This window comes from Myxocyprinus asiaticus, chromosome 17, assembly GCF_019703515.2.
Source record: "Myxocyprinus asiaticus isolate MX2 ecotype Aquarium Trade chromosome 17, UBuf_Myxa_2, whole genome shotgun sequence".
Lineage (NCBI taxonomy): Eukaryota > Metazoa > Chordata > Actinopteri > Cypriniformes > Catostomidae > Myxocyprinus > Myxocyprinus asiaticus.
The window spans coordinates 30839064-31089165 of record NC_059360.1 but is presented as its reverse complement, the minus strand read 5'-3'; the positions used below and the strand labels follow the sequence as shown (position 1 = coordinate 31089165).

At 38.4% G+C, this 250102-nt stretch overlaps 14 protein-coding genes, 2 long non-coding RNA genes and 6 other non-coding genes across 28 annotated transcripts; 18 read left to right on the top strand and 4 right to left on the bottom strand.

The window, feature by feature from the left end:
• Window positions 1-1109: 1109 nt before the first annotated feature.
• On the bottom strand, window positions 1110-2255 carry LOC127455077 (dynein light chain Tctex-type 1-like). Its single transcript, XM_051722650.1, has 5 exons — window positions 2229-2255; window positions 1997-2038; window positions 1693-1816; window positions 1401-1478; window positions 1110-1266 (listed from the first exon to the last, which is right to left on the bottom strand). Exons 1-5 carry the CDS (start codon window positions 2253-2255, stop codon window positions 1196-1198), a joined length of 342 nt encoding a protein of 113 aa, XP_051578610.1. The 3' UTR covers window positions 1110-1195.
• Window positions 2256-3837: 1582 nt separating this feature from the next.
• On the top strand, window positions 3838-20212 carry zmpste24 (zinc metallopeptidase, STE24 homolog). Of its 2 annotated transcripts, XR_007899615.1 has the most exons (11): window positions 3838-4224; window positions 4377-4523; window positions 8196-8282; window positions 14223-14339; window positions 14458-14610; window positions 14808-14949; window positions 16499-16671; window positions 16854-16958; window positions 17331-17474; window positions 18383-18668; window positions 20037-20212. XR_007899615.1 is itself a non-coding variant. In XM_051722480.1 (10 exons), exons 1-10 carry the CDS (start codon window positions 4117-4119, stop codon window positions 18605-18607), a joined length of 1401 nt encoding a protein of 466 aa, XP_051578440.1. In that variant the 5' UTR covers window positions 3838-4116; the 3' UTR covers window positions 18608-19721. The 2 variants fall into 2 exon arrangements, 1 of the variants encoding a protein (XP_051578440.1); XM_051722480.1 differs by lacking the exon at window positions 20037-20212 and having other exon boundaries at window positions 18383-19721.
• A 6553-nt stretch (window positions 20213-26765) lies between these two features.
• atp5if1b (ATP synthase inhibitory factor subunit 1b) lies at window positions 26766-34301 on the top strand. Its single transcript, XM_051722482.1, has 3 exons — window positions 26766-26929; window positions 33791-33903; window positions 34048-34301. Exons 1-3 carry the CDS (start codon window positions 26861-26863, stop codon window positions 34187-34189), a joined length of 324 nt encoding a protein of 107 aa, XP_051578442.1. The 5' UTR covers window positions 26766-26860; the 3' UTR covers window positions 34190-34301.
• Window positions 34302-35895: 1594 nt separating this feature from the next.
• LOC127455086 (uncharacterized) lies at window positions 35896-42191 on the top strand. Of its 2 annotated transcripts, none has more exons than XR_007899634.1 (6): window positions 35896-35985; window positions 37956-38221; window positions 38498-38570; window positions 41663-41727; window positions 41829-41904; window positions 42108-42191. It is a non-coding gene; the product is annotated as an uncharacterized LOC127455086 (long non-coding RNA). The 2 variants fall into 2 exon arrangements; XR_007899635.1 differs by having other exon boundaries at window positions 35911-35985; window positions 38043-38221.
• LOC127455634 (small nucleolar RNA Z195/SNORD33/SNORD32 family) lies at window positions 38336-38420 on the top strand. The gene has a single exon (XR_007899710.1). It is a non-coding gene; the product is annotated as a small nucleolar RNA Z195/SNORD33/SNORD32 family (small nucleolar RNA).
• On the top strand, window positions 41955-42029 carry LOC127455638 (small nucleolar RNA SNORD50). Its single transcript, XR_007899713.1, has one exon. It is a non-coding gene; the product is annotated as a small nucleolar RNA SNORD50 (small nucleolar RNA).
• A 178-nt stretch (window positions 42192-42369) lies between the features above and the next one.
• Window positions 42370-44204, top strand: LOC127455087 (uncharacterized). The gene is made up of 5 exons (XR_007899636.1): window positions 42370-42429; window positions 42764-42847; window positions 43045-43132; window positions 43323-43380; window positions 43507-44204. It is a non-coding gene; the product is annotated as an uncharacterized LOC127455087 (long non-coding RNA).
• On the top strand, window positions 42891-42964 carry LOC127455635 (small nucleolar RNA SNORD50). Its single transcript, XR_007899711.1, has one exon. It is a non-coding gene; the product is annotated as a small nucleolar RNA SNORD50 (small nucleolar RNA).
• An 11708-nt stretch (window positions 44205-55912) lies between the features above and the next one.
• rpl13a (ribosomal protein L13a) lies at window positions 55913-59210 on the top strand. The gene is made up of 7 exons (XM_051723143.1): window positions 55913-56001; window positions 56708-56780; window positions 56916-56981; window positions 57967-58068; window positions 58279-58364; window positions 58544-58603; window positions 58960-59210. The coding sequence occupies exons 1-7, from the start codon at window positions 55981-55983 to the stop codon at window positions 59167-59169; spliced, it is 618 nt and encodes a 205-aa protein (XP_051579103.1). The 5' UTR covers window positions 55913-55980; the 3' UTR covers window positions 59170-59210.
• Window positions 56543-56630, top strand: LOC127455632 (small nucleolar RNA Z195/SNORD33/SNORD32 family). Its single transcript, XR_007899708.1, has one exon. It is a non-coding gene; the product is annotated as a small nucleolar RNA Z195/SNORD33/SNORD32 family (small nucleolar RNA).
• LOC127455636 (small nucleolar RNA SNORD50) lies at window positions 58119-58193 on the top strand. The gene has a single exon (XR_007899712.1). It is a non-coding gene; the product is annotated as a small nucleolar RNA SNORD50 (small nucleolar RNA).
• On the top strand, window positions 58717-58796 carry LOC127455633 (small nucleolar RNA Z195/SNORD33/SNORD32 family). Its single transcript, XR_007899709.1, has one exon. It is a non-coding gene; the product is annotated as a small nucleolar RNA Z195/SNORD33/SNORD32 family (small nucleolar RNA).
• Window positions 59211-61141: 1931 nt separating the features above from the next.
• Window positions 61142-63991, top strand: commd9 (COMM domain containing 9). The gene is made up of 6 exons (XM_051722743.1): window positions 61142-61240; window positions 61329-61454; window positions 61543-61682; window positions 61768-61802; window positions 61894-61997; window positions 62853-63991. Exons 1-6 carry the CDS (start codon window positions 61190-61192, stop codon window positions 62988-62990), a joined length of 594 nt encoding a protein of 197 aa, XP_051578703.1. The 5' UTR covers window positions 61142-61189; the 3' UTR covers window positions 62991-63991.
• Window positions 63992-64137: 146 nt separating this feature from the next.
• Window positions 64138-69763, top strand: thumpd2 (THUMP domain containing 2). Of its 2 annotated transcripts, none has more exons than XM_051722741.1 (10): window positions 64138-64283; window positions 64515-64647; window positions 65256-65539; window positions 66205-66282; window positions 66471-66523; window positions 66632-66719; window positions 68650-68724; window positions 68900-69014; window positions 69130-69250; window positions 69353-69763. In XM_051722741.1, exons 1-10 carry the CDS (start codon window positions 64200-64202, stop codon window positions 69699-69701), a joined length of 1380 nt encoding a protein of 459 aa, XP_051578701.1. In that variant the 5' UTR covers window positions 64138-64199; the 3' UTR covers window positions 69702-69763. The 2 variants fall into 2 exon arrangements, with proteins under 2 accessions (XP_051578701.1, XP_051578700.1); XM_051722740.1 differs by having other exon boundaries at window positions 65253-65539.
• Window positions 69764-72497: 2734 nt separating this feature from the next.
• On the top strand, window positions 72498-109340 carry map4k3b (mitogen-activated protein kinase kinase kinase kinase 3b). Of its 3 annotated transcripts, none has more exons than XM_051722737.1 (33): window positions 72498-72720; window positions 79573-79630; window positions 81388-81478; window positions 81855-81919; window positions 82029-82084; window positions 82166-82213; window positions 84006-84048; window positions 84144-84216; window positions 84327-84458; window positions 85524-85586; window positions 85716-85797; window positions 85897-86013; window positions 86412-86490; window positions 86584-86642; window positions 86730-86770; window positions 93615-93653; window positions 93856-93906; window positions 97511-97565; window positions 98000-98174; window positions 99451-99524; window positions 99993-100034; window positions 102296-102380; window positions 102488-102567; window positions 102802-102862; window positions 102975-103092; window positions 103391-103449; window positions 103590-103693; window positions 103770-103941; window positions 104023-104091; window positions 105013-105105; window positions 105211-105281; window positions 105391-105446; window positions 105542-109340. In XM_051722737.1, the coding sequence occupies exons 1-33, from the start codon at window positions 72625-72627 to the stop codon at window positions 105627-105629; spliced, it is 2595 nt and encodes an 864-aa protein (XP_051578697.1). In that variant the 5' UTR covers window positions 72498-72624; the 3' UTR covers window positions 105630-109340. The 3 variants fall into 3 exon arrangements, with proteins under 3 accessions (XP_051578697.1, XP_051578695.1, XP_051578696.1); XM_051722735.1 differs by having other exon boundaries at window positions 98000-98273; XM_051722736.1 differs by lacking the exon at window positions 93856-93906 and having other exon boundaries at window positions 98000-98273.
• A 1902-nt stretch (window positions 109341-111242) lies between these two features.
• On the bottom strand, window positions 111243-125928 carry arhgef33 (Rho guanine nucleotide exchange factor (GEF) 33). Its single transcript, XM_051722625.1, has 15 exons — window positions 125655-125928; window positions 125363-125400; window positions 124174-124338; window positions 123172-123269; window positions 122881-122987; window positions 122606-122698; window positions 118158-118284; window positions 117685-117817; window positions 115541-115642; window positions 114390-114482; window positions 113980-114188; window positions 113834-113899; window positions 112959-113571; window positions 112603-112739; window positions 111243-111516 (listed from the first exon to the last, which is right to left on the bottom strand). Exons 1-15 carry the CDS (start codon window positions 125674-125676, stop codon window positions 111399-111401), a joined length of 2121 nt encoding a protein of 706 aa, XP_051578585.1. The 5' UTR covers window positions 125677-125928; the 3' UTR covers window positions 111243-111398.
• Window positions 125929-127052: 1124 nt separating this feature from the next.
• morn2 (MORN repeat containing 2) lies at window positions 127053-131016 on the bottom strand. The gene is made up of 5 exons (XM_051722765.1): window positions 130987-131016; window positions 130710-130760; window positions 130525-130631; window positions 129785-129921; window positions 127053-127323 (listed from the first exon to the last, which is right to left on the bottom strand). Exons 1-5 carry the CDS (start codon window positions 130991-130993, stop codon window positions 127221-127223), a joined length of 405 nt encoding a protein of 134 aa, XP_051578725.1. The 5' UTR covers window positions 130994-131016; the 3' UTR covers window positions 127053-127220.
• A 144-nt stretch (window positions 131017-131160) lies between these two features.
• Window positions 131161-132870, top strand: znf593 (zinc finger protein 593). Its single transcript, XM_051722521.1, has 4 exons — window positions 131161-131226; window positions 131654-131856; window positions 131955-132017; window positions 132309-132870. Exons 2-4 carry the CDS (start codon window positions 131657-131659, stop codon window positions 132433-132435), a joined length of 390 nt encoding a protein of 129 aa, XP_051578481.1. The 5' UTR covers window positions 131161-131226; window positions 131654-131656; the 3' UTR covers window positions 132436-132870.
• Window positions 132871-133917: 1047 nt separating this feature from the next.
• selenon (selenoprotein N) lies at window positions 133918-142894 on the top strand. Its single transcript, XM_051722292.1, has 12 exons — window positions 133918-134300; window positions 135079-135196; window positions 136828-136958; window positions 137165-137377; window positions 137678-137802; window positions 138164-138301; window positions 138479-138560; window positions 138732-138920; window positions 139049-139154; window positions 140481-140593; window positions 140803-140904; window positions 140997-142894. The coding sequence occupies exons 1-12, from the start codon at window positions 134109-134111 to the stop codon at window positions 141165-141167; spliced, it is 1680 nt and encodes a 559-aa protein (XP_051578252.1). The 5' UTR covers window positions 133918-134108; the 3' UTR covers window positions 141168-142894.
• On the bottom strand, window positions 142895-164701 carry si:ch211-15d5.11 (nuclear receptor coactivator 7). Its single transcript, XM_051722291.1, has 15 exons — window positions 164418-164701; window positions 163565-163770; window positions 163324-163469; window positions 162010-162062; window positions 158694-158831; window positions 158199-158330; window positions 157847-158031; window positions 156234-156568; window positions 154960-155107; window positions 154627-154798; window positions 146103-146213; window positions 145868-146020; window positions 145629-145724; window positions 144818-144891; window positions 142895-144034 (listed from the first exon to the last, which is right to left on the bottom strand). Exons 2-15 carry the CDS (start codon window positions 163624-163626, stop codon window positions 143899-143901), a joined length of 1941 nt encoding a protein of 646 aa, XP_051578251.1. The 5' UTR covers window positions 163627-163770; window positions 164418-164701; the 3' UTR covers window positions 142895-143898.
• A 130-nt stretch (window positions 164702-164831) lies between these two features.
• mtfr1l (mitochondrial fission regulator 1-like) lies at window positions 164832-172734 on the top strand. Its single transcript, XM_051722773.1, has 8 exons — window positions 164832-164987; window positions 165590-165707; window positions 165819-165926; window positions 168774-168883; window positions 169276-169487; window positions 169983-170349; window positions 170489-170617; window positions 170772-172734. Exons 2-7 carry the CDS (start codon window positions 165693-165695, stop codon window positions 170598-170600), a joined length of 924 nt encoding a protein of 307 aa, XP_051578733.1. The 5' UTR covers window positions 164832-164987; window positions 165590-165692; the 3' UTR covers window positions 170601-170617; window positions 170772-172734.
• A 22242-nt stretch (window positions 172735-194976) lies between these two features.
• Window positions 194977-249763, top strand: stac (SH3 and cysteine rich domain). Of its 2 annotated transcripts, XM_051723528.1 has the most exons (12): window positions 194977-195292; window positions 208923-209277; window positions 219931-219960; window positions 222576-222676; window positions 228797-228878; window positions 228970-229076; window positions 234363-234444; window positions 235382-235449; window positions 238738-238832; window positions 246181-246232; window positions 247728-247865; window positions 248003-249763. In XM_051723528.1, the coding sequence occupies exons 1-12, from the start codon at window positions 195185-195187 to the stop codon at window positions 248099-248101; spliced, it is 1317 nt and encodes a 438-aa protein (XP_051579488.1). In that variant the 5' UTR covers window positions 194977-195184; the 3' UTR covers window positions 248102-249763. The 2 variants fall into 2 exon arrangements, with proteins under 2 accessions (XP_051579488.1, XP_051579489.1); XM_051723529.1 differs by lacking the exon at window positions 219931-219960.
• Window positions 249764-250102: the final 339 nt, after the last annotated feature.

Below are 250102 nucleotides of genomic sequence, written 5' to 3'. Positions count from 1 at the left end.
TCCAACTACTACTTTAAGTATTTCAGTCAGTATTCAACATGAACACACCGGCATGCAGTTATTAGTGAGCTTGTGCAAATGTACCTACATGATGTAAGATTGTTTGCGTAGAAAAATTTTCCAAGAACATGTCATGTAATTTTTTTTGTTTCATTTAATTAGTTTACAAAAGGATTCAAACTCAGATACTCTCAAGTGCCTATTCACTCATGTGCCATATCTGCAGCAAAAGCCATTCACACATCTGCCCAAAGTAAGATATGCATCTATCAACATTCTTTTGTCTTTATTCTGAATATTAACACTCCTTTTAAAACCTATCTGTGCAGTAGTATTAGTTTCATCATAAATTACAATAACAGAGTGTAATCGACACATAGTATGGCCATGTGGTGTGTTAGTGCATTAACGGCATGAATTCAGAATGTAAACAAGAAAAATGTAACATGTTCTACTGCATATATTAGTTTAAATCATCGAGTGGCTAAAACAGCTTCTTTTACAAACCTCATGTGAATTCTACTCATGAGGCCTGAAGTTATTGATAACATATTTTTATGTCACATTAGTTTAGGTTTTATTGAGCATCCTCATTTAGATTTACTTCTAAACGCCTCCCACAGTGGTGTGGCAGATGTCTGAATGTTCGCAAAAAGTGTACCGCTGCTCAGCTGTTTAGAACTTCTTTTTACCCCTGAACGAAGAACGAAGATGTACTACTCTGGAAGTATATCAGGGCCTTTATGGTTTCTTTTTCCATTGTGGTGCTGTGAAATCGGGATTAGAATGAAAATGACTGACAAGTGACCAGTCGTGTGTTGCCATGTCCCTAATACCACTCCACCAGCATAGATCCCCTGTCCTGAGTGCTGTTGGATAATTGTGCTGAGAAATCTGCAGGGAAAAGTTTGTAATCATACTGTACAGAACTTGTTCTAATGGAAATGCCACTGTTACTCGTGTGCTCAGAATCGTTAGGCCTGATGATGGAAATGCACTAAATTTCATTGTTTTGTTAATCACACATAGGATAAATACAGGTGATCTGCTATTGCTGAGATACTAGGCTAAAAAAGACACCCAGATGCGACTTGAATTGTAAATACATTTATTATACTTACAAATCAAACAGGGACAGCATTTCTTGTTAAGGAGTCTAAACTGAAAGGTCTGGATACATCAGCCTTATTCATCCTCAAATGGCAAGCCCAAAAACACTAACTATGCAGTACATGGTTTTATTTGACCACCGCAATGTGCAGCTCCCTGGGGGGAAAGTGTCAGTGTCATAAAAACACACTTGAGCTGTTTCCATTTTTAGATAATGCTTAGATTATTCTTGTTTTGGGGTGTTTTGTTTATTTTTAAAAATGCTAGTCAGGTCATACAGTACATCTTACCATCTGTAGTGTTGTCCCAGAAACATGAGCTGGCAGTGTGCAAACCTGCACCACTTTTTTGCATAATGATACATGTCACTGGTTGGAAAAAAAAGAAAAGCATGTGGGTATGAATAAGAACAATGAATCAGAAGCAATGCATTTTCAAGTACTACAACTCCATTCTGGATCTAAACTATTGTTGTGGTTAGATTTGGGACTACGGTTTGGCTACCAAATATACTAATAAAATAGTTATTATAGCTTTTCATACAATAAGTGTTTTTTTAGTTTAAATTGTTGTTTACCATACCTATGTACTTAAAGGGCTTTCCTAATTTAGTTAGCTGGCTCAGACTTGACTCCACAATGCTTGATGTCCACTGGTTGATTCGATTGTGTTGGTAAGAGCTGTTGCCAATGGTGCTTTCAACAGTCTGTTATCAAAATACCCCATAATACTTATAATTGCAAATTTGCCATTTCAGATTTAAATATTTACTTTGAGAATTTTTACAAAAAAGTTTTGTAAAGTAATTAATTGAGGATGTATGGATCTGGTATCTGCAGGTTGAATTCTTCAGTTCTTAAGAAACAGACAATGATAAAATTCTTACTTCTTTGATAATTGTGGTTATCTCATCCACAACAAATGTAGTCTGTGAATGAAAGTAATGCATAGTTAGGTTAGCATTGGTGTATGCAGTTACTTTCATGTATGAAGTACTTCTAAAAAAAAAAAAACTTTAGGAAATAAAACAGATTAATTTAGAAGTATGAATCAAAACTATAGTGCATAGAACTTCTGTTATTGTTAGTTAAAAAAAAAAAAAAAACCATGTTACTTACCTCCTCAGCAGTCTGATACTCGTCCATTGCGCGACTTTTTAGGAGGGTTTATTTTGTAGTTTCTAAGGAAACGGACTGGATCACTCCCCGGAGACCAATCCGGGCCACAGACTGACAGCTCCTAGAAACTGTTCTTCCATTTTTTTTTTTTTTTTTTTTTTTTTTAACCTTCTGCAAAGTAAAGAGAATAATGCATAACATGTTTTCCGGAAATAAACAGGAGCATCCGATTCCAAAATAGAAAAACATAATTGCAGTTTTTTCGTCATTTCATTCTATTTCCTGCAGTCAGGCTCCAGTTTTTTATGCATTCCGTCTGAATTTAGCGAGTGTGCTCGATCGAAATGTGAAAACTCTTTAAAATTAATTACACAAGCATGGGGGGTTCTCTGCAAGAATTAATTAGTTTTTTTTTCTATGAAGTAATTTGATTGGATTTTTCTTAAATATTCTAAAATACAATATTTTATATCAAGAATGACAGGTACAATGAGAGATCCTTGGTAAAATGTTAATGCAGTAAACTGTAATAAAGCATGCCCTGTTCATAAAAGACAGATCACCCATTACCATGCTAACCAAATAACTTCCGACAAAATACCATAAGTACAGTTATAACAATAAAAATTTGATTGCTTGCTTTGACGCCGATGACGAAAAAATAAGTTATTTATTATGCTTTCACAGTAGTAACAATGGTATATTTTGGCGGGAATTATTGTGTTCATCAGGGTTTTCGTGAAATTGTTTTCTGTAAAGTACCACGATAGTATCTTAAATTTTGTGGTACAGTTCATGGCACACAAAAAGGTTGCGGTTGTTCTTTATTTCTTTCTTCGTTGTAAGGGACAGTAGTGATATTTGTGTCTGGAATACTTTGTCAAGAGTTTTTTTCTGGCCTTTATCATTTCAACAGCTTAGACAATACCAATTTCACTGCAATTGAAACTGGTTTTCTAAATATCAAGTCAATTCATCTGGTCCAAAAAGCATATAAAGCTAGCATAAAAGTACGAAACAAGACTCAGTGGTTAAATCCATATCTTTAGAAGCGATATGATAGTTGGGTATAAATTCTCCTCCCTGCCCAGTAGGTGGCGATATGCATGAAGAATTTGAATAATCAAAAACAAAAGAAGAAGAATGTGGAAGTGAAATTGAAAGTGTAGATTTATAGTAAGAAATGAGTTAAATATTGGTTTGTTTCTCACCCACACTTATATCGCCACTGAATATATGGATTTAACCACTGGAGTCTTATGGATTACTTTTATGCTGCCTTTATTTGATTTATGGACCTTCAAAGTTCTGGCCACCATTCACTTGCATTGAATGGACCTACAGAGCTGAGATATTCTTCTAAAAATCTTTGTGTTCAGCAAAAGAAAGAAAGGCATACACGTGGGATGGCATGAGGGTGAGTAAATAATGAGATTATTTCTTCATTTTTGGGTGAACTATCCCTTTAATAACTTTTACTCATGTAACTCATCCGTAGCTGAACTATTTCGGCAAAAACAAATCCTGTACCACTGTACACAATTCACTCAGAATCGGTGTAAGTATACTATGCGTCTAGGAACCTTTGTCGTTGTGCTATTGTGTCAGGTGGAACATAGTTTCTGGTTGCACGCTATTTCACATGAATGGGAATGAGAAGCAATAGAGCATGAGTTATCATTATAAGTGTATCTCTACTTAGAGGTTTTTCAGTCTATGGGCATTTTTGATAACACATACACATCCTCGTAAGGTTCAAGTCTCGTATTGGTTCAGAATAATTACGAAGATTGATTTCTTTGTATGATCAGGTAGTTTGCGGGGTGACTGCTGCTGGATAACTCCAGGCTAATTAACGGTACCAACAAATAACTGCCAGGCCGTAATAATGCTGCAGGAAGTTCTTGCTTTACCAATTGAATACAAAATATTTTACGCTGTCCTGGTCTTCTCATGGACGGTGTATGTTTGGGAGGCCTACCTCGCCTATAGACAGGTGATATCAAACGTTTATTGCTTCTTTGTCGTGCATGCCATTTTTATGCTTTGTGCACATGCATAACATCACATTTAGGGATGTACAGAACTGAGGGTTTCCAGTGAGTGAATTTGTGTAAACTCTTTATAATCCCTTTTTACCCATCACAGAGGAAGATCTACAGAACTACAATGCATGTGCCCACTGAACTGGGCAAGATAATGGATTCCGAGACCTTTGAAAAGTCTCGCCTCTATCAGCTGGACAAAAGCAACTTTGGCTTCTGGTCTGGACTCTACTCTGAGACAGAGGGCACGGTGAGCTTGATACAGCTTGCAAAGATATTTGTCATTTTCAAAGATCTTGAAATTACCACCTAAGTAGTGGTGGGGTGAATGTGTAAACACTTCATTTTTTTAATTTATTTTTTTATTTTTATATAATGGTGATAATTATTGATTTTATTAACAGGGATGCAAACTACTCACCTTTCTGCTAAAGTCACCTTTTCTGAAGATAATTTGCCCAAATTATTTGTTTCCTTATTAAATGACTTTTTTTTTTCCTTAAATGACTTGAAAGTGTTTAAGCCTGAAAAAAAAAAAAATAAATAAAAAAAATATATATATATATATATATATATATATATATATATATATATATATATATATATACAGGTGCATCTCAATAAATTAGAATGTCGTGGAAAAGTTCATTTATTTCAGTAATTCAACTCAAATTGTGAAACTCGTGTATTAAATAAATTCAGTGCACACAGACTGAAGTAGTTTAAGGCTTTGGTTCTTTTAATTGTGATGATTTTGGCTCACATTTAACAAAAACCCACCAATTCACTATCTCAAAAAATTAGAATATGGTGACATGCCAATCAGCTGATCAACTCAAAACACCTGCAAAGGTTTCCTGAGCCTTCAAAATGGTCTCTCAGTTTGGTTCACTAGGCTACACAGTCATGGGGAAGACTGCTGATCTGACAGTTGTCCAGAAGACAATCATTGACACCCTTCACAAGGAGGGTAAGCCACAAACATTCATTGCCAAAGAAGCTGGCTGTTCACAGAGTGCTGTATCCAAGCATGTTAACAGAAAGTTGAGTGGAAGGAAAAAGTGTGGAAGAAAAAGATGCACAACCAACCGAGAGAACTGCAGCCTTATGAGGATTGTCAAGCAAAATCGATTCAAGAATTTGGGTGAACTTCACAAGGAGTGGACTGAGGCTGGGGTTAAGGCATCAAGAGCCACCACACACAGACGTGTCAAGGAATTTGGCTACAGTTGTCGTATTCCTCTTGTTAAGCCACTCCTGAACCACAGACAACATCAGAGGCGTCTTACCTGGGCTAAGGAGATGAAGAACTGGACTGTTGCCCAGTGGTCCAAAGTCCTCTTTTCAGATGAGAGCAAGTTTTGTATTTAATTTGGAAACCAAGGTCCTAGAGTCTGGAGGAAGGGTGGAGAAGCTCATAGCCCAAGTTGCTTGAAGTCCAGTGTTAAGTTTCCACAGTCTGTGACGATTTGGGGTGCAATGTCATCTGCTGGTGTTGGTCCATTGTGTTTTTTGAAAATCAAAGTCACTGCACCCGTTTACCAAGAAATTTTGGAGCACTTCATGCTTCCTTCTGCTGACCAGCTTTTTAAAGATGCTGATTTCATTTTCCAGCAGGATTTGGCACCTGCCCACACTGCCAAAAGCACCAAAAGTTGGTTAAATGACCATGGTGTTGGTGTGCTTGACTGGCCAGCAAACTCACCAGACCTGAACCCCATAGAGAATCTATGGGGTATTGTCAAGAGGAAAATGAGAAACAAGAGACCAAAAAATGCAGATGAGCTGAAGGCCACTATCAGAGAAACCTGGGCTTCCATACCACCTCGGCAGTGCCACAAACTGATCACCTCCATGCCACGCCAAATTGAGGCAGTAATTAAAGCAAAAGGAGCCCCTACCAAGTATTGAGTACATATACAGTAAATGAACATACTTTCCAGAAGGCCAACAATTTTTTTTAATTGGTCTTATGATGTATTCTAATTTTTTGAGATAGTGAATTGGTGAGTTTTTGTTAAATGTGAGCCAAAATCATCACAATTAAAAGAACCAAAGACTTAAACTACTGCAGTCTGTGTGCATTGAATTTATTTAATACACGAGTTTCACAATTTGAGTTGAATTACTGAAATAAATGGACTTTTCCACGACATTCTAATTTATTGAGATGCACCTGTATACACACACACAAATAAAAGCTTTAAAGACAACAAAACGAATCATCACCTGAAAATATACAGTGCATCTGGAAAGTATTCACAGCGCTTCACTTTTTCCACATTTTGTTATGTTACAGCCTTATTACAAAATTGGTTAAATTCATTTTCCTCAAAATTCTACAAACAATACCCCATAATGACAACGTGAAAGAAGTTTGTTTGAAATCTTTGAAAATTTATTAAAAATAAAAAACTAAAAAAATCAAATGTACATACATATTCACAGCCTTTGCCATGACACTCAAAATTGAGCTCAGGTGCATCCTGTTTCCACTGATCATCCTTGAGATGTTTCTACAACTTGATTGGAGTCCACCTGTGGTAAATTCAGTTGATTGGACATGATTTGGAAAGGCACACACCTGTCTATATAAGGTCCCACAGTTAACAGTGCATGTCAGAGCACAAACCAAGCCATGAAGTCCAAGGAATTGTCTGTAGACCTCAGAGACAGGATTGTATCAAGGCACAGATCTGGGGAAGGGTACAGACAAATTTCTGCAGCATTGAAGGTCCCAATGAGCACAGCAGCCTCCATCATCTGTAAATGGAAGAAGTTTGGAACCACCAGGACTCTTCCTAGAGCTGGCCGCCTGGCCAAACTGAGCGATCAGGGGAGAAGGGCCTTAGTCAGGGAGGTGACCAAGAACCCAATGGTCACTCTGACAGAGCTCCTGCATTTCTCTGTGGAGAGAGGAGAACCTTCCAGAAGAACAACCATCTCTGCAGCACTCCACCAATCAGGCCTGTATGGTAGAGTGGCCAGACGGAAGCCACTCCTCAGTAAAAGGCACATGACAGCCTGCCTGGAGTTTGCCAAAAGGCACCTGAAGGACTCTCAGACCATGAGAAACAAAGATTGAACTCTTTGGCCTGAATGGCAAGCGTCATGTCTGGAGGAAACCAGGCACCGCTCATCACCTGGCCAATACCATCCCTACAGTGTAGCATGGTGGTGGCAGCCTCATGCTGTGGGGATGTTTTTCAGCAGCAGGAACTGGGAGACTAGTCAGGATCGAGGGAAAGATGAATGCAGCAATGTACAGAGACATCCTTGATGAAAACCTGCTCCAGAGCGTTCTGGACATCAGACTGGGGCGAAGGTTCATCTTCCAACAGAACAACGACCCTAAGCGCACAGCCAAGATAACAAAGGAGTGGCTCCGGGACAACTGTGAATGTCCTTGAGTGGCCCAGCCAGAGCCCAGACTTGAACCCGATTGAACATCTCTGGAGAGATCTGAAAATGGCTGTGCACCGACGCTCCCCATTCAACCTGATGGTGCTTGAGAGGTCCTGCAAAGAAGAATGGGAGAAACTGCCTCTTGTCATTATGGGGTATTGTTTGTAGAATTGAGGAAAATAATGAATTTAATCCATTTTGGAATAAGGCTGTAACATGACAAAATGTGGAAAAAGTGAAGCGCTGTGAATACTTTCCAGATGCACTGTATATCTGGAAGACCTGCTATGACTTTCTCACCTTTTTCTCCTTTCAGGAGTTTGCATCCCTGTATTAAGTGTGATTTAAAATCTTTCCTATTTATAGTAGTTATGCTGTCTGCAGTGTTTTATGTTCAGACATTCACATCTGCAGCTTTCAAAATTAAAATATTAGGAAAAACATTTTGAACTTGTCTTTGTATTCAAATGAGGCTTTGACTGTAAATATTATCTTTTCTGTTTGCTTTATTTTGTAGCTGATACTGCTCCTGGGAGGAATCCCCTTCCTCTGGAAAGTGTCAGGGAATCTCACAGCTCATTTTGGTCTTGGTCCAGAGTATGAGGTGGGTGTAATTTCTGCAGCTCTCTCCAGAACCTTAAGATGGGAAATTTCTTTTTTGGATAATAGATTTAACCCAAGGCAGCCCAGTGAATCATCATTAAAATATCCTGGAGCACCCATGTGATTATTATTGGTCTCAAATATGTTTATACTCTATAGAGCGCAACAGTCTGGTTCCGGAAGTAAAAATTCCACTTTTTTTTTTATTTATTTATTTTTTTTCCAACAATAACTAATAAATCATTAAAGACAAACCTACCTGGAGCGTTGAAGCCATCAGTCTACGTTATTTCTGCTTCATTGTTTAAAAATAGTGTTTGATAGCAGAATTTATGTTAAACAAGTACATTACCACGGTCCAGCAGAGAAAGCTTCACCAATCAGAGATATGCACCTAACTAAGCCCACGAAATGTGCCTTGGAGCGATGGTCCACTCCCATGATGCACTGTGAATGACTTAAGAGTCAGTGTTTCTTCACCCTTAAACTACTTATCTATTGTTACAAGAGATGTCAGTCGATTAACATTTTTAATTTCAATTAATCGCATACGTTTTTTTTTTTTTGTCGTTAATCGCGATTGATCGCAGAATTTGAAAATGCTGAAAATTGACACCGTGTAACAATATAATGCTTTAACATTTTCCAAACAAAGCCTTCCTCAGAATCAGAATGAGCTTCATTGCCAAGTGTACACACAAGGAATTTTTTTGGTGATAAGAAAGTGCACACAGCACATAACAGTGAGACACAGAATATAAAACGAGGTAAGGGTATAAATAGACACAAATAATAGGAGGCAAAACAGAATGGCATATGTACATGTGCAAGTGGAAATGTATGTGCAAGGTAGGGGTATGTACAATTATTGAATTAAATATGTGAATTTACATATGTACATGAGATATGTATTTACATTATTGCACTAAGGGGGAGTCCTGAGGGTTGATTGTTCATGAGGAAATTGGCCTGAGGGTAAAAACTGTTCTTGTGCCTGGATGTCCTGGCGCTCGGTGCTTTGTAACGCCGGCCAGAGGGCAACAGTTCAAAGAGAGAGTGGGCAGTGTGTGTGGGGTCCAGAGTGATTCTACCTGCACGTTTCCTCACTCTGGTGATGTACAGGTCTAGGAGGGTGGGCAGGGGGCACCAATAATCCTCTCAGCAGTCCTGACTGTCCGTTGTAGTTTCCTTCTGTCTGATTTGGTGGCTGAACCAAACCAGACAGTTATAGATGTACACAGGACAGACTCAATGATGGCCGAGTAGAACTGTGTCAGCAGCTTCTGTGGCAGGTTGAACTTCCTTAGCTGGCGAAAGAAGTACAACCTCTGCTGAGCCTTCTTCACAATGTAGTCTATGTGGGTGTCCCACTTCAGGTCCTGGTAGATGGTAGAGCCTGGGAACCTGAATGACTCCACTGCTGCCACAGTGCTGTTCAGGATTGGGGGGGGGGGAGTGCAGGAGGATTTCTCCTGAAGTCCACTATCATCTCCACTGTTTTGAGCGTGTTCAGCTCAAGGTTGTTATGACCGCAATAGACAGCCAGCTGATCAACTTCCCGTCTGTATGCAGATTTGTCACCGTTGTGGACAAGGCAGATGACCGTGGTGTCGTCTGCAAACTTCAGGAGCTTGACAGTGGAGTCTTTTGCAGTGCAGTCATTCGTGTACAGGGAGAAGAGCACTGGAGAGAGAATGCATCCTTGAGGAGCACCAGTCCTAATAGTGAGGTTTCCGGATGTGAGTTTTCCCAGTCTCACTAGCTGCTGCCTATCTGTCAGAAAGCTGGTGATCCATCGACAGATTGGGGTGGGCATGGAGAGCTGGGTCAGTTTGGTAGAGAGAAGATCAGGCATGATTGTATTGAAGGCTGAACTGAAGTCCACAAATAGGATCCTTGCATAAGTCCTAGGTCTGTCGAGGTGTTGCGGGATATAATGCAGTCCCATATTTACAGCAGCAACCACAGACATATTTGCTCAGCAAGCATACTGAAGGAGGTCCAGCTGGGGTCCAGTGATGTCCTTCAGGTAGGCCAAAACCAGTCCCTCAACGACTTCATGACCACAGACGTGAGAGAGATGGGTCTGTAGTCACTAAGTCCTGTGATTTTGGTTTTTTTGGGGACGGGAATGATGGTAGAGTGTTTGAAGCAGCAGGGAACTTCATACAGCTCCAGTGATCTATTGAAGATCTGTGTGAAGTTGGGGGGCCAGTTGGTCACCGCAGACTTTCAGACAGGCAGGTGAAACACCGTCTGGGCCTGAAGCTTTCCTAGTCTTTTGTTTCTGAAAGCCCCAGCACACATCCTCCTCACAGATCATAAGTGCAGATTGAGTAGCAGGAAGGTGGAGGAGGGGGGGGGGTTCCAGGAGGTGTGTGAAGTGAAGATCAGAGTGTGGGAGGGGTGTGAGACTGGGCTTTTCAAACCTGCAGTAAAATGTTAATCAACCATTAGTTGACTCTCTACATTTATAAAGATAGAAATACATTAAAATAGCACCAATTCAAGTAACATTAATCGTTTCCCAAAGTCTGAGTGGGAGTTTGGCTAATTGAAAGAACTAGTCCCGCATATTCATTGCAATGGGCATTAAATCTCTTAAACTGTCATCCTTAAAATGTGTCTATCCACTTTGTTACAACAATCGTGAAGCTGCATTCATGATTCACGTCAGAGCGTCAACGCCATCTTCAAGCGCTTTGAACTCCACATGAAAACGCTTGCAGACAAAAACGTCTCATTCTGCATTTTGGTGACTTTATGATTTTACGTGCTTCTGTGGTAATTAAATGAGTCTTACGTGGGCTGAAAAATATTTCTATTACAAGTTCCATCTGGGCTTGTTTTGTACATCAAATAGCATTAAGAATTCCTTTCTCCATTTTATCACTGACAGGGAAGCGCTGTTGTGTGTGTTGAAGTGTATATCAGTGAAATGACTCCAGGTAGACACATTACAAAGGTTCCGCATGCCCAACAAGTGTTTATGCTGGCTTATGCTTTATTAATGGTAAATGTGTTAATCGCAATTAAGAAATATGATTTTTTTTTTTTTATTTATCGCATGCGTTAACACGTTAATTCTGACAGCTCCAATTAGTTCATGCTGGAATATTTTGCAATAAAATATATAGTTCCTATACTTATAATCAAAGATTTAAAATCAATGGTTTTATACAGTATATTCCCATATATATATATATATATATATATATATATATATATATATATATATATATATATATATATATATATATATATATATATATATATTTTTTTTTTTTTTCATTGACATCATTCGCAGTGCTTCATGGGATTGCTGTCTGTGCCCTCATGAAAGACTAAGTATACAGCATTGTACCCTTGTCTTTTTGTTCAATTTTCAAATAATTTTTTTGCCTCAAAGTTTAAGTTGTGATTTTACCTCGGAGCTGGTTGGTTTGGTTCATGGCTTACAACTCTTATGAAGGATTTTATGAAAAGTCTATGTGAAAAATGAATGGGGAAAAATATTTTAACCCAGACGACTGTATAAGTGGGCGAGCCGAGCACTGTTGCGCTCTATTAGTCATGTTAGTATGGTGAACTACAGCCGAGTTGGACAAAGGCTATGTTTGGAATGGAATACTAAGCTTTCTACTTACTGAACACTGTGCAGTATACACTGTATACTGACTGCTAACATTGTTTCCACATGACCTTATCACTTTGCATTGGCATCCAGTCATCTTGAAGAAAGTTTCATTTACATTTACGCATTTGTCAGACTCTTATCCAAAGCGACTTCTTCAAACTGAACCCGTGATCTTGCCAATAACCTAGTTTGCATCCACTTTTCGTTTTGTTATTGCCAAAGTGAAAATGCGAAAAAAAAAATAAAATAAAAAAAAATATTGCAAAAATTCATTCAAATGGCCTTTTATGTATTAAAAATGGTATGCGTGATGATGTCGGGCTTAAACACTTTGTCGCATAAGTTTTGGTTTATCACAGAAGAAATCTTCCCTTAAGCTGTTTCAATACAGAAATGTGTGTATATTGCTAATTGTGTACCTTTCGCCTCCCAGATGTCCCTAATACCCCCCCCCCCCGAAGTCTTTGTAAAATGGGGAGGGTATTGAGAATTAATTGAAAATAGCCAACTTACTGTCATTTTAATTTTACAAATAAATGCAATCAGAAGACGAGGGATTGCAATCAAAGGGGAACAGTTGTTACAGACTGTAATATTGGTCCTGATGTTGCGCCTAACGCAGGTTGTCACTGGTTCCGACCTGAAAGCGAATCGTCATGGCCCTGTTCAAGCTGGCAACCTGCACTAAATAGTGGGGGAAACTTTCGGTCTTAGTATAAGGACCATCCATCGGTGTATATGATGTGTGCACAGCTATTAAAGAGAAATTGATGCGGTGTTATATCAGGGTTTATATGATACATTTCCTGATATTCGGTAGGCTATTTTGAACAATTATCTTATCTAAAGCATTGCCATCACAAATGCATTATGTACTTTTAATGACCTGAAACACCAACTGAACTTGATTGACATCTAAATAAAATTAATTTTAGCATCATAATGCAATTAAAATTTTTCTGAAGAAGCTCAACAGATGCGATCCGAGGTAAAGAGGGTTAGATTTAAAATATTTAAGTTTAAAAATGTTCAAAAGCTAGTTTTCTGAAAGTGAACTCGGCATTGGACAAATAGATTATCTAGTCTTGAAAAAAGTGTAGAACATTCTGAGAATGTCATTCAGCCAACCTTTTTCATCTACAGAACAGGGAAAGGCTAATTTAAGTTTGTGTAAAGAAAAGGCAATTATATAGGCCTAACAATATAATTTTTTCATTTGGTCATTTTATTTTTATTTTAATTCTTTATTCGTTTGGTAATTTAATACAGGGGATTTTGCCGGCATTTTTTTCAAAAGTAAGCTAAACAATAATTTGATAGAATTGGGCTGTATGTTAGTGTTCCAAAAAAGCACTGAAGCTTTTCTCCTAGTATTGTGTATTTTATTTTAAATTTAAAACATCTTCGTGCATAGAAATTGTTGTTTGTATTGTAGGCTAATTCCATGACTGCCGTCTATTATTTTGAATGGTGTGGAAAAGCAACTTCTAATAAATAAATGAATGGCTACCGCGATTAAATTAATCACAAAGAGTGGCCATTCATTTGTTCACCGTGCACTTGTTGATATTGACGGGTGCATGATACGAGACATTTGTGTTGGCACTCTGGAAGTGTCATGATGCAGAAGTATTTGCAGCATCGGATCTGTGCAGGTATGCCGTTAATACCAATCCATAACAGTGTGAGTAATGCTTCACATACAATAAATTGGCTTTCAAGGATGTATACCTTGTCATCATGATTAACACAGGCTAACGATTGGGGTAAATTCTGTCATGTGACACTATTTTTGCGTTAATGCCAATTCTCTTGACGGAGTGTTTCCAAATCAGTTTTTCGTGACATTTGAAGTATTGACAGTTTATGCGCTAGAGTTAAACGGAAAAATATTATGTCGACACTTGTGAAATTTTAATTTGCATTTCCATCTGCTATATCGGTTAACTTTTTGATGCGCTACACCTTTTGTTGCAAAAAAACCCTTGAATGGAAACATAGTTATTGTTAGTGCCATGCTCTACCAGTTGAGCTACAGGAACAAAGGAAGTTTCCATTTTTATTTCAATTTTGTGTAAAAAAAAATGTTTTGCCTTTTGTCAGTCCAATCAAAATGGATTGTCTTAATTACTTTCAAGTTCATTCGTTGAGTGGAAATGTGTCACCTTTTATCCATAAATAAATTTGCAAACAGTATACATATACTGCAGAAAAAAACATTAGTATGTTAGTAAGCTATTCTTAACATGGCCAAAAAAAAGCTGCTTCATCCATTGATATTTAAAATGTTCTCATTTCCTTCAGATCTCCCAGTCTTTGGGGTTTCTGATGTTGGCGACTCTCTTTAGTGCCTTCACTGGCCTTCCCTGGAGCCTCTACAACACATTTGTTATTGAGGAAAAGCATGGATTCAACCAGCAGGTAGGGATAATGCTCTTTCTCTGCACAGTGTGTAGCAGGAATGAAACTAATGATGAAATGTACTGAAGTGACTCTCTCCTGCTCTGTCTTACACTCTTATTCTGTCTTTTCCCTGTAGACACTGGGTTTCTTCCTGAAAGATGCTGTAAAGAAGTTTGCTGTGACGCAGTGTATTTTACTGCCAGTGACATCATTGCTCCTCTACATCATCAAGATCGGAGGGGATTATTTCTTCATCTATGCCTGGCTCTTCACTCTCACTGTGTCTCTGGTCAGTTACATTGATTTTTCCATGGTCTGTGAAGAAAACAAAGGGTTTCTGTTTTTTCACTCCTCATAAGTCATTGAGTGAAGTTTCCTAACTGCTGATGCCCATGGCCATTTCACATCACCTCTCTTGGTTATATTATGTTTAACCTAAAATCTTGTGACATAAGCTTGATTTCCCCCCTCCATTTTTGTCCCCAGATTCTGGTGACTATCTATGCAGACTATATCGCCCCCCTGTTTGATAAGTTCACTCCACTGCCAGAGGGAGAGCTGAAGAGTGAGATTGAGAGCATGGCAATGTCCATCCAATTCCCCCTCACCAAAGTCTATGTAGTGGAAGGTACTGCAGATTAATACTCTGATTCACCATAATAATGTAAACCATTTTAGTGGTTTATTAGCCATATAGGGCTAAAACGATTAGTCGACGTTATCGACAACGTCAACAAAAAAAAAAATTGTTGAATGGTCGTTTGAGCTCATTTAATGTAACATGAGGTCACTATACTCTAATGATGATGCACTAGAGCAGCACTGCTGCACGTGGATGACTGAGGAGAGGAAGAGGACAGCTCACAATCCAGATGCACTCTAAACTTTCGCAGCTTCAGGTGATGTAGATCGCAAAGTATGAGGGAATTATAATGCAAAAATGCCAAATAAGTAAATACAGAAGCACTCTTGTTGTGGAATAAGTGAAGCTGGAGCTCTTTAAAGGAAACACCCCAGCGTTACATCTTAAATACAGTTATATTTAATGCGTTATAGCTTTATTAAAGTTCATGAAGTAGATAATGTAAATAACTACAAACTCCGAAACTGGCATTTCTCTGTGCAGTCAGCGCCTCTTCTATGAGTTGCGCGAATGTCCCGATCTAAGGAGGAGAGATTGAAACTGCACCCAGCTGATGCACACTCTGTCGCGGGGACACTCATCCCTCGAGCGCGCATGCTTGCTGGAGCTAGATTATAACATGATGGCTTGCGACTTATTGAATCATAATATATGTCACTGTGCATTTCTTATCGTGAAGAAAATTGGCAATACGCAGCTTTATTAATGAGTTTTTTTTTTGTGAGTTAAAGATGGATTGAAGTGAACAGAAAGGTGAGAGAGGGTAGTCTTCGCCCCATTATACACTGCAACAAAATACGTTTTTTATTTGTTTTGGCTTGTTTTCCAATATAAATATCTAAAACTCCTTTAAGACATCGCACATTTTCTTTAGCAGCTATACTGCAGAAGAGAACATTTTTATCTGAGAATGTTGAATATAATATATCTAAGAATTATTAAAAAAAAAATTCACCTGAGAAGCAGCATATAAGATATTTAGACTTGCTTTTAGAGAGCAGATCTTGAATATAAGTATATTTTGTCTTTACTGCATTTGCAGAAGTATAACCATGTGAAAATACACTTCTATACAAAATACACTTATATTTAAGATACATTCTCTTAAAGCAAGTCTAAATATCTTATGTTGCTTCTCAAGTAAATGTATCTTGTTTTAAGGATTTTTAGGAAGGACTATTTTAAATGGAAAACAAGACAAAAACACTTGATAACAATAGGATTTTTTGCAGTAAATTTCTTTACTGAATTAAACTTATGTATTTTTTTCCCTTTAATTCAGTGAATGTATTTTTAAAAGATGATTTTGTCCTCTATTGTTCGTAAGCACATTTAATACAACCACAAGCTGAATAATCAACTAAGAGCTAATGATTAATCATTGCAATAATCGCTGAATAATCGTTAGATTAATCGATTATCAAAATAATCGTTAGTTGCAGCCATATGCAACATTCACAAGTCATTTTATATCACTTGAGCCATAATGTTTAAGTCTTGGATTGCTTTCTGCCCTCTATTTTCTTGTTTCCAGGCTCAAAGAGATCTTCCCACAGCAATGCCTACTTCTATGGTTTCTTCAAAAACAAGCGTATTGTGCTATTCGACACACTTTTGGAGGATTACTCTCCTCTGAACAAAACAGAGAGGGCAGGGACAGGAGAGGAGACCGAGGCGACAGAGAATGAAAGCAAGTCCAAACCAAAGGTCAGAGAAATCAGTATACTTAAAAAAAATAAATAAATGAAAACAGATCAAATGTTTTGTTGCACTCACATGAGTGAGAACAAAATGAGTACTATTATAGTATTACAAAAGTTAGTGGGTCATTTCAGTGTGCCTCTATATACATGCTATTTGTTTCATATGGTTTCTGTTTCAATATCTAGAACAAGAAGCAGGGCTGCAATAACCCTGAGGTTCTGGCAGTTCTTGGACATGAATTGGGGCATTGGAAACTGGGCCATACAGTCAAGAACATTGTTATCAGCCAGGTGAGATGCTGTCTGCTGCACTCTAACATTCTGGCATGTGCAACCCATCTCAAAGTGTGGGGTTATAGATTTCTAAAATTATATTTGTACTGTTTTCCTAATTTTAACTGCCAATTGACTTTAGATTAGCCAGTCCTCATAATGGCACATGATTCTTGATAAGTGATATTTCTCCAGGCTAGTTTTTGCCAATGCACATTCTTTACTCTGCAATGGCATTTTCTCCCATTGTGCATTCAATGCAGAAGTTGTCCTTTTTTTTTTTTCCTTCTTTATGTCCATTTCTTTAGAATGATTCTTGATGTTTTATGAGCATTTGAATAGATACTTGTGTGGATGTTAAAATATTCACCAGCTGTTTCTTCTCTGCAGATGAACTCCTTCCTGTGCTTCTTCCTTTTTGCTGTTCTGATTGGTCGGAAGGAACTCTTCATGGCATTTGGTTTCCATGACAGCCAACCCACCCTCATCGGACTGATGATCATCTTTCAGTTTATCTTCTCGCCTTACAATGAGGTAATACCTCTTGCTTTTCTCCTCTCTTTCCTCTCTAAAAACATAAATTGTCTCCCATTTTAAAATTTTGATCAGGCTTAAACCTGAAACTCTGTAATAATTATAACCAGGGTCAGAAATTAAAGGAATAGTTCACCTAAAAATAAAAATTCTCATCATAATTCATACAATACAAGTGAATGGTGGCCAAAACTTTGAAGCTTTAAAAGCACATAAAGGCAGAATGATTACAAAAGTAATCCATAGGACTCCAGTGGTTTAATCCATGTCTTCTGAAGCGATGAGTGTGGGTAAGAAAAAGATCAGCATTTAAGTCCTTCTTTCAATCTCCACTTTCACTCTTTTAGTTTTTGCAATTCAGATTCTTTGTGCATATCGCCACCTGCTTAAAGGACTTAAGTATTTTATCTGTTTCTCACCCACACCTATCATATCGCTTATGAAGATATAGATTTAACCACTGGAGTTTTATGGATTACTTTCATGCTGCCTTTTTTTGTTTTTCAGAGCTTCAATTAAATTTTAGTACCAATGCACTTGCATTGTAAAGACCTACAGAGCTGAGATATTCTTCTAAAAATCTTTGTGTTCAGCTGAATAAAAGAAAGTCATACACATCTGGGATGGCATGAGAATGAATAAATGCAAGAATTTTCATTTTTGGGTAAACTATTGCTTTAAGGGGGGCTCAGGGGGAAAATCAACATTATGCAAAAAATGGCTTCCTCTTTTTAATTGAGTTATGATTCTGTATATGTTTATTTGGCCCTTTAAAATAATAGAATCTCCCTGAAAATAAATTAAGCAGCAAATATTGGCCCTTAATTGAAAAGTTAATTTCTGACACTTATTTTTTCCGGGTAATAAGATGTATCTGATCTATTTTCATCCTTTCTTGTCCACTGCAGTTGCTCTCGTTCTGTCTGACGGTTTTGAGCCGGAGGTTTGAGTTTCAGGCAGATGCATTTGCACGTGGTATGGGCAGATCATCTGAGCTCTACTCTGCTCTCATCAAGCTCAATAAGGATAACCTGGGGTTCCCTGTGGCAGACTGGCTCTTCTCTATGTGGCATTACTCGCATCCTCCCCTGCTAGAGCGACTCCGAGCCCTCACAGGACCGAAGCAGGACTGAAGGCTTTGCAGGGGGGGGCCATGTTCCCCACTCGGTTCACCACTCAGTCCCCCAAGAAAAGGTCTCCGCCAGCCTCTATTGGCCCTCTGAAATTAATGCCTGTTCCTCTCTCTTTCCTTTTCTCTTCCTAAGTGTTTAATTTTGTCAGTTGTTTGTCATTGGCCAGAGTGGAAATCCAAATTGTTTGCAGATGGCTTCAGAAAACTGAATGTACAAGATGTTACGTATTCATCTGTGTGGGTCTGTGTTCAGTTAGCCTTTTGCAGTTGTTCTTGATATGATTTTTATTTTAATTCCTTTTTATATTTTAACTGTGAATTGTCCCCTCTGGTTCTTCATAGATCCATGCGTTTCCACTTTTATTGTCAAAGTTTTGATTTTCAAAGTGTTATCCACTGTTTGATCCATGTGAACCGTGAGAGAGAAATGAAGTTAAAACATCTTAGAGGGGCTTTCAGCATTACATGACACTCAAAAGATTCTTACAGTTAATAGCGGGTGCTTCAGATTGCTGATTGGTGTACTTGAAATAACATCTGTCTGTTGAAACAGGAATGAGGATTATCTGCAGTATAGTCGAGCACATGGTTCAGATGACAGATGGTGTGTACAAACCAATGAGACCACTAACACTTCTGACACTTAAACCACAGAGGAAGAAAATTTGTCATTTTGATGACTTATGGCTCAGTAAGGCCAGCTAAAATGTTAATTCCAATATTGGTTCTTTGAAAATACATTGGGGAAAAAATTGTTCTTTGTTTTACTTTTGTAACCGGAAAGGGGTTGTTTGTTTAAATGTTAATTTTTTGTGGCGTATGAACAACATTCAAGGGCAGAAGTGACTTTAGAAGTATTTAATGAATAGTTAGAAATAATTATTTTTTGTTTTTTCTCGCTGTGCCTGTGTGTGCAAGGTGTATTGCAGTGAAAGTAAGGTGTAGGGACATAATACTGTCATTTTTTATTTCCTCTCAAAATCTGAACCCTGAATTGTAAAGATAAGAGTTTTGCTGGTGGAAAACTGGATTTAGGCGGGGTTTCCTATGTTTTCACATGTGAAGGCATACACTTTTCTGTGATATTTGGCATGCAATAAAAACACTGGACTCAGGCTTTTACTATATTTGATATTTTAATGGCTTGAGTTCATTTAATGTCCACCTGAAAATTAGGCTAAATGCTTCATTAAGACCAAAAGAGTCAAATCAAATGTCTGGCTGTTGGTTTATTCACACTCAGACCAAAAGGAATATGTCCAGTGACATCTGGGATGATTGGCCTGGAAGGATGTACTTTTGCATCACCATGAATAAAACTGTGGTATAAGTTTGTGTGGTGATGGGGGCGTGGTCTTGTGTCTGTCTGCGGGAGAGAGAAAGAGCGGTAAGGCTTGTCACCTATCTCTAACACTTGTTTCTTGTTGTAGTGATAGCGGAGGGAGACGTAAAAAGCCGCACAAGGCGTCAGAGTGAGAGTGGAACAAGAGAGACTGTTCCTGCAGCAATACGACACGTTTGTGTGTTTTATGTACTTACTGAGTGCCCTTTTTGTTTAAGTTTTTGAGTGATGCTGAAGAGTAATAAAATACAAACGTTGACAGTTCGCTGCCTCTTGACTCCTCCATTGCTGAAATTACAAACTTGCTACAGTGGTGCCAAAACCCAGGAGCGATCAGAGTAAACGTCATGGAATCTTCACCGCTGGGCGTAGTCATCAAGTCCCTCACCGGCATCCAGTGAAGTCAACATCAGGCCCTCATGGAGTTATGCCTGGAGCAGGAACAGCGTTTCCAACTCCTGCTCCAGGGTCAAGCGGAGGACCAGCAGGTATTCCGGAGCCTGATCGACAGAGATGGGGCTGCTGCTGCAACCCCGGACACCTCAACACCGGTGACCCTCATCAAAATGGGGCCGAGTGATGATCCAGAGGACTACCTCGATCTGTTTGAGAAGACTGCTGAGGTGTGGAAGTGGCCACCCAATCAGTGGGTGGCCCGTCTGTTACCGCTCCTCTCCAGGGAAGCACAACTAGCAGCCCAACAACTTCCCGCCGACAGCCTCCTCGATTATCAACATCTGAAAAAGGCCATCGTGCAACAGGTTGGTCGTAGTCCTGAACAGAACCACCAGCGATTCAGGTCCCTGAGGTTTGGGAAACATGGCCGCCCATTCGCTTTTGCACAACAGCTCCAGGATGCCTGCCGGAAATGGTTGCTGGCTGAGGGAACCCGTGGTGCCGTGGAGATCGTCGACCTGGTGACTGGAGCAGTTCATATCCCAGCTTCCTCTGGAGATGGCAGGGTGGGGAAATATGTGTGGATGGGTCCTGTAAAATGTTGTCTCTGTGTGTGACGTGCAATGCTATGGCTGGAGAGGTGGTGCCAGGGCCGTCTACGTCTACTCCACATCAGGATGACGCAAGAGAGGGAGTCCTCAGGTGGTTCCCTGAGGGGGTTTTCCTCTGGAGCAGTCACGTGACTAGTCCCTCAAACACGCATTTGACCAAGTGAGTCATCAGCCGGGCGTCGCACTCACGTACCCATATTTTTCAATTATTAAGATCGGTTGTATCGCATGACACAGGACACTCAAACAAAAGTACATGCAACCCAGTTATTAGTACCGAAGAGTTGAGAAACCCTCTTTCAGGCGGCTCAATGTAATCCAATGGCTGGCCATTTAGGTCACGAGAAAACGTTGAACTGAATAATGGCTGGTTTTTTTGTTAGGTTTTTTTTTGGCCAGGCATTCACTGAGACGTTTGCAAGTGGTGAGCGGCGTGCCATGAATGTCAGTTGGTGAATCCACCGGCCACCCCAAAAGCACCATTGCGCCCCTACTGCTGATCAAGGTCCCCTTCAAGAGAACTGGCATGGACCTTTTCGGGCCATTAGAACGACCACACGGGGGCATCGCTTTGTTAGTTCTGGTGGACTGTGCAACACGATATCCGGAAGCAGTGCCCCTGCGCAACACCTCAGCACGTAGTGTTTCGGAGGCATTTCCAAAAGAAATCCTCACTGATCAAGGCACTACCTTTTACGTCACGAACACTACGCGAACAATATTAAATGTTAGGTATTAAATCGATTCGCACCAGTGTTTATCACCACAAACAGATGGGTTGGTGGAACGATTTAATAAAACCTTAAAAAATATGATTTGTAAGTTCTAACACGAGGACGCTATGAATTGGGATAAGTGGCTCGAGCCCCTGTTATTTGCAGTGCGAGAGGTCCTGCAAGCCTCCACATGGTTTTCCCCATTTGAGCTACTGTATGGGTGTCAGCTGCACGGCGTGTTCAACATCATACAGGAAGCTTGGGAGGAGGGACCTTCAAACAGTAAAAATGCAATTCAGTATGTTCTTGATCTTGGAGCAAAACTCCACACTTTGGGTTAATTAACACAGGAGAATTTGCTCCAAGCTCAGGAACGTTGAAGCTGGCTGTACGACGGGCACTCGACTACGGGAATTTGCACCGGTAGATAAAGTGATGAAGTATTACTGCCCATCTCAAGCTATAAATTACTCGCCAAGTGGCAAGGGCCCTTTGAGGTCACACGGCGAGTTGGAGATCTCGATTATGAGGTTAAGTGAACAGATATGGGTGGAGCATGTCAAGTTTACCACCTCAACCTCCTAAAATCATGGAGGGAGGCGGTCCCTGTGGCCTTGGCAACGGTAGTCCCTGAGAGGGTAGAGCTTGGGCCGGAGGTGACTCTCAAACCACATTCATTCACCCTGGTCCTGTGTGGCGATCACCTCTCACCATCGCAGCTCACAGACGTGGCCAAGTTGCAATTGGAATTTGCGGACGTGTTCTCGCCTCTCCCCGGTCGCACAAACCTCATGGAGCACCACATCGAGACCACCCCGGGGGTGGTGGTTCATAGCTGCCCTTATCGCCTTCCTGAACCCTGAAAAAGGTTGTTAAGGAAGAATTAGAGGTGATGCTTGATATGGGTGTAATAGAAAAGTCGTACAGCGATTGGGCTAGCCCAGTGGTTCTGGTACCTAAGAGCGACGGAATGGTCCGGTTCTGTGTAGATTATCGCAAGGTGAACACTGTGTCTAAATTTGATGTGTACCCAATGCCTCGGCTTGACTAATTGCTTGATCGGTTGGGCGTGGCTCAATTTTATTCGACGCTGGACTTAACAAAGGGTTATTGGCAGATCTCTTTAACTCCAATCTCCCGAGGGGAAAAAATGGCTTTTTCCACACTGTTCAGCTTATACCAATTTGTGACCCTTCCGTTCAGTTTGTTCGGGGCCCCGGCCACATTTCAGCATCTCATGGACTAAATTCTCAGACCACATACAGCATAAGCTGCCTGGCCTGAGTTGGGCGTTGGGGATATGTGTCTGTCTGCGGGAGAGAGAGAGAGCGGTTAGGCTCATCACCTGGGCTGTCATCTCTAACACCTGTTTCTTGTTGTTGTGATAGCGGAGGGAGGCATAAAAAGTTGCATGAGGCGTCAGAGTGAGTGAGTGATCGAAAGAGTGGAGCCAGAGAGACTGTTCCTGCATCTGCAGCAATACAACGTGTTTGTGTGTTTTATATGCTTACTGAGAGCCCTTTTTGTTGAAGTTTTTGAGTGATGCTAAAATACTCGCGTTGACAGTTCGCTGACTCCTCCATTGCTCAGATTACAAACTTGCTACAGTTTGTTTTTATTATGAATGAATGGCATCAAGCCAGAGATTTAGAATATTTTGTGTGCTTACATGCCAGGGCTTATCCCTGGGGTGCAGTGATCACCAATAACAGTATACCTGCTTAAACGTTTTCATCTGCAGGTACCTGGCTCTGTGCCCTCCACTTTCTACCAATTACATTTTTCTTTCTGCAATGACCATGTTGGTAAATATTGGAGAAAAAAAAGTGTGACAGATGTACATTATTGCTGCCAGAGAGAATTGTAAGGGTCCAAGAAAAGAAATACAGGTGCATCTCAATAAATTAGAATGTCGTGGAAAAGTTCATTTATTTCAGTAATTCAACTCAAATTGTGAAACTCGTGTATTAAATAAATTCAGTGCACACAGACTGAAGTAGTTTAAGTCTTTGGTTCTTTTAATTGTGATGATTTTGGCTCACATTTAACAAAAACCCACCAATTCACTATCTCAAAAAAATATATATAATCATAAGAATACATCATAAGACCAATAAAAAAAACATTTTTAGTGAATTGTTGGCCTTCTGGAAAGTATGTTCATTTACTGTATATGTACTCAATACTTGGTAGGGGCTCCTTTTGCTTTAATTACTGCCTCAATTCGGCATGGCATGGAGGTGATCAGTTTGTGGCACTGCTGAGGTGGTATGGAAGCCCAGGTTTCTTTGACAGTGGCCTTCAGCTCATCTGTATTTTTTGGTCTCTTGTTTCTCATTTTCCTCTTGACAATACCCCATAGATTCTCTATGGGGTTCAGGTCTGGTGAGTTTGCTGGCCAGTCAAGCACACCAACACCATGGTCATTTAACCAACTTTTGGTGCTTTTGGCAGTGTGGGCAGGTGCCAAATCCTGCTGGAAAATGAAATCAGCATCTTTAAAAAGCTGGTCAGCAGAAGGAAGCATGAAGTGCTCCAAAATTTCTTGGTAAACGGGTGCAGTGACTTTGGTTTTCAAAAAACACAATGGACCAACACCAGCAGATGACATTGCACCCCAAATCATCACAGACTGTGGAAACTTAACACTGGACTTCAAGCAACTTGGGCTATGAGCTTCTCCACCCTTCCTCCAGACTCTAGGACCTTGGTTTCCAAATGAAATACAAAACTTGCTCTCATCTGAAAAGAGGACTTTGGAACACTGGGCAACAGTCCAGTTTTTCTTCTCCTTAGCCCAGGTAAGTTGCCTCTGATGTTGTCTGTGGTTCAGGAGTGGCTTAACAAGAGGAATACGACAACTGTAGCCAAATTCCTTGACATGTCTGTGTGTGGTTGATGCCTTAACCCCAGCCTCAGTCCATTCTTTGTGAAGTTCACCCAAATTCTTGAATCGATTTTGCTTGACAATCCTCATAAGGCTGCGGTTCTCTCGGTTGGTTGTGCATCTTTTTCTTCCACACTTTTTCCTTCCACTCAACTTTCTGTTAACATGCTTGGATACAGCACTCTGTGAACAGCCAGCTTCTTTGGCAATGAATGTTTGTGGCTTACCCTCCTTGTGAAGGGTGTCAATGATTGTCTTCTGGACAACTGTCAGATCAGCAGTCTTCCCCATGATTGTGTAGCCTAGTGAACCAAACTGAGAGACCATTTTGAAGGCTCAGGAAACCTTTGCAGGTGTTTTGAGTTGATTAGCTGATTGGCATGTCACCATATTCTAATTTTTTGAGATAGTGAATTGGTGGGTTTTTGTTAAATGTGAGCCAAAATCATCACAATTAAAAGAACCAAAGACTTAAGTAGTTTCAGTCTGTGTGCACTGAATTTATTTAATACACGAGTTTCACAATTTGAGTTGAATTACTGAAATAAATGAACTTTTCCACGACATTCTAATTTATTGAGATGCACCTGTATGTACATCTATATTAATATAATAAAAATATATTGATTGCACTTTATTCACTTCCCACTTAAGTGAATAAATATATATTTGCTCTTTGTATACCTTTCTAAAAAAAAAAAAAAAATAATTAACACCAATAGTAGCCATGTAAATCATTGATAGCTATACAAAGACACGTCATGGGATTGTTAAATGTGCATTCATTATTTTCTGTTTATGCTGTGCTGGTTAATGTCAATTCATCATAATTAAAACATGGTTTCTAGTTACAAATGCCATTGTTAAAAAAAACAAAAAAAAAAACAAACAAAAAAAAAAAAACCAATCAGTCAGCTATGAGTAATTTAATCCATGAATGAATGTGTCCAATCACAGGGTGGTTACTAACATTGAGTATTGTTGTCCTAGTCATGTGATCCTAACATGGCAACCCCCAAGAGGAGACCCTCTCCACAGCTTTTATAAGTCTACTGATATCACTCCAGTCTTTCTCATGTGATTGGCCATGATTTTATACATGTTTCAGAATTACTATTCATTTCTTTAGTAGTTAAACTTTTAATGAGGAAAAAATTACTGAGTGCATCTTTTTTAGAAAAGCTTTACATAACACTTATCTATAGTGAAAAGGTAACTAAATCAGTTTGGTTTTAAAATTATATGTTGCATGGTACAAATAAATAACAGGAAGAAAAAAAAGGGAAGAACCCATTATGAGGAAGTAGGATAACAAATCTGTGTCCAAAAATTAAGCCAACTGCCTCACTGACTTGTCAGTTATCATGTCTTAACAGAGAGAATTTTTTATGAAGGTACCGTCTAAGGAAACTGGTTTCTGATAGGCTCTTAAGGCACCATAACTTCATGTCTAATGATATAAATTCAACTAGCTTTAGAAATAAGCAAGCAAATATGTAATGACTACAATGCTTGTCTAAAAATAGAATCATAAGTTGAAAAAATAAAAATCGAACATTATTCACTTGATTTAATTAATTTACTAATTTCAACTGCTTCATCAGACACCATTTTTATTCTTTCCATCGACTGCTGAACCACACACACAGGATTGTTGAATATTATAGGTAGCACAGGATTTACAGCATTTTGCCTTCAAAAAGCGTCAAAATTAAGTCATCTTAGAAGACAGAATGTCACGCAAACATTGGTTTTGGACGTGTTTGGGACTGGGCAGTGGTTGTTCATGTCATCCAATGGCAGCCCCCATGAGGGGACCATCTCTGTGTAGAATAAAACAGCTTTTCTAAAGTTAATGATAGGACTGGAATCTTCACCTCATGTGAGTGGTTATCATTTTAAACATAAGGTTCAAAATAGCTCCTCATTTCTTATGGATTTTTTAATTTTTTTTTTTTAATTTTTTTTTTTTATGATGAAAAATTACTGAGTGCACCTTTAACAGTCAGCTGTGCGCATGACAGTGCTCACATGTACAGAGCTATAACCACGGCTGTACCATTTAGAGTGGATTCCTTAAAAATAATAATCACAAAGTTCACGGTTTGTTTGTAGTGGCATATAGAAGTAATAGAATAATCCAAACTTCTAAATTGCCCTTAAATGTCAAATATATCAAATGAAGTGGTGTTAAACAGGGTCTCATCTATTTCTGTACAATGGTACTTTCCGTCCGAGTCTTCATTAGACAAGAGCGCACGGCATGCTAAAGTCGCTACACGCATAAGAATCAGAAGACAGCATGGCGAGGTTTCTCAAACTTAATATAAGGAGCTTTTTGGCCACACAGATCAGGATGTCGTCCGACCAGGTAGAGAATGCATTACAAAAAATATTCTGGCCCCGTGACTTTCTTTCTCATAGCCTATTAAAGTAAATGAAAAAAATATATATTGCTGTATTTCACAGCGATTTTGGAGTTCATTCATGAGCATGCGTTGGCAGTTCGTTGACAGTGTTTCGACACCCGTGTTTGCTAAATAAATACATTAAACGATATTTTAACGTATAGCGTTGTTTAAACATAGTCAAGGAAGGACTTTTAGTTTCGCAATGTCACACTTTCAGGGTGCCCTTGTGTTATGACCCTTTTGTTTACAAGAGCAAGCAATGTGTGTTCATATATGTTTTAATGATATAAAATGTCACTTTTATATCAAAATACCACGGTCATTTTACATTACTAGAACATACACGAGTATTTAAAGGTGCACTCAGTAACTTTTGTCTTTGTGTCATCTTGGACTTACACTGACACCTAGCGGCTTGGATGCAGCATAATTTAAAATCAATAGTTCCTTTATGATTCAGTTCACTTACGATTCAGTTCACTTGACATTGCATCACTAAGCTGACACTATGGGAGTGTCCTTCTACGGGATCTCGTTGAAACCCTTCTACAATAACACCAATTCTAAAAACTGGCTATGGGGTTTAAGCCCTGCCCTTTTAGGCGCGAAGTTGTCCGGTATAAAAGCGGGCGCGCAAACACCATTCCTCAGAATTTTCTTCAAGACAGTGATTCATCTCTCGTCTTAGAAGCCCTCTACATCTGTTGCTGTCGAAATACGTGAGCCAGCGGAAGGAATCTTTCCAAGTTTAGAAGACTGTCCGCTCCCCTGCAGTGTTCTGGCGGACATTCAACACCTCGCCGACTGACGCTTCATTGGTGAACGGGTCCTCGCTTCAGCGACACACCTGCTCCATGGAGCGCTTCGGCCTGAGTATCCTTTATTGATATTGCTATGTTGTATGTATGTATATATATATATATATATATATATAAACTCTGGAAAAAGAGACTACTGCAAAATTAGAAATTTCTCTTTAAATTTACTATTTATAGGTATGTATTTGAGTAAAATGAACATTTTTGTTTTATTCTATAAAGTAATGACATCTGGCGAGTGGTCAACGGAGGACGTTGCCACCCCTTCCCCCAGCGAGGGTGAGGAGCATGCACACGCCACTGACAAGGAGATACTTTGCGTCCTTTCAAGGGCGGTCGAAGATCTCGGTCTCGAGTGTCTCCTCCAGAGGAACCGGAAAAATCTCGCCTTGATGAGTGATTCCTGCAGTCCGGACATTGTCAAGCAACCGCATTCCACAGATCTGCCCTGTTCTTCCCGAAGGTTCATAACGAACTGACAAAATCCTGGCGCGCGCCCTATTCAGCTCGCTCACACAGCGATTCCACTCTCCTCATTAAAGTGGACCACGGGGAAGACAAAGGTTATGCCCAACTACGCATTATATTATACAATGAACAAACCAAATCGCCCTCTGTCCCGTTACGCAGATGCGTGGCGAGCCCTTACAGGCGTTTCTGACTGGGTGCTAAAAGTAATCGAACATGGTTATACGATCCAAATTTGCACGTCGGCCGCTCCGTTTCGACGGTGTTCTGTCATCCACAGTTCCGTAAGAAGACACGCCGGTGTTACGGACAGAAAACACACATTATGCACAACCGCTTCCTAATGGTGAGTGGCGCGTTATATCAGAACCAAATCGCCCTTTGTCCTGTTATGCGGACGTGTAGCAAGTAAGGCTGCAACTAACGATTATTTTTATAATCGACTAATCTAACGATTATTAGAACAATTATTCAACTCTTCAGCGATTATTGCAGCGATTAATCATTAGCTCTTAACTGACTATTCAGCTTGTGCCTGACTTAAAAGGTTGTATTAAACGTGCTTACTAACAATAAAGAGGACAAAATAATCTTTTAAAAATGCCTCTAAATGACATTCACTGAATTAAAGGGAGAAAAAAAAAACTTAAGTTTAATTCAGTAAAGAAATTCACTGCAAAAAATCCTATTGTTATCAAGTGTTTTTGTCTTGTTTTCCATTTAAAATGGTCTAAAAATCCTTAAAACAAGACCCATTTACTTGAGAAGCAACATATGCGATATTTAGACTTGCTTTAAGAGAATGTATCTTAAATAAGTGTATTTTGTATATGTGTATTTTTTCACTTGATTATACTTCTGCCTGTGCGGTAAAGAAAAAATATACTCGTATTCAAGATATTTGCTCTTAAAGCAAGTCTAAATGTCTTACATGTTGCTTCTCAGTTAAATGTATCTTGTTTTAAGGATTTTTCGATATTTTAAAATATTTAAATATTAAAATTAATTAAATATTATATTAAAAAAGAATTTTTTTCTTCTGCAATATAGCTGCTAAAGTAAATGCATATAAGGAGTTTTAGATATTTATATTGAAAAACAAACCAAAAAAGACAAATAAAAAAAATTTTTTTTTACTACAAACCTTTTTGCTCACTTGATTTCGATCCATCTTTAACTCACAAAAAACAAATTCTTTGTTCTTAATAGAGCTGCGTATCGCCGATTTCCTTCACCGTAAGAGACACATCGTGACAATCATATTATGATTCACTATGTCGCGAGCAATCACTATAAAAAAAATATAGCTGCAGCAAGCATGCGCCAATGATGAGTGTCTCCGCGCGAGACAGTGTATCAGCCGGGAGAAGTTTGAAACTCTCTCGCGCTCATATAAGCAGCTCTGACCGCACAGACAAATACCAGTTTCGGAGTTTGTGCTTATTTATACAGTCCCCTTCCTTATTATTTGAACTTTAATAAAGGATGCATTAAATACAGTATATAACAGCGCAGTGTTTTCTTTTTAGACACTCTGACAGGCAAGTTTTGCTCAAGCGGAACACCAGGTACGGCTCCGCTTTATTTCACGACGACACAGCTTCTGTATTTACTTATTTTGCATTTTTGTATTATACTCTGCGATCTACATCACCTTAATCTGTTTGAAAAGTTTGGAGTGCATCTGGACTGTGAGCTGTTATTTCTTCCTCTCCTCAATCAAGCATGAGCTGAAGTGCTGCTCTCACGCGTCATCATTAGCGTTTCAAAAGATCTCATGTTGTGTTAAATGAAATCAGACGACTATTCGACAACGGAAATTTTTGTAGACAATTTTTTATTGTCGACGTTGTTGATGTCGACTAATCGTTTCAGCCCTAGTAGCAAGCTCTTACAGCAAAGACGGCGGGCTTCAGCCAATTTTAGATCATTTGAGTCACGCACTTGCGAAGCGCCCATTTAAAATGTTTACTCAAAAACAGATCTTATCGCATGCCCACCCAAGCAGTTGGTTTGTGTCATAGATCTGAACGACGTGTACTTTCATCACGTGTTTGAGATTCACGTTCGAGTTATCCCTGGCTCTTCGCACGTTCACAAAGTGCATCGATGCGTTACTCGCCCCTCTGAAACTGAGCGGCATATGCATTTTGAACTGCCTCAACGATTGGCTATTACTGGCCTAATCAGAGGTACTGTTATGCCAACACAGGGACTTATTGCTGAGCGAGCGTGCGCATCTCACGAGCGAGTGCGTTCAGGCCGTTCTCCAGTGTCTGTCTCTACAAACTGGGGAAAGCACTTCCACTTTAAAAAGCATTGGAGATTATGGCGGCGGCATCCACCATCATTACATTAGGTCTTTTACACATGAGACCTCTTCAGTGCTGGCTCAAGCACCATGTGTCACGACATGCCTGGTGCCAAGGGCGCATGTGCATCACTATATCTCGCCGCTGTCTAGCTGCTCTAGCACCTTGGACAGCTCCTGCCTTCTACCAGCAAGGTGTCATGCTGGGGCAGATTTTCAGGAGGAAAGTGGTGACCATGGACGCTTCCAACGCAGGTTGGGGGGCAGTGTGTGATGGAAGCCCGGCTTTGGCACCTGGACAGGTGTGAGAAGGGCGTGGCACATCAACTGCCTGGAGCTGTTGGCTGTTTTCCTAGCCTTGAAAGCTTTTCAATCCAAAATAGAGAATTATCATGTTCTGATTCGCTCAGACAACACGACAGTTGTGGCATACATAAACCGCCGTGGCAGAATTAATTCCCTGCCATTGATGAGACTGACGCATCGCCACCTCTTGTGGAGCGAGTGTCATCTCCTCTCCCTGTGGGCAACATGTGTCCCAGGCCGTCTGAATTACGGTGTAGACCGATTGTCACACCAAGGGGCGATGCCGGGCGAATGGAGACTTAATCCTCGGACCGTCCTGAGGATTTGGGAAATATTTGGCAAAGCGGAGATCGATGTATTTGCCTCCGCAGAGAACGCCCACTGTCCCTCCTGGTACTCCCAAGTCCCAAGCTCCGCTAGGAGTGGACGCAATGGCCCACAAATGGCCTGCAAAATGCAAATACGCTTTTCCCCGGTGTGCCTCCTTCACTCTGTCATATGCAAAGTCAGAGAGGACAAGGAAAAATGCTATTGGTTGCGCCGAAGTGGCCCAATCAGTCCGGGTTTCCAGAAATGATAGAGATTCTGGACGGCCCTCCATGGGAAATACCACTGAGGAGGGATCTCCTCCCTCAAGCGGAGGGCAAAATCTGGCATCCCCAGCATAAGCTGTAGAACCTGCATGTGTGGCCCCTGAACGGAGTGTACTAAACGTGCCAGAATTAGCTCAGTCGGTTATGAACATAATTTTACAGGCTAGAATGCCATCTACAAGACACCTTTACGCAGTGAAATGGAATGTTTTCACTAGTTGGCGCTTTTCACGCGGCAAAGACCCGGTGAACTGCCCCATACCTGAAATTCTTACATTTCTTCAAGAGTGATTAGACGCAGGGCTCACTCCGTCATCGCTCAAAGTTTATGTGGCGACTATATCTGCATATCACGCATTCGAAGCTGGCACCTCTATAGGCAAACATGATTTAATCATAAAGTTCCTTAGGGGAGCGAGGCGGCTAAATCCCGACTTGGGAACTAACTTTGGTCCTAAAAGCGCTTGCAGGGCCCCCCATCGAGCCTCTAGACTGTTGAATTGCTGTGTGCTTTCTCTTAAGGCCGCATTACCGTCGGCTTTAACCTCAGTAAAACGGGTCGATGATTTGCAAGCACTGTCAGTTGACAATTTATGTCAGAGTTTGGTCCGGATCTTTCAAAAGCCACCGTCAAACCCAGAAAAGGCTATGTGCCTAAGGTTTTAACCACGCCCTTCAGAGTGCAGGTGGTTCACCTTCAAGCCTTTTTCCCTCCACCATTTAATTCGGATGAGGAACAGTCTTTGCATGTGTTATGCCCTGTGCGAACGCTACACACATACGTTGAGCGCACACGCAAGTTCAGACTGTCTGACCAGCTCTTTGTGTGCTATGGAGGATGCACGAAAGGAATGTCCATCTCCAAGCAAAGACTTTCTCACATGATCGTTAATGCAATCGCCCTGGCTTACGAGTCGTAGGGTGCGAATTGCCCATGTTAAAGCACACTCAACTAGAGGCATGGATGAACAGTGTCCTTACAAGACATATGTTTTGCGCAGGATCGTGTTCTCAAAATACATTCACAAGATTTTACAACCTAGACGTAACGTCTCTCATCGCAAGTCAACTCTGTCTAGAGCGCTCGCTATTTCGTTGGACAAAAATATACTTATGCCCCTCTTTTTTAAGTACGGGCTCCCCGTCATTTTACACAACCGCCTGCATTCAGACCGTTGTATTTCCCAAAGTCACAAGCACTTACATTATAATTAACTTTCTTCCCGGCTGGGTTCGTGAAGGGGTTAATTCATTTTAAATGACTATAGTTCATATATCCATTCTGAGTGTTCCCCTCCTGGCTCAATATGAGGGTCATTCACTTGCAGCATACTCATGTTGATTGCCGTCCCGCGGGACTGCAGCGTCATGTTTCCTCTCTGGGAGGGTTATGTTGTTTAGTGCGGAGTGATGGGACTCTGTTCCCCAAAGCATCAGCTTAGTGACGCAATATCAAGTGAACTGAATTGTAAGGGAACGTCTCGGTTATGTATGTAACCTCTGTTCCCTGAGATGTAAGAGAACGAGACATTGCGTGAGCTGGCCGCACTACAGACAGTTCTTTGAGGTGCGAGCAATGCGTTCTTTGTCCTTCAGTCAGAAAATTGAGATATAGTGTTTGCGCGCCCGCTTTTATACCGGACAGCTTTGTGCCTAAAAGTTCGGGACTTAAACACCATAGCCAATTTTAGATTGCCGTTATTGTAGAAGGATTTCAAATTGGGAGTGTCCTTCTACACGACCGTAGCATCAGATTTGTGACGCAATGTCTCGTTCCCTTCATCTCAGGGAACTGAGTTTACATGTGTAACCGAGATGCTTTCAGTTTCAGATGACATTGTAGAAATGTAGTATTCACAGTCTGCCATGATTACTTTTAATCAGTGAGTGAAAGTGTCAAATAACAGGACGGTTAATGAGATTGAGTAGTATTCGGCTGGTCATGTGATTCTAAAATGGCAGCCCCCAAGTGCGGACCCTCTCCATGTAGAATAAAAGAGCTTCTGTAAAGTTACTGATATGACTGGAATTATCATTTTAATGTGAGAGGTCATGATTTCCTACATATTGCAAATTACAATTCATGTCTTTTGGAGTTAAACTTTTAATGAGGAAAATATTACTGAGTGCACCTTTAAATGACATAATAATGACAAACATGTCAAATGTAAATTGGTTTACTTGTCTCAACAATGCATACTCAATGCATAATTTCTTGGTATATTATGCTTTATTTGGGTATTCTCACACATATGTACTCATTACAGATAAAGCAATAAACACTTCTTTCTTGTGAAATCTGTGCCTGTGTATCTCCTGATAAAGCTTGGAGAACTAGGTAAAGGTGCCGGAAAAGGAGGTGGTGGTGGTGGTGCAGTAAGAGAGGCAGGAGGAGCTTTTGGCAAAAAGCAGGCTGCTGAGGAGGAGTTGTACTTCAAGTAAGTGCCTTTGCTTGATCGCCTCACGCTTGCAGATCACTACTTCTTGCATGCATATAATAAAGCTCACAAGCTGCAACAGTGTTGTTCTCACAGTGTTGTGTTCATGTCTTGTCATCTTCTCTCTATATATCACCTTCACAGGAGAAAAGAGCAAGAACAATTGGCTGCTCTTAGAAGGCACCACCGGGAAGAGATCGACCACCACAAGAAGGAAATCGAGAGGTTACAACAGGAGATCAGTCGTCATGAGGGCAAAATCAAAAAACTTAAACATGATGATTAAGGCTTTTTGACAGATCTAGACACTTATTTCATAGACAGATAAATTGCCCCACACAGATTTTCAAACTTTTGACTTATCCAGTGTCAATAAACATGAATTTGTGTCTCAAACACGAAGGTGTGTCTGTGTTATCAATATTAAATTACCATTTGGTGACCCAAAAGACAAAAATTTATTCTGAGCATTTTTTAATCCTTCTTTAAATTGAAAAGGTTTTAAGATCTTATCATAAATTAGAAGCAAATGGTTCCAGGTTAAATCCTCTGTAACAAACAAGCTTTTGTTAATGTAGAATAGTGGCAATGAGTTCAGAATGGCTTACTGACATAAAAGGGTATGAATATACTATAGTAAGAGTAGTATGGTAGTATGCCATTCAGCACTTGGCCAGTTTTTCCAACCTTTATCCTCGAGGACCTCCCAACATTTCACACTTTGGGCGAATTCCAAACAGCATTTTTTTGCCCTTGAAAGGCACTGTGGGAAGGACACACTATTTAAAGGGTTGTTCAATTTATCTTTTTATGAAGGGCCCTCCTACAGACTGTTAGTGAAGGGTACATTCATACAGCAATGCCATGCTCCTTCCAGAGTACCCGGGTCATTCTCAAAAAAATTTGCAAATGTTAAATGTTGACTTTATGACTTACAAAATATCGAAATTTTCAATTCAGTGGAAGCTAGTTGTAACACTAGTGGTGATCAAACCAGACAAATTCTCTAGAAAGATGCATCTCCGTAGCATCACAAAACTAAAATCAATAAATCACACCAATAATAAAAACAATTTCATTAACATCTTTCACACAAACATTAAACAATGTAACTCCAATAACATTTAAATGAACCATGTGAAATAATTACAGTTAAAATGTAAATTAATCTTTTTCAACATGGTGGAAGAAACACTATATGCATGTTTGAGCAGCCTGAACTTTGCAAGGTCAAGATTTTGACTTTGACTCTAAACTTTGACCTTGAAATTTTTTTCCACAACTTTTTGTATTGTCAAAATACTAGTTTTTAACACTGATCACACCAATGACATGAAATCAAGGGAAAACATTATTTTTAAATTATTAAAATGATAAATAACTTTCTTTGTTTTGCTTTTTTTCACACTTGTAAGGTCCTGCACTAATGCTTTACCTGAGAAAACAGAATGAGTAAAAATAAACAGATAAATAACTGTAAATGTCATCGAACAGGCGTACCAGATGAAGGGGACAATATATTTTTTAACACATTTTTTTTAATGTGTAAACTATATAGAGTCAAACCATTTAATATTATTTAATTAAAGGTTATGTTATAGAATGATGCCTTTTAAATGGTGTTTCTTGACTATTTGAAATATTTTTCATTACTGAAAAATCAAGGGACATGTTTGTCACCATATTTTGATAATGACCCACCCACCTCAACGACTCTGTCCTTTGGAGTTTTATTTATTTATTATTTATAAATAATATTTATACAATATTTATAATTTTATGTCTACTTTAATTTGATACCAACTTGAAGCACTCTACTAATAAACTTACGAGTTGAATCAGGTGTGTTAGACTAATAAGACATCCTAAACGTGCTCTAATGTTACAGCCCCTGCAGCTCGTTTGCGCTCCAGCTGATGACAGTGAAAATAAATTGTAACTTTTCAAACATCCTTTGGAGAACAACGCTTCTTTGACGTCACTTCCGATGATGCGTTAAGCCCCGCCCAGGCCCCTGTCTTTTTATGTCGGGCGGCCCCGTGTGTCTTTCTTTTCCACATCATGGCGGTCCGGTTCGATATGGTGGGTTTGTGTGGTACAATTTATGCTCTAATAATTCACTTTTTCCTCGGTGTTGGGTTAGGAGTGTAGTACAGTGGTTACTTGATCCGACTTTGTGTTTATAGTGTTTAGAGTACGTAATGAAAGATAAATGTAGTATTTTAAGAGAACAATGTGAGTCCGATCACGCATGTTGTCTTGCAGGAAGCCAGAGGCCCACTCGTGTCAATTACACCCGTGTTTCCGTGAAAACTGACCTGAAACGGTGTATCGTAACTTTGTATGTTCAACTGTTTAAATCATTTGGGGATAATGTTCTGCGAGTATGTGACTGAATTGTGGGTGGTGTCTTATTGTATAGGTTTATAAGCGTTAAGGGGACTACATCATACGTAAAAGGTACAGATAAATGAAATGGATGATGTCACCGAAATGTGGAATCACGGCCGGGGTAATCTGGAGCCTTTCATAAACCGGTGTCATAATCGGATGAGTCCGCCCGTGAAGTAGTCCCCAGGGGTTGACCGTTATCGCGACAGCTTTGAAATTATGAAAAGCACTATAGATATGACAACTTGACTGGCTTCACGTAATTAAGGAGCATGTTTAAAAAAAAAAAAAATTGCGTTGAAGACCTGTTTTAGCTAAATGTCCTTAAACGTACTCCGATCTGCTCCGGACACAATTATTTTTCCATAATAGCTGGTGTGCATATACGATTGTAAGGTGTGTAAATGAGATGTTGTAATGTGGCACATGGCTTGCTAAATGTAACTGAAAAACAAGAAATGTGGTAATGTGCTATTGTGTAACATGATTTAAATTAAATCTCGTATTTACAAAGTTATATTGACATGCATCATAAAAGGATTTTGTAGGATTTCTACTCTGGCAGTGAATATAGTCATGAGTTCTATGAGCCAATGGAATCGCCATGAGGTCAGATGCGCACTCATTTTCACTTGCGGACTCGTTTGATTACGACACCGGCCGCGCATTTCCACTGACTTCAGAACCTAACAGTGACGTAATGGGTTACGCGACTACTTTACCGGCCCATAAACAAATCTGGCACGTCAGTGTTTGTGTACAGCTTTTACTCTTGTTTTTGTGGACCCCTAAATATATGGAGTAATGCAAACCAACGTTATTACACTGCTTAATATTGTCAGATGACGAGTACGTCTTGATTGAGAATCCAAGTTTACCCAAAATGTTACCGCGATCTTCCGAAATTGGTGAGTAGCTGGTCAAATCAAATTACTGAAGAACAATGCACAACGTAAGAGGACAAAAGTGTAAGGAACGCTAACAAAGTTGGCAAATATAATAACTTGCTGAGATCAGCAGCAGAGGACACCGGCGATTAACTATCTCGGGCGGTACTGGCTTAATGTACAGGGAGACAGCAGGCTGGTCGGTGTCCCGAGTCCAAAACATTGTCGTTCCGTCCATTGTCGCTTTTGTTTGGGTCCTCCTTACGGTCCCTGCACTCCCTTAAGCGTTTCCATTTGTTTATGATTTGGTCAGTTGTTTCAAGCAGGTGTAATGGTAAATTGAGTCTGCCGGTAAATCGAGTCCCCATGGGGGTAACAGTTTTGCTCGGGCTTTACAAACGATCACGTTATAGTGATTGCATGTCATTGAAGTCTAGGCTAACTGAAACAACGACACGTTTAATTTGACAATCTATAACTTCAGTTATATATTATGTGTAACATGATCTAAATGTGGTAATTACCTAGTTAAAACTGAGTTAAGTAAATCTAAGATTTTTAATCAGGCACTGAATAGGGTACCTATTACTAGCTCTTTGAGCCAATGGAATTGCCGTGTCATATGGGGACTCGATTTATGACACCTTCGTGCTGGGTTTTTTTTTTTGTTGCGATCTCTGTTCTCCGTAAAGACCAAATCGCAAGTAGAGTGCTCATTTCATCCGTGTTACCTGAACACTTTATGTCTGAATTTGTTTTTTTGTTTATATACAGTGAAGTACTCTTTGCTGCAGATGGTATCTATTGTTGTTTGGGGAAAATTTGGTGACTAAACATTATCCCGCCTTCCGATCCTTGAAGTAATCTGTTCCTGAGTGGGGACCAGCAAGCTTTTGGGGATGGTGTCGAACCAGGTTTTCGGCCCCGGAACGGTCTTTTCTGCGGTGGAAATGCATGGAACGGTTCAAGAATTCGCACCGGCCCAGGAACCCACCCTCTGAACCTTGTTGGTGGAGAAGGGCTAGCGTGGCACATTGCAGGTACTACATGTGAATCTCTAGCAGTAAACTACACTAAAATCCACAAATGTGCAATAAGTGTACTGACTGTGTCATAGTTTACTAACCAAAACATGATGAACGTCAGATGTGCTTTTTGTTGTTGAGCTCGCATCCACAGTTTAGTATTCGAGTCTCACGACTATGAGAATACTTTACGTGCACTACCATCTGAGACAAAAGCTGCATTCTGACAGAAGCTGAAGATGTGCAAGTCTACTCCACACTAATCAAATAACACTTCTGATCTCTCCAAAGGTTCTGATCATTGATGGCAGAGGCCATCTGCTCGGTCGCCTTGCCGCTATTGTGGCCAAACAAGTCCTGCTCTGTAAGTTTATACTTTCTGTGCTGAAGGAATATCCTAGGTTCAATACAGGTCTAGCTGAATCGACCGCATTTGTGGCATAAAATACATTATCAAATTTCATCTTGTCCCACTTTTGATAGAAAAAAATCTGGGTTCTAGTGAGGCACTTGCAATGGAAGAGAATGGGGCTAATCCATAAACATTAAAATGCTCACTGTTTCAGAAGTATAGCCGCAAGACATACTATACGTTTTAACATGACTTCAGTTTTTTTTTTTTTAATGCTTTCTAACCTTTTGTGTAAAGTTATAACCAAGTTTACGTCTTCCAGGATTCCCTGGAAGTCTTAATGTCTTAAATTCAGTTTTTCCGAATTTAAGGTCGAAGTCTTAAATATCTTAGGATACAACGAAGTCTTGTCATTTAAAGAGTTCTTAAATGGAAGCAGAAAGACTGAAATCTTGATATGACCTAATGTGACTATCGAACTTCAAAAGAATACGATTTAATTGATTAAATACATGCGCTGCATCCATAGCGAAAATGCGGTACTGTTGTATTTTCCCCAAGCACGCGGGGGCTTGTGTTTCCAGCTGTTGCAGTGCAGTTCACAATCATTGGGCCATATCGGAAATGTATGACCAGTAGGGCTGCAACCAATGATTTTGATAATCGATTAATCTAACAATTATTAGAACGATTCAGTTATTCGTAACTATTGCAACAATTAATCGTTAGCTCTTAACCAATTCATTCAGCTTGTGCCCTGACTTAAGGTTGTATTAAACATGTTGTGGACAGTCGTCTTAAAAATGCCTCTAAATGACATTCACTGAATTAAAGGACAAAGTTGTTTAATTCAGTAAATTCACTGCAAGAAGTCTTGTTAAGTGTCTTTCCATTTTTAAAATTGTCAGTCCTTAAAACAAGAGACACTTAAAGCAACAAGCTATTTAGACTTTAAGAGAATGTATCTTAAATGTGTATTTGTCTTTTCACTTGGTTTTACTTCTGCAAGTGCAGTAAAGACAATATACTTGTATTCAAGATCTATTCTCTAAAAGCAAGTCTAAATATCTTATGCTGCTTAGGTGAGTTTATTCCTTATTCCTTTTTTATAAAAAGGATTTGGATAATACTAAAACACACATTTTAAATTGTTCAGTATTCTCTTAACTCCTTTCTTCTGCAGTATAGCTCCTAAAGAAAATTGTTTTAAAGGAGTTTTAGATAATGTATATTGGGGAAAATGAGCCAAAACAAATTGAGAGTTTTGTTTCAGTGTATAATGGGGCGAGGACTACCCTGTTCACTTCAATACATCTTTAACTAACAAAACTCCCGTATTAATAAAGCTGCTTTTTGCCTATTAATGATAAGTGCACAGTGACTTATGATTCAATGCCATCATGCTATAATCTAGCTGCTATAATGCATTAAATATAACTGCATTTAAGATGTAACACCGGGGTGTTTCCTTTAAAGACGCTCTACACGCAAGCTTTGCTTCAGCGACACAGCAGCTCCGCTTAGTCCACAACAAGAGTGCTTCTGTTTTTACTTTGTATTTTTCCATTATAATTTCCTCATACTTTGTGATATACATCAAAGCATGAAACTTTGGAAAGTTTAGACTGCATCTGGACTGTGAGCTGTGTAATTCTTCCCCTCAGTCAGGCGTGAACTGCAGTGCTGCTCATCGCGTGTCATCAGTTTAACGATCTCGTGCTACGTTAAATGAGAGCAAGCGACTATTCAACAATGAAAATTTGTCGACTAATCGTTTCAGCCCCATGACAAGTGATCACTAATCATCTGTTGATGAATGTTTACTTATAATTGTATATTGTAATGCACTGTAGATTATTGTAGGTATACAGTTTATTTCCTTTATCTGTTTGAATGAGCAGCTAGAAGCAGTGACGGGCATACATTTCAAAAGAGTCACCGGTGTATACCAGTTCAAAGTTCAGTTCCACACTATGAATCAAGTCTTTATTTTTTACTTCGTTATTGGTATTACTATAAACTGCATCTGGAGTTTAATTTTGATTTGGACTCTTGTAGCCTCCATTTTTTTTCCTTCCTGTGATGGGGAGAACTAGACAGAACATTTTAATAGGCTTACTATTAAATTATTGGCAGATAAATTGCCTTTCAACACTTACCATATTGGCAAAATCCAATATTGGTCGACCTCTTATTTATATAATGGTAATTAAACCTATTTTTAAAGTGTGAATCATGTCTTGAGTATTTAAAACTTGTGTATATAGCCAGAGACTATTTAGCTGAGATGGGCCACTGCTATTTAAATAAATGGGAGAAACTGGAACACCCAACCAAGGAGCTCCAAGCACCCAATGGTCAACGGATGTAGAAAGGAAGTCCCACCTTAAAGGTAAAAGAGCCAATCACCTTTGACAGGCGACGTCTGTATTGAAATCAACTCTAATGTGCATGTGCATTAGCTATACAAGCTGGGAAAATTGCATGTTTTGGCATAATGAGGTAGAGAATCACAATTTATGATTACAGAATCGGATTTTATTTTTGATTTGAAATATTCGGTGATCATAATCTTGACCAACCGCTTTTGAGATGTTGGTCTTTCCCCATTCAAGTAGATGGGAGCTGCATTGGCATGACTTGAAATAGCCTCACGAGAGCATTCCAAAGATGGCTGACAGTGGACTGACTTGCTAGAAACAAACACTAGAAACGGGGTAAAACAGCTACCCTGTTTTACTGTTAAGCAATGTTAAGGCCAGGTTCAATGTGTGTCCCTGCCTGTGTATGTGATGCATGATTTATTTTGAGATTGTGAGTTTTTGTTTGTGGATACAGTATTTTATTCAGGTTTTAAAGTCTTAAATCTTGGCAGCAACCCTGTCTTCTTTGCCATGAGGTTTAATGTCAACAAACCCTAAAATGACTTGAATTGAACCTGGAATATTCCTGTGAGAGAAATAATTATTGTTCAGAACATTAGTGATGTTCTTTACATGCATTTACAACTGTGAATAAGAATATAACCATCTGAGACCATCTTTCATGGCATAGGCCTTTCCAATAACTGTTCATAAATGTTCTGTTTGTTTCCTCCCTTACAGGCTACAACGTTGTTGTAGTAGTAAGATGTGAATCAACCTATCTGGTAACTTCTACCACAACAAACGTATGTTTGAGCATGTTTGTTTATTGGCTGTTAGATTCAGTATGGTAGTTGATGTTTGATTTCTTGTACTTATGCAGTGAGGTGTTTTTTTTTTTCTCCAGGGATAAAACACCAACCCTTCCTGTGGACCTTATCACTTCAGAGCCCCCAGTTGTATCTTCTGGAGAACAGTAAGAGGTGATTTATCCATTTACATGAAGGTCACAGACACATTGCAGTGGCTACATAAACAATGATGAACACTTTATCCCGAATCTGAACCCTGTTTGATGATACCAATCTACGGATCTGACTGCTGAGTTTGAAAGTCACTGAATTACTTGGATCGATTGCATTCTATCATGGTAGGGTAGATCATTTATGGTCGCTCTCTTGAACAGGTATGCTTCCACACAAGACCAAGAGGGGTCAGGCTGCTCTGGAGAGGCTGAAGGTGTTTGACGGCATCCCCTCCTTATGAAAAGGTAGAGGATTCTCAAGCTTTTTTTTTTTTCTCCAGATGAGTGCTGTCGATGATGCCATGTCTATTTACATACATTGTTTGAATGTGAATTGAGAACACACACATTATCTGAGACCTCTTTGATCTGGAGTTAAAACTGGCAATGGTTTTGCATGGTTTCTTACCATTTTCTCTCCCACAGAGGAAACACATGGTTGTGCCAGCTGCTCAAGATTGTAGGTCTGAAGCCTACACGCAAGGTGAGGGGCGTTTGGAAATACTGCTTGTGCATTTAACACCCCTGTATGACATAATGACTATAAACTAGGTGGTTGTTCAATACCTATGTTTGGGATTTCTACAAAATATTTGCTTTTTGTCAGTGGTTTTTCTACAGCAAATGGGAGTTTAATAACCATGAGTTCACTTTCGTGCACTACCAGCTAAGGCAAAGCAGCTCTTAACTTGCATTACCTGGTCCATAAAATTCAGTACAATGGAAAAACCATAGTTCTCCATATTGGTATTTAGTATCTGAGACTTTTACTGTTCTGCCCCATTGTAACATTTTATACTGCTATTCTTGCCCTGTAGGTAACCCTGCTTGGCCGTTTGGCCCATGAGGTTGGCTGGAAGTACTTCAGAGCCCTCAGTCGCATTACTGGAGGACCGTAAGAGGTGATTAATCCATTATGTCACAGACACATTGCAGTGGCTACATAAACGATGATGAGCACTTATCCCGAATCTGAACCCTGTTTGATGATACCAATCTACGGATCTGACTGCTGAGTTTGAATGTCACTGAATTACTTTGTAATCGGCTACATGCTGTAATGGAAGGGTAGATCATTTATGGTTGCTTTCTTTAACAGGTATGCTTTCTCAAGTCCAAGAAGGGACAGGCTGCTCTGGAGAGGCTGAAGGTGTCTGACTGCATCCCCCTCCCCTCCTTATGAAAAGGTAGAGGATTCTCAAGCTGTTTTTTTTTTTTTTTTCTCTCCAGATGAGTGCTGTCGATGATGCCATGTCTATTTACATACATTGTTTGAATGTGAATTGATAATACACACATTATCTGAGACCTCTTTGATCTAGAGTTAAAACTGGCAATGGTTTTGCATGGTTTCTTACAGTTTTCTCTCTCCCACAGAGGAAGCACCTGGTTGTGCCAGCTGCTCAAGATTGTAGGTCTGAAGCCCACAAGTAAGGTGAGGGGTGTTTGGAAATACTGTTTGTACATTTTAACACCCCTGTATGGCTTAATGACTATAAACAACTAGGGTGATGTTCAATACCTATGTTTATTTCTACTAAATGTGTTTTGTTTTCTACAGCAAATAGGAGTTTAATGACCACGAGTTCACTTCTGCACTACCCGATGAGGCAAAGCAGCAGCAGCTCTTATCTTGCCTTACCTGTTCTATAAAATTCAGTACAATGAAAAACCAACCATAGTTCTCTATATTGGTATTTGAGACTTTTACCATATTCTGCCCCATTTGAACCTTTTTATACTAATGTTCTTGCCCTGTAGTTGGTCCTACTTGGCTGTTTGGCCCATGAGGTTGGCTGGATGTACCAGCCCATCCCCAGCATCCTGGAATAGAAGGAAAAAGCCAAGATGTGCTGTCATACTTTTGTAATGACAAAAGATTGCTTTTTATATTGCAGTACCACAGTCCTTTTCCATTAGCTGTACAAGTATTTTAAATGACAATGAACATGTAGGCACCACCAGGAAGTCGAGGTTACAACAGGAGAACAGTCATTTGAGGGTAAAATAACAAATGTAAATATGACTAGGGCTGTTTGACAGATCTAGACCTTATTTCATAAACTGTACCACACAGATTTTCAAACTCTTGACTTGTAGATGCATTTTTAGTGAGCAGTAAAATCTCAAACACTGAAATCTGTGGTTTTTATATGGTACTTCTGTAGTGTTTTTGTTTTTCTGGTTAAACATGTCTCAAACATGAAGTGTTGTCTGATCAATATTAAATTTACATTTGGGCCAACCAAATCATTCTGAGCACTGAGTTCTTAAAGCCTTTTCAATTTAAAGTTGGGAGCAAATAATGCCAAATGCAGTCATCTGTCCCTGGAACCTGCTTTTGTTCATGTAGAATTGTGGCAATGAGTTCAGAATGGCATCTAGAAGTATGAATGAATGATCAACACATTGCATTCTCTTGGCGACAGAAGCTTCCAGTGTGTGACAAATCAACACTGCAATGAAAAAATGAATTAACACAATGCAACTACAATCGTTTACTATTAAACGGAAGTACCGACCACATTTCGCGCAAAGCATCACTGGGCGTAGTAATAAGGTGGATAAAACATAGTTTTAAGTGAGCAGCAGTGGAGTCATTCAGGTTCCTGGGCACTACCATCTCACAGGAACTGAAGTGGTAGACCCACATAGACTCAATTTTGCAAAAGGCCCAGCGGAGGTTGTACTTCAACAGCTGAGGAAGTTCAAATTGCCACAGGTGCTGCTGATCCAGTTATACTTGGTAGGCATTGAGTCTTTCCTCTGCACTTCTATAACTGTTTGGTTCAGCTACCAAGTCAGGCATCAGAAGACTTCAATGGACAGTTTGGACTGCTGAGAGGTTTATTGGTGCTCTCCTACCCACCCTGCTAGAACTGTACACATCAAGAGTAACAAAAAAGGGCTGGTAAAATCCCTCTTGACCCCATTCACCCAGCACACTTCCTCTTTGAACTGTTGCCCTTTGGCTGGCACTACAGAGCTCTGAGCACCAGCACAGCCAGGCACAGGAACAGTTTTTTCCCTCAGGCTATCCACCTCTTGAGCAGTTAAAACTGCCCCCAAACACTTTCCTTTGGTCAATACAAACATGTGCAATATTCAATCCATCCATTCCTACTTGTATCCATATTTCATTTATGTTCTTTAACATATCCTACTTCAATACATAACTGTATATCTGTATATTAAATATTCTAACATTATTGAGCTATTGTATATTTCTTTTTTCTATCTTTTTTTTTTTTGTCAAACACTATATGTATATATGTTGCATTCTCTTGCACTGGAAGCTTCTGTCACCATGACAAATTCCTTTTGTGTAAGCTTACTTGGCAAAAAAGTTCATTCTGATACTTCCGGTCGTGGATGCTGATTGGCGAAACAGCTGTGTTTTATTCATGATAAAACCGCTCTGACCTCTTCACGGAACTTCTGTTTGTATCACTCCACAGCACCCATAATTCAATTCAGCTTTATTGGCATGACAATTGCAGTATAGTATTGCCAAAGCATTTTAAGGTTATGTAAATACAAACTGTTTTAAATAAGATAATACAATAATAAATACAACAATTAGTATGAAAAAGAAAATTCAAACATTTAAATACAAAGAATGATTAAATAGAATAAAAATATTCTATTTAAAGATATATATATATATATATATACAAAATAGAAAATATATACAATATGAATTAAATGTATACAGTGAATTAGTCATGTTTAACAGTGTGAATGGCAGACACATATTTAGCAGCCAGTGTGGCTATGCTGTCATCCTCTTCAAGTATATAGGGGATTTTGGGGAAATAATTTCTCTCACAGTGTGGTACTTGGGACAGATGAGAAGAAAGTGTTTCTCATCCTCTATTCTCTGCTCTCCTGGTGGCTTTCTTATGTCTTCCTCTCTCTATTTCTAGATCATGATCACTTTTCTCTCTTTAAATTGTTTAACTGATAAGTAGTTTGCCAATTTTGTGGTTCTATTTAGGGCTGAATAACATTGGAGTTTGTTTTGGAGGTCAAATTGAGTTTTTAAAATTAGAGGAGTCAATCATGGGTTGAGTTTCATTAACTAGTTTAAGAGCCAGTTTATTTAGAGGAGACACTGGTGGGATCTCATTGGCAAGGAGGGCTTCATATTTTATAGACTCAGGATCAGACTGATGGAGCTGATGCCAGAATTGAACATCTCTTCTGTATTTCAATGTTTAGGGGATATAAGCCTAATTCAGTCCTGCAGCTGGTATTGGAAGTACCTCTATGTACCCCCAAAATATTCTTTACAAATTCCAACTGAATTTGCTTTTACTGCAGTTTTATCCCAATTTTGAAAATTTAAAACTGGTCCCCAAATTTCACATCCATATAATAGAATTGCTTTAATGATTGAATTGTATAATTTAATCCATGTTTTAATTGGTAATTTCATATAGCCGAATCATGATTTAATTGCATAAAATGCCCTCTGAGCCTTTTCACTCAATGCTTTTACAGCCAGACCGAAACCCCCAGATGCACTGATCTCAGTGCCCAGATAACAGTAGCTGGTGCTGTGCTGTAGGACCTCTCCTCTCTAGGTTAACTGGTATTTGTTTCCTTGAGATCTGGCCTTCATCTGGAATACCATGAATCTGGTTTTGTCCAGGTTGACTGTAAGGGCCCACACCCGACTACTCCTCCAGCAGGGACAAGCTCGGCTGAAGACCTGCTGCTGTGGGAGACAGCAGGACTAAATCATCTGCATACAGCAGACTTTGACCTCAGTGTCATGTAGAGCAAGGCCAGGGATACTGGATTGCTCCAGAGCTTCTACAAAATCATTTATATAGATGTTAAATAGATTTGGACTCAGAGTGCATCCCTGTCTCACTCCATGGCCCTGCTGGAAGAATACTGTTCTATGATTTCTCATTTTGATTGCACATTTACTGTTTGCGTACAGGGATTGTATAATATCAAATATATTCCGCCATTGCCAATTTGAGGAAGTTTGTAAAATAAACCATCGTACCAAATTGAGTCGAATGCTTTATTTTTTAATCTATAAAACATGCAGATATTTTTCTTTGTTTGTCCTTGATGTTTTTGTTAATTAGAGTATGAAGAGAATAAATGTGGTCAGATGTGCGCTGTTTTGGTAAAAAGCCAATTTGTGATTTATTTACAGTGCATCCGGAAAGTATTCACAGCGCTTCACTTTTTCCACATTTTGTTATGTTACAGCCTTATTCCAAAATGGATTAAATTCATTATTTTCCTCAAAATTCTACAAACAATACCCCATAATGACAACATCAAAGAAGTTTGTTTGAAATCTTTACAAATGTATTAAAAAAAAAAAATGGGGGAAAAAAAAAAATCACATGTACATAAGTATTCACAGCCTTTGTTCAATACTTTGTTGAAGCACCTTTGGCACCAATTACAGCCTCAAGTCTTTTTGAGTATGATGCTACAAGCTTGGCCCACCTATTTTTGGGCAGTTTCTCCCATTCTTCTTTGCAGGACCTCTCAAGCTCCACCAGGTTGGATGGGGAGCATCGCACAGCCATTTTCAGATCTCTCCAGAGATGTTCAATCGGGTTCAAGTCTGGGCTCTGGCTGGTCCACTCAAGGACATTCACAGAGTTGTCCTGGAGCCACTCCTTTGTTATCTTGGCTGTGTGCTTAGGGTCGTTGTCCTGTTGGAAGATGAACCTTCGCCCCAGTCTGAGGTCCAGAGTGCTCTGGAGCAGGTTTTCATCAAGGATGTCTCGGTACATTGCTGCATTCATCTTTCCCTCGATCCTGACTAGTCTCCCAGTTCCTGCCACTGAAAAACATCCCCACAGCATGATGCTGCCACCACCATGCTTCACTGTAGGGATGGTATTGGCCAGGTGATGAGCGGTGCCTGGTTTCCACCAGACATGACGCTTGCCATTCAGGCCAAAGAGTTCAATCTTTGTTTCTCATGGTCTGAGAGTCCTTCAGGTGCCTTTTGGCAAACTCCAGGCGGGCTGTCATGTGCCTTTTACTGAGGAGTGGCTTCCGTCTGGCCACTCTACCATAGAGGCCTGATTGGTGGAGTGCTGCACAGATGGTTGTTCTTCTGGAAGGTTTTCCTCTCTCCACAGAGAAACGCTGGAGCTCTGTCAGAGTGGATATCAGGTTCTTGGTCACCTCCCTGACTAAGGCCCTTCTCCCCCGATCGCTCAGTTTGGCCAGGTGGCCAGCTCTAGGAAGAGTCCTGGTGGTTCCAAACTTCTTCCATTTACGGATGATGGAGGCCACTGTGCTCATTGGGACCTTCAATGCTGCAGACATTTTTCTGTACCCTTCCCCAGATCTGTGCCTCGATACAATCCTGTCTCAGAGGTCTACAGACAATTCCTTGGACTTCATGGCTTGGTTTGTGCTCTGACATGCACTGTTAACTGTGGGACCTTATATAGACAGGTGTGTGCCTTTCCAAATCATGCCCAATCAACTGAATTTACCACAGGTGGACTCCAATCAAGTTATAGAAACGTCTCAAGGATGATCAGTGGAAACAGGATGCACCTGAGTTCAATTTTGAGTGTCATGGCAAAGGCTGTGAATACTTATGTACATGTGATTTTTTTTTCCCATTTTTTATTTTTAATAAATTTGCAAAGATTTCAAACAAACTTCTTTCACATTGTCATTATGGGGTATTGTTTGTAGAATTTTGAGGAAAATAATGAATTTAATCCATTTTGTAATAAGGCTGTAACATAACAAAATGTGGAAAAAGTGAAGCGCTGTGAATACTTTCCGGCTGCACTGTAGGATGTTGTGTTTTGAAATTGTCACAGTCTGTCTCCCTCATTTCCTTCAAGGCACCTGCCTTCCATTCCCTCATTAGTTTCCCTGTGTATATATACCCTCTTGTCAGTCCTTGAAGTGTTGCATTGAGTTTATGAAGTGTATTGCTCTATTGATAAAGTGTTTTGTTATTTTGTGAAGTTAGCTCTATTGTTTGTTCCACTCCAGCATTTATAATTAAAGGATTTAAAGATTCTACTCTTGCATCTCCTCTTCCACTCCAGACACCAATGTTACGGAAATTAATGTGACTATGAGGCTATTTATTATACTGCAGAATAACTTCCCTAGGGCAACACCCACGCAAATGCCGCGGTAATTATTGGGGTCAAATTGATCTCCTTTTTTAAATATAGGGGTGATCAGTCCTTCAGACCAGATCTCAGGGAAGCTCCCAGACCAAAAAAAAAAAAAAACCAGACTGATTATTTTGACTAAAGCTTTTATGCTGGGGCCGCTGAGTTTCAGCATTTCGTTGCTAATGTTGTCTTGTCCACATGCTTTCTTTAATTCAAGATTTTTTATATGCTCTATTATTTCTGACATTGTTATATATGTATCCAATGGATTTTGACTTTCTTTTTTTTTTTTTTTGCTTTATTTTTCTTTGAGGCTGGTTGAGGTCTGTAGGTTCAATTTTTTGGATAAAGATTTCCAAATGGAGCCACTCTGAAGTGACATTTCTGATTTGGGGGTTAGAGAAAGAAATTACCAAAAGTGTTTTGGTGTATTGATCCATTAATTTCATCAATTTTGGATTTAAAATGTTTCTCTTTTGTTGCGTCTACTGTTAGTCTTTAGTAATTCTTCAGACAGTTTGAGTAAGAAACCCTTATTGTCTGGTTCATTATGTTTTTTTGTTAGAAAGCCTTAGTTCTTTTCTGAAACATTTACATTATCAAACTTTTTTTTTTAATTTTAATTTTTAATTTTTTAAAAAAAAAATTTTTTATGTTAGATAAAGAAGCCAGTGTTTCAAATATATGATTAAGGTTGTTTGCTAAATTTATTCCATTAATATCTGGGGTGAACTCAGTGGACAAAACCATCCAGCATTTTTTAATATAACAGAATTGGTCTTTTCACATGTTTCACATAAAGCACTGTTTGGCAGTGATCAGAAATGGGGAGTTGTGGTCTGACTGTAAAAGCACCAATAAAGTTTGGATCAATATCTGTTATTGAATAATTGACCACACTGGTTCCTGATCTGGAGCAATACATGAATCTACCAAGAGAATCTCCCCTGGTTCTGCCATTAATGATGTACAGCCCCAAACCTTTACAGAGCTTTAACATTTGCTTTCCATTTGTGTTCACTAACCTATCATAGCTGTTTCTTGGTGTGATAATTAATGGGGATTGAAAGATGGTGTCACCGAGTATGTGACCGTTATTGACAATATTTACATAATTTCCCTCCCAGTCCTTGCATTTAAATCTCCACATATGTGGATATTTCCTCTGGACTGGAAGTGTAAGATATCAGTCTGTAACTTTAGAAAGCATTCCTCTAAGTAATAGGGAGAGTCATTAGGTGGAATATAAAGAGCACAGAGGTAAAGTTAACTCTGTGGTTGGACTGATTTTATTTCAAGCCAAATAAATGAATTTTCAGTTTTGACTATTTTAATCAAGTGGTTTAGATTGTCTTTATGCCATATAAGTATTCCACCTGAATCACGGCCGCATTTTATTTTAGAGTTTTTTAATGAGGGAACAACAATTTCTCTGTATCCTTTCAAACAATATAAAGTCTCATTACTGTGACACCATGTCTCATGAAAGATAGAGATGTCAGTGTCTGCTAAACTACTTAGTACATTGTGGTCTAAATATATATATATATATATATATATATATATATATATATATATATATATATATATATATATATATATATATATGTGTATGAGTTAGGTAGAGTATTTCATAATTTTTGAGCAGATGATGTTCAGTAGATGTCTTATCTGGATGAGTTCAGGAGCAGCAGGGTTTTGTGGTTGTTGATCTGCCGCTGCATAGCTCTTGTGTGGTGATGGAGGTCCTGTGGCCAGTCTGGACTGTGGTGGAGGGTTCTTTTTTTTTTTTTTTTTTTTTTTTTAAGTTTTTATTGATTTGAGGTTTCTTGATGGCTGAGAGCTTCTGTTGCCAGTTGAATTTCTGCTTTTGCTTCATGTGTTCCCAAGGGCTGTGCTTTTTAGCACTCTAGCAAAGACTTTTACTCTTTGTTTGTTTAGGTGGCTGTATATCTTCATGATGGGCGAGATGAAGAGTTCCACATTATTTCCATGAATGACATGGAATGGTACATCACTGTGTAGTAGTAACATGGAAGGGTTATTTTTGCCTCTGGGAACCATTGTGTGGCTCTGATCTGACCTCTCTGAGCACAGGAGCCACATGCCATTTTGTGGCCCTTAAATCATTTGTCCCTGTGTGGAATATAATGTGCTTGTAAATTTAATTTAGATGTTTATCAGAAAGGGTCTGAAAAGCACTTCTTATGTTCGGGCAACACATTATCTGGGCTTTCATGTTTGGGAACAAAAGTTTCTCATTGATATATTTCCCATTTGAGTCAGTCAGGATAAGAGCCTGTGTTTCTCTGGGATCCTCTGGAGCAGAGCTGTAGATCTGTGCTGGTGGATCAGTTGAGAAATGAAGCTCTTCCTGCACTGGTGATTCTTCAGGTTGGCTATTTTCAGTGAGCATCTCTGGATACATCAAGGGTTTAGCAGGATTTTCTTTGGGTGCTGAAACAGAGTTGAGCTGTTCTTTCAGATTATTGATGAGTTCATCTTTGGTGTGGAGTTCTGACTTCAAAGTCAAAGTGTTCCTTCTGCATTTCTGTCTTAACTGTAAGTATTCAATCTCTTGTCTTAAATTCATGATGTCATTTGTAAGCTGTTCCATGTTTTTTGTTGTCTTTCAGATGGGACAATATTAATTATTTTAGCTCCACTACCTCTGCCTCCATAATGGAAAAACTTTCTTTCATTCTCGACACTGAAAATGGAATTATAGTCGCTGCAGTCATCTTATTTTGGTCTACTTATAGGAGAGGCATTAATATTCAAGTCTTTGTTGCCACCTCGAATGGGATCTTCATCAGACAGTGTCAGTGTTTTTATTTGTTCAAAATGTTCTATGAAAACTTTGAGAGCAGTCTCTGATCCCTGGGCCATAATAGTGCCATTTTGATACAGGTTCAGAATTAAAATTCTTGCTTCATTTTTTCAGCATCTTCAAATACCAAGATCTGTCTGCCTTTACAGATGCCTCTTTTCGTGGTAAAGGTGAAGTGTCTGCAGAAGGCAGTGTGCCATAAAGGGCTGTTTTCAGTGTCTTGGGTGCAGTTCCGAGCAACATAGCAGTCATGACAGTGATGAGACATAGATGAGACATACCAATTTACAATAAATAGATTTACAAATCACAATTTACATATCTAATATACACATAATTACATACAACACAATATACAATATACAGTATACAATACACACAATATATAATATTGTACAGTATACAATACACCCAATATAGAATACACATACACACAATATAGAATACACATTATACAATAAAAATAGTATATATAAAATATACAGTAAGTTGTATTGTACTGTATTGACATTCAGGCTGTCGGTTGATAGTCAGCTGCCAGTGTGTTGTTAAGAGAGATATAATTATGACAGTCCAGTGTGAGATAATAAGATTAATAAAGTGCAGTGCTGATGTATATTTATAGTGAGAGATCAAGAGTTCAGAAGTCTGATTGCTTGGGGGAAGAAGCTGTTCTGAAGTCGGCTGGTGCGGGTGCTGATGCTGCGATACCGCCTGCCTGATGGTAGCAGTGAGAGCAGCCCATGGCTTGGGTGGCTGGAGTCTCTGATGATCCTCCGAGCTTTTTTCACACACCGCCTGGTATATATGTCCTGGAGGGAGGGAAGCTCACCTCCGATGATGTGTCTGGCAGTTCGCACCACCCTTTCTAGGGCTTTGCGGTTGTGGGCGGTGCTATTGCCGTTCCAGGCAGTGATGCAGCCAGTCAGGATGCTCTCTACAGTGCTGGTGTAGAACCGTGTGAGGATGTGGCAGTTCATTCCAAACCTCCTCAGCCGTCTCAGGAAGAAGAGGTGCTGATGAGCCTTCTTCACAATGGCCTCATTGTGGAGGGACCATGTGAGTTCCTCAGTGATGTGGACACCGAGGAACTTGAAGCTGCTGACTCTCTCCACCGGTGCTCCATTGATGGTGATGGGGCTGTGTTCTCTATCTTTTCTCCTGAAGTCCACCACAAGCTCCTTTGTCTTGCTGATGTTGAGGGAGAGGTTGTGCTCCTGACACCAGTGTGTCAGAGTGTGCACCTCCTCTCTGTAGGCCGTTTCATCATTGTCAGTGATCAGACCTACCACCGTCGTATCATTAGCAAACTTAATGATGGCACTGGAGCTATGTGTTGCCACACAGTCGTATGTACAGGGAATAAAGGAGTGGGCTGAAAACACAGCCCTGCGGGGCTCCAGTGTTGAGGGTCAGTGATGAGGAGATGTTGCTGCCCATTCTAACCACCTGACATCTGCTTGACAGGAAGTCCAGGATCCAGCTGCACAGCGAGCTGTTTAAGCCCAGAGCCCGGAGTTTCACATAAAGCTTGGAGGGCACTATGATGTTGAATGCTGAGCTGTAGTCTATAAACAGCATTCTCACATAAGTGTTCCTTTTTTCCAGGTGGGAGAGAGCAGTGTGTAGTGCAGATGCAGTGGCATCATCAGTGGAGCAGTTGTTGCGATAAGCAAACTGCAATGGGTCCAGTGATGGAGGCAGCACAGAGCAGATGTAATCTCTGATTTACGGATATTCACCCGTCGGAAGGATCAGGTTACATCCGCTACAGAGACAGAGAGTGAACTAACCTCTGTAGCTTCGGCTGTGAGAGCTCTCTCCACGAGGGCGGTGTTATTTCCCTCGAAATGAGCATAAAAAGTATTTAGCTCAATCGGCAGAGGCAGCGGTGTTCATGCCGAAGTTTTTATTTCCTTTAAAGTCCGTGATGATATTAATTCCCTGCCACATGCTTCTGGAGTTGGTGGTGTTAAACTGTCCTTCAATCTTGTCCCTGTACTGGCGTTTGGCTGCTCTGATAGTTTTGCGGAGGGCATAACTTGTTTTTTTTTTGCTCCTCCACATTCCCGGAATTAAAAGCGGAGTTCCGCGCATCAAGTGCAGCGTGAACATCGCTATTTATCCATGGCTTCTGGTTGGGGTAGATCCGTATTGTTTTGGTCGGAACAACATCCTCTATGCACTTTCTGATGAAACACGTTACGCTATCAGCATACACCTCGATGTTGTCATCAGAGGCGGACCAAAACATCTCCCAGTCCACGAGATCAAAACAGTCTTGTAGCGCAGAATATGATTGGTCCGACCAGCACTGGATCGTTCTGAGGGTGGGTGCTTCCTGTTTCAGTTTCTGCCTGTAAGCGGGCAGAAGCAGAATGGAAGAATGGTCTGATTTGCCAAATGGTGGGCGGGGGAGTGGTTTGTAGCCATCCCGGAAGGGAGAGTAGCAATGGTCCAAAACCCGGTTCCCTTCGTGTGTTGAAACTGATGTGTTGGTGGTATTTTGGTGCAATTGATTTAAAATTGGCTTTGTTAAAGTCCCCGGTCACAATGAATGCAGCCTCAGGGTGTGCGGTTTCCTGCTTGCTTATAATCCCATACAGTTCCTTGAGTGCCCGGTCTGTGTCGGCTTGTGGCGGGATGTACACAGCAGTGATAATGACCACTGTGAATTCCCTCAGTAGCCAGAATGGTCGACACAGAAGCATAAGAAATTCCAGATCAGGAGAGCAGAAAGACTTGATAGAATGTAAGTTCCTCTGATCACACCAGGATTTGTTGACCATAAAACATACACCACCACCTCTGCTTTTACCTGAGAGGTCTTTCGCTCTGTCCACTCGGTGCACGGAGAACCCCGCGGGTTCGATGGCTGAATCTGGAATCTCAGCAGACGTCCAAGTTTCCGTAAGGCAGATAATGCAGCAGTCCCTCATCTCTCGTTGGAAAGAGATCCGTGCTCTCAGCTCGCAGAACTTGTTGCCCAGAGACTGAACATTTGCCAGTAGAATACTGGGTAGCGGGGGTCGATTTGCACGACGTCTTACTCTGATGAGAACGCCGGCTGTTTCCCCTTTTCCTTCTGCGTTTCCACGGCTGGGCTGCCCAGACAAAGGGCTCCGCTGCCGTGTTTGTAAACAAATGCATCTGTTGTGAGCACTTGTGACATATAGAATCACTACATAATAAATTAATAAACCAGAAAAATGTCACAGAAGACAAAGATGCTTGGAAAAATGGCGCACCAGAAACAGCTAAAATTTCATCTAGTGTAAGTGTGCACGAAGACACTGAAGAAGATCCGTAAAGATCTCATACATGTATATGTAAGCTCTTTTTCAATTTTTCTCGATCGGACAGTTATGTCCTTTTAAAGCCATGTGTCACCAGAGTCATGAACAATTTAAACTCTTAATTTAGCGCAGCGGATGATTGACAGATAAGGAGTGGTGCTTTGCTGCATCCCGGACGGTGTTTACAACGTTTCAAATGCGTTTTTGACTACCTCCGAATGTGTTTTTTGCACCCCATTTACACCTATATATAGTGCTGATCACTTGTCATTGGATCATCCAAATCATATCCTAATACCAGCTGAAAATGGGGTCTAAATGGCCGCTGCCTACATTAGCGAATGCTACAGAACGACTTCCGGCGGAAGTTCATCCCACATTCGTTTCCCCAGTTAGACCCCCAGGAACAGGGTGGATACATTTTTTTTAATTTTTATATATATATATATATATATATATATATATATATATATATATATATATATATATATATATATATATATATTTTATGTCTACTTTATCAGACACACCATTTTGAAGCACTCTACTTATGGGCCCATGAGTTTAATTAGGTGTTTTAGAACGTTACAGCCCTTGCAGCTCGTTTGTGCTCCAGCTGATGGCAGTGAAAATAAATAGTGACACTGCAAACATACTTTGGAGAACGTGAAGAAAAACGCTTCTGTGACGTCAAATCCGATGACGCGTTAAGCCCCGCCCAGGCCCCTGTTTTTTTATGTCGGGCGGCCCCGCGTGTCTTTCTTTTCCACATCATGGCGGACCGGTTCAATAAGGTGCGTTTGTGTTGCAGAATTTCCACTCGAATAACTCCTTTTCCTTGGTATGGGTATGTTGGGTTGGAATTATATCGCGTTGGTAACTTTATCCGACTTTGTGTTTATAGTGTTTAGAGTACGTAATGAAAGATAAATGTAGTATTTTAAGAGAACGATGTGAGTCAGATCACGCATGTTGTCCTGCAGGAAGCCAGAGGCCCACTCATGTCCATTACACCCGTGTTTCCGTGAAAACTGACCTGAAACGGTGTATCGTAACTTTGTATGTTCAATTGTTTAAATCATCTTGGGATAATGTCCTGTGAGTTTGTGATTAAATTGTGGGTGGTGTCGTATAGCACTATTATAAGCGTTAAGGAGACTACATCATACGTAAAAAGTGCAGATGAATATCATCTTTGGATGATTGCGTGGCACATTGCAGGTGCTACATGTGAATCTTTAGCAGTAAACCACACTAAAATCCACAAATGTGCAATAAGTGTACTGACGGTGTCGTAGTTTACTAACCAAAACATGATGAACGTCAGATGTGCTTTTTGTTGTTGATGAGCTCGCATCCACAGTTTAGTATTCGAGTCTCACGACTATGAGAATACTTTACGTGCACTACCATCTGAGACAAAAGCTGCATTCTGACAGAAGCTGAAGATGTGCAAGTCTACTCCACACTAATCAAATAACACTTCTGATCTCTCCAAAGGTTCTGATCATTGATGGCAGAGGCCATCTGCTCGGTCGCCTTGCCGCTATTGTGGCCAAGCAAGTCCTGCTCGGTAAGTTTATACTTTTGTTTTTGTGTTAAGAGAGAAATCTGGTAATTATTGATCTTCAGAACGTCAGTGATATGCCTTTACATACATTTTGAGTTTAAACTGACTAAATTTTTTTTCATGGTGTTGACTTTACAGGTCACAAAGTTGTGGTAGTGAGGTGTGAGGGCATCAACATATCTGGAAACTTCTATCGCAACAAATGTAAGTTTGTTTTACATGTTTAAGTTGGGATGCACCGATGTGATAATTTGACAGATACCAATTTAACTAACTATTGACTGATTTTAAACTATTGACTGATATTTTGCCACTTACCCTATTTCTTTTCATCACATTACTGTTTTGCACAGATTTGTAAAAATAATTGACAATCGGTACAAGAGCTTTTTATTCTAAATTAAGTTCCATTGAACATTGATGGATCTGTTGAATACATGACCAGCCCAAAATGTAAAGAGCCACAATGAAAGAGAAGATGAAAAAGAAAAAATCTTAGAAATAATATCAAAACATGTGAAAATATTTTGTACATTTAAAACTTTTTTGCACTTCTATTTTTGCAGTGCAAACACATTTTTCATGTTTGTAGTATGTAAAAGAGCAGCAGAAATTTATATTATGCATATGTTGGGCAATTCCATGGAAAAATAAAGTAACCAGAGGAACAAAACGGCCTTTTAAGTGCTATTGTGGTGCAATGGATAGTGCCGTACCACTAGAGGGCTCTGCTGACTGAATTGCTGTATGCAGTCTATTTTTAAGCTTTCAAGACTTAATCGTGCAAGACCATATTGCGTTTTTTTTTTTTTTTCATTTTTTGCCTCATGTATAGGTAATTGCTGCTTTTACAACAGTCACGTCTGTATCGCCTATTTTTCCTCAATGTGAGAGATTATTAAACATTACATGTTATTAGGAGTGCCAACCCTTCTACATTTTGTGGATATCAGTATTTCTGGATTGTGTGCTTGAATTCAGAGTTTTTCAAAGTGTATTGATTATACATAAACCATTTTTTTTTTATATTGTCATTTTGATGCTTAAAATTGATTTGCCAAATGGTTTTAATTTGGTAAATAATTTGCAGTTAAATATCGTTGGCAGATACATCGTTGCATCCCAGTGCACTATGTTGGATTTGAGATTCAATATGAAAGTTGAAGTTTGGTTTCTTGTACTTGTGCAGTGAAGTACTTGGCTTTCCTTCGTAAAAGAATGAACACCAACCCTTCCCGTGGACCATATCACTTCAGAGCCCCCAGTCGCATTTTCTGGAGGACAGTAAGAGGTGATTTAGCCATTTATATGACCATCATACATTGCAATGCCTATGTTTTCAAACAATGATGAACACTTTATCCCGAATCTGAACCCTGTTTGATGATACCAATCTACGGATCTGACTGCTGAGTTTGAACGTCACTGTGAAGTCCGCTGTTATCGGTTACATTCCGTCATGGAAGGATAGATCATTGATTATGGTCTCGCTCTTGAACAGGTATGCTTCCACACAAGACCAAGAGGGGTCAGGCTGCTCTGGAGAGGCTGAAGGTGTTTGATGGCATCCCCCCTCCTTATGACAAGGTAGAGGATTCTCAAGCTTTCTTTGATTTAGCAGATGAGTGCTGTTAATGATTCTATGTCTATTTACTTACATTGTTTGAATGTGAATTGAGAACACACATTATCTGAGACCTCTTTGATCTGGAGTTAAAACTGGCAATGGTTTTGCATGGTTTCTTACCACTTACTCCGTTCCACAGAGGAAGCGCATGGTTGTGCCAGCTGCTCTCAAGATTGTGCGTCTGAAGCCCACACGCAAGGTGAGGGGCTCTTGGAAATAACGCTTGTACAGTTAACACCCCTGTATGGCTTGATGACCTTAAACAACTCGGTGTTTAATACCTATATTAGGATTTATATAAAATATTTGCTTTTTGTCAGTGATGTTTTTTCACAGCAAGTATGAGTTTAACGACCATGAATCCACTTTCATGCACTACCAGTTGAGACAAAAAGCAGCAGCAGCAGCTATTAACAAATTACTTCGCCGGTCTATAAAATTCAGTACAATGAAAGCGAAACGGGGCATGGCTCTCCATGTTACCATATTCTTTGAGACTTTGCTGCTGTATTCTACTCCATTGTAACCTTTTATACTGACATTCTTGCCCTGTAGTTTGCCCTACTTGGCCGTTTGGCCCACGAGGTTGGCTGGAAGTACCAGGCCATCACCAGCACCCTGGAAGAAAAGAGGAAAGAAAAAGCCAAGATGCGCTATCAAAAGAAGAAAGTTCAAATCAAGCTGACCAAACAGGCAGAAAAGAATGTAGAGAGCAAGATTGCAAAATATACTGAGGTTCTTAAACAGTATGGTGTCCTTGTTTGAGCTTATCTTGCAGCCATTTAAATAAATGTTTATAAAATCTATTGTCTTGACTCTGGTTTGTCTTTTATACAACGTTGACTGTCTTTAAATGCATTTTTAAAATGGCTTAAATTAGCATATAGGCATCTGATAGGTTAAACAGTAACCTAATTGAATGCAATCTCCACTCAAGGATAAATTATATTTTCAAAGCTTGTTTAATTTTACTGTAAAAATGTGCTTTAAGTATTGCTAAGGGGTTTCTCATGGAGGTCTACAATGAAATGGCTCATTGGGGGATGAGGCTCAATTTACTAGAATAAAATGTATCTGAAGAAGTAGATGGTTTATGGTATTTTTATATAGTTAGTATTGAATACTTTGTCAAAGTATTTTGCCGTTTACTTTTAGCAAAAATCCATCACCCCATTTGCACTCTGTTATTGAGAACAATGGAAAGACATGCTGTGTAATGGGTTGTATTCAAATATTGTTGACATTCTGACTTCAGTTCTGTTCAGTTTTTACCCATAAAAGCTTAGGGTAAACATTTGATATTTATAATCATCAAGGAGAACTTAACTACTGTTCTGTATTTAATTATCGCATTTTATTTAAGCAAGGGTTGTAGCAGCAGTAAAGAACACCACTGATAATGTTTTTTAAAAGATGTGTTCTAAGATGGTTTAATAGCGTCACAAAACACGGATCTGATTTAAGTCAATAAAACCTCATGAGCAATAAACAATGTAACACCAATGAGGTATTTAAATGAACCATGTGATAAGATTAGTTAAAATGTTAATAACTTTTTCAACATGGTGGGAAATCGCTGCACATTTGAGCAGCCTCTCTTTTTCCTCTAAACTTTGACCTTGCAAAACATTAACATCAATGACAGGAAATCAAGGGACAAACATAATTTTTAAAGTATTAATTACTTGTGTAGTTTTGCTTTTTTACACGTTTTAAATCTTGCACTAAATAATGCTTGACCAGAGAAAACAAAATGAGTAAAAAATAAAAATAACTAAATGTTATAGAAGTTGTGTACCAGGTTAAGCGGACAAATTAAAATATATTTTCTAAATGTGTAAATTATATATATATATATATATAAGCAAACACCATTTTATTTAAAGGAATATTACGGATTCAGCATTTGTGGCATAATGCTGATTACCACAAAATATATTTTCGACTCGTCCCTCCTTAAAACAAAAAATGAGGTTACAGTGAGGCACTTTCAATGGAAGTGAATGGGGCCAATTTTTGGAGGATTTAAAGGCAGAAATGTGAAGCTTATAATTTTTTTAAAAAAGCACTTGCATTATTTCTTCTGTTAAAACTTGTGTATTATTTGAGCTGTAAAGTCATTTAAGTAGTTTTTACGGTTGTTGGCTTTACAGCTTTATGTCATCATGGCAACGAAGTTGTAAAATTGGCTATAACTTTACACAGAAAAGGTTAGTAAACGATTTTATCACACTAAAATCATGTTAACACATATTTTTAGAATTTACCAATTGGCCCCATTCATTTCCACTGTAAGTGCCTCAAAGTGGAAAACGAGGGAGGAGTAGAAATTAATTTTTGTGGTAATCAACACGCCACAAATGCTTTCGATTGAGCGTAACTTGGATTGAACCCGGAATATTCCTTTAATTAAAGGTTATGTTATAGAATGATGCCTTTTAAATGGGGTTTCTTGACCATTTTTAATAACTAAAAAGTCAAGGGACGTACATATTTTTCCCCATATTTTGATAATGACCCTAATATAACAAACAAAGCTGTGATTATTTTAAAAATAAAAATGAAAATAGCTTACCAAAAAAAATAATAATAATTTTATATATATATATATATATTATTATTTATTTATTTAAAAAAAATTTTTTTTTTTTGGTAGGCTATATTCATTTTTATATTTAAACCTTACTAGTGTTTAGATCGTTTCACAGTAGGGGCTTTTATTTTGACACTTGGACGCTGCTTCGGGGATACACGTGACAGCGACTTTCAGTTACAATATTTTAACATGGCTTTTCTCACAGAGGAGCAGTTCGGTGCTTTGCAACTGCTGTTAAAGGTAGGTCATTTATTATCAGTTACTCCTTAATATGCATTGCGTCCATGTTCGATGACTTGCATTTTGCCACTATTCACTATTCTTTCAGGCTCAATCTAAAGATGCAGTGCGGCAGATCTGCACAGAGAGCTTCCCTGCCGGAGCGTTAAAGTCTCAGTCTCTACTGGAAAACACCGCAAAAGCACTCTCCGTGTCCAGGGATGAAGCGATTCAGGCGAGTCTTAATGATTTAATGTTCACTAAAAAGCATAGAAAATCACGCGAGTACTATCGCTGTGAATATGTCCTTTATTCATCCACAGGTGCTGACAGCTTTTCACACTCTGTCGCATCACGTCGTGTACCAGAATTTATCCTCTCCAGAACAGATCCTGTCTGTCTTTCCAGAATCATTCCACTCAAATTTGAAAAATCTGATCACCAAAATTCTCTTGGAGAACAGGTGGCTTACATCCCTCTGTCATATCAACATATGTTCTGTTTGTTGTTGCAGTCAGTGTGAAACTTGTTTTTGTTTATATTTACAGTGTCTCGTGGAGAAATGAAGCTTTGTCCAGTCAAAGTGAGTGTAATTTAAGCAATACAGTTTTCATACAGTACACGTTGGTCTATACTTGTGAGCAAAGTTATGATTATGGTTATGCATGTCTCAGTTTCACTGCCAAAGCTGGTGGATATGGAATGGCGTGTGGACATGAAGACGTCCTCGGACTCTTTGAGTCGTATGGCAGTGCCAACATGTCTGCTGCAAATGAAGGTAAAATGTAGTACCCTCAGTGCTGTAATGTATATTTAGGCCCATCACATATGATTCTCTACTCACATTATGAAGTCCAAAAATGGTAACCTTAAAGAAATACATATACAAGCACAATATGTATAGTATAGTAAAATATAGAGTCCTTCAGTCTTAATCTGGTTAGATTTGACAGTCTTCTCTCTCAGAGCCCGTCAAAGTGGTATTAAGATTTAAAGGGATCATGACATGCCTTTTTTATTATTTTAGTATGTTCCTTATGGTTCACTTATAATATCAGTGATGTTTTTGGCACATAAACCATTCATATATTTATAAAACATGATCATTTTCCACCCTCATTCTGACCTTCTGTCAGAATCGCTTGGTTTTGGTGCTGCTTCTCCTTTAAGACATGAACAGCCTAAACGCCCACTGTTATGATTGGCTCTCTGCACTTGACTGACCTGCTCTCTACTTGCCATCTCACTGCTCACCGGATACAAAAGTGATAACGTAAAGTAGGCGTTGATGTTTTGTTGTGGAGGCGATCAGATGCAAATGTCTACCACAGTGTGAAATAACAATGTGGAGGAAGTAAAGAACGGGTCATTTTGGCAGCTTGTTTTCAACAAATGCTATTTTTGCAGTAAGGAAGTTTTGAGATCTGAAACTTACAATATGTTTTTATAGTACAATGACCTCTTATATGTCAAAAAGTCAAGAAGAATAAGATTGCTCATGTCATGACGCCTTTAAGAAGTTGGATTAAAAACTCATAATTGCTCATGTAAAAATTGTCCGTCCAGGTTACCCATTAATTGTAGTGATAGAGTAGAAAGACATGAACTATCTCTCACCATGTGTTTGCTGTAGCTCCAGGACTCTCCGTGCATTAACGGCAGTCCAAGTGAGTCCAGAGTTACAGTGGAGCTGAGCAGAGAGACATTGGACACCATGATAGATGGCTTGGGTCGCATCAGGGATCAGCTGACTGCAGTGGCAAGGAAGTAGAGAATGGGAGACCTCACCATCACACCTGTCTATTCATGCACATTCAAACAAAGAAGCAATGGACACTGGAAGAATGTCCACAATGTAAAGGAAGAAAGGACATTACAAATTTGTAAACTAGGTTGCTGGATTCAGTTTGTAAAACAGAGTTTTCTCATGTTTTGATGTGTGGTATGTTTCATGTACAGAAAGTTTATGTAAAAGTTGTCCTTTACTATCTCATGATTGTGACTTTTTTGTCAGACTCATTAATATGACTCGTAAATCGTGAGATACAAAGTCATAATTATGAGATGGTATCTCATAATTGCGAATTAAGTAAAAATTATGAGATTACAATTTTTAAATATGAAATAAAGTCAATTATTCGATTATCTTATAATTATGACTTTCTCATCATTTTGACTGTTATAATTATGATTTAGTATCTTATGATTTAATCTCATAATTAATTTACTATCTCAATTTTGACCATCTCATAATTTTTTTCTTTTTGTTTTATAAGACTATCATTAATATGACTTTGTTTGAATCTAATATTTATGACTTCGTTTCGCATAATTATGACCCTTTATCTCAAAATTATGAATATGAATCTAATAATTATAAATTTCTATCTCATAAATATGGTTTAGGATATCATAATTATGATTGACCAAATCATGTTTATTTTTTACTCAATGTGTCAGAAATGGGCTTCCATAATTAGGGGTATGGAAATTGGATTAGATTTTTTTTTTTTTTAAAGCAGAAAACACACACTTGTCACATCATGCACTGTTAGTTTATGTGTAAAAGGATATTGGGGGGAAGATTAAATACTGACTGATACATGTGTTAAATGAGTTGCTCTCTTAAAAACTTATTTCCGGCGTTATGTTTTCATTTTACACATTGCCATGAGAGGCGCTGTACAGCTTTAAAACCGCCCTGACAGCCACATTTTTTTCAAGATAAAAGTCTTATCCGTAGTGTTTATAAATAAAAAATGTCGAAACTCTTATTCCTGTATTGTTTATAAAATCATGAGTGGGAAGAATTATTTAACATGAATGTTGACTCTTTAAGCGTCATATCTATATTTAGAAAGTACGTTTGTAGGAAGAGGTTTAATTTGAAGAAGGATGAAACCGGAAGTGGAATAAAATATTGATTGTACTTGCATGTTGCTTGTATTTTTAATAATAAAGTACACGTGTTGCGGTGGTGATGAGACGTTTCTACTGCACAGCAGGCGCAGGGATGGAGGAGCTGCTGGCCGAGGAGGTCCAACGCAAACTCTGCGCTATTGAAGTGAGCATATAAATGGGGTTATTCATAACATAAATATGTGGAAGTACATACAATGAATACAAATCATTCTAATCCAAAACAAGAGCTCTAGATAGATTGACCGTAAAGCTTTTCTGCATATCACGGTGCATTAGTTGATTATGAAATATCTGCTATGATCAACATTCCCATTATGATGAAAAGTGTTTTGAATGTGTTATTGTCACTACCCCATCATGTGCTGTTTGTCAGGTGGAGCAGATTCCAGGCAGAGTGTTTTTCTGCAGTAATGCTGATCTACACACTGTGACACAGCTCAAATCTGGAGAAAGGCTCTTCCTCCTCCTGCACAGAACTGAACCCATTTCCCTTCCAAACAACCCAGGTGTGTGTTGAAGTGACACTGCAGTGCAACTTCCTTTTGGTTGAGCAGGGATTACATCATAATGAGGATTTTTTTCTGCCACATGCAACCTTTCATTAAAGGGATAGTTCACCCAAATATTTTCTAATCATTTGCTCAGACTCATGCCATCCCAGATGTGTATGATGTACTTTCTTCTGCAGAGCACTGAAGAATATTTCAGCTCTGTGGGTCCTTACAATGCAAGTAAATGGTGACCAGACATTTGAAGCTCCAAAAATCACATAAGGGCCACATAAAAGTAATCCATATGACTCCAGTGGTTAAATACATATCTTCAGGATATGATAGGTGTGGGTGAGAAACAGATCAATATAATATATCAATGTATAAAGTACTTTTGTACTATACACTGTCACATTCTTTCACATTTTGACAGTGAAAGTGGAGATTTATGGTAAAAAAAGAACTATGCATTTTATAATATGTACTATTGTTTTTCCTATGCACCTGCTGATAATTTATCAAGTGTGCTGTGTTTTTTTTTTTTTAATTTTTTTATATAATATGTACTATAAAATGGCAACCCATTTTTTTTCTGAGCTTCTCTTCTGTTTTTATTGTAGTAGCAAAGGCAGCTGGTGTTATACAGCAAAGCATTGTGGGAGATCCAGACATTTGGAGGCAAACCTTCTTAACCTGGAGAGCATTACAGACAGAGCTTCAGTACAACCAGCAGCGTGGACAGAAGAGAAAGAGAAAGGAAGATGGGGAGGAGAGTTTAGACACTCTTTCTTCCAGTAGACACTTAGACGGACACAATGAAATGGGAAAGGAGTTAGATCAGCACCCAAAATCCTTTAGAGTGAGCTGCCGGTGTAGTGGAGTGATTGCTCGCTCTTATACCACTCAGGTATGTGTGTGCTGTGCTTTTTAATATACAGTACTTTTCAAAATGCCATGGCGTGTTTTAAAGTTTTGTATGTATGGGTGTTTCTTCAACTTTGGACACTTTTATGACCTAGGGGTATGACCTTTTTATTATATGAAGGTCACATTAAAACTGTCTTGGAAACTTTTTACCATGATTTATTTTTGCTGCTTTTCAAATCCTTTATGTATAGGTTTTACCCTTGTTTCAGACCTAATCTTTTCATCTTAAACTTGGAAAATCCATGAGAAAATATGAATTATTACATGGTAAACTATGCTCTGAACAAAGAGTAAAATAACCAAACTATTTCAATATTTATTGTGTAAATATGATTTGTATACATTTTTGGAAAAATTATAAATGTCCCAAAGTTGTGGCGTCATTTCCAACACAATTAACAAATCGGCCCCTAATAAAAAAGTTTGTATACTTGTTTACCAAAGACACAACAGTGTCTCCTACCAAGAGTGAGAGTGTGAAAAGCGTGTTTCAAGAGACTGTATTTTCAAAAAGTTCAGGGCCAAAAGCACCCATATTTGAAGAAACACCCAAACATTATGTGGATAAAAAAATGTGTACTGTGTTCTGTAAACATAGATATGCATTTATAAACCTTGTGCCAATGGTTCTGTGTCTGTGCTTAGATACTGAGTCGTATGATTGGGATGGCCATCAAAGAACAGCTTGGGTGGAAGGTAGACCTGAGAGATCCCATTCTTGAGGTATACAAACATACACACTCTGACAGGTACATAAAAAGACAGGTGCATAACTTAAACGAAGACCCATAGTTATGCATACGTTTATGCATAATCATGCATGCAAACACGTACTAGATATGCACAAGCATGCATAACAAATGCACAACAGTTATAAATGTTATTTTTGGGTTGTCTCTTTGTGGAACTAGGTAAATGTGTATTTAAGTGATGACCATTGTGTTGTAGGCATCCCTCTCTTGAAGTAAGTATCTTTACCTTGTAATTGAACCACAATTTATGTTTGAAAGTCTGTCAGTTTGGGTCTAATGCTGTGTGTGTGTGTGTGTGTGTGTGTGTGTGTATTTCTCAGACATCCTCTGGCCAGCCGTTGTTATATGAAACACAACGGGTTGCGTTCTACAATAGCCTGGGCCATGACCTCTATTTGCCCTAAACAGGTGAGGTCTAGAATTACCTTCAAACAGGCAAATGCACGCATATATGTTGGAATCAATCATTAAATCAGTACCATTACAACACAATCTAGAGTTTCTTGGAGTGAGGGGTGAGAACATTCTTGGTCTCAGATTGTCTTTGGAAGTAAAAAACACAGAGATTGAATGGGTAGTTGACATGACATGTCAAGCTGTGTCAATGATGTCCTGCAGTGTAGCATGCCATGCTCCCTCTTAAAGTATTTTAATGGTAATATGTGTACTTTTAATGCAACTATTGTCACCAAATGGAATTGCAAAATTATTAGGTGTGTTCGACTTGAACTGCATCTTGACAAACCAGTAGGCGAGATTTGCCTGTTGCATTTGGGGGAGGAGTTGAAAAGAGAGCCGTCAAGCCGGACACTTTGCACTTCCCATTGTGTTCTGAACCTCCATCAGACATGGAAGATCGCCCGATGTTTGCTTTCTTTATTGCAGACGAAGTCGAATTCAGTCGAATTATTTATTTGAAAAGGTTATGTGCTGCTAATACAGTGCCTGCTGTGTGTACAAGAAGTCCAATAAAAGCTTATAATATTTTAATACCAATAAAGGTGTCAGTATTTCTATTCATTTTGAATAAACATGATTTTATTATGATATACATAATACAACGTTATATGAATGTTGTATTTATATCACACTTTTTCAGACACACTAGCTAATGGTGGTGAGGAGAAAGTAGAGTTATAGAGCCAATTGACATGTGGGGATTATTAGGAGGCCATGATAGAGAAGGGCCAATTTGTCCAGGACACCAGGGTTACACCCTTACTCTTTTACAAGAAGTGCTCTGGGATCTTTAATAACGACAGAGATTCAGGACCTCAGTTTAACTTCTCATTCATCTCTCAGCCTTTTTGCAGTATAGTGTCCCCTTCACTATACTGGGGCATTAGGACCCACACAGACTGCAGGGTGAGCACCCCCTGCTGGCCTCCCTAACACCTCTTCCAGCAGCAACCATAGTTTTCCCCAGGAGGTCTCCCATCCAGGTACTGGCCAAGCTACAACCCTGCTTAGCTTCAGTGGGCAACCAGTCTCGAGCTACAGGGTGATATGGCTGCTGGTATATATGAACATGATGTACTGTAATAAGAACACAGATTTTGATAGTTTAGTGGAACAGAAAGTGACAGAATAAACACCTTGGTAAGAGCATACTACTATGCTACTCTTACTATTTCTGCCATAGATTGATATCTACTAGGAGTAGTTTGTGCAGTATGGAATTGCAAACTCAGCCCATGAAACACATCAGAGAGATCTGACAAATTGCGAATAAGCTGTCGTCATCAGAGCTTGTGCAGCCACTCAGTAGAAAACTGCGCCTGCTGAGCTCTCGAATCACTCTCACAGTACTTTGATGTCATATGTAACGGTTATGTGGCAGTGACGCCATCTCAAGTCAGACAAAATTTCTAACCGACAAACACTGCTTCAAGTCCAGTGCTGATCGGTCTGCAGAGGGCTGCATGAAATGGAACACAGCTAATGACTGTTTTCAAACAGATTTTCTGAAAGCTACCCCTTTGTTCGCACAAACTGGCAGTCCCGCTCTAAACTCACGGCAATGGTTGAGATAATGCATGCTCAAACAAACAGAGCAATGTTTTGATAGCGCCACAGTGTTAACACTTTTCTGGGAAAGCAACCTATGAATGGCTTAAGAGAAGGTATTTTAAGATATTTTATGTGTAATATTTTTGTATAATACAAGTTTGTTTTAATACATAGAATATTTGAAGTTTTAAAGATTAATTTGTCATTCTACTGAACTATTTAAGTGAACTGCAAAAGACCAAAAACTACCCAAATATACTTTTTAGATCAGACAAGCAAAACAACAGCCTTTTGTTTCTCATAATTTTTGTGATCTCTCTCTCTCCAGCTAAATGATTGTGTGATTTTAGACCCAATGTGTGGAGTTGGTGCTGTGTTGCTGGAAGCAGCCCAAGAGTATTCTGTATGTTCTCAACACACACACACACACACACACACACACACACACACACAAAAACAAACAGATCTAAAGGCCATGTGTAGTTTTTACAGTAGCACGTCACACACTTCTCTGAAATCATACACATCTCACTGTTAACATTGTGCGTGTGTTTGTGTGTGTGTGTGTGTGTGTGCAGAATGCTATATTTTTAGGCATGGATACAGACATGTCTCAGTTACAGAAGGCAGCAGATAACATAAAAGCAGCTGGAATGGAAGGAAGATTGCAGCTACTTCAGTCTTCTGTCATGGGTTTGACAAACTCTTTCATTATCACTATCTACTAGACTGCATACTTTCATAGGATATTAAGTAAATGAAGTGTGCCATGTCTGCCTTATTAATACATATTTGTTCTTTTCCTCAGAGATCCCTTTAGCAGATGGAGTGGTTGATGCTGTGCTGTGTGATGTTCCATTTGGCAGGAAGTTCAGTTGCAGCATTGACATGCCAAGGGCCCTGCCACACTTACTGAGAGAGATGGAGAGGTAGGGAGTGTGTGTTATGGTTTTTAAAGACATAGGTTCTTCTGTGCAGAAGTGCATTGAAATTATGGATGTTGTATAGTGAATGTGTTTTTCTTCTTGCAGGGTACTTCGTGTTGGTGGTCATCTAGTTCTGTTACTGAGTTTACAGCTTTCAGCTCAACTCAAGAAGATAATTTGCACACATGAACACAACCCAAGCACACATAACCAGCATACAAACTCCTCAGACATACACAGTGGTAACACAGACCCCTCAAACACACACAATGAATGCAAAGACACACCAAAAACCATAACATTTCACAAATCATGCTCTGAAACTTCAAATACACCAATATTAATCAGCTCATTACAAGCACAGAGGTCACACAAGGTTAGTCTGGGGAACACAGACGCATTTATACAAGTATACACCAAAATACAATCAGAAAAACAAACTCAGACACACTGAAACACAAACTCACCCTGACAATCAGACAACAAATGACCAAAATTCTAATAAAGTGTTTTATAGAGATCTTTATAAAGTATTGTTCTTTTTTCCCCCCATTAATATTACATTTCAGTTGTAAGTAACACTATATTCACAAATTAAGAGTCTATGGGAAAAGGGGAGACTGACCTTACTAAAATTTTACCAAATTAATAAAATGTTTAAGTGCCATAAAGTGAAACATGCAAATGGTACTGCATGGTACTTTCAAAAGGATACAATGGTATAACATGGTACTTTTTCATACTTAAAAAAAAAAAAAAATAGTTTTGGGTTAGTTGGCAGTGTTAAAAGACAAGTTTCAACAAAGGACAAAAGTGTTTAATTATTTTAAATCAAACTATATCGGTAAAGTTTGTGAAGACAGACAGACAGATAGTGAGAGAGAAAGAGTGGTGTCAAATAGATTTAAGGAATTTTGGAAGAACCCTAAACCAAGTTTGTAAAATAACAATATGAGATATATATATATATATATATATAGCTCTGGAAAAAATTAAAAGACCACTCTTTTTCTTACATCAGCATCTCAAAATGTATGGCAGCCATTCTATTCCAGTGTCTGTTAAATTCCAACACAAGCGCGCCTCATTCTACTTTATGAGGTACTGATTATGTGATCACCTGAACCAAATCTTATTTAACGAGGACAAGTATAAAAACCACTGCTGTAGTCAACACTATCCTTTTGTAATAGGACCAACTGGATGGCAAAAACAGTGCTAGTAGTACCTCACAAGTAATTGGAATAAAAAAAATAACTATTGACCATGCCAAAAGAGTTGAAAAGAAAAGTTTTTAGTGAGGAAAAGAAGAGTTCATTTCTGGCTTTACTGGCAGAGGGATACAGTGAGCGTCAGGTTGCTTCCATCCTTAAAATGTCAAAGACAGCGGTTTATAAGAACAAGGTCAAGCAGCAGACATTGGGGACAACAAAGCTACAGACTGGCAGAGGGTGAAAACGACTTTCCACTAACCGGGATGACCGCCAACTCATCGAATGTCGCTCATAGGATGACATCAAGTGACCTACAAAAAGAATGGCAAACGACAGCTGGGGTGAAGTGCTTAGTGAGGACGGTTCGAAACAGACTCCTAGTGGCAGGGTTGAAGTCGTGCAAAGCTAGAAAAAAGCCCTTCATCAATGAGAAGCAAAAAAGAGCCAGGCTGAGGTTTGCAAAAGACCATAAGGATTGGACCGTAGAGGACTGGAGTAAGGTAATTTTCTTTGAGTCCAGTTTTCAGCTTTGCTGTGCTGGTCATCTAATGGTTAGACTGAGACCTGGAGAGGCCTTCAAGCCCCAATGTCACACACACTGTGAAATTTGGTGGAGGATTGGTGATGATCTGGGGGTGCTTTAGCATGGCTGGAATCGGGCAGATTAGTTTTTGTAAAGGACGCATGAATCAAGCCACGTACAAGGTTATCCTGGAAGAAAACATGCTTCCTTCTCTGACAATGCTCCCCAACTCTGAGGATTGGAACAATGCTCCTTGCCACACCGCCAGGTCAATCAAGGTGTGGATGGAGGACCACCGGATCAAGACCCTGTCATGGCCAGCCCAATCTCCAGACCTGAACCCCATTGAAAACCTTTGGAATGTGATCAAGAGGAAGATGGATGTCACAAGCCATCAAACAAAACTGAGCTGCTTGAATTTTTGTGCCAAGAGTGGCATAAAGTCACCCAACAGCAATGTGAAAAACCGGTAGAGAGCATGACAAGACGTATGAAAGCTGTGATTAAAAATCAGGGTTATTCCACCAAATATTGATTCCTGAACTCTTCCCAAGTTAAAACGAGTATTGTGTTATTTAAAAATGAATATGCCCTTGTTTTCTTTGCATTATTCGAGGACTGAAAACACTACATCTTTGTTATTTTGACCAGTTGTCATTTTCTAACAATAAATGCTCTAAATGACAATATTTTTAATAAATGTTGTCAGTACTTTTTAGAATAAAACAAAAAGTTTCATTTTACTCACACATACCTGTAAATCCAGAGAAACCGATAATTTTGCAGTGGTCTCTTATTTCCAGAGCGCTCTCTCTCTCTGTGTGTGTGTGTGTGAGATAAACATAATTAACATTATTAATAGGCGTTAGCAACGCGTTGCGTTTGGGCTTTTACATTGGCCAGTCGGTCATCTTTGGAACGCTCTCGGGCAGGCTGGGCAGCTATTTTCTTTGTAAACAAGCGACATAAAAGTACAGCTACTATATACTTGAATGGGGAACGACAGAAATTATCAAAAAGGTTGGTCAAGAAGCAGACCTATAAATTGCAGTGTATAGTTGGTTCGGTTTAAATATTGTTTATTTGTTTTTGCTTTTCTAAAAAATCCTGATTATTTTAGTTTTCTACTGCATCCAGAGCAGCGCGGCAAAAATATGCCCGGCGCAGAAACTATCCGCGCTCTCACAGCGGCGTCGAAACGGAAACGCGCTGTTCACGCCCCGCTCACGGTGTATATGAAACCGGCGTTAGATTATTAATAGATGTTAAGGCCATTTCATTATATTTATGTCTATTGTATGATTACGACCGTATGTGTAACATGTCAGTGTGTGCGTGTGTATATATACGTAGAGGTAAATGTTAAGATTATTTACATGTTTGTGACAACACCCACTTATTACCCAAACGTTCATCCTGTGCCACCCAACCACGCTCTTCAACACCTTGCTTTTCTAGCTCAGTGCATTGTTTTAATGTTCACATCGCGCATGCGCACAGGAGGCCATGTTGTTGTAGTTCGGTGGGACTGGATAGTCATATCCCTCCGTACTGAATGTCTCTGCAATCATCGCCCCCCTCCCGTTTCTGACATCGGGACCTCATAAATAAAGCGGAGGGAGCAAACGTTAAATCTCAAGATGAATTTAAGTCTGGATCTGTCTCGGAGAAACCCACAGGAGGACTTTGAGTTGATCCAGCGGATCGGGAGCGGAACCTATGGGGATGTGTACAAGGTAGAGATCCACAGCAACAACACACTGGCTGTGTCTCACAACCTAGTGAGCTGCTTAAGTACGTAGACTGCATGTTTGGGCATTATAGGCTCGTAGCGAACCCTCGGAATGCGCATATAATGCCCAAAAATGCTGCCTGCAAGCAGCTCACAAGGTTGTGAGACAGCCAGTGAAATCACCAATGTAACCAGTGTTTGCAGAAGACAGCAGATGTGTGTTTAGACTGGACCTGTATATGTTTGTCTCTGTGTTTGTAGTGACATGTTGTAATTTGCTGAAAGCCTCTAGAGACATTTATTTCTATAGTAAACATGGCCTTGCAGCTATAGAAAGCCAGTGCAGGGCTGTCAAACCTCAAGCTCTTTACTTTGCACTGTGTCTCCTTTATGCTGCTGTGAAATGTATGTGTAGTAAATTAAGAGCGAATGGGTCATTCTCATGAAACCTCTCAAGAAAATGTCCTGGTCCTGAAAAATAAGAAATTATACTCTCCCTGGCCAAAAATAAATAAGTCACTGTTTGGATTTAAATAAGCTGATACTTATAAGCCTATGATTGGATCATTATTGCAGTGATTAATATGTTTCAACTGGCAACAGTTCTTTTAACCCTAACTGATGCAGTGTGTAGCTTCTCATTTCTTAAACAACCATGTCGGAAGACGTATCCCGTGGTCGTGGAAAAGATGTTACCGTGTTTCAGAAGGGGCAAATTATTGGCCTGCATCAAGCAAAGAAAACAACTAAGGAGATTTCTGAAATCACTGGAATTGTGTTAAGAACTGTCCAATGCATTATTAAAACCTGGAAGAATAGTGGTGAACCGTAAGCTTCGAGGAAGAAATGTGGTTGGAAATAATTTTTGAATGATAGTGATTGGCGATCACTAAAACGCTTGAAGTCACATCGTAAAAAATCAATAGTAGAACTCACAACAATGTTTAATAGTGAAAGAGCATTTATACATTCACAATGCAACAAGAATTTACAGGATTGGGACTAAACAGCTGTGTGGCCAAAAAAAAGGCACTTGTTAGTGAGGCTAATCAGTAAAAACAAATTCAATTTGCTAGGTAGCATAAAGATTGGACCGTGGAGCAATGGAAAAAGGTAATGTGGTCTGATGAGTCCAGATTTACCCTATCCCAAAGCGATGGGTGTGTCAGGGTAAGAAGGGAAGCACATGAAGCGATGCACCCATCATGCATAGTGCCCACTGTACAAGCCTCTGGAGTCAGTGTTATGATCTGGAGTTGCTTCAATTGGTCAGGTCTAGGCTCAGCAACATTATGCAGCAATAAAATGAAGTCAGCTGACTACCTGAATGTACTGAATGACCAGGTTATCCCATCAATGGAGTTTTTCTTCCCTGACGACACGGGCATATTCCAGGACAACAATGCCAAGATTCATCGGGCTCAAATTGTGAAAGAGTGGTTCAGGGAGCATGAGGAATTATCTTCACACATGAATTGGCCGCCACAGAGTCCTGATCTTAACCCCATTGAAAGTCTTTGGGCTGTGCTGGAGAAGACTTTACGGAGTAGTTTGACTCTCCCGTCATCAGTACAAGATCTCGGCCAAAAATTAATGCAGCTATGGAAGGAAATAAATGTTGTGACGTTGCATTCATTGAAACAATGCCACGACGAATGTGCGGGGGGCGGGGGGGTTGTGCATGCAGTGTAATTTGCATACAGAAAATGAAGCTTAGTTTTAGGGGCATTAAGATTTTTTACATTGTGACATTATTTTCATGACAGGTATGCATAGTTTACCTGCAATTCTCATCACCGCAACACACAAAAAAAGGTCATTATGATATTCTCATTACCACAAGGGCAACACTAAAAAGGGTGGTCATTATAATATTCTAATTTCTGCTATTCTCATTACCGCAACGAAACAAAACATGGTCATTATATTCTCATTACTGCAATTCCCATTGCTGCAATACTAAAAATGTGGTCATTATAATATTATCATTTTTTTTTCTCCCCAATTTGGAATGCCCAATTCACAATGTGCTCTATGTCCTCATAGTGGCGTAGTGACTCACCTCAATCCGGGTGGCAGAGGACGATTCTCAGTTGCCTTCGCGTCTGAGACTGTCAATCTGCGCATCTTATCACGTGGCTTGTTGAGCGCGTTACCGTGGAGATATAGTGCGTATGGAGACTTCACACTATTCTCCGCAGCATCCACACACAACTCACCACGTGCCCCACCGAGAGCGAGAACCACATTATAGCGACCACAAGGAGGTTACCCCATGTGACTACCCTCCCTAGCAATCGGGCCAATTTGGTTGCTTAGGAGACCTGGCTGGAGTCACTCAGCACGCCCTGGATTCGAACTCATGACTCCAGGGGTGGTAGTCAGTGTCTTGCTGAGCTACCCAGGCCCCAATATTATAATTTCTGATATTCCCATTACCGCAACACAAAAAAGGTGGTCACTATAATATTTTCATTACAGCAATGCTAAAAAGGTGATCATTATGATATTCTCATGACCCCAATTCTCATTATTGTAACTGGAAAAAAGATGGTCATTATATTCTCATTACTGCAATTCTTATTACCGCAATGTGAAAAAAGGTTGTCATTATGATATTCTCATTAAAACAGTTCTCATTCCCACAACGCAAAAAAGGTGGTCATTATGATATTCTCATGACCCCTATTCTCATTACCGTAACGGGAAAAAAGACGGTCATTATATTCTCAGTACCACAATTCTCATTATTGCAATGTGAAAAAAGGTGGATACAGTGTTTCCCATAGGATTTTGTGAGACTGTGGTGGGTGGACCTTGGACCCTCTAGAGTCAGTAAACAGTAGCGTTACTTCAAATTGAATAGTTAACATTACAAATAGCCTAAAGTTACATGATGAGCCAACTTGTTCCTCAGATGCTGAAAATAGTTGCGTTGTCAGAGCCGCTGGTAATAACATTAACGTTAGATAATTAGCTAGCTAGATATAATGTTACATACGTTATACATTGTTTTTCACGACAAGCAGCCGGATATGTTAGTTGACATAAGCGAGGAGACTGACAGCTAACGTTGTTAGCTAACGTTAACGTTACCTAACTTAGCTAATGTTAGATTAACGATAATTATCAATGATAACTTCTGCAGTAACATTATCTGTTTGCTGTCGTACATTGCAGGGCTCGACATTAATCATTGTCCATGTGCTTGTCCTCCGGTAATTCACTTGTCCGAGTAAAAAAGTAACTTGTCCAGAGAGAAAAAAGGACATTTTAAGTGACATGCTCAAGTAACATGTCAAAGTTTATGTTGTATATTTTTCTAAAATTATGACTGATGGCCAACCAAATAGTGTACCTATGCAATCAACTCTTTGTGACAGAAATGTACTGCTGTCTGGGTAGGGGAGGAGGCTGTTGGCATATGGTAATTATTTTATGTCACGTATGGTAGTCAAATAAAGAAAATCCTCCATCGCCACCATTAACATCAGGGATGCTCATAGCTCTATGGAATGAGATCTATTTTTTCATCATGTTATTGCAGCAAGATCTACCATGTACAATATAGGCTATACATTATCACAATACCAAAATTTCAATTTCATTCTCAATACCAGCTTAAATACCACAACAAATAATAACACTAACTAATTTGTTAATTATGGAAGAATGGTTTCAGGTTCTTTTTTCAGATTAAATTTTTTGTTGGTTGATCCTCAAATATGACACATAACAAAGAAAAACATACTTGCACAGAGGTTATTTCCCTTTCCCCCTCCCAATAATTGGTTGTTGGCAGATAGGATGTACCAAGCTTCTTGGAGAATTCACCACAGTTCTTCACGCCATCCACCGCGGCATCCGCGCTCAACTCACCACGCACCTCACCGACAACGAACCACATTATAGCGACCACGAGGAGGTTACCCCATGTGACTCTACCCTTCCTAGCAACCGGGCCAATTTGGTTGCATAGGAGACCTGGCTGGAGTCACTCAGCACACCCTGGGATTCGAACTAGCGAACTCCAGGGATGGTAGACACTTTTGTCTATACCGAGTGCAAATGCGGGATAACGGGTTGTATCTTAACTTCTCCAGTTACGTAAGTGTCTTTTAATATCTCCAGAGCCTGAGGATTTTGAATTCTTTAACATATTGTCCTCCTGGAACAGAGTGTATCGAATCTCACCGGTTATATCATAAAGTATTAAAACTAGCAAAGTGCGCAGAGCTCGCCGTTCACACATCCGATCCTCGCATGGCGTCACGTGTCCCCTGGTTTCAGGTTCTTAAGTAATTATTCAAGACTAATAAACAGTCATTAATAAAAAAACAGCAATGAATAGAAATAGATTAAAAATAATAGAACAAAAAATACAAAATTAAGAAAATTCAGTGCTTTTTTTAACATCCTTAAAAGTTTACAACAGCAGTAGGCTATCAAGTATTCAAGGAAACATCCAGAAAGAAATGCAACATAAAACTACTACTGGTCTTTACTCTATGGTTATAATACATTAATACTTTTTAAAGCTACTAAAGTTACCCAGTCAAGAGCAGTGAGTGTTTTTCTCGTTTTCTTGTTATGGTTGTTTTATTATTATAATGACAAACTAGACAGCAGCAGGTCTATTAGCTTACATTATACTTACAAATCCGACATTTTAACACAAATCCGCTTTTTTCTCCACTGTTTATGTTCACTTTAAACATCGGCCGCCACAGTCTAGGTAATTAATGGGAAACACTGGTGGACATTATGATATTTTCATTAATGCAGTTCACATTACCGCTACACAAAAAAGGTGGTCAATATGATTTTCATTAACGCAATTCTCATTACCGCTACACAAAAAAAGGTGGTAATTATGATTTTCATTAACCCAATTCTCATTACCTCAGCGCAAAAAAGATGGTCATTATGATATGTTCATTACCGCTATTCTTATTACCACAATTCTCATTACCGCAATGCAAAAAAAGGTGGTCATTATGATATTGTAATTACTGCAAGTGAAAAAGCCTATATTATTTAAATTGTAAAATATTTATACATTATAGTAGTACTCTCTTGTTACTGCCTTCCATTTTTGCTGATTTTAATTTTAAAAATAATTGTACCACAGCATATTTTTTTGCTGTAATACATAAAAAAATTACTGTGTTACGGTAATGAGAGTTATCATTGAAAACAATGGCAATGGTAAAAGTAAAATGTCTGGATGTGTTACGGTAATGAGAATTGCATTATAAAATGTGCCTTAACGTGTCCTTAATGGTCCTGAATGTAGACTTTAATTTCTTTGTGCAAAATCTAAATTAATTTTTTTGTTATGATTTGGGATTAAACATGATGAGGAAATTTCTTGTCAAGTTTCATGAGAATCACCTGAATAAACCAATATGTTGCAGAAAGACACTTCCGTGTCTGTGCAGTGGCAGATGGTAACTACTAAAGGTTTGATGTCAAGTGTGTATTGGACCTAAGGGGGAGGGCAATATCATGTTGACAAAGTGTTAGCAAGTGCAATTAATGCTCTCTGTTCTTAAGAAACACTAAATGTGTCCAACTTCCTCAAGTGACAGGAAGTGGCTAAATTTTAAAATACTAGTGTGTCTCTGTGTTAGTGTGTTTGCCCAAAACTATTTCCATCCTGTTTGTTCATAATTGTTCCCTCTTCCTGGGGTTTTATGGTGTGTGTGGGTGAGACTGTATGAGATGGAGTTTGAGTGTTTACGTGTGTGTTGGGTGCCTGCCATGTAATTCACGCGTATGCACTCAAACAAAGCCTTTCCTGAGATTTCATGACAAGACTCGCTGTGGTGGTGTTGGAGAATATTGGAGGTTTGTCTACCATGTTTAAGAACGAGCACCAGACTAACTAAACCAGCAAATAGTCTACACTTTAAAATATGTTTTTCTACGAGCTCCACAGAGACTGGCAGCATTCTTGCTGACCTGAAAGCTGACTAGTACTGAAAGAGGCCCTGACCACATCTCTAACTAAGAGGTGTGAAAATAAGAGGCGTTCACAAAAGCAGTGTCAGCATTTGCCCAATTTTACCTCCCTAGAGTCAGTGAGAATTTAAAGATTTGGGATAGTACTATAAATGGTTTATTATTACAGTATCATTTACTTTGCTTACATACAGTATATTCCTTCAGTCATTTAAACATTTTAAAACATCAGAAGAGCTCAGAAGTTGTTTATTGGAGGGGAGAAAAATGCCTCACTGCAATTTGAAAAGCCCTGTGTGAGTGCATGCTAAAAGTTTTTTAATATTCTCCTTGTCCTACTTTTTACAGCCATCAATACAAATATTTCATAGCTTGCTCTGTTCAGTATCACTTCGCATTGAAGATAAAGTGGTGGAAAGTGTCTCTCTCTCTTTCTCTCTGTCTCCCTTTGTCTCTCTCTGATGACATCATCCTCCCTTCTCTGTGGCAGACAGATGTCTCTTAGTTCAGTCTTATGTATGTGTGTGTGTGTGTGTGCACGCGCAAGAGAGAGCATGCAAAATTCTGAGTGTGTGTTTTCCTTAAAATCGTTTCAGAAATATTCTTAAACAGACATACATTATAGTATATAATTACATACACATATATACAAATATAACAATTTAGTATTTAACCATTAGCCATTGGACCACAATGATCTTTAAATATGAGTGAAATCCATCTCATCACATCTATTAACGTACAGTATTATTAATCCGTATGATTAGAGCAGTCATAGAACCAGTGGGTGAGCATTCAGTGTTAGGTTTGAATGTGTTATTAAACACTTGTTGGGCCTTTAAATGCCTAAAACAAATTCATGCTCTCATGGCTTCATGCTTTCCGTTTCCAGGCTCGTAATGTCAACACTGGAGAACTGGCTGCTATCAAAGTCATCAAACTAGAACCAGGTGAGCTGCTCTGCCAGTGATGTTGCACACATAGTGCTGTTTAACCACCTGTCGATAGCACCCTATCACTGTACATCTATACTTCAGGTTAAATATTACAACTGTGACTTGTTCATGTATACTGTTATTAGCAGCGTGATCACTCACATTTTAGCAAAGAAGTTTCCATCCATGTCATTTCCAGCAAGCTTCAAGCAGTTTAAGTCAGTCTGTGTGTTTGCAGTAGGGTTTGGAATCAAGAAGACAGTCTTGAATGTGATAAGAGAGAAAGAGTAGGTGCCACGAAATAATACAAAGACAATTAATTGACAACAATCTTTCCATTGCATTCTCCTTGCTAGTTGCACGCAACAGCAAACATACATCTCGTCCAGTGTAGTTCAATTAGTGAACAAATGTCTCTTATGTGGCAGTTCTTTTTAATCAAATGATGGCTCATTAATCAGTCTTGAACTCATGAGGTATCGGTCAGAGCGGTTCTAGTCATTAATTTCAGTCATGTCTAACTCAAAATAAAATGTGAATTGTGTACTTAAAGGTGCACTCAGTAACTTTTGTCTTTGTGTCATGTTGGACTTACACTGACACCTAGCGGCTTGGATGCAGCATCATTTGAAATCAATAGTTTTCCGTTTCAGATGCCATTGTTGAAATGTAGTATTCACAGTCAGCCATGATTACTTTAATCAATGAGTGAAAGCGTCAAATAACAGGATGGTTACTGAGATTAAGCGAGTAGTATTCGGCTGATCATGTGATTCTAACATGTGGTGACCCTCTCCATGTAGAATAAAACAGCTTTTATAAGGATACTGATATGACTGGAGACTTCATTTTAATGTGAGTGGTCATGATTTCCTACATATATTGCGAAATTACAATTCATGTCTTTAGGATTTAAACTTTTTTTTAATGAGGAAAAAATTACTGAGTGCACCTTTAAGACTTGTAATACTTAAATCAGTCTAATTAGTAACTGATTGTTTATATGACAACATACACATTTACAACACATTTTTATGAGGTTTTTTGTCATAATAAATGCCTTTATTTGACAACAAATAAGTACTGTTTTTGTTTAGTGTTTTTGTTTCATATGTAGGACAAATTATTATGTAGGAGATTAGCATTGTTAAAGGAATATTCCAGGTTAAATACAAGTTAAGCTCAATCAATAGCATTTTTGGCATAATGTTGATTACCACAAAAATTCATTTCGACTCATCCCTGCTTTTCTTTAAAAAAAGCAAAAATCAAGGTTACAGTGAGGCACTTACAATGGAAGTGAAGGGGGCCAATTTTTGGAGGGTTTAAAGGCTGAATTGTGAAGCTTATTATTTTATAAAAGCATTTACATTAATTATTCTGCTAAAACTCATGTCTTATTTGAGCTGTAAAGTTGTTTGACATAATTGTTACAGCCATTTAGGGTTTGTTGACATTGCATCGTATAACTTTACACAGAAAAGGTAGTAAGCAATTTTATCACACTAAAATCATGTTAACATGTATGTTGTTAATGTCTTGTGGCTATACTTTTTAAAAAGTGATTATTTGAACTTTTACGGATTGGCCCCAAATCAGAATTAGGAACCTTAAATTCCTTACGATACACATCCCTAGTTTGCAACAAGCCTTCAATTGTCACTTTATATACAGTATTTCTTCCTTTGGATAAAGTACATTGTTCTGTGGATTGTTCAATAGATTGGCTGACTGGTAGTAATTGGTTTCCCAATTTTTTAATTGATTTCCAGGAGAAGACTTTGATGTTGTGCAACAGGAGATTATTATGATGAAAGATTGTAAACACTCAAACATCGTTGCATACTTTGGCAGTTACCTCAGGTACACAAGTATGCACTTGCACATCAAACACCAACATGTCTTTGGCATCAATTAGATTGTAGAGCTTATATGCTGTACATTTTATCTCCCAGGCATTTGGTTGTACATAAAAATTCATCAGATTCTATGCCAACTTATTTTTTTTCTAATGCCATTTCTTAAGTATACCTTTATTAGTTGAATAGTTCTCAGTTCTTGGATGGTCTTACGCAACCTGTGGAAGTATTGTCACAACTCAGTACATGCACCATTAAAACAGTAAATAGCTGTGGTAGGAAAGAGTTTGGCAGGACTACAGTAAATATGCTAAATAAATCTTACAATAAATGTATTGATTTTTAGACCACTGATGGGTGTTTTAATCACACTGTTTTAGGAGAGATAAATTGTGGATCAGTATGGAATATTGTGGCGGGGGCTCACTCCAGGATATTTACCATGGTAAACACTGTCACTGAAACCAAAACAGCAGTTTGGAATACATTTACCATCTTGAGTTGTTGTTAAACAATAACTCTCGTACACGTATGTTTATATCTGTATTTAACAGTTACCGGGCCTTTGTCAGAATCCCAGATTGCATATGTGTGTCGGGAAACCCTGCAGGTATATACACACATTTACTGATGTGTAAAAGAAGATTTTGAGTGATGAAAGTGGTAATATGTTTTTTTGTTATCATTCCAGGGTGTTTACTATCTCCATAACAAAGGCAAGATCCACAGAGATATAAAGGTACAAACTGGATGTCCACACACAATCAGATCTCACTCAATTGACCCTTTGCTAAGCCCCGCCTTAAAAGCGTTTCTGACCTATCCTGTCTTATAACGGTTGCCGTTCACCATTTCTCTGACTAGTGCTTGCTTTTTTCCAACGTGAGTTTACGGGAGTAAAGTGTGTTTGAGTAGTTTTAAGCTGAATTTTATAGAAATTATCCAACAAATGTAAAGTTTTAGTAAAGGCGATAGTAAATAAAGAATTCATAGCATCATAGTGAGTGTGTTATGAGATGTTATGAGCAGTTCTGTTTACATACACAAATGTTATCAGGTGGGGGCCTGGGTAGCTCAGCGAGTATAGACGCTGACTACCACCCCTGGAGTCGCGAGTTCGAATCCAAGGCATGCTGAGTGACTCCAGCCAGGTCTCCTAAGCAACCAAATTGGCCCGGTTGCTAGGGAGGGTAGAGTCACGTGGGGTAACCTTCTCGTGGTCGCTATAATGTGGTTCTCACTCTCGGTGGGGTGCGTGGTGAGTTGAGCGTGGATGCTCAACAAGCCACGTGATAAGATGCATGTATTGACGGTCTCAGACTCGGAGGCAACTGAGATTCGTCCTCCGCCACCCGGATCGAGGCAAGTTACTACGCCACCACGAGGACTTAGAGCGCATCAGGAATTGGGCATTCCAAGTTGGGGAGAAAAGGGGAGAAAACAAAAAAACAAAACAAATGTAATCAGGTGTGTAATCGCCATCAAATGACACTTTTCTCTTTTCAAGTGACTGTGATAATCTTTTGCCTCAATTCTGATTCACAGTCTCCACAGTTTTCAATCAAATTACTGTGTAATTTAACAATTTATTTTACAAAAAAATACATTTGCTTTAAAATGTCACTCTTCATTCCAGCCCATCACAAAATATTATCAATGCCGTTTATGGGAATATTTTGCCAAAAACCACACCGTTAACTGCAGTCACCTATGGGAAGCTCCGCAAAGCTTGTCAGAGCAAGCAACCATAACCAAGGGGGCAGAGCTTAGCAAAGGGTCAATAGTTCACTAAAAATGAGAATTCTGTCATTATTTACTCACCTGTGGAACACAGAAAAAGAGTTTTTAAAGAATCTTTAAATAGATCTTTTCCACAAAATGACACAGGACAAAAAAAAAAAAAAAACACTTCAAAAGCACTATAAAGGTAGTCCATATCATTACGTTGTGAGGAACAGACTCTCTGTTCAGCACATAAAGCTATCATATAGCTTCAGAAGACTTGACATATAGTGTACAATTTGGACTACTTTTATGGTGCTTGTAAAGTGCTTTTTTTGGAGCTTGACCGCCCGTGGTCACTGTGGACTGTACAACTGTGGTCATTGCATGGAAAAGATCTATGTGCAGATTCTTTAAAAATTATTTTATTTGTATTACACAGAAAAAAAAAAAATAACAGCATACAGGTTTGGAATGACAGGATGGTGAGTAAATCATTACAGAATTTTCACTATTGCTAGTGACATTCCTCATAGTTTTAAGATTATTATGCATGTCCCACTTAACTCTAATGTCATCACACAAAAATGAATGTTTCTGGAGTCAGAGATAAGAAATGTATTTGTGTGTGTAATTTACGTGCATTTTTTTGGAAACATTTTAGTCTTGACAAACAGTTTAGTGGGTCAACAACGAGACCTACATGAAGTATCTAAATCATATGCCACAGTCTTTGTAAAGAATGACATGATGACTTCATATGTAAAGAGGTGTAATTAACTCACTGTCACTCTGCTCTGGTATTGTAGGGAGCAAATATTCTTCTAACAGATAATGGCTACGTTAAGCTAGGTAAGAAAACACTTTATGTCAACATTGCAAACGACTTTCCATTTACGCAGAACCAATTAGTTCTTCTTACACACATTCTGTCTGTCTCTCTACAGCGGATTTTGGTGTGTCAGCTCAGATATCAGCAACTTTAGCAAAAAGAAAGTCCTTCATTGGAACTCCATATTGGTATGGCGGTCCTCTGTTGTCTCTAATGCTGCAGTGTTTATGTAATTGTTTCATTCTAGTTTATGGTTTCACAGAAGTGTATGAATTTTTCTTTCTATCTCTCTCTGTAGGATGGCACCTGAGGTGGCAGCAGTGGAGAGGAAAGGGGGCTACAATCAGCTGTGTGATATTTGGGCTGTGGGCATTACAGCTATTGAGCTAGCGGAGTTGGAGCCGCCAATGTTCGACCTGCACCCAATGAGGTATGTATACTCTGACTTGTGTCAATTAGGTGTCAATCTGTGTTTCATTATCAATTATGTTACGTTACAGTGGTGATTCCTGTACACAACAAGTGTCAGCATTGGCTAAATTAATTAATCTCTATTCAGCCGATATCATATATTTCAGCAGACGCCTAAATAACCATTAGTTTTCAAGAGAATAAATCTTGTGTAACCAGACTTTTGACTATAGATATAAACTCTGGTCCACTTTGCAGCTTATTCTGGCCAGGAAACATACAGTACCTTTGCACGACGAAATTACAGTCACCCTTAAGTCCACAGGCAAAATACAGTCATCTCAATGGGAATCCACGCAAAATTCACGATTGCACAGATTCCCATTGACGACTGTATTTCGTCCCGTGGTGGCGGATAATTTACCCTCGCAAATTTTGCATGGAGTTCAAGTTTGGTGAATTTTGCAGCGAACTTTTGCCTCGTTGACCAATAGGAAGTTGCTTGGTTTGGCAGTAACCTCTGTGTGGGAGGTGCTTTGTACACAGCTACACTGAATATGCACAATGGACAAGGATATAATTTTAGCGGCGAGTTTCTTTTCAACTTCACTCTGCCAAAGTAAGAAGTGCAGCAATAAAAAGAGGCTGCTTGGCAGTTATTTTTTTGGTGATTTCAGAAACGCTCAGCATCCGCCCACGCCATCTTCGCCTGCGGAATTTCGCCATGCAGAGTTTTGTGTGACCGCGCCTTTAGGAAGGAAGAAATTTTTGACTGACATGTAAAGTGACCAACTCCTTCTTTTATGTGCTGTTTAGGGGCATGATATATGATCTGATATAGTTGATTCCACAATAATAGACTATGTAAAAAAGCTTAAATAATTGTACAGTAATGTTTTTCCACAACTGGCTGCACAGAAAACACCAGATAAATTGGTGGAAATGTGTTAATGTGGAATATTCCAGGTTCAATACAAGCTCAATCGACAGCATTTGTGGCATAATGTTGATAATCCCTCATTCTCTCACTCCTTCTTTTTCACACTTTTATTTTGCTCCTTCTGTTTGTGTTTTTCTCTCTCAGGGCACTCTTTCTAATGACAAAGAGTAATTTCCAACCACCCAAACTGAAAGACAAAGTCAAGTGGTAAGACTGTATGTGTAGTTGTGGGTTTGTAATTGTGTAAGATTTGCAGTACAGTTTGCAAATGAATGATTAACACATCAGTTTTTTTAAGGTTAATAAACTCCTCTTACGTGTCTTTGGTTTATGAAGGACAAATAATTTCCATCACTTTGTAAAAATGGCTTTGACCAAAAATCCCAAAAAGAGACCAACCGCTGACAGATTACTGCAGGTAAACTCCGCCCTTCATCTATAGAACATTTCTGATTGGCTACTGTGATCCTCCATCATTTAGTAATGTTTTGTTTTATCACTTATCTGTTTTCCGAAGCACCCATTTGTTACCCAGCCACTTAGCCGGACTCTTGCCATTGAGCTGCTAGACAAAGCCAACAACCCTGACCACAGCACACACAGCGATGTAGAAGAGGATGACATTGACCCAGAGGTGACGTCATACCTCTGATTCTTTTTATGATGATGAATTAACCAATGGGAAACCATGATAGGGCTGAAGCACTGATCTCTGAATGGTTGTTTCTTTAGATGTATATCCTAAATGAGGGCAGGCAGTTGGTTCTGCCAGCTGGCAGGTACAAGTGTGTGTGTGGTTACTCACACTACAGTGTGCATATTTTACTGTATGTGTATGTGAATGCATGCAAGTTATATAACTGCAGTTACTTGCAATGCTGTGTTGAGGAAAGATGGGGGGGGGGTGTCTGAAGGAGGTTAGGTTGTTGTAAATAACACATTATGGACATATATTATAAAATGATGTGTATATATCTTCCCCTTTTTTAGCTTTACATTAAAAAGCTTTACATTTGGTTTGTATGTTTACAGTCTCCTGTGTCAGTTCCACATCGAATCCGCTCAACAAGCAGGAGCTCACGAGATGGAAAGACTCTTTCTGAGATTAACTGTAAGCCATGTGCTGACCACCCTCTTTACTCACTGAACTGAAATAAGTACAAGTATTATCATATGTGTGTGTGTGTGTGTGCCTCTCTTTTAGTTGGTAAGGTGAAGTTCAACCCGCCTCTGAGGAAGGAGACAGAACCACACCATGAGATGGTTTGTGACACTATGCTGATGTTGTTGTTTTATTGTTATTTTTTGTGTTTGTGTGGCTTGACTACTCTGACTTTTTGATTTATACAGGATCTACAGTTAGAGCCTCAAAGCATTCTTGGAGACAACATGTGAGTATATTTGTGTTGTATGATTTATTTGTGATTATTGCATGATCAACTGATTGTGATTATTTAAGATAACCGGCATCATTGTGCACTTTAAATTCCAATCACATCCAGTTTAAGGGGTTTTAAAGGAATATTCCTGGTTCAATACAAGTTAAAGTTAGAATGAAACAGAAATTGCAAGCAACTTCCATATTGTGACGTATTTTCAGGATTGTTTAAATGACATTTTCAGGTTATAACTGACAACATTTTTTGCTTAAACCTTTAAGCTCTGTTTTTAAAGATTTCCTTTTTCAGTGGCGTACCCAAAATTATAGGCTTTTAACTCGAAAAAGGCAAACAAAAAATGAACAAACAAACAAAAACAAAAAAAACAAGGTTAAGTGTTTGGTAACATATTTAAAGAAAACTTTTCAATTTTTTAATGATTTAGATTATGATAAATTCTGAGACTCTCAGCCCACGAAACTGTTGAATAATCACAAAAAAACTTGAGCCAAATTTTTTTCTTCTGATTTTTCTGATTTGACAATATATATCTCTGAGTGTAAATAAGGTGGCTTTGGAAAACTGCTTTTGTTTTGTTCCCAATCATGTCATAACTGAGTCAAATTTTGTGTTGATACGACAAAGCAATCAAAAGATATAGCATTACAAATATAATTTATCCTAGTGTCCAAAAACATCTCCAAGTGTCCAAAAGCCTCTCCAAACAAATAAAACATAATCATTGTACATAAGAACTAATTAAACATGCAAACACAACAATGACTAAAGGTTTGTATAGCATGCAGACATGATTTTAGTAATGATATTTCAAAGAATTAATTTTATTCTGTGCCATTTGAGTCATCATTGAGTCTGTGTCATGAACTTGGCACCATCTCCTCGTGGCCATATGTAATTAGAGTGATTAATCACATGACACGCTGCTTAAATATGGATGACTCCACTGGTTGGAGCTATCTGAACCCAATCCAATTGGTTTAGCATTCCATGACGCTACAGCATTTCCGATGATGTCATCTGATTCAGGACAGCTAACATTTTTGTAGCCAGATAGCAAGATGCCAGACAACCAGATGCTGTGTGCACATTTTGCTTCGTGTGGGTTATCTAATGATTTATGCTTCTGATTTTTTTGTGTGTGGGCTCATTTTAAAGATAATCGCCTCCTTTAAGTAATGGTATTTGATATTTTATGTTCAATTTATCTTTCTTGAAGTTATAGCGAAAACACGGCATATGAGCAACATCTGTTCACATGAAACATGTACAATGCATTCAGAAAGTATTCAGACCCATTCATGTTTTTCACATTTAGTTATGTTGCAGACTAATGCTAAAATGCTTTAAATTAAAAAAGAATTTCACATCTACACTCCATACCCCATGATGACAAAGCAAAAAACAGATTTTGATAACTTTGCAAATTTGTTAAAAAGAAAAAAACTTAAATATCACACTGACATAAGTATTCAGACCCTTACAAAAAATCTAAACTAGCCGCAAATTTTCCGTAAATTTGCCGCTCGTTATTTTCACATGCAAATGAGCTTGTGATTCACCGCAAATGTTTGCCAGAATTCTGCAGCTCTTCGCCGGTAGTGGTGAACCTCGGCAAACCTTTGGCAACAATGAACAATTTGCCGCAAAGCTCATTTGCGTGTGAAAATGATCTGTGGCGAGTTTGTGGCAAATTTGCAGTGAACTCTCCATTTTTGTAAGGGTGACCATTTGCTATGACACTTGAAATTTAGCTCAGGTGCATCCCATTTCTCTGGATCATCTTTGAGATGTTTCTACACTTTGATTGGAGTCCACCACACCTGTCTATATAAGGTCTCACAGCTGAAAATGCATATCAGAGCAAAAATCAAGCCATGAGTTCAAAAGAACTGCCTGCAGAGCTCAGAGACAGGATTGTGTCGAGGCACAGATCTGGGGAAGGCTACAAAAATGTTTTAGCTGCATTGAAGGTTCCCAAGAGCACAGTGGCCTCCATATTTCTTAAATGGAAGAAGTTTGGAACAACCAGGACTCTTCCTATAGTTGGCCGCCTGGCCAGACTGAGCAATCAGGGATAGTAGTCGACCGATATGGGTTTTTTAATGGCCGATGCCGATATCCAGAGTGCAGGGTGGCCGATAGGCCGATACAATGCTGATATATCACACAATTTAATATAGTAAATAACATAAACATAAACATAAAATTGCTAAATAACAAACTCATATTTAGCACTGTATTTACTCAATTTCACATAAAACTTTAACTTTGTAAAAAAAGAATCTAAAAAAATTATATTGTATTTTAAATGGAAGATAGCAGTTTCTTCTGATTTCTGTTTAGTCATCAAATTTTAGTAATTTATTTGCACATGAAGAAATTGTTAATATATTAGGAAGAAGGAAATAACAGAACACACAGTAGTCCGGGAATCACATTTTCTCAAAAAATAACGAATCAAACCAATTGCACATCCAGTGCATAGTGAACAAGACATTTACTTACAGCACACGTGAAGCGCTTTTACTTTAAAGATGCACTCACGCGCTCATGCGGAGCAAAAGTCTTTCTAGCAAGTCAGTTCACTGGCAGCCATCTTTGGAACACTCCCGGGAGACTGTTTCCAGTCATGCCAGTGCAGCTCCTATATACTTGAATAGGGGAACACAGAAATCTTAAAAACGGTCGGTCAAGATCAAAGAGCATATTTCATATCAGCAGTGAAATCTGAAAACACTGGTATTATAAATGGTGCATCTTTACCTCAGATTATGCAAAAAAAACGCAATTTTCCCGGGTTGTATAGCTAGTACACATGCGCGTTCTCGAGATGATTGACAGGTGATGTCTATGTCTTAAAGGTGATTGGCTCTTTTACCAGTAAGGTGGAACTTCCTTTCTACATCTCTTGACCGTTGGGTGCTAGAGCTTCTTGCTTGGGCGTTCCAATTTCTCCCATTCATTTTAATAGAAGTGGCCCGTCTCTGCTAAATAGTCTCTGATCCAGCACAAGCCTCAATCTCCTGACAGTTTAAATGGCCTGGATCGCCTGTTTGGATTATCACGGACTGACCATCATGATTTGTGAATCAGAGGAACTTTTAATCCTGATCCTGAAATTTTGATTCTGGCTGATGGAATTCGCACTTCAGAGGAAGATATTAAATAAGCGCTCGACGGGAAGAAAACGCTGGATTTTCGTGAGGTTCGTGAATTACATCTGTTTAAACAAGATATTTGCATATTTGCAGATGGTATATAATAGAAGTTATGTATATATATGCATTTTATCATTAGAAAAGTTACAAGGAACTGCTGTGGAGAAACTGTTAGAATACGTGCTTTACAGATAAATAAATTAGCGCTCCACAGGATGCTAAATTTGCTCAAGTTGTGTGAGGTTGGTTTATTACATCTGTTTAAATGAGATATCCGGATATTTGCATTTTTATCATTAGATGAGGCAGTTAAAAGTTACAGGGAACTGTTGAGGAGAGAGAGGGAGAATGAAACAGGCGAGCACTTCAACATTATGAGCTCAAACGCGTCTGCCGCGGCTCTGATATACGGACCGTTTAAATGAGACTGTGTTGCACACCGGCCTATTATTGTAGTAACACGATGGCACGTAACAACAAAACGAACCGTGACTGGTCGTTTACATGTCTCATTTGCTTCACATGCAAGCAGCCGATTTTCGGCGCCCTCAAGAAACAAATCGGCCAAACGGCAAAATTTATAGGCCGATGCTATAATTAAAAAAGTCAGAAAATCGGCAGATTTATCGGCCTCGGCGATATATCGGTTGACCACTAATCAAGGGAGAAGGGCCTTGGTAAGAGAGGTGACCAAGAACCCGATGGTCACTCTGGTTGAGCGACAAAGATCATGTGTAGAGATGGGAGAATCTTGCAGAAGGACAACATCACTGCAACACTCCACCGATCTGGACTTTATGGCAGAGTGGCCAGACGAAAGCCTGTCCTCAGTGCAAGACATAAAGAAGCACAAAAAGGACTCTCAGACTGTGAAAAACAAGATTCTCTGGTCTGATGAAATGAAGATTGAACTGTTTGGCCACAATTCCAAGTGTCGTCTGGAGGAAACCAGCCACCGCTCATAACTTGCGCAATACCATCCCAACGGTGAAGCATGGTGGTGGTAGCATCATGCTTTGGGAGTGTTTTTCAGTGGCAGGGACTGTTAGGGTGGAAAGAAGGCTGAACGCAGCAAAATACAGAGAAATCCTTAATAAAAACCTGGTCCAGAGCACTCTGGTTCACCTTCCAACAGGACAATGACCCTAAGCACACAGCCAAGACAACGCAAGAGTGGCTTAGGGACAACTCTGTGAATGCCCAGCCAGAGCCCGGACTTGAACCTAATCAAATATCTCTGGAGAGATCTGAAAATGGCTGTCCACCGATGGTCCCCATCCAACCTGACAGAGCTTGAGAGGATCTGCAGAGAAGAATGGCACAAAATCCCCAAATCCAGGTGTGGAAAGCTTGTCACATCATAACCAAAAAGACTTGAGGCTGTAATCACTGCCAAAGTTGCTTGAACTAAGTACTAAGAGTTAAGGGTCTGAAGACTTAAGTCAATGTGATATTTCAGTTTTTTGAAATATCAATACATTTGCAGAGTAATCAAAAATCTGGTTTTTGCTTTGTCATTATGGGGTATGGAGTGTAGATTGATGTGAAAAAAAAAAAATAATAATTTAAAGCATTTTATCATAAGGCTGCAACACAACATAATGTGAAAAAAATGAAGGGGTCTGAATACCTTCTGAATGCACTGTATGTCAATGACATACTTAGCTATTACTCGCTGTATTTTTGTCTGTGAGTAAAACAAATAGGCTGGTTGTATTCTACGCTTTTAGAGCTTTACAACAACGTATGACACATGGCTGTTTGATGAGACTGATGTTTTTACTGATTACAATATTATGTATTGTGCGATTTTTTTTTTTTATTTTTTTTTTTATTTATTTATTTATTTTTTTATTTATTTATTTATTTATTTATTTATTTATTTTTTGGTGATTAACATTTTTTATTGATTCATATATTAAACAAAGAAAAGCAAAACATATATAAACAGAATCAATAGTTAACCCCCACCAAAATGCCAGATATTTGCTCCATTTCCCCACAAACAAGTCCAAATTCCCCAGTCTTCTAGATGACCCTTCTTCAAAAGCCGCCACCCTCCCCATCTCCAAGCACCGCTCCTGAAATGGAGGCGTTAAAATTTTTTAAAATAAATTATCAAAACGGAACACTTCTGGGGCCTGGGTAGCTCAGCGAGTAAAGACGCTGACTACCACCCCTGGAGTCACGAGTTCGAATCCAGGATGTGCTGAGTGACTCCAGCCAGGTCTCCTAAGCAACCAAATTGGCCCGGTAGCTAGGGAGGGTAAAGTCACATGGGGTAACCTCCTCGTGGTTGCTATAATGTGTGGTTCTCGCTCTCTTTGGGGCGCATGGTGAGTCGTGCTTTGATGCCGCAGAGAATAGCGTGAAGCCTCCACACGCGCTATGTCTCCGCGGTAACGCGATCAACTAGCCACGTGATAATATGCACAGATTGACGGTCTCAGACGCGGAGGCAACTGAGATTCGTCCTCCGCCACCCGGATTGAGGCGAGTCACTACGCCACCACAAGGACTTAGAGCGCATTGGGTATTGGGCATTCCAAATTGGGGAGAAAAAAATAAATAAATAAATGGAACACTTCTGATTTGTCTGCAAATTTCAAAGCACTTGTTCAGTTTTGGTCATAATGCCTACATGCATTGTAAAGTAGAGCTTCTAAGCTTTAAAACGATACCTTTTTTCTGTTGGTCAAGACTATAGCTATTAATATTTCGGTAATTATTTTTTCTCACGGGCGCATCCGAACTTAAAGGGTTAACTGCAGCATGGCAATGTATACATCAGCAGAGAAGAGTCAGTCATATCATCGGAAGAGCAAGTTATGACATTTTGATTAGATTACGAGGTAAACATTTTTTTATATAAAACAGCAAACTTGCATGGATGAATCATTCACAATAAGACCAGTAACATGCATTAATAAAATAAATGTGGTCAATATTGATTTCATGCCGACTTGAAGCTCAATCGACAGCATTTGTGGCATAATGTTGATTACCACAAAACACTAATTTGGATATGTCAGAAAAGCAGAAATTTGGTTTATAGTGAGGCTCTTATAATTTATTTGGCCAATTCGTTAAAGTTAAAATACTCACGGTTTCAAAAGAATAGCCACCAGACTTAAACAGTATGTGTGTTAACATGATTTTAGTGTGATAAAATCAATTGCCTTTTCTTTGTAAATTTATAGCTGAAAACCTTAAAAGACCCTAAAAAAAAAAAAAAAATGTTGTAGCTCAAATAATACACAAGTTGCAACAGATGAAATAATGTAAGTGATTTAAAAAAATAAATAAATAAGCTTCTCATTTCCCTCCCAAAATTGGCCCCATTCACTTCCATTGTACAGTAAGTGCCTCACTTTGACCTTGATTTTTGCATTTTTAAAGATAAGGACATATCGAAATAAATTGTCACAAATGCTGTCGATTGAGCTTAACTTGTATTGAACTCAAAATATTTCTTTAATGGGTTTATAGAAATGCCATGAAATGTATCTCTTTCTAGTGCAGTATGTAATTAAATTATTAATGAGATGTTAATCACAATTATTTGATTAAAATTAATCGCTTGCCAGAATTTCATAATTGTGACAATTCATACTGATGTGTTTGTGTTTTGTATATGTGTAACAGGTTTTTTCTTTCTCTCATTAATTATTCTTTAGGAGTCTATTAAAATCTGTCGCTGAGGAACTTAATCAGAGGTACAAAATAGCCCCTCCCATTGCCAATTTTGACTGGTCAGCCAAACTGCTATGTAAACAAATCACCTCTGTAGGCTCATTTCCTTTGTTTGGAACTAAGATGCTGCTCTTATTGCTGAGTGTCTGTGTATGTTTCTGTATGTTTGCGTGAGTGTGTCCGTTCTCTTCTCTGGCTTAGCCTCACCCTCTTCATCTCTCTCAGGGGTCATGTGACACATTTAGAAGATGAGGATGAAGGTGATAATGATTTGCAGTAAGTGAGAGGAAGATGTGTTTTGAGATATTCAGACACTCCTGTGATCATCAGTGATTCCCTGTGTGTTAGTGTGAACCATATGTAAGATTGTTGGATTTGATCAGTTTGTTTAGCATTGTGTTTGGTTTAAGTTGCTTGCTGGTTCAGAAATGCATGGTCCTTGTGAAAATGTGCATTTGTGTTTGTGAGTTTATTCATATGAGTGCTAATGGGAGAACCAATAGACTTTAGTATTTATTTGACTTTCTTAGCTGCTTGGACAAGTGAATACAATTTTATGTATTAGTTATCCCATGGATTATTAAAGGTGCTTGCGAAGTCAATATTTAAGGTTAGGAATTTGAATAAACCAATAACCCAAAGTAGTTACAGTTGTGCTCAAAAGTTTGCATACCCTTGGAGAATTGGTAATAGGAACGGGAGTGAGCAGGCAAAACACATTTCTTTATTTCTTATGGGATTCATATTCAACCGTAGGTTATAACAGAATGGCACAATCATAAAACAAAACATGGCAACAAAGAAAAAAAATGAAATGACCTCTGTTTAAAAGTCTGCATACCCTTAGTTCTTAATACTGTGTATTGCCCCCTTTAGCATCAATGACAGCGTGCAGTCTTTTGTAATAGTTGTCTGTGAGGCCCCAAATTCTTGCAGGTGGTATAGCTGCCCATTCGTCTTGGCAAAATGCCTCCAGGTCATGCAAAGTCTTTTGTCGTCTTGCATGAACCGCAGGTTTGTGATCTCCCCAGAGTGGCTCGATGATATTAAGGTCAGGAGACTGTGATGGCCACTCCAGAACCTTCACCTTTTTCTGCTGTAACCACTGGAGGGTCAACTTGGCCTTGTGCTTAGGGTCATTGTCATGCTGGAAAGTCCAAGAGCGTCCCATGTGCAGCTTTCGTGCAGAAGAATGAAAATTGTCTGCAAGTATTTTCTGATAACATGCTGCATTCATCTTGCCATCAATTTTCACAAGATTCCCCGTGCCTTTAGAGCTCACACACCCCCAAAACATCAGTGAGCCACCACCATGCTTCACAGAGGGGATGGTATTCTTTTCACTATAGGCCTTGTTAACCCCTCTCCAAACATAACGCTTATGGTTGTGACCATAAAGCTCTATTTTGGTCTCATCACTCCAAATTACAGTGTGCCAGAAGCTGTGAGGCATGTCAAGGTGTTGTCGGGCATATTGTAACCAGGTTTTTTTGTGGCATTGGCACAGTAATGGCTTCTTTCTAGCAACTCGACCATGCAGCTCATTTTTGTTCAAGTATTGTCGTATTGTGCTCCTTGAAACAGCCACACCGTCTTTTTCCGGAACAGCCTGTGTTTCTCCTGAGGTTACCTGTGGGTGTTTCTTTGTATCCCGAACAATTCTTCTGGCAGTTGTGGCTGAAATCTTTCTTGGTCTACCTGACCTTGGCTTGGTATCAAGAGATCCCCGAATTTTCCACTTTTTAGTAAGTGATTGAACAGTACTGACTGGCATTTTCAAGGCTTTGGATATCATTTTATATCCTTTTCCATCTTTATAAAGTTCCATTACCTTGTTACGCAGGTCTTTTGACAGTTTTTTTTTCTGCTTCCCATGGCTCAGTGCATCCATGTGAGAGCTAACAAACTCATTGACTATTTATACACAGACACTAATTGCAATTTAAAAAGCCACAGGTGTGGGAAATTAACCTTTAATTGCCATTTAAACCTGTGTGTGTCACTTTGTGTGTCTGTAACAAGGCCAAACATTCAAGGGTATGTAAACTTTTGATCAGGGCCATTTGGGTGATTTCTGTTATCATTATGATTTAAAAAGGAGCCAAACAACTATGTGATAATAAATGGCTTAATTTGATCACTATCCTTAAATAAAAGACAGTTTTTTTTTTTTTTTTTTTTGCATGATCAGTCATATTTTCAAAATCAATGCCAAACTTTCACAATTTCTGCCAGGGTATGCAAACTTTTGAGCACAACTATAAATCTGGTGTGTAATTTGTCCTGCACCGTTTGTAGTACAGAAATAAATAATATATGAATTTAACATCGACCGATTGTGGGTTTTGTCGATACCGATGACTAAGGTGGTGGAAAAGGCAGATAACCGATTAATTAGCTGATAGTTAAAAAAAAAAAAATCGATTGATAGAATGATAAAAATGTCTTAGTCTTTTCTTACAATGACAGGCAGAGGCATTGAGGCTACAACAGTCCAAAATTAATAAAATCCCAAAAGCACTTTATTTTGCAACCAAAATCCAAATAATAACCAAAAAAGTGAAGGTTTTGTGCGTAACGCAAAACTTTTACCTATAAACATTTGAAATGACAAATGTTTTTTGGCACATAGCCTATTTTTAATTGACAGAAACTTGGCTCCTTTACAATGCTCTATATGTAAGTATTTACCAAATTAATCTTTTTATAGCCTATACGTATATTTACCAGTTTAATGAGGAATAAGGTTTATTATTATTTACAAGATATGAAGTTAAAGACACAATGTATATGATGACAGGGCACATTTCATATAGTCACATTTCCCAACAAGGTGTCAGAGATTGTTTTTATTTCACCTCTACAGGCCACTGTAATACTGTAGAACCAAGCCATTCTAACTTGCCAGTGCAGGCATTGATTTTCGCCAATAACCGATAGTTCCAAAAGCAACTATCTGCACCTATTAATTGGTAAAACCGATATATTGGTCTACCTTTATCTGAAATTCTGTCACTTGTTAAGAAGGGCTATACTTTTACTTTTCTAAGTTATTGGACTTTGATTGTTCACATAGTTAAAGATAAAATGGATGAAAAAATCCCATAGACTTACATTGAAGGAGGAAGTCAAACCATATCTTAGGATCAGAATATCATAGAGACTTAAGGTTGGGTTCTTTTGACTTGAACTTGTAAGCAACCACTTAGAAATCCCTAGCAACTACCCAGAACACCCTAGCAACCAAAAAACAATGCACTAACATCCACCCAGAACACCCTTGCATCATGGTGTTGAGTTTTGTACTGGGATGATTTACCACTTACATTTTCTTCAGAAATTCCACTTTGTACATAAGAATAAACCTTACTTATTGCTTTTTTCTAAGTATAGTGTATTTTGTCAATTTTGTCTGACATGGGAGTAATTGTGGTCTGTTTTATAACTTGGTGATGAGTCAGGCCATCATAACTGCACAAGATGGGGAAAATAAAAACTTTTATTTACACTCAGTTTGTACACTCAAACTCCAACTGAGGACAATTCCAAATTGTGTTCCTCCTACTTAGAGCATCCTGGAAGAGGCAGCTGTCTCTAAGCAGTTCAAAATATTCTAAATCTCTTCTCTGTATAGGGTAGATTGAACTTATTTAACACTCTGTTTGTGTGTCTTGTGTCCACATGACCATTCTTGCTTGCCAAAACTAAAGCGTCACTATTTTTAACATTGCATATGAGGTTTCTTTCTCTCTGATCTCATCCCTGTGTGTGTTTCCACTATCCAAAGATACTCCATGCATCTCTCTTCCCTTTGTTGCCGCATCTTGATTGGTTATATGGCAATAAACACAATATGATTTGTGTGTGTGTGTTCTTACAGCTGTAACTCTACTTCAACCATGAGGCCTAAAGTTCCACCTCCACTTCCACCCAAGGTAAAAAAAATTTCTCATACACACCACACACATATTCTTTACCATTGCAACACACTTGCCTCACACCATGTCATAAATAGGCATAATGTAAGATAATACTGTTTTTACAGTACTGTTCCAATTGTTTCCAGTGAGTAATTTGTCTGTCCACATGAAAAATGAAAATATATTTGATGTTTAATGTACAGTTATAAGCAGGATTTTGGACCAATGAGATTTTACTGTGTGCGGGGCTACCCAGTTTGACATTGCAGAAATAGAAACCAAGCAACCGACAAAACGTCCTGTTGATCATAGTATTCACGGCTTGTTAGGACAAAAATTCAGATTAACAGAGGTAGTTTTTTTGTCAGTAGCTTAGCCTTGCTGACACAAAAACTCTCTTTTCATGTTTATATTTTTCTTTTTGACACTCATCCTCTTTCACTTTCTAGCCGAAGTGTCTGTCCCCCTCTCAGAACAGTACAGTCTCAGATGACAATACTGGAGACGGAACCATAAAACGTTGTCCAACGTCTGCAAGATCCACCCCTCCTGCTCGCCCTGCTTCCTGTGTGCCCCCCAGACCGCCACCTCCACGCCTGCCTCCACATAGGCGTAGTAGTCTAGGTAACGAACCATCTGAGCATGCTCAGACAGAGCCAGCAGGGGATGATGGGATATATAGGTTCTGGGAATGGCTTCATGCTGAACAACAGGAGGAAAAGAGTAAGCTAAGCACCGCCAACTTGAGAGAAGCTCTCTTGTGATTGGTAGACAGCTTGGCAGTCTGTTTTTCGAACTGCTTGAATATTGTCATTTAGAGTCTCCCTACAAGATATCTGTAGATTTAGCATAATTTAGTTTAGAGCTTCTTAGATGGGTCTGTGTGGTACAATTGTTAGAGTATTTATATTATATAATATATAATATTATTACATAATAATTATATATCTGAATGTATGCTTTAGGAGATGAATGTTCATATTCATACCTGTGTGTTTTTGTATATGTGTCTTTTCAAATGTAACTTGCAGTGTGTGTGTGTGTGTGTGTGTGTGTGTGTGTGTGTGTGTGTGTGCGTGTGTGTGTGTTTGTGCCTTGTATGTCATTTAATGGGCCCTATTTTAAAAATGCTAGCACTAAGCGCAGTGCTATGCCATAAGTCCTACACGCAAAATCAATGGTCATGGCCAGGAATTTTTGGTATTTTCGTGCAAGCATATGCTAAGTCTAGGCACAAGTGGGTTTGGCGAAATTGCACACGCAATGCGCTAATGGGCTGGGTCAAGTGCAAATTAATTCCGAGGTTCTTCTCTGGTTATTATTATATAGTCCATTCCTTGTCAAGCATCAGCAATGTAAACAAAGACAGCACATTCATAAGAACTTGGTAGTGTAAATGAACTGTATGCATTGAATTAGAAGAATAGAAATATGGACTTAACGTTCTTTTGTGCATAAACTGCGTTCTTGTTAAATGTCAGACTTCAATGACAGTAACACGCTCCTTTTATACGCATGGAAAATGTGGTTCTTGTCAGGATTTGAATTTGCGCTCCGTTAAATTATAGAGAATGTAAGTATTATTAATAATTTCATCTATATACAAACAAATCTATTATGGCTAGTATTAACAGTGATTATATCAGAACACACTTCACTTCTACCATTCGTTTTTGATTTTGAAAAATTTAATTCATTTTTGCGGCATTACATTTACACACAATATAGCCCCAGTTTGCGAGCATACACCCACAGAAAGCGCAAACACTCATACCCACGCCCACTTGCGCTTTGCACAGTCACGAAAATTGTATAAGACGTAGCACACGGTCTGCGCACTCCAAAATGTTTTTGCCCAATATCCAATAGACAGACAAACTAAACAGGTGTGTGTGTACAGGTAATGGAGTCTGCTCTGCCCAGGAGAATGGAGAGAGAGAAAGACTGGCCTCCCTTCCCTCATCCAGTCTGCAGGTATAATTAAATTTAACTTGTTTAGGGCCGCAGGTTATTTTTTGGAACTTCTGAGTTGAGTTTGATATAGATTAGAGATGTGTTTAGACAACTTTTTGCAGAAATTTTCCATTTAAAAAAAAAAAAATAATAATTATATTTCCTGACATTTTTAGTTTCCATAGAAACTCAATAAATGCTATAAATGCTTTCTTGTATATCTGATTAGGAAATTATCTCATCATTCTTTACTATGTTCTTCTGAATTCAGGCAAATAAAACTGATCAAACATGTTGCAATTCCAGCAATTTACTGCCTTTATACTGTGATACTGGCATGGTCCTTATATTCAGCACTGGCTTTATACTGTAGAATTAAAGTTAATTAAACTCTACAGGCTTTAGACTGTTATTTGCTCTGGAAAACTGTGATCCTGACACAAGTCTCTCACAGTGTTTATCTATTCTCTTTTTTTTTTTTTTTTTTAGAAACCAATCAGCAATGGCCTGCCACCAACCCCTAAAGTACATGTGAGTCATCTAGCCCTGCCTCTTTTTTGCTCTCTCTCACTCTATAACACACACACTTATATCCAGTGGTGGGTAAGTTACTTTAAAAAAGTAATCCACTACAAATTACTTCTCTAAAAATTGTAAACAGATTACTTTACTGATTACTTCACAGAGTAATTTATTGCATTACTAATTACTAGGTCTGTCAATCAACTAAAAATTTTAAATAATTACATGGTATGCCAATGAATTAATCGAATTAATCGCACATATAAATACTTGCTTATATACTATACTATACTATACTATACTTCAAATAACAATAATTCAGTATATAATGATGAAAGCATTATAAATGGTTCTATTTAAATAATTACAAATAATACATACATACACACACACACACACACATATATATATATATATAATATAATATATACACATACACTGATGAGCCAAAACATTATGACCACTTACACATGAAGCGAATAACGTTGATTATCTCCTAACAAGGCCGCATGTCAAAATCTGGGTAGATTAGATGGTAAGCGAACAATCAGTTCTCGTAGTCAACATGTTGAATGCAGGAGAAATGGGCAGGAGTAAAGACCTGAGCGACTTTGACAAGGGCCAAATTGTTATGGCCAGACGATTGTGTCAGAGCATCTCTGAACCCGCAAGGCTTCTGGGTGCTCCCGGACAGCAGTGATGAGGACCTACCTACAGTAGTCTGAGGAGGGACAAACCAAAATCCGGTGACAGGGTGTTGGGCGCCCAAGACTCATCGGTGCGTGAGGGCAAGAAGGCTATCCTGTCTGATCCAAACCGACAGAAGGTCTACTGAGGCACAAGTCACAGAAAATTTTAATGATGGTTACGGGAGGAATGTGTCACAACACACAGTGTATCACAGCCTCCTGTGTATGGGGCTGCAGACCAGTCAGAGTGCCCATGATGACCCCTGTTCACCGTTGAAAGCACCTACAATGGGCAAACTAGTGTTAGAACTGGACCTTGGAGAGTTTGAAGAAGGTCCCCTTGTTCGATGAGTCCCGTTTTTGTTTTTACGGCGACTCCACCTTGCAACTTACTGGACCTGAAGGATCTGCTGCTAATGTCTTGGTGCCAGATACCACAGGACACCTTCAGGTGTCTTGTAGAGTCCATGTATATAAATTCAGTATAATTAAAATGCATTACATTATTGTGGTGGATGAGTAAAGCATTGATAAGACAATACAAAAAGTGGCTTTAGAATCTAATTTATTGTTTATTTCCATATTATTGAACATAAGCCTATCATTGGCCTACAGTTCACATCAATCCATTTTGCAATTGAATTAGTCAATCAGTCTGAGATTTATTAAAAGTGCTTGTCTAAGGATGTGTCAATTTACACATGCGTCAGACAGACCCTTTTGGAGCGTCTAACTTTGGTTGTGCCGTGTCATAATCATACCGTTTTTAGGTCGCTGTATCAAATTTAACTTGGTTTTAAACATAGAAAAACGTGTCTTGAGATCCCTGCTTTCAGATCAAGCTGTGTTTTGAACGTAAGAACACGTCTATACTCATCTTTTGCTGTCTGTTGTTGTTAATTGTGGTTTGTTCTCTGTATAAGCTGCGTGTTGCCTATACAGCTGGAGTTTCGCTTACTGCCCCCTGGAGAAAACCGGTCAAACAATTCAAGCTTGAATTGTTCTAATGTTAGGGATATTCATTATTACGGTCCGGGTCATGATTAATTGCGTACATTTTTTTTAACACGTTATTTTTTAATATAATTAATCGCACTGAATTAACGCGTTAAATCAACAGCCCTACTAATTACTTTACTTTTAAGTTACTTTCACAGAAAGCTTTTGTTTTTTCCGCTTAACGAATCCTCCCTGTTCATTGACTTGATGAACATGTCCTTGTTCAACCCCTTTAGCTGTCACTGAAACACAAACAGACATATTACATATTATGCTTGTAATAAATTACAAATTAATGTAATTGATGTTTTAAATGTATTCTATTCTATGTTATTTTAGAAATATGTGTATCTCAAGTAAGGTAATTAACGTATTTGAACTTAATTAACTGTATTCTGATTACAAGAATTTAAAATGCAATGTTTTACACTACTTTTGGATTTAAAAAGTGATTAGATCACTGTTACTAATTACATTGTAATCAGATTACACCCAACACTGAAAATATCACAGCAAGTAGTCATGGGCTGTTTCAAACTCTGTTCTGCTGATGTGATGTTGATCTTTCTTTGTGCTTTACAGATGGGAGCTTGTTTCTCTAAAGTGTTTAATGGCTGTCCCTTAAAGATTCACTGTGCCTGTTCCTGGATAAACCCCAACACCAGGGGTGAGAAACAGCATATGCAGAACTCATTTTAGCTCAGTGCATCTAAATTAAGGACACAATTATGGTTCTTGTTGGTTTTATGAGCTTCTCTTGTGTCTGTGCTTCAGATCAGTACCTGATTTTCGGAGCAGAGGAAGGAATTTATACACTTAATCTGAATGAACTCCACGAGAACAGCATGGAGCAGGTCAGTGCCTACATGCAGCTCTTTATAATGAGATTCTTTTGGTATTGTGGGTCAAAATTAAGAATTAGGAAACTTATAAGAAAGGGAGAAACAATCTGCATGGATTTTACATTGATCTTTGGATTTTGCTTTTGCGATTTAGAGAATGTGAATATCCTTATGGGATTATAGATTTATTTTATAGAGGAGACATATTTTAATTGCACATCTCTGCATACTTAAATCATTTTGCAGCTGGTTCCACGGAGGTGCACATGGGTTTATGTAATGAACAACTGGCTGCTGTCTATATCAGGTGAGAAAAAAGCAAAATGGAAAGATGTCGAAGATCTACTGTGACTTTGAAGAAACCTTTGAGGTTTTGTTGCACCGTAAAGTGATTGTATGTGTGTGTGTGTGTTACACAGGTAAAGCATCTCAACTGTACTCTTATAACCTGACGGGTCTCTTTGAGCAAGCTCGACAGATGCAGAAGTTACCGGTAGCCATACCAACACATAAACTCCCAGACAAAATCATCCCACGGTACGATTCTGACTCATCTTTCACAAAGCCATTTTTATTGATCTGTAGCCATTCATTCTGTTAAAACCGTATGTTTGAATTGTATATTGCTCTTGAATCGTAAATGTTTTCGATATTAAAATACAATCTCCTATTCCAGTCTAATATGCAGAAATATAAGTAAGCTATTCTTGGGTTGAAATCCTTGAAGAGTGTAAATACAGTGCTACTTTTATATACTGCATATATGCTCCATACCATTCTCTTGTAACTTTTCATTTTGTATTTCAGTGCTGTCATTTTAATGCGTTTCTTTCAGGAAGTTTACTGTGTCCAATAAAATACCAGAAACCAGGGGTTGTCAGAAATGCTGTGTAGGTCAGTACCATTCATATGTATGCACTCACATTTGATTTTTGTAATGTTTTGTGTTTAAGCTTATGCCAAATGGAATTATTTAACAAGATTCAAAACACTACCAGTACATATTTTTAAGATCTAAAAAACTGTGTGTGTAGTGCGTAACCCATACACAGGTCATAAGTACTTATGTGGAGCATTCCAGTCCAGCGTAATGCTGTTTGAATGGGTGGAAGCCATGCAACGCTTCATGTTAATAAAGGTGAGTGAGAGAAAGAAAGATATAGAGACAGAGAGCACCCATACACGAGTATAATCCTATGTGTTTGTCTCTACAGAGTATAGAGCTCACTCTGCCGTGTCCATTAGAAGTCTTTGAGATGCTGGTGGTTCCTGAGCAGCATTATCCACTGGTTTGTGTTGCAGTCAGTAAAGGAAGCCACCCTGATCAGGTGGTCACGTTCGGCACAGTCGATCCCAATGCCGCCACCCCTGCCTTCACAGAGCCCGGTCAGTATCACAAAGATTTGTGAAAAATTTTTTTTTGAATGTTGCTTTCAGATCCTGAATAAATGTTTGTTGTGTTTCCAGAAACACCTCAGACGTGTGTCATTCATGTGACTCAACTGGAGAGGGACACTGTTCTAGTGTGTCTTGATCGTAAGGATTATTGTTTACTACAGTTACTACTGTATATACAGTACAGTACTGTGCAAATGTTTTAGGCACTTGTGAAAAATGTTGCATAGTGAGGATGTCTTCAAAAATAATGCCATAAATATGTTTCATTTATCATTTAACATCATACAAATTCCAGTAATCATAAAAAAGCTAAATCAATATTTGGTGTGACCACCTTTGTCTTCAAAACAGCACCAATTCTACTAGGTACACCTGGACACAGTTTTTCTTGGTTGTGGCAGATAGGATGTTCCAAGCTTCTTGGAGAATTCACCACAGTTCTTCTATCTATTTAGGCTGTCTCAGTTGCTTCTGTCTCTTCATGTAATCCCAGACTGACTCGATGTTCAGTGGGAGGCTCTGTGGGGGTCATGCCATCTGTTGCTGGGCTCCCTGTTCTTCTATTCTATTTGCAGTCCAAAATGTATATTTCCTATTGACACACTAAAGCTGAAGATATAAATAACCATCTTAAGACAAATGTTTTTGTGAAACATCTTATGTACCTAAGACTTTTGCACAGTACTGTATATAATTAACTATATCACTATAAATTATTATTAAAATTATTTTTATAAATGCATTTTATTTATTATTTGCCAAGTATATTGTTGTTTTTGCTGTTTTATGAAAGCAATAAACCACTCAAGACAGTGTTTTACAGTGATTTTACTATAGTTAAGGAGTGTTTGAGACTCAACTTGGTAAAATTCTGATAAGATCATGGTGTGAAAAATAGTTGCTGAACTTCACACAGGGTCTTTTTCCACTGATATTTTTCAGTTGCACCTGTAACAGCGATTCATGTTTAAACATGCATTTGTTCATGCATATATATCCAGTAGATCGAGCTTCAGCAAGTTTTTACTCATCGTGTTGATTTGTTTCTTTGTTTTTAAGGGTGTATAAAGTTGGTGAATTTACAGGGCAGGTTAAAATCCAACAGGAAGTTGTCAACTGAACTCACCTTTAACTTCCAGATTGAGGCAATTGGTAAGCACGTTTTAAAATAATAATAATTAAAAAAAAGAAAAAAGACTAAAAGAATGCTTATGTTTTTTTGATGATCTAATGATAATTTTCTTTTCTTTTTTAAAGTGTGTCTTCAGGACAGTGTTTTGGCATTTTGGAAACACGGAATGCAGGGGCGAAGCTTTAAAAACAGTGAGGTATGGTTTACTTTTACCTTTTCTTTTTTTGAGGAGTCTGTATTTATATGCCAGTTAATAGATGCTCTGTAAGATGTATGTAGTTGGTAACCAATGCTCTCCGCTTTAGATTACTCAGGAGATTTCTGATAACTCGCGAACCTACAGGCTGCTGGGTTCAGACAGGTATGAGCTCATCAGCACATGTTTTGTACCACACCAGTGCCACGGTCAGCCAGTTATTGTAGTAACTTCTCTATCTCTCTCTCTGTCTTTCTTAGAGTGGTGGTGTTGGAAAGCAAACCAACAGAGGACCCCACAGCTGAAAGTAATCTGTACATTCTCGCAGGCCATGAGAACAGCTACTGACAACACCGCCTTAACACACACAAGCCACACTACATAAAGCATGCTACAAAGTAGACGTGTACTTGTTACTGAGACATATGCACCTCATTTTCATTTGTAAAGCTACTAAACACAAAACTACATAAACTTTTTCTACACAAACACGGTCCAAATACTATAGATTTCAACACACAAACAGTTCAAACCAAACACTACAGATATCTTAATACACAAACACACTACAGATACTTTTCAATACATAAACCAGTGTCAGAAATTAACTTTTCCATAAAGGAGCAATAATTTCCCCCTGGATTTTTTAAAAATTTTTTAGAAGCATTTGCTACCTTTTATGACATTTGTTTCCTAAACATATAAAAACTATATTGTGTCATCCTTGTATTAAAATTAAATCAATTAATTAACATAAGTTCTCAATATGAATATTTAGATTGATAAATTAGATTGAATATATTACCTCCTCCCATAAAATTAATCAAATCATATTTTATGTGATAATGTGTATTTCTATCAGAAAAGAATTATTTTGAATGTAGAGAAACTTGTATTTGGCGTAAGTCCCATCCTACGATTCAGCGCTCATATACTTTCTGGAACTGTCAGATCCTGCCGGAGGCAATGACGGCAGGGGAGCAGAGCTTACCCCTGCCCAGGACGGGACATAAACTGGTGGAGATGGGGTAGAGGGGGGTGAAAACAACGGAAGTATGCGATCAATAGAGACCGGTGTGTAGGCTTATAAATTGGAGGCTGTATTGTGATTGGAAGAAATGCCTGATTGAATGAAAGCGTAAGGATCCAGAGTCTTCCTGCTAGATCTATGCTTCCATAACTAGCAGAAATATAGAACTATATCAGATGTTATAAATAAAAAACAGAATAAATTCATAATGGGGGCCATTTTTGACCCCACATTTTGCTTTACAGGGGCATTTTTTTTGTCATGTTTGGTGGCATTTTTGCCCCAAGCCCCCCTTAATTTCTGACCCTGACATAAATGCAGTTCAATGCAAACACTACAGATACTTTTCAATACATAAACACAGTTCAAAGCAAACCCTACAGATACTTTTCAATACAGAAATAGTTCAAAACACACACTACAGATACTTTTCAGTACACAAACACAGTTCAAACCAAACACTGCAAGATATCTCAAAACACTGAACCATTAGTTCAACATAACAGAGAGACATCTTAATGTTAAATATGACACAGAGTAGACACAGCAGTCTAGTACCACATTTGTCTAAAACAGGAAACAAATTACATTTTATATCTGGCATGATTTGCAGATGTTGTTAGCTTTGTTGCTCTCCGTACTGCAGTGATGCAGCCCAGCAAAAAGCTCCTCTCTGTGTCTGAATCACTGTCGTTTTCTGTCTTCATCCCTTTCTTTTCATTTCACTCATTTGGCCTCAGGCAAGTCAGTGATCCAGTTTTATGTCCGATTAGATGCATTTTTCCATATTAACGGCACAAGAACACACTGGAACATTAGGTGCACTTGGTGTTTGCATTGTTTTTTCAATGACAAATGAACAATAACTAACAACAAGGTGGCACTATCTCATCCCATCGTAATGGTTCCTCTCATGTTATTCAAACTGAGGAGAAGTCCTAAGGGGTATTTTGTATTGACCCTGATACTGTTGCACTGTACTACCACTGTCTTGGTGAATTCAGTATTGAATGATGAAATTGAAAGTGATGTAAGTGATTTTTTTTTATTTTATGGAATGGTATGCAGAAAATGTTTCTACTCCCTGAAAGATATCACTGAAATAAGTGTGCTAAGATATATCATCGGTCTTTGTGACAGCACTAGACTGCGTAAACAGCAAACATAAATGTGTCTGTGGGCCGCAATGCCAATGAGAAGACTTTGATGTGCTTTCTGCCTGTCAATCATTTTGCACATTGTCATAGTGTAGTTGTTGAAGCAGTTTATTAAGGTTTAATGCCATATTCAGATTCATAACAGTCATCAGTCTTGTGATAGTGAACTATCTTGTCAAGTGATCAGTCTAGTAGCGTTGTTTTGCTACTTTTGTGCTTGACAACCCGGAGAAGACTTACTGCTGCTTTCTGGTCTTAACAGTATCTGTGGAAAGAGGGGCATGTCTAATTCAACGATGGAAGTTCTTGAACGGCTAAAATCGCTTACAGCACCTTTAAGTGCTGCCAACATAAATGTTGCATTTATAACACCTCTCACTGATCCAGTCAGACATAAAGGGTAGTTCACCCAAAAATGACAATTTTATCATAATTTACTCACCCTCATGTCGTTCCAAACCTGTATAACTTACTTTCTTCTGTGAAACGCATAAGGAAATGTTAGGCTGTATATTAGGGACTGAACCCCAGTCACCATTCACTCATTGTATAAGGGAAAAAGCCATGTCAACCTTCTTCAAATTTTCTCTTTGTGTTCCATGGAATAAAGTGAGTCATAGGGGTTAGGAACAACCTGAGGGTGAGTAAATTCTGATTTTTTTATGAATTAATTACTGTGGCAGTGACTGGTATCAGATTCTAATGCCATGGTACTTTGATATAAATTTACCATGGTACTGAATAATTACCATATTCATATACCATGGTATTTGCATGGTACTCCAAGGTTCCTCAAAGAATATCATGGTTTTTCCATGGCAAATGTCTGAAAATCAGTGTCCAAAAAAACATGGTAATACTTTAGTCCTTTTTGTAAGATCTTCTAAGATACTTTTTGTCCTGCCTAATACTGTAATCAATGAAAAAGCATGTTTAGTACATAGTTTCATCATGCCCCACATTTTAATAGGAATGGAATTTTAGAGACCTGGAAGATTGTTTTTATGTGTTATTTATAATGAAAAGACAAGCTTCATGTTTAGTTAGTTACCAAGCACTGTTAGTGATGGTTTGCACAATACTTTTGCTCAGATACATTAGTGCGCTTTTCTCAGTGTGCTTTGTGTTAATGAGTAAGCACACACTTACAGGTTGTGATGTCAATAGACAGAGATCTGTTATGCAGAGAAAATATATTTATCAGACTCACTGAAAACCTAATAGAGATAACACAATGTCTTATGAATGCAGTATATGTAAATATGCTTTTTTAGAATGTGGCGGTCTGTTAAGATTTCTATAATTTCCATCAGTTTGTATGGTATTATATTTGAATACTAACTCTTGGTTTTTTTTTTTTTTTTTTTTTTTTTTTTGTTTGTTGTGTTTTGCTGAATGGACAAATTTAGGATGACTCTTCATCTTAACATGTCTTTAAAAATCTTAGTTTGAGCAAAGCTAAGATCAAGCTTCAAATGAACTGTCTCCCTAACAACAGTTTCCTGGACAATTTAAAATCCTGTCAAGTAACCATGTGACATCTTTATAGGTCAGGACTTTTGTCAAGACTCTGAAGAAACCATGTCCATGACTGAGCCTAATCTGCAGTAACATTTAATCTGTGTGTTTGAAAGAGTCATTAACGTAATATGTGATTCTTTGAGTACAGAGAGTGTGAACCAATGTCAGACATATTCATGTCCACTACAGCGGAGTTCTCTTAATGTGATGCACATGTCTTGTATATAGTGTAAAATAATTTCAGTTTTTCAGACTGTATAAAGCCAATATTTTGTTTCAAATGTGAGATTCTTTAATGAGATTTAACCCATTAAACCAAGGTGAAAAAGAAAAACTAAATCTCTGAATGGTGTTATTGTTTTACTTTGGCAGTCCACACACACACACACACACACACACACTCACAAACTAAAAAATAAAGATACATTAAGAAACATTTTTATTCAATATTCTAATTATTACCATTAACATTTAATAAGCATGTATTGACACAGTAACTGAAAACTCGTATTTGATGATTTGTATGTGGAAAATATAAAATGTATATTTATCTAGGAGTCATCTATGTCGACCATTTACACTTTATCAGATTTATCAGTTTGGCATCCTGTCAGTATGACAGAATAAGTGTTCCTGTACGTTTGAGTATGAGTGAATATTTGTATGAATGAGCATGTTTATGTTTATTTACATCATATACAGGTGCATCTCAATAAATTAGAATGTCGTGGAAAAGTTCATTTATTTCAGTAATTCAACTCAAATTGTGAAACTCGTGTATTAAATAAATTCAATGCACACAGACTGAAGTAGTTTAAGTCTTTGGTTCTTTTAATTGTGATGATTTTGGCTCACATTTAACAAAAACCCACCAATTCACTATCTCAAAAAATTAGAATATGGTGACATGCCAATCAGCTAATCAACTCAAAACACCTGCAAAGGTTTCCTGAGCCTTCAAAATGGTCTCTCAGTTTGGTTCACTAGGCTACACAATCATGGGGAAGACTGCTGATCTGACAGTTGTCCAGAAGACAATCATTGACACCCTTCACAAGGAGGGTAAGCCACAAACATTCATTGCCAAAGAAGCTGGCTGTTCACAGAGTGCTGTATCCAAGCATGTTAACAGAAAGTTGAGTGGAAGGAAAAAGTGTGGAAGAAAAAGATGCACAACCAACCGAGAGAACCGCAGCCTTATGATTGTCAAGCAAAATCAATTCAAGAATTTGGGTGAACTTCACAAGGAATGGACTGAGGCTGGGGTCAAGGCATCAAGAGCCACCACACACAGACATGTCAAGGAATTTGGCTACAGTTGTCGTATTCCTCTTGTTAAGCCACTCCTGAACCACAGACAACGTCAGAGGCGTCTTACCTGGGCTAGGGAGAAGAAGAACTGGACTGTTGCCCAGTGGTCCAAAGTCCTCTTTTCAGATGAGAGCAAGTTTTGTATTTCATTTGGAAACCAAGGTCCTAGAGTCTGGAGGAAGGGTAGAGAAGCTCATAGCCCAAGTTGCTTGAAGTCCAGTGTTAAGTTTCCACAGTCTGTGATGATTTGGGGTGCAATGTCATCTGCTGGTGTTGGTCCATTGTGTTTTTTGAAAACCAAAGTCACTGCACCCGTTTACCAAGAAATTTGGGAGCACTTCATGCTTCCTTCTGCTGACCAGCTTTTTAAAGATGCTGATTTCATTTTCCAGCAGGATTTGGCACCTGCCCACACTGCCAAAAGCACCAAAAGTTGGTTAAATGACCATGGTGTTGGTGTGCTTGACTGGCCAGCAAACTCACCAGACCTGAACCCCATAGAGAATCTATGGGGTATTGTCAAGAGGAAAATGAGAAACAAGAGACCAAAAAATGCAGATGAGCTGAAGGCCACTGTCAGAGAAACCTGGGCTTCCATACCATCTCAGCAGTGCCACAAACTGATCACCTCCATGCCACGCTAAATTGAGGCAGTAATTAAAGCAAAAGGAGCCCCTACCAAGTATTGAGTACATATACAGTAAATGAACATACTTTCCAGAAGGCCAACAATTCACTAAAAATGTCTTTTTTATTGGTCTTATGATGTATTCTAATTTTTTGAGATAGTGAATTGGTGGGTTTTTGTTAAATGTGAGCCAAAATCATCACAATTAAAAGAACCAAAGACTTAAACTACTTCAGTCTGTGTGCACTGAATTTATTTAATACACGAGTTTCACAATTTGAGTTGAATTACTGAAATAAATGAACTTTTCCACGACATTCTAATTTATTGAGATGCACCTGTAGATACTTTAAATTGTTCTTTTTTACATTGCATGAGAAATTGATAGTTTTCTGTGCTTTATGTCAGAAAATAATTTGCCACTAAGCAGTGTATGTTTAAAACAGTGCTTAAAAATGTGTAAAAACAGTTTAAACAGCAGTTCCTTTGTCAATGTCTCCTGCGTGAGTGGCTCTGTTTGATTCCAGATCTCCACTGCTTTGACTCTCCACTTTCAATGTCGTCTTCTCTTTTCCATCCCCACCTGACCTGATACACACACACACAATATATATTTATGTATATATCAAGGCTTTAAATTTGAGGGTATTCGGTCTTGTATACAAGGATTGTTTTAAGAACCTTTTAAGAACCATGTTGCTTTAAAAAAACCTTAAACTCAAAAGGGTTTATAAGGCTGGTATATGTGGTATTATTTGAAAGCTTAGAATCTGAACTTTTCATTGAACAATATAACTTTTGCATTTATGCTACATAGAATAACAAAATTATATGATGCTGAATACATCCGTGTCACAAATAAGTGCAACCTAGAAGTCATGTTATAGAAATATTAATATAAATATATAAAAGTCTTTCACATACCACTTAAATGTACAATGCATATATCAAATAAAAGCTCTTATTCTCATGAATGTGACTATATAGTTTATTTTGTTGCCTTAATTCCATAATGTGAAAGAATCGCAAATAAAATATGATTTCTGTAAGACATCATATATAAACGTCTCTTTTATGCACCGATCACTGCTGCTGTAAGTGATTACAAAAAATGTATATCTGCTTTTACCTTTTTCTAAAAAATGAGCAATTTTTTACTTGTTCGTGAGCTTGATTGGGTGAATAAACCAATGTTATATCTTAAATGTTCAAACAAAATATATGCAGTCCAGCAGGAAAAACATGCTAAACAAATCATCTGAAAAATTTGTTACAGACTATTGGTATAAAATGTTATGTATCATCGCAAAGGGGAGGATCAGCTTTCTAACGAGACCTAGACTGAGCTTCTAGTCCACTCAAAGGCCGAGATATTCGATGAAACATTGGGGGTGGTGCATAGACTGAAAATTAGACTTAATGTCTATGGACGAGCACATCTGTGAGGGGTGAAATGAGTCTGAGCGTGTGTTTACATGCTTACAAAGTACAACAATTTTTTATTTTTTTTACTCTCTCTTGCTCATAAGATTGTAAACATAAACTTTTTTTTTTTTCTTCATTTGGGAGGTTTTCTAAACAAATGCTTTTAAATTTGAGGGTGAAAAATTAAAGGCAGCAGTCCAAAAATGCAACAGAGTTTAATTTAGTCACTTTTCTGTGTGTTTAACTTACTTCTTCTTAAAAAGCTTTTTGAAGGAGCTCCTAAATCCTTTTCCCTCTTTCCTACCACGTTCGCTCAGGGGTGTGTGGTCATAGTCATCAGACACACCCCTGAGTTTTAGCTCCTCCCACACTAGGCTTCTGGGATCCTACAGAAGAGAGAAAACACAAACAGTAATGCTCTCTCTTGTAATTATCTATTAGACAGTCATTAGTTAATTATCAGTTAATCAAACAGCATATATTTAAAATTATACATGAAATTTGTGTACAAGAGACAACGTGATGTATGGATTAGAATGTCTCCTCTTTTTTTCTGTAATGTGTTAAGAGTCCTCATTATGTGATGTATCTGTTAGGATGTCTACCTTGTGATGTATTGGTCGTGGCTGCTCCTCTGTGTCAGTGTGTGTCTCGTATCTTTGTTTTGGACTGCTAGACCTTAGTCTTGATTTGGCACTCGACTGCCGCTCCAGCCTTGGGTGGCCAGGGGTTTTCATCTGGTGGGCATGGCTATCAATACTGTCCATCTGCAGGCCATTCAGTGATTTGCTCTTTCTTCGCACCGCCTGCAGAGGGCGTGGCCCCACAATGTCTACTGGATCAGGTGAGACACAACCCCGATTGGACCTATAAACCACACCCCCACTACTCCGCCCCCTACTGTGAGATTGGTGAGGTGGAGTTTGGGAAGGACTACAGCGCACAAAGGCAATATCAATGCTGGAGTCAGAGGAATGGGATGGACTTGAGCAGTGTGAGTCCCCGCCTCCAAATGGAAAGAGTGCCCCAAGAGCATCCGCAAGGGTCGTTCCAGCTCCTTCTGTCTCTGGAATGCTGTGTAGAGGAATGGGTAGTGCTTTGTGGTGAGAATCAGAGTCAGATAGAAAGGAGTCAGGGGATGCGATTTCTGAATCATAGTGATAGGGCGCTGCTTCATAGTCAGGGTAGCGTTTGCTACGATGCAAACCTTGGGGATCACTTAGAGAGAAAGATGAAGAGAAAAATAATTAATTTATGAAGTAAATTTTGTAATATACCGTGGTCCCAAAAAATATTTGGACATTAAAAGAAGGCTAAATGTTAGTTTTTAGATAATTTCTAGTATCATCATTCACAGATGCCACTTTGTTTGCTATTTTGTTATCTAATGCAATTAAATTCGTACATTTAAAAATGTGATCCAAAAGTGTCCAAATATTTTTTGGGGCCAAATTTGGTTGGTACTGGTATATCTACTTACTTTTGTGCATTAGTGATACTATAATGTTTCTCATAGTCCACTTTATACAGCTGCCTCACTGTAGACCTGACATGAAAGACAAGTAAGAGTAGGTAAATTTTTTAACACTGCAAAACACATATGTGTCTGTATAAACATTGACTGACCTGCTCATCTCTTTTCGAGTGTGTGAGGGCCGCTCTTGGTGTGTGCATATATTGTGTGTGTGTTCTCGCAGGGCATGAGTGTGTGTGAGGAGTTCCTGGTTTTGTTGTAGCAGATGACTGTACTGGGTCATGAAAGATTGGAGTTGTTGCACACACACCAGTAACAGGTAATAATCTGGATGGTCTGATTCTGTCTGATGCAACAGATTCTGCAACACATAATGCCATTTGTACACACTTGAACAAACCATGCATGTTCTTTTTTTATTGATTGGACAGTTTTAAGGTTGCAAATACACACACCTGCAGTCAAATAGTCACTTCATTAAACAACGCACTACCACTAAGAATTTCACCATTAGTGTGTCTAAATATGCTGTTAGTATGACTATAAAGATGAATTTGACTACCTGCAGGAGTGTATGGTATTCTGAGATACGTCGGACAGGCTGTAGAAGCAGAGAGTGTAAAGACAGGCGTGTCTCATCTCCTGTGATGTCACTCTGGATTAAAACACATTCAACAAATCAGAAAGCAGCTTAATTATTGTTATTCCTTCAATTGCTGTATATAATAATAATTATTGTTATAATGTCATCTTTGCTATATTATATTGTAGGTTGAAAGCTCAAATAAAGCATAAAATAAATCAGAAAGCAGCTATGTAGATTCATCTCAGCTAGTCAATGAAAATGGAATGAAACTAAATTATTAAGATTATTCATGAAAACATAATGTAAAACAACATGACTTTTGTCAAATAGATATTTGTAAGGGTCATATGCACAGTCTAAATTTGCTCAAGCATGCAAGTGTGGATGTAGGTATGTACAAACTTTTTAAGTAAAACCTTTTTAACATGTCCGTTAAGGTTAAGTGTTTTCCAATTTTCTATTACTGTATATACATGACTGTATATTATTTCTATTATATTTCAGACTACACTCACTAAGAACTTTATTAGGAACACCTGTACACCTACTTATTCATGCAATTACTGTATCTAATCAGCCAATTGTTTGGCAGCAGTGCAGTGCATAAAATCATTCAGACATGGGTCAGGAGCTTCAGTTAATCTTCACATCAACCATCAGTATAGGGAAAACATGTGATCTCAGTGATTTTGACCATGGCATGATTGTTAGTGCCAGATGGGCTGGTTTGAGTATTTCTGTTACTGCTGATCTCCTGGGATTTTCACGCACAACAGTCTCTAGAGTTTACTCAGAATGGTGCCAAAAACAAAAACATCCAGTGAGCAGCAGTTCTACGGTCAGAAACGTCTTGTTGATGAGAGAGGTCAACAGAGAACGGCAAGTCTGGTTTGAGCTGACAGAAAGGCTACGGTAACTTCAGATAACCACTCTGTACAATTGTGGTGAGCAGAATAGCATCTCAGAATGCACAACACCTCGAACCTTGAGGCGGATGGGCTACAACAGCAGAAGACCATGTCGGGCACTTTATTGGGACCATAGTGTACCTAATAAAGTGTTCAGTGAGTGTATATACCTGGCTACTATATACAAAAACATAACTTTAAATTTCTGTGTGTGCATACCTCCGGTAAGCTGCCTGATTTTGTAGAGGAAAACAGACTGACAACAGACAAACATTCTGGCAGCTCCTTTAAATATGATACATAGTGATCCAGAAAATCACTCTGCAAACACAAAAAGATAACACACATTTAGGAATAATTAGTGGACTTCATAGCCTCAGTACGTTCAATGTTGGTATTTCCACAACCAGTTGTGGGACACTGAGTGAACCTTGTCTTAACTGCATTAAAGGATTTTCTATTAATGTTGATTAATCAAAGCACTCACCGTGCTCTCCCAGCTAATTAGGTGCTAAGACCTATGAAGGCAGACAGCCGAATTTATCTCCTGCTTGAACTTAATAAAGTATTTTTAGAGTGCAGACCTTTTTGCATTTTCATATTAACGTTGATTACAAAAAATAATTTCAAATTGCCCTATATTACATGTAAGTGAATGGGGCCAGTCCATAAATGTTAAAATAAACACTTTTTCAAAATTATAGCCACAAGATATGAACATCATGTAAACAGGATTTTAGTGTGATAGAATCACTTATCTGTGTAAAGTTATGTACAATATTACAACTTTGTTGTCATTACAACGTAACCATGTAGAGGATTTTATCACATAGACTTACACTGCCTGGCCAAAAAAACGTTCCATACTCTATTATTTCGTCAGACACCCTTTAGCTTTGATTAAGGCGTGCATTCGTCATGGCATTGTTTTGACAACCTTATGCAACGTCACAACATTTTTTTCCATTCAGAGTTGCATTAATTTTTGGCCGAGATCTTGTATTGATGACGGGACAGTCGAACCACTCCATAAAGTCTTCTCCAGCACATCCCAAAGACTTTCAATGGGGTTAAGGTCAGGACTCTGTGGTGGCCAATTCATGTGTTAAAATTATTCCTCATGCTCTCTGCACCATTCTTTCACAATTTGAGCCCGATGAATCTTGGCATTGTCGTCCTGAAATATGCCTGTGCCATCAGGGAAGAAAGAAATCGATTGATGGGATAACCTGGATATTCAGTACATTCAGGTAGTCAGCTGACTTCATTTTATTGCTGCATAACATTGCTGAGCCTAGACCTGACCAATTGAAGCAACTCCAGATCATAACACTGACTCCAGAGGCTAGTACAGTGGACACTATGCATGACGGGTGCATCACTTCATGCGCTTCCTACCCTGACACGCCCATCGCTTTGGCATAGGGTAAATCTGGACTCATCAGACCACATGACCTTTTTCCATTGCTCCACAGTCCAATATTTATGCTCCCTAGCTAATTTAAGTTGTTTTTTTTCGATTAACCTCACTAACATGTGGCTTTCTTGTGGCCAGACAGCTGTTTAGTCCCAATCCTGTAAGTTCTCGTCGCATTGTGAATGTGGAAACGCTCTTACTTTCACTATTAAACATAGTCGTGAGTCATACTGTCGATTGTTTACGATGTGACTTCACCAAGTGTTCAATCACGGTTATTCAAGAGTTTTTTCAGACCACATTTCTTCCTCGAAGCTTACGGTTCACCACTATTCTTCCAGGTTTTAATAATGCATTGGACAGTTCTTAACACAATTCCAGTGATATCAGCAGTCTCCTTAGTTGTTTTCTTTGCTTGATGCAGGCCAATAATTTGCCCCTTCTGAAACACAGTAACATCTTTTCCACGACCACGGGATATGTGTTCCGACATGGTTGTTTAAGAAATGAGAAGCTACACACTGCATCAGTTAGGGTTAAAAGAATTGTTGCCAGCTGAAACATATTAATCACTGCAATAATGATGCAATCATAGGCTCTTTAGTATCAGCTTATTTAAATCCAATCAGCAACTTTTTTTTTTTTTTGGCCAGGCAGTGTATTATAAACAGAGATATTATCACACAATTAAGCCTTTTTTTTAAATTATTATTTATAAACAAGGAACGAGTCAAAATTATTTTCTGTGGTAACATTATACAACAAATGCTGACAACTGAGCTTAACTTGTACTGAACATAGAACATTCCTTAAACACATTCCTCTTTGATTCATTAGCCCAGTTTATTTGACCCAAAGAAATTTATATCAGTTCATACTGATATACTGAGGAACTGTTCTCTCAGAGATACAGTAGAAAGTTTAGGCACAAAGTAGTTCTTATTACCTCTTTGCTGGTGAGCCTTAGAAACACATCTCCCATTATGCCTTGCCACTGGCTCTTCAGAACTCTCTCTTGGAGGAGGTGCAGGAGCTCCAGGTGCTGCTGAATCAAGAAACGTAGAGAGGGAGGGAAAGGCCTGAGAGAGAGAGAGAGAGAGAGAGAGAGAGAGAGAGAGAGATGGAGAAACATAATAAAGCAGCAAGATGGATTTATAATATCATGTTCCATTCATCATTCATCTAAATTCTCTTAAAACCAATATCAGATGAGAGGAGGTAAGATTTTTTATTTCCTGTTTCAAATTAATTCAATTTAGAGTCCCCATTCAGCACTGGGCTCACTGAACTTGCCTGTAATAGGGAGAATTCAGTTGCCTGTGTTATTATCTGCCCACTGTTTTGTTGTGTGAATTCAGGTAAATTGGCCCAATTTAACTGTTTTCACCCTATGTATGTTTGAGAGAGATGTATAGTTACCGTTTGTCCTGGAGGATTGCATTTTCTGATCCATTAAAAGTGATGTTGGCCTTTAACAGGAGTGACATACAAGACACATATACGCTCTCAGATTCCAACAGCTCCTGTGCTGCTGTCTGCCTTTGAGCTGTGAAAATACACGTGACATTTTTAAACTGTTATGATGAGACTAGCTCAGTTTTTTGATTGCCAAACATTTTAAAGACCTCATAAAATCAAAGCAGAATTTTTTCGGCTTCTTGTTCATGTACATTTGCTCTATGCTAGTGCTGTCAGAAGAGTTGCCAAAATTTGCCAAAAGTAGTATTAAAGGAATAGTTCACCCAAAAATGAAAATTCTCTCATTATTCACTTACCCTGATGCCATCCTAGATGTGCATGCCTGTCTGTCTTGAGCAGAACACAAATGAAGATTTTTAGAAGAAGATAGATCTCTGTCATGTCCTTATAATGGATGTACATGGGTGCCAATACTTTGACGGTCCAAAAGTCTCAAATCCATGCAACTCCAGTCGATCAATGAATGTCTTCTGAAGCAAATCGTTAGGTTTATGGAAGAAACAAGTCAATAATTAAAACGTTTTTAACTTTAAATCGGCGTTTCCATCCAGGGCTTTATGCTGTTTGAAATGGCCGAACTCTCGTGTGACGTTTGTTCTTCTGTTGTAAATAAGCACCGCTTCAGAATTCTCACATGAACTCGCCAATGCGTTTACGTCATGCTTCACATCAGCTGCTGGCAGGAAGCGATTTTTAAAAGTTAATAACATTTTAATTATTGATTTATTTTTTTACACAAACGTATCAATTTTCTTCAGAAGACATTCATTGATGGATTACTTTTATGCTGCCTAAATATGACTTTTGGACTGTTATATTGCTGGCACCCGTGTTCTCCCATTAAAGGACCTGACAGAGCTCTATCTTCTTCAAAAATCTTAATTTGTGTTCTGCTGAAGAAAGACAGTCATACACATCTGGCATCAGGGTAAGTGAATAACGAGAGAATTATCATTTTTGGGTGAACTATTCCTTTAAGAGACTTTAAAACTCCCAACCATCACAAGTCAACAAAATAAGTATTTAGTTTGTCCAATAACAGAAGCAAAGATTTTAACAGTTATTACAAAGAGCAAAAAGAGTCCCGGAAATTATGGTTTCACAAACAAGTTTTATAAAGAATTTCATGAATGGTTGTCCCCAATTATGTGTGAAGTTTTTAGTAGGATTTTAGAAAAAAGTGAGTGGCCTATAAGGAATTCATCCATTATATCGGTAATATTTAAAAAAGGAAAGGTCCCCACACAGTTTTTATCATATAGACCAATATCTCTTGTAAACGTAGATCAAAAGTTTGTTTATATCAATAACAGCTACAAGACTTTCTAATATAATTTCAACAATAGTTATCAAATAGGATTTGTGAAAAATCATTTATTGGTCGATAATGTGCGACGAACACTTAATCTTATTGATCATGCAACAAAAACTAAGCAACAAATATTTTTTGTTTTTTTCTCCCCAATTTGGAATGCCCAATTCCCAGTGCGCTCTAAGTCCTCGTGGTGGTGTAGTGACTCGCCTCAATCCGGGTGGCGGAGGATGAATCTCAGTTGCCTCCATGTCTGAGACCGTCAATCCGTGCATCTTATCACGTGGCTTGTTGAGCGCATTACCGCGGAGACGTAGCGCATGTGGAACGCTATTCTCCGCGGCATCCAAGCACAACTCACCACGTGCCCCACTGAGATTAAGAACCACACATTATATTGACCACGAGGAGGTTACCCCATGTGACTCTTACCCTCCCTAGCAACTGGGCCAATTTGGTTGCTTAGGAGACCAGGCTAGAGTCACTCAGTACGCCCTGGATTCGAACTCGCGACTCCAGGGGTGGTAGTCAGTGTCAATACTAGCTCCAGCAACAAATGTTAATATTGACCTTAGATGCTGAAAAGGCATTTAATAGGGTGTTATGGCCCTTTATTTTTGAAACCAGTGAGGTATTTGATTTTGACCAGAAGTTTATTACTTTTATAAAAAAGATATAAAAACAACCAAATACAAAAGTAAAGGCCAATGGAAATCTTTCAGTAACATTCGAATTAAAGAGAGGAACAAGAAAAGGAATCACCACAAATATTTGCTCTATGTATAGAGCCTTTAGCACAAAGTATAAGAATTAACTGTAGAGTGAAAGGTCTCAAAGTTGAGGAAGGGTAAACCTGCACTTTACAGATGATGTGATGGATATGTATGGAGGCTTGTCTGTATATACTGTACATTAAATTTAAATCAGAAATAAGCTATGGAAATAGGGGACAAATTACAAAACAGTTGTTTTTTTTAAAGTATGATTTTAAGTGGGATCGAACAAAAAGAAGGTACATAGGAGTAATAATCCCTAGATGATCTGTACAAATGTAATTACAGCATTTCAATAAGACAGAATGTGAACAGATGGAAAATACTATTATTGTCCTTACTAGAGAAAATAAATACAATCAAAATGAATATCCTCCCAAACTTCTTATTTGTGTCTCAAAACACCAACATATATCAACTCCAAGAGTTTTAATAACTGGCACTGTCATTTTAGAAAGTTTATTTGGGTTGAAAAGAAGCCAAGAGTAACAGTTAAAGTTTTACGATAAAAGAAAGAAATGGGTGGATTGACAGTACCCAATCTGGTGAAATATTACTATGCATCACAGATGAAGCCAATCCTGGTGTGGATGCATATTGATATCAATTTAAAGTGGAAATGTATGGAGACTGGGTTGGTGGAAGCATGAGTACACTGATATTTTATGAGGGAAAAGAAAATGTTGGGTAATGCATATTACTGAATAAGTGAAACCTTTAAATGTTGGGAAAGGATTTGTAAAGTAAGGAATTATAAGCATCAGAAATTATTTGTTTAAGAGAAATAGCATGAGATCCAGATTTCACAACAAATAACTCTGAAGATGTTTTATAAGGTTAGGGCTAGTAAAAGACTTATTAAAAGATTTTGTCAAATGTATGATGAAAAAAGGGATGAATACATTTGAGGAAATAGTATTAAAATATGGATTATCTAGGAAATGGTTCTACAGATACTTACAAATAAGAAGTTATTTAAAAGATTAATTTCAAATAAATAAATTAGATGTTATTCATCCCCTTTTGGGGTATACTAAAAGTCAACAAAACTAACAAAATAAAAAATGTAATAGGACAAATTTATAAAATATTCTAAGAAATTAAGGTTGAGAAATTATATATATATATATATATATATATATATATATAATGGAAATAAAAAGATAACAGATTATAGTTTTAAAGAAGGACTTATGACCACACAATCTCCATTTGGCAAGAATATACTAGGAAAATAAATATTATTTTAGAACACCAGAAATATAATTTAAGTACGTATAACAAATCTACTTCAAAGTGTTGGAGAGTGTGTGGTGAGATTAATGCTAATCGTATACATATCTTTTATTCCTGTGCAAATCTGGACAAGAGTCATCCAGGCAATAGACCAAATGTTCAATATATCCAATATAATAAATGCATGAAACAGTTTTAGGTACAGTATATGTCCTGTAGTTCTAAAAAGAGATGAGTTGTATTTGTTTACAATCTTGAGAATTATGCAGTACTTAAACAAATAACAAAAAATTGGAGAAGGAAAGAAGCCCCTGTTTTAAAAGATTGGCTAAACTCAGTAGCAAGACAGAAAAGTGAACAGTTAAATGGAATTGCTTTACCAAGTCATTTATTATTTATTTATTTATTTATTTTTTAAGCTTGTTTGCACATATATCTTCCTTATTTGGAATAAAATTTTGAGATATACGTATATATTTGTATAAATGTGTATACAATGGGTTAACATATGCATGTACTTTTTTATTTATTGTTATTTATTTTATTTGCTGAACAAAAAAGAGAAAAAGTAATAAATACTTATGTCTATTAAAAAGAATGTAAATGGAATGTACAATGTAAGGAGAAATGTATTAAAAGGATGGACAGAATAAAGTAAAAAAAAAAATAATAAAAAAAGTTGGCTAAATTATCTTTTATATAAGCATTTAAAATTTACTGTCTTTCTCTTTCCAGGAATATGGACCAAAAATATTGATAACTCATCATGCACTACACAGATTTTTGTCCAATGAAATGCTTTCTAGAATGAGAATGTCTTATTTGCAACTGACTAGCTGACTAGCAAGAAGCAAAACATGGTTATTGGCTGTGACGGTAACTGAAGGCTACTGGCTTTTCTTTTCTTTTTAAAGGAGCCTCTTCGATATGTCCCACCCAAACTTTCTATTTCAATAGAAAATATGTCAACACAGCATAGAAAACTGCACTCGTCAAGTGATTTCACAGGGTCGTCAATAATATTATTGTGAATACTGAATATTATTGTGTTTGTGTATATCACTCACTTGAATTGTTCAGCTCTTTCAGATCTTGGTTTTTTCTCTCTCTCCACAGTGGAGACTTTTTTTGACAACCACTGTCGTGCTCAGGAGGAGAATCTAACAACACAAACACCATCTTTAGTTATCCTATATAGTCTCAAATATTCATTTCCAATTTCTGGCTGGTGATTCTTAAATACTCATGCGTTTATTGTACAATTAATATTGTACAGTAGCTATAGTACAATTTATAGTGTATTCATTCACGTAAATGTCTGTCTCTAAAGTGTAGTACTCACTCTGATTGGCCGACGGGCTGCTTATGTAATGTTGAATGAGATTGAGTTCTGTTTGGCTGGACTGAGAGGTGTGGCCATCCACTGAGCCCTCCCCCTTCAACCCTTTCCTGCCAATGAAACAGCATCGACTTACTATTTTTGTGTATACAGTATATTTATGTATATATTATTTAATGTTTTGATCTTGTATTTGATCTCCAAATGTACAGGACCAAATAGTCTATACAAACATATTGTAGCATGAATTGTAAAAGACGATGAACCATTTTAACATAAGATAGTGTGTAACACCTGTGTTGTGTGCTCTGCATGAGATCCAGGTCTCTTTGTAAATCTTTTTGGTTGCTCCTGACTTCAGAGAGCTGCACAAGAGCAGTACTTATTTCTTCCTGCACACAAACATACACAGAAATAAATAAAAATAAAAAAAATATAGCCAAGTTTCAATCAGAGAAAAACACTGTGGTACTATATATAATGTGTATATACAGTATATATATTTAACTCTAATCATAATAATAACATATAGTAACATTAACACAACAATTAGCAGTAATTTATTAATTTAGACAGATGGATCATAATGCTCATCTATTACAATTTAAGTACTATGTGATAACTATGTGAATCCTTAATAATAAAAATATATATATTTTTTTTTATTTAAAAATATATTGTTTATGCACTCATTTAATGTAACAAAATGAAAAATGTGTCCCCAAATGTCCACACAAGGATAATAAAATCCTAGGAAAATGGCTTAGTAAACATACTAAATTATGTCTTCATAAAAATCTAAAAGTGCAACAAAGTTTTGGTATGGGTTAGGTTTATTGGTAGGAGAATAGAAAATATAATTAACTAAGTATTATACTATAAAATGGAAAATCCCCACCATTACAGAAAAACAAATGTGGTCTGTGTGTGTGTGTGTGTGTGTGTGTGTGTGTGTGTGTGTGTGGGCAGGTTTAAGTGGTTTACGAGGACTTTTTTTAGGTTACAAACTGGTAATTACAAGGGTATTATGCTATAAATGTGGTTTATGAGGACATTTCTTGTGTCCCCATAATTCAAATCTCTTAAAAAACATACTAAACGATGTTTTATTGAAAATGTAAAAATGCAGAACGTTTTTTGTGAGGGTTATGTTTAGGGATAGAATCTATAGTTCGTACAGTATAAAAATCATTATGTCTATGGAGAGTCCTCTTAATGATAGCTGCACCAGCGTGTGTGTGTGTGTGTGTGTGTGTGTGTGTGTGTGTGTGTGTGTGTGTGTGTGCGTGCAAGAACCTGATAGGTGTTAAGTGTGTTTCTGAGAGACAGGATCTTATCGCTGGTTTCTTGCTGATAGGTGGAGAATTTCTCCTCCAGTCGGCTGTAGCTTTGTCGTAGGGTGGCAACATCTTCAGCCACATGTTCAACTCCTGAGTTTATCTCCACCCACATTGCCTGAAACTAAAGCAAGTGGTCAAAGGTCAATCAGTGTAGAGTAGAGAGAAGTAAAGGAGAGAAATGAGGATGAGGAGTACAAAGATAATCAAAAGAGAGTGGAAAGTATCATCAGATCAATAGGGACAAGTTATATAAGGCCTAAGTTAGGTCACACTCTTCCTATTTGCAATTCATTGTCTCAATTAGTTTTACTTTGTTTGCAAGAGTAATCTGTGTGTGTGTGACTAAATGTGTTTAGAGTTACGGGATTAATGAAACAACAATGTGTTTAAACAGATAATGAAGTGAAAACCACACACACACACATCCACAACAAAGCACACAACATCATGTGAAGGCTATCAGAGAGAGAGAGAGAGAGAGAGAGAGAGAGAGAGAGAGAGAGAGAGAGAGAGAGAGAGAGAGAGAGGCAATATACACTACCGGTCAAAAGTTTTGAAATACTTCATTCTTTATTATAATTCTTGTTTTTTTTTTTTATTTTTTTTTTTTCACATTTTAGAATAATAGTAAAGTCATCAAAACTATGGAATAACATAAATGGAACTATGGGAATTATGTTGTGACTAAACAAAATCCAAAATAAATCAAACTGTTTTGTATTTTAGCATCTTCAGAGTAGTCACCTTTTGCCCAGAATTTGCAGACATGTACTCTTGACATTTTCACAACCAACTTCTTGAGGTATCACCCTGGGATGCTTCTTAAACAGTATTGAAGGAGTTCCCATCTATGTTGGGCACTTATTGGCTGCTTTTCTTTATTATTTGTTCCAAGTCATCAATTTAAAAAACTTTTTTTTTTATTAAATTTTAGTTTTATAATGAAATAAATTAATATGGTGGCACAATTATATTTTTGTCTACAACACAAATTTCAAACATTTAAGCATACACCTTCAGATCAAAAGATTTTTAAGATCATGAGAAACATTTCAGTCAAGTGTTTCAAAACTTCTGACTGGTAGTGTAGGTAGTGATACAGCCCTCCTTTCATTGATCTGTCTGTATTAAATGTGACATCTTACCTGAAGAATTTCTACGGCATCTATGTCATCACCTGTACCTGCAAGAACACACAAGCACACATTTTCATCAGAAACACATATGGCATAACATGCTGTAGAAAATGTGTAACTTACAGGATTATGCATAAAGAAGAAAGAAAACTATTTAAAAGGCATTCATGGCACATATGGTTAGTGATCAAATTAATGCACATTAAACGGCATGATGGAAGATCTATCAGCACAAGCACTGCTGTAGACTAACCCAAACTTCTGTGTGAAAATGTGTTTAATTATGTTCAGTGTTGTTTACCCTCTATTTTGCCATTCTCCATGATCTGATGGTCTTCCAGTTCCAAATCCAGGATTGTTGTTTTAGATCCTCTTTAGTATGGATCCTCTATAGTTGAGTTTACTGGCTCAAACTGATTATCTTATAAGCAGAAGAAGTGTCAAACATTGGATATTGTTAGAGATGACAGAGAGAATTTTCTGAGCTCTCTAAATCTGTGAGACTTTTTGTGTCTATCACTTCTCTTTCCTTCTCTCTCTCTCATCTGTCCCACATATCTCTTCCCCTCCTCTTTGAAACATGTGAGACTGATGAACTTGAGGACAAAAAGATGCCTTGTTTTACAGTAAGTGAATGGATGAAGGGGGAGAGAGAAAGACAGAAACGTCTGTTGACATTTTTCAAGGCTCAGAATCAGACGATTAAATTTCCTCCTCAACCTTTAAGACCAATTTTCAATTTTACAATGAACTCTGGAAAGAATATTGTAGACATATGAACAAAGCCACCCACAAAATTACTGACATAAACTTAATGGACATTCAGTCATTTCAAATTTTACTGAGGTACCAAACAATGAAACAACTAAAACACCTACAAGATGTGTCAGTTAAATCACAGAGTTTCAGTAAAAGCACACAGCACAACAGCATGGCTCTTGCTTTCCATTACACAAGCTGTCAATCCATCTCGTGTAGCTGTCATGCACTACACTACACAATGTCTTCGGGTTCAATTAAACATTACTGGCTGTGGTTGTGATCCCAGTTGGAAGAAAAAAACAAAAACAGCCGGTCTTAGCTGGTCTGTTTGCTGGTTTTAGAGGGGTTAAAAAGGGCACTTGGCAGCTGTCCGACCAGCTAAACCACCTAAGAGTTTTTTCAGCAGTGTTTAACTCAACACAGAAAACACGTTCTCTCTCCAGAGGACAGGAAATTGAACTCCACGGTCTTACACAACTCCTGACTTCTCACCACAGTCATAAGCTCAGCTGCTTGTGCATGCTTATGTATTTTGAAGATGAAGTCAATAAATGCCTGGGAGATATGTGGTACACAGAAGATCATATTCCTCTCACCCCTTCCACGAAACAAAGTACTGATTGTTTCTGAAGTGTTGTATATGCGTACATGTTTTCTTGCTGTTTAGTGCATGCTGCTGGAACTTAAGTTGTTTCATCACTATAAAAGATCACATTGATGCCTCAGGGCTGCTAACTGTGTGTCTGGCAAGATCTTGCACAATGATTTCATGGATGGTAATTCTTAGTAATTTGCTTTCAAATTAAAATGTTTTTTGATAAGATGCTTTTCTCAAATTGCTTATTAATTAAAAGAAAGTTTAGATCAAAAAGATCCTTGTTAAAAATGCTGTCACTTCTGTAGTCCATTTACTGTACTTCAAAACTTCAGTGCTTAAGAATATATTTTCAAGTTTCGTTTGTCTCATCAAAGTCCATAAAACCTTTTAGTGAATGATGAACATACAGTATGTCATACAATTGAAAAGAAAGAAAATGGGCAAAAATAGCAAAAACATTTTGCTGTATTACTTGAAATGACATTTGTTTGTGTGTATCAGTGCATGCTACGTGTTGAGTTTGAGCTTCAGTCCTAGTGCTGCTTTCTTGTGGAAGATTCCGGTCCACACAAGTCCTTGTGAATCTGTGAAATCCCCGTCACCCTCAAATCTGAAAAATAAAATATAGATGGCCTACTGCTGACACATAAAAATGTTTTAAGTCAACATAAGAGCTTATAAATACTGTGAGTGCTGTGGTGGGAATTTCGGCTTGGTTTCCATAATTTAAAAATAAACTACATTTTCAACAGGCAGTCTAAGACTAGACTTGTGCCATGGCAGCAAATGCAATTTTCTATATCAAACGAAGTCTAAAAGCCTCTGTAGGTAAATCATGTAGATGATCTGAAACCACAGAATATGACTGTGTGAAGAACAGACCACATATTCAGATTTATGTGCTAACTGTATTCACATGGATGATATTTGTGAATTTTACCATAAATAATAAAATATCACATATCAAGATTAAATGTATAGTACATACACTGGCCCCCAAAAGTTTTTGGACAATTTTGTCACCCTCAAATATAAATTAATTTTATTACATTAGATAAGAAAATATAAAAACATCACTTTTCTAATCCATTTTTTTTTTCAATCACTTTAAACCAACTGGTCTTACGGCCAAAATTAATGGATGTATGAAGTCTCCTTTAAGTTTACATGTGTGTCCTGGCAGAGTAAACAAATATGTGTTTTGCTGTTTCTTTAAAACAAATGCCACTTGGTTTAATGTTTTGTTAGGCCTATATAATGCAAAGATATTCATACATTTTCAAGCGAGACTAAAATGTCCATATACTGTTTTGGACAAACTTAATGTTAATTTCAATATTATATTTAAATCTGTCAGACTCTGAGCAACAGGCTTAGAAAGTCTTTCAAAATCCATTTATGACCAGATTTGATGCTTAAAGTCAACTGACAGAAATTCATCTTAAGAAATTCTTGTTCCTCCTCTGCATCTGTTAAAACCCACGCTGTCATTAAAGGGATAGTTCACCCCAAAATGAAAATTCTCTCATCATTTACCAACCCTCATGCCATCTAAGATGTGTATGATTTTCTTTCTTCTGCTGAACACACATGAACATTATTAGAAGAATATCTCAGCTCTATAGGTCCATACAATGCAAATCAACAGGGTCCAAATCTTTGAAGCTCCAAAAGGATAAAAAAGGCAGCATAAAAGTAATCCATGACTCCTGGTCTTCAGAAGCGATATTATAAGTGTAGGTGAGAAACAGATCCATTTTAAAGTCCTTTTTTACTATAAATCTCCACTTTCAAACAGCCCTCCTAAATTCTCTTCTCTCCTAAAGGCCAGTTCACACTGCCCCAACAAATGCCAACTGGGTGTTCACCTGTTGGCATCTGTTTTCACAGATTGAACATATTTGAATGTATGATTTTCCAACAAACTCTGACGTAATCAGACTTCATCACGAACCATTGCCATGACAATGAGATAAGCGTTCCGGTCAACTCATAGAAAATTAACACTCGTTGGTGCAACTGCATTGGTAGAGCAGGAGAAACGCAGTCAATCATGATTAATCACATTTTTGCAGTGAACTTGTTGAAGCATTCCATTCCTTCTAAATAAAGGAAACAAAATTATATATTAATGTTGGTTAGCTTGTCTCAGCAGTTTGTGTGGATGACACTCATGAGAAAATATACATGCAAACAGGCTATATCAAAACTCGGACAGAGATTTGTGCTGAAGCGCTCTTCTCACTTGCATGAAAAACAGATTCTTTATTTCTCAAATGGCGTCAAATTTCACAGCAAATACAAACACTGTACTCAATGCAGATCTGCAATAATTAAAAATATGAACTTTTCCCAGATTTTATGGACATACTGTAATATCATGTGCAAAATATTTTTGGCACGCTCTGAATGAAGTTATAGCCAAATGTCACACTGAATACACGCTAAACATATTTAATAAATCGACCATATATATTTATATTTTAAATCACGCATGTCGCAACCTCTCCTTGTCAGGCATCTTCTTTAAAGGCATAGACGCAAGTTTGTTGGTGTTTGTTGAATCAGTGTGAACATGACAGGTATGTTTCTCAACATTCTAAATAAAACAGCCAGCTGTTTGAAATGTTGGCGCCTGTTGGCGTTTGTTGAAGCAGTGTGAACTGGCTTTAAGAGTTATTTTTTGTTTTGCTTTTGGTGATTCACATTATTAATGAATATCGCCACCTACTGGGCATGGAGGAGAATTTATAGTAAAAAAGAATTTACATATTGATCTTTTTCTCACCCACACCTTTCATTTCACTTCTGAAGATATGGATATTATTGTTTTACTTTTATGCTGCCTTCATGTGTTTTTGAGCTTCAAATTTTAGACCCTGTTGACTTGCATTGTAAGGACCTACAGATCTGAGATATATTTCTAAAAATCTTTGTTTGTGTTCTGCAGAAGAAAGAAAGTCATACACATCTGGGATGACATGAGGCTGAGTAAATGATAAGAGAATTTTCATTTTGGGGTTAACTATCCCTTTAAGACCAGATTTAAGACAGATTTTATAGTGTATCACCTATTGTTGTTGAAGGTTCCAGTGTATTCTGTTCCATCAGGAAATCGGTAAGTTCCTTTGCCGTGATACATGTTGTCTCTGAAGAGACCGTTGTAAATTGCCCCCGATGGGTGTTTAAGAGTTCCACTACCATTCATCTGCAGTAGGTACACATTAAAACAACATCCACTACATTTTCATTAAAAAAAAGTTTAACTCCTAAAGACATGAATTGTAATTTTGCAATATATGTAGTAAATCATGACCACTCACATTAAAATTCTCTAAAAACTCCAGTCATATCAGTAACCTTATAAAAGCTGTTTTATTATACATGGAGAGGGTCCGCACATGTTAGAATCACATGATCAGCCGAATACTACTCGCTTAATCTCAGTAACCATCCTGTTCACTCACTGATTAAAGTAATCATGGCTGACTTTGAATACTAAATGTCTACAATGGCATCTGAAACTGAAAACTATTGAATATAAATGATGCTGCATCCAAGCCATTAGGTGTCAGTGTAAGTCCAAGATGACACAAAGACAAAAGTTACTGAGTGCACCTTTAAAAATATTAAGAAAGGTAACATATTAAATTTAGGAAGTGGTAAAAACCTTAAAACCTTAAAAGATCCAGTGTCAATAAGAGATTGAACTGAAGCTGTTTCACATCATGGACCCCTTAATCCAGCACTGAGCTTCAGAGCTGATGCGACTATTTTACTTATTTAAAGATGATATTCCACAAATACACACCTTATCATTTTCCCATTCCCCAGTGTATGTAACTCCAGAGGCTGAAGTATGTATGCCAAACCCTTTCCTTATTACCACACCATCTGAGGTACGAGAGCACTCTCCCTCTAAACACAACACATACAGAGTCAGGATATTAAAATATGAACATTCACAGAGATGTCAAAGGCTGACAGATAACTCACCATATTTGTCTCCATTTGGAAAAATGTAAGAGATTTTAAATGTTGTAGTCTCTGAAACAAAGACCAACCAGATTAAATTAAGATAACCTTTGTTTTATCTATAAACAACAGCAAGTAGAGATTATTTCTATTAAATTCCACTCTTTGCATCTTTTCTAAATAAATAAATAAATAATAATTAAAAAAAAAACTTAAAAGTTTATGTGGCGTTGTTTAACAAGTGAAGATACATACAATTATAACACAGCTATCTTTATATTTATTAAAATATGTTTACCAGACATGGCGCTGTGTTTAAAAGGCTTTACAAAACACTTCAAAACTAGATTAAGACGGTTTTCAATCACCATGACAACGACGCAACAACTCTACTTCGCCTGGTTGGTTTTGAGTGATGTGCCGCCTTTACTGCCATCTAAAGGCAAACTGGCAAACTGCGCCACTTGCCACTGTGCCGACCCGGAAGTTATTCCAGCAGAGATCCAGCGTGTTTTTAGTGAGGCAGCTGCGTGTTAACGTGAGTAAAGTAATAAACATATATCTGTTACCTTACAAATCTACGTAATTCACAGTGACAGCGTGCTGATAGTGTCTTTATGTTGAAGTGTCAAATATTGAGAGAATATTTTTTTCGGTTATAAATAAAAAAAATACGTGTCGTATAAAGTATCTTTCCTCTTTTTTAGAAGTTTAAAAAGAGACTCAGTGCTGCTCATTTCCAGATTGTAGCTTAAATTTGAGCTTGTTTTAATCTTACAATGTGTGACAATGTCCCGCTCAGAGATTTGACAGCACTCATCTTTTCTTTCAAGGTTCAACAATTGCATATTTTGGCTCTTTCAATGCAATGATATTTGTCTTTTGGGGAATCTGGAGATCTTCATTTACTACCGAGTTCAAAACTTCCTAATCGTCCCTAAACACTTTTTTCCTCTCTCTTTTAGATCATGGGTAAGTCCAAACAGATAGGAAACCACAATAATGGCAAGAAGAAGAATATTGCAAAGACTTGGAAGACTAAACGCAGGACGAAGGACCTTGACCAGATTCATGCAGACATGATCCCAGAAAATGCTGCCAAGTTGCTAAAGCAAGATGTAGATTATGATGTCACAGGCTGTGCCCAGAATTACTGCCTCCACTGCGCGTAAGTTACATCGCACCACCCCCCATATGCACTGAGCTCATATTATAGTTTGAAACTTTTTTTTTACCGGATGTTTTTTTTTTCTTCTCTCTCTGCAGGAGATACTTTGTGGATTTGAGATCCCTGAAGGAGCATTTCAAGACCAAAGTCCATAAAAGACGGTAAGATATATGATAACGTGTTCCATTCTCATTTTGTTTGGTCAAATCTGGATTTATCTACAGATACCTGCTAATAACGTTAATGTTAAATCTTTAGATCTTTTATACAGATATAATTATCCTCATAAGTGGAATAAAGTTATGCTTGGGTTGTTTTTTTCTGCCTGCTTCACTGAACCTGGTGGGACGAGACCACTTCCATTTACATTCCATTTAGAATGATGCTTCTTCTGAATGCTTCATAACTAGTTATCCAGGCTTCCTCCCTAATACATATTGTTTCTATCTCAGGCTGAAGCAGCTAAGGGAAGAGCCGTATACACAGGCGGAGGCAGAGAGAGCGGCAGGAATGGGCTCCTACATCCAACCTAAAACTGTAGAAGTTCACACACAGCAGGTCGAGGAGGAAATGGACTAAAGTAGGGCTCTGTTCGGCCTCTCTGTGGACTTTCTTCTTTTTTTCTTTTTTTTTTTTTTTTTTTGTAAAAACACATTTGGTCTGGACTGTTTCAGTGCGGAAATTAATTTATGGAGATGGAATGAGATGCTAAATCTTCATTTAAACTCCTACAGTCCAGTTTCTGGTACTGTATATTCCATGTATTGGAGAAGCCCTGGAACAGCTGGCTTCAGTTTCATACATGTGAATGTGTTAACTGGTGTGAAATTATGACAAGATGTTAAAGATAAAGTCTGCTCAAAACAAGCAACCATCTGGAACTGAAAACATTGCAATGTTCAGTATGTATATATTACAGTATTGTTAAATGTGCTGTATTGAGTTGCAATAAAATTTAAATCCCAATGATTATTTCCCCCCAAATGATTTCTAAATAAAAGTTTATAGTATTTATGTGTTCAGCATTACTTTATATAGTTTATTTATGTTTATGTATATTATGATTTTCCCTTATTGTTTATTGCTTCAAATTTAAAGGGATAGTTTGCCCAAAAATTTAAATTCCTCATCATTTTTTCACCCTCATGTTCTCAACTGAAGGTGACTTCCTTTCTACACAGCAACAACACAAAATGAAATGTTTAAGGGATAGTTCACCCAAAAATGAAAAATCATTTAGGCAGCATAAAAGCAATCCATAAGACTCCAGTGGTTTAATCAATGTCTTCTGAAGCGATCCAGTCGGTTTTAGGTGAGAACAGAACAAAATGTCTGCTTGCCATTCATGATTTCAAGCTCGATTACACTTCCTAGCGTCATCTAGTGCGCTGCGCATATGTCAAGCACTAGGAAGTGTAATTGAGCTTGAAATCATAACCATGTCTAGGGACAGCAATGGCAAGATGTACAGAGAAAAGGAGTTATATTTTGGATTGTTCTCACCCAAAATCGATTAGATCACTTAAGAAGACATGAATTAAACCACTGTCAAATGGATTACTTTTATGCTGCCTTTATGTGCTTCTTGGAGCTTCAAAGTTTTGGACCCCATTAACGTGCATTGCATGGACCTACAGAGTTGAAATATTCTTCCAAAATTCCTAATTTGTGTTCTGCAGAAGAAAGAAAGTCATACACATCTGGGATGGCATGAGGGTGAGTTAATGATGAGAGAATTTTCATTTTTGGGTGAACTATCCCTTTAATCATATGGTTTTTATTATATTGTTTACCTCCTATTTCTACGCTCACTTTGTTTGGACTGAAAATAATGTATCAATTCTGTTTTTTTTTTTTGGAAATACGTGCCGTTTCATAGAAACAACTGGAATATGAAGACCTAAAAGACCCAGAGCCAGTAAATTATTTGGCTCTGAACAGTGTAATTGTGGTCAGACATAACAAGCGGAAAGCTGTTTAAAACCCTCCTCAGCTTCCTGCTCAGAAAGCATTTTGGGCATTACAGACGCGGCCGAAAGTTAAAGCAATAAATGTTTGCACTGTCCCTTTAAGAGCGTCAGACATCCATTAACGGAAGAAGCAGCAGGGATTTTGTCTCTGCGCCGCCACAAAGTAACGGGTCACTATGCGTTAAAGACGAACTTAAGGCTACACTGTGAATTAACAAGAGTTTAAACCCACCGTGGGCTATTTAGTGATTTACGGAGCAGATAGAGAGAATACTAGAGAGGATGGCGGCAGATGTGGATAAAACGAATCCTGGAGAGCCAAAGGATGAGCATGAAGATCGCGCATCTCCATCAGGCACACCCGACCGCTCACGTTTAAAGCTGACGCTCTTCACCTTATTCATGATCGCTGCTGTTCCAGTTATGGGCTTTTGCATTAAGTATTACCAGGACATTCAGCTGGTCAATCGACATGTAAGTTGACATGTTAGCATTTTGCGTCAATTTCCAATAAGTCTTTGTTCTCAGTAAATATATTAAAGCTACTATTGTTATTGCTCATATATTAAAGCAATGTTATCATTATAATTGTGTATATTACAATAAGTGTATTTAATTGTGAACATTGCTCTTGTACGACTCGTATGGTTGAAGTATTAGGGGCCGTTCACACCAAACGCGTCCGTCCGCGCATATTTTCCAAATGTTTCCTTTGTAAACAAGACCGCGTTTAGCTGTTTTTAGCTTCTCGCGCAGGATCGTAGCGTTTTCTAGACGCCATGTCAAGATAAAAAACGTGAACTTTTAAAAACGCATCTCGAGACTTCTGCGTTATTTTCTATTAATTAGGCTTATTTATTTTTTTTGCGTTAGAACGATGTTCGGTCTGAACGGCCCCTAAATAATTTTGCACTACTGTCTTTTGCCACGTCCTCAGTTGGTATTCGAGAACAGTAAAGTTCCATCTGTTGCCTTTAGCAGCCTGCTTCTTCATGAGGGTGAGATAATTGCCACAGCAACCCCCTCTTTCTCAAATCTCAGTGTTGCTTCAAAATCACTTCCTACATTAAACAGAGACTCTCCTGCTCTCCCTCACTAGCTACATTTAATTTATTTAAATGTATGTCAGGAATTCAGTTAAGAATAGACAGACTCAGACATGATTGTGTCTTGTTGCCTTGGGGCAGCCTGAGCGTGATAGATGTGTGGTTGTTGATGAGGTTTCTTTTCTGTTGGGTTGGGTGTGTTGTAGGAAGCAGCATTAAAGGCGCTGGGAGCAGACGGACTCTTTTTCTTCTCGTCCCTGGATACGGATCATGACCTCTATCTCAGTTCAGAGGAATTCAAGCCTATTGCAGAAAAACTCACAGGTATCTTTTTAGTCTGTATACTCTTAGCAGTACCCTGACAGAAATGGCCTTTTGAAGCAGAATTAAAGGAATATTCCCGGTTCATTAAAAGTTAAGCTCAATTAAAAGCATTTGTGGCATAATGTTGATTACCGCAAAAATTTATATCAACTCGTCCCTCCTTTTCTTTAAAAAAAGCTAAAATTTGGATTACAGTGAGGCACTTACAATGGAAGTGAAAGGGGTCAATCTGTAAATGTTAAAATACTCATTATTTCAAAAGTATAGCCACAAGACATAAACAAAATGTGTGTTAACATGATTTTAGTGTGATAAAATCGCTTACTAACCTTTTCTGTGTAAAGGTATAGCCAATTTTACAACTTCATTGCCATGACAATGTATTGTCAACAAACCCTAAAATGACTGTTAAAACGACTATTTAAACAACTTTACAGTTCAATTAATATATGAGTTTTAATAGAAGAATTAATGGAAGTGTTTTTATAAAATTATAAGCTTCACATTTCTGCCTTAAAAACCTCCAAAAATTGGCCCCATTCACTTCCATTGTAAATGCCTCACAGTAACCTTGATTGTTTTCTATTTTTTTATTTTTATTTTTTTTAAAGAAAATAAGGGACGAGTAAAAAATTTTTTTGTGTGGTAATCAACATTATTCCACAAATGCTGTCGATTGAGCTTAACTTGAATTGAACCCGGAATATTACTTTAAAACTTGTGTGTTATTGACTACCAACCCTGGAGTCGCAAGTTTGAATCCAGGGCGTGCTGAGTGACACCAGCCAAGTCTCCTAAGCAACAAAATTGGCCCGGTTGCTAGGGAGGTTAGAGTCACATGGGGTAACCTCCTCATGGTCGTGATTAGTGGTTCTCGCTCTCAATGGGGTGCGTGGTAAGTTGCGCGTGGATCGCGGAGAGTAGCATGAGCCTCCACATGCTGTGAGTCTCCGCGGTGTCATGCACAGCGAGCCACATGATAAGATGCGTGGATTGACTGTCTCAGAAGTGGAGGCAACTGAGACTTGTCCTCCGCCACCCGGATTGAGGTGAGTAACCACGCAACCATGAGGACCTACTAAGTAGTGGGAATTGGGCATTCCAAATTGGGAGAAAAGAGGATAAAAAAAAACTAATAAAACAAACCATGTGTGTTATTTAAGCTGCAATGTTTTTTTTTGTTTGTCATTTTTGAGGGATTACATGGTTTACAGCATTATGTCGTCATGTCAACAAAGTTATAAAATTGGATTTAACTTTACACAGAAAAGGTTAGCGATTTTATAACACTAAAATTATGTTAACATGCAAATTGTTTACATTTTGTGTCTATACTTTTGAAACAGTGACTATTGTAACGTTTATGGATTGGCCCCATTCACTTCCATTGTAAGTGCCTCACTGTAAGCCAGATTTCTGCTTTTTTTTTTTTTTAAGAAAAGAAGGGACAAGTCGAAATAAATTTTTGTGGAAATCAACATTAAGCCACAAATGCTATCGATAGAGCGTAACTTTTATTGAACCTGGATGGCCTCCAACACTGTTGAAAACTAAATGCCACAAGATATGAGTTTTAAAAACAAAGCATTCTTTATTGCTGTAATTCAAATGTCTATCTCTGTTGCCTGAAGGTGTGGCACCTCCCCCAGAATTTGATGAGGAGACACCACACAATCCAAATGGAGAAACGCTGACCCTACAGGCCACAATGCAGCCATTACTGCTGGAAAGCATGACTAAGAGCAAAGATGGCTTCCTAGGGGTAATTTAAGAGTTGATTGATTCAAAACACTTGCTTTACTTATAAGCTGGTCCATAAACTGTAGCCAATATTTTGAATAGTTAAACTGAGATTGAAGATATACTGTACATATAGAGTGATGTTTTGTAGAAACTGAAACATGGACAGATTAAAAGGTATTCAAAACTTGTCAGTTAGGTAAATTAGTGCATTTTCTGTCTCATCAGGTTTCACACAGCTCTCTTAGTGGGCTGCGGTCATGGAAACGTACAGCTGTTCCTTCATCCACCTTTTATGCCAGTCAGTTCAAGGTCTTCCTGCCACCAAGCAGTAAATCTGCCCAGGGCGACACATGGTGGATCGTTCCCAGCGAACTGAACATCTTCACTGGCTACCTTTCCAACAACCGCTACCATCCTCCCACACCACGGGGCAAAGAGGTACAAATACACCAATAAATCTGACAAGTGATAGTGAAAACAAGTTTAGAAATGAGTCCATTATGTGCATTCATGAAGTTAAGATGTATGAGTTTAACCACAATGAAGAAAGATGCAGAGTTCATGAATTGTCAGTCAGTATAAAATAATGCCATTGCATATTCAAGTACAGTATCATTTTTTTAAGCAGTTTAGTGATTGTCATTTCATATTGCTTGGATTTAATTAGTTGGATATAATTTTATAACAGGTGATAGGAGATGCCATGGTGGATGATTTAAACATGCTTTCTCTCTGCAGGTGCTGATTCACTCTCTGCTGAGTATGTTCCACCCTCGGCCTTTTGTGAAATCCCGCTTTGCTCCACAGGGAGCTGTGGCCTGTATACGAGCCATCAGTGACTTTTATTATGACATCGTTTTCAGGTGAGAAAAAAGATATGTTGGGCTTTGGGTTTCAGGGTTAAGCTGTGTGTTACATACTGTAGGATAGGTTAGTTTAAAAGTGTGGGCTAGAATATAGGTTATAGGACAGAAACTGGGACTGTAGGTGACTATCATGTTAGAACAATGATGTAGTTTGCAATCATTCAGAATTAATGGAATTGTCTTATAATTGTACCCAGTAAAAATACACCATATATCTCAAATCACAGAATTTCTGATTGTAACTTCTCCCTCATTTTATCGCTGTCATTCTCTGCTTACTTTATGGTTGCGTTTTAACTGTGAGCCTCCTATCCAGGCATGATTAATTGAGTCTGATGTTCTTTGTTACTTATTACAGAATCCATGCTGAGTTCCAGCTAAATGATGTTCCAGATTTTCCATTCTGGTTCACACCTGGTCAGTTTGCTGGTCGCATTATCCTCTCTAAAGATGCTTCTCATGTGCGAGACTTTCACCTCTACGTCCCTAATGACAAGTCAGTGCTCTGTCATCCCTCTACAACTCCTAAGTGCTTGTACTGTGGTTCTAGTTTGAGCAATTTAGCCCCAAAACTTGTAATAACATCATGATAATTTTAAATAAATAATAAATACACACATAAGAGCACAAGAGTCCTTGTCGTAGGTGTTGAGTGTGTGTTTGTGTATGGCAGATCTCTGAATGTGGACATGGAGTGGCTGTACGGGGCCAGTGAGAGCAGTAACATGGAGGTGGATATTGGATACCTGCCCCAGGTTAGTGCTGAGAAGTATACAGGTCATGTTTTTTGTGGGTTTTGATTACTGATTATACATAATACTAAAATGCTTCCACTGACATTTTGCTAGTTTGTTCAGTGTTTTCTGATGAGTCAAAGCTAAAGTGTAAAGCATGTTAAATGAATCAAATGGGCTGTATGTTTACAGATGGAGCTCAGGGCAGCAGGGCCCTCCACTCCCTCAGTAATCTATGACGAGCAGGGGAACGTAATTGACAGCCGTGGGGAGGGTGGAGAGCCCATTCAGTTTGTGTTTGAGGAGATTGTCTGGAGTGCAGAGGTTAGCAGAGAGGAAGCAGCGAGACGGCTGGAGGTCACAATGTACCCTTTTAAAAAGGTTAGTCTCTTACTGCAGTCCTCATGAAATGAGGGAAAGTTGAGTCAGTAATGGGGTTAATCTGTTTGTGAGTTCAGATGATGTATTTTGATGCCATCAATCTCTTCAGTGGTTCTTCTTTTTTGAAGGTGCCATATCTGCCTTTCAGTGAGGCCTTCAGCAGAGCTGTTGCAGAGAAGAAGCTGGTCCACTCCATCCTGCTCTGGGGAGCCCTGGATGACCAGTCCTGTTGAGGTCAGACACCCACAAATGCTTGCTTTAACATAATAAGAGGCCGTTCAGACCGAACATGTTCTTGCACTTAAAAAAACCTAGCTAAAGCGCAACACATGTAACAGATCGCAGGTGTCATGCTTTTAAAAGTTGATGTTCTTTTTACCTGATGTGGCATCTAAAAAATGTGCCACTCCTCCCTGAGATTCTGAAAAAAAAGCTGGATGTGACAGTGGTCAAAAACGTCCATCTAGTGCAAGGGTGTCAAACTCGGTTCCTGGAGGGCCACAGTCCAGCAGAGTTTAGCTCCAACCCTAATTAAACATACCTGAAGATTACAAGGTGGCATTTTGGAGGAAGGCTGGAACTAAACTCTGCAGGGCTGCGGCCCACCAGGAACTGAGTTTGACACCCCTGATCTAGTGCATGTTTACAATGAAAAACAATGGAAAAAGAGTGCAGATGGACACAAGCGGTTTTGGTGTGAACGGCCCTTCAGAGTTCAAAAAGAAAAAGTAGTATGCCTTGAAATTTTGCAGTAGTGTTAAATGTGGGTTCTAGCAGTTCTTGAAGCTGTATTAGGTCCCACTTTATATTAGGTGTCTTTAAATACTACGTACTTACATTAAAATACATACAATATAATGTATTTATTGTGTAACTACATGTTGTTCTGCAAAACTCACAAGATTCACATTTGCTGCTACTTTGGTTGATGTTTAGGAGTAGGGGTAGGGTTAGGATAGGGGTAAGGTTAACAGTGTAACTACAGATGTAATTAAATGCAGGAACTTTAAATGTAAATGCAATGCAACAACACGTACAACTACTGAGCACTTTATTAGGAACACCTTTACACCTATTTATGCATGCGATTTATCTAATCAGCCAATTGTGTGCAGATACGGGTCAGGAGCTTCAGTTAATGTTCTTGTCAACCATCAGAATGAGGAAAAAAATGTGGTCTCAGTGATTTCGACTGTGGCATGTTTGTTGGTGCCAGATGGGCTGGTTTGAGTATTTCTTGTTAATGAGAGAGATTAACGGAGAATGGCCAGACTGGTTCGAGCTGACAGAAAGGCTTTGGTAACTCAGATAACCACCCTGTAAAATAGTTGAACCTTGAGGCGGATGGGCTACAACAGCAGAAGACCACATCGGTCACTTTATTAGGACATTAGTGTTCCTAATAAAGTGCTTAGTGAGTGTATATTGAATCAAATGCTTGAGGACATAGTTGTTAAAGACACCTAATATAAAGTGAGTCCCTGTATTAGATGTTCTTCTGAACTGAAAGAACAGTACTCATTTACATCTTGAACATTCTCTTCCTCCTCTCTACGACAGGTTCGGGGCGGACTCTTCGGGAGACAGTTCTCGAGAGTTCGCCCGTTCTGGCCTTACTCAACCAGAGCTTCGTCAGCAGCTGGTCTCTAGTCAAAGAACTGGAGGATCTACAGGTAAGAACAGTGGGAGGGGTTGTGGTATTTAGTTTACGTATGTTGTACAGCCAAACGTAAACAAGCAAAAAAATATCATTGTGTTTGATGCCCTAATATTTTGCATACTTTTCTAATATTATATACCTCAGCACAAGAGGATAAGAAACTCCTTTTAGTCCTTATTAAATGAAATACTAGTGCTAATTAAATGCTTTTCCATCATTTAGGCTAATGAGAAGAATCTGGGTTTGAGTGAAAAGGCTCGTTTACATCTGGAAAAGTACACATTTCCAGTGGAGATGATGGTGGCGCTGCCCAATGGCACTGTGGTCAGTCTGCTTTTAGATTTCAGCTCTTGACCAGTTGGTTTAATGTCAATGCCTACCTCTCTTACTTCATTACAATTCACTAATTTCTCCAGGTCCATCACATCAATGCTAATAATTTCCTGGACCAGACATCCATGAAACCAGAGGAGGAAGAGGGCCCAGCTCTCAGTTTCTCAGCAGGGTTTGAAGATCCCTCAACATCTACGTACATCCGCTTTCTGCAGGAAGGACTTGAAAAGGCCAAATCTTTCCTGGAAACATAAAGATGATCCTTGAGGGAAGTGTATGAGGGTGAAAACAAGAAAAAGCTTAGAAAAGACCGACACGATATCAGCTTTGCTCCCCCGAGTCAGCTTCGAAAAACAATATGCGAAGTAGAGGTCTAAGAGGAACAATAAACACAACTTTTCCTCATTCCGTAGGCAGCTGGTGACTGCATTTTCTTGTACAAGTCCCTTGGCCTGACACATTCCATATGTCTAAAAGTGCACAATTTAACACCATTTTATCACAAGGGCCACAAGTTAAAAGTGCTATTTATCACCCTTATGAAGACTGTATGGTTTAAGATGTACACAATCTGATACAGCATTATATCGCTGATATCGTTTTTACCACTTTTGTTTCATTGCATACAAAACCACTTTGTTTCTGTGTGGTTCTGGATGGTACTGTAAGAGACAGAACTGTGCTGGCTGTGGCTTCCTGGATGAGGCAGTTTGTGATGGTCTGGTCTGAAAGCCCAGCGAGGGTGAGGCCAGGCCTGATGTTGTTGTTTAAGTCTGGGGGAACAATGCCTTCGTTTCTGTCTCTGGACAGAATACTGGCACCATGCTAAAACACACACAAAGAAAAGCTTTGGATTTTGGCTAAACCACACAGCTGCAGGAAAGCTGCCATGGGCTCAAATGTACCATGACTGAAATCCGCTTGTAAGGGTGGAGATGTATAATGTCAGCTATCTAGTTTTTTGTTGTTGTCTTTTTTTTATATGAAGCAGCAAGAAATTGTGAAATATAATGCCAACATCTCTGACATGTTTTTTTTCCTACCATATTTAAAGGAATATTCCAGGTTCAATACAAATTAAGCTTAATCGACAGCATTAGTGGCATAATGTTGATTACCACAAAAAATAATTTTGACTTGTCCTTTTCTTAAAAAAAAACAAACAAAAATTACAATGAGGCACTTACAATGGAAGTAAATGGGGCCAATTTTTGGAGGGTTTAAAAGTAGAAATGTGAATTGTATAATTTTATAAAATTACTTCTTCTGTTAAACTTGCGTTTTACATCGTCATGGCAATGAAGTTGTAAAATTGGCTATAACTTTACACAGAAAAGTTTAGTAAGCAATTTTATCACACTAAAATCATGTTAACACGCATATTGTTTATGTCTTGTGGCTATACTTTTGAAATAGTGAGTATTTTAACATTTACAGATTGGCCCCATTCACTTCCATTGTAAGTGCCACACGATTGGCTGATTAGATGACTGTTGGTGCCAGATGGGCTGGTTTGAGTATTTCTGCAACTGCTGATCTCCTGGGATTTTCACACACAACAGTCTCTAGAATTTACTCAGAATTCTGAATAACAAAAAACAAGCAGTAAACACCCAGTGAGGGGCAGTTCTGTGGATGGAAATGCCTTGTTGATGAGAGAGGTCAACAGAGAAGGGCCAGACTGGTTCGAACTGTTTCGTACAATTGTGGTGAGAAGAATAGCATCTCAGAGTGCTATTCTGAGAGCAGGTTGGCACTGATTTGGTGGCGCAAGGGGGACCTACACAATATTAGGCAGGTGGTCTTAATGTTGTGGCTGATCAGGGTAGTATTCACTGTCTTTAAACGGTGCAGTAGGCTTGTTATTAAAATCTTTCTTATTTCTGCAATTATGTATGAAATAACTCCACAATGACCGCAGTTTTGAGTAAAGGCAATTCTGTACATGTCAAATAAATAAAATGTGCTTTTTAAAATCAAATGAAGTGTTATTTTTATTGATCTGATATTTAATAGGAGTTAATGAACACTTGAAGATTTGACAGTGACAATTTTCACATGTATAAAATATTGCATTGGTCTCGTATGACTGTATAGTTTAAATGCAGATTTTTTTTAACTGTTTAGCACAGGTAACTTTGTGAATGATGTTAAATTATTACTAATTTAATAGATATTATCAGTAAAAGGTAAACCTACAGGTTAAGTACCCATCCACAGGGTTACTTAAAACTTTATGTGGATGTCTAAGAAAAAAAATTATGTGACACACAAGTCTCTCTGACATCAACATGCAACTCTGGGGTTGGTGTGTTTATGTGATTTATGTGTGTGGTATTCAGCCCAAAAGTCATTTCAGTCTTTATTTGGTTTTGGAGTGATGAGAAACTTTTTCAATGTGTAAAAGTGCAGCTGTGGGTATAAACTATTGCAACTACCAGTGTTTATGAGACTAAATAGAGCTGATGCTGCACTTACTAACAGCAGGCAAGGCTAAAATGTATTACAAGGACAGAAAAAGTTCACACTTTAACCAGAGCTGCAGTAATGATAAGTACCATCAGATGGCACTATGGTACCACAGACAATCCCACTAGTACAAACACATGTGAAGCTTAGAAGAGTAAACATAATATCCTGTCATTTGGACAGCTTGTCTCCCACACTGTCCCAGAATTTAGCACAAAACAGCATAATTCCTTGTATGGGAGGCAAGTGCATTCATCCTGAATATGTGGGCTGCACCACTGGACTAGACCCAGCAGCATCTTAATCACAAGACAAACAGAAGATTTTCTTCATCATGGTGGTAAGATGATAAGTACAGTGAGCTTCCAACCATCTACATAAAACTCTTCCCTTGACAAACCTTCAGGCAGAATATTCACTATTAAAGTGTCTGTACAGTTTCTTTCCCTTCATTCTTAATGGCCATATTGTCCACTACTAAACCATGATGTTTTTGAATTATTTACAGCATTTGTGTCATCCGAATGTCCAGGCCTCCAACTCCAGAATTGTGAAGTCGTTGGTCTCAGACAGGCTGCAGTTATTAAAGGTGAAACAGGGATTGCTTCTCCCAAAATATAACCTCTCGTCCACCCACAGACCAAAGTGACCACTGGGGTGAAAAAAGAGGAAGAGAAAAATCAAGTTGAATCAAATTCACAATGCAAATTCATTAGACACGTGACCCAGCCCCCTTTAGATGGACTTTAAATACACTGCCTGGCAAAAAAAAAAAAAAAAAGTCACTGTTTGGATTTAAATAAGCAGATACTAAAGCGCCTATGATTGGATAATTAGTGCAGTGATTAAAATGTTTCAGCTGGCAACAGTTCTTTTAAACCTAACTGATGCAGTGTGTAGCTTCTCATTTCTTAAACAACCATGTCGGAAGACGTATCCTGTGGTCGTGGAAAAGAACGACAATGCAAGGATTCATCGGGCTGAAATTGTGAAAGAGTGGTTCAGGGAGCATGGGGAATCATTTTCACACATGAACTGGCCACCACAGAGTCCTGACCTTAACCCCATTGAAAGTCTTTGGGATGTGCTGGAGAAGACTTTAAGAAGTGGTTCAACTCTCCCGTATTCGATACAAGATCTCGGCCAAAAATTAATGCAACTCTGGATGAAAATAAATTTAGTGACGTTGCATAAGGTTGTCGAAACAATGCCACGACGAATGCAAGCTGTAATCAAAGCTAAAGGTGGTCCAACTAATTATTCGAGTATGCGACTTTTTTTTTAGCCAGGCAATGTAGAATGTTTCTGATGTCAAATAGAAAGCTGATAAAAAAAGCATCTGATCCTGAACATTCTCATCCCACTGAATGCAGGCATCTAGCAGAGTGACTATTAATATGCATCTGTACATGCAAATGCATGCATCATCCTGTACCTTCCTCCTCCAATGGCAAAAGAGTCCAAGTCTCCTTTGATGAAGAAAGAGTTCTCTCCAGTCCAGCGGAAACACTTTATGGAAACAGAGCAGCATGGACGATCAAATGTAAAGTCAAATTGGTTTAAAGGAATATTCCAGGTTCAATACAAGTTAAGTTCAATCGACAACATTTGTGGCATAATTTTGATTACCTCAAAAAATTATTTAGACTAGTCTCTCCACTTCTTTAAAAAAAGCAAAAATTGAGGTTACTGTGAGGCACTTACAATGGAAGTGAATGGGGTTATTTTTTGGAAAGTTTAAACAGAAATGTGAAACTTAATAATTTTATAAAAGCACTTATTAATTCTTCTGTTAAAACTTGTTTTATTTGTGCTTTAAATTTAAGGTCGTTTTAGGGTTTAATGTTAAGGTTTTATATTGTCATAGGCAACAAAGTTGTAAAACTGGATATAACTTTACACAGAAAAGGTTAGTAAGTAATTTGATCACACTAAAAATGTCTTGTGGCTATATTTTTAACGTTTACAGATTGGCCCCATTCTCTTCCAATGTAAATGCCTCACTGTAACCCAGATTTTTGCTTTTTTTTTTTAAAGAAAGGGAAGGACAAATCAAAATAAATTTTTGTGGTAATCAACATTATGCCACAAATGCTGTCAACTGAGCTTAACTCGTCTTGAGCCCGAAAAATTTATTTAAAAAAAATTCCCATTCAATCTGATCACATGATTTAACACATGTCCATTTGTTTCCCTCAATGATAATAAATAGGAATATGTTCAAACATATCTTTATTGGAATTTACCTTAAAGCGAGGGTGAGACAGAAACAAGAAGGTCTCTCCAGTGCCATAAAAGGCATCACTAGGATGCAGTGGATGTGAGAGGAAGGTCCCAAAAACCTGCGAGGAAGTAAAAACCACTCAAACAACTAAATTACATGTACAAAAGCAAAACATCTGACTTCAAACAAAATTAATAAAGTATAGGGACCTGAAACCTTCAAATATCTACTGCAATCAGAGGTGTGGAAATAATGTATGACCTGCTTATTATAATCCTTAATGAGAATCAGCACAGGTGAGTCTGTGGTGCAGAGTTTCCTATAGAGAGTCTTGAGACTGGCCCCATGTTTGTCAGTGCTGTACGACAGCTGCCATTTGTGTCCGATTGTTCGTGGAGGCAGCTCTCGAGAGATCTGAGAGAGGACAGAGGATAAGTATTTAATACAATAAACTCCAGTCACAGTCTTTATTTTCCTGGATTAAATGTGTACAGACCTCTTTGACTTGTTGGGCATCCAGTATGACACTCTGGTTCAGTATGTGACTCAGACTATCTGGTTCAGTGGAGACAGAAGCTCTCAACCCACTCTCCTCCACAGACACCAACTGTACAGGAAAAATGTGTATGATTCACTAACCCAAACACATGCAGGCACACATATCAGAACTATCTACATTTAAAGAAACAGCAGTGCTGTTCTTTAAACGTTAACATATTCACAAAAGTTTTAACAATCCTATGTGTTAAAGACAAACTAGAATGGTCTGCTTAAAGGTCTCTGTAATTTGTTCCTACATTAAAAAGGTTTTACACATTTAAAAAATTGATAGTACTATAGAAAATATTGTTTAAAATCATGTACACTCATATTAGTTTAAGACTCCCATTATATCAGAAGCCAGCTAATAGCTGTTTTATTTTACATGGACGTGGTTGCCTCATGGAGGCCGACATGTTACAATCATTTGATCAATGGAATCACTTTATCTCTGAAAGACCCGTTACTGGGCACTTCTGTTGACCAAAGAAACTAATCACTGCAAACAGAACATTTCTACAATGACATCTGTAAACGAAAACTTCTGCTTTTGCACAATGCTGCATTCATGCCTTTAGGTGTCTGTATAATCCCTAGATGACTGCAATATCTGCTAGCACAATCACAGCACACTGAGCAATTTTGTTTCACTGGCTCTTCTTATCTTTAAAAAAAGTTGATCTTACATCACTCAACAATAAAATGTACATTCCTTGATTCAATCTCAATGAAGTTTCATAAGTTGTTGGAGGCTTGTGCTGGTATAAACATGGTATGCTCCAGGTTCTCTCCAAAATAAACTAGATATTTGATGCATCTTGTTCCAGTTATCCAGTTTATATATTTGATAAATAAACTGGTATTTGCTAAATATATAATTCCTTAATTTTACCTTACCATGTAAAATATTCAAAGTTATATCAATCAGGCACAACCAAATTGCCTACAGGACATGAAAAAAAAAAAAACACCCAACAACAAAACATGCTTTTCACATGTGCAGCTGTGTTTATTCAAAATAATTTCACATGCAAAGTCGTGTGATCATCCCACAAATTTGTTACTGTGATTAAAGCTGAAGTGTTATTTCTGCACCATTAGTGCCACCGAACGGAATTACAAAAATAAATGTTTTCAAACAGCTTTCCGAATACTCCCCCCATCTGCCATTGGTCGTTCAAACAGATAGTCCTGCCCCCAACACACACCATTGGAGGAGTCATTGTTCGCATGTCTCATGCGACGGGTCTCTCAACAAACCGCAGAATTCTTATAGCGCCAGTGTGTATTTTTTGATAAAATTAACCTACAAATAGCTTACTTGTATTTGTCTCTGAATATCCCATCAATCTCTAGAGACCAATCAGATTGAATACATTTTAATGGGGATATTTCATCCAAAAGTGAACCTTCTGTCATCATTTGAACAGGCCTTTAGACAACACACAGAAATCTTAATGGTTTTCCACTCTTTCACAGGACAGAAGAGTGATCAGAAACACTTTCAGCACTAGAGCTGCAAGTTGGAGTATTCTTGGACAACCCTGGAAAGGCCTGTATGGCCCTTCACAACATACAAGCGCTGCAGCTTCTCCTGCATCCAAATACACCTCAGCATCAGGACAACTTCTAAGTGGATAAGGGGCATTTTTTGTTGTTGTCAGGTAACAGCCAGGAAGACTGTCCACTACTCCTGCATCCTGAGATCTAGTTACAGACATAACCTACAGTCTTGCATTTGGACACCACATGCTATTTAAATTGTTTTCTGAGTTTATTTGAGACTTTACATTTGAATTAATATTATTTTTTTTTTTACATAAAACAAGCTTTATAATAAAAAATAAATCAAACTCCAGTTTATTACTTTTTTTTAATTATTATTCAGAATCCAATAAAAGATACTAGACAAATACTTATTTACTAAAATATGCAACAACAAAAAAAGACTTGCTTATAAAATACTTTAAACATTTGTACAGGTACTTGCATATATACTCACAAATGTGCATATACGCACTCTTTTATACACATATCTGCATACTGATTCCCCCCCCAATAAAAGTGAAAACATAATGCTTGCTATGTGGGGTTGTTCATCCCTGCCTCAAACATTACTTGAAAGATCTTAAACTTAACCTCAGACTTCTACTGTGGATCAACTTTTGCCAACATGTCAGCAATAACAGCAGCAAATCTGAAATCCTCACTGTCCTGCTGCATGGCCCTCTCCCGGTCCAGCTGATCAAATATACTCAGTAAGGCATCTTCAGTGGTACGTTTTCTTTTACGCATTGAGTCAGTAGAGGTTGGTGAGGCAAAGGGACGGTTTGAGATGCTCGAACAAGGCGAGGCTGCATGTGAGCAAGGCGAGGGACTACGATTGGGGGATGAGAGGGTGGAAGATGAGGGTATGGGATGAGAGGCAGTGGTGAGGTGGGTGGTGAGAAGCTCCGGGAAGTCTCAGTCTTTGGTGTTACAGGTGCCAGATTGGCTGTGCAGCTGGGGCACACTTCATCTTCTCCCTTAATAAAAGACACAATTGAATTACTTTCAGGTCTAAAAAGAACAACTTGTAACATACTGATCAATAGACCTAATTGATAAACATGTACATGTGAAATCTACCAATATGTGAATAGTTGTTTTCAGCATTTCCAGCTAAACTTTATGCAACGCCTGTCTCAAAAGTGTATATATAATGCTCTCACCTATTAATATAAAGCAGGGTCAGAAATTTACTTTATTAGGTGGCATCATTTGCCCCCAGGATCTGATTTTTAGCAGGATTATGTTTATGAGGGCATAAAAAAAAAAAAGAAAAAAAAGAAATACTGTTTCATCGTTTGAGTTCGTGTAACACAAATTACACCTTGAATGCACTGAGAGTTGCTCTGGATAAAAGTCTGCCAAATGCATAAAAGTAAAATACTTGAATTTAAAACATTTATTAAAATACATTTCTTATGAATTCAGTACAGCTGTCATATTATGTGATATCGTGTTAGGCTTACAATAAAATATTAAAAATATAAAACAAAAAGATATATATTATATAAAAAGGGAATTTATTACAGGGCATTTTTGCCCTTACATTTAGAATTCCAGGGCACCCCCCCACATCAATTTCTGACCCTGATATACAGCTTAATATACAGAGTTAACTATAAATCAGCCATTTGTAGGTTGATTTAGCTGAAAAGTGTAGTAAAAAAAAAAAAGCAAGCAAGCCTCTGTGGCGTTAACAAAACATTGCTGCTTTTTTTTTTTTTTTTTTTTTTTTTGAGCATGCCGACCAGCCACATACAGCAATATCACCTCAACCATTGGTGCGAGTTTGGAGGTAGGATTTACTGTTTGTCTAACCAATGGAAATAGGGTGAGTGTTAAGGAACTTGTTTGAAAATAATTGTAATTTTTGCAAAGCCGGTTGGTGCCGCTAAGGCACAGAAATTACACTCTCCTTTAAAATCACGATCATCTATTAAAATGAATTGTAAACAAATAAACGGCCACAATGTCTGATGAGTGACAACACGATTTTCAGACGTGACTGTAATGCAACTGTCGAAAAGGATAAAGATTTGTAAAAAACAAAAATAAAATAACAAAAACAAAATAGATAGTTTGGCTGCTAGAAGCTGCGTTAAGTTAGTTGCTTACCTATATTATCAAAGACTGTAATTTGTGTTACTCACCTCCACATTTTTCGTTGTTGTTCTGCACTTGAACGTTTGTGCTGCTGTCCTCCACCTGGACGTTTGAGAGTTACCAGGTGTCTTACAAATTGCGATAATCAGTCCAGCTCTGTCAAGAGCCACCTTTGTCTTCTGTAACAGCTTCTTCCGCGGGCCTTTCTCTTGCCCCTCACAAACTGGTCTCTCATATACTTCCACACTTTACGGCATGTTGCCTTTTCTTCGTCCAGGGTGGTTGCCATCTCGTTCCACGCACTGTGCATCAACATAATTACATCGTCTTTACTTTCACGCATAGCCGGATCATATATATGACGGTGCAGACGCACTTGCTCAGCCAACCTTCTCTCGAAGCTGTTCATTTAGAATGAAGTTACAAAAAAAATCGCACGACCACGCGAAAGCCTTACAGAACCAATGCATACGCGATCGCAAGCGCGATTACGTCACTTTTGCGCGCGCACTGTTTACGCGACAATCTTAAGGTTGCCAAGTCGGCTGTTTTCCAGCAATTTATTTATTTTTTGTAATATAATATTTTGTTATATTTTGTCATATATTTAACATGTCACAGTAAATGTGGCATCTTTCTCTCTTTTGACTGCCGTAAATTATCTCTCCGGTTTTTCCCCGTCTTTTGGAACGTCGTGGAAATGCAATAGTGCAGAGTTTCTCAATTCTTTCCTGGAGTACCACTAGCACTACACATTTTGGATGTCTCCCTTATTTGACACACTAAGTTGAGATCATGAAGCACTCTAACATTTAGCTAATCAGTAGAATCAGGTGTGTTGGATAAAGGAGCAAAATGTGTAGTGTTAGTGGTATTCCAGGAAAGGATTGAGAAACAATAGGGATGGGAGATACCACTTATTTTCTTTTCGATCAGATACCAATACTTTCAGGTCCAATATCATAATAAAAAGGGTAATTTAAAATAATATTTTTTACTCATAATTCAAGTCATTATTATTATTATTATTATTATTATTATTATTATTATTTTTACATTTGTGAGCCTAAACAGAAAATTATTAGTAGGTTTCACTACAGTAACTACAGTTTAATAATGGGATTTAGTTAAACCATAGTTACCACACAATTAACCATAGTTACTACTACAATATTACTGTAATAAAACAATGGTTAACTATTACCAACAATCATCCATGTGATTATCTAATCAGCCAATCGTGTGGCAGCAGTGCAGTGCATAAAATCATGCAGATCAGGAGCTTCAGTTAATCTTCACATCAACCATCAAAATGGAGAAAAATGTGATCTCAGTGATTTGGACCGTGGCATGATTGCTGGTACCAGATGGGATGGTTTGAGTATTTCTGAAACTGCTGATCTCCTGGGATTTTCACACACAACAGTCTCTAGAGTTTACTCAGAATGGTGCCAAAAACAAAAAACATCCAGTGAGCTGCAGTTCTGTGGATGGAAATGCCTTGTTGATGAGAGAGGTCAACAGAGAATGGCCAGACTGGTTTGAACTGATAAAGTCTACGGTAAATCAAATAACCGCTCTTTACAATTGTGGCACTATAATTAGGCAGGTGGTTTTAATGTTGTGGCGGTGTGTGTGTGTGAATTTATATATATATATATATATATATATATATATATATATATATATATATATATATATATATATATATATATATATATATATATAATCAGTTGAAGTCAGAAGTTTACGTACACCTTAACCAAATACATTTAAACTCAGTTTTTCACAATTCCTAACATTTAACTGTAGAAAACATTCCCTGTCTTAGGTCAGTTAGGATCACTACTTTATTTTAAGAATGTGAAATATCAGAATAATTGTAGAGAGATTGATTTCAGATTTTATTTCTTTCATCACATTCCCAGTGGGTCAGAGGTTTACAGAGGCATACACTTTGTTAGTATTTGGTTGCATTGCCTTTAAATTGTTTAACTTGGGTCAAACCTTTTGGGTAGCCTTCCACAAGCTTCTCACAATAAGTTTCTGGAATTTTGGCCCATTCTTCCAGACAGAACTGGTGTAACTGAGTCATGTTTGTAGACCTCCTTGCTCGCACATGCTTTTTCAGTTCTGTCCACAAATTGATTGATTGGATTGAGGTCAGGGCTTTGTGATGGCCACACCAATTCCTTGACTTCGTAGTCCTTAAGCCATTTTGCCACAACTTTGGAGGTATGCTTAGGGTCACTGTCCATTTGGAAGACCCATTTGCGACCGAGCTTTAGCTACCTTGTTGATATCTTGATGTTACTTCAATATATCCACATAATTTTCCTTCCTCATGATGCCATCTATTTTGAGAAGTGCACCAGTCTCTCCTGCAGCAAAGCACCCCCACAGCATGATGCTGCGACCTCCATGTTTCACTGTTGGGATGGTGTTCTTCAGCTTTCAAGCCTCACCATTTTTCCTCCAAACATAACGATGGTCATTATGGCCAAACAGTTAAATTTTTTTTGTCTGATCAGACCAGAGGACATTTCTCCAAAAAGATCTTTGTCCCCATGTGCACTTGCAAACTGTAGTCTGGCTTTTTTATGGTGGTTTTGGGGCAGTGGCTTCTTACTTGCTGAGCAGCCTTTCAGGTTATGTCCATATAGGACTCGTTTTACTGTGGATATAGATACTTGTCTACCTGTTTCCTCCAGCATCTTCACAAGGTCCTTTGCTGTTGTTGTAGGATTGATTTGCACTTTTCGCACCAAACTACGCTCATCTCTAGGAGACAGAATGCGCCTCCTTCCTGAGCGGTATGATGCCTGTGTGGTCCCATCGTGTTTATATTTGCGCACAATTATTTGTACAGATGAGCGTGGTACATTCAGGTGTTTGGAAATTGCTCCCAATGATGAACCAGACTTGTAGAGGTCCACAGTTTTTTTTTTCTGAGGTCTTTGTTGATTTCTTTTGATTTTCCCATGATGTCAAACAAAGAGGCACTGAGTTTGAAGGTAGGCCTTAAAATACATCCACTGGTACACCTCCAATTCAGTAAACCTCCTACCAGAAGCTAATTGTATAAAGGCTTGACATCATTTCCTGAAATTTTCCAAATTGCTTAAAGGCACAGTTAACTTGTATGTACACTTCTGACCCACTGGAATTGTGATATAGCAAATTAAAAGTGAAAAAATCTGTCTGTAAACAATTGTTGGAAAAATTACTCGTGTCTTGCACAAAGTAGATGTCCTAAACGACTTGCCAAAACTACAGTAAATATATAATTTATTTTTTGTGGCAATTTTTACCATTTTAATACGCTAAACATGACAATGTCCACTAAGATACGCCTGATGCGATTATAAACACTGAAGACCGAAAAACGAAAACAGGATTTGGGGGACGCTTCCATATTCAGGAGAAAGGTGGATAGCAGTTTACCCAGCAATAGATTTACTTCCACATTCCAAACCCGGAAATGTGAAAAGGGTCCATTGGACTACGTTTAAACTGTTGCTGAGGTTTGAAGCTTGACATATCCCACAAATTAGATTTGAATAATGGTGTGCAGGGAAGGAGCAAAGGGATGAGAAAAAATGTGGATGGGAAAAGTTTTTCAAAAGTTATGAAATGTTCTTTCTCCCTTTAAATAATATATGCAGAATATCTAAATTGACAAACAACTTACAACTTACAAAAGACTCCCTCAGCTGTCTTCACATTGTCTCTCCTTTCCTTCTCCTGTCAGAGAGAGTGCAAGTGGTCCATTGTAGCCAATCAAAACAGTTCCTTATTGTGCTGTAGCACTAGGTTAGTTCATGGCCATTTACATGATATTTAAAAGGGTTCTGTAATCTGAAAATCTGACTGACCAAATTAATTTTCTAACATCAAATTAATTTCCAGTATAGGGTCTAGTCTTCAGCCGAACACACCTTCACAGCCTCACGAAGGTTTTATGGATTGTCAGTTAAAAAACACAAAGGTCACACTAAAACGAAAAGTTTTCCTACAGCTGCATTTGCCACAGTGACCCATTGCCACTGTCACCTTAAGCTCGCTCACTGGGGGTCTAAATATAAATATAATTATTTTCTGTTATTTATTTTAAGTCGCAATTTACAGTCATGTTTTTTTTTAAAACCGTACTATTATGACTCAACATTACTATATTACAGCTTTTTCTGTTCAAGCATATTTTTCTGTAAAGCTGCTTTGAAACTATGTGTGTTGTGAAAAGCGCTATACAAATAAAATTGACTTGACTTTGTTTGTGTTCAGCAGAAGAAAGAAAGTCATACACATCTGGGATGGCATGAGGGCGAGTAAATAATGAGGGAATTTAATTTTTCCTTTAATTCTGCTACTTTCATTATACAGTAAGCCAATAAATGGAAGGAAATCTCAAAATGCAAATTAGGTACTTTAAAATCTGTGGCATATTTGGCAACCAATATTGGGGTGGTTTTATTGGTCATTGGGTTTTGGGAAAGTTTTGATAGGTCACTGGGTTGTCTTTGTTACACAGATGCTGACCTGGAGTTGTGTTTGCACATGGTGCTTGAGGTCCTGCCAAGCTCCATGTAGAATAAAACAGGTTTATTAAGGAATTGTTTAAAACATATTTTTCAAAATTACCATTCATTTCTTCATATTCTCTTTATTTCTTTCAAATTCATTCACCCTGACAAAAGTGTTAAATCAAAACATCAGGTAGTGCATACACACACCAAACCAAAACACACCATTTCTCACCATTCCTGCTCCTTTGTTTGTCATTCTCTCAATTTGGCTTTCCAATCCATTTATTTCAGTAAAAGACTGACCTCCCAATCCTCCGCCCGGCCTTCTCTTGGAGACCCCTCCTCTTCCTTCTGCTCCTCCTCATCCAGGAGCACAAAATCCTCTTCATCCTGCTCTGCTTCTTCGTCCTCACCTCCCTCCAGAATGCAAAGGTCTGGCCGATGCTGGCTCAGGTAAGCATACAGCTTGTCTGAACTACAGCACAATATGAGAGACAGAAAAAGTGAGATGGAGCAGCTTTTATAGTAGTATAACAGAACCACATTTTTAAACATCCAAAGCTGCTGTGTCTTTCTGTTCATTTCACCAAGCAGACTGTCCCATCTCGCCATATAGTCTAGGTAAAGCTGAAGTACCTGTCTTGCTGCATGGTGAACCAGGCGTCTCTAGAAGGGATTTTAAGTTTAGAGAAAGGCCTTCTCTTCACATGCTGCTGTTTCTGGCGAATTTTCACAAACATCAGAGATCCGGCTATACCACTTCTTGATGTAGTAGTACCGGGGCCTGATGTGCAAAGAGAGAGATAATTAAGTGAATTCAATAAGGAAGAGAGAGAGAGAAGGCTTACTGTAATTTGTACTCAGTACAAGTAGGATTGGGAATCGTAAGGAAATTAACGATTCTGTTTCTGATTCTGATTGTATTTAATGGGTGAGATAAACTATTCTTTTAGTAATTGAAGAATAATTATTTCTAACTACATACTTAACAAATAACCTAACAAAATCAAAACTATTTTTGGTAACATTTTATTTATTTGTTGTAAAAAGTACCATTAATGCATAAAAACTCATAATTCAGACAGTTAGCTATAATATATATATTATATATACAGCTCTGGAAAAAGAGACCACTGCAAAATGATCAGATTCTCTGGATTTACTATTTATGTGTTTGAATAAAATTAAAATTTGTTTTATTCTATAAAGTACTGACAACATTTCTCCCAAATTCCAAATAAAAATATTGTCATTTAGAGCATTTATTTGCAGAAAATGACAACTGGTCAAAATAACAAAAAAAGATGCAGTGTTTTCAGACCTCGAATAATGCAAAGAAAACAAGTTCATATTCATTTTCAAACAACATAATACTAATGTTTTAACTTGGGAAGAGTTCAGAAATCAATATTTCTGCACGTGTTGAGGCTTCATGCTATTCTCCGGGGCATCCACGCACAACTCGCCGCGCGCCCCACCGAGAACCACATCATAGTGACCACGAGGAGGTTACCCCATGTGACTCTACCCTCCCTAGCAACTGGGCCAATTTGGTTGCTTAGGAGACCTGGCTGGAGTCACTCAGCATGCCCTGGATTCGAACTTGCGACTCCAGGGGTGGTAGTCTGCGTCTTTACTCACTGAGGTAGGTGAGTGAGTGAGTGAGTGAGTGAGTGAGTAAGTAATTAATTTTTGGTATTTTTAAAGAATAGAACTGGTTCTGAATGAGGAGTACCAAAATACTCTACTGTTGATTACTGCACCGCTGAACCTACCTGCATGCCAGCAAAATCTGAGTCATGAGCTTACCATATGAATCAAGTAAAAATAAAAATAGCACTGTTCTAAATGAGAACTGGTTCAACCCTTACTGCTTCATCCCTTGTTAAATGCCCTTGTTGTTATTTTACCTAACAACTGTCTATGTAAACATGACTGGTGTTTGGTTCTGTCTGTGTGTTCATATTCAGTGTTTCTTCTGTGAACGCTGTCTGGTCCTCCACAACAGAAGTTATCTGCAGCCACAGTTAGTATTCCTCCAGACTCCAAAGTCAGCTGTCTCTCAGTCTCAGCCATGTCCCCACTCTCTCCACCTTCCTCATCCTCTTCCTCAGCACACGCACTAAGAGTTGCTGGCAAATCATGGGAAACAGAGGACTCCAGAGCAGACTGATGGGAGCTGCACTTGGTTTGCTTTTGGCTCTGGCTATGCTTTTTGCTCTTTGATGGCTTACAAATGTTAAATCTGAAAGGAAAAAGGTTTGAAAAAAACATTAATGGAGTGATGATGAAAAAGGCTGAATATCTGCATTGACAAAATACTCAAGTTTTTCATTACGTAATTTCCTAAACTAAATCTTTCCATCTGGGCTCTCAGATTCCAATTCTATTTAAAGGATTATTCCGGGTTCAATACATGTTAAGCTCATTTCACAGAATTTGTGGCATAATATTGATTACCCAAAAAATTAATTTCAACTTGTCCCTCAATTTCTTTAAAAAAAGCAAAAATCTGGGTTACAGTGAGGCACTTAAAATGGAAGTGAATGGGGCCAATCTGTAAACAATAAAATACTATTTCAAAGGTATTGCCACAAAATGTAAACAATATGCATGTTAACATGATTTTAGTGTGATTTTACAACTTGACAACGTAATGCTGTCAACACTAAAACGACCGTTAAAAACGGCAAAAACAACTTAACAGATCAAATGACACGAGTTTTAACAGAAGAATTAATGTAAGTGCTTTTCTAAAATTCTAAGCTTCACATTTCTGCCTTTAAACCCTCCAAAAATTAGCCCCATTCACTTCCATTGTAAATAACTCACTGTAATCTCGATTTTTGCTTTTCTTTTTTTTTTTTTTTTTAAGAAAAGGAATAAAATAGTGGAAATAAGTCCCACAGTTGTTCTAACTGTCAAAAGCTTGATCTCATATATATATATATATATATATATATATATTACTGTTTACAATTGAGGGACTTGTATACAACTATTACACAAGGTGCAAACATTCATTGATGCTCAAGAAGACAACACACTACTATATGCATACTATACTTTATGTAATTATCTGTAATGTAGATTCTGAAGAGCAGTACTAAATAAAAATCTTTTATCTCTTATATTTGTATAAATTATGAAAGGGGTGTGAACATTTGAGACAAAAGAGAATGCAAACATATCTTCTCAACTATATATACTGTCTTCCTTCTCTTCGGCTTTCTATCTTGCATCTGAACAGCAATCTAAATTGAGCAATTCTGTGAATTGGTGACAAAAAACAGCCATTTGGCTCCTTAATGTTTCAGTTTAGGAGCCAATGGCTCCTAAGTCATTTTTTTTAGTCTGGAGCCCTAATTATGCCACAAATGCTGTCGATTGAGCTTAACTTGTAATGAACCCGGAATATTCCTTTAAGAGCAGAGTGGAAAAGTATATGGCTAAACTCTCAGAGCCCCTCCATAAAAATTTTCACAAATACTGGGCCCCATTAAAGAAGTAAAGCAGAAAGCACCTGTGTGAGGTCTTGTTGAAGTGAACGTGAGAGATGTCCGTGTAGAAGCATACTGACGTGAGATCATCCACAGAACAGGAGAACACATACTCCTCGCAGCCATTCTCCTGCACAAGTGGGTGACACTTCTGAGGGTCAAAGAAGATCTTATTGGGTGTCACCAGCAATATCCCAGAGACCACACCCTAGTGAGACAGGCAGAATGAAAAATGAGTACAGAAAGACTGGGGGCCTTAATAATGCTGCTTGATGATAATAATGTAGAAGAAAAAAAAAATATTTCTCAATTTCACTTGGCATTGACAGGTTTGGAAAAATGTTCATTTTGGACCCTGAATTTAATCATTCTCACCTTTCTATCTGTGATGTAACGAGAAAATAGTTTTAGGCAAGACATGACTTCTGGCCCCTCCCCTTGAGAACATTCAAATGGGAGAGCCAACAGACACACCTTTCCATCAGGTAAAGGCACTGCCTCCACATCCTAAGAGAGATGAATAAATGTCACACAAGGCAACAGAAAATAATCCATTGTGTTTTACATGGTTCAGTACTTGCATAACAGAAGTTCAGTTGTTCAGTACTGTTTAATAGAAATTCAGTTGTTCAGTACTGCATAATAGAAGTTCAGTTGTTCAGTACTGCATAATAGAAGTTCAGTTGTTCAGTACTGCATAATAGAAGTTCAGTTGTTCAGTACTGCATAATAGAAGTTCAGTTTGCTTAACATCACAAAGGCCTGCTACGCTTTGATTTATTGAGCTTTGGTCAGACCAATCATTATAGCTACACACCCATGCATTAACAATGTTTCTAAACACACATCCCCTCTGACACACTCTCTCACCGTCAGCTTGTCATATTCCGCATCTGTTGAAGGGGACACAAGAGTTGCAGTTCCCGCAGTAGGATCAAGGCTGTGCTCTTGTCTTGGGCCTGTCTCAGAAGCCATTTCTGTAGACGATGAGGCCTTGTTCTTAGGTATCTGTTTGAAGCGTTGCACAAGGAGAGACGTAGTCACACAGACAATGTACTGTTTCACTTCCCTTCCTTACACACTGCTGTGCATCCCCTCATTTTGTTACTCACAGCCCAGTGATATCAGTTGATTGGACAGACCAACAGCAGCCAGAAGCTCTGAGCCAATCATATGGACATAAAAGTCATGCAAATATGATCATAAGACATAGTAGTGTGACTGGAAGCATATCACGTCCTGTGCACCGATCATTTTCATGCCATTTGCAGTTTTACTCTCCCTATGTTTTTTAGTAAACAAGTAGAAAAGTTCTCCTCTCATGCATGGTGCAAGCAAACATAAATGAAGAGCTTCTTTATTTTGGAGGTGTTTAAATCTGTAAATGCACACGCACACAGAGGCATAAACACAGAGAGTGTTGGTAGGTTGAAGGGGGAGAATCACTAAACTGAGACACCAAACTTTCTTAAGTAAAGAAAGATATCTTATAAAAAGCAGGAAAATGTTCTTATTCAATTCTTCACAGTTCTAAAATGCTATTTAAAACACGTATCATCTAATATGCAAAATTAAAAGAACATTAAGCACAACTCCTTTTCTGATCTCATTGTTCTTTCCATAAAAAGAAAGGTGGAGTTCCCTTTTGATCCATAAAAGCTGCACAAATTAATGAACTCGTCACACTGTATTCTCTGACCTTCCAAACTTGAATTTATACACTGCCTGCTGCTTTTCCCAGAGATGACTATCATCAGGCATGCAAAGTTTTGTGAATAAAATGCAAATTACAAATCCAGAATAGTCTGTTGTTCATATACTGGCATCTAATGATTTGCACAGAGTTAACAATTAACCTTTAATGACTTAACTTTAAACCTAATGCAAAACCATCCAGCATTTTGAAAACCATTTCTCCTCTAGACTTGAAACTATTAAAACCCAGAATGCATCACTATTTTAAGGAGCCCCTTAGAGGACAGGGTGGGATTTGTTTCTAAAATATTTTTGCGTTCCTTTGCAATAAGTTTTGCGTTCCCTTGCAGGAAATTTACCATGGTATTACTACAGTAACCATAATTTTACCTTGATATTCATAATGAAACCATAGTATGCGAGGGACAGAAAACGTATTGTGAGAGAACGCAAACTGTTGCGAGGGAATGCAAAACTTATTGTAAAGGGAGCGCAAAACTATTGCGAGGGAACGCAGACTATTGCGAGGAAACGCAAAACTTATTGTAAGGGAACACAAACCGATTGTGAGGGAGAGCAAAACTTATTGTGAGGGAGCGTGAGGGAGCGCAAAACTTATTGTGAGGGAGTGCAAGACTTATTGTAAAGGAACGCAAACCGATTGTGAAGGAGCGCAAACCTTATTGTGAGGGAGTGCCAGACTTATTTCGAGGGAACGCAGACTACTGTGAGGAAACGCAAAACTTATTGTAAGGGAACGTAAACCGATTGCGAGGGAGCGCAAAACTTATTGTGAGGGAACGGCGGATTTATTGCAAGGGAACGGCAGATTTATTGCAAGGGAACGCCAGACTTATTGCGGGGGAACGCCAGACTTATTGCGGGGGAACGCCAGATGCCAGACTTATTGCGAGGGAACGCCAGACTTATTGCGAGGGAACGCCAGACTCCAGACTTATTGCGAGGGAACGCCAGACTTATTGCGGGGGAACGCCAGACTTATTGCGGAGGAATGCCAGACTTATTGCGGGGGAACGCCAGACTTATTGCGAGGGAACGCCAGACCTATTGCGAGGGAACGGCAGACTTATTGCGGGGGAACGCAGACTACTGTGAGGAAACGCAAAACTTATTGTAAGGGAACGTAAACCGATTGCGAGGGAGCGCAAAACTTATTGTGAGGGAACGGCAGACTTATTTCGAGGGAACGCAGACTACTGTGAGGAAACGCAAAACTTATTGTAAGGGAACGTAAACCGATTGCGAGGGAGCGCAAAACTTATTGTGAGGGAACGGCAGATTTATTGCAAGGGAACGGCAGATTTATTGCAAGGGAACGCCAGACTTATTGCGGGGGAACGCCAGACTTATTGCGGGGGAACGCCAGATGCCAGACTTATTGCGAGGGAACGCCAGACTTATTGCGAGGGAACGCCAGACTCCAGACTTATTGCGAGGGAACGCCAGACTTATTGCGGGGGAACGCCAGACTTATTGCGAGGGAACGCCAGACCTATTGCGAGGGAACGGCAGACTTATTGCGGGGGAACACCAGACTTATTGCGGGGGAACGCCAGACGCCAGACATATTGCGAGGGAACGCCAGACTTATTGCGAGGGAACGCCAGACGCCAGACTTATTGCAAGGGAACGCCAGATGCCAGACTTATTGCAAGGGAATGCCAAACTTATTGCGAGGAAACGCCAGACGGCAGACTTATTGTGAGGGAACGTCAGACTTATTGCGAGGGAATGCTAGACACCAGACTTATTGCGGGGGAACGCCAGACTTATTGCGGGGGAACACTAGACTTATTGCGAGGGAATGCAAAACTTATTGCGAGGGAACGCAAAACTTATTGCGAGGGAACGCAAAACTACTTAAGAAAAAAAATTCCTCCCTGTTAAAAGGGGCTTCGCACTATTTAAAGTCGAATTAAGAAACTGAGATCCAGAGTTAAGGAGTGTTTTACATTCTGTGTTTATAAACAAAAGTTACATTAGAGAAGAAACAGTATTCAGACACAGACAGAGGCGTGACTTTAACTGCAGGCATTCTTCTACACCATGCCAGGGTGTGTGTAAATGAGAGAGAGAAATGTGCTCTAAAAGAGTGAATCATGCTAAAAAAATGTAAACAAGATGCAAACAAACGACAAAGATGAAAAACTAAAAGTCTTAAATACATAGTAATTAAATATTAATTACCAAAGCCTTGGCAGATGATATTCTCCCATTACATTTGCCGTAAAGTTTCTATATGCTCCTTGAAATATCCATTTATGTGAAAATCAAATAGTTTAATTACAAATGTTTAAAAGCTTGACATGGTGGTGTGGGTTGTTTCAGTAACCTTGGGTTGACTTTCAGTAAGTCATCAGTGGATTGCAGTAATTTATGGCGTAACATGTTGGCAATCATATTTATGGAGGCTGCAGTCATTTATAATTAGGACTGTGGAGGAGTGTGTGAGTAAGTAAGTTTTATTCACCCCATGTTCGTGGTTTCTGCATGACTCCAAATTCTTGGTTGGGAATGCTGCCTCTGTGAAAGTAAAATGCTGAACACTTAGAAATAGTTAAATGCAGTTAACTCCAGCTTAAGTAAGTTACAGTGTAAACCATATGTTTTTTGCTCTAAGACACAAGATGTGTAATGTATTATTTACATGGTAATAAAGGGTTATTAAGGTTTAATGACACAGCTGTGTAAACTATAAACACACTGAAACACATGTGAGTGACTGTAACAGTAAATAATCTGAGAAAACAGTCATGCAGTCAACTAAACTGGACCCTCTAGACTTTCCAACCTGTGCTTGAGAGTCACAGTTGAATCCAAGCATGCTATTTACAATAATCACCATGGCTAATGTTTGTGTCATTTTGGAAATACTCTAATTTAAATAAATTTAGATTTTTAATTTATGTGCACATGCTGCGATTTATTGTAAATCCTTACTGCAGTAGTGTGTTTCTAAAAATGCATCATTTTAAAAGGGATGGTTCATCCAAAAATGTATATTCTCTCGTTTACTCACCCTCATCCCATCCCAGATGTGTATGACTTTCTCTCTTCTGCTGAGCTATGATAAGTGTGGGTGAGAAACAGAACACTATTTAAGTCATTTTTTACTATAAATCTCCATGTTCATCTGCCCTCCCAAGCACCCTTTTCTCTTAAGAATTCTTCTTTTGTTTTTGGTGATTTATATTCTTCGTGCGTATCGCCACCTACTGGGCAGGGAGGAGAATTTATAGTAAAACGGGCTTAAATATTGATCTGTTTCTCACCCACACATCATATCGCTTTTGAAATCATGGATCTAACCACTGGAGTCTTATGGATTACTTTTATGCTGCCTTTATGTGCTTTTTGGAGCTTAAACGTTCTGGTCACCACTCACTTGCATTGTATGGACCTACAGAGCTGAGACATTCTTCTAAAAATCTTTGTTTGTGTTCAGCAGAAGAAAAAAAGTCATACACATCTGGGATGGCATGAGGGTGAGTAAATGATGAGAGAATTTTCATTTTTGGGTGAGCTATTTGTTTAAAAACCAAACACTATAAACTATGTGGTACTAGAGAACATTTCTGATGGTCTCTGTTTTCTGTACAGGAAAATGCTGTTCCAGTGTGTAAAACAGGTGTAAAAGTAGCAAGATCAATGTATTTGCACAAAAAACATATTAGTGTGGACATGGCCAAGTGTGTGGCTAGGTGCCCTACAATCAGGAAAGGGACACAGAGAAAAGATATCCTGGGCACAAAGCTCATAAATATGCAGGAGGCCATTCACATACCTTTTAGATAGTATTGTCTTAGTTTAGGGTTTCGAATTTGGTGATGTCCGGCACTCTTTCCCAGTGCACCCTGAGCTCCAATAGAACATGGAGCCGTAATGAAGCCTGGGGGCTGTGTAATTCCAGCCGGTAACTTTGATCCCAATCTAAAGAGAAGATGACACAGGACTATGCATGAGACTGATCTATAAAGAGGATGTATATTCATTTAAACAACAAAGTAAAGGAATCAGAGCCACACCTGTTCTTAACATTTCCAAAGTAGCTGGCCCTGTTCTTGTCTCTCTGAGCTCTGTGGTCCATGAGGTCTCACCGCTGGGATTGACTGGGCTACTGGTCAGTCAGAGATTTTCACCCTGTCTATGCAGAAATCAGTGATGTGACAATTCCCCTCCTCCTCTTCCTTCTCACCATCCTCATCAGCATTCTCTGAACTTTACAGAATACCTGCAATATTTGTAAGAGAGAAGAAGAGGTAAAAAAAAATGAGATATGTTAATTTGAGAAAATTAATGTAAAAGGTCTCTTTTCACCCATATTTAACAAACACAGACGCTGTCAAACAGAAGTCCACATTTAGGCAGATGCATGCATATACATGTGCCCATCAATAGAATATTAATTAACAATAATAATGTCTTATCTCAAATGTATATACATACATAACCATTAACTTATATGCTCAGCATCACAAAGACCAAAGTTTGTCAGCAAGAATTCAGTCATTTAATGGAAAAGCAATAATTAGGGCCAAAACACAGTACAGCTAGATAATGTTTGATAGTGTCCCATGTGTTGCTGATAACAAATCTCATTCCTGTAGGCCAGAGCAGCATCCCAATGTCGCAATTTTATAATAAGCAGCCACAATAACACATGTATACAATGTTAATGAATAGAAAACAGCTACGATTACGGCTCTATGATTTCGGTTTATTCACCGAAACCTTAATAGATTATTATTATCTTTCCTAATTAACATTCTTCAGCAGTATCTCTGAAGATGAGTCAGCCTGGTGTTTTGATGCGTTTCCCCAAACTTGGCAGAGTTACAATTATCTAAAATCACCAAATATACAAAATATATAACTTACCTCGGTCTTTAATAATCCCATATAAACAGCTGATCTGGACGCTCCGCATGATGCTTTGTCGTGTTTTTTTGATGCCACTGCAGTGAGTGAATCTGTCACCAATCTAGATAAGAGCGCCGCACATTAAAACTGAAGCACTTTCTCTGAAATTTCAAATTATGGCTAAATATCTTTCCAGGATTAATACGCGTTCTTATTTTAAATATATTTATTTAAGAGATTTATGCCTATATTTGTTACAGTGCATAATGGCACTGCGGCATATTTTAACTTTGTACACACTTTTATTTTGTATCTCAAAAAGCTCAGGCTGGCTTCCGGTACAGGTCACATTCTATTGGACTGGGAGCTAATGTATGCGGAATTTTAACCAATCACAGGGCGTTGTCACTAAACGCACTTCCGACTCATTCAGCGTAGCTGGGGGCGCGCTCAGCTAACGGCTAACATAGCTACCTAGCTTTATACAAAGAGGGAAGCCTGGACAATTCACAACACACAGGAAACAGAGTAATCTACACCGGTGCAAAAAGGAAACTGATCTGATCTGATCTGATCTAATCACACACGGTGCGTCTTATATCTATTTTAAATGCATATTAAGCAGCGGCACACTAATGGGGTCGTTTGTTAGCTGAGATGCTAAAACAGGGATTTAGGGTCACAGAACTCAGTTGGTTTATTTACCTTGTTTACACTGTATGCTTTATTGTGTTCTTTTACTTGCCGAATTTACGCTGTTATTGCTATCTAAGCTATTCTTTTTTTTAATTACCATTTTACTTTTCTTAAATAATAATAATAATAATAATAATACACGTTCATTTATTATTATGGCAGCATTTTACAAAAAGGTTCTATTTGATAACATTAGTTAACATAGTAATACATTTTTAAAATCAAAAGTTGTATATGTTAACAATTATTATTTAATTCTAGTAATGTTTATTTACTTAATGATTTATTAATTTATGTATTAGATCGGACGTGGTTCGTAGGACATTATTTAGGCTTACTTTGTTCATTTGATTTACACAGACTGTAACACAAAAGGTGCATTCAGTAAGCAGTAATTGCAAAAACATCACAATTCACTTTACTCTGACACATGACATGATCAGCATTCACAGTGAGTTTACACATGATGTTTTCTTACTTTTTCACTTTTCTAGGCAAAGGAACCTAGATCCCAGACAAACATGTTCAGTGTGTTGTAGTCATTCAAATCACTACAACAGCATCCAAGGCACAGCGCTTTCTACACTCTAAGCAAAAATGGAAACAGAGGCAGTAAGTAGTTAAACATCTAAAGCCATTTTTTAAATTTTCAATGGGCTTTCTATTTTTTTTTTTTTTTTTTTTTTTTTTTTAAATAATTTTTTTTGTTTACTTGCTCTTCAGGGGGTAATTCCTATTTGGCAAAATAAACCACATGGATCAACTCGTAGTGTGGTGAGGCGAATCGGCTCTACGCTGCCTCTTAAACCTTGCACTAGGGCATGTTTCCAGGTATGAGAAAGAACAAGGATCATAAACACATTTAGACTCTTATCCACTTGGAGCATCAGGCGGTAGTGGCCTGCTGTTGAGTTTTAAGTTTAGAAGATTGGTGTTTCGTGGTCTTATTCAAGTTTTCAAAAACTTTACTTGTGAGGTACTAAGATTAATCAATAATGTGCTGTTTGGGTCATTTTTGACCCATTTTCATTGTTTTTGTTTTTTTTAATAAAAATAGTATCCTTCATCTGAGTGGTCCGAGACTTGGTTATTTTTCTTACATTTGCCAAATGAACACACACACACACACAATTGTTTTTTTGCTGGATTTGATGAGTTGAGGCTTTGTGACAAAAAAAAAGTAACACTCGTGCTGTTCCGGGTCAAAATTGACCTGCCATAGGAAATGAATGGGAAAGATACAACACAGAGCTATTTTTTTTATTTGTCATATAAAAATAAACAAATAAGACACAATGCAGAAAAAAAATCACACATGAAGGGTTGTTGAAGGGACCTTGTTGTTAAATGAAGGGTTGAGGCTATAAAACATCCAAAATGCAGAAAACACACACATAGAGGTTTGTTTGACTATATTAGTAAGGACATCTCATAGGCCCCATTTCCACCTGGTATTGAAGATGCGTTTCGGGTGATCCGATCACATGTAGTCAGATGAGACACATCATTCTTTACACCTGGTCGCTTAAATGCATCTCCTGTGACCACTTGTGTTTGGATTTGGAGGGGAGGGTTTCTGTTTCATGATGGCATACATCAATCACTATGTCAGTGTGTTACTGCATGATATTAAAGCGCAGAAAAGTCATAAAAGACAAAGAAAGCGTGCCGTTTCTCCCAGATGCGGTTGAAATTTAATCTAAACATAAACGCAACATGTCAAGCTAAATTATTCATTATTTTAGTGGATTACCTGTATTAAAAGAGCTTCGGGTGTTCATGTTTCTCATCTGTGTTGAAATCAGACACACTGAAGAAGATCCCCGAAGCTCTTGTGATTGTGTATTTATCCGCTTTTTTTAAATTTTCCAATCAGATGTTTTTTTCCTTTTAAAGCAGCTCATAAATGGCAAAGTTTAAACTCTTGTTTCAGCACTGCGGTTGATTGACAGGTGTGGGGTGGCGCTTCACTGCTGCCAGGACGCATACAGGACAGATAAGCGTTAACACCTCAAATGCAATGTGGACACGTGTTTTTGACCACATTCGTATGTGGTTTGTGTGATCTGATCACAAAACATTTTAGACCTCGTTTAGACCTGTATTTAGGGCTGACCACATCTTAATACCAGGTGGAAACGGGGTCATAGATTCCACTGATTCCATATCAGGCTAATGATATTTTCTATTTCCTGACTCTACCCCTCAACCTCTTAAAAACATCCACATCATTAGATTTGAAGATCAACACAATCTGACCCATTTGGGAGACTTTTTTTTTTTTTTTAAACTAATGAGGACATTCTGCTCTCACAAGTGTAGATAAACCTGTCCACACATACCAAACATACCACACATGTCTGAGTGTGGTCCCTGTGTGACAGAGTGTTTGCTAGAATTTTGAGGTTTGACGTTTTAAATAAATGACAGGTGACAAAATAATTACTCTGTCTTTTCTTTGTAACAGTCAGATTTGACTGTATCAGCATGGTCAGGTTTGACAGCATATTGAACCATCATTGCAAAATCTGACACTTTAACACAAGTGATTTTAAAGTGCTACAATTTGACAAATAATTGTTTTTTTATAATGTCTAAATATACAGTACTGTGCAAAAGTGTTAGGCACTTATGAAAAATGTTGCATAGTGAGGATGTCTTCAAAAATAATGCCATAAATTGTTTTCATTTATCACTTAAATGAGTAAACATAAAAAAGCTAAATCAATATTCTGTGTGACCACCTTTGCCTTTAAAACAGCACCAATTCTACTAGGTACACCTGGACACAGTTTTTCTTAGTTGTTGGCAGATAGGATGTTCCAAGCTTCTTGGAGAATTCACCACAGATCCTATATCTATTTAGACTGTCTCAGTTGCTTCTGTCTCTTCATGTAATCCCAGACTGACTCAATGTCCGGTGGGGGGCTTTGTTGGGGCCATGACATCTGTTGCTGGGCTCCCTGTTCTTCTATTCTAATATTTTCTATTTGCAAAAGTAATGTTTGGGAGTCTAACATTTATATTTCCTATTAACACACTAAAGCTGAAGATATAAATAACCATCTTAAGACAAATGCTTTTGTGAAACATCTTATGTGCCTAAGACTTTTGTATATACAGTACTGTATATGCAATGCATAAATTGTGATAATATCTAGAAATTAAGTTTGTCAACACTGTCTTAAAGATAGCAGCCAATGCATGGAGCACTGAAGCCATCTACTGGCAATAGTTGTCATTTCATGTAATTGTTATTTTTATTCCAGCCGATGTCACCAGAGACCCCCAGTGCTTGACATATTTCGATGTTTTGACACTCTTTAAACTTACTGAAATTAAGGTTTTTATTGTAAATTACAAATGATTGGTGTAATTTAGAGCTAAATAAGTTCTAAATACCATAAAATCTCCCCTCAAAATTGCACAACTTTAGTGTTTTTTCTTTAGTAAAATTAGTGTTATTACATATTTAAAAATATATATATATTACACATGTATGTTCAGGTCATTTTTGACCCATGAACAACTTAAGTGTGACTTATAAACGAACAATGCACAAGGGTTAAAAGTAACTAATTATTATAAGAAACAGTGGCTATGAGCAAAAGTAAATTTGTAAACTGCTTGTGTTGGATTTTAAAACTCAAGGAATGGCTATTTACTTGTATTCCCCAGGAGCTCCCAGGCCTCCCCCCAATGCGCTCAATGGATGGGCCACTGGTGCCCACACTGGCAGATATCGCCTGGATTGCAGATGATGAGGAGGAGACATACGCCAGAGTTAGGTGAATCTGCCACCTTGCAAAATGTAGCTTTGTAGAGTTCACCTCGGAATTTACATGTTTTTTTCCAGACTATTTTGTTTGTGTTTTGTGAGGTGTAGAGCTGAATTTGAATTCAGTGTTGGATGCTCGGATTGAAAAAGCCTTCACTGGATATTAAAATCACTCAGTAACTGTTCCATCACTGCATTCAGAGAGATAGATATACTTTGTTAATTAAAGGGTGATTTGACATGTCTCAACAATATTGTACCATCAAGGTTTGTGTAGTTCTTGATTATTTCACAATTAGGTTATTTTTTTTAAAGCCCACTTGGCTTGTTAGAGACCAGGCATTGCTGTTGATCACTGTCATTTAACCAATATTTAACCAATACTCTTATGTTGTATGTCAGGAGTGACACACGCCCCCTGAGGCATGAGTGGAGGCCAACACCCCTGCTGGTTATGCATAGGAACTCATCTGTGCCCAACTTCAGACGAGAGGGCAGGCGGGTCGAGGCTCTGAGAAAACCAGGCGTAACAGCTATGAACCGAACCACAGCTTTACAGGATGAGCTGAGTCGACTCCGAGCCCAGATTGCCAAGATAGTCGCTGCAGATTCAGGTTGAAAAGATGACTGAAGATTATTCAGTTATCTGGTTTCTGTTTGGTCCTTGGACCTTGTTGTTAATCCTGTTATTTACAGTCCCATTTGGGTGCTTTGCAGAAAAGTTTAAACTGTTTAATTACATTATTGTGAATAAAACTCAGATCAAATTAGGCTTTTTGTTGTAAGTTTATATATACCAGATAAGTTAGAATTTGTTAGGAATGTAGTTAAATGCAGAGTTCACCCAAATATGAAAATGCTGCCATCATTTACTCACCCTGATGTTGTTTCAAACCAATATGACTTACTATCTTCTGTGGAAAACAAAACATGTTAGGCAGAATGTTAGTCTCAGTTTTCATGGAAGAAGGTAAGTCATTCTTTTTTAAAACAACATGAAGGTGAGTAAATGATGACAGGTGGCAGCAGAAATAAACAAAGTCAATTTGGGTGGATTTGTTTGAACATATTTTTTTTTACGTCCCTCATAAAATTTTGACCTGGTTCAGATTCGAATCCCATCACGCCTGACCTGCTGTCCCCTGACGACACTAGCGTGGGCTTCTCCATGGCTCCCTTTGAGACAGCGGCTTACCAGCCTGCCCCCACAGCCTCTTTTGTCATCAGTGATGTCACAGAGGAGGAAGAGGAGGAGGAGGAAGTAGAAGAGGAGGAAGATGAGGAGGTATCAGAGCTGGTGCCTGATCCCATGCCACCAGTCTCCATGACGGCATCTGCAACTTTTGACCTTGATCGTCCTACTATGGACTTCCGGGAGCCAGAGGAAGACACTCTGTCTCTATCAAAGTCAACAAGCTTTGCTGATGTCATGGACATCCTGAAAGACATGAACCGCATGAAGATGAGCAAGGACAGGTGAGAGCTATTTCCACATCATCATAATGCCAACTATGCAGATCTTCATCTTCACCTTCAGTGGCCTCCAAAAGTATAAGATGGGCTGTTGATAAAGTTCATTAATATTATAAATAACGTTTTTGTGTATTTTATTTAGATATAACCGTGGGTGCACCTCACTGAGAGAGGAAGACTCTGCCTCACTTATATCTGAAGCATTGAGGAAAAAATTTGTTCTGAAAGATGATGACATCAGCATGAGGAAATAATCTAGCAACCTCTTCATGTAAGGGTGCATGGAACTGCATGGATCATTTTTCTCTTTGTTTCAGAGTTGGTGTTAGAGATGTAAACCTTGAGAATAAAACATGGCTGTGGAATTTTAACTACTTATTTTTATGTTCTCAAGTCATTTTTTTTTTCCCCAACTTGGTGGATAGGCCTGTGCCTGTGGACTGTTGCCATGGAAACCCCTTACTGCCTCCAAATAAACCATGAAGATCTCTTAGAGCTCCCACAATGCCGCTTTGTGACATGGCTGGAAGGAAGAGAAGCAGCTCTCCTTGGCTCTTTTCAACAGACATACACACACTCCAGCTGGCACTGAACGGCCAATTGGGCCATGTGTATGCTTTTGTACTGTCTGAGTGTGAGTGTGTTTGCATATATAAGGGTCCATAAGGATAGTCCTTTAAGGGGTCGTTCACACTGAACGTATTTTTGTGGTTGTCTGTGATTGTTTTTTTAAATTATCTATGTAAACTTGCTAGATAAACATCTTTTACTGTTATGCCATGTCTTAGCATCTCTGGCAGGAACGTCACATTTTTAAGACAGTGTCAAGTAAAAAAAAACATTGACTTGTAGAAACATGCCTCGAGACACCTGCTGTTCTGTTACATTCATTGCGCTTCATCTAGCAAGAACACGTTCAGTCTGAAGGCCCCTCACTCAGCACATCAGTGATCTTTGTTGCTCCATCATAGATTTTGTGAAATCCAAACACTACTTTTGTTAGTTGGAACAGGACAGTAACATCTACAATGACGGTTTAGGAAGATCCCATCCTTTTCAATGTTGCTCCTTTGAACAAGTGTGCCGTAGAAATTTCACAACAATATTATTCAAACCATGAAACCACAGAAGATTCATGGAGGAGCCCAGGTTGTTGTTTTGTAGATCTGTAGTTTGGAGCTGTAGAAGTGTCTCTCTTGCCTTACACTTTCCCTCATACAACCCTGTAATACTTGAAGCTGTTTTTGATGAGTGAGCTGATGTTACAAAACTTGTATGCGGTTACATTTGCCTCCGTTTAGAGACTAAACAAGTAAAAGACATTCTTCTATTTAAAGGGTTTTTGTGTGTGTGCATGTGCACTGAGGACTTTAGATTGCATTCTATTGTAATTAGTGTTCTGTAATGTTACTCTTCCCCTACAGACTTCTGCAGTGCCACAAGACTGATGTAGTTCAGAAAATGGTGTACAATAAGTTTGAATTTATAACGTGTGTGGTGGAATTTATCTCGAGGAAATACAGGAAAAACAAAAACATTTTGGGATTTTGCTAGTGAACATAAAAATTATAAATGTCTCTGTAAAGTCTGAATAGCATGTGTGATGTTGCACTGGGTGTGACTATAGCCAGTTTTGAGGAAGTTTTATAAGATGATAATTATGAAGGATGCATTTTTTCCTTTTGCAAAGTGTAACAGAAAGCTGTTTTAATGCATACACTGCTTGTATGCCACGATCACTCACTGAAGTGGGAATCAAACACAAAATATGCTTGTTATTTGTTTCACATACTTATTATCACAGCCTTTGTCCATGTGGCGGACACGTGCATTTTTATTATAAAAAATGTTTGGCCTTTATATTCATTGCAGTGTCAAACTCTTAGTCTCCAGACTCTACAATTCTTTAGCAGTGGTCCTCCTTTCAATACTTCTTGTAGTTACCTTACCTAATTTACAGTGACATCTAGCTTAAATTCATTTCCTGAAATTCAGTAGCTCAATAGTTTACAGTACAAAGACAAATGTCTTTATATCAGAGTTATATTCATAGAAGAATACAAGAAATCTTTATTAATGTGATCTTCAAAGATAAAGGGTGCTTAGATCTGTAATGTGAAGTGTATGCACTGAACATACTAATGTGTTCCTGTACCTGTCATTAACGGGTAAAATGTGTGTGCTGCATTTTCATTCTGACTGTTGGGTGTCATCTATAGTTTTAACTACAGTAAGCACTTAAGGCTTGTTTTGGATAAGGTCAATCTTGCAATTCCATGGTTTCTTTTGGAAGACGCATTCTTATGTACTGAGTGTTTGCTTTTTGTGAAATAAGTGAATTATAAATCTGCCTGTTGTTTGTGTGTAAGATGGGAAATAAATAGTTGAAAAGCATTTTTATGCATACATGTATTTTTTCATTGTGATGATGGTCGGCAGCCACATGGGGGTAGCATTAGTGTTTGAGCTGCTGACACTAATGCCCCGACTCTCTATACTGAACTGTAGCATTTAAGTGTACAAAAGATTATGGTCAGGATTTAATTTATATATTGTGATGTAAGGTGATTTGCAGATTATATTGTGTTATTTGCAGCTAAGCTGTTTGCCATCAGTTCTCATTACATTGAACAGCTGAATACACTATGCAGTCACATTAGGGAATAACAAAAACTAGGTTCTGTTGTTCTGCGACACACTAGGCTACAGCTTAAGTGAACACACAACTCTGTGTAAAGTGTTTGTGCCATTTGTGATCTCAATGGGCCAATCCTGTTTGATTTGTTTCATTTGCACCATTTTTAACCAGGGGTCTGATAAATGTAGGGCTAGATAAAAATGTTTTTTTTTTCATTACATTTCTAACAACTAACTAACTAGCTTGTATTTAATGATGTCTTAAGCATTATGTTGCAATGTGCTTTACATGCACACTAATAACGACCAAAAGTGTCTTATTGAAAAAATCCGACAACATAAGAAAACCTGTTTTGAAATGAAAGTCTGTGTGGGGGGTCCCTGGGTTTGTTAAGGGTCAATCTCATATTTAGCAAATGCTTTTATCCAAAGCGACTTAAAAATGTGAAAGAAGGGGGAAAAAAACAAGCTATTTATCATTAAGAAGCCAGCTACAGCAGTGCCGCAAAACTATACTATATACTACACAATGCTGAATTTCAAGAGTAAACCAGAGCAGAACAAAGGTAAGAGCAGAAGTGTAACTGCAGAAGAGAGAGAGAGAGAGAGAGAGAGAAATAAAAAGAGTAATTTTATGATAATGGATTATGGATTAGTTAAAGGAATATTCCAGGTTCAATTCAAGTTAAGCTCAATTGACAGCATTTTTGGCATAATGTTGATTACCACAAAAAATTATTTTGACTCGTCCGTCCTTTTCGTTAAAAAAGCAAAAATCGAGGTTACATCGAGGCATTTACAATGGAAGTGAATGGGGCCAATTGTTAGAGGGTTTAAATAGAAATGTGAAGTTTATAATTTTATAAAAGCACTTACCCTAATTATTCTGTTAAAAGTCGTGTATTAGTTGAGCTGTAAAGTTGTTTAAATCATAATTTTTTGTTATGTTTAGGGTTTGTTGACATAACATCGTCATGACAACGAAGTTATAAAATTGGCTATAAATTTACACAGAAAATGTTAGTAGGAGATTCTATCACACTTAAATTATGTTAACATGCATATTGTTTATGTCTAGTGGCTATACATGTGAAACAGTGAGTATTTTAATGTTTATGGATTGGCCCCATTCTCTGCCATTGTAAGTGCCTTACTGTAACCTCGATTTTAGCTTTTTTTTATTTTTTATTTATTTATTTATTTTTTTTTAAGAAAAGGAGGGAAAAGTCATAATAATTTTTGTGGTAATCAATATTATGCCACAAATGCTGTCGATTGAGCTTAACTTGTATTGAACCCAGAGTGTTCCTTTAAATGCTTGCAGAAGATGTGCGTGTCCTTAAATGCTACAGTTACCGATATTACGTTTCCTGGTGCGAAGGCAAATAGTATCACTGAACAGTTGCTTCATTAAAATACTATGTTCCCTGATACTAAGGCAAGTAGTTTCACTTCACTGACATTGATACATAGGCAAGCTAGCATGCATGTAGCCTCCTGTTAGGTAAATCGACAAGTTCGTCCCACCTCTTTCTGCAATTTCCGGCACCTGTCACTGCCTCACATTCATCCCCTGGGAGGCCCGTGACTTCGAAGATTCTAGTTAACCTCCTTTTTAATTTTTTCTCAAAGACCTGATTTGATTCAGGCCAGTTTCAGTGTTCAGTATATTTTCTGTGGGAGTCCTTGGCCTACTTTAACACACCTCACCTCTGGAAAGCAGATTCTGTCTATTTTAGATTAGAAATGATTTTTTAGATGTCTGTGGAGATTTTGTTTAATAGTCCAGTGTCACCGTGTCATTGTTTGAGACTATAAATATTAACCTTTGTATGACATTGACACTCTAATTTAGGCTGTTACTTAAAAGTTTCACAGATCATTTTATCAGTCACTAAATGTACATGCTGAGACATGTTTGCATTGTAATACATTGGTAAATAGTAGGAATTTTAAATCTGTTTCTGGTGCCACAAGAATAAGAGTTGGGTTATGAATACCTGAAAAACCAAATCTGTCAGTACAGTGTAATCCAGGAAGAATGTATTGTCTGGGGAAGCGAACCTAACTGTCCCCTTGAATTAAGTCCACAGGACATGCCACTTGTTGGACACATATTGCCACAGCTGTCTCCACCGGGGCGGCAATATGATCTTTACCCTGTGGCAGACTGGCCACACTGTAAATATGGAAAACTCCATTTCTTTATTTTATTTTATTTTATTTTATTTTTTTCAGAAAGCTTTTCAAAAAGTCAAGCATGGATACATCTGCATTTGAAATTCAGTGAGGCACTTACAAAGGAAATTAATGAGGCCTATTTTTGGAGGGTTTAAAGGGAGAAATGTGAAGCTTATAATTGTATAAAAGCACTTACATTAATTCTTCTGTATTATTTGAGCTGTTAAGTTGTTTAAATCATCGTTTTATCAGTTATTTTAGGGTTTGTTGACTACATCCTTATGGCAACAAAGTTTTAAAATTGGCTATAACTTTACACAGAAAATGGTTAGTAAGGAATTTTATCACACTAAAACCATGTTAGGGTTGGGGAGTAATGGAATATATGTAATGGGATTAGGTATTTAAAATATAAGAAACTGTTTTCCACTACAGTTACAGTTTAAATAATTGGTAATTAGAATACAGTTACATTCAAAAAGTATTTTGATTACTGAAGAGATTACTTTGCATTTTATTGTCAATTGTTTTATTTAATATTTAGTCCTTTCAGATGGAAAACAAATATACATATAAATGATGTGACCCAAAGAGCATTTGAACAGCGGTGAAACACTTTCTTAAGATGTGTTAAATTTTTATGAGCAGACAGAGAAGTAAGTTTAAAGTAATCTTGGTACAGCTGCAGAAATAGAAATGAACCTTGTGTAAATTGTCATGTAAGCATTTAGCTTTAAGCTAAGCTAAAATGCTATTTCTAGCCATTTTACATGCACATGTTACCAGGCATGATCATATTTTTTGGCAAAATAATCCATGTTAGATCATAATTTTTTTCACTAGTAAGACCTTTGATATTAGGGCAAAAATTTTATTCCTGATGAGAATTTTTTATTGTTTTTCTGTAAAAATATCTAAAAATCCTTAAAACAAGACTTAAAAAAAAAAAAAAAAAACAACAGTTTGATTTATCTTGTTTTAGAAGCAACACTGCATAAGATATTTTGGTTTTTCAGAGAATGCATATTTAACATGTGTATTTTGTTTTACACCCTGTCTACACCGGACACACGCGGCACGGCACGTCAAAAGCAATAGAACCCCATTATGCTGTCTACACTGGAAGTGTCCATTGCGGCGCGTCCGTCGTAACGACAGTAAACGGGTGTCTTGTTCCATTTTGCACTGCACGCTCAGGTGCTACAACAGCCAACAACACAAATAAACGGTTTAGAACATTTGTGTCGACGCGTCCAGTGTATACAGTGTCCGTTGCGTAGCGTCAGCGGATGGGCCCGGTGTAGACAGGGTGTTACTATACTGGCAGATTTTCTATAGTAAGGAGTAATCCAAAGTATTTAGATTACGTTACTTTGAGTAATCTAATGGAATACGTTACAAATTACATTTTACAGCATATATTCTGTAATCTGTAGTGGAATACCTTTCAAAAGTAATCCTCCCAAACCTGAACACGCATACTGTTTACATCTTGTGGCTATACTCTTGAAACAGTGAGTATTTTAACATCTACGGATTGGCCCCATTCACTCCCATTGTAAGTACATCATTGAAACACAGATTTTTGTTTTTTTAAAGAAAAGAAGGGACGAGTAGAAATTCATTTTTGTGGTAATCAACATTATGTCACAAATGCTGTCAATTAAGCTTAACTTGTATTGAACCCAAATATTCCTTTAATGTAAGCAATTTCAGGATTTCAGTCCTATGCGTTCAGGGGCTCAGCCCCCTACCTAAATATGAGCCTTTGTGGATCAGAGGAATATTTCTTGGTTTAAGAGCAAGAGGTTGTGAGTTTGAATCTTGCTCAATGGACAATTCTAAATTGAGACCGTTGAGATGAGAGAAAAAGAGACGCTAATCTGAGAGCATTGAATATTGCCGCCTATTTTGTTCATGACTGAGTCCGCCACTCATTACAGTGAGCAATAATACTTAACATATGCTTTGCCATTTTTTTAACTACTGGTAAGGGCAGGATTCAGAGTTAAGTAACCTAAGATTGCTGCAGCTGCTGTTTTAGGCACATAATAACACATTTTAAAGGGAATTCGGACTGAGCTAATAGCAGATTTTTAAAGAGGCTAAAATAAAAGACAGAGGGGCAAAAGCCCCACTAAATAGGGTCTCGCAACGCTTGTGTCTGATCAGTCTTAAATGTCAAATGAATAGTTTGTGACAGAGGCTGTCTCATGTTGCCAATGGAGTCGTTTTCACACATAATGAGGTTATGATTTAACTGGTTCCTCTATTAAAACATACCAGAATCATAGAGCCTGCGTGGCTTAAACTGGAGCTCGATTCCAAGAATACACAAAAAAGTTCCTTAGTAACTGAGTGGGAACTGGAGGCTGGTATTTTATATTTTTAAATGTAATGGCACTAGTGCTGCAGAGGCCCACGTAAGAAATGACTGTGTGAATCTGTCTAAAGTTATAATTTGATCAGAACAAAATTTCCAAGGCGGCTATGAAAAATGTAGAAGTCTTTAATAATTGATTATGCATTTTGAGCAGTTCAGAAATGCTCTTTCGTTGGTGCACATTTTAAGACATCATCAGAGGAAGAGTTTCTTCACATAGAAACATGTGTTTGTTCATACAATATATGTGAATTGATAACGCTTTTGTTGCTATGACACCATTCTCCCTTCATGTAAGCAGGTGAAAGCCCTAACTGAGAACATTAATGAAAAAATAATGCCTAAAACGAAATGAAGCCTTTTCCTAACTTTGCCCTGATGCTCCTCCACTTTCCTGTTTTTTTCCCCCGTTTGTCATTTTCAGACGCTTGCATCGTATACAATGATACATTTTTCATCTTCAGTGGAATTACAGTTAAAGATTTCTGAAGACTGAAGGGGACTGAAATGTACCATTTGCATATATTTTGCCCTAAAGCAATTTGTTTCCACACACCACTGTGAATGCACGTTGCAGTAACCTTCACAAACCATTTTCCCTGCTAACAGTCACACAACACACTTGCCTTCCCTGCATCCTTACAGGTATTGATGCTTTGTGTGCTTGAATCCAGTGTACGTTATCTGTATCATATAGTTATAAGATTCAGATAATGGTGATGACTATTAATGTCCTTGTGGCACTAATGCATCATAAACACTCATTCTGTGTAGGACTGAATGCAATCAGTGCAAACATGTTTTCTTTTTTTTAGTGCTTTGAAGGTGAATGGAGCTGTTCAGATTTTAGTCCAAAAACCTGGAAGAGAATTAACATTTTTACTCATGGCAGTTTTGGATGTATGAGTAAACAAGGTCTATGGTAAACTCTATTTGAAGATACTTGGACGTTTTGTTCTACAACATAAATTACAATCATACCTCAAACATGAAATTTGAAGCTGCTTTATTTATTTATTTTGATATAAAGTATGTTTGCTAACAAGTTGCTAAATAAGGAATACAACAGTTTTCCATTTTATCAGGCATGCACACTCACATGCTTGTGGTAGTTAACATTTACATTAAGTCATTTAGCAGACACTTTTATCCAAAATGACTTACAAATGAGGAACATAGCAAGCAATTTGTCATACAAATTTCAACAACATATACAGTGTTGTACTGCCAAGCTCTCTCAAGGTGGCTGGAATAGTATAGGTGCTAGCGCAGAAGAAAGAGACAGAGAAGGATTTTTTGCGTGTGTGTACCGTAAGTGCAAGTTAAGTTCAATAGTAAGTGCAATTACCGTGGATTGGTTAAGTGCTCACATAACAGATGTGTTTTCAGCTGATTCTTGAATACTGAGATGGTATCAGCAGATTGTGTGAAGGTTGGAAGCTCATTCCACCACAGTGGAACAGAGAAAGTGAAAGATCATGAAACAGACTTAGCCTTTTTGTGATGGGACCACCAGGCGCCGCTCGTTCATAGATCGCAGAGAGTAAGTTGGAGCATAGACCTGGAGAAGTGAATTGAAGTAAGTGGGTGCAGTGCTATTGGATGTCCTGAAGGATAGAGTCAAAGCCTTGAATTTGATGCGGGGAGCTACAGGTAGCCAGTGAAGTGAAATCAAGAGTGGAGTGACATGAGCCCTTTTTGGTTGATTGATGACCAGACACGCTGCTGCATTCTGGACTATCTGCAGTGGCTTAATTGTGTTAGCTGGGAGGCCAGCCAACAAAGCATTACAGTAGTCCAGTCTTGAAATGACCACAGCTTGGACCAGGAGCTGTGCAGCATATTCAGACAGAAAAGGTCTGATTTTCCTGATATTGTAGAGCTAAATCTGCGAGACCGGGCGGTTGATGAGATGTGAGCAGTAAAATGAAGCTGGTCATCTACCACCACTCCCAGGTTCCGAGCTGTTCTGGTTGGTGTTAGTGTAGTTGAACCAAGATGAATAGTGAGGTTGTGGCCAACAGATGGGTTGTGAACACGAGGAGTTCTGTCTTGGCAAGGTTGAGCTGAAGGTGGCATTTCTTAATCCAGGCCAAAATGTCTGAGAGGCAGGCAGAGATACGAGTTGTAGTCCTTATTTAGTGACTGTTAGCAAAATATATTTTTTTAAACACAGCGGCTTCAAAATTCACATTTGAGGTATGACTGTAATTTATGTATTCTCCCCCAATTTGGCATGCCCAATTCCCAATGCACTCTAAGTCCTCGTGGTGGCGTAGTGACTCGCCTCAATTCGGGTGGCTTAGGACGAATCTCAGTTGCCTCCGCATCTGAGAAGTCAATCCGTGCATTTTATCACGTGGCTTGTTGAGTACGTTACCGCGGAGACATAGCGCGTGTGGTGGCTTCACGCTATTCTCCGCAGCATCCATGCACAACTCACCACGCGCCCTACCGAGAACGAGAACCACACATTATAGCGATCACGAGGTGGTTACCCCATGTGACTCTACCCACCCTAGAAACCGGGCCAGTTGGTTGCTTAGGAAGCCTGACTGGAGTCACTCAGCACCCCCTGGATTCGAACTTGCGACTCCAGGTGGTTGTAATTTATATTGTTGAAACAAAATGTCCAAGTATCTAATTTAACTACAGACCTTATTTTACTCAGTAATTGAAAACCCCTTTAGGAAATTCCAGAGGGAACCCATGGCGAATTACCCTTCCGGTTCGCCTACAAATTGACGTCACAGCTGAACAGCTCTATCGAAGCCATGGATGAATGTGATGTATTTCTTTCCCAAAATACAACATCAAACATAAAGATAATGAGGTTTGTCTTCTGTTCTAAACAGACAGAAAATATTTAATTGGCTTACAAAGCCTTCCAAGTCTGTTGTTAGTGTTTAATGTGGAGGTGTTTGTTTTATTAGAGATATTGACAGTTTCATGTTTGTCTTCTGTTTTAAATAGAAAGATCAACACTATTTGTCTTTCAAAGCATTTCAAGTGTGTTGTTAGCAGATAAGTGTTTATTGTGGAAGTGTTTGTTATAAAGAGGCATCTACATCCTCAGAAAGTGTTTGAAATACATACTGTATGTTCCAGTTTCACAGATCTGTAAGGGTTCGGATCCTGTTTTTCTGCCAATTATAAACACATACATCTAAACTTGATTCTCACACCTTAGTCAGTTACATAATTTAGCCTTCTTCCATTCTTCATTTCAGCCATCTGCCTCCTCCCATGCATCTGAGGAAGAGAGAGAGAGAGAGAGAGAGAGAGAGAGAGAGAGAGAGAGAGAGAAATAGACAGATGGAGAGGGTGAAAAAGAAGGTGATTGTCTTGGCTTTGCAAACAGATATTTTTTTATTTTTTATTATTATTCTTTTTTATGAATTTCTGCTTTTGAAGCTCTTTATTGTTTGTGATAAAGTTCTAAAAACAACAAAAACCTCTAGAATCTCAAAGCTTGGCTTGATGCTTCAGGTGTCACATTGAACACATAACAATCCATTAACACATGCTAGAATTAACAACATACTGGGTGAATACAACAGTTAGGGCCCCTTCAGGTACACAAAACAAAACAAATGTAATTTATTTAATAATATATATATATATATATATATATGATGACTTTATTGACAAAGTATTAAAAAGCAATCATAAACCAAACTAAAGACAACCACACTCTATTAGATGATAATTTGTTATTATTTTCTTAGTTCTTTTGGAAAGTTTGGATCTGTTATAAAATCACAGACCGCCGCATGACTCAGTCTGTCCATTACAGCTGAAAGCTGTGCTATTTGGAATCGCGCTGGTGCAGCTATCATTATGAGGACTCTCCATAGACATAATGATTTTAATACTGTACAAACTATAGATTCTATCCCCTAACCCTACCCCTAAACCTAACCCTCACAAAAAACTTTCTGCATTTTTTTCATTTTCAATAAAACATCTTTTAGTATGTTTTTTAAGTGATTTAAATTATGGGGACACTAGAAATGTCCCCATAAACCACATTTATAGCATAATACCCTTGTAATTACCAGTTTATAACCTAAACAAAAATGTCCTCGTAAACCACCCAAACCTGCCCACACACACACACACACACACACACACACACACACTTACTGAACCAGAAAACTGAACAAATACTGGACAAGTCATTAAAAACCTTTAGCTACCTTAAATGAACCCTTAAACTTTTATTATTCAAACTGCCAAGCTATTCATCAAAAAGACAGCCCTGTGGAGTCCAATAGAATTTGATGCATGCTTGGCAGCAACATAAGATAAGTGCAGCTTTGTGTTAGAAGATCTTTGGAGATTTATTAGATTTTTAGAGCATGAGAGTGCATCTGCTCTGAAGCCAGACAGCCCAGATCAACAATGCCCATTTTAAAATGATTAATACAGCCATGCCATTTGTTTGGCTTGCATCAGAACTCGAGTTTTCAAATAAATGATGTGTCAACCTTAATAAATAAATAAATAAATATATATATATATATATATATATATATATATATATATATATATATATATATATATATATATATATATATATATATATATATATATATATTTTTTTTTTTAGATATATGAAGCATTTGAAGAAGTGATGTATAAAGTTTTTTATTAAATAATTTTAATTAGATAACTTAGACTCTTCCCATTGGACATGGCTCAAGCAAAGTAGTCACAGCAAAGTGAATCTCAAAGGGACTGTGACAAGGGATAAATCAGTGAAGGTAGAACAGATTCCAGCAAAAATTGTGTATCTGCACTATTTGAATATAAATACCCTTCTGATATCCGATAATATGTCCTTTTAAAGGCTCACTACTGTTAATACCGTCATTGTACAATACTAACCTAAAAAAATTTAAAAAAATCTGACGTACATCAGCATTATATATCTCTGGTGGTTTATGACTACAGGAAACACAGACCAATCAGATCAAACTGGAAAAAAATAAAAATAAATCACAGACAGGAGTTTAAATGTTTTATCTTCTAAAATCGGTCTGTGCTTTCTGAATTACCGAACTGCCTCAGTGGATGAATCTACAACTACAGTCATGGGCATATGCACCTTCGCAACTGAGTTCTTTCACTTCTTTGAATGGAAGTGATGTGAAAGGCTCAACTTTTGGGAAACAACTGAGTAGTAATTACATTAATATTAATATGCATTAATATAATAATGGGTTCAATGTAAGTAAAGCTTAATCAGCAGCATTTGTGGCATAATGTTGATTACCACAAATTCATTTTGACTTGTCCCTCCTTTTCTTTAAAAAAATAAAAAAGCAAAAATCGAGGTTTCAGTGAGGCACTTACAATGGAAGTGAATGGAGCCAATTTGTAAATGTTAAAATACTCACTTTTTCAAAACTATAGCCACAAGACATAAACAATATGCATCTTAACATGATTTTAGTGTGATAAAATCTTTTACTAACCTTTTCTGTGTAAAGTTATCTGAAATGTTACAACTTTGTTGCCATGACAACATAATGCTGTAAACCTTACAACCCTAAAATGGCTGTAAAAAAGACAATTTAAACAACTCAAAACAAAATATTCACAAGTTTTAACAGAAAAGATAATGTTAGTGCTTTTAAAAAATTATAAGCTTCATATTTCTTCCAAAAATTTACTTCATTCACTTCCATTGTAAGTGCCTCACTGTAACCTCAACTTTTGCTTTTGCTTTTAAGAAAAGTAGGACAAGTCGAAACCCTACTCCTAACCCTTACAATACTGATACCAACACATCGTTCTTTCACTTCTTTGTGAGTGTATTATCTCTCTAGCAGGAGATCAAAAGGGATGTGACGTCAAAGGCACAATTTTCAGGGCATGAAATTTCGCCGCATAGTGCTGCTTGTCCAGAATTGGAAAACCTTCAGATATAACGATTTCTAGTGTAGATTTCTATATTGGATCCATTCCTGATCAGCCTTATCCAGCCTCAGTAGCAGCTTCACGTTTACACAACAGTTTGTGTAAACACTGAGAGCTCTGCAATATTTCACAGAGATCAATATCCAAAAGTTACAGTCTAATTCTGAATGCAACATTTTTACAGCCGCACTGTGCCATTAATGAGTCAACTGTGGGCCTTTCTTATCTGCACTAACAAAACGAAAGTTTATTTCTCTTCCTGTGAGTGTCTTTAGGGGCCTGTTCAATTTAGATGTATAAACCATGCCTTATAAAAGCATGTTAGATAATAAGCACACATTTAAGCAATATCACACGAGCAAGAGTGCGATATGGCACTACATCAGCACTGCTGTGATTCGGTCACAAAAATGCATTTGTGCATGGAACTACTTTCTTACGTGATGGATCAGAATCTGCCGTTGCTTGTTTAAACCAAATGATGCGTCCAAGCCTCTCAAAAACATCACTTCAGAACTACTAGTATCACAGCTTAGGCTGTTTCTAACATGTTATTGGAGAAACAAGGATGTGTGTGTGTGTGTGTGTGTGCTTGTGTGTGTGTGTAGAGAGAGAGAGAGAGAGAGAGAGAGAGAGAGAGAGAGAGAGAGAGAGAGATGGAGCATGTGCGATCACCTGTTGATGATGCTGTAGTGTGTTAGTCAGCTTTCTGGAGATAATGTCATTTTGGTGAAATGCATCCTATTTTCTAAGTGGAAAAATAGCCGTCCAAGAGGGGGTATTCCTCTCTATTTCACGGTAGCTGGTGCGCAAAAAACGCAGTCTCCTCCGCCATTTTGAACAGTATTTTCTCTCCAATGTGGAAACTCTGGTAAGAGGTAAGTGCCTTGAGTTTGTGTAATTAATCAGTCTGTTGTGTCTCTCAGCTGTGATGAGCCTTAATGCTGAAGTTGTTAGTTTAAAGCCATTTAAAGCTATTTCCTAGCTTTAGTAGTGTGGTAGTAATACGAGCGATCACGGAGTGCTGTTGAATATAAACACTGAGAGATGCTGACTCACTTCACGTCACCAACTGTCTCATATTACATGCAAAAATGGTCTTTTGCCTCCACCTGCTGGCTAAAATATGTAATGTCATTAAATTAACACATCTGCACTGCTTTTACACTTTAGTTTAGAATGGCACGAACACAAGCGGAGTGAAACACACAGTGAAGTGTCCGAGTGCTGATGGTGTGAGACCATCAGTACTCATGGAACGTCTCTCGTCCAATCAGATTCGAGGACCGGAACTAACTGTTGTATATAATAAATATAACATCCATTCCAGAGAGAATATACTAAATTACTCCTGGAGCACCTTAAAGGAATAGCTCATTCAAAAATAAATAAATAAATAAAAAATAAATAAATAAATATTTACAAAAGTCATTATTTACTCACCCTCGTGTCATTCAAACCCAATTTTCTTTCCATATTGAATGAGAAATTTTAAATGATGTTCCGTTTGCTGATGTTCCATATTTCAATACCATAGCAGTTGATATGGGGATACTTTTTGGTGAACTATTCCTTTAAAAATAGCTCCCAAAGTGTCATAAAAATGGCCAAAAACAATTATGGTGATATTTAAATAACATCAAACCTCATTGGTTGACAGGAGGGTGATGAATTGTAATTTGTGGGTGAGCTATTTCTACAACTGTGTGTAGTTTGTTTCTAAAGATCAGCGTGCACTTTGGGTAGAAAGCAACAGCTTGTGCAACCCAAACTAGACAAGTGGTTTTACACTGTTGCATGTGTACATGGATGCAAATTTTCAATAAGCCTCTTCCAAGAACATTTGTGTTCGACAGAACGGATCTCCCTCTGGTGGACACACAGTGAGCTGTTTTTAACTGCAGTCTCATTAGCGATGGCCTGAAAAAGCGGAGTGGTCTTAGGGGTTCATTATGCATCAGAGCGCTGCTCACACTCCCCAATCAGGAAAGAAATATAATTCTTCACTCCCCGAGTCAATGCAATGCAGTGTTTCATTAAAGGTGCTTTGATGATACAAATGACAAACTAGCTTAGGATGTGTTTAATCAGGGAGGAATAAACACAAGCAAACTATGTATTGCAATCTGGGGAACTGGATCTGAGGTTCTGGGTTCACCAGATCATGGATTCATTATTGTAATCTCTGCACCACTAACATCACCAAACAGGGTTGCAAAAATAATGAAAGTTTTCAAAAGGTTTCCTGAACACTCAATGAGATTTTGATGTAGCCGCCATGTTTGATTTACAGAGTTTATTAATGATTTGATTTGAGAGTAAATAACGAATTAAATTTCATTTTGGGTTGGAAATCCAGGGAGGCAATGCCACCCAGCCCCAGCTTAGACACAGCCATGCCCAGTATACCGGAACTGTAGCTCAAACATAAATCAGAGATCCACACTGTGATTTGAGAAAATCAGTTTGTACATTAAAGAGGTCATGGCACGAGGAATCACAATTTCCTTGACCTTTTGACATAAAATAGGTCATTTTACTATAAAAGCATACTGTAAGTTTCAGAACTCAAAACTTCCTTCTCACTGCAAAAAGAGCATTTGTTAAAACCAAGCTGACAAAACGACTTGTTCTCTGCTTTCTCCACATTGTGATGTCACACTGTGATAGACATTTGCATCTGACCGCCTCCACAACAACACATCATCGCCTATTCCAATCAAGTGCAGAAAGCCTGTCATAACAGTGGGCGTTTACGGTCAAGTCTTAAAGGAGAAGCAGCACCAAAACTGAGCGTTTCTGACAGAGATATACAAATATTTGTTTTTTACAAATATACAACTTGCTTATTGTGCAAAAAAAATTCACTGATATTATAAGTGAACCTCAAGGAACATATTCAAATAAAAAACAAAAGCATGTCATGACCCCTTTAATGCTTCTCTCTGATTACCAATGCTTATGTTTCACTAAATCTGTGGCCTAGATTAGAACAACCCCTAGCCCTACATCTGCAAATGAGCTGAACATTTCGAGACATTAACCTGCCTGAAAAGCCAAAAGAGGAAGCTGAGCTGGTTTTTGAAAGCATTGAACTTTACCTGGAGAATCTTACAATATTAGTCAGGACTCCCAGCCCCCTCTTTCCTGCTGGGATGCAGGCTTTAATCCCTCATTAGGGGCTGGTTTAATTGGTACTAATGCTCTGGAGAACTTCTCAGAAAATCCATTTAGCACATTCCCGAGTTTTCCTGCTGTTCTGTCTACAGTGGTGGAAGAGGTCCTTATTCACTGTGTGGGTGTGTTGTTTTGGGTTCATATTGAGTTCAGCTGAGCTATTTAACATCGTGCTCTCTGCTAAACAAAATGCTCACAGCATGAGCAAAGTCATTATTTCGTTAAACTGTCCTAAAAACAGCAAATTTTGGGCGGAGATTTTAGACATATTTTTAGAATTATTTATAGAATTTAGAATTATTAAATGAGTGTAAGGACTCCTGTCCCATCAAAGTGAAAACATCTTTTTTCTCATTTGTTTCTCTAGACTATAGCGCTGTTTTGTTACTTTTACTCAACGACCCTCATGACTAGCGCCCTCTGGTGGACCCAGTAAAATGTGTTCTCGCTGCAAACAGTTTTTCCTCATTTCATCTCTCATCTATATACAATATACATCTTCACCTGCTGTAGAGGATATGGTGTGTTGGGGTTATTGTATTATTTGCTCAGTTTCTTTAAACTGCATTGCATTGAGGCAATAGGGTGTATTGGATGCTGTTAGTGGAAATGTTTGTGATTGAGCAGTTTTGCATACAATTTTGCATTTTCTGTTTTTACTTTCAGTCTCTGCACTTTTTTTTAGTTTTCACTCTTGGAGAGCAGATGGTTTTATGATCTGCTTTGACATGTTATCTGACTGATGTTGTTTTGCTCTGTTACTTTGTTTTAATAGATTTCTGGAAGAGCTGAACAAACAAGACGTCTCTTTTTCACAATACTCAGAATTGTTATCTTTGTGCTGTGTTGGCTTCTGGAAGTGTGTGTGTGTGTGTGTATATGTGTGTTTGTGTGTGTGACCTTATGTCTTTTATATTCTATGATCTTGTTCTCTGCTCTCTGGATAAATACAGTTTGATCCAAAAGAGTTTAGCACAGGACTGAGACCCGTTTCATCTTTCAGCCCTGGTGAAAACGATTAGAGTACTGGCAGAGATGTGTGTGTGTGTTAACAGCAAGGTCATATCAGTTGTGCCCTCCTCAGAACAGTGAGTCCATTTTAGAAGAAGTGTGCTACTGGGAGGAAATGAGGAATATAGGACTTCTCCAATCAGAATCAAAGGTTTCTCTGATTTTGACCAATTAGACCAATTCATTTAGCTTTCCTGAACATGTTGCATTCTCTGATCCTGGAATTCATCCCCGGGATAAAATACGTAAGTGCTTCATCTGTTGGTAATATGAAATCACTGCTCAAAGCTTTTCCCCAGTGCTTAGTCTTGGCTAACGAAGTGATCAGAGGCTCATTTGGCATTGGATTGTAAGTAAGTTTGCTTAGATTCACTCAGTTATGCTTTGTGATCCATGCACATCCCTCTGATTGAGCAATTACCTCAAAATAGTGTTCAGAACAGAAATTCTGTTAATCTAAACCTAAATATAGTTCGCATTACATATGCATCCTACAATATATTTTCATGTCATGTTTTACCTCTGATCCCTGCAAAGTTTAGCATCTGTGAATAATGGACTGAGATAATTGTGTTGGCTGCTTGTTTGTCAGATGACTCAACATAAACAGAGAGAGGCAGACAGAAGGAGAGAGAGAGAGAGAGAGAGAGAGAGAGAGAGAGAGAGAGAGAGAGAGAGAGAGAGAGAGAGATCCAGTACTACACTGAATATTTAATGGCATCCCACATTAGGTGTGACAGTGGAATTATTAAATAGGAGATGATCAGTACAGTTTCTCAATAGTCCGATCATCAGTGCAGTATCTACATGTTCTGATCCGTTTGGTATCTGATTATGAATATGATCTGATCACTATTTTGAATATCATCCTCGCTGTTTCTCAACCCCAAATTAACTTAATGTGACATACAAATTAATGGTCATTTACTTTGAACATTCCTTGCCAGGATGTTCAGTGCCAGGATTTAAAACTCTCAGTGTAAGTATATGATGGAACTGCTTTCAGGATTTTCCATCTACTCCATTCAAAGATCCACTAATACAATAATCATGGAGTCACAAAACATAAAAGCTGGTCAAGATTTGTTAAAGGGACAATGACACACACACACACACACACACACACACACACACACACACACACACACACGTTGGTTTAGCTATCCTTATGAGGACCCTCCATAGACATAATGATTTTTACACTGTACAAACTATAGATTCTATCCCCTAACCCTAACCCTAAACCTAACCCTCACAAAAACCTTTTTGCATTTTTACATTTTCAAAAATGTAATTTAATCATTTAATGATTCATTTAATATGTTATTTCCCTTGTGAGGACCGCTGGCTGGTATTTACTATCCTTGTGGGGACACAAGGATAAAACCTGTACACACACACACACACACACACACACACACAATACTCAAATCCACCAAATTATTGCCTGTAGGGTAGTTTAAAGCACAATAATGTCTAAGTTAATATCTAGTAAATTAGGCCTCCTCTTGGGTAAGCTTAATTCTTTAAAGGGTTAGTTCAACAAAAAAATCAAAATTCTGTCATCATTTACTAACCCTCATGTTATTCCAAACCCATATGACTTATTTTCAACATGATCAGACAGGAAGTTGACATGTTAATACAGAATGTTCAGGTTTCCTGTCATCTACTCTATTCTGCTGAATTACTGACTCTTGAGCATTTTGTTTTTCTTCAATAGGGACACAAAGCCTTCAATATGGGACATTTCACTTTCCATCTGGGGTATTTCCCTCTTGAGCGTTTTGCCACTAAAATACATGACACAAGAAATTAGACATTGTGAATTTGGCCAAAATTCAGGACGTCCCGGCTAATACGGGACAGTTAACAACTGTACTCCCACCAGACATTTTTTGCATCAATTCAAACATGTTTACCTTTTTCTGTGGTGCTACCGATAGTGTTTCATCCCACAGAAACCAGAAAGTAATTACGTCCAACTAATCAAAGATAAATGCGATTCGCAGGATGCATTTCCCATCTAAGATTTTTACTACCCTCACGATTAGGTTTAGGGTTGGGGTTTGGGTTATAGTGTGTACGGTTAATAAAATATGCATTCCTGTTGACTGTAGTACATATTTTACAACTAAAAACAACTCTCTTTTGGCACCACTCTGTGGACATTTTTTGGGGATGTTAAAATACTTTCTTTTATCCCAGCTTAAAGGGATAATTCAGCTAAAAAATTTTCATTTACTCACCCTCATGCCATCCCAGTTGTGTATGACTTTCTTTCTTCTGCTGAACACAAACAAAGATTTTTAAATACATTTCTCAGCTCTGTTGGTCCATTTAATGCAAGCGAATGGTGGCTAGAACTTTGAAGCTCAAAAAAGCACATAAAGGCAGCATAAAAGTAATTCAAAAGACACCAGTGGTAAAATCCAAATCTGGGTGAGAAACAAACCAATAGTTAAGTCCTTTTTTACTGTAAATCTCCACTTTCACTTCCACGTTCTCCTTTTGTTTTTGGCGATTCGCGTTCTCCGTGCATATCGCCACCTACTGGTCATGAAGGAGAATTATTATTTTTTTTTTAATATTGATCTGTTTCTCACCCACACCTATCATATTGCTTCTGAAGACATGGATTTAACCACTGGAGTTGTATAGATCACATTTATGCTGCCTTTATGTGCTTTTTTGAGTTTCAAAGTTAATTTGTTCATTTTGGACGAACGTCTAATTTATGTTCTTCTGCTTTGTTGAGATTTACAAATCAGATTCCTACAATGTATCTGGTGTATAGCACTTAGCACACATAGCCTATTAATATATTTCAGATTAAATAGCGATCATATTAAGAGCAGATAAAGGTTGAAATCAACAGGACATGGTGAGACTGATTATATACTGGTGTCACTGTGCTAGATCTTGAACAAGCTTGTGGAGTAAAACGCTTGTGTCCTCTATAATTAAGACCCTTCTCTTTTACCCAGTGGCCTTCACTCTTCTGCAGCTGAGGGTGAAAATTACAGTTCTTTCTCCCTCTCCTCTCCTCAACTTCTCTTCTCACTGCTCCCTTATTCTTTCTCTCATATAAATGAGATGCCATCTGTGCCATCACAACTGTAACACAGTTGCTCATTCTTGCTTATTTTTTCACTGAATCTGTGAAAATAAATTATGGGGTTATCTCGATTTGACACAGGAGATTTCTATAATGGGAGAAAACGGCAGAATGTTTGTGAGCCCTATATCCAACAGCTCATAGGATATTGATGGCGAGAATCTCCCACATATGGTGAGACTAATTAAATAATGATGGGAATTAATTAGATCAACAACCATGACAAAATCAAATAGAATGTGTTCTGGTGTTTTTAAAGATATTTACAATATGCTAAGTTCCTAGATGCTCCAAAACAGTTGCAGCTGAGCCTTGGAGACATTATCAGACTGTACAAATTAGTTTATTACCTTACGACATACACTGTAAAAATTACATGATACCCGATGCACCATTTGGTTGCCACAATGGTGGAACCCTCTGGAGATCCTTTTAGACACCCTTTTAGTTTTCTGAGAAACTTATTCTTAGTTCAAGGACTCTGAAGAAATCTAAGGACTGACTATGGTTCCTTTAGTAACCACATCATAAGACAAAGGTTATATCTTGAGGTTTCTTAAAAGGGATAGTTCACCCAAAAATGAAAATTCTCTCATCATTTACTTACCCTCATGCCATCATGTAAGACTTTTTTTTTTATTCTGCATAACACACACACACACACACAAAAGATTTTTAGAAGAATATCTCAGCTCTGTCTATCCATACAATGCAAGTGAATGGTGGCCAGAAATCTTAAGGTTCAAAAAGGACATAAAGGCATTATAAAAGCAATCCATAAGATTCCAGTGTTTAAATCCATATCATTAGAAGCGATATGATAGGTGTTGGTAAAAAACAGATCAAAGTCCCTTTTTACCATAACTCTCTACTTTTACTTTCACTTCCACATTCTTCTTCTTTTGTTTTTGAGGATTCACATTTTTCATGCATATAGCCACCTACTGGGCATGGAGGAGAATAAAAGTAATCCATTTGACTCCAGTGGTTAAATCCATATCTTCTGAAGCGATATGACAGATGTGGTTGAGAAACAGATCAATATTTATGTCCTTTTTTACTATGAATCTCCACCTTTGACCAGCCCCAGTCAGTAGGTGGCTAAATGTGAAAGTGAAAGTGGAGGTTGATAGTAAAAAAAAAAAAATTACATAAATATTGATCTGTCTCTCACCCACACCTACACTATATTGCCAAAAGTATTCGCTCACCCATCCAAATAATTGAATTCAGGTGTTCCAATCACTTTCATGGCCACAGGTGTATAAAATGAAGCACCTAGGCATGCAGACTGCTTCTACAAACATTTGTGAAAGTGTAGCGAAGGGCTACCTTATACTGTTAGGGCTAGCTTGAATCGCAGTGAACCAGGTGTGTCGGTCAGAACACCACAGAGGGAAGTAGCAGTTTGAACAGGTTTATTTTCACAGATGCGGTATAATCAAATCAGAGAGGGGAGTCAGCCTTCACATGCACATCAGTCAGTTCCTACTAACAGGATGTGGACAGATAGACTTGAGGACTGCAGTGGGCCCAAAGTGGTGTATGTGATAGAGACAAGGAGGCCTCCTTTGAAACATCCAGAGGAATGAATACTCTCTGCTTAGTATAGGCTCTGGGACCACTGCTAATAAGCATACATGGGTTGCTGAGAATGATGGGAGGCATGAGCCAGTTAGAGGGAGAACTTAAGTACTGTCTTTCACAGATTTTGTCTTCTTGAGAGGGCTGGGTACATATCAGTAGAAGCATGAGATGTATGATTGTGGTGGACAGTGTGGTTTCTCCTGCCAGAAACAAAGAGCAATATTCTAATAAAACCACCATTACAAGTATTATTATGCATACACAACTATAGGCTGCTCCCCTCTTACAGTAACATAATGATGTATAAACACTTAGTATACCAGTGCATCCACTATTATTAATTATCCAAACGACTTATAGCATTATAAACATTATAACTCAGAACATTGTAAATCAACAGGTGTGTTACAAGAATAGCATGTAGATAATAGAATTATCACGCAACACTGAACTGCTAATAACTGCGTCATCACTGATAAAGCCAAGCATCAATCAGTTAACATTGCAGGTTTATATGTACTCACTCTTATAGGACGCACACAACACAAATTACATCCAAACTGTGGCTGATATTAATGACGATGCACGTCTCCAACACTAGTTTAAGCAGAAAACCCGATCGCGAGCAGTGGCGGAGGCACTCTGCCGATCTCCGAGTAATGAACAGCGTTTCTTCCGGCTATCCGCGATAAGCGCGTTTCATGATAAAAGTCCCCATACTGGCTAGCACGACAGCGCTCTGACACTCTCTCTATCGCCTTTTGCACAGAAAGAATGGGCCACTCTCAGGAGCTCAGTGAATTCCAGCGTGGTACTGTGATAGGATGCCACCTGTGCAACAAGTCCAGTCGTGAAGTTTCCTCGCAACTAAATATTCCACAGTCAACTGTCAGTGGTATTATAACAAAGTGGAAGCGATTGGGAATGACAGCAACTCAGCCACGAAGTGGTAGGCCACGTAAAATAACAGAGCGGTGTCAGCGGATGCTGAGGCGCATAGTGCGCAGAGGTCGCCAACTTTCTGCAGAGTCAATCGCTACAGACCTCCAAAGTTCATGTGGCCTTCAGATTAGCTCAAGAACAGTGCGTAGAGAGCTTCATGGAATGGGTTTCCATGGCCGAGCAGCTGCATCCAAGCCATACATCACCAAGTGCAATGCAAAGCGTCGGATGCAGTGGTGTAAAGCACGCCGCCACTGGACTCTAGAGCAGTGGAGACGCGTTCTCTGGAGTGACGAATCACGCTTCTCCATCTGGCAATCTGATGGATGAGTCTGGGTTTGGCGGTTGCCAGGAGAACGGTACTTGTCTGACTGCATTGTGCCAACTGTGAAGTTTGGTGGAGGGGGGATTATGGTGTGGGGTTGTTTTTCAGGAGCTGGGCTTGGCCCCTTAGTTCCAGTGAAAGGAACTCTGAATGCTTCAGCATACCAAGAGATTTTGGACAATTCCATGCTCCCAACTTTGTGGGAACAGTTTGGGGATGGCCCCTTCCTGTTCCAACATGACTGCGCACCAGTGCACAAAGCAAGGTCCATAAAGACATGGATGAGCGAGTTTGGTGTGGAAGAACTTGACTGGCCTGCACAGAGTCCTGACCTCAACCTGATAGAGCACCTTTGGGATGAATTAGAGTGAAGACTGCGATTCAGGCCTTCTCGTCCAACATCAGTGTCTGACCTCACAAATGCGCTTCTGGAAGAATGGTCAAAAATTCCCATAAACACACTCCTAAACCTTGTGGAAAGCCTTCCCAGAAGGGTTGAAGCTGTTATAGCTGCAAAGGCTGGGCCGACGTCATATTAAACCCTATGGATTAAGACTGGGATGTCACTTAAGTTCATATGCGTCTAAAGGCAGATGAGCGAATACTTTTGGCAATATAGTGTATCATTTCGCATCAGAAGATATGGATTTAACCACTGGAGTCAAATGGATTACTTTTATGCTGCCTTTATGTGATTTTTGGACCTTCAAAATTCTGGTCACCATTCACTTGCATTGTGAGGAACTACAGAGCTGAAATATTCTTCTAAAAATCGTCATTTGTGTTCAGCAGAAGAAAGAAAGTCCTACACATCTGGGATGGTATGAGGGTGAGTATATGATGAGATAATTTTCATTTTTGGGTGAACTATCCCTTTAAGTACATAAAAAGGATATTTGAGGCTCCTTTAAAGGGTGCCTGGAGAATCTCCAGAGGGTTCCACTGGTGTGGCATCTGAGGAACCCCAAATGGTGCCTTCAGTATTTTTCAGTTTTTACATTGTACAATCATTTTCAGTCAAAATATATTAGTTTATCCAGGCTTTTTGTTTAACAGATCCAATTAAATCATGAAACAGAAGAACAGAAACACACATTTTTAACACCCTTATTTTTAGCCTCCTTTACACTCATTTCTGGATGAATGAAAAGTTAATAATAGAGGTGAGAACAGCCAGTCTGCTCACTAAAATCAAATTGGACCCATTTAAAATAAGGATGGGACTAAATCAGATGTGAACTCCTCCCTTAGCGGGTGCTGATTGGTTGATTCTCAGTCTGACAGTCAGATCCAGTCAGTCAACTGAACATAACCGACTCTAATGAAGTGAATTTATCACGAGCGGACAGCATCTGCACTATACTACGTACAAACTGATGGAAAGTCGATAGACGAGGAGTAATCTCTTATTTCTAGTCCGATACTGTACATTAAGACCATTTATTCTTGGCACATTCGGTTTTTTAACTATCAACTCAACTCAACATGTAAGCGCTGCTGGTACCCAGACATACCCGACGATTCATCTTGTGGTGTTTTAACTGTTGCCAACATGATTCCGCCAGCGAACATGATTCAGGACGACATGATGAGCAAGGAGAACGAAAGGGAGCTGCGTGAGCCTCAGTCCCCCACATTCATCAGCCAGCAGGAGTCCAAGGTTTGACACTTACACCTCGTAATGAAACCATAGACAGCTTACCGACAGAGATTTTTGTGTAGAACGTAATTTACGCGTGCTTTCACACTTTTACTGTAATGTACTGTTCACGTTTCACGTTAGGTTTTCTTATCTGCTCAAATGTTGAAGAATATAATTTTTCATACAGTTATGATCAATAGATATAGATGAGCGCCTTCTATCCCGGACAATAGCTACTTGCGAGCATCTGTTGCTTTGTTTTCCAAAATCATCCTAATTCTAAAAATAATACGACACGATGGGAATATAATGATTGATTTGATTAATATAGTTATTTCTACAGCCTAATTGATCCAACACAACACTTTACAATAAGGTTATATAGATTAACATTAGTTAAAGGTGAACTCAGTAACTTTTGTCTTTGTGTCATCTTGGACTTACACTGACACCTAGCGGCTTGGATGCAGAATCATTTAAAATCAATAGTTTTCAGTTTCAGGGGCCATTTACATGACAACGATATACTAAAAACGGAAAAGTTTTTCCTTTGCGTTTTTTAAAAAGTTTTGTGCACAGATGACAATGTTGTCAAAACGATCCCGTTCACACGGATCCGCGAAAACGACTAAAAACACTGTATTATGCATGCCAGGCCAGTAGTTGGTGATGTCACTCTGTAAAGAAACACTACGTGCCTGCGAACATAAGCATTCTTCCACAGAGCGGTGAATACAAACAATGAAGATGGCAAAAGCATCGAGCATTTTAGTCTGGATGGACAATGAGGTTGCTTTATTACTACAATTACTTTGCTGGAGAAGCATCAATAAACTCAAAATCTTGAGCAGCACAGACACAGTCCTGTAGTCCGCCATTGTAGTTTTGAATGTCTCGCGCATTGTTTTGAAGTACTTGCGCGCATGCCTATAGACTGAACGTGTAATACGTGTGCGAATGACGTCATCGTTTTCACAAATTCGCGTTTTTGTACATTTACACGGAGACGATGACGGCATCGTTTTCAAAAACTTGCACTTTGAAACCCGTTTTCAAAAGTTTGCGTTTTAAGGCCCCAAAATGCCGTTGTCGTGTTAACGAACAGCCAAAACGCATAAAAAGTTTTCCGTTTTTAGTTGAAAATGTTGTTGTGTAAATGGCCCCTCAGATGCCATTGTAGAAATTAGGGGTGTAACGGTTCAAATTTCTCATGGTTCGGTTTGTATCACGGTTTTAGGGTCACAGTTTCGGTACGGTTCGGTATTTGCAATGTACAGAAAAAAATATTACTGCCAAATCCAAAGTAAGAATGCTCTATTTGATAACAAACACTTAAACAGGTTTTCCCCTGAATAAAAATCATTGTTTTACAGTAACCATAGTTTAACTATGGTATTTGTAGTAAAACATAGTAACCACAAAACCAACATGGTTACTGTAATGTTTACAATATATAGCATAATCATGGTTACTATGTGGAAATTACAGTATTACTGTTATAAAACCATGATTTCTTCAAAGAAAACCATGGTGAGAGCAGTCATGGTTTCTACAATATTACTATAGTAAAACCATGGTTAATTTTCACTTTAACTAAAAAACCCTTTTCTCTAATTAATAAATCAACATTTTCATACCTGCACTATTACGCTACATGCATCGACATAAAATGCATTTCAAACTCTACTGCACATACAGGTGCATCTCAATAAATTAGAATGTCGTGGAAAAGTTCATTTATTTCAGTAATTCAACTCAAATTGTGAAACTCGTGTATTAAATAAATTCAATGCACACAGACTGAAGTAGTTTAAGTCTTTGGTTCTTTTAATTGTGATGATTTTGGCTCACATTTAACAAAAACCCATCAATTCACTATCTCAACAAATTAGAATACATCATAAGACCAATAAAAAAAACATTTTTAGTGAATTGTTGGCCTTCTGGAAAGTATGTTCATTTACTGTATATGTACTCAATACTTGGTAGGGGCTCCTTTTGCTCTAATTACTGCCTCAATTCGGCGTGGCATGGAGGTGATCAGTTTATGGCACTGCTGAGGTGGTATGGAAGCCCAGGTTTCTTTGACAGTGGCCTTCAGCTCATCTGCATTTTTTGGTCTCTTGTTTCTCATTTTCCTCTTGACAATACCCCATAGATTCTCTATGGGGTTCAGGTCTGGTGAGTTTGCTGGCCAGTCAAGCACACCAACACCATGGTCATTTAACCAACTTTTGGTGCTTTTGGCAGTGTGGGCAGGTGCCAAATCCTGCTGGAAAATGAAATCAGCATCTTTAAAAAGCTGGTCAGCAGAAGGAAGCATGAAGTGCTCCCAAATTTCTTGGTAAACGGGTGCAGTGACTTTGGTTTTCAAAAAACACAATGGACCAACACCAGCAGATGACATTGCACCCCAAATCATCAGACTGTGGAAACTTAACACTGGACTTCAAGCAACTTGGGCTATGAGCTTCTCCACCCTTCCTCCAGACTCTAGGACCTTGGTTTCCAAATGAAATACAAAACTTGCTCTCATCTGAAAAGAGGACTTTGGACCACAGTCCAGTTCTTCTTCTCCTTAGCCCAGGTAAGACGCCTCTGACATTGTCTGTGGTTCAGGAGTGGCTTAACAAGAGGAATACGACAACTGTAGCCAAATTCCTTGACACGTCTGTGTGTGGTAGCTCTTAATGCATTGACCCCAGCCTCAGTCCATTCCTTGTGAAGTTCACCCAAATTCTTGAATCGATTTTGCTTGACAATCTTCATAAGGCTGTGGTTCTCTCGGTTGTTTGTGCATCTTTTTCTTCCACACTTTTTCCTTCCACTCAACTTTCTGTTAACATGCTTGGATACAGCACTCTGTGAACAGCCAGCTTCTTTGGCAATGAATGTTTGTGGCTTACCCTCCTTGTGAAGGGTGTCAATGATTGTCTTCTGGACAACTGTCAGATCAGCAGTCTTCCCCATGATTGTGTAGCCTATTGAACCAAACTGAGAGACCATTTTGAAGGCTCAGGAAACCTTTGCAGGTGTTTTGAGTTGATTAGCTGATTGGCATGTCACCACATTCTAATTTTTTGAGATAGTGAATGGTGAGTTTTTGTTAAATGCGAGCCAAAATCATCACAATTAAAAGAACCAAAGACTTAAACTACTTCAGTCTGTGTGCATTGAATTTATTTAATACACAAGTTTCACAATTTGAGTTGAATTACTGAAATAAATGAACTTTTCCACGACATTCTAATTTATTGAGATGCACCTGTATATTCAATCTTCAGAAGCTGTACATCACTATAGAAGGAACTTTGCTATTAAAATGGATACGAGGGTTGTTGTAACGCGGCTCGAGTGTTTTAATCATACGTGGAAATCCCACATCTTCATCAGCAGGGTAGGGAAACATATAGTTGGGAATGAACACCCCAATCACTTTAGTTATTATATTATACCTGCCCGAATCAGCACTGAGTGCTTGCTTAAATACGAAAGGGATTGTGTGCAGTTTCGGCTCATCTGAGGTTCTGTGCGTGCCACGTGCTATCTTTCCCCGGTGATTTCAGCATAAATTATCATATGTCAATGTATTACCAGTATACGGCACTCGTGTCGAGCAATGTCTGCAAACAGTTTCTGTTTTGTAAATGTTTTTGACCATCGCTGTTGTAATAGACTGCTAAAAGAAAATGTTTCCAGACAGGAGACCTAAATAATGCAGGGGGCTTCTCTATCAGCAGCTCTTTTTCTCCACTTGCCATTTTCAACTACACACAATGCTTGAGAACAGTGATGTCTTCAAGTTGACCCATGTGAAACACAGGTGGAGCATATCCATTTACAGACCCATTCAGGTGCATTAGAGGAGGTTGTAACTGTGCTTGTATAGTTGACGCTTTATTTTCTTCACAAAACTTTGTGCTCCAGATGTGTCAATAAACTTGAGGTGAACCACAGTGCCAATGCTTCCCACATCGTAGGTGGCGAACCATACGGTTAATTTTTTTCTGAAAACCGTTACACCCCAAGTAGAAATGTAGTATTCACAGTCATCCATGTTTACTTTAATCAATGAGTGAAAGTGTCAGATAACAGGATGGTTACTGAGATTAAGCGAGTAGTATTCGGCTGGTCATGTGATTCTAACATGGCAGCCCCCATGTGGTGACCCTCTCCATGTAGAATAAAACATCTTTTATAAGGTTACTAATATGACTGGAGACTTCATTTTAATGTGAGTGGTCATGATTTACTACATATATTGCAAAATTACAATTCATGTCTATAGGATTTAAACTTTTCTAATGAGGAAAAAATTACTGAGTGCACTTTTAATGCAATAGGTATTATGAACTAACAATGAACAATAGACTTATATTAGAGCATTTAATCATCTTGATTAAATGGATAGTTCACCCAAAAATAACAAAATTTTCTCATCAATTACTTACCCTAATGCCATCCCAGATGTGTATGACAAATGAAGATTTTTAGAAGAATATTTCTGCTCTGTAGGTCCATACAATATAAGTGAAGGGTGACCAGAATTTTTTCCAAAAATCATATAAAAGCAGCATAAAATTAATCCATATGACTCCAGTGGTTAAATCAATATCTTCAGAAGCAATAAGATAGGTGTGGGTGAGAAACAGATCAATATTTAAGTCACATTCTGAAAGTGAAAGTGGAGATTTATAGTTAAAAAAGGATTGAAATATTAATCTGTTTCTCACCCAAAATGATTGTACAGTTTCAGAAGACATATATTAAACCACTGGGGTCATATGGATTATGCTGCATTTATGTGACTTTTGGAGCTTCAAAGTTTTGGTCACAAAGTCTGGGATGGCATGAAAGTGAGCAAATGATCAGAGAATTTTCCTTTTTGGGTGAACTATCCCTTTTATGTTAATTTATAAAAAGAGAATTGTTTATTGTTAGTTCATGTTAGTCCATAATGCTAATGTTAACATGTACAACTTTTAATTTTAAACTTGTTAGTATATGTTAAAATTAACATTAAACAAGATTAATAAGTGCTGTAAAAGTAATGTTCATTGTTAGTTCATGTTAACTAATACAACCTTATTGTGAAGTGTTACCTTAAATGTTTATTTTAATATGTTCATATAAGAAGAATGTCTGTTGAATGTGTGCAATGTTAACTTTGCAGAAGGGGTTTGTGAAGCAGCATTTCTTTCTTTTTTTTCCCCCCTCAGCTTTACTACCCTCAGTACATCCCTGTGTCTGATTTGATGTGTTTGATGTAAGATCTGATGTGTAAGGTTGTAGTAGGTGGTGTTTTGTCACCATCATTGGTGCTGAGTTTGAGCTCATCTGTTTTTCTGGGTCATCTGTGGCTCTGAGTTCCACATTCAGCCCAGAAATATTGGACGGGTCACGATGCTGTTAGAGCTCAATGCCAGTTGAGAATTTTGCATATTTATTGTCTTTGAATCAGGATTTATTTAGACAATGTTGTTTTATTTATGTAGTTATTCAGAAATTAATTCATTATTGAGATTTAGTTTATGTGGTTTATTTAGTTTATCCTCTTCATAAATGCTGTTTCATGTGGCTGAATGTAAGAGCTGAGATATAGCATGAGTTAAATGTTGTGTCCACACATCAGAATGATCTTGAGGATTGGTGTTTAACTGTGAGCTGTTACTCTGAGCAATGAGATCACTTACAATGTGGTGTTATTTGCTGTGGTCATGTGGAAGTGTTTTAATCAGGTCACCAGTAAAGATACTGTTAATTTGAGTTTATTGAAAAAGAATCTCAGTAAACGATAAGAACCATATTATATTAGACATATAACAGAATTCGTACCAAAAGTTAGTTTTTTTCCTTTCCTTTTTTTTTTTTCTTCTGTAGGAGAAGATATCTAGTCATTAATTCAAAAGGGAATACACCACCAAATAATGATGCAATAGTGAGCCAAACAGAATATGACTCATTAGTTGCTAATTGGAGACTCTAATGCAAAAGAAAAAAAGATATATAAAAAAATATAATCTCCAAACCTGATTGCATTGCACAGATTTCCAAGAAGTAAAAGGCTCTCAGAAATGAGTTCATTCTGTAGGGGTTTGAATCCCTAGTTGAACCCATTTCTAGAGGAATGTGTGCTTTTATTTGCTAATCTATCAAGCATCTCAGAATTCAGTTACTGAACTAGAATCCGTTCTTTCTGTCCTGGTAAACATATTCATTAACACATTAACAAACAGAACTGATCCAAGAGTTTTGTGACTAAAACTAAAAGTGAATTATAATCTCTGTCTGTGTTTCTCTTCCTTGTGTCTTCTGTTCATTTGTGTCTGATAAGATAAAAATGTATCCCAAGTAAAGAAGGCCCAATAAAATGTGTCCTTCACTCTAAATTAAGTGAGTAGTCTTGTGCAACAATTAGGGATGCACCTATATGAAAATGTTTGATATTAACTATTACTTTTGTTTTGTCATCAGATCACTGTCTTATTTAGGAATACCTAAATTTTTTTAACAAAGAGGTACAAAAGCTTTTTCATTGTTACATTTTTCACTAGCAATAAATCATTTCCATTGAACACTGGATCTGTTGAACAAATGACAGGACAAATTTGAAAGAGAGCCACAGTGAAAGATACATAAGAGTAAAAAATAAATAAAAATAGATATAAAAAATGACTAAATATGAAAACGTGATGATTGATATGAAAAATGTTATTTTGTACTCTGTAAAATTTTCGCACATCTGTTTTTGCAGTTTAAAACACAACCTTTTAAGGTTTAGTAATCGAACAAAGCCATATTACGATTTCAATCTTAATTCAATCAATCATGCAGCATTAATGGATTTTTAGCGGTAGTCTCAGGCAGCATTGCTTTTTTTGTGTGTTCCTGTTCTGTTAATTTATTTTGTAACTGCCAGGCAAATTGTAACTTGATTGAAGGTAATGGTTTTCTTGATAGCCTGTTGTTTACCGGAGGTTCTGCCACTAAGCAAGTGCCTTGTAAATGCCAGGAAGTACCTGAAACCAAGATTAGTCTATTTTTAACCAACAGCACTTGTACTTTTGTGATTTATTTGATGTAATTCACAGGGAAAGCTGTTAGGAAGTGACTTTGTAAGTTGTCAGTGAACTATGAGCACTGATGGACAGAAGCTGAAAGGGAGGGACGAATCAATCAATCACTCTCTGCTAGGCATTAGAGATCAATAGGTCATCATCATACACAGGAATGCAGTCAGACTGCAGCTCACTAAACACAGTCCACTGATTCTCTAATATGATTGGTGGAAATGCAATGTGAGAGGACTGTCCAAACAGTGTCACATGGTTCTGCCCAAATAGACCATACACCATACCGTACAGTCACACACACATGCAAACATTCAGTCATTTGTTAATTTGTGCTACGCATTTTGCAGCGTTTATTTATCCTTGACCAAACACTTGTTCTTTTTTGTGTATATATGAGGCGCTATAAAAGGTAATGCTTAAACATTTGTAATATTTTAAGTCTGTTGAGTTGTCTTACCTTTACTACTGTCTTACCTGTTGACCCCTGTCTAACCTTTACTACTGATCACATTTAATTTCTATTAAAAATGTTATCATGTTCCTGTGCACAGCACTGGTGGAAGTAGTGCAGGTTGATGTGGCACAGTGGACATTTTTAGCAGGTAAAAATGGTCCTGGTGGGTGTAGTCAGCTAATTTAGAGGGCTGTCAGTGTATGACTGATACCATGGGTAATGTGCAATGAGCAAAGAGGTTATGTACCAAGAGAGATGACAGCTCCCCACCCCGTCTTTCTTTTCCTCTTCTCTTTTCTCTTTCATCGAGTCTTTTGATGCGTGTCTTCGCTTGTGTTGATTTTATGTGTTCAGCTGTGTTAACATATGATGACCTGAGAGACATATAAGCATATACTGTATATGGCTCCCATATAGACATATCATCCTCTGGAGGGTGTTATGTGAGGTGTAAATTTGAACAGAAATTCAGCAAATGTCATGACACCTCATTTGACACCTGCCAAGCATCAAAAATCCCTGACTCAGAGTTTAGTTTTTTACCATACATCAACTGCCTGTGAACTATTTATGTCACGGTGTGAAATATTTCAACCTAATAAAATGTAAAACTTTAGTTTAATTGCTGCATTTCATTTTTAAAGGTGCACTCAGTAATATTTTTCCTCATTAAAAAAGTTTAACTCCTAAAGACATGAATTGTAATTTCGCAATATATGTAGTAAATCATGACCACTTACTTTAAAATGAAGACTCCAGTCATATCAGTAACCTTATAAAAGCTGTTTTATTCTACATGGAGAGGGTCCACACATGGGGGCTGCCATGTTAGAATCACATGATCAGCCGAATACTACTCGCTTAATCTCAGTAACCGTCCTGAAAATTTCACTCATTGAATAAAGTAATCATGGCTGACTGTGAATACTAAATGTCTACAATGGCATCTCAAACTGAAAACTATTGATTTTAAATGATGCTGCATCCAAGCTGTCAGTGTAAGTCCAAGATGACACAAAGACAAAATTTACTTAGTGCACATTTAAGTAAAATCAAAGTGGTACCTAAGTTAAAACCTTCAGTGGTAAATTAATTGCTTATTCGACCACCAAAAGAGTAGAAACTGAAAAAACTCTGAAAATTGAGTCCATATGATAGAAGTTATTGTGACAAGTTCAGCCTGATCTCAAGACTATGGCGACATGTTTGCAAAATGACAATCCTTGGTTGATTACACATATCACGGGCCAGTTCCAAGGTAAATGTCCACTGTGTGGCGCTAAAAGCGAGTTGAATTTCCTCCCACATAGACAAGTTTTTTTTGCTACCCAGGCTCATGGAATTTACGTGAACATTTTTGCAATTCAAAATTTACGTGGTGTGTATCATGTTTGGCTGCAGGTTTACAGTGAAATGTCCAGCTGGGGGTGCCAAAAGCAAGTAAAATGTTGTCGTATTCAGACACGATTTTAAGGTGTATTTTAGATGTATTTTTTTTAAAACATACCTCTTTAACCTAAAACATTTGCCTGAACCTAACCAATAGTGTTTTAAAATATAAATGAGATGTTTAAAAAAGATATCCTTACCAATTCAATGCCTAAACTTAACCCTTAATGTTGTAAAATATATATGAGAAGTTAAAAAGACACCCTTATCAATGCCTAAACAAACATTAGTGTTTGAAAATGCAGAATTGAAATGAAAAAGCAAATTTTCTGAGGCAACCATATCATTTCCTGCTGCTTCTATGACACGTCACGCGTCAGCTTGAGTTAATGGCTAGACTTGATCCGCAGTCCTCCGACTTCATGTTCAACACCCTATCAGGTGAGCTACTGCATAAAAGCATTAAAATGTGTTGTTTTTCAAAAGATGTGTTTTGAGTAAAAGTGTGTTGATATCATAAAAAAAAAAAACTATTTATAGTCATAATCAGCCATTAAAGTAATGATTTCAGTGGAAGTCAATAAAACACACAGTTGTTGTAGCTCCTCTAGTGTTCATTGCTTCTGTAAACTGCAGGAAAGTGAACCTGGAAACACATTTAACAAGTTTTGCAAAAATGTATATAGAGTCATGTTTTCACAATGAGCCTGGGTTGTTTTTTTCGGTTAATGCTCTATCGAGCTTTAAATCAACAAAACCAACCTCCCTACCTTAAATCTAAACCTAATCGATAGTGTCATAAGAAGCAAATGTAAGATGAATAACAGATGAAGTTTTGAAGGTTAATGCTCATAAAAAGCAAATGTGACATGCAGTTGCTGAAGCAACCAGTGCTGGGTAGAAACAGATTACATGTAATCTGGATTACATATTCAGATTATAAAAATCAATTACTTGTAATTAGATTCAATTACATTTTAAAATACTCATAATCAAATTACAGTTACTTTTTAAGAATTATATATTAACAAAAAAATGGCAGTAAATTGTTCATAATTTATTGATTCCCCTTATTCTTCTTTTTAAAAATCTTCTACATTTTTATACTGATAGAAATTAGACCTTGCCTTCTCATGTCAAATAATTATGCTAATTACTAAAAACTTCTTGGTTACTGATGTAACCTCTGTTCCCTGATGGAGGGAACGAGACATTGTGTCGATGTAGTGACACTAGGGGTTCCCTCTTGAGAGCCCCAATCACCTTTGCTTTATTCAGAAAAGGCCATTGAAAATTGGCAAGTGGAATTTGCATGCCACTCTCTGCCCCGGACATATGGGTATAAAAGGAGATGGCGTGCACCACTCATTCAGAGTTGTGCTGAGGAGCCGAGAGAGAGTCCCGGCCATGTCAGCAGTCGGTTCAGTGCCGCGGCAGGAGGGACACAACATCTCGTTCTCTCCATCGGGGAACAGAGGTTACATCAGTAACCAAGACGTTCCCTGTCTGTCACTCACTCGACGTTGTGTCGATGTAGTGACACTAGGGGTTCCTATACCAAGGACTGACCAAGGACTGAAAGTTTGACGGCACCGTGGCGTGATAGTCACATGCTGGGTGCCGTGGCACCATGCCCACCTCGGGACTCGAGTCTGTAGCCAGTGCTGGAGTGGTCTCACATGCATCAACCCGGGGGGAGTACCGCCACCGAGGATGCCATATGCCCCAGGAGCCTCTGAAATTGTTTCACTGGGAACGCTACCTTCTGCCTGGAGGTTCTCAGGCAGGCCAGCACCAACTGTGCACACTCATTCGTAAGGCGTGCCATCAGGGTGACCGAGTCCAACTCCATACAGAGAAAAGAGATGCTCTGCACCGGGGAGAGCTTGCTCTTTTCCCAGTTGACCTGAAGCCCCAGTCGGTTGAGGTGCCAAAGCACAAGGTCCCTGTGCGCACACAAAAGATCTCGCGAGTGAGCTAGGATCAGCCAGTCGTTGAGATAATTGAGAATGCGAATGCCCTTCTCCCTTAGCGGGGCCAGGGCCGCCTCTGCGACTTTGGAAAAGATGTGAGGAGACAGGGACAGACCGAAAGGGAGGACCTTGTACTGGTATGCTCATCCCTCGAAGGCAAACTGAAGAAAGGGTCTGTGTCGAGGAAGGATCGATACGTGAATGTACGTGTCCTTCAGGTCGATGGCCGTGAACCAATCCATCAACACCTTGAACGGAAGCCTGTGTAAGGCTCTGTTCAAGGCACGCAGATCCAGGATTGGGCGCACCCCCCCCTCTCTTGGGCACGATAAAATAAGGTCTGTAAAAGCCCTTGTGCGACTCGGCTAAAGGGACGGGTTCTATCGCTCCCGAAGGACCGAGGCATCCTCGCCTCACGTTGCGGTGGAGAGGATGCCACTGAATCTGGGCGGCTGTCTGGTGAACTGGATCGCGTAGCTGAGCCGGATCATCCTGATGAGCAATCGCGAAGGGCTGGAAAGCGCTAACCAAGCACCAGGGGGATGATTGGATTTTTTTGGATAAAATCCAAAAATTAAGAGGCAGGTCTGAGGTAATCCAAAAGTATTTCAAAATAATCAGATTAGATTACTTAAAAAATATAATCCAAGAGATTAAGTTACTGATTGCATTTTAGACATGTAATTTGCACTCAGTATCAGATTGCAGTTATAAAGTAATCTACCCTGCACTGGAAGCAACCATGTCATTTTTTGGTGCTTCTATGACACTTTCAGCTCACGTGTTGACTCGTGTGCTCTTTAGCACATGAACCCTGGTCCTTTTCACTGCAAGTGCAACGCTCTATCTGTTGAGCAACTGGACAATTTAATCATGCTTAAACAAGCTTGTAAATGTAGTTGGGTATGAAACAAAGACGTTAAAATATAACATGTGCACTATAGTAAAAGTGTTTTGATGTCATAAGCAGTGTTGGGTAAATTACTCAAAAAAAGTAATTCTACAAATTACTACTCTGAAATTATAATCAGATTACTAACTTTACTCATTAGTTCATCGAAAAATGTCAGCCCTAAATACAGGTCTAAACGGGGTCTAAAATGTTTTCAGATCACAAAAAACACATGCGAATGTGGTCAAAAACGCATGTGACCCCATCACATTTGAAGTGTAAACGCTAATCCATCCTGTATGCATTCCGGCAGCAGTGAAACACCACTCCTCACCTGGCAATCAACCGCTGCATTAAAACAAGAGTTTAAAATTTGTCGTTTATGAGCGGCTTTAAAATGAAATAGCCATCCGATCAGAAAAAAAAAAAAAAAAATGGATACATACACATTCACGAGAGCTTCATGGATCTTCATTAATGTGTCTGATAACAACACAGAAAAGAAGCACGAACACTTGAAGCTCCTTTAATACAGGTAATCCACTAAAATAATTCTTCTTGACATGTTGCGTTTAAGCTTAGATTAAATTTCAACCGCATCCCAATTTGTAGATGGTCCTCGTGGTTGTGTAGTGATTTGCCTCAGTCCGGGTGGTGGAGGACGAATCCCAGTTACCTCTGTGTCTGAAACTGTCAACCCGTGCATCTTATCATGTGGCTTGTTGATTGTGTTGCCATGGAGACATAGCGCATGTGGAGGCTTTATGCCATCCACTGTGGCAACTACACTCAACTCACCACACGCCCCACCAAGAACGAACCACATTATAGCGACCACGAGGAGGTTACCCCATGTGACTCTACCCTCCCTAGCAACTGGGCCAATTTGGTTGCTTAGGAGACTTGGCTGGAGTCACTCAGCATGCCCTGGGATTTGAACTAGCGAACTTCAGGGGTGGTAGCCAGTGTCTTGACCACTGAGCTACCCAGGCCCCCACTTTTTCTGACTTTATTGAGATTTAATATCATGCACTAACACAATGACATAGTGATTGATGTATGTTATCATGAAATAGAGACCCTCCCCTCCAAATCCGAACACAAGTGGTGACAGGAGACGCATTTAAGTGACCAGGTGTAAACAGCGATGTTTCTCACCTGAACACAAGTGATCGGATCACCTGAGACTCATCGTAAAACCAGGTGGAAAATATATATAAATATATATTTATATTTTTGTCTCATTAGGGTGCATGCGCCCCTCAGCTGTCAGATGTACATATTAATGTAATTCAAGTTTTACATTTATTCTACATATATAATATTATTTTAGAAATATGTGTAACCCAAGTAAAGTAATTAAAAGTAATTCACTTAATTGACAGTCAGGAACTGTAATCTGATTACAAGAATTTGAAATTTAAAGTGTTACACTACTTTTATTACTAAAAAAGTAATTAGATTACAGTAATTAATTACATTGTAATTAGATTACACCCAACACTGGTCATAATGCAGCATAGTGTGAGAAACAGGGCGAAAAGTATGTTTTTATGAATTGATAATCTGCCATTGTACTTGTGATTTGAGTGAACGGGAATAAAAGTCTTTGTTGTTGTAGTGCCTCATGTGTTCGTTTCACCTGGAACCTTCTGCAATATGTAAAACGATCCACACAAAAATAATTTTGCAAAAATGTTGGTATAGTAATGTGATTCTATGAGACCAGGTTGGAAATGTTAAATGGATTGAAAAATATATCTTTTTACAATGCATATTAGGCTTAGCATATGTCTAAATCAGATATTAATAGATATTGTTAGACCTGTTTTTTTATTTTTACCCCTTTTTTGTTTGTTTATTTCAGTTGCAGAGGTTAAAGCGTTCACTGTCCTTCAAGACCAAAAGTCTTCGCAGCAAAAGTGCTGATAATTTTTTCCAACGGCCCATCGAGAATGCAAAGTTTCAAAGCGACCTACTCTCTGATGTCAGCAGCAGCACGGGTCACCTGAGCACCATTGGCGTGTCCGTCTCAGCCCCTCCAGCGATGTCCCTTCCTCCATCCCCCCCTCCGCTGCCCCCTGTGATCCCGGGCAACCTGCCCATCACAATATGTTCTCCATCCCGTGCCCCCCGCCAGACAGACCCTAACGCACACACCTTTCTAGAGCACATCTTCAAGAAGCCCCACTTTTGTGATGTCTGCAACCACATGATTGTAGGTAAGAGGACATATTTTATCCAGTGACCAAAACACCTCAACTCTCTCATTACTCCGGAACTTGAAACGCACAAACAAAGCTGTGTTTGTTTAGACAGCGGAAAGTATTTTGATCCCTAGCATAATGATTATAGATGAGACGCCTGAAAGCATAGTCTGGAATATTGTATTCTCCATCTGTTTTTCAGTCACCACATGCTGTTTTGCTACTCTGGACCAAAACAACAAAATGGGGTTTGACCATTTAGAGTGCAATGAACATTGATAAAGTGATGCCACATTACGAGTTAGATCTCCCAGCTCTTCTCTAATTCAGACTGTCTGTGGAACTTTTGATAAATGTTTTTTAACATGTTTTTGTAAGACTGTTTTCAAAGTGTATTATTTATTGTTAGAAAGGTCAATCCGGCAGAATCAAATCAGATATTATACTGGGTAAGTATTGCAATTTCAAGTATTTATGCCCATGCAGGGGCATCTGTCCAGACCAGTTGATTGGGGACAATTTGTGAGGTTGTCAGCTAGTGGATAGATTTTTAACCCTTTAAGCTGTGAGGGTGTTTTTAAAGATTTCCTGTTTCTGTGGCATACCCAAAATTAAAGGCTTATAACTCAAAAAAAAAAAAAAAAAGAAAAGAAAAAAGAAAACAGAGGACAATCAAGTGTTTGGTATCATTTTAAAGACAAATTTTGAATTTTTTAATGATATAAATTATGATAAATTCTGAAACTCTCAGCCTAAGAAACTGCTGAAAAATCACAAAAAAAATTAGCCAAAAATTTACTTTTTTTTCGTATTTTTCTGATTTGACATTATATATTTCAGGTTGTAAATAAGGTAGTTTTTTTTTTCTCTCAATCATGTCACCTGTAACTGAGTCAAATTTTGTGTTGATACAACAAAGAAATCTAAAGTTATAGCATTACAAATGTAATTTATCCTAGTGTGCAAAAACGTCTCCAAGTGTCCACAAATATCTCCAAACAAATACAACATAATAATTGAACATAAGAACTAATCACACATGCAAACACAACAATGACTAAAGGTTTGCGGAGCATGCAGACATGATTTTAGTAATGAGATTTCACAGAATGAGCTTTATTCTGTGCCATTTGAGTAATCATTGAGTCTTTGTCATGTACTTGCTGCCATCTCCTGGTGGCCTAATTTAATTACAGTGATTGATCACATAACTCTCTGCCCAAATATGGAGGACTAACACCCCTGGTTGGCACAATCTGAACCCAATCCTATTGGTTTAATGTTTCATGATGCTACAGCATTTCCGATGTTGTCATCTGAACCAGGAAAGTGAATGTGTTTGTAGCCAGATAGCAAGATGCCAGACAACCAGATGCTGTGTGCACATTGTGCTTCATGTGGATTATCTAATGATCTCTGGATCCGATTACTTTGTGTGTGGGCTCCTTTTAAAGATAATCGCCTCCTCTAAGTAATGGTATCTGATATTTTATGTTCTGTTTATTTTTCTTGAAGTTCTAAGCAAAAACACGGCATATGAACAACACCTGTTCACATGAAACATGTTGGTCAAAGACATTGACTACTCGCTATATTTTTGTGAGTAAAACAAATTGAAACAGTGAAAAAGTCTGGCATCATTAATTTTCAAATTCTACTTGGTATGATATTTTGTCATCTAATTAAATTAAATGTATATATGTTTAAGCCTGGATTTGTCCAAACTTTGTCTATTTTTTTTTAGTCAAAATTGTCCATATACTTTTTGGGGCCACTGTGCTATATTTGTGTTTAGTGTTTTTGTGTGTAACTGCGTGTGTGCATATGATGTGTATTAGTGTGAGTGTGTATATGGCATATGGATCTGTCAGGCCTCATCACCTTTTTACCACACTAAAACACTCCCTCAGAGGAGCACACTAATGAGGGCAGTTGCCAGATCTGGCCCTGGCACATCCTCATGCAAAGGACATCAAGAGGCCAAATGGTGCATTTCATGGCTTTGTAGGTAAATTTAGAGAAAATAGGGTCAGAAACCTGAGCTGGAGCTGCAGATAGATTAGGAATGATCTATGGGGTCATTATCCCACAGCATTTTGATTTCTGCCATGCAGGAAGGTGAATTTTATGAGATTTCACCAGCTGTCTGAAATAAATGCGAGTAGGGTGTAGTTCTTCTGTGTGTATTTGCAGTCTCAGTTGCCGGCTGTGGCTAATGAGTCATCCTTACTAAATAACAAACCGTGAAATCTCTGTTTGTCCCAAATCTCCACAGGTAGATCAGATATCAGTATACTTGTGTCTGACCCAAATCTCTACAGGTGGATAAATTTGAGCCCACGTGCATTTGACTCTAATCTCTACATTTGGAACAGAAATCAGGATATCAGATCACAGGCCTCAACTGGGCTTTCAAGATCACGTGCCTTTGTTTTCCATGTTTGCATACGTATTGACCATTGGCATGTTGAATGTGTTATCTGAGCCAGAGAGAGAGAGAGAGAGATCTGACCTGCTGCTTTGTGGTTAGTTTCCAATTCAGAGTTTAACCTGAAGTGTGTAATTTCTGTCACTAGTGTCACCGAATGGATGTTTTCAAGCAGTTTTCCTGAACACTCTCCCCATATGCCATTGGTCAGTAAAACAGATAGTTCCGCTCCAAATTCACACCATTGGTTCAAGTCAGTGTTGCTTTATCAGGTTGGTTAGGATTCTTAAACAAACAAAGCAATATTTGGACAGAGCCACCGTATTTACACATTTAGGGAAATTAACCTACACTGTAAAAGGTGTTTCCCTTAAAGGTGTAGTTCACCCAAAAATGAAAATTCTCTCATCATTTACTCACCCTCATGCCATACCAGATGTGTATGACTTTCTTTCTTCTGCTGAACACAAACTAAGATTTTTAGAAGAATATTTCAGCTCTGTCAGTCCATACAATGCAAGTGAATGGTGATCAAAACTTTGAAGATCCAAAAAGCACATAAAGGCAACATACTCCATTGGTTAGGTCTATATCTTCAGAAGCGATATGATAAGTGTGGATGAGAAACAGATCAATATTTATGTAATTTTTACTATAAATCTTCACTTTAACTTTCACATTCTTTTTTTGCCAATTCGCATTCTTCGTGCATACTGGGCTGGGAGGAGAATTTATAGTTAAAAAGGACTTAAATATTGATGTCTTTCTCATTCACACCTATCATTTTGATTCTGGAGATATGGATTTAACCACTGAAGTCAAATGGATTACTTTTATGCTGCCTTTATGTGTTAAAGAAGAATGGCTAATCCCCAGGTACAGAGAGTTACAGTAATCAAGCCTAGTAGAAATAAAAGCATGGATCACCCTTTCAAAGTTCTCAAAAGAGAGAAAAGACTTCATTACCTCCAAGGCTCGCAATTGATAAAAACTAGCTTTTACAAACTGATTAACTTGTCTATCCAGTTTTAGTGCACTGTATTAAGCCGGCAAAAGAAAAAGTATTAAATTTCAGCTTTAAAAGAGCTATTTCTCTCTGATCTTACCCTTAAAATCAGTTTTGTTGTTAATATAATATTTTTGACTTGATTAAAACCAGTTAATTTAGTTATCATATAAAGCAAATTGTGATTGGTTGTTTGGTTAATATTTTTTAAGTACATTGTAAAAAAACAAAAAAACAATGTGAGGTAGCCTACATTTTTTTTATAAAATATATTTTTTAATATGACACAATTTAGGTGGCATGGTGGCTCAGTGGGTAGCACTGTCACCTCACAGGAAGAAGGTCTTGGGTTTGAGTCCTGGCTCAACTGGGCCTTTCTGTGTGGAGTTGGTGGGTTTGCTCTGGTTTCCTCCACAGTACAGAAAGATGTTAATTGGAGAACCTAAATTGCCAGTAGGTGTGAGTGAGAATGTGTATGTCTGTGTGTGTTGCCCTGTGATGGACTGGCCACCTGTCCAGGTGGTTTCCTTGCCAGCTGGGATAGGTTCCAGCACTACCTGTGACCCTGCTTAGGACAAGCGGCTATAGAAGATGGATAGATGACAAAATTGACCTGACAAATTAGGTTACACAAACAAAATGTATTTTTATGGGTTAGATCAAGTGGAAATAGCTTCTTGAGATAACAATTGCAGTTTACCACTTTTTCCAGTGTACAAATGACTTAGGTGCTGTCCAGACCAAGCACATTCTTGTGCTAAAAAAAGCTAGATGGAGTGCAACGCATTTAACGCAAGTGTCTTAGGATGCACTTTTAAAAGTTGACGTTCTTTTTTTTACCTAACACAGCATATAAAAAAGCACTCCTGCGTGAGACGCTGACAAAAAAAATGGCTGAACACGGCACAACACATCTAGCACGTTTACAAAGAACAACAATGGAAAAAGAGTGCAGATGGACACAAAGAAGCATTTGTTGTGAATGGCCCCTTAATTTTTGTTGTCTGCATATTAAGCTGGGATAGGAGAAAGTATTTTAACATAGAAAAAATTGCACACTTAATCTTTAAGATGATCATAGTGTATATACTGTATCTCTTTAATACTGAATCTGTTGTAGCTACAAAATAACAGCATTCATAACAGACCTCGATTAAAAGTGTACTCTACTTTTGGACTTATGTAGTCATATACGGGTTAAAAAAAAAAAAAAAGGGTATAAAGTAAATAAGAAATGTTTGAATGGGCAGACCCAGGTGACCTCTGTCAGTCATCATGATTCTGTCAGGAGTTGCACAGCAGTGAAGATGTTTATGGACTCTGAACTGATGGTTTCATTTAAAAAGTTGAGAATATATCCTGTTTTAGTCATTCTTGATATTGAGCTCATTGCAAAGTGTCAGTCAACAATTTACAAAGCAGTATCTGGATGCAAGAGCAACACATGCTGATGATCTCCTGTTTTTTTTTACTGAGGCATCTATTTTTAAAGACACAGAAACCATGCTGTATTTCAAAGTATAAAAGGAGGCTTAGTATTTTGGAAACATGGTTCCATCCCATTGGGCAACTGATGACATCAACCACATTGAAATTAAATCCACATAACATCTCATGGACCTTTAGAAGCAAAGTAGTATGATGGAATTATTTTGCTAGGTTCCTGTAGGGCATAGGCTTCTAAAAATGAAAAACAAAGACCAAAATTTAAATTTTATGACAATGACAAATTTATTCTAATATCTCATTCAGGCAATGTACTAAAGTCTGACCTAAACTAAATCTCAGTTTAAAATGTGAATTTAGGTCATTTTCATTATAGGAAGATTTTCTTTATAGGTGTGCTGCCCAGTATCACCTGCGAGTCACGGTAAATTAAAAATTAAAGACACTTTCCACGAATAGGGTACCAAATACGGCCCGGAACTCTTAAAATGCAGTCTTTTTTTTTTAATTTCAACAATTGGTCATTGAGTTCATCGTCAACTTCAGGAGATCATACTAAATATTATACAGTACGAGATGTTTTATTGCAATTTTTGCAACCCTTTTACCAAAACCCTGATTTGTGTGATTTTATGTTCTAGCAATAAACATTAAGTAAACAAAAATTAAATGGACAAAAAATGTAAATGATATAAAACAAAACTATGCCAGAGTAACAGGGTTGTATGATTTAAATTGTTGGTTACAATCAAGAAGGTCAAGACATCTAAGGTGAACAGGCGATTGAAAAGTAATAATCGTGGAAAGTGCCAAAAACCTCAAACACTAAATCATTAAACACATTAAAGATGCTTTTTTTCAGTGGCTGAACATTTAGGGAATGCGTGAGAGGGTCTGGACTGAGCACATGTTTGATTAATCGATGGACAGCTGGAAGCATAGTTTCGTAGCAGACAGGCAAACAAGCCCCTTGACACATCAGCCCCAGAACAGTAAAAGTAAAGATACCTTCATGAGAAAATGACAAGTATTAAAGTAACTGATATTATATTTACTTAAGTATCAAAAGTACAAGTAAACTTCATAAATTACAGAACAGTTCATTAAACCAATGGCAACTTATTTGGTGGCGCTCATTTACTCACCCTCATGCCATCCCAAGTGTGTAGGACTTTCTTTCATCTGCAGAACAGATAGAATATTTCAGCTCTACTGGTCCATTCAATGCAAGTGAATGGTGGCCAGACATTTCAAGCTTCAAAAAGCACATTAAGGGAGCATAAAGTTATCCATACTACTACAGTTGTTAAATCCATGTCCTCTGAAGCAATCAGTTGGTTTTAGGTGAGAATAAACCAAACTGTAACTCATTTTCACTGTATATCTTGCCATTGCAATCTCTAGGCACGATCACGATTTCAAGCTTGATTTCACTTTCTAGTGCTTGACACATGCACAGAGCCCTAGATGGCACTATGGGAAGTGTAATCGAGCTTGAAATCCTGATTGCCAAGGAGACTGCTAATGGCAAGTTTTATAGTGCAAAAAGGAGTGCTATTTTGGCCTGTTCTCACTCAGACGTTGGCGAAACCACTGGAGTCTTATGGATTACTCTTATGCTGCATATATGTGCTTTTTGGAGCTTCAAAGTTCTGGCCACCATTCACTTACATTGAATTGACCTACATAACAGTGATATTTTTCTGAAAATCTTTGTGTTCTGCAGAAAAAAAAATGAAATTCATACACATATTGGATCGAATGAGGGTGAGAAACTTAAGAATTTTCATTTTTAAATGAACTATCCCTTTAATGGCACATTCAAGTCACATCAGAATGATCATATTTATGAGATGTGTAAATGAACACCACAGTCCTTAAAAATTGGAACATTGGAGGGGAGAATCGAGTCATATTAGTGACCAGAACAGAGACTTGTGGGGGTGGGCTCTTTTCATTTGGGCCAATAAGCAACCACCTAGAACACCCTGGCAACTGCATAGCAATGTGCAAAAAACACAGAAAACAATTTAACAACAGCATAGTAACAACCTGGCAACCACATACTGTTGCAATGCGCCAAAACACACAGCAGAGATCACCTTGACAACTGCATAGCAACCACCAGAAAACTAGTTTTGCTTTGGCAAAGACCATTCACATCTTCAAAAAAATATAAAAATAAATATCGTTTGACATTTTCATGAGCGCTGGTAATTATTCATACACATCATACCTTGTTTAAGTGTAAAATGTAAACGCATGTGATTGACTTTTATATGATCAGGTCTCCTGGAAAGGCAGGAGACTGATCGCACATAACTTCATTATTTAACAGCTTTCATAATGATTAAACCTAAACATATCAAATTAGTCAAAAAAAAAAAAAAAAAACTTACATGCTCAGTTTCTTGTCTTCCCCAGAGGAGACAGATGACGGAACACGTAATGTGGCGTGTGCGTCGCATGTGATTGATTCAGATTCATGATTCGCAAAACAAATCATTCAGACTGCTTTTTGAATCTTTTTGTTCAGTTCTAATTAATCAAATTTAAAAGATTAGACTCATCATTCTTTCAACAAATCACACATCACTATCGCCGATCTGCATGCATGCAGCTATTATTTTTGTTATTTGTTCAGACGCAAAAGTAACAAAAGGGTCTGGAGAAATTTATCGGAGTAAAAGTATAAATTTTCTCTTCAAAATATAGTGAAGTGAAAGTAAAAGTCCAAAGAAATATTTATACTCAAGTACATTAAAAATATTAGTATTTGTACTTCATTACTATATACCTCTGACAGTGGGTACTGATGTTTTCATCCTTATATATATATATATATATTAGTTGAAGTCAGAAGTTTACACACACCAACCACACTAACCAGTCCACAGATATAATATTAGCAAACTATTGTTTGACTATATCACAAGTCCAGTGGATCAGAAGTCCACATGGAGCAGTGGCTACTTTCTTGCTGAGCAGCCTTTCAGGTTATATCAATATAGGACTACTTTTTCTGTGTATATAGATACTTGTCTACCCATTTCCTCCAGCATCTTCACAAGGTCCTTTGCTGTTGTTCTGGGATTGTTTTGCACTTTTCACACCAAACTACATTCATCTATAGGAGACAGAATGTGTGTCCTTCCTGAGCGGTATGATGGCTGCGTCGTCCCATGGTGTCATACTTGCGTACTATTGTTTGTTCAAATGAACGTGGTACCTTCAGGTGACTGGAAATTGCTTCCAAGGATGAACCAGACTTGTGGAGGTCCACAAATCTTTTTCTGAGGTTTATGGCTGATTACATTTGATTTTCCTATGATGTCAAGCAAAGAGGCACTGAGTTTGAAGGTAGGCCTTAAAATACACCCACAGGTACACCTCCAATTCAGTACACCTCCTATCAGAAGCTAATTAGCTAATTGACTAAAGGCTTGACATCATTTTCTGGAATTTTCCAAGCTGCTTAAAGGCTCAGTTAACTTAGTGTTTTTAAACTTCTGACCCACTGGAATTGTGATATAGTCAATTAAAAGTGAAACAATCTGTCTGTAAACAATTGTTGGAAACATTACTTGTGTCATGCACAAAGCAGATGTCCTAAATGACTTGCCAAAACTATAGTTTGTTAATATGAAATCTGTGGATAAATATATATATATATATATATATATATATATATATATATATATATATATATATATATACACACACACACACTGGCAGCCAAAATTTTGGAATAATATACAGAAGGAAATTGGTACTTTAATTCACCAAAGTAGTGTTCAACTGATCACAAAGTATAGTCAGGACATTACTGATGTAAAAAAACAGCACCATCACTATTTGAAAAAATACATTTTTGATCAAATCTAGACAGACCCCATTTCCAGCAGCCATCACTCCAACACCTTATCCTTGAGTAATCATGCTAAATTGATAATTTGGTACTAGAAACTCACTTGCCATTATATCAAACACTGCTGAAATCTGTTTAGTTCATTAAATGAAGCTTAACATTGTCTTTGTGTTTGTTTTTGAGTTGTCACAGAGTGCAATAGACTGGCATGTCTTAAGGTCAATATTAGGTCAAAAATTGCAAAAAAGAAACAGCTTTCTCTAGAAACTCATCAGTCAATCATTGTTTTGAGGAATGAAGGCTGTACAATGCTTGAAATTGCCAAAAAACTGAAGATTTCATACAAAGAATCAGAATCAGAATTGACTTTATTGCCAAGTTTTCACATACAAAGAATTTGCTTTGGTGTTTGATGCATACAATAACAATAAACAATAAACATAGTAAGATAAATAATAAACTATATTTAAGATACAATATATAGAGAAAAAGTAAACTGACTGGTTTTAATAAAGGAGCTGTGCAGTTGTGCAGGGATGTGCAAAATATGTGCAGAATATGAACCACTGAATGTGCAAATGTTCACTGTTCACAGAAAAGTTCAGTTTGAGGATAATAAAAAGTGCAATAGAACAGATAAATGTTCTTTACGTTGACACAAGACAGATGTGGAAACTATGTTAATGTAACGTGTAGTGTCTATGGAGGTGGGATAAGAGACAGTGTCAGGGGGGTCCTAGGCCTTGTTTATGAGGCCAGTTGCAGATGGGAAGAAACTGTTCCTGTGGTGTGAGGTGTACACTACAGCCTTCAAAGACAAAGGACAACTGGCTAAACAAGAGGATAAGTACATCAGAGTCTCTAGTTTGAGAAATAGACGCCTCACATGTCCTCAGCTGACAGCTTCATTGAACTTTACCCACTCAACACCAGTTTCATGTACAACAGTAAAAAGAAGACTCAGGGGTGCAGGCCTTATGGGAAGAACTGCAAAGAAAAAGCCACTTTTGAAACAGAAAACAAAAAGTAAATGTTAGAGTGGGCAAAGAAACACAGACATTGGACAACAGATAATAGGAAAAGAGTGTTATGGATCTTAACCCCATTGAGCTTTTGTGGGATCAGATAGACTGTAAGGTGCGTGAGAAGTGCCCGACAAGACAGCCACATCTATGGCAAGTGCTACAGGAAACGTGGGGTGAAATGTCACCTGAGTATCTGGACAAACTGACAGCTAGAATGCCAAGGATCTGCAAAGCTGTCATTGCTGCATGTGGAGGATTTTTGATGAGAACTCTTTGAAGTAGTTTAAGAAGTTCATATTTTTTTTTGTTTCAAATTGTAATAGTAATTTTTTACATTATTAATATCCTGACTATACATTGTAAACAGTTGAATGCCACTTTGGTGAATAAAAGTACCAATTTCTTTCCATAAGAGCAAAATCTGTACATTATTCCAAACTTTTGGCTGCCAGTGTGTATACTGTATATATATATATATATATATATATATATATATATATATATATATATATATATATATATACAATGTTTTTATTTATCATTTTAAGTGTGCCATTTTTCAAAATGTAAAAACATGTTCTAATTGCAAAGGTTATTGTTTTGATTGGTGTCTTTGTTGTGACTGTTTCAGTAACTCAGCCAAGCATAATAGCCTATGTAATGCTACTTTCGTAATGCTCTTTTTCCATAAAGTGCCACTTAACAGTTTGTTTTTGGGTGCTTTATTAGAAAATATACATGATAAAAAATACATCATTGTGAATTAAAATGAGCTGTAAATAATGTAGGTGTTACAATCAGTATGATAACCATTTTATATTAATACAGTACATGCATTAATACATGCAATAATTTTAATGCTAGAGGTATTCTTTTTTTTTCCTGTAATTTTTAGCTTGCCAAGGTGGAGCAGGCAAGGTGTTTGGTAAGTCTGTTGTGTTTAATGATTTAAAACCTCTAAAAACAGAAGCCAAATAGAAAACTCCACTCAACCCTCTCCACCCCAGCCGCTGCGCTCATAATGACTAGTCCAGCACTCTCAGAAAAATCTGTATTGTGAAGTAGCTCCTCATCTGCTTTGTATTTTGCTTGAAGTTTTCCCCAGAACGGTCAATATTCATACCCTTATTTCATGAGGAGCATTTTTTCTAAGAGTGTTCTTGCCTGTTGTTGCACATTACTGTCATAAGAATATATATTAAGCTATCCTGTGTCTGCTATTGTTGTTCAGAGCTTTGCTATGCATGTCATTGTTATATAGGGGACAGTTACCATTCTTGTTTTATGCACTGAGATACAGCAGATTTTTAATACTGGATAAAACTGTTGGGAAAGGATGATGGTTTTTACCGAAAAGTGGTTTTAGTCTTGATATATTGTCAGTTCTGTCGCTCCCTCTTGGGAGACAGTCAGAAATATGACTGTAATACACTATAATTACAGTAATTAAAATTTATTCTGTCACCACAACAAAATATGTGTATGTTTATGGTTCACGGAAGCAGTCATTTAATTTCCGAAAGCAAAACCCAATTTAATCTCATTTACCTAAAGATGACCCAAAGATTTATGCATCACTGAGTGCTGAATAATTAATGGCAGGAAAGAGCTGTTTATTTTGCATAGACAATTATGGTTAATGAAACATTCCCAACTAACTTTATGGGCTTGGAATCCTGCAATAGGTTTTTGTTCAAATATTCACCCTCTCTTGTTTCTTTATTTGTGCATCTTGGAGAAAAAGGAGACTACTAACCTGAGTTACCAGAGTGGGAGGAGTCAAATTAGGAGGAGTCGGGATGGGAGGAGTAGGAGTAGGAGGGGCTAAATGATTAAAGATTGTTTCAGTGTTATTTTATGCCAAAAATATTGGATCTCTCTCATTCACAAACCATGCATACCCACATATTTTTGCGTGAAATCTCCGTATGAACATTTTTACGAAAAAATTAGGACCACCTGAAACCACATGTATGCAAAAATGACATACTCCCAGTGTATTTATAAACAGGGAATAAACACATAATGAATGAAATTATAAACTGTTTACCCTGCGTGTACACGGAAAATCCATCCACACAGTTATTAGTGAATGAGACCCATTGTCCTTAATAAAAGAAGGAGAGAGAGTGAATGTTGTAACTTAACTTCATCTGTCTTGTTCACAATTTAAGATGCTTTTTGATTGATTAAACTTTTTTGATTGATGATCAACGTTTTAGTGCCTACACTTCATCACTATTGAGGAGGAGATCAATATTCCCTGCCTTTGAATGAACTCAAATGTTAATGTCAAATGGATAAAAAAAAAAAAATTGGATGTCAAAAGGGAAGTTACACATCTACTGTAAAGCCTTGCACATATTCAATCAATACAAAATACTTCATTTTTGATGAATCTTTTTGCTAGTTCTGTATTTAGAAGAGATGTGTCATAAACTGATGGTAATAGGTGTGTTGGGTGAATTTTAGATTACATAGTTCACTGTGTTTCAGCATAAGAATCTCTGTAACTAATTATCGGAAATCTTAAGCCGGTGTGGCATCTATTAACATGTTTCCAACCAGTTTAGTTCTTTTTTCTTCCAAGTCATTCCATAAAGCAGCTGAATCAATAAAAGCATCTCGGTCGTGAAACTGAGCATATAGAGCAGGATTAAGAATTTCTGTTAGAGAATAAGGGTTTTGTTTTATTAGGCTGCCTCTTTATTCAATCTCTGACTTTATGCTTTGCTCCTGTTTGTCTTCAGCTGTTTTTGTTCAGCTCAGCATTAAATTCACCCAAAGATGCAGATTTTGCCATAATTTTTTGGCCCCTTTTGGTTACAAACCGTATGACTTTCTTTTTTCAACAAAAGCAGATGTTTTTTTTGTTTTGTTTTTTTTGCCTCAATCACCCTTACCTTTTTTTTCCATAGAAAAAAAAAGTCATGCAAGTTTGTAACATGAGGGTGAGAAAATAATGACAGAATTTTCATTTTTGGGTAAACTATCCCTTTAACATCTACCTTTTTCCCATTTCCTGTAGTACTAATACTACTAATAAGGTTGGATTCTGCAGGTGTTTCTGGGACTGTGAAAGCATAATTGGCTGGTCCACTCATAGAGGATCTTCTTTTTTGGCCAAAGACAAATGTATCTGTTTAGACAAGTGGGCCAGACTTTTCCCTCCACTTTTATAATTACATGACCAGCAACCTGAACACTTGCAGAATTACACTGCATAATATCAAAACTTCAAAATGAATTTCCAACAATTATTTGGAATTACATGTTGAGTTTTCTGCTTTACACACATGTGATAGAACACATTACAATGCTTATTTATAATTACTAAATTATAGAAATACTAACAAGTTACTAAATTTCCCAACAAAACTGCACTTGTGGGAATTTCTTTCTCTGACCTGCATTTATTAATACCTGTCTGTTGTTTTGCAGTAGCATAATGTTGTGTGCAAATAGTCTTTGAAGTTCAGTAATTCTTCTCCCAGAACACCTTTACACCTGATATTAACTGTGTATCACCTAAACTGGCAGGCACCAATGCTAAGCTGGGCCTCCGGTGCAAAGCCTGCAAGATGGGTATCCACCATAAGTGCCTGGATGGAGTTGGACAGCAGAGATGCATGGGGAAACTGGTGAGATATTTGTACACTTCCTGTGTATTCTATTCTATTCTTTTTTTTTTTTTTTTTTTTTTTTTTTTTTTATGTGTTTGTTTTCAGTGATATTTTTGAAGTTCTAGTCTTGGAAATTGTTTATAATTCCTGAGTTGCTCAGTGATTGGCCAATATTTGTTTACCATATAAAGGGAATTATTAAGACATGACATGATTGATACTGTTAAAAAAAAAAAAAAAAAACACTTTTCCATCACCACTAATGTTGAAGCCTCTTCAAATTCTAGGTATAGATCACAATGATAGACTAGTCCACCAACCGACAAGTAAATTAGTGAGGTTGACTAGTTTTAGACTAGTTTTTTGTTATTTATTTTAGTGTATTTTATGTAGTGTGCTGACAGCTTGCTGCACTTTAGCTGTTAAGGGGCTTCCACATGACTCACGTAAGCATTGCCCAATACATTAAACCCTATGGAGTGAAGCTTCAGCATTACCCCAGGGCACATAAAGACCCTGATATACTTCTGGAGAAGTTCTTCTTTGTTCTTCGTTCAGGGGTAAAAAGAAGTTCTTAACAGCTGAGCAACAGTATACTATTTGCAAACATTCAGACACCAGCCACACTGCTGTGGGAGGCGTTAAGTAGTACATTTAAATATGAGGACGCTCAGTAAAACCTTAACTAATGTGGCATTAAAATGTGTTATCAATGACTTTGTGCCTCATTCTATGAGTAGAATTCATATGAGGTCAGTAAAAGATCCTGTTTTAACCACTTAATGATGATTTAAAGTAATATATATGCAGTAGAAAATGTTAATTTGTCTTGTTTACATTCTGAATTCATGACGCTAATGTGCTATACGCGGCCATAATATGGGCCGATTACACTCTGTTATTGTAATTTATAATGACACTGATACTACTGCAAATATGGGTGTAAAAATAGTGTTAATGGGAAAAATACAGACAAAAGAATGATGATTAGACAGGCATATCTTACTTTGGGCTTTCGCTGCAGATGGCACATGAGTGAATGGGCACTGGAGAGTATTTGAGTGGATTGATTCCTTTTGTAGACTAATTAAAAGAAAAAAGAAAAAAACACATGACATGGTCTTGGAAAACGTCTCTATGTGAACGATCGTACTGATGTTCTAAATTACATCATACCCATTCGTTCTTCGATTTCATATAAAGTAGATCAGGGCCTTAATGCGGTGCTTAAAAATCAAACAATTTTAACTTTGATCCTGTTCCCACTGACCTTTTAGAAGCAGCAGCCAATGATTACCGGGCAATTTGCATATGCGCAAAGACTGTCTTTGCAATGACCGGTCCAACTTCACACCAAAGAGATTTTCATACACGTTTTTGTCTTACTAATGATGTCTTTCAGAGTACAAAGCAACACAAAATATTTCAAAAATTGTCATAACCCTATTCATAAATATTTACCTTATTGTTTCCGAGCAAACAGAAACCTCAGTTCTTGAACTAATTTAAGACCTTAATTTAAACTCTTACTACTTTCTGCAATGAATTTATCAAAGCAATTGCCAGGACTGTTTTCTTTTTCAAGTCTAAATACATGTTTCCAATAAACCCTCTCAGAGTAGTTGCATCTCTAAATGAATCCCCTTTAAAGCACTATCGTTACAGCCGTACACATGGTGTTTGGTCGACTCTCACTGTTGTTTTAGCATCTTTGGCCACAAGTGTTGCATTTTTCAGGCACCACTGTACACTTAAAATACTTAAACTTTTAAAAACACATCTTAAGACACCTGCATTCTGTTCCATGTTGTTGCGCTACGTCAAGATGTCTTTGAACACTAGAACCCGTTCCTTGTTAATGCCCCCTAAGCAACATGTCTGAGGTGAATATGGGTCTTGAATACAGATTAATTGATACAACTCTTTCAGGCAACCCAGCAACTAGTTGAATTTGAAAATTTGTAGTTTTGCTTATTCCAATCAAATTCCTAATACCACTTTACTGGTGTTATTCTCAGATAATAGATCACGATTTGTGGTGCGAGTGTGTGTGTTGGGATATGTTACTCTTCAGGGTGTTATTTCTAGTGATTTGGTGGTGTGATTCATCAGTCTGTCTTTTCCTTCTGTGAATTGGGGTGTGAGTATGAATGCTAATGATTCTTGGTTAAGCACAAGGGAAAGTAAGAGAGAGGAAGGAAGGGATACTTGATACTGAATATCAAGATGCATCTATCGCGTAAACACCTCTGAGCTTTACTCAGGGGACCTACAAGTCACGACTCTTCTGGAATATTCACAGGCCCCCATACACACTTAAAAAAAATGGCAAAATATTGCTAGAATTTCCATTGGTTTTCCCATGGCTTCAGTTCGATAATGGTGTAAGCCATGTTTCTCTGAGAATGAGTGGCAGACTTTTCTGAGAAATTTCTGAGTTCAGTTCAAGTTTAGCTCAATCGACAGCATTTGTGGCATAATGCTGATTACCACAAAAATTACTTTCGACTTGTCCCTCCTTTTCATTTAAAAAAAGCACAGATCTGGATTACAGTGAGGCAATTACAATGGAAGTGAATGGGGCCAATCTGTAAACATTCAAATACTCTCTTTTTTAAAAGTATAGCCACAAGACATAAAGAATATGTGTGTTAACATGATTTTTAGTGTGATAAAATCACTTACTAACCTTTTCTGTGTAAAGTTAAATCCAATTTTACAACTTAATTGCCATCACGATGTAACGCCATAAACCCTAAAACCCTAAAATGACTATAAAAACTACGATTTAAACAACTTTATAGCTCAAATAAAACACAGGTTTAAACAGAAGAATTAATGTAAGTGCTTTTATAAAATTATAAGCTTCACATTTTTGCCTTGAAACCCTCCTAAAATTGGCCCCACTCACATCCATTGTAAGCGCCTAGTGTAACCTCAGTTTTTGTTTCTTTTTTTTTTAAGGAGGGTTGAGTCAAAAAAAATTTGTGGTAATCAACATTATGCTACAAATGCTGTCGATTGGGTTAAACTTGGCTTGTATTGAACCCAGAATATTCCTTAAACCCAGTTACAGTTACATTTTGCCATGATACACCACAAACAACCACAACCCTGTTGAAAGAAAAAATAAATAAAATAAAATGAACTTTGGTTAGAATTGCCCTTTGACCAAAGTTCTGTATTCTTAGAAACCAGCGCTTTTGATTCTAGTATTCTAATATGATATCATCAACACAGGAAGTGAAAAAAAATTGTGTGCTTTCCTGTGTCTTTAGATTGTGTCGTGGGCTGGGACAACAAGTCTCCCGATGATGTAGTGGGCTTTCTCAGATGGAAAATATAGCTGTGGGGAGTCAGGATTAAAAAGAGAACAACTTCCCACAGGCTTCGGCTCTAATTCCACTTTTGCTCTTAAGTGGACAGATTGCTATTTTTAACCTCTGTTTATTTCTTTTGGCCTGTCTGATCAGTGAGAACCTTTGAGCTACGTGTGCTTTTCAAAAGAGTGCTTTTACTACCAGCATGAGCTGAGTCCTGATTATTAGTCAACCATTAAAACCCCCATTATCTGCAAATAAACATTGCACGGTGGAGCTATTATTGTTCTTTGAGTTGATTAAACAAATGAATCAGAAAACTTTTTCAGTTGAATCTCCTCAGTGTTTAAGGGCTCTCTCAGACATTGTGCACTTTTGTTAAATGCATTGATTAGAATCCACTCCAGTTCTGAACATGTCCCTTTACATGCATCCCCATTGAGCTCTCATAGAAATGTGATGTAGCAGCACTGGAGAGCTCCTCTCTGGGTTCGAGCGGTGCTTAAATTAGACCCCAGGCCCAGTCATGGCTAAGGAAGAATTCTTCAAAGTATTAACTCAGTAAAACATATACAAATTAGGTCATTGTGAGCCCAGTTTGTTTCAGAGGGCTCTGCATGCATCCTCCAGAATGCTAATTCTAATGCCAAAGGAGGTGTTTTTTATTCAGTTGAACTGTTGGAGTAAAAATGTTGGTGAAATTTGAGATTGATGCCCATCAGACTGATCATATTCTTTAAATGCTAACTCAGAAATCCATGACAAAATACCTGTTAAACAGCATATCCATTAATAGTGAGGTCAGCGCTTCTTCATTTGAAACAGCTGTGGGTGCTATTTTTATACTTATTATAGATAAATGAACACAATTATAGCTGCTGTGTACCAGTCGTGATTGTGACTCAAACATGAAGCAAACACAACTAGGAGCATTTACTTGTGTTCCTAGCTCGCTCCAGCAGAAATGTGAATGCTGGTTTATGCTGGTTTGTGCTGGTTTAGTGTTGGCTTTTCACCCGCACACCAGCATCCTATACTGGGGGACCAGCATCCAAATGCAATAAAAAGTGGAACGAAAGTGTTTGGTTAGTTCACCCAAAAATGAAAATTATCTCATTTACACACTTTCAAGTCATCCCAGATGTGTATGACTTTCTTTCTTCTGCAGAACACAAATAAAGATTTTTAGAAGAATATCTCAGTAGGTCTATACAATGCAAGTGAGTGGTGACAAAAAACACAAATGCAGCATAGAAGTAAACCATAAGATTTTCCGTTATTTAGTCTTCATAGACCAAAATAAAACTCCTTTTTCATGGTACATCTTGCCATTGAAGTCTCAGGGCACGATCATGATTTAAAGCTTGATTACACTTCCTAGTTCTTGACGCAGGGGCAGAGCGCTAGATGGCGCTAGGAAGCGTAATCAAGCTTAAAAATGATCGCCAATGAGACGGCTGATTTCAAGATTTATTGTGAAAAAGAAGTTATATTTTTATCTGTTCACACCCGAAACAGATTGGATCGCTTCAAAAGAAATGGAATAAACCACCATAGTCTTATGGATTTTATGCTGCCTTTATGTGGTTTTTGGAGCTGCAAAGTTTTAATCACCATTTACTTGCATTGTATGGACCTACAAAGATGAGATATTCTTCTAAAAATCTTCATTTGTGTTCAACAGAAGAAAGAAATTCATACACATCTGGGATGGCATGAGGGTGAATAAAGGATGAAAGAATTTAAATTTTTGGGTGAACTATCCCTTTAAGCACAAAAAGGTGTTTTGCCCGCCGATATTAAAAGCTGAAGTAACTTGAGGAAAAAATCCTGAACCAGCAGTGAGGATATGTATTTCATTTCATTTGCATCAAATGCCTTAAAAAGTGAAAAACAATTTCACATATGGGTTCTCTTAGCATGTAAATGATATGCTGCATCACTGCCTTGCATCCCTTTAAAAAAAAAACTCTCTTATATGGATTGTTTTCTTAATGTATTCCATATTGCTGCACTTTTTGCCTTTGCATTTAATCTAAAGTGATCTTAATCTAAAGGAATCTAATATCTGTAATATAATATGTTGCAGTGTTTTATTGTGTGGATTATATAGACTCTTGGAGCATTTAGATGTCATCCCGTTTAATTTGTAACGTGCAGGTTTTTAGCAAATGTTAATACAAGTAGGTGTACATGGCAATATGATACAATCAGCATTGTTCCTATTGATCACGTGTTTTAACTGTTAATATTATTTTTTACACTCAATTCTTTCTAATCACCCCTCAGACTGTGTATGCATGATAATACTGTCAGTCAATTTGTTCAGCAGGTGAACAACCCACTCGTCATCACTGCTGCAACTTGTGGAGAGATGTGTTTTATTTTTCAACTGGCTTGCTAGAGAACTCGCTTTCTTGTCTTTTGTATTGTGATTTTGTGGTTGTTTACTATTGAGCTTGTCAATTAGCCTAATTTTTCTTCTAGTTGTAGTTCTGCTGAAAGGTGCTAGTTGATTCGTGCCATGTTGTAAAAGCTAACGGCAATCATTCTCCTTGCTTTTAATGTGAGGGGCCAAACGTCGGCAATTTGTTTTGCATTATCGTTTTGCATCTGTTGTGCAAAGGCCTTTAGGCCACAATTGAAAATGAAATTGGATTCTGGTGACAAATGACACTAGACCTTTTCACTGAACTAACTTCACTTTGAGACATTTTTTCAGTTACTTTTATCCAATTGAACTCAATTCATTTTTTACGGTTTGTATGTAGATTTTAAAGGGCTGATCCTGTGTATGTGTGTTTTTGTGTTATCGCAGCCCAAAGGTTTTCAAAGATATTCAAGCTCCCCTATGCTAATTCAGGAACAGTTTGGCTGCATCAGGGAGGTTATGCCCATTGGTGAGCAGTATTTATTCATAGTATTACCAACATTATCATCCAGTTCACCAATATTTTGTAGTTATTTGACATGTCTTTTGTCCTTTCCTAGCCTGTGGCAGTAAAGTTGACCCAGTTTATGAGACACTGAGATTTGGAACCTCTCTGGCACAAAAGACTAAGCGGACCAGTGGATCGGAGTCGCCACAGAGAAACTCAGTAAGAAATGTTTGATCAAAGCTCTCCCAAATTCTTTGTTTTCTTAAAAACACATAATTCAAATAAGTGTTTATGTTAATCTGTGTGTGTGTGACCAGATTGAGTGTGTGTTTGGAAGTGTTGGCAGAAGACAGCTCTGGCAATGTTAATCTTAGCAAACATGCATCCATCTTTTACCTGCAGGCAAAATGCTCCAGTTTAGGCTTTTAAAAGGATTCATAAGTCATTTTAATGTGCATCATCTACACTGAGAGGTAACTGCTTATGGTTAAAAATGGCAATGATTATTATGATTAATTAAATGAAACACTCAAGACAATTCAGTTAACTTTCTCCAAGTTGGTCTCTGCTCATGTATTAATTTACATTGATTATTTTCTCTCTACTTAAAAAGTGCTTATTTGTTCTTCTTGTAAAGGCAGTGGAGTGTTAAAGAGATAGTTCATCCAAAAATGAAAATTTTGTAATCATTTACTCACCCTTATGTTGTTCCAAACCCATATGACTTTCTTTCTTCGTGGAACACAAAAGGAGATGTTAGGCAGAATGTTAGAAACTAATAGCCTCAGTCACCATTCACTCTCATTGTATGGAAAAGAGAGGCAATGAAAGTGAATGGTGACTGAGACTAACATGTCCTTTAGTTTTCCATGGAAGAAAAAAGTACAAAGAAAAATATAGGTTTGGAACAACATGAGGATGAGTTAATGATGACAGAATCGTAATTTTTGGGTGAACTATCCCTTTAACATAAAGATGCTGTAAATCTGCGATCTGTTTAAAACAACTGTATTTATGGGGGCCTAGGTAGCTCAGCGAGTAAAGACGCTGACTACCACCCCGGGAGTCATGAGTTTGAATCCAGGGCATGCTGTTGGCCTGGTTGTTAGGGAGGGTAGAATCACATGGAGTAACCTCCTCGTGGTCGCTATAATGTGGTTCTCGCTCTCGGTGGGGCACGTGGTGAGTTCTGCGTGGATGCCACGGAGAATAGCGTGAAGCCTCCACATGCGCTATGTCTCTGCTGTAATGCGCTCAACAGTCCACGTGATAAGATGACATCTCAGACTTGGAGGCAACTGAGATTCGTCCTCCACCACCCGGACTGAGGCGAGGCACTACGTCACCACAAGGACTTAGAGCGCATTGGGAGAAAAAAAAATAAAAATAAAAAAATAAAACAACTGTATTTTATAAAAACTGGACATTCTGGGATTTCAGGAAATGCAGTGAAGTTTTCTTGTTACCCATGTGTGCATGTGAATGCTTAAAGCACCTAGTGTTAAAGGGAACTGACCCATCTGAGGGGCCAGATGTAATGTTTTACTGTTTGAAACAAACACAGACACACACACCCTGATAGTCAGCGTCAGATAATGCCTCTCTAAAGCAAATATGACCAAAAAAGGGAGAGAATGAGATGAAAGAGAGAGAATAGACAGAGTACACAACCTGACAGGAGGACGTCCTCTTAAACTGAAAAAGTCAACTATCTCTTAACAGGTTAAATAATTTGCAAAAGAAAGATAAATGTATAATGGATATTGTTTATTACTGTAACAAATTCGAATCTCTGAATAGATAACCAATAAGCATCTATCTAAAATACATCCCAGAAAAGGTCTTTCTTATCACACGTCATGATTCTGTGTGTACCTGTGGCTTTTGCATTAAGACTACACTGAAAATGTATAAAGTTGACGGACTGAGTAAGTCATGGTGTATTTTTTTTTATGTGGCATCCGAATGAATTTGACTCAGTCAATACACACTCGATCATCCGAGGAACCGGGATGCCTGTTTTGTTTCTTTTTGTGCTGGTTCCTCCTAGCGGCTGGAGCTTGTTTTGTGGAATAACACTGCTTCGGGACAGTTGTGGATGAATCTGTTCGCTCTTTGTGCTTATGCCTCCTATTGGCTGGAGTTTGTTTTTATGGGATATTTTTAAGGGACATTAGAATGATTTTGTCATCTGCTGAACTCATAAACAGCCGGCTCACTGAACAATTGTCTGTCATTCCGAAGAAACTGAACGGCTTTATATCAGCTGGAATTTGTTTTGTGGAGGAACACACCTTCAAGACAGTTCTGTGAATGAATCTATGTGTTCTTTGTGTTTATTCTGCCTGTTGGCTGGGGTCTGTTTTACAAAGTATTTTCTGTTATGTAATTTTGCCTCACAAAATTTGTGCAGAATCACCGGACTCAAACAATCCGATGGCAAAGTTGTCGCAGAGATTCTCGTATGCGTACATGAACCTTTGAGTTTAGAGGGATTGACGCCGGTTGGCACTGTCGTGCGTGGGGTTAATGTGCACATTTTTCTTTTATTCTGTTTGTTTTGTTTGGGGGGAAGTTCGGGGTTTGATTGTTGCACTAATGGGGAATGTGGTCTGTATAATCTTGTTTTTGACGTACAATTTTTTTTTTTATTATTATATCAATATGTCAAATGTTAATATGAGTAGGTTATCTCTATCCACATGGAATGTGAATGGGTTGGGGCACCCTATAAAAAGAAGGAAGGTTATTTCTTTTCTTAAGTGTAAGAAATATGATGTAGTGTTTCTTCAAGAAACGCATCTTTCCCCGCAGGAAGCTAAAGAATTTGGGAAGATATGGGGTGGACATGTTTTCTTTAGTGCTGGCTCAAGATACTGCTGTGCTATATACAAAGGAACGCATCTTTCCCATAGGAAAGCTAAAAGAATTTGGGAAGATATGGGGTGGACATGTTTTCTTTAGTGCTGGCTCAAGTAAGAGCAGGGGAGTCATTACATTGATAAGTAAGCATCTACAATTCAAATGTCTTAAACAGATTAAAGATAAATTAGGAAGAGTCATTATTGTTTTAGGAAAAATTCAGGGGCAAAGGTTGATTTTGGCTAATATTTATGCGCCTAACGCTGATGATCAGGGCTTTTTTATAGATCTTGAAGGGATGTTGCAAGCCACTGGCACCCCTCTTGATATAATACTGGGAGGAGACTGTTATCTGTTGATGGACTCAGTCCTTGATCATAGTGAAGCAAAAGTGTGTAAGTCCCCTAGAGCAACAGTGACACTTCACAGGATATGTAAAAATCTTGGTCTTACAGATATTTGGAGACTTTTGAAACCATCTGGTAGGGACTATACATTTTATTCATCAGTCCATACGATTTATTCTAGAATAGATTTTTTTTTATTTTTTTTTATTTTTTTATATCGAAGTCCCTCATTTCATCTGTTGTTGATTGCTCAATTGCAAACATTTTAGTCCCAGATCATGCCCTGGTGAGTTTAGAGATGTTGCCACATATGGAGAAAAATAAATCATATAGTTGGCACTTTAATGTATCCCTTTTGCAAAATCCTGATTTCCAACAAATAAATGTGTACAATATTACACATTGCATTGTTCGTTAAAGTAACAATCCACTTTTTTCTACATGAATATGTCCATGGAAATCTGTGGACACATGACCCATAGAGCCCCATTTAATCCGTGCTTAAATACGAGTCTATTGCACATACCGTATCATTCAAATAAAGGCGCCAAATATTGATGATCATTGGACAAGATTTTGTGTCCTGCCCAGATGTCGTGTTTTGCGCATGAACAATATTCGTATTGTATCTGCATCTATTTGCCTGTTGGACATTGGGCTTTTAATATGTGTTTTTTTCTGTGCTGCCTGGAAACCCAGATTGGTCGATCACTCTATTCCCTATAGAGAATAGAGACTTCCCTATGGGAGTAATAATTACTGGGCAAATTGCCTACTGTAATGCAAACTCTGACATCCCTACTATCCACCAAAAAAACAAAACATGGTTACCATGGTTTTCTGACCATAGTAAATTCTCATAAGGGTAATCTTACATTAGGTGCATACTTATGATATGATACTCACCTGCGAAGACCCACCCTGTTCTGTCATTTTTCTAGAAGGTAAAGCAGAAGAGAATATAAGGAATAAATCGTTTAATATGAGGGTATCATTTAATATGAGACGACTGAATAGCAAACTTAACAGTGCAGGTATTCTAGCGTTAGCTTACCTTTCGTGAAACAAGAAAGGCTAATCTAACTAAGAAACACCGATTACCAACCGTAGCTGACCAGCGCGCACATTTAAACTATAACAAATGTATAACGGTGAGTAAAAGAAAGAAAAAACGTACCTTTATTGGTATAACTAGCTCTTCTGATTGGCCAAAATTCTCTGATCTATGAACAGTGCCCGCCGCTGCCTCTACAGATGCACAAATCACTTTTGCTCCATATTTTACATAGATATGTGGTGCAAAAGGGAGAGCACGCAAAACTTGACATTTGCAAGTGAAAAACAGTGTTTGAGACTCGTAGCAGCAGAATCAAGCAGTTGTAGTTATGTACTTATGTTAGTGCTAGAAAAATATCCAAGAAAAAAAAAATTATTTGTGAGAAAATATTCTACAAGTGTGCAACTCTCATTTGATGAATTCACATACTGATTTGCGGATGAGCAAAATTTGTCCGTGACTTCACGTTTTTTGATGTGGGTGTGTGAATGTGTTTTGCACCATATTCACTGCAGCACCTGTAGCAAAAATGTGAGCGTATGTGTTTCTTAATTTGTCATTCATAGAATAGGATTTGTGCACCTGCAATGAAGAATTTGAGAAGGTGTAACTGTTGTGTTGTGTTTGTGGGAGAGAAAAAAAAATCTACAAGTTTGCAACTCTTACATTTTTTTCTCTGTGACTTCAAATTTACTGGTACACATGTGTGGCTAATCTCTACAACTACAAATTCTACTGTCACATTTTGCTCCAAAAATACCTTCATATAATTGGATTACAAAGTAATTAGTTACTGTAATCTTATTACTTTTAGCCATAAAAAGTAGTGTAATACATTACATTTTAAATTCTTGTAATCAGATTACAGTTACTGACTTTCAATTAAAGTAATTACTTTTAAGTACATTATTTGGATTACAGATATTTCTAAAAAAATATTAATTATGCGTAAGACAATTAAAATTTGAATTCAAATGTTCATATGTACAACACATGAACAAGAAGAAAATAGACATTATTTTGAATTTGTTGAGTGAAAAAACAAAAAAAAGTGTTTAAGAAAGTAACTTAAAAGTTGAGTAATTAGTAATGTGATTAACTTTTCAATGAAGCAGTAAAATAATCTAATTACAGTATTAGAGATGTAGTTAGTAATTTGTAGTGAATTACTTTTTTTTGTAACTTAACCAACATGGCTGGTGTATGAGAGAATTCATGTGTGTTTACTTATTTGTTCAGACCAGTGATGTAGCTCAGGTACCAGAAGAGAAGTCCACCCAAAGCAGCAGAGCTCAACTCGTCAGGAAGCCCAGTGACAATGGTGAGTACATGCATACTTAGGCTATGTTCACACTGCAGCTGAATGTGGCCCAATTTTTTTTTCCCCTCACATGTCACATGGTCTGTTTTTACGATGACAGTGGAAAAAGCAAAAATGACAAATGGCATTTTTAAATCCAATCTGGGCTATTTTCATATGCTGAAATTAAACGGATATGGATAAATTGGACACGGATATGATTGCAGTGTGACTTCAGTGTGAACAGTTGCTTTGTTTTTGCTGTTTTGTTTGGTGATGATAATGGTGCAGAAATGACACATTTCACCTTCTGCTGTTTCTTGCAATTTCCTGTAAATTTCCTTCAAATTCTACAATTTCCGTATCGAAGACATTATCAAGCACTATTTTGACTATTGTCAAAAATTCTGCCTAAAATCATCCCAGCTGGGATAAAACTGATTGACCAAACAAGAGCGGACCATGTGAATCTGAACATCTATCCCATAATCCTCCACTTGCATGCAAACTACTAGCTTCTGATCAGTGACATTGTTCACACTCATCAAAGATTTAGTTCTTTGCTAACATGAAACACTGTTTTTTGGGTGGACTGTGATATAATGGTATCAGAGAGATGAATTGCTATGATAAAGGCTTCATCCAGTTCATCACAGGGTGACCCGCAGTTCCAGTGAATTCATGTATGTGTGTGGAGACAGGACTGGGGAGAGAAATATATTTATTCTCTGGTGCCACATAGGTGCCAGCATGACCGAGAAACAGTGATATTTTTGGCTAATCAGTCCACCACTCTGAACAATGACCCAAAATAACACCATCATTCATTTAATATCACGTAATGATCTAAAACAAGCTGTATTTATTCTGCCACCACACTCTCATGCAAAATCAGATTTACACATGAATTACAATCATTACTGTTCACTGATTTTGGTTCTGTATGTTGTTTTTGTAGTTTTTATGCCTTTGGAGAATGGAACAGAACATTTTCATGTTGCTGAGAGGAAATCAGAAGGCTCGCCGGTAAGCATCTGCCAGTTTCTCTTTTTCTTCTATCTTCTAGTTTTTTGTCATATATTGTTATTACCCTTTGTGAAATGCATTTAAAGGGTAGTTCACCCAAAAATGAAAATTCTGTCCTTTACTCATCCTCATTTCGTTCCAAACCCATATGACTGTCTTTCTTCTGCATAAAAGGAGATATTTTAAAGGATGTCCTGTTCACTGATTTCAACACAATGGCAGAGGATTGAACCTCACTTTAAAGAAAAAGGACCCAAAAGTATCCTAAAAGTAGTCCATGTGACTTGTGATTCTTATACTGAGTCTTCTGAAGGCATATGATAGATTTTGTTAAGAAACAATCACGTTTAAGTTATTTTACAGTAAAAATCTTGACTTCTGCTATGTTGAATCAGGCATCATTTAAAATTCCTCCATTTGTGTCCTGTATATGGGTTTGGAACAACATGAATATGTAAATGATGGCAGAATTTTCATTTTTGGGTGAACTATTCCTTTAATGACTTAAAGGTAACAGATGACTAGCCTTTCTATGGCACAGGAACTCAAAAGAAAGGCTTGAAGAAAGAAATGTTTCATACAGGATAGAGAGAATGAGAGAAATGAGTTATGTCGGATAGCTGACACTTGTTCATATTACAGACTAGAACTCATGGCTGTAAATAAATATTGCTTTGATTGCAGTGTAGCTTACAGGGCACACAAATATCTTGGCAACTTTTAGGGGAAAAGAGTGTCTGTGAGTGAATCTCTGGTCAGTATATGTTTCTTGCTGACAAATGACCAATCAACAGTGGTTTCTGTTGATAAACTGAAGTTTGAGACACATTGTCCGTGATAGTTCAGGTCAGGGCAGAGGAGAATGATGCATTCTATAATGAAGCTCAGTCCCAGTTTTAATTTTGTTCTATGAGGCAGCTAGCTACACTTCCTCACTCATGATTCTGTGTCAGACTTTAATCATATCAGAACTATTCTGAGTCCAGTTCTGTGTGCGTCTGCGGGTATACTGTACATTACTCTCATACAATTTCCCAGGAGCTGATGGAAAAAAAGCACCAATTTTAGTAACTTTCCCACCTCAGCCTCTTTGTCCAGAGATGTTTGGATTCTGGGATCAATCTTTATTTAACTCATCCTCCTGACTATAATAATATTTCATTTCCATGTCATTGCAGTAGCAAAGCAAAAGTCAGTAAAATTCAAAAGTATATACAGTGGGGTCCAAATGTCTGAGACCACAAGTGAAAATGCTTCTGTGTTGCATTATTTTCTAATTTAATACACAATTGTAATACTAATGATATTATCAGCATAACAATTTGAATGAAAATGTGAATTGAAAATGTACATTAATTGCAGCATTTGGTATGTCCCAGCTTAATATTCCTGGCTCGATACAAGTTAAGCTCAATCGACAGCATTTGTGGCATAACATTGATTACCACAAAAATTAATTTTGACTTGCTCCTCCTTTTCTTTAAAAAAAAAATCTGGGTTCCAGTGAGGCACTAACAATGGAAGTGAATGGGGCCAAACCGTAAACATTAAAATACTATTTCAAAATTATAGCCACAAGACATAAATAATATGCATATTAACATTATTTTAGTGTGATGAAATCGCTTACTAACCTTTTCTGTGTAAATTTATAGCCAATTTTACAACTTCTTTGCCATGACAATGACAACAAACGTCCATGTTCGTCACAACAAACCCTAGAGTGACTGTAAAAACCATGATTTAAGCAGCTTTTCAGCTCAAACAATACACATGTTTTAAGAATTAATGTAAGTGCTTTTATAAAATTATAAGCTTCACATTTCTGCCTTTAAACCCTCCAGAAATTGGCCCCATTCACTTCCATTGTAAGTGCTTCACTGTAACTTCGAATTTTGCTTGCGTTCCCCCTTCCTCTAGCAGCCACTTGTACAAATGATTACTGGCAGACACAGAATCTAGCATGCAGGTTGGGGATGCATTTCATCATGTCGTTGTATTCCAATTTAAAGTGCTTTTCTAACTGTCGCCAAATCGTGTTCTTGAAGTGAGCAAACAGCAAACAGGTCAGATGACCAAACACACAAAGTTGTGCTGATCATGTTGAAAACCACTAACTAGCGCCAGCTTGTGCATTTTTTAAGTTATATTTGAAGGCCAGTTTGCATATATTGGAGATTACTGGAGCATCTGTGCCATATTTATTAAAGTACAGTACATTTGAGCCAATTCACTTTTTCATCGCAGAGCCATCGGCCTTCACACCTGTTGACAAGTTTCCGAAACATTGGATGGCAGGGAAAGAGTCATTTATATTCACGAGTAAAGCAATAACTGATTAGATGATTCAATAATACTCATCAGGAAAGCATTACATGATTGGTCAGAGAAACTATAACCCAACCCCTAAACCTGACCCTAACAAATCAGATAGAGCTTTCCTTATTAATATAAATTAGTCTTTCCGTTGCCATCCTACATTTTGGAAATCCGCCACCCACTGTACAGACATATTTTGTAAATATTGGGGAAAACATCTAGTCTATCCAACCCCTAATATATATACTACATATATACATTTCCCAGACTTTCAATGTGGTCTCAAACTTTTGAACCCTACCGTAATTTCTCCAAACTCAGAATTGAACTTTCCTTCATTTGATGGTAATGCGTTGCGGTTTACTACAGCAAAGGATTTGTCAATCTTGTCTCTAATGTCTAAAGTCATCTGAGATTGACAATCTGCTGTTGGGGAAACTAATGAAGTGCAATAGGCACCAGGTTGCTCAAGGACATCCCTCTTGTCCAAGCCATCCTGTAGCATGTGAATGTAGTAAGGGGATGATAGTGGGTTGGAAGATTGGAAGAGTGCATTTGGTGAACTCAGATAGATACATGGCCTGAGTTAACCTACCACAAATGTCTACCTACAAAGGTGTCATATTCCCTTCTACCACATAGTTTAGTATCAATATAAAGCAGAGCATCATACTTGAACTAAGCACTAATCTAGAATGTGGTGTAGAACAGTAATTTGTACAGTTTGAGTGTGAATGTGACAAATAAGTTCTCATTATAAAATGGTTTGAACAATTTTGGAAATTTGTGTTATATCCATTAGTATTTTTATTTTATTTAGTACAGAGTCTTCTGCTTTAATCTATACGCCATTTTCAGCACTGTTTCTATTCTGGGGTCTGGTTTATTGTTTTGTCTGATCAAATAACAATTGTTAATTGAGGTTGAGTTGTAAATTCCTGTTTATGTCCCTGTATTTTTACACTGTAGTCAAACAGAGAGTTGAAGAGGGCCCCCCTGCAGCTCAATACTTATGTGGCTTTGTTCAGATTTACCCCACAAGACAGCCAAGACCTGGAAATGAGGTGAGTGCCTCTGGAGCTATAGGTACAGTGGTGGCCAAAAATATTGGCACCCTTTCATTCAAAATATTCACAAAAATATATCCTCTAATGGATATCAAACAATTGCAAACAAAACACAAGTTTTGTCAAAAAACAAATATTTTGGTCAGATATATGTGTGGCACAATAATTGGCACCCCTAGGAATTATTATGAGTAAAATATATCTGAAGTATATTCCCATTCATATTTTAAATTTTTAGTATACCTGGGTGACTAGGAACATGAAATTGTTCAGCCATGATTTCCTGTTTCAGAGGGGTATAAATATGAAGTAACACACAAGCCAAATTCCCTTAGTCATCTATCACAATGGGTAAGACCAAAGAATAAAGTTATGAAGTCCAGCAAAAGGTTGTTGAGCTTCACAAAATGGAAAATGGCTATAAGAAAATAGCTAAAGCATTGAAAATACCCATTTCCACCATCAGGGCAATAATTAAGAAGTTCCAATCAACTGGAGATGTTAAGAATCTACCTGGAAGAGGACGCATGTCTAAATTGTCTCCAAGCATGGTGAGGAGGATGGTTTGAGTGGACAAAAATTCTACAAGGATCACAGCTGGAGAATTGCAAAAATTTGTTGGGTCTTGGGTTTCAAGAAAAAAGCCTCTGCTCTCATCCAACAACAAATTCAAGCGTCTTCAGTTTGCCAGACACTACTGGAACTTCAAATGGGACCGGGTTCTATGGTCAGTAAAACAAAAATAGAGCTTTTTGGCAGCAAACACCAGAGATGGGTTTGGCGCACACAGAGAGGTTGCCATATGGAAAAGTACCTCATGCCCACTGTTAAATATGGTGGTGGATCTTTAACGTTGTGGGGCTGTTTTTATGCCAGAGCTGGATATCTTGTTCGGATACATGGCATCATGGACTCTATCAAATACCAACAGTTAAAAAAATCAAAACCTGACTGCCTCAGCCAGAAAGCTTAAAATGGGCCCTGTTTGGATCTTCCAGCAAGACAATGATCCAAAACACACATCAAAATCAACACAAAAATTGTTCACTGACCACAAAATCAAGGTTCCATGGCCATCCCAATCACCTGACCTGAACACCATAGAAAACCTGTGAGGTGAACTGAAGAGGAGAGTCCACCATGTGGACCTTGGAATTTGAAGGATCTGGAGAGATTCTGTATGGAGGAATGGTCTTAGATTCCTTGCCATGTGTTCTCCAACCTCATTATGCATTATAGGAGAAAGCTCAGAGCAAAGGAAGGTTGCACAAAGTATTGAATAAAACGGTGCCAATAATGTCCTGGTTACTTTCGTAACCTCTGTTCCCTGATGGAGGGAACGAGACATTGTGTCGATGTAGTGACACTAGGGGTCACTCTTGGGAGCCCCGAACACCTCTGCTTTTTGAAAAAAGGCCAATGGGAATTGGCGAGTGAAATTTGTATGCCACTCCTCCGGATATACGGGTATAAAAGGAGCTGGTATGCAACCACTCATTCAGGTTTTGTGCTGAGGAGCCGAGACAAGGTCCCGGCCATTTCAGCGGGTAGTTCAGCATTGTTGCAAAAGGGACACAACGTCTCGTTCCCTCCATCAGGGAACGGAGGTTACGAAAGTAACCAGGACATTCCCTATCTGTCACTCACTCGACATTGTGTTGATGTAGTGACACTAGGGGTCCATATGCAAAATGCCACAACCAGCTGAACTGTGTTACGTGGACTGGCAGTGCGAGACAGACAGACCGCCGTGTGCCTCGTAGCCAGCGTACTAGGCCGTCATGTAACCTCCCCCAACGCTCTTATGAGCGTCGAACGGTTCTTTGGGAACAAGTCGACTGCCCAACAAATAGGGACAGGCTAGCCCAGCCGTGGAAATATGTCACATGGTCTTACCGAGTCTTATTGGAAGTTAGTCATGTGGAGAAGTCGCATGGTAGGTCCTACCCGAGTGGGGAGTTTCTACAAGCATGGTGACCGGGGGCAGAGGGGCCTCTGCCCAAGGAAGACGCAGTTTACCGACAGGGAAACAATTTAGCGGAAGATATATCACATGGGGTCACCTATGGGGAACCCAGCATGTGGAGCACCTACCCCAGTACAGGGCTGTAAGGGGGTTCAGTGGAAAGGAGGAGGCGAGAACCGGCTTGACAACTTAAATAATAATTTAATGAACAACTTAAACAAAAACACACAACCATAAACACACACACACACACAGTACAGCTGCCTGTAATTCTCTCTCTCTCTCGAACTGTCGTCCCCGTCCGCCTTTATCCCTCGCGCGCCCCATCAGGCTGAATGGGGACCGGGCGTGCGTCATTCCAGCCCGGCCCCGCCCTTCTCGGCTCTACAAGGGCTTAGTTAGCACATGTACTGGGCCGGCAGTGAGTTTCTCCACAAACTCGTCTGCCACAGGGCTAAGGAGGAAAGTCATCCAGGGATCACAACTTGTGAACACGACTGGGAGTCAAAGGCGCACGTCTTCACCTCATGGGAGGGGAAAGGTGCTATACACAAGTGGTACACCCGGCCAGCTGTCCCGGAACTTACCTGTTTGGACCTGACAACACACAGGACGAAACCGGTTCAACCCGGAGATTATAGAACCTCGCAAAGGTGTTGGGTGTCGCCCAGCCCGCTGCTCTGCAGATGTCTGCCAAAGAGGCGCCACTGGTCAAGGCCCAGGAGGCCGCTACACTCCTAGTAGAGTGGGCTCGTAGCGCTACGGGGGGGCGGCACATCCTGAGCATGATATGCCATCACGATGGCGTCATTGACCCAGTGGGCGATCCTCTGTTTGGACACAGCGCTTCCTTTCTGCTGTCCACCAAAGCAGACAAAGAGTTGCTCGGAGCTCCTAAAGCTCTGCATGCGATCCAAATAGATGCATAAAGCACGCACCGGACACAGCAGTGCCAAAGCTGATTCTGTCTCCACCTGGGGCAGCACTTACAGGTTCACCACCTGATCCCTAAACGGGGTCGTGGGAACCTTGGGCACATAGCCCGGTTGGGGTCTCAGGATCACGTGAGAGTAGCCCGGACCGAACTCCAGGCACGTTTCGCTGACAGAGAACGCCTGCAGGTCCCCTACCCTCTTGATGGAAGTGAGCGCATTCAAGAGGGCAGTCTTTCAAAGAGAGTGCCTTAAGCTCAGCTGACTCCAGGGGCTCGAAGGGGGCTCCCCATAGACCCTGAAGGACTACAGAGAGGTCCCATGAGGGAATGAGACGCGGTCTGGAGGGATTTAACCTCCTAGCGCCTCTCAGGAACCTGGTGATCAGGTCGTGCTTCCCTAAGGGCTTACCATTCACTGTGTCGTGGTGTGCTGCCATAGCGGCTACATACACCTTCAAGGTGGAGGGGGACAGCCGCCGCTCCTGCCTCTCCTGCAGGAAGGTAAGCACCGATCCAACTGTGCATCTCTGGGTGTCTTCGAGTCGGGAAGAACACCACTTAGCGAACAGACGTCACTTCAAAGCATACAGGCACCTCGTAGAGGGAGCCCTAGCCTGAGTGATCGTGTCTATCACCGTGGGTGGTAGGCCACTTAGGTCTTCCGTGTCCCGTCCAAGGGCCAGACGTGGATATTCCAGAGGTCTGGTCACGGGAGCCAGATGGTGCCCCGTCCCTGAGAAAGAAGGTCTTTCCTCAGGGGAATTTGCCAGGGGGGGCTGTCGCGAGGAGCGTGAGGTCTGAGAACCACATCTGGGTGGGCCAGTAGGGTGCTACTAGGACGACCTGTTCCTCGTCCTCCCTGACCTTGCACAGGGTCTGTGCAAGTAGGCTCACTGGGGGAAACGCGTATTTGCGTAGTCCAGGGGGCCAGCTGTGTGCCAGCGCATCTATACTGAGGGGTGCCTCTGTCAGGGCGTACCAAAGCAGGCAGTGGGAGGATTCTCAGGAAGCAAACAGGTCTACCTGTGCTTGACCGAATCGACTCCAAATCAGCTGGACCACCTGAGGGTGGAGTCTCCACTCTCCCCTGAGCGTAACCTGTAATGACAGCACGTCTGCTGCGGTGTTGAGGTCACCCGGGATGTGAGTGGCTCGTAGCAACTTGAGGCGCTGCTGACTCCAGAGGAGGAGACAGCAGGCGAGTTGTGACGGGAGCATAGACCACCTTGACGTTTGATGTACGCTACCGTCACCGTGTTGTCCGTCTGGACCAACGCGTGCTTGCCCTGGATCAACGGCCGGAACCTCCGCAGGGCGAGCAGTACTGCCAACAACTCGAGGCAGTTGATGTGCCAACTCAGCCACGGGCCAGTCCAGGAACCGGCGGCTGTGTGCCCATTGCATTTGGCGCCCCAGCCTGTCTTGGAGGCATCTGTCGTAACCACGACACGTCTGGAGACCTGCTCTAGGGGAACCCCTGCCCGTAGAAATGCTAGGTGAAGAGGCGGCGACAGATCGGCGTGACGACCACGCAATATGTCCCATGGCGCCATGCCCATCTCGGGACTCGAGTCTGAAGCCAGTGCTGAAGCAGTCTCATTTGCATCAACCCGAGCGGTGTGGCAACCACAGAGGATGCCATATGCCCCAGGAGCCTCTGAAAAAGTTTCAGTGGAACTGCTGTCTTCTGTCTGAACACCTTCAGACAGTTCAACACGACTGTGCGTGCTCGTTCGTGAGGCGCGCCATCATCGAGACTGAGTCCAACTCCAAGCCGAGAAAAGAGATGCTCTAAACCAGGGAGAGCTTGCTCTTTTCCCAGTTGACCCCAAGCCCTAGACGGCTGAGGTGCCTGAGCACTGTGTGCGCACAGTAACTCTCGAGAGTGAGCTAGGATCAGCCAGTCGTCGAGATAGTTGAGTATGTGGATGCCCACTTCCCTTAGCAGGGCTAGGGCTGCCTCTGCAACCTTCTTGATGACGCGAGGGGACAAGGAAAGGCCGAAGGGGAGGACCTTGTACTGGTACGCCCAGCCCTCGAAAGCAAACCGCAGGAAGGGTCTGTGTCGAGGTAAAACCGAGACGTGGAAGTACGCGTGGAAAATGCGTTTTTGCGTCAGCATCTTGAACAGGAGTCTGTGCAAGGCCTGGTTCAGAACTCGCAGGTCCAAGATTGGCCGCAACCCACCGCCTTTCTTCGGTACGATGAAGTAAGGGCTGTAAAACCCTTTCTTCATCTCGGCTGGAGGGACAGGCTCTATCGCGCCCTTGTGCAGAAGGGTCACAATCTCCGCACGAAAGGTAGTGGCGCTCTCGCCCTTCACTGAGGTGAAGTGGACGCCGCTGAACCTGTACGGACGCCTGGCGAACTGAATTGCGTAGCTGAGTCAGACGGTCCGGGTCAGCCATCGTGACAGGTTGGAAAGTGCAAGCCACGTGTCCAAACTTTGGGCGAGGGGGACCAAGGGGATAATTACGTCGGATGTACCGGCGGGTGGGGCCTCGCGGCGGGGCGGAGCCTGAGGCGCCACATCGCGGGGGCTCGAGCCCTGTGGCCGTGCTGAGTCCAGGGACATCAAAGCACTTACCTGGCTCCTGATACCCACCATAAGATTGGTCGAGGAGGGGGGAGGAGGAACATCGTCCCCGCAGTCCGTCGGAGGAGCGCCAAAACTGCCGAAATGGGATGGTGGATGGCGGTCGTGACGACGGCCGTGCGCACCTGACATGTGACCCAGAGAACAAGGAAACCACTCTTTTGTTGAAGTTTTGGTACCGCAACCTCTTGGGCATGCGGCGAAAAATGAAACAAAAGATTCTCCTCCCGGCCTTCCACTGGGGGATGGAGTGGTCTGTCTAACAGCTCCGTAGAAGCAGATCTCCTCGTCCCTGGGTTGCCTGTCTCAGGGGCACTTCGAAGCCTTCCTAGGGTTCTTAGCGGCCAGCCGTGAGACGGGTGGCGTCTGCTTCCTGCGGTGGGTTCCATGCCGGGGCCGGGCTGCAGGGGCGGGCTGTGGCGGAGCCGGTGCTGTTGCTGCAGGAGGATGCCCTTGGCGATGAGCAGACTGGGTGCGGGGTCTTGAGCCACGCCGGGGTAGGATGTGTTGAATGGCCTCCGTCTGCTGCTTCACCGCCGACAACTGCTGGGCAAAGTCCTCGACGGTGTCACCGAATAGGCCAACTTGGGAGATGGGGGCGTCAAGGAACCGTGCCTTGTCGGCCTCTCTCATCTCGACCAGATTGAGCCAAAGATGGCGCTCCTGGACCACCAGGGTGGACATCGCCTGCCCGAGAGACTGCGCCGTGACCTTCGTTGCCCGGAGAGCGAGGTCGGTCGCCGAGCGCAGTTCCTGCATCAATCCCAGGTCAGAACTACCCTCGTGCAGCTCTTTTAGCGCCTTGGCTTGGTGAACATGCAGGCATGCAGGGCGGAGGCAGCTTGTCCAGCGGCACCGTAGGCCTTAGCCGTCAGGGACGACGTAAACCTACAGGCCCTGGATGGGCGCCTTATCCACCTGGGGGATCACCGAATACCAGGGCACAGCATCAACGTTAGTGTGTTATGAGATGTTATTAGCAGTTCTGTTTACTTACACTAATGTTATCAGGTGTGAAATTGCCATCAAATGACGCTTTTGTCTTTTCAAGTGACTGTGATAATCTTTTGCCTCAATTCTGATTCACAGTCTCCACAGTTTTCAATCAAATTACTGTGTAATTTAACAATTTATTTTACAAAAAATGTCAGATAAATACGCAACCCACATAAAAATATTTTAGGTTCCGTTTATGAGAATGTTTTGCCAAAAGCTGCGTAGTTCACAGCACTCTCCCATTCATTTCTAAAGGAAGTTCTGCAAAGCTTGTCAGAGCAAGTGACGGCACAAAGGTGGGCGGGGCATAGCAAAGGGTCAATTGTCTTTTGGACTGCTTTATTTATACAGTATTACTTTAAATAAATAAACAATTTGTTAAATTGATTCTTACCTTTATACTGACTGTTCCTCAAATGTCACTCTTCCCTGCATTAACTTAAAGGGATAGTTCGCTCAGTAAAGATAGTTCGCTCAGTTTTGTGTGGAACAGTTAGGCCTCAGTCCCCATTCACTTTCATTGTATGTGAATAAGCATTCAACACAGAAATACCTCTATTTCGCAAAAGCACATAGGCTTCACTTTAAAGTTATTCCCACAGTAGCGCATTAATTTCCTTCAGTTCAATTCTGATTCTCTGAAACTCACCAGGAAACTGAGGCTGCAAATGACTGATACTTTTAAGTTTCTTTGCATGTGCAGTTTTATTTTGGCCTCATTTAATGGAATGAAGGTTTCACAGTTTTCCAGAACAGCCTATCATCAAAGCTTTCATTTCTAAATGAATTTTAGAATTGATTTCCCTCTAAAAGAAATGTGATGACCTAATCATGTATTCCTTTCTCCTTGTAGACCTGGAGATCGAATAATCCTGGCAGATGATTCCAATGATGATTGGTGGAAGGTAAAATCATTACAGATTTATGGACTGTTCGATAAAAGACCCCAAACTGACACCAAAGTGAGCAGGACTGGATGCTTTGCTTTTATGGTTAATACTTTCCCAAATGTGGCATGTGTCCTGCATCACAATTGTCATAAATTGAAAATTTAGAACAATAATGCTCACAAATAATAAATTACAAATAAATAAATAGCTATACAAAAATTATAGGTTTACATGATATTTTTTGAATTTGTATAGTGCTTTATTGTTGTTTGTAATGCAGTTCACCATAAGTATGTGCTTGATATTTGGTTGGTATTCCACAATTTTATTCAGAAATACTTGGTGATGAAACATTAAAATTTAAATAGAGTATTTTTTAATCATTTTATATAAATCAAACTGATTTCCAGTATGAATTCTTTGTGACACATTTGACATTCCACACGTTCAGGACAATGAAAAATTGCTAAAAAAAAACCAAAAAGAAATACTGAAAATTGGAAACATCTTATTTTGTGCACTTAAATTTAAAGTGGTAGTTCACCCAAAAATTTAAATTCTTTAATCATTAACTCACCCTCATGCCAACCCAGATGTTTATGATTTTCTTTCTTCTTTGAACATAAACATAGATTTTCATCTCTGTAGTACCATACAAATGAATGGTGAAGCTCCAAAAAGCACAAGTTGGCAGCATAAAAGTAATCCATAAGACTCCAGTGGTTAAATCCAAATCTTCAGAAGCATACGATAGGTGTGGGTGAGAAACAGATAAATATTTAAGTCTTTTTTTTTTTACTATAAATTCTCCTTCCTGCCCAGCAGGTGGCGATATGCACAAAGAATGTGAATCACCAAAAAAAAAAAAAAAAAAAAAAGAACGTGAAAGTAAAAGTGAAGATCTATAGTAAAAAAAAAAAATACTTAAATATTGATCTGTTTCTCACCCACACCTATCATATGTTTCTGAAGATATGGATTGACTAGATTGACTAAAGACTAGAGTCATATGGATTAATTTAATGCTGTCTATATATGCTTTTTGGATCTTCAATATTCTGGCCACCATTCACTTGTATTGTATGGACCAACAGAGCAGAAATATTATTCTAAAAATATTTTTTTGTGTTCAGCAGAATAAAAAAAGTCCTACACATCTGGGATGGCATGAGGGTGAGTAAATGATGAGAGAATTTTCATTTTTGGCTGAACTATTCCTTTAATGCTCAAGAGTGAAATCCAGTAGTAATTGTTCTTAAGGCAAGACTTAACTAGTAGGTCGTAAGCTCTCCGTAAAGTAATGATGTTTACTTGTATTGATCCAATAAGCAGTCTTGAAATTTGTGAACAGAAGTGTTACAAAGCCGCGAATTTCAATTTGATCTTGTTACGGTTGATGTTTAAAACTTGTTTGCTCACGTAACTGTCAGCTGTATTAAGTTTTTGATTTATAATTTTTTGTTTTTGTGAGTAAAAATTTTTGTTCTTCTGTATCTTTTGAAATTTCCAGGGTATAATCGAGGATAGGATAGGTTATTTCCCAGCATCCTTTGCGCATCAGGTGAAGGTGGGCGACAGGGTATTTAGATGTAATCGAACCTTTATTGGGTGTAAGGAACAAGGGCAGATCACCTTGAAAGAGGGGCAAGTGAGTACATTTAAGTCAGCTCAATGTTATAAATGCACATAATATATCTGATTATAGTCTCTGATCATTTCAAACTCTGATTCACACAATTAAACAAAACATTCTGATAACCCTGAGTTGTATCCACACATTTTCAGATTTGTGTCAGCAGTGAGGAGGAACACAATGGCTTCATCAGAGTAGACAGTGGGAAAAAGAGAGGATTCGTGCCCTGTGACGTCCTGGAGAATATATGAAGTGAAAGATTAGAGAGAAGTGAGTCGTGGAAGAATATATGAAGTGAAAGATTAGAGAGAAGAGAAGTGAGTCGTGGAAGAAGGCTGATGGCTCAAGCACTGCCTCTGTGAATATTTGAATGAACTACAAGGCCACCTGAAAGTACAGGGATGATCTGTGTATGGTGAGCAGACACTGAAGGGGTCTCAGGAGGGATCAGAACACCGACAAATGAAGGACAGATGTGTTTCTCATTAATTGCTGAATGTATGTGTCATTTGGTAATTTTCCTTGTTCGAGAGAATTATGTGTTTTCTGTTTTTAATTTATTGAATGTTAGGTCATTAACTGCAGCAGTTTTCGCTACCTGTAAAAATGTTCACTATAGCATCATAAGTCACTTTGGCCTGCTTTGAGGTATCTTTATTGTTAAAGGTGAAGTGTGTAATTTCTCCACCATTAGTGTCACCAAACAGAATAATTAATTAAAAAATAATCAAGTGATTCCGGAACACTTCCTCTGTCTACTGTTGGTCGAACTAACAGAAAGACCTGTACCAAACTTATGCCATTTGATTGAGCCAATGTTGCTGTGTTGGGCTGGTCGGGATGCTCATTCAAAGCAATGTTTTGATAGCGCCACAGTGTTTACACTTTTCGAGGAAGTAAACCTTAAAATGGCTTATTTCTAATTGTCTCTCCATTTAAACTGGGATAAAAAAACATTGGAAAATTACATACTTCAACTTTAAAGAAATAAACAGTATTTTATGCTTCAAGTATTTTCATAAAATCCATTACATGTCTGATTCTTTTTATGTAATATGTTTTGTTAAGAAATGTTGTTTTTCAATGGTAAAATAATTTTGCTGCTGTCAGTGACACACAAATTTGAATTTGACAGTTTTGTTTAATCTGCAGTACACAAAGCGCTGTGATCCACCTGTGCTTTATAAAAGTAGAGCAGAATGTGATGAAAACAACTCATTCACAGAGAACTGATCGTATTTCAATTCCGTTCAGATTCTTTAAGAGTTTTTTCACATGGTACTTCAGAAATCAAAGGCTTCTAAAAAAAACAACAACAAAAAAACCTTTGAACAAACTCATCCTTGGGTATGAAAAAACAATGGGGATTAAAGGAGAATCAAAGAACATGCCAGGTCTGTAAGAAAGATCTCTTCATGTTATAAATGTCCTGCACAGCTGTCTTTATTTCTTAAACTTATGATATGTGTTACATGTCATCCGTACTGATTATCTTTATGATTAAGTAAACACAAAGCATTATATTGTTTAATTTTAGGGATGAAAAATACCATTTTGATGTTCAAATTTTGAATATTAAAAACTAAATGAAGCAGAGATACGTAGATATTTGCTGCACTGGTAAGGCAGATATGAATGAAGAACATAAAGTCATTAAAGTTAAGATTTTAGGTTTAATTATTTATTTATTTGGGACAAGTCATGGAAGTACTAGTCATCACGAATTGTCCGTTCTAAATGATACATAATCTCTGTCTCTTGGTAAGATGTCTTGTTGAGCCGTTTCTACATAATTTAACTCATCATCATGTCTAGTCTTTTGATAATATTTCAGTTTGAGCTAAATGATGTTGGCTGAATGTACAGTCTCAATGACGATATTATGATATTGTTTATATACTTTCTGTACAGAATTAAAGTTTATATATTGATCTGATTGTGCTGTGCTTTTTGTGTTAAATAAGTCTGTATCATATTTTAATAGACACATTGTTCATCTCTATGTACATATATGAGTGCAAACGCAAACATGAAGATGGCATAATGCACCTTTTATTATACCATCTTCTCATCTTCTGTCTGATGGCAGCAGGTGGAATTAAGTTAGTGGCTAAATGAGCTGTTTGAATGCAGACTCCAGTTTTGCCATCTCCCTTTTCCCTGCTCCTGGCGCCAGTGAGCCTGTAGCCTACTGGAGTTGGCATTCTTAATTTGTTTGTTCAGATGAGTGGAAAGGCCTGAGCTGTTGTTGT

Coding starts and splice junctions, on each gene's coding strand:
- LOC127455077 (XM_051722650.1), bottom strand. CDS start 2,255: ATGGACGAGTATCAGACTGCTGAGGAG. Junction 1,817..1,996: donor TAACCACAATTATCAAAGAA/GTAAGAATTTTA, acceptor TTTTGATAACAG/ACTGTTGAAAGCACCATTGG. Junction 1,267..1,400: donor CTGGGACAACACTACAGATG/GTAAGATGTACT, acceptor CTTTCCCCCCAG/GGAGCTGCACATTGCGGTGG.
- zmpste24 (XM_051722480.1), top strand. CDS start 4,117: ATGCTGCAGGAAGTTCTTGCTTTACCAATTGAATACAAAATATTTTAC. Junction 4,225..4,376: donor CCTACCTCGCCTATAGACAG/GTGATATCAAAC, acceptor TACCCATCACAG/AGGAAGATCTACAGAACTAC. Junction 16,672..16,853: donor AAAGCAAGTCCAAACCAAAG/GTCAGAGAAATC, acceptor TTCAATATCTAG/AACAAGAAGCAGGGCTGCAA.
- atp5if1b (XM_051722482.1), top strand. CDS start 26,861: ATGGCGAGGTTTCTCAAACTTAATATAAGGAGCTTTTTGGCCACACAG. Junction 26,930..33,790: donor TCAGGATGTCGTCCGACCAG/GTAGAGAATGCA, acceptor CTCCTGATAAAG/CTTGGAGAACTAGGTAAAGG. Junction 33,904..34,047: donor GAGGAGGAGTTGTACTTCAA/GTAAGTGCCTTT, acceptor TCACCTTCACAG/GAGAAAAGAGCAAGAACAAT.
- rpl13a (XM_051723143.1), top strand. CDS start 55,981: ATGGCGGACCGGTTCAATAAG. Junction 56,781..56,915: donor GGCCAAGCAAGTCCTGCTCG/GTAAGTTTATAC, acceptor TTGACTTTACAG/GTCACAAAGTTGTGGTAGTG. Junction 58,365..58,543: donor TCCCCCCTCCTTATGACAAG/GTAGAGGATTCT, acceptor TCCGTTCCACAG/AGGAAGCGCATGGTTGTGCC.
- commd9 (XM_051722743.1), top strand. CDS start 61,190: ATGGCTTTTCTCACAGAGGAGCAGTTCGGTGCTTTGCAACTGCTGTTA. Junction 61,241..61,328: donor CTTTGCAACTGCTGTTAAAG/GTAGGTCATTTA, acceptor CTATTCTTTCAG/GCTCAATCTAAAGATGCAGT. Junction 61,998..62,852: donor CATGTCTGCTGCAAATGAAG/GTAAAATGTAGT, acceptor TGTTTGCTGTAG/CTCCAGGACTCTCCGTGCAT.
- thumpd2 (XM_051722740.1), top strand. CDS start 64,200: ATGAGACGTTTCTACTGCACAGCAGGCGCAGGGATGGAGGAGCTGCTG. Junction 64,284..64,514: donor GCAAACTCTGCGCTATTGAA/GTGAGCATATAA, acceptor GCTGTTTGTCAG/GTGGAGCAGATTCCAGGCAG. Junction 64,648..65,252: donor TTCCCTTCCAAACAACCCAG/GTGTGTGTTGAA, acceptor TTTTTATTGTAG/TAGCAAAGGCAGCTGGTGTT.
- map4k3b (XM_051722735.1), top strand. CDS start 72,625: ATGAATTTAAGTCTGGATCTGTCTCGGAGAAACCCACAGGAGGACTTT. Junction 86,771..93,614: donor AGCATTCTTGGAGACAACAT/GTGAGTATATTT, acceptor ATTATTCTTTAG/GAGTCTATTAAAATCTGTCG. Junction 103,694..103,769: donor AACGCTTCATGTTAATAAAG/GTGAGTGAGAGA, acceptor TTGTCTCTACAG/AGTATAGAGCTCACTCTGCC.
- arhgef33 (XM_051722625.1), bottom strand. CDS start 125,676: ATGGAGAATGGCAAAATAGAGG. Junction 122,988..123,171: donor ATGCAGAGCACACAACACAG/GTGTTACACACT, acceptor TTTCATTGGCAG/GAAAGGGTTGAAGGGGGAGG. Junction 114,189..114,389: donor AATACCATACACTCCTGCAG/GTAGTCAAATTC, acceptor TATGTGTTGCAG/AATCTGTTGCATCAGACAGA.
- morn2 (XM_051722765.1), bottom strand. Junction 130,632..130,709: donor TCCAAATGGAGACAAATATG/GTGAGTTATCTG, acceptor TGTTGTGTTTAG/AGGGAGAGTGCTCTCGTACC. Junction 129,922..130,524: donor GGGAATGGGAAAATGATAAG/GTGTGTATTTGT, acceptor TACCTACTGCAG/ATGAATGGTAGTGGAACTCT.
- znf593 (XM_051722521.1), top strand. CDS start 131,657: ATGGGTAAGTCCAAACAGATAGGAAACCACAATAATGGCAAGAAGAAG. Junction 131,857..131,954: donor AATTACTGCCTCCACTGCGC/GTAAGTTACATC, acceptor CTCTCTCTGCAG/GAGATACTTTGTGGATTTGA. Junction 132,018..132,308: donor ACCAAAGTCCATAAAAGACG/GTAAGATATATG, acceptor TTTCTATCTCAG/GCTGAAGCAGCTAAGGGAAG.
- si:ch211-15d5.11 (XM_051722291.1), bottom strand. CDS start 163,626: ATGGACCACAGAGCTCAGAGAGACAAGAACAGGGCCAGCTACTTTGGA. Junction 158,832..162,009: donor GCAGAAACCACGAACATGGG/GTGAATAAAACT, acceptor CGCTTCAAACAG/ATACCTAAGAACAAGGCCTC. Junction 158,331..158,693: donor CGGAATATGACAAGCTGACG/GTGAGAGAGTGT, acceptor CATCTCTCTTAG/GATGTGGAGGCAGTGCCTTT.
- mtfr1l (XM_051722773.1), top strand. Junction 168,884..169,275: donor GAGACATACGCCAGAGTTAG/GTGAATCTGCCA, acceptor GTTGTATGTCAG/GAGTGACACACGCCCCCTGA. Junction 169,488..169,982: donor GATAGTCGCTGCAGATTCAG/GTTGAAAAGATG, acceptor GACCTGGTTCAG/ATTCGAATCCCATCACGCCT.
- stac (XM_051723528.1), top strand. CDS start 195,185: ATGATTCCGCCAGCGAACATGATTCAGGACGACATGATGAGCAAGGAG. Junction 219,961..222,575: donor TGGAGCAGGCAAGGTGTTTG/GTAAGTCTGTTG, acceptor CTAAACTGGCAG/GCACCAATGCTAAGCTGGGC. Junction 246,233..247,727: donor CCAATGATGATTGGTGGAAG/GTAAAATCATTA, acceptor TGAAATTTCCAG/GGTATAATCGAGGATAGGAT.